A 288358-nucleotide genomic window follows, 5' to 3' on the forward strand; every position below is an offset into this window, starting at 1 on the left:
ATAGGGGTGTTTATTGATGCAGGAGCCACCAGGCACTGAGTGCTGGAATTCTACTCAAAGGAAGCAAGCTGTGTGGGAAGAGAAGAGAAACTCTTCCTGTCAGGTATCACATCATTATAGGTGAGTCCAAAGAATAAGAAGTAGCATCTTCTTCCAGTCCATTAGTACCTCTGCACAAGGAATTCTTTGACAGCATGTGTCTGTGGTTCATTTGATAGAATTCTAGATGAAAATTAGGAAAATGTTGCATACATTGTGCCTCACTGCATTGAGTTCATGTCATTTTTTATGAGGAAAGGAGTACAGGGCCCCACTGCACAGGTCTCCCTTCTGTACTCACAATCATGGGAGATTTAAAGAGATTATCATAGAATCACCTGGTTGGAAAAGACCTTAAGCTCATCAAGTCCAACCATCGTTTAACATCTCCCTGTACACAACTGTTAGACCAAGGTTGAACGGGTCCAGAGGAGGGCCCCCAAAGTGATCAGGGGTTTGGAACACCTCTGCTACAAAGACAGGCTGAGAGAGCTGGGGTTGTTCAGCCTGGAGAAGAGAAGGCTCCAGGGAGACCTAACAACAACCTTTTAGTACCTGAAGGAAGCCTACAAGACAGATGGAGAGAGACTATTTACAAAGGCATGTAGTGATGGGATGAGAGGCAATGGCTTCAAATAGAGAAGAGTAGGTTTAGACTGGATGTTAGGAACAGGTTCTTTACCATGAAGGTAGTGGAACACTGCAACAGGCTGCCCACTGCAGCAGGTTGCCCAGGCACCATCCCTAGAGATACTCAAGGTGAGGCTCAACAGGGCTGTAAGCAACCTGATCTGGTTGAGGATGCTCCTGCTTACTGTGAAGGAGGTTGGCCTGGATGACTTTTGGAGGTCCTTTCCAACCCAGACCATTCTATAATTTGATGATTCTAAGGCTAACAAGAAGAGTTAGGTATGGAAGTAGCACTAACATCATACTAATTTTGCATTGCAGATGGCAAGTCCATGAATACTGTGGGTGACTGGAGCAGTCATCTGCATGGATGTCTCCTAAGGAGAACTCATGAGTCCACTTTGTCTTTCAACAGAATACAACTGATTCGTGGTTGCATGCAAAGACTTAATTTAGATGTTTCCAGAGTCTGTTCTATACCTTATAAACCTTAATATACTAGGAATGATTGATAAATGCTGCATTTGGATTTGAGTTAAAGATTTGTTTCCCAATTTGTCTGAAAGGTAAAGAAAATCTCTGCCCTCTTGACCACGTATCAGGTCTTACAATTTTCTGTGATGGGTTTGTAGTGTGTGTTGAGCAAAATGTGGCTTTTAAGATGAAAGTATGGTTTGATTTTTATACAGGAGGAACAATGACAGGAAATGTCAGTCTTTAGAATATAATGAGCTCAGGCTACATTTGTATTATTTCCTGCGCTTAAGTTTCATTACAGTAATTTTCCCAATGAATACATTGCATAGTATGCTATTTCCTCTTCTCATTACCATCTTTGTCATGGAGAGGAGGTTATAGAATCTCAATGATTCAGTTATTTAAACCTTTTTGATAGTCTCTCTTTTGAATGACCTCTCTGTTTCACCTTTTCCCTAAGGTTGCTGTACTGGAGAATAGGAGTTGCTTTCAAATAAAATTACTAAAGAAGGAAAAGGGCAAGGCAGTTCAGATTGCTCTTATCACAATTACAGAGGTTATAACAAGGATGAGGAAAAAAAAACCACACACACAAAAAAAGCACAGTCTGAATCTTCACTATCTTTCCACTGAAAAGCAGAGCAAACAATAGTAATTATTGTACATGAATCTGATGCAAAGCTCACTGGAAATCACAGATTCCCCACATACCAGAGTTAAAAGATTGTTCAGGCTTCAGACACTATCAAATCAGGGGTAATTCTGTGTTTGGGGTTAAAAAACCCACAGTCCAAACCACTGTTAACCACTGATTGCCCTGGTGAGACCACAGCCAGAATATTGTATCTAGTTCTGGGCTCCCCAGTTCGAGAGGGACAAGGGTATACTAGAGAGTGTTGAATGGAGGGAATGGAATATCTGTCTGATGAGGAAAGGCAGAGAGACCTGGGGCTGTTTAGTCCAGAAAAGAGAAGGCTGAGAGATCTTATTAATGTTTGTAAATATCTGAAGGGTGACTGTCAAGAAGAAGAGGCCAGGCTCTTTTCAGTGGTGTCCTGAAACAGGACAAAGGACAATGGTTACAAACCAGAACCAAGGAAATTCCACCTCAACATGAAGAAAAACTTCTTTACTGTTAGGGTGACAGAGCCCTGGAACTGGCTGCCCAAAGGGGTTGTGGAGTCTTCCTTCTCTAGAGACTTTCAAGACTGAGTGTGTTCCTGTGTGGCCTGCCCTAGGTGATCATGCTTTGGCAGGGACGTTGAAGTCGATGATCTCTAGAGGTCCCTTCCAATCCCTACCATTCTATGATTATTTGTTTCTCTGGTAATCACTGAGGCTGTGACTTTTAAAGGCTTTGTCACCTTGCAAAATGTACAAGTGTGATTGGTTTATCTGCATTTGAAATGTTTCAGGAATGATAATTTATGAGACTTTTTTGTATTCAAGTAAGGAGAGAAGATTTTAAAGGCTTGGTCGTTAGCTCAGTAATCCTTTTGGTTTCACTGCAGAAAAATGTGTTAACACGTTGTCAGAATTGCTCTGTCATGCCTCATGCTCTTTCAGGTTGTGCACTTTAGTAACACTTTGATCTCTGAAAGACAGAGTGAGGCAGCAAGGGTCATGCTAATGCAACCTTAGCTCTTCCTCCTGGAATGGGCTGTAATCCTTTGGAGTTATCTGCTGGTATCCAGGGAGAAAATTCATTCTTGGAGAACTTTTTTAGTTTGTTAAAACTTGTTATTTTGATCTGAAAAGCACAGATTTTCCCACCAAACAAAATGATAATGTTGGAAGGATTTCATTGTAATAGCCACCATGGTGCTTTATTTTAGGAAGTATTGCTGGGGTTGCTCTTTTTGCATGGAGGCAAAGCAAACCATGAACTGCACTTGTGCATTATGAAAGATTTATGGAAAATAAAGCTATTTTAGAATCCCCTTCTTTCACCTTCACCTCCCCTTTTCCACCCCACCCCTATCTCATTTTCCCCTTTTTCCCCTCAAACCCAGAGCACCTGGGCTCTGTTGAAGTCTCCTCCCACTCCAGGTGTGGCCACTTTGCCCTCCCCGCCCACTCCCCTTTTTAATTCCCCCCAGGAAGGGCAGCAGCCTTAAGCTGAGCCCTTCTGGGCGAGGGATCCTTCTCTCATCACTGGTGAGTGCCCATGGTGCACACTGGGTGATGGTGGTGGTGACAACAAAGGCCGGGGGGCCTGGTGGCCCCCCGGTTGTTAGGGCAATGATTGATGATCATTCCACTATCCCCCACGGGTGCTGGCTGGGGTTCCTCAAAGGGGCTGAGCTCCTCTGTGTGGTATCTTGGCTGGTTGAGGGTCTTGCTCCTGGCTCTGGTATGGGTGCAAAAAGGGTGGTGGTGGAGTAGGAGCTGCTTGGGCTGTGATGGTGTAGAGGGAGCAGGGGCTGTTTTGGGAAGATGAAGATGGAGGGGTGGTGATGGTGGTGGAGGCAGAGGGGTTAAACTAGATGACCTTTAGAGGCTGCTTCCAACTCTGGTGATTCTATGATCTAGTTCCAACCCCCTTGCTGTGGGCAGGGGCACCTTCCCCAGCATCTTGAAGGGCATATATTTCATTTTTTACTGTACATAGAAATAAAAATGTAATATGGTAACTATGATGGACTGATGGATTTTGGATCTGAAACTACCTTATTTTGAAAATAAGGTCTTCTGTGTGTTGACGTAAGAAATTAAATGACTACAGGAAGTTCAAGGGTGAATAAAAATTCTTGGCATTAAGAACCACTTAAAATCCTGAATTTGTGGAAAGGGTTTGGCTATTTCAATACTATTCCTCAGCAAAAGTTAGTCATTGTCTGAAGTGTAGGTAGTGGAAACAGTGAAGTCAATTCATAACTCAAAGACAAGTTGTCTTACTAATATATTAAATTATGTCATTCTAGAAAGAAAATTCCATAATCCATGCTTAATTTTGCAGCCTGACTCAAATTTTGATTCAGAAAAAGGGTAGGAAGGTTACTCTAGGAGAGTTGGGCTAGATGGTCTTCAGAGGTCCTTTCCCACCCCTCCCACCCCTCCCACCCCCTGTTTCTGTGACAGGCATTTGTTAATAGCTAGCTTTGCTTCCAAACACACTGAAATGTATGGAAACAAATACTCTTATGTCTACTGATGTAACTTTCCCCTGAGAAATATGTTAGTCTAAGGGTGATTACTTCAGCAACTAACCTCAATTTTGAGTCTTCTATTTAAACAGATTTCCTTTACAAGCCTTCATAGTACCTCTAAAATCGAGTTTGGCTTCTGAGTTAGAAAAATGGTAACTGCCTTAGTAATTGAATAACTTGTTGGTATTCTTCTGTGCTTCTGTAAGAAATAAAGGTAAACATGTAAAAAAGGACAATAACTTAATTTACTTCATTTTTAGCAGCTCTTCTCAGTGAGGTCAAAATGAAACATGCATTGTGATATAGTAAGTATTTTATCACTCTACATTTGTTCCAAGCCTTTCTGCAGCTGCAGTTGAGTTTGTACACATGTGGAAGGCTTGGGGTTTGTATTCTAGTATCTCTTTAAAGTGACAGCTGAGGTTTTCAGTCACAAGTCTCCTTGTAGAGCCCAAGCTGCTCTCTTTTAATTTCAAATGTTTGGTTCACACTTCCTGCACGCTTGGAGATTAATAATTTGGGACACAATAGTTTGAGTTATGGATATGAATTACAGCCCAGAAAGTTCCATCTCTCCATGAGGAGGAACTTCTTTACTGTAAGGATCACAGAGCACTGAAACAGGCTCCCCAGATAGGTTGTGGAGTCTCATTCTCTGGACTAGATTCTTTGGTCCTGCTCTGACAGGGGGGTTGGACTAGATGATCTCCAGAGGTCCCTTCCAACCCCTAACATCCTGTGATCAGATCCCTCAGCATTTAGATTCAAAGCACTGGCCAATGATGTGGATTGAAATGGATTACAGACTGCTTGGGATCCATAGACCCTGGAGGACAATCACTGTGTGAGAAGTACTTAGAGAAAACCAAACACTTGTGTCAAGTTGCAAAGTGTGTTGCCACGCATTAGGACTGAATGGATTCTGCCAGCCAAGTGAGTCTCACCATTTAAAGGCACGACTGAGAAGCCTGTGGTGCTTCACAGGCATCTGAGATACTCAACCAAGAACATTAAATACTAAAAGTTGAGATGAAGGATTCGGTCCTTTCCAGTGTCATTAAGACCCTGGATGTGTTCACTGAGCATTCTAAATGCTGAATAAACTTCACTGGCACAAAGCTTGTTTTCCTACAGTGGGCAGGGAATTTGGGTGAGATACTCATGGAAGGTGCACAAAGGAAAATATAAGCAAAGGATTTACCTGCAAAGCCTTTTTTGAGTGTGGGGATGCTGTTCTCCAGTCTTCATCTGAATAAAGTGGTGTCATGGGACATGCTGCAGTGTTGGTAATGAGTTTTATACCTATTCAGCCTGAGAAGTTTAAACAGATATAGGTTGTGTATCAAGTGGATTTAAAATTGTATTGTCACTGCCTTGCTTTCTGTGCTGATTGCTTTTGTATTGCAGCTCCATGCCTCAATAAACACTTTGATTGTCTATATCTGCCACTTTGTTCATGAGTGTCTCTGTAATCTGTGATACGAAACTCTTTGTTTTAACACTAAAACTCAATGTGTGCTCCTACAATGATTATTAACTTAGGGATATAGCATCCAAAATGACATTTTGCTTTCTAGTCCCCTTCCCCCTGCTCCCCCGTGTACATTGCATGGTAGGCAACAATCCACTTAGGTCAAGGGCTCAGCTTAGTGAAGGAAGCATCTCAGAAGGGGTGTTGTGAGTACAGCTGCAGGCATTTCCACAGGTTTGATTACCATGCTGCACACAGCTATAATAATAAACCTTGGCCTAGCTGTTGTTTTAAACTCATAAGATCTGAAGTCAAACTTTCAGCACAAAGCATGACTGCAGTTTAACAAATCTCTTAATCATGTAGTCCATCTTAATCACATTACCTCAAGAACTGAGTGTTCAGTGTTCACTGAGGACTGTAGTTTTTAGACTGTTTGCAGGACTGTAGTTTTAAAGCTTTGTCTAATCACTATGGTCTGATTTTGTCAGAAGTGAACAAACCTGCCTGCAACTTAGTGTTTATTCTTTTCCTTGTACTATTTGAAGTTATTTCCAGCAGGTTTCACTCCTTTTCTGAAAGAAAGGAGGTGAATGAAATCATGGCTAGATTGATACACATACCTTTTATTGTTACCTTTTCTCATCTCCTTCTAACCACTGAATTTCTTGGCCTGTCACAACCAGTCTGAGACAAAAACAGTAACCTCGCAGCTAAATTTCCAGATGCCTTATGAGATAAATAGCTGGGTGGAGAGACAGAAATTTCTTCCTCTTGGTCCATGGAAGTGTGAGCATAGTCCTGAGACCCAAAAAGATACCAGGTAGCCATAGGAAATAGTCTATACTGCTGCTTTTTTCTGTTGTGTAATTGGGTTCCAGACATGACTATAGTTTCCTTTGGAAGGTGTCAGAGGGCTGATGGCAAGTGTTTTCCACCTAGAAAGTCCTAATGTAAACAAGACTCTTTGAAGTGATTTCAGTTCAGTGGGAAGAAATAAATCAGCAGACTGCCTAGAATTTTCAAATTTCTGGAGATAAATATTTTGCTAGGAATAACAAGTGAAAGGGACAAGGAATAAGAAGAGGCAAAGGTAAAATTTGTCTAGGTGATTTAATTCACAGAATGAAGTTAGTGTTTTGTTTGTTGCTCTGTGTGTTTGCTGCTACATTCTTCACATTTAAGAGTTTCATAATAAGGTTAGTTATAACCTGTGACCCAATTCCAACTTCCAATCTGTCATCTTTGTCAACCAGAAAACTAAAATACAGGGAGATTTAAATTGATGACTGAAGGTTCTGCTGCAGGTCGCTGGTTATACCTCCAGAGCACAGTGCTCTGAACAAGCCTGCTTGGGTCCCGGAAGCACTGAAGTCATCCTAATGAAATGGTCTTTCTAAGATTAAGTTACCCTCAGCAAGTGACTTGAAACTGTAATGTATATTACAGCTATATCCTCCATCAGGATGAGGATAATAATCTCTGACTCCAGCATTTATACCTTAGGTGACACCCTGGAGTTTTGCCATTTCTTTAAAAGAAGATCACAGTTTGCCTTTAATCTATTAGAAGACAGTGGTTCATTGTGCTAACCTCCTGGCTATAGGCTTTTAAATATCTACAGTATAAGAAATCTAACTCAACTTTAACCCTTTCTTTCAAGAAAGGTGATATGTAAAGAGAGAGTCCCGTTCACTGAAATGGAAGCATAAACCAGACATCATAAAGTTTGTATTTTAATTTGTATTGGGGTGTGCTAGTGCTACAATAACCTAAGACATACTTTCAAACTAATTAGAGAATATTATTTGTTTGTAGGCAGAAGAAGGACCATTCTCATTTCTATATGAAGTCACTAGGTTTTTCTGATTTCCACATGCTTCTGAGCATCTACTGAAACACCAAAGAATTAAGTTTTAATACTAGGCAAACATATTGACGTCTAGGAAAGTAAAGTTGTACGCACTAGTCCTCTTTATGGGTTTCTTTAAAGTGGGAGCCTTAAAAATTCCTTACAAGTCTGGAAAACAAGAAGGATATCACAGGCTCACTTAGAAGAAAGATTTCCTTTTCCAAATTAGTGTAAAGAAGTGGCATTCATATTGTTAATTCTTTATTTCCCCTCCACCTAACCAGATTCAGTCATCTATTTAACTCGCACTTCAGGATTTGCATTTGAGCTCAATGGAAAATAATCAAGTGAGATAAATTAAATTAATATCCTTGAAGATACAATTAGTTTAATAACTTTCCCATTTCCATTCCCTTCTTATCTGCATTATCACAATTCAATAACATCCTACAGTAAACCAGCGCCTCTGTGAACTTCTCTCCCTGCCTAGCATGGAGAGATTAGGATTTCTAATTCTAATGCTCAGATTCTCATATCTTGCCTTATATAGCACCTTTTATTGCAAAAGGAAGCTAGATGCTCTGATATAAAGGGGGATGACATTTCTCAGAATTGATGTATATGTGCTTCTGGAGTGCCCAGAGAAACTGGATATGGATGTAGTGGTTTTGCTTGGAGCACACAGGACATCTACCCAGATGCAGACACATGAGTACTCCTGAGTACTCTCACTGAGAGCTGCTCTGCTTTTAACCTCTGAATGTTTGGGCTTTAGGTGGATGGAATATGGATGCCCTGCAGAAAGCAAATCTGCTCTTTAGCTTAAGGGCACTTAGAAGGACCATGGAGCTCCTGTTCCAACCATTGCCAATGAACTGCAATCTCCATGCATTCTTCTCTGTGCTGGATTTGCTTGGCTCAAGAGAGAACAGTTCCCATACTCTTCAAGGTGGTCTTCTATATTGAGTGTCATGAAGAACTTTTTGGGGATAGTTTTTATACTTCTCAGAGCAAACCAAACACCAGTTATATATGCATGAATACACAGAAACACTCCCTGATTTTGTATTTCTTTGTGTTGGCTTTTCCCCCTGCCTTTCTATCTTTCCTATCATAGAATGGCTTGAGTTGGAAGGGACCTTAAGGGTCATCTAGTTCCTGTCCCTGGGCAGGGACACCTTTGTTATTACAAGCTCAGCAAAACCATTGGAAATTTCCTCCGTAGCAGCATCTGTTAGCATAATGATACACCAGGTTCATAGAATCACAGATTCATAGAATGGTTTGGGTTGAAAGGGACCTTAAAGATCATCTTGTTCCAACCCACCCAACCATGGGCAGAGACACCTTCCACTAGACCAGGTTGCTCAAGGCCCTGTCCAACCTTGCTTTGAACACTTCCAGGGAGGGGGCATCCACAATTTCCTTGGGAAACTTGTCCCACTGTCTCACTACCCTCATGTCAAGAATTTCCTCCTAATATCCAGTCTAAATCTCTCCTCTTCCAGCTGAAAGCCATTATTCCTCATCCTATTACTACAAGTCCTGGTCAAAAGTCCCTCCTCAGCTTTCTTGTAAGCCCTCTTCATCCAGTTTTTGCAGTATATGAGAACCCAACCAAGATGTCCTTCTCAGCAGAAAGGACAGATCTCTGTGGGAGTTGTGCAGTAGTAGTTGTTTTGGGTCAGCAATCTATTAACACTGGCAGTTTAAGCCACCGTGTTTCATAATTGCCCTCTGTATGTTTACAGAAAAGATTAATGTGTACACATAGAAACCTTTCAAGCTCATGTGTGGGCTGGTTAATAGTTTACCAAGTGCTATCAAGCTATCTCAGTCCTCCCACTTATCCTTGCCCACGCTACCAAGTGTGCCTGGAGCGGTTTTTAGTGGAAGGGTTGTTCATTATATGAATAGCTCATGCTTTGGTCCTCAGGCCCATTCCAGGTGCACTAGGAGAGAACAAGCCATTTGAAGGAAAGAATTTCAATCCCTCACTCTATCCCAGACTTCTACATGACCTTGGTCAAATCTTTTATATTTAGCTTTCCAAGTATGGTCAGACTCAGATCTGAAACTGTGATGGATCTGGGCGCTGAATGTATGGGGAAATTTTAACCTCTCAGTCATTTTGCTCGTGCCTCTGTATCAACTCACTAGAACAGGTAATTAAATCCTTTTCTTCTTTGAAGATATAGAGAAAGGCTAGGGATAACAATAGTGCCCACATTTTATATAGTGCTGAGAAATAAAAGCCTTCCAGCAGGGTGTTAGAAGACCTGACTAAATGGATTTTGTACATGTTCATAACTTTTTGTCTTGACAAAGCATAAGAAAGACCCAAAATAAGTGGGAGATAAAACTCATCTGGAAGGCTGAACCCACCTTGGTTTTCTTGACATTAATTTGAATTGTTTTTCCTAAGAGGACATTGTCACAATTTATTACTTTTGATGTAAATTAGGCCTTTTTTATTCAGCGGTATGAGGAAGGGAGCATACAAACCTTGCATACAAAAGCTTTACTTTTTATACTACTATGATTCCAGAAGCATTTGAATATTGCTGTGCTAAGGTACACTCTTCTGAAATAGTTTTGGTTTCATCAAGGCCCAGAAGAAGAGTTCTCCCGCGGTAGCTCTGACAGGCTATTTGGCTTTGCAGAGCTCTGTGACAGCTGAAGCTAAACACATTCAGCCTTTGCAGAAGGACTTAAGCATATCAATAAAGAAAGAAATGGAAAACAAGAAGGTTTGTAGATCTAAAAAGAAAAGATTTCTACCCTTTAGGATTGGGTTTTTTTTTAAAAGATGATTAAAATCATGGCTAAGGTTTCACAGGACTTCTCAGTCTTTCTCTGATAAATCCTCTTTCCTCTTTTAGGGGTCTGGTTTTGCTACTTTAATAAAATTGTTGCTTGTAAAATCCAGTTTTAAATGGATAAAATCCATAGAATCATAGAATTGTCTTGGTTGGAAAAGGCCTCTAAGGTTCACAGATTGCATTGGGTTGGAAGGGACCATCAAAGGTTATCTTGTCCAATCATCTGGCAGTGAGGAGGGACACATCCAACTAGATCAGGCTGCCTAGTGATCATCAAGTCCAACTGTGAACCTGACACCACCGTGGACATTAAACCACATCTCTCCCTCCTCTCCTCCTGTGTTGTTTCAATTCTCTGTCTCTTCTTTAATTTGATGCTAGAAATTAAGAGTTAATGGTTCAGGCAGTGACTTCCATTGCTTTGCTTGGGAGAAGTTGTACAAATCCCAAGGACTCATTTCTGTCTCTCAGGCAGGGTCTCTGCATACATTTATTCCATGTTGAAGATAATGGTCTTAAATAGTGTTCTGAAATTAATGAGTATTCATAAATCTGCTGAAAAATATCCTCCAGGCCACTACAAAAGACCAAAAATTAGAATATGAAAAGTTTGTAAAACTCTCTGTAAAGTGGTGATGGACTCTAGAATAAACCCCAGGAATTTCTATTGCTGGCTCCCTTCAAGATCAGAGGTTAATTTCTATGAATACACCTTGACTTTGCATGTGTTTAACAACTTTAAGAAATGAAAATAATTGAGCTTGAGTGAAAAAAGTATATAACATTTTTGCTTTGGATGCTGAATTTCTCTTGTCCTCACAGTGTGTGGCTTTAGCCAAGTTACACTGTCCCCAAAAGCTAGTAATTTAATACATATCAATTACTTCACCATCTGTGATCCAGTTCACAAAATGAGGAATGGCTTAATTGGTAGCTCAATTTCTTTCTTGAAGAGTTTTAAACTCATATGCTCCTCACACTTGACCTCACACGAACCTTTTGATCTCTATATAGATTCATAGATTGGTTTAGGTTAGAAGGGACCTTAAAGATCATATAGTTCCAACCCCCCTGCCATGGGCAGGGACATCTTCCACTAAACCAAGTTGCTCAAGGCCTCATCCAGCCTGGCACAGAACAAGAGGACACAGTCTCAGGCTGCGCCAGGGGAGGTTCAGGCTGGATGTTAGAAAAAAGTTCTATGCAGAAAGAGTGATTGCACATTGGAATGGGCTGCCTGGGGAGGTGGTGGAGTCGCCATCACTGGAGGTTTTCAGGAGAAGACTTGATGGGGTGCTTGGTGCCGTGGGTTAGTTGTTTGGGCGGTGTTGGATTGGTTGATGGGTTGGACGTGATGATCTTGAAGGTCTCTTCCAACCTGGTTTATTCTATGTATTCTATGTATTTTATGTATGTATCTCCAGGGAGGGGACATAGCCTTCTTTGAGCAACAATGGCCTGAGAACATGAGTCTAGCCTGGTCTAGTCTATTCTATGATTCTAACATAAGGTGAGGCTATATGAAATTTGATTTGGTTGACACTCTTTGGGGATTTAGCTAAAGGAATTTCCTATGTATTTGACATAGCCTAAGGGGAAGGAAATTTGGACACTTGTTTTGGATCATCTAGTGCAAGGTAACGACTTACATGTTGTAACCTGATCATAGATCTGAGTATTTGGTTTGGAAACAATCACAGACCTCACTGAAATTACTGGGCATGACAATCACTGTCTCTTAAGATAAATGAGAGCAGTTAAGTGATAGTATGTATTAAGCAGCAACTGATTCAATGAGATTGCTACTATGAACACTGAGAGCAGATCCCAGCAGTCCTAAATTTCTGGAAAGCTGTCTCAGAGCCTGAGGATCTAATGAATAGAGCAGAGAATCAGCAGTCATGGGGAAAACAAGCAGGAAGGACCAGAAAAACAGGAGACAGAGAAATATGTGTTATGACTGAAGGAAAGCCAAAGGGGGAGGGGGAAGCAGCTTTTGGGGCAGAATGATTATTAAAAAGATAGATTTAGAATGATGAAAGAAAAAACAAATATTCTATTGCTTGTTCCTGCTGTATCAGGGATTTATGCCTGTTCCTGGTGAAGGAAATGGGTTGTGCCAGAGCAATCGCAGACTCTCTCATCAATTTATCCCCCTAACAAAACAATTGAGAAAACCCCAAATATCTGGTTAACTACATGGATAAGAAGAATAAGGATATAAAAGAGAGAACAGTATTTCCAGCTGTGGAATTTGCTAGATAGGCAGTGAAGTGTGTTTTTCAGCTGAGTTTTGCATAAGAAACACATTTATGCTGCATTTCTAATGCAAATTGTCTGTATTTCACATGGCCAGAATGAATCCTTGCTGGCTTGATCTCCAGCTTTTCAAATCAATAGAAAGACTCTAATGTATTTTCAATAGACTTTGGAGCAGGCTCTTCCTCCATGCACTCAAAATTACTTACAATCAATTTATGGCAAGAATCTACTTCGGAAAGCCTGAAAACTAGGAATATGCAGTTTCATAGGGAAGGTAGCATCAGTGGCCTAAAAATAGACTCAATTTCAATATACTGATCCAGATGCCCGCCTGCGAAGAATTTAGTCCCTGTGCATATGCCATCTAGCTTTTAGTGGCTTGAACAAAAGAGACAGAAGACTATGTTTAAGGAAGAGATGACAAGTGCCTCTTTTTATCAAACGTTCCCTGCATCAAAATGGAAATACCCAAGGAGTTCATTTTGATGGCATGTTATTTCTTCCCCCCCAGTAACTTGTTGAGTGACTGATACCAAAATTGTTATAGAGAAATGGATCAGCCACTTGGATTCATACAAATGGGTCTGTAAAGAACCTTTTTGTATGGTCTATTTTAATGCAGTGGCCTTTTTTTCCTGTCTGGTTATGTCTGTACCTTATGATTTGAGAATGTTTTGCAGCTTATGGCTGTGGAGGCACCCACCAGCAGTGTCCCAGCTCCTTGTTGAGTTAAAACCTAGGAGAAATACCTTCCTCCCCTTGGGACTTGGTGTCCATGCAAAAAAAAAAAGTCATGTGCACTGGCTAGAAGTTTACACCAAGAGATCTGACATTCTGAACAGTCAGGGGATGAGGAGAGAATGTTTTGCAGAGTTAATATCCCTGCTAATACAGGTATGGACTTGAAGCACTAAATTAGGGAATAGAGTATATATGCTAAGGCCACCAGCCTTCCTGGGATTTAAAAAGAGGGGAGGACCTGAAAGAGTCAGTGAGCAGGGTGGGCTAGTGGAAAAAGATGGGCCAACAAATCCAAAAAGGCATAGAATATTTTGGAGTTGAAAAGTAGGAGAAGAAAATATGATCAAGAAAAGAGATGATGTATTGCTCTGAGGAGGCACATGAGGGAGTAGAGAAAAAGCAACGGGAGGTTGAGTGTAGAAATCTACCTGGATCAGCATGTGAGAAAAGGAGAAAATGGGTGAGGATTAGGGATTAGCATTCTCTTCTAGGAGGTGATAATTTACTGTTGTGCATCTGGCTCCTTGAAATGTGAAATAAGGGATTTTGGGGAGTCCTGATTGGGGTTGAGAGCAGTCACAGGAGTCTTATGTTCCAACAGTACTTTTCCTTGCTGTACCAGTTACAGCACACTGTATCAAATCCATACTATGAACAGCCTGATGGGGCAGCAGAAAAATTGGTAGAGATACTGATTAAAATGTTGCTAGCAGAGTAAACTATTCCATATCTAGAATTGTAAGAAGATTGCAATCAACATCTTAGTATTTTGCAAAGATCCAAGCTATGGGAGGAACCGGCAAAAGTACAAATTCTTGGTGCACAACTAACAAGCTGTGTTAGTTAATTCTAAAGTAGTCATGAGACAAAGCAATCCTGGGAATCCTAGCACTGCCAAAGCAAACAGCAAAACTCTGGACAGGGACCTACCCCCACTATGACTTTAAGAGGGAATGATGAATTTTGTCATTAAATGCTTGCCACGAGGACTGCACCATGAGTGCATGACCAGATTCCTCAGTATCAGTCCTCTAGGAGGCAAGGAGGATGTCCAGAATGACAATGAGAGAGCCACAGACTGACTTGGCTACCTGACAGAGCAGCCAGCAAGAAAACTTTACTCTGGAAGCTGATACAGAGACTGCATTATTCCTTGCAAATCTCAGGAAGACACTTCTCCCCTCCTTTTGTTTTGTTGATATAAACCCAATATTTCTTAAAAGCATCAACCCAAGAAAAATAAAGGTGAAATATATCCAAGAATTTGTATACCACTGCAAAACTGCCAGCATCCTGCTGCTACAGACAGGGATTTCATTGAGTCAGCGGAGAACAGAGCCAGCACCTGGTGTGAATGCACCTGGCAGCAAGGGCTACCTAGGATGAATTCCTTCCTTTCCTCTCCTTGTGTCTTGGTTTTCAAATCACTCTCCACCATCTCCAACAACTGTTGATGAAAGAGTTCCACTGCTGACATCCTCATCCCTACAGATTTTGGGAGAGCTGTATGATGAGGTTGCTCCCAGCCCACAGACTGGGTGCTCCCTGACATTCAAGGTCAAATCTCATGGGGTCCCTGAGAAACCTGACCTAGTTAAAGATGTCCCTGCTCACTGCAGGGGCGGTGGACAAGATGACCTTCTAGGGTCCCTTCCAACTCAGTGCATTCTATGATTCTGTGATTTTTCAAACTCCTCCTGTGGAACTGCAACCTGCAAGAGACAGAAAATGTTGCACTGTGCTGGGGTCTTAGGGAGACTGCATCAAAGTGCCAGCTTGATTTGTGAAAGGAATAGAAACAGATAAAAAATAAGATGCTAAGGAAATAGCTGCATTTATTCAAAGTGAGGTTTACTCTGAGCATCCTTTCTGCCATCAGAGTAGCAGAATTTTAACAGTCCTGGTTTTAAGTCAGCAAGAACAGAACTCCTGGAAAAAAACAACATTTGAAAAGGAGCTTTCTGCCTATTATTTTTACCCTTTACATCTCATTTCACCATTAAATCTGTTGCATCTAAGGATTGAATTCTGGCACACACTGCCCTACAAGTACATGCTTTCATGCTGATAGTTCAGCTCTGGAGTCCTCTTCCAAACCAGATGTTCTGCTTCTCCCTGGTAATGGTTAACATGATGCTACCTCATCATACACCTCTCCCTGGAAATGATGCCAGTGCTACTTCAACATCAGCCAAGAGCAATGGGGAATCAATGAGACAGCTGGTACCCTCCCTGGGGATGGAGTGCTTTACCTTTTGGATTCAAGCAGTCACTGTGAGCTGAGATCTAGGATGCTCTGAATGATTTTTCATAGACAGGTGAGAACAAAAGAGCTTTGAAAACCCACTTCAATAGAATCTGGAGACATAGGGCTCTATTGATTAAAAAAAGAAAAAAAGCCCAACACATACACAGTCCAGCTGCATTTTCATCTTAATTGATTTTTGTATGAGATGGAGAAGTGAATTCTGTTGAACAAAAGAGTTTTTAGAAATCTTTTCTTTACATACCATTAAGTGAGTAGATTTTTGCATGCACAACAGCTGTGTTGTGTTTGCAGAAATCAAATAATTCCCTTATAAAGCTCACAAACTGTAAATTGATCTCTTTGATCTTGTACACAACATATGCTAATCCTCAAATATCCAGGGAAGTAGGGGATGAGATAATGCAAACAAAATAAACACCTGGTTAATATAAAACACTTGTAAAGTAGGGTTTAATGCCAGTCCATAGTTAGTATATTTACTTTTGGAAAATAAAAGAAGAGAAAGCTAAGACTTTAAAAGGAGAGTTTAAACAGGAGGAATTTGGGTTTGTTCTGTGAAGTCTTATTAAGCTGCAAGCTGGAAAGTTCTCCTGAAAATAAATGAGAATAGGCTGCACTTCATTTTCTTCCTACAGTGTGTATGGCTGCTTTCACAGGAGGCACTTGACAAAGCCCGTCAAGAATACAGCAGTCAGTTTCTACAAACATTGTATGACTCGAATAGACTGGATGATTCTCAAGGTAATCCCAAATTTATAAGACTGCCTGGCTGATTTACAGCATCTAGTTCAGAGCAGCCTAAGGAGCACTCTGAACATTGTACTACTTTCCCTTACCTCTGACACTGTACTTAATTTAGGGCTATAAGGTTTGGGACTGATCTTTTTATGCTACTTGAAAGTCTCTCAGTCATGTTGGATGCTGCCAGAAACAACGATTAATAATAGCCATTTTCCTTCTAAGGCAGATGATCCTCCAGAGATGTTTCTGATGTCTCCCTCTGCCAGGATTGCATGGAACAACATCTAACCATGCCCTGTCTCTGCTAAGCTTGTTGAGATCAATTTTAGCATCCAGTCTTAAGCACATTCCTTTGTTTCACCTCAAGGGGTAAATTTTTCTCCAAGTCTCCAGATCTGCAAAACTCAATGGAATAGGAATGCAAGTGCAAGGCACCAATGGAAACTAGACATCTGCCATCGTTTCCATCAGGAATTGCACTGACTGTGGCTGATGACAGACCTCTCTCTGTGATTCTTCTTTTTTTACTTCCCTTTGGTATACAAAGCAAGCACGAGTTTTGCTGAATAGAAAGAAATACAGCTGAGTCACTTGTCTTCAAAGGAGCTGCAGGGGAAGACCTGAAAATGCATTAGTATGACAACCATCCTTCACAATAGCTTCCATGCATCCCGTAGAGATCATGCCTGGCAGGAAGAGCGATTTCCTTTGAAGAAAAGCACCACGGTTAGTTTTTTTTCCTCTCCTGTCTGGATTATATTTCAACTGCTTTTATTTTGCTTAATCAAAACCAATTTCCTTCTCTCTCTCTTTCAAAAAAGAAGGGGGAAAAAAAAAAAGAAGGAAACAAATCACAACCCCCTGATGATCTTCATTAATTGCATTCAAAATTGGACAGTTCCTTGTAAATACATAGGTCATCTGAATACTCACTGTGCTTCTTATCTCAGTCCTCCTCAAAAAAAACCCAAACCCAAAATGCTTAAACTTCACAACATTCCTGTAAGGCAGGTAAGTCTTTTCATAAAAGGATTATTTCACCCTTTACTGAGATACAGGCGCCTCCAGGGTGAATTGCTGTGGCTGTTTAACTGCCTGTAGCCGCATAACACAAGAAGCAAGGGGACAGGAAATGAAAGCCATTGTATCCAATTTAATTTTAAGGAGAAAGCAGACAGAATGTAAGGCTCACCACTGGGATTTCATCAGGGTAGAGAAAATAATACACCTTAGAGTAACATGGCACAGTCTCTTTAGTGGATATGTATATGTCTATAAATAACTGAGGGCTGAGTGTAAGGAAGGACAGGACAGCCTCTTCTCCCTGTGACAGAACAAGGGGCAATGAATGTTAACTACAGCCCAGGAAGTTCCACCTCAAGATGAGGAAGAACTTCTTTACTCTAAGGGTCACAGAGCACTGGATCAGGCTCCCCAGAGAGATTGTGGAGTCTCCTTCTCTGGAGAGTTCCTGTGTGACCTGCACTGGATTCCACAGTCCTGCTCTGGCAGGAGGGGTGGGCTCAAAGATCTCCAGAGGTCCCTTCCAACCCTGAACATCCTGTGGTCCTTTGGGTGCAAGTAGCAGACATTTACACCTTGTCTGGGAGATAGAGCCTTTTGCAAGTTGTTGCTTCTCACATTGTCACAGAGTCATAGAGTCTTAGAATCATAGACACATAGAATGATTGAATCAAAGAATCATAGAATCATTCAATGATAGAATCATTCAATGGTAGAATCACCGAATCACTGAATCATAAAATAGTTTGTGTTGGAAAGGACCTTAAAAGTCATCCAATTCCAACTCCCCTGGCATGAGCATAGACACCTCCTACTAGACCAGCTTGCTCAAGGCACCATCCTGCCTGGCTTCCAATACATTCAGGGTTGGAGCCTCCATGGTATCAACTTGAGATTTAGTGTTAAAAGAGAAAATGCAAGCTACTGAATGACTGTTTTCCTTCCTGAGGAATCTAGGTATCCCTTAGAAGTTTGCTGTGCAAATACCACCTGGGCATCACTGATGAGTTATGATGGTATCACTGTGAAAGGTGGAAGGATGCAGCAGATGTTTGAAAGTGACATAGTAGAAAAATACCAGAGGAAACATCATCTACAAAAATGTTTGTTCCCTTCCACACTCCACCCCCCCACACCCAGAGTCTCACAACCCATATATGGCTGTTTATCCCTCATTCTGTAGTGACTGGAAATGTTTAGATGTCTTGGAACAGTTTGAATAGTTCTCACCATCTGGGAAGGGGCTTCTGCACTTAAGGTACCAGCTGAGCATGGAGAAAGAAGAAATGACACTTTACAGCCTCAAAGAGGCCCAGAGGTGTAAGTAAAGTAGCAACAATGGTAACAAAAGTATAGAATTTTAATGGTCATATCTGATTGAAATGGAAGAAACTGAAAGGAAGTCAATGAGGACAGACTAAGCACTTGCTGCATTTGGGCTGCACTTGTCTTTTTAGAGAGTCACCATGAAGGTGTGGCCACAGAGCAATTACTTGCTGCGGCTAAAGCGAGAAATAGCTATGGCTATGAGCAGAGCCTTCCTGATAAGGGCCCAACTAGTGGCAATGGGGTGGGGTAGGAGATCAGAAACAACCAAAAAAACCCTACTCCTGTTACAGCCAGAGGTGTTTGATGTAAAGAAACTCACGATTTTATGAAGGAGAAATCACAGAATCACCTAGATTGGAAAAGACCTTTAAAATCATTGAGTCCAATCACTAGCCTAACACTGACCAGCCCCTGATAACCCTACTACATTACACAACTCTTAAACACATCCAGGGATGTGGACTTCACCCTGGGAAAGCCATGCAATGCCTGAGAACTCTCTCAGTGAAGAATTCATGTTAATATCGAACCTAAACTTCCCTTGGTGCAACTTGAGACCATTTGCTCTTGTTCTATCACTTGTTATTTTGTTGAACTTTCAAAGGGGACAAATAATGAGGCAGGATCTTTTATTATTTGTGTACTTGCCTCCTTTTCTTCCACTGGATGTGGTGTGGCTTCCCTAGCTCTGAATGGTGTAGTCCTTCAGTAAGTGCTTAAGGCAGCGTTTGGACACATAAAAAGAAGGTTGAAACTCATTTACTGAAACTATGCTCTGTACCTTTACTTTACAAATAAGTTTGAAAGGAAAACAAGTATGGTTTTTGCCTGTGAACAATCCATAAGCATCCACAACAGCTATGTTCAGAGCTGGAGTGACCTCTTTCTCTACACACCTCTTCCATAAATCATGCATTTATTTCTGACTTCTCTGGGCAAACCCAAGCAGTCTGTTGCACTGTTTATGGGTGGCCTTCATGCCATAGCTACATTGATTTCCAAGCCTCTCATGGATGTTCTTCTTAGGATAGGAAGTCTGCAGGGCTGCAGAGGACTGTGGCAAGAAGATGTGTGTTGTCTCACACATGAGATTTCTGCATGTTGCCAGTGAGAGATTATTTTAAACAGCAGAGTCTGCCTTGATTTGTGTTACTAAGGCATAAAGCTGTCAAATGCTCTGCAGTTTAAAGAGGACAACAGCACTGATGACTGTGGAGATTTCAAATAGATATTGATTCCTGAATTATACAGAGAGGACCTGGGGTTATTTATTTCCTGGTCAAAAGAAATGGCAACTGAAATACCCATTGGGTGAGGAAAATAAAGATCCCTGAGAATCCAGGCACAAAGACGTTGACCAACTTAGTCTCTGTGTTGTGGAGGAACAATCAGATGGAAGCCATGGCAGCTGCACCCACTGAGGAGCTGGTAGATGCCAGGACCCAGGGTCAGTCCTGGAGAGCCAGAATCAAGCAGAGCTGGGAGAAGGAATGGCCCACTTGCCTTCCAGTGGTCACCAGTGAAGGCCTTCACTTCACTTATGAAGTGAGGAGGAGGTGGAGATGTGCTGGTAGAAGGGGAAGAAAGGTAATGGTTCTGATAATCTCTGCACAGGAAGGACCAGAACTGTGTCCTTGAAGCAGAGCTGATACCATGTGGAAAATGGTGGAGAGCCCAAGATGCAGTTTTCACAGGACTGCCAGGAGATGAGAGCCAGGAGATGCAGACAATGATGTGTGTTCCCTGTAATTCAATTTCAGCAGTATAAACCAGAAATCAGTGATGATACAAGAGCCATTGAAAGGTCTCCATCAAGTGTCAGTGTAAAAAAAAAATAGAATTGCTTGAATTTAGCTGTCTTTCCTGTTATTTCATACATGCCAAGGTCTTTCATACCATTCTCCAACAGACAGAATACTGGTTTTGAGTCAGTGATCTAATATTTGGGGTGGTTACTCAAAATCCAGCAGCTGAGAAGTGAGAAAGGAGTCATTTTGCACGAGAAACCTGACATTATTTCGATGGGGTTTTGCAGAATAAACCAACCTGGTGTCTCTTACAGATTAGTCAAGCGATGCCTGGACCCAGCCTGAATCAAATCTTCTCACAATTTCTCTTTGATGTATAGTGCCATCTCCTTCTCTGCTTTTCTACTATGTGAGCTTCTTTATCTTCTGCTCTCTCTGGTACTTTGTTTGCTTTCTCTTTAGAGAGAGAGAGAGAGAGGAAAATGGTCTGAGGACTCATTACTTTATCCCCAAGGCAACACTGGAATGGAGACAAGGGACATCATTGTTGAAAGACGGTAAAATGATGGGATGTAATGAGAAATACACTCAGGGAATGCCAGCTAATGCTCACAGCTCTCTCAAGACAGTTGTAGCACTGAGCATCTTGCGTTTGTCACAACCAATCATCCTGAAATCATTATGGTACTTAACAAACAAAGAGCTTATAGCCATGCATATTTTATTATATGCTCCATGAAGAATGCAGAAAGAAATATTGCAAAGACAAAATAAACTTCTGGTTGTGATCAATACTACTACTAAAGAATAATAAGAAGAAAGAATAAGAATAAATTAAAATAGGACTATGTGTAACTCGAGATGTTATTTCATGTGTCATTTGTGGTAACTAGGACTCCTTTCCACAATAGGTCTTTTGAAGCATAGTGGCCAAATATTACTGTATTTATGAGCTTTATAGGTCACTTGTTGCTACTTATTTGTTCCATGTAACCACATATATACCCAGGGAAGCCAAAATAGTGCCAGCATCAGAAGGTGTAAAATGGAAAGATGCTGTGATGTGGACCCAAAGGGAAAAGATCAAACAGGGGCACACACAGTGTGTTCAGGACAGAACATCTTGCATTTATAGATAACCAAAGGGTATTTCAGATAGTATTGGAAGTGCCATGGGAAGCTAAGGGATGAAACAAAGGGCTCAGAGGTTTCAGTTCTGTGAAGGACAGAGAGGGTCTCACCACCCATTCAGTACAGCACAGAAGTAGGTAGCTGCCACAACTGATACATTTTCTATAAGGTGCAAATACTAGTGACATTTCTGTGTTTTCTTCCCATTATTATTCAGAGCCACACTACCCAGCAGCTGCAGCTTCCAGAGAGTCCAGCTGAGGCTCAGCACTATGAACTAATCTCACTGCACCTTCAGGCATCATTTTAGCTAGCATCTCTCATTCTTTTAGCTTAGCTAAAACAAAAGACTGTCTTTGGAGTCTGTCTGCCCTGTTCTATGTGGGCAGGAATATGCAGGCAAACTTAGGACTCACAAAGAGCTACATGACTAAGAGACAAGATCTGCACACACTGAAGCACCTGCTGTTCTGACAGCCCCTCCTGCAGGATAAAAAGGGAGAGGGGCTTATTTTGGTCAGATTTTGCAGCCCTGTGGTATGAGCAGAAGGAGGAAAGAGAAGAGAGTTATCTACAGCTTCCCCAGATGATCTGTATATCCTCTCTCCCAGTCAGTATTTCACTTATTGGCATTTTCTCTCCACTGTCCCTTCACCACTCCTCTCCTCACTCAGGGGCTTGACTGAGTTTACCTATCAGTGCCTCCCATTTTTACCACTGAACTATGTAGGAGGCAGTGCTGCCATTTGCACAGTTCTGCATATTCCAGAGACATTTACATTGTTTTTCTTGTTTCCCTGTTTCTCTGTTTTTCTTGTTTCTTGTTACTCTTTTTTACTCTTTTACTCTCTTACTTTCTTACTGCTTACTATTCTTGTTCTTCTCTCTGATTAGAATTGAAGTGAAATTCAGACAGACACATCAGTAACAGCCCCTGTAACAAGATTTTGGACTACATCTCAACCCACACAGTCACCTGTCAGCTCCCTGAAGCTTTCTTCAGTAACCTAGCATACCTTCTTTCCAAGGTTTTACAGAATGACCAACTGCAAGCCAACATCTCACTACCAGCATCATTGGAGACACACTACACACTCAGCCACATTTTTTGCTAAGCCACAAACACTGGCCTGCCACTAGTGGTGGGGTGAATAACTTTCTTTCTTGGGGACACTGAACAAGCTCTTGCCCCTTGCTTCCTTGCACCTCTTTCTTGATGGCTGCTTTTGCAGTGTGCTCTGATGAACAGGTAACATTTTTACAAGGGCATACAGTGGCAGACTTCCTACCACTCACTAGTGCTTTAAGCAGTTTGGTGGCGATCTCATACATGCTCCGGTCTTTTCATTCACTATTTCTTTCTCTCCTTGAGTAATGTCAGTTTCATGCAGTCTTTCATTAGCAGCTCATCTAGCATCAGCTGATACACAGTAGTACAGTATTTCCATTTTCAAGAACCTGTTGCTGTACATAATAGGAATCCTTTCATCACACAGCATTTTCTTTCATCTTTGTCCGTCACTGATTCCAGTCCAGTGACCTTTTCACTTCCTTTTACAATGAGCCTGTTTACAATTGTAAACCATTACTTGCTTTCATCTCACTTGCCTCGTCCATTTCCAATCTCTTCTCTCTCAAGGACAGTGTAACATCACATCTCATCCCTGTGTTGTTACCTCTTTATTTGGAACTGGTCTTGCAGCTTTTATTTTCTTTTTTTTCCCCCCTTTTTTTCTTCTTTTTTTTCTTTTTTCTTTTTCTTTTCCTTTCACCTCTACATAATCTTAGCTCCAGTAGGATCACTGGGAAATTCAGAGTTTTGGCAGTTCTCTCCAAGTGGGAGAAAGGACAAAGTTAGGACAAGTGAAGCTCAGCAAACATCACACTGCTGGAGGTTTTGGTGGATTATTGTCTCGGTGTTTGATCCGGTGGGATTCTTTCAAATTCTATTGCAATGGTCTCTCAAACATGCAAGCTCAATTTTATGTAAGTGCTAAATACAGCTGTGAATTCTCACTTTCCCTGTCAGTTATAAGCTGTATGTCATACATTCTTGTGTGACAAAAAGGAGGTTTCTGCTTGAAGAGCAGCTCAGCTCAGCGTGTTGTTCCTGTAATTAACACAGGAGAAAACTCAAATCTTGGTTCTGAAATGCTTCGATGCCTTCAAACACAGGAATGTTCTGACAGCTGGATATCCAGTGGGAGTTTTGGATGAGGAATAGATACAAATGGAGTAATTTTTCTTCAGGCCTTTGCTAATGAGGACAATGGATAAGTGAAGCGGGCAGCATCTAACTCAGCCAAATGGCACACAGGTCTTTTATTTATAAGTTTGGTTATTGGCAGCAGTAAAACTTGGAGGGAACATTGCCAGCAGAGCTACACAGTGAATATTTATCTATTGATCTATTCTTCCTCTTCTAGAAGTGGTCAAATGCTACATAAATTTAAGTTGCTGCTCTACCACTCTGAGTTTTGCCCTATTCAAGCTTATTTGTCATGGCATCCATTTATTTGGATGCCTGACAGGGTATCTCAGTCTAAAAGAGCCATGAAGGACCCAAGACAGAAATCCAGAAGTTGGAGACCTCCAGATAGTGATTTTCTGCACAAAGGTGGCATCTAGAGTAGGTGTATGATTACAGTAATCCTCCACTTAAATCTTTGTGTTAAACCCTGAATAGGAAATTGGTTTGCCTGGAATTAGAATGACATTAGAATGATGTGGCACTCGGTGCCATGGTCTAGTCATGAGGTCTGTGGTGACAGGTTGGACTCGATGGTCTTTGAGGTCTCTTCCAACCTTGGTGATACTGTGATACTGTGAATTACCCCTTAGCTGGTGACTGCTTAGCATTCATACTGGAGAGAAAAAAAACCAAATTTGACCTTCAAAGTGATTTCAATTGTTATCTTAGGCCATTTTAATTTTATTTGTTTTTACAAAACAGCTTCTGATTTTGACCATCAAGTAATTTGCACTTTAAGGTTAGGATGTTTTTCACTGTGAGGGTGACAGAGCACTGGAACAGGCTACCCAGAGAGGTTGTGGAGTCTCCTTCTCTGGAGACTTTCCAACCCTCCTGGATGCATTCCTGTGTGACTGCTCTGGCAGAGGGGTTGGACTAGAAGATCTTTTGAGGTCTCTTCTAACCACTACAGTTCTGTGGTTCTGTGACTGTGATTTTAGTGTCTGGATGACGGAAGCAAAGACAGGCAAGGGGTTGCCTAGATATCATCATTTAAAATCTAGTTAATGGTTCCAGCAAGTTTGAGGATGAGGAAAATGGGTTTCATTGTCTCTAACTTTAGTTGTCTGATAGGATCTAATCTATGCTGGCCCCACTTCTACAGCCAGCGGAGGAAGATGGCATTTTCAAAACAATATGCTCTGACTAAAGTAGGTGCCCAATTGGTGCCAAGAAGCCACATCAAATGTCTAACTGCTCTAAAGCTTCATGTTTGAGACAAATTGTGGTCTGGAATTTCCTGCCCTGGTCCTTTGACTTTGAAGCCTAAACAGCTAGCTAAGTCTACAAGCCAAATTTTTGATCATTACACTTCAGTGTGGTGAATCTCTATCAGAAATGATGGCTACAAAAATACTGTTTGACTCCCTGTACTGATAACACTGTTTAAGAGTGAGGGATCTGCTGAACAGCCCCTCTGAGATGAAATACTCCTGGTTCATATCCAAAGTGCACAGAGGGGTTGAAGAACATGAAATGTTCTGCTTTATATCACAAGCTCGACAAAACCTTTGGAAATTTCCTCCATAGAAGCATCTGTTGGCATAATGATGCACCAGGTCATAGAATCATGGAATCATAGAATGGGTTGGGTTGGAAGGGACCTTAAGGATCATCTAGTTTCAGCCCCCCCTCACCATGGGCAGGGACACCTTCCACTAGACCAGGTTGTTCAAGGCACTGTCCAAACTGGCCTTGAACACTTTGAGATAAGGGTCATCCACAACCTCCCTGGTTAACCTGTTCCAGTGCCTCACCACCCTCACTGTAAAGAAATTTTTCCTCATATCCAATCTAAATCTCCACCTTTCCAGCTCAAAGCCATTGACCTTTGTCCTATTCACTACAAGCCTTTTTACAAAGTCTCTCCTCAGTTTTCTTGTAGAGACCCTTCAGGTACTGAAAGGTTAGCTGCTTTCAACAAGTACAAACCACAATTTACCCTGAAGGCAGGAGCTAGATGCAGCTGTATGTTGAACAAACTAGTTTGGTTTTCTATTGAGGTTAGAGTATATTCAAGCTCTTACTTTTTTCAGCTTGCAATTCCCTTGTGTAATCAAACTTCTCTGGTTCAGTTATTGTGGTGAGAATGAGTTATTTAATATTTGTGAGTTGCTGTATGTGCTGAATATTAAAACATATGAACACCTCACACAGTTGGGAGTGAAGCTCTGTGCATCATATAATTCTGCATTTAAGATCTGTTAAAGGACCATCACACCACAGACAGAAATATGCTGAAACCTCTGTCTGTTGCAGCTGCAGCTCCACTCTGAAGGCTTTATTTTCCAGCAAATTACTTCTGCAGAGTATTCCATGTTTTCCATAAATAGATAAATACATAAACAAACCCCAGATGATACAAAAGTGAATCCAAGTGTAGATACTATTTTCTTCACAGCTCAGTCAGCAGGACTCTAGAAGGATGCACAGAATCACAAAATCACAGAATTGTCAGGGTTGGAAGGGACCTCAAGGATCATCTCATTCCAAGCCTCCTACCATGAGCATGGACACCTTCCACTAGATCAGGCTGTCCAGAGCCACATCCAGCCTGGCCTTAAACACATCCAGGGATGGGGCTTCCAACATGCAATCCTTCTTTGGTGATATGGCACCAAAGACAATCTGAGATGTGAAAGATCCCTTTTCAGGCTTAGAGTGGTCTGGAAAGTGTTGTGAAGAGACACAAATATTCATGACAGAAACTACAGCGGCTGGATTGAGAAAATAGTGTGAAATCAATTTTGTTTGGGAATGTTATGTTTTGCAGCACCTCAGGAAAAGATGATGCATGGACTGGTTTGTTGTGAAGACTTCTGCAGGAGCATGATTTCAGTTATCAGTCATCCCATATAGCTGGACATACCTATACCTGCCAGGCACAGCTGGTCAAGTGGCACAGTTAAAAATGTGCCTAATTTAAAGAGTGCTAGTAGTTCCATTGGTGCATGGCTTAAGTGAGCAGAATTAAGATGCTTAAAGGCCCTAGATTAAGCAGCCACCTAAAACCTTACCTCTCCACACACAGTTGTACTAAATAACTACATGTCCTGAGTGAGTCTACAGAGACATCTCAGAACTGCCTACCAGCAGGGTCACAACAGACCCAATAGGGACAGTGAGCAGCTTTTAAATAGCTATCTTCAAAGTGCTACGAGCAGCCTGTGTCCTCAGACAGATTATCAGTAATTTAAAAATAAATTATATTACTTTTCCAGCTGTCTATAAATGGACTGATATGGTTTTGGTTTTGGAGAGCTGAGCTGTGTGAAGACTAATGATTGCACACCGAATTATAACACACAATTAAATTTGGAATGCAGTAGTAAAATGATTAGTTTGCTGGGTGTGGGGTTTGGGCTTTGGTTTTTTTTGGTTGTTGTTTTGTTGTTGTTTAATTGTTTTTTCCTTTTTCCTGTTTTGGAAGGCTGTTTCATTTTCATCCTGTTTCTATTTTAATCATATTTTCCTATGCCGTCTTCCGCTCACGTATTTCTTCTTTGCAACAGTGGCTTTTTGGGCTGAGGCCTGAATCCTGCTGTAGTGGATCTTCTCTTACACACTTTGCATTAGCAATTTCCTGCTTCACTGCTCCTCCACTATGAGACAAGCCTCACGATTTAGTGATCGGATAGCAGAGCTGAATAACAGCACTTCCATTTCCTTTTACAAAAATCGGCATCTCTCTTGCCTTTGGAGAGCCTCAGTCACCCAGATGCAGCTAAACAAAAATTGCAGCCGAGAGGGGGAAAAAAGTAGCATCAGACTTTTTAACAGTGGCTTTTAGGCATCTGTATTTTTAGGAATATAAGCACAAACAAGCTGATTTGCGTTCAAAGGGGATTTTTTTCAGCCATGGTAGTGCAGCAAGAAACACTGTTTGGTGTTTTGGTTTTTTTGGTTCTGCTGGGTAGCTCTCATCTGCTCTCTGCAGTTCTGCTTTACTAGGGGAGGAATGTAGGAGAGTGATTGTGCCCTTCATCTCTCCTATTATCTCCTGCTAATCCACTGCATTATTGTCTTTTCCCCCTTTTGATTAGGTTTCAGGCATGGAGAAGCTTTATACAGCTCCTGAAGACTGCTGGTTCAACAGATGCTTTCTGAGCCAGGCAGCTGCTGTTGGAGGTCTGTCCATCTGAGGACTGGACTCTGATTCAAATGGTTTCTTCTGGTCATGATTTGTGCACCTGTGCTACTGTAAGACAGGGGTGACTGGACAGCTAAAAGATCTGATTAGCCTGAAAGTTTCTCTCTGACAGTAAATACTGTTTTAAGTCTGCAACAACAAAGTTTCCCAGGTTCACATAATCAGCAATTTAAACACTGACTGGCCCAGAAGGCTGCAGCTGGGCTGTTGTCACTATTTAATAACACCTGACGGCTCTGCTGTCTCTTTTTAAGTTCTTTCAGATGTGCAATCTGCACATCCTTTGCCAGAGCTCCAAATTTCACATACATCTTGACCTTAACTTGCCTTTAAAAGTACTTTCTTCTCATTTCACTGGCGAGCATTTCTTCTTGTATTGAGAGCAGTGCAAAATCTCCACAGCATTTTGTTTCTTTGCCATTGGTTTGACTGGCAGAGGAGGTGGGTTTTAGACCTTTTCCTTATGTGGAAGCTCTAACACAGTGGTGATCTTACCTTTCTCTGCTGCTGTCCTACTTCTGTTAAAGCCATTTGAAGACTGAGTCGGCAGACCATAGTCAATGATGGGAACATGGTAACCATTTGTGAGTGATGTACTCATGTTGTCTGACTTTGCTCTTTATTTCTAAAGACATGATTAATACCTATTTGTCTCCATGATTCCACTGACTGTTCAGCTGAACTTTTCACACATCTCTTTCCTGAGTAGAAATTTCTAGTTTAGAGCACACTGAACTTCACTTGACATTTTATTACCACTTTAAATTCAAGCCATTTTGTACATGACACCTCTCCACTGCCATCTTTTTCTCCTGTCCCAAATAATTCTGTGTCATCATGGTGTGCAAATCATGGCACATCACAAGGATTATGCTCTTGTGAGATCCCACCTGGAGTACTGTGTCCAGCTCTGGAGCCCCCAACACAAGAAGGGCATGGATCTGTTAGGGAGGCTCCAGAGGAGGGCCACAGAGATGGTCAGAGGACTGGAGCACCTCTCCTGTGAGGACAGACTGAGCAAGTTGGGTCTGTTCATCCTGGAGAAGAGAAGGCTCTGGGTAAACCTTATAGTGACTTTCCAGTACCTGAAGGGGGCCTACAAGAAAGCTGGAGAGAGACTACAGACAGAACAAGGGACAAAGATTTTAAACTAGAGAAGGGAGGAAGATGTTCTTTACTATGAGGGTGGTGAGTCACTGGAACAGGTTGCCCAGAGAAGCTGTGAACACCTCATTCCTGAAAACGCTGGAGGCCAGGCTGGATGAGGCTTTGAGCAACCTGGTCTTGTGGAAGATGTCCCTGCAGGTTGGAACTACCTGATCTTGAAGGTCCCTTCCAACACCAGCCATTCTATGATTCTAAAATTCTATGATGCTTCCAGACCATTTGCAAATCTGTTGAGCCCTGAAAATGCCTGCACAGATCCCTGTGAGCCCCGTGGCTAAATCCCTCCAGTGTGAGTATTTTGAATTCCTAGCAGGATCTCCAGCTTCCCCTAGGCAAGCTTAGTGTTTTTAAAGCCCTCACAGAGAGAGTTTGACAAAACCTTTTAAGAAGTCCACACCCTCCTACTGCTCTCCAGTGTCCTTGTTTACATATTACTTGACTCTTCAAAGAAATGTAACAGATTTGTGAAGCATGACTTCCCACCACAGCTGGCTCTTCTCCAATATATTGTGTTTATTTCTAAGCCTATGGGTTTGGTTCTTTAATATAGTTTCTACCAACTTGCCCCTGATGGAAAACAGATTTCCTAGTTTCGTTTCAGCAACTACTTAAAAAAATTGGCATCACACTTAACATCTCTGGCACTGAGACCAGGGTATGTTTTAAGTTATGAAATGGAGTTGGCTCTCCAACAGCTTCCTACATGAATTCCTTCAAGTGAATGTTATTTAGTCCTGAAATCTGATTTGTTGCAACTTAGTTTTATGGTTTGTTCTGAAAGCTTCTCTTCTGACATTTCAGTTTGAGACAGATCATCATACTCTTCCTCCGTATAAAGCACTATGGTGCCTGAGCCTCCCTCAGATCCTCCACCATGAACAGGAGTGGAAAAATTCATTAAACATTTTCAGTCTTATCTTCCATGAGCACTCCTTTTACATCTTGATCATATATCTGCTTGACTAACTAGCTGGCAGGCTTCCTTCTTCTGAGCTGTTTAAAAGGAGCTTTTTAAAAGAGCTTCTTTTTTATGAAACATTTTTTTATGCCTTCAGCAAATTGCTCCTGAAAATATTTTGGGCTTCCTTGTGGTTTTCTTTAAACTTGCAGCTTTTATGATCTTCTCTTCTCCTCACTTGGATGAATATTTTTTGGTTTGTTTTCTGCTTTTTACTTTAAAAATCTTTCTTCACCCTCTTGTTTACCGATTTTATTCTTTGATAGTTGTTAACAGCTTATTATGAGCCTCTAACATAACAAACCCACAAGTCCCACACAAGACACAATTTTTTGCCCCCTTGCTTATTATATTTACATTCCTCTTGCCTAGCTCTCTCTTTTTAAGGTAGTTTCCTTTTTGAAGTCAAATACCATTCATGTTAATTCTTTCAACTCTTTTGACCCTATGGGCATGTAATATAAGGATGTATTCCATCCCTTTTGCAAGCCACTTTGAAGCTGGCCACTGCTTGGAGCTGTTTTAAAAATGGCTTTTTGTAATGTGGGCTCTTCAAGCTGTTATGCTGCAAAATCATAAGTGGGCAATGTCTATGCTATTTTCCAGGACTGGGACACAGTAGCTACTTCTAATGCTCTTCTGCACAATAGCAATCTCCCATGACCTTTGAAGACCTCTGGAAGATTCTCCAAACTCTTAACAGCTCACTGACCTGGCTTTATCACACACATGATATGATCCCACCCTGCCACTCTACTGACAGGGTCCTGCTTCATTTATTCAGCAGTATCCTGCAGCACAGAATCACAGGATGATGGGGCTTGGAAGGAATCTCTGAAGATGATCTAATCCAACCCCCCACCAGATTAGGTTCACCTAGAACACGTTGCACAGGACAGTGTCCAGGTGGGTTTTGAATGATTCTAGAGATGGAGACTCCACCACCTCTCTGGGCAGCCTGTTCCAGTGCTCTGCCACCCTCAACATAAAGAAGTTCCTCCTCACTTTTAGATGTAACTTCCTGCCTTCAAGTTTATGCCCATTACTTTTTGTCCTGTCACTGGACACCACTGAACATAGGCTGATACCATCCTCCTGACATCCACCCTTAAAGGACTGACAAGCATTGATAAGATCCCACCTTAGTCTTCTCTTCTCCAGGCTAAAAAGCCCAAATTGCCTCAGCCTTTCTTCATAAGAGAGATGTTCCAGTCCCCTAATTATCTTTGTAGCCCTTTGCTGTACCCTCTCAAGCAGTTCCCTGTCCTTCTTGAACTGGGGAGCCCAGAACTGGACACAGTACTCCAGGTGAGGCCTCACCAGTGCAGAGAGGAGGAGAAGGAGGAGAACCTCTCTTGATCTGCTGGCCACACTCTTGATGCACCACAGGATGCCATTGGCCTTCTTGGCCACGCAGGCCAAGGAAAAGGAGAGAATAAGAGCTAGCAGAAGGATGGAATGTCTCAAGTGCAATTAAATTTAGGAACAGAAGTCTTTGCCCAGGGTATTTAGTTCAGTGAAGAGAGACTTCTCATCAAATGCTACACACTTATTCTTTACAACTATTTCCTGGGAAGGTATATTTGGTTTTTGTTTCCCTGGCCATGAGCAAAAAATAGACCTTCTGAGTTAGTCCTCAAGAGCACTGTGCTTTCAAGCCTTGTATTTATCAAGAATGTCCCAAAGTTTTGGATGGACCAGCTCAGTCCCTCTCAGGATACTTTAAAACCAAGCACTCAGTAGTTTGCTCTCAGCTGTCAGTTCTGGAGCTGGACCTCATGTCATGGACAGGGGCATCTGCTGCCTGTGAAATTACAGTTACTCTGGATGTCACAATCACCTTGGCCTGTCATCATGGAGGTAAGGAGCTCTGCCTCCAGGAGTTGCCATATGTATAATGCTCTCTAACTGAGAATTTATGAATCTTCTGAGGGACAGAGGGGAGAACATCCCTTCAAATAGCAAGGTGGTCAGATACCCCATGCAGGGTACCATTTGGTCAGATAGAAAGAGGGGAGAGGTCCAACTTCACAGAAGGTTTTCACAAGTGTTGGCTCTCCACTTATATTTTTAAAATTCAGTTGAATTAATGACTTGGTTCTGGTTTGGTTTTGCTTTCCTTCTTACACAGATTTCAGCTATTCCACTGAGTTCCAAAACGGAACCTTTCTGCCTTTGCTGTTTTCTCAGCCATGATTTAAGTGTGTCTTTTCTCTGGCTCTGAGCATGGTACTGGGGGTATTTCAGAGTACACTTTAGTCTGCAGCCTGGAAGATTACGTTTTCTCCCTTTGACATTGAAACTGTCATCGTCTACAGCTACCATATGCTATTTGATGTTTTGTAAGAGAAGCCTTCAAACGTTCATCACTGTTACATGTGGCATACAAACCACTGGCCAGTTTTCCATGGTATCTGAAACTATGTGCCTGAGAGATGAATCTTTCTTTAGTTCATCTACTTCTCAATGTAAGCTAGATTCCTCATCCTCTAACTGATGTCTTTGATACAGGAGAATACGTGGCCATTCTACAGCTCAGGGAACCCATTTCCTGCAGATGTTCACTCCTCTTCAGATGGATACTATCCTGCCATAAGACTGTTTAGTAGCAGAGGTGTTGCCAGCCTGCAGCTGAGACTGGGCTGTGAGGCCTCCATGAGTATTGGCAGCGCTCTTCTGCCTCCTCAAGTTCCTTCAATTTGTCACATTTACCAGGGCCAGGATCTCAGTTTCTGTGAGTACACCCCATCTTCTCAGAGTGCAGATAATTGTACAGATGATACCTCTGCATTAAGTGAATCAAGTAGCTTCCACTCTACTTCTGGTCTCATTAGATAGCTTGCTCCAAGCTTCTGCAAAGGACATAGTTAAATAAGGGTAATTAATCTACTTTTGCAGCACCCAGCACTCAGACAGAAAACAAACAACCACCGATTTATCATTCCCTCAGACCAGCTTTATACTGGATTCAGTTAAATATTGTTAAATCTGTGGATTTAATTCAGACTAGGAGTTTAAACTACCCTGCTTAAGGATTTACTAAATTTTAGTCAGTAAGGGCTTAAACTGAACAAGTTCTAAACCTGTAAGTCTGTTTTATCTAAGTACACTCTGCCATGCTGGCAATATTTTAAATTTAGCTGAACATAAACCCTAATTGAACTATGCAATCCCTGCCTCAGGGGATTAAATGTATTCATCTTAAATTTAGGAGTTTTAATTTTAAATGTAATGCCCCCTTAAGAGTAGCTGATCTCTAGAATCCAAATCTACTCAACGTGTTTTTACTGCAGTGTTTGAAACTAGTCAGCTCAGAAAAGCAGATTTTATCCTAAAGAGTCTATTGTTATTGCAGAATATATGGAACATATTATCTATCTGAACCTGTAAATATCCAAACTTTTTAAAAGTACTGCATCCAAGTTTTGATTTGCACATAGATGCCTGTTTAGTTAGCATGTGCTTCGCTAAGAAGAGCACCAACATTCATCTTGAGAGTGTTTTCCACACCTGTAAAGACAAAATGAGATCTGCAAGCCCCAGTTTACCTGAGAAGCTGGAGTGATCATGGCCACCTTGCTAGATTTAAACACCAGGGCAGTTTAAATCAGGCCTCTGATAGCATCTGATAGTCTCGTTAAATCTATGGGTGGATATAAAACCATGGACACGTCTTATGTCCTCAAGAGGAAGATGAATCTTCTAAAAATGTGCTTCTAACAATTATGTTTTATGATCCTATTACCTTATGAGTGGTACACTCCATAAGCTTAGCACCTTTGCAAATGCCATAATATATACTATCGACAGATGACACGAAACAACAGATTTGTCAGCACAGAGGTGGAAGGAGTATAGGCTGGGAAGTAAAAGATGGATCTGTCAGTACAGTAAATGCTTGATTCTCCAAAACAGGAGTCCCAGTTAAGGAGCCTGCAGTATAATGTTTGGCTGGCTCTGCCTGATCGTCTGAGACATAATTAACCAGGATTGATTTTGATCTGTTTTGCAAATTCTGCCTTAGTAACTTGGATATTACAGATTCACAGATTGCATGGGGTTGGAAGGGACCCTCAAAGGTCATCTTGTCCAAGCCCCCCTGCAGTCAGCAGGGACACCTCCAACTAGCTCAGGCTGGCCAGGGTCACATCAAGTCTGATCTTGAACATGTCCAGAGACAGGGCCTCAGCCACAACCTTGGGCAGCCTGCTCCAGTATTTCACCACTCTCATAATAAAGAACAGCATTCCAGATGAGGTCTTTGTGGGTCTCATGGATTTTCATGTCCCAAAGTGTCATGTCCAACTATTTCTTGGATACCTCCAGGTATAGTGACTCCACCACCTCCCTGGCCAGCCTGTTACAATGCCTGAGCACTCTTTCCATAAAGGTTTTTTTTCCTAATATCCAAACTACCCTGGTGCAATTTCATGACTATATGTGCAAGGTGTTGTTCTTGTAGCAACATGGAAGGGCTGCTCAGGAGCCATAATTGTGTTACTGTGAGTGTGATGTGATGACAGTCTCGGGCTGCAGCAAGAGCATCTTGGTAGGCTAAGGAGCACAATCTTCATGGTGAGAGCAGTCAAGCACTAGAATTGGTGTCCACATGTGGTGATGCCTGCATATGGTGATGCAGTCAGTTACATTGTGACTTTTGGATGAGGAGCTTAGGGACATGGTCTACGAGTTTGTGTACAAGGAGATGCTAGGTTATGGTTAGACTCAGTGATCTTAAGGTCTTTTTCAGCCAGGTGATTCTATGATTGTGAAATAAGAGCAGTGGTTTATACCATAAAGTACTGAGTTATATGGTGTAGCACTGCTGGAGTACTTTGACACAGCCTGTTGCAAAACCTCCCTGGGAGTCTTTCTGCATACTGCTTTGGGGAACATCCTTTGAATAACACCCAAATATTAACATCAAGTGCAACAGTTGCAACTCAGCGCCAGCAGAAGCTGGCATTTTATTGTGGCAAGGGCAGAAGGTTGTTCAATGCCTAAGATGAAAAAACTCTCTTCTTGCTCTCAGTTTGTTATCTGAACTTTATGGACTGCTGCATGGATAATTGGCCCAGTATGTCTGGTGAATGTGAAGTCTGATGTCAGATGTGTTTTGCAGTATGATGCTAAGCCACATGGTGGCACTGAAAGATTGTAATAACCTAGTGTAATTAAACATCCCCCCCTCCCCAGCCTTTGACAGAGAAAGCATGAATTTTTGCATTAAATGGTGTAAACCACAGGAACTGGTTGTTTCTCTTTCTTCTGATTATTATTTCGTTTCCATTTTGGCTTCACTTTTCAGCATTTTTTAGTGATGTTTTCTCAAGAGTAAGATGGGAATGCATCTGCATACAGTGCAGCTATTGCAACTGCACACCGAAGTAACTTGAGGAATTCACATCCCTTTGTTTTCAAACATGGATACTGGAGATCCTGACAGCTGTCTCTCTGTTGGGTTTTTTCGTTTGTTTATATGGGGTGGGTTTTTTTGTAGTCAGGTATTCATACCTCAGCAGCAACTGCATGCAAAAGCAGGAATTTCATTACCTCTGTAATTTCTTTGATATGTTGCTTGAAGCATTCTCTTCCTTTGTAAAGTAAAGATGAAAAACCTATTTCAGATTTTCATCAAAGCTGAAAGTTCTTCCAAACTTTGTCCACTTCTAAAAAAGATTTACAATAGTCTGGTCTGAAACTTCTCACTTTGTTTTAATACCAAATGTAGGCTTGGGTGAGCAAAAGCAGTTAATTAGTGTGTTGTTGTTACAGGTGAAATGTGGCACATTTTGACATGATTTTACAAAGTATATAGCTCCTCCATATATATACATATAATCCTCTAAATACTGAAAATCTTGAATCTGGTTCATAGCTAAGTAACAGTAATGGGCTGATCCGTGAGCGAAGATTGTCCTTTACACCTGTGACTAAAAGATTCCCCTCTAGATAATAAAACCCCAAACTCTTCTGAGACGTTTTTAGCCCTGATTACTATAGTTGCCACATGAAATCCTCATCCTGAACTACAGCCTTGAATGGTTTTAAGGATATTCCTTGTTGGCCAGATGAAATAATTTATTATATAAAGGACTTAGACTAAACCTATCTTTAAAAATTCTTGTTGCTGCAAGAGGTATCCAAATGACACTTCTCACAAAGGCTCAGGTCTACCTCATTTGAAGGTAGTCTGAAAACTTCCTTTGATCTGAAGAGGCACAGACTGGCTGCCCAAATTTACAGGTCTAAACCAGAAAAGACAGAGTTGGTTTAGGTGGTTTTTTTTCCTAACAGGAAAAAACAGTGCTAATTTATGTCATGGAAGGTAAAAGAACCCCCTTCACTCAGGTTCTGCATACCAAGCTCCTAGCAAAATCAGTGTGCTAGGTAACTTACAAACCCACTACGGAGTAAAAGCTATTTGAAAGAGTGCAGAGCTCCACATACCACACTCAAGACTTGTCCAGGAGCGCATTTCTTCCTAGCTAGAGCCGGTGGCCACAATATTTGACATGAAGAGTCCTGTGTCTGAGCTCAGCTCTCAGGCTGTTCTAACCTGGATTGTTTATCCCTTTATCAGCTACTTTCTTAGAAGAGAATAAGCTTCTTTTTGAACACCAGCAATTCCAGTGATTCACCTTCCTAATGTCACCAGAGCTCTGAGGTTCTTTATTGCAGTGTACAAAAGCTATAGCCCCAGCCTGGCTCCCTGTTGAACGGGCAAGTGTGTAGCAGAAGACACAGCACCGCTGCATGTTGGCCTTGCTCTAACTTGTTTGGCACACTACCAAGGGATGGGGAGGAATGGAGAAGGAGCTGCCCTTAGAGCCTTGAGTGTGACCACTCCAGCAGCAAGGAGAGGCTGGCCTGGTGCCTTGCCTGGCTTTGGCTTCTGTCTTTAGACCATCAGCCAACACATTTTGGTGTTTGTTTTGTTTTGTTTTCTACCAATACAGAAAAAAATGGCAGAAGGAAAGACACCAAGAGATCTATCTCCTTCCAGTGACTGTAACTGTGCCAGAGGGGTTTATTCCTGCTTACAGCACTGAACATTTTACTACGCTGCTTAGGAAGGAGGGGCTGTATGGTGTCATTGTGGCACATGTGATAGAGAGCCAGGGTATCCTGATCTGCCAGGCTTCTGGGGAGAAGTTTTCCTGTTCTTCCTCATTCTTAATAAGATGGTCTTCTGTCCTGAATGATCAGGGTTTATGCAGCTTTCTAGTCCAAGCCATGAAAAGCAATGTGTTCCGAGGAGTCTTAGAGCAGCTGCTTCAATAGTTCCCTGGGCTGCAAGCATCCTTCCTTCCTCCAACCCTGCAGGCACTCCAAGAAGTCTTCAGGGACTTCCCTGCTTTCTTCCTTGCCATCACACAGAAGGTAAAGACAATTTTCATAGAATCATAGAATCATTTCAGTTTGAAAATACCTTAAAGATCATTGAATCCAACCATCCCCTAACTCTACCAAGTCTGGGGCTACACCATGCCCCTCAGCACCACATTTCTGCCTCTTTGAAACACCACCAGGGATGGGAATTCAACTACTTCCCTGGGGAGCCTGTTCCAATGCTTGAAAGTTTCTTCTCATATCAAATCTAAACCTCCCTTGGTGCAACTTGAGGCCATTTCCTCTCATCCTGTCACTTATTACTGCAGAGAAAAGACAGACTCCCACCTTTCTCCAAGCTCTTTTCAGGACTTGCAGACTCTCTCCCACATTAATCCCTACTTCAAAGCAATTTAACTCTTATATTTAGCTCTCTTGTACAAAGCCTTCCCAGCTGACATTATAGACTTTGTGTTATTTTGCAATTAAAAAGCATAGCCACACATGCACAGATATTAATAAAACTTTTGTTATCAAGTTTTATTATTTCAACAAGTGTTGCTGTCAGCTAATAATCCCTAGAGTGGCCATCATGAAGTATTCCAATAATTGGATTTTAATTAAGAAATTCACTTAGTCCTGCACTATTTTTGAAATCTAATTATGTCTTCAGGAAACTCACCCAAGTTGTGGTATTTTCTGGACAATGTGCAAACTCTTTCCATTGCTTAAAGTTTGTTTTGTTTTGTTGTGTTTTTTTTCCTTCTTTATTTCCTTTATTTTCTGATGGGCATTATTAAAACACTTCTGGCTCCTGTATTGCCCCTGTAGAACATCGTCAAGATCTAATGGATGAAATAAATGTGTGTTGTGGGTTAATGCCCATTCTGAAAACAAAGGGGGGGAGGGCTTGCAGGTGCTTTGCCCTCCCTGCAGGGCATTTTCCCCCTGGGAAGCTGAGTCTGTTCCACTCCCCACTCCCTGCCCAGCTAGGGTATAAAAAGCAGGGCACTGCAGCTATTAGCTCTCCTTTTGGCTCCTGCCTCTCTTGAATGAGAGCTACTGCAGCTGCCTTCCTGCTCCTCTGCCACGTGGTTGGGCCTGATCCTTCTCCCTGCTGCCTCCATGCCTCTTCAGAGAGAGACTGGTTTTGTATTATTCTTCTTTGTCCTCCTCCCATCCATCCTTGTTCCTTGCCCTGGTGAACCTTACCTGTTATTGTTATATATATATATATTGTTTAAAGAAAACTCTTTACTGCTCTACTTCCAAGCTGACTCCAAATTATTGTTTGGTGGATTTGCTCCTTCTTTTTTTTGCCCCTCTCTGTTGGGAGGGAGGAGGGGGGAGCGGGGGAGAGATGCTCAGCCTTGACCCCATCTGAGCTCTTAACTCCCAGCTAAGGCTCAAACCACCACGATGTGGAATGCAAATTCAAATCTCTATTATGCACGTTATGTTAGAAAAGCAGCTCCCTATGCAAAGAAGGTTAGAAAGCCTTTTTACTTCCTATATTCATGATCCTGAGATTGTTTTTTTCTCACCCTCCTTGGATTTAAAGGCATTATTAATGAGAAAATCCTGTAGCTAAACTTGGCAGTAAATTTTGTATAGACAGTAAGTTGTCTTCTCACTTCATCTAGAGTATTTTGGGAAAAATCCCGAGTTTATATGTGCATGCTGAGTGTCACCTGGAATAAGTCTAGTGAAGCCTGTAGGCTTGCTCATATTTATATCACAGAGGCACTGAGTGATCCAGACACTGCTGTTTGTACATTACCTTTCAGTCTTTTTCTTTTTTTTTTTTTTGATGCTGAACGTCACATCTCACTCCAGCATTGTGTGAGTCCTCATGACATAGCAACAGGAGAAATAATTAAGAACACCATGAATTCAAGGCATTTCTTCTGAATTAGTTTCAGTATTCCTGTATTTTTCCATATGGAATACAGAATAATGCCACTTCACAGTATGTCTGTGACTGTAAGGAGGCAGGATCAATGTAATAAAAAATAAGTCTTGTGGAGATATTTTTATATTTAGAAATATTAATGGTACACAGAGTCATATTCTGACCTTGAAAGAATGGAAATGATATGTGACAAGGGACTCTGTTTGTAGTATTTATACGAACCATAAAAAGACTCTGTTCCAACATGAAGATTTCCTTGAAACAAAAGAGATCTATTTAAAATGTGAAGAGGGGAAGGGAGAAGAAGAGAAGGTCTGATGAATTAATGGTTGGCAATATGAAGAACGTTTCAGTAAGATTATTTACATGAGTGATATGAGGCATCTGGCCTGTACACTGTACAGTACAAATATAGAAAAGCTGTGGAGGCCATAATCTGTCACTGTAGTGCATATGCAACTCCAGTTGAATTCAATAGTACTTCAACATGCATATAGATGAGCTGGTATTTGCTTATAGCACAGGCTGATTTTTTATTTCAAGACAGCCATTGTTAATATTTTTATGCTTCCTTTACAGAGATGGGGCAAAACTTCCAGTGACTTCAAGAGACAAAATTCCTAACTGAGGCACTGGCTGTAATCCTGAGACACAGAGGAAAAAAAATATAGTTAACAGCAAACTGAAAAAAATTATTGGTAGTCTGCATCAATTTTTCATCTTCTTTGATTTGCTTCAGCCCTTATTATTCTGGCCCTCCTTTGCCTTTATTACATTACTTTTAAATTATTTATTTCCAAGCAGTACTTCCAAGATAAGATACATGGCCTATATGAAGAACTTTCCATGGAATTCAGTTCCAGGTATTTTTATTTCATACATGACTGTCCATGTTTAGGCAGATTACCTGCAGCATGCAATAAGTTGAGCACAGTAACTTGATATTTGTCATTGCAGCATTGTGTTTTCTTCTAGTGCCTCATATGATTAAACCATGTGCCCATCTTCCCTTGGAACCTATAGCAACTATTAATCACTTGCCATCATCTTTGGATTTTCTGCTTGAAACCCTTTCAGTTCTACAAGCCAGGAAGCTATCTTTGCAGCAACAGGGGCAATGCCTAAAGATTAGAGTGTATTTTAAAGCTTTAAAAATAGTCCAATTGCATTTTAAAGCCCAATTGTGTTTTGTTTTGTTTTTTTTTAAAGTCCATTAGTAAACCCACAATTTTTGATTCTTTAAAACCTCACTGGCTGACACTACCGTACTGGGGACCTTATTGCTAAGATTACAAACAGCATTCAAATGGTTGAAATTCAAATTTGCTTAAAAAAATTTTCTACTATTCCACTTAAGCTGCTGTACTAATATTACAGAATCAGATAAAAGTCAAAAGACTGAAAAATCCTAAATGTCAGATTTTCATAAGCATTGCATTCCCTTCAAAAAAGTATCATGTATTCCCAGCTGGAATACTTTGGAGCTTGCCTTTCTTTCTTTTCTTTCTTTCTTTCTTTTTCTTTCTTTCTTCTTTCTTTCTTTTCTTTCTTTCTTTCTTTCTTTCTTTCTTTCTTTCTTTCTTTCTTTCTTTCTTTCTTTCTTTCTTTCTTTCTTTCTTTCTTTCTTTCTTTCTTTCTTTCTTTCTTTCTTTCTTTCTTTCTTTCTTTCTTTCTTTCTTTCTTTTCTTTCTTTCTTTTTCTTTCTTTTTTTCTTCCTTTCTTTCTTTCTCTTTCTTTCTTTCTTTTCTTTCTTTCTTTCTTTCTTTCTTTCTTTCTTTCTTTCTTTCTTTTCTTTCTTTCCTCTTTTTATTTCTTTTCTCTTTTTATTTCTTTTCTCTTTTTCTTTTCTCTTTTTCTTTATTTCTTTCTTTCTTTCTTTCTTTCTTTCTTTCTTTCTTTCTTTCTCTTTCTCTCTCTCTTACCTTTTTCTTTCTTTCTCTCCTTCTCTCTTTCTTGGTTTTTTTTTTAAGTGAAAAAAAAAAACCAACCAACAAGCAAACAACACAAAAAACAATCAGTCCAGGCTCCCATATGCTCCTTGCTTCTTCTGGAGTGAAAATTGAGGAAAGGTGCAGTCCAAACAGCATTTCTGAGGGGTGGCTCAGTTCCACTGTAGTTGAAAAGTTTGTCCCAGTGGTCTTTGGCTAAGGAAGCCAGCTGAAGAGCAAAGAAGCCCTCAGTGAAACCAATGAGACCTTCTGTCTCAACAGAAAATGTGTTCATCTATCCTTAAGAACTTAATCACAAGAGTCTGCTGACAACTCAAGTAGATTCTACACAGACCAGGCTATTCATGGGAGACCTTGCTGAGGTGAAGAGGAGCCATGCTTGTGATTCCAATAGAGGCAGGAGTTCCTCCCCAGTGCTTTCCTACATGAGATATAAGGATCTGGATGAGAAAGAATGGGAGGACCTTCTTCCTTCTGACCAGGTGAAAGAATAGTTCTTTCCCAAGGACTAAGTCCTTGTCATTTCCGATATGAAGACATTAATGATCAAACCTTAGAGAAGCCAAAGCAAGTTACCAAGACAGTAGAGGTGAACAGTTCCTTCTTGAAGAAATGATGTCTTCCTCAGGAACATGACCCATGGAAATCTTGCAGACATTGCACTTGCTTTTCTTGCTCCATGTTAACTCTTATTTAACGTAAGAGTAACCATGCTGGATCTAAGTAAGTACTGCCACCAAAGATCAGCAGTATGTTCCTCACAGCTTATGGCAAGTTTGTTCTATGCAAGGAGAGTAACATCTGTATCTCTCTCTAATTCTAGACTGATTACTAAGTGTGGACAAAGCCCCTCACTTCTGAGGAAGTAAGTGTGTAATAGATAGGAAGGAGGAAGTTGAAAGGCAAAAGGCATATGTAGTTTGCTATTTGTTACCCATTTGAAAGCAGCAGTCCCTAGGTAGCTTCAACCTGCTCTGTAGTGCAGAGGCTGTCTGGAGGTGCAGGATGGCAGTGTGATTCCTTGCAGGCTGCACAGTGCTGTTCAAAGCTGTGACGTGGGCATTCCACATGTCTAGCAGGGTGATGGTGCTGGAGACTTATGGAGGTGTCCATCTTCCAGGTGTCTGGAGCAGAAATGGCCATGGGGGTGGCTCTGGTGTGGCTCTTTGAAGGAGTACTCATTACCTTCCTCCTCCTTTCTCTGCTCCCCTTTTATTACAAGTGTTCCAAACTCAGACCCCCAAAATTAAAATGGTATTTTATAGCTTGGTACTGAAGCCTCAGATTGCAGATATTAATTGCCAGGATGTGCTCTGAGGGAAGCAAGGATTTGGCAGGACAACTGAAGTCCTCTTTTTCTCTCTCATTTCCCTCTGTACAGCATCCTGGCTTGCTTCATGGTTCTCCTTTGGGAGGTGATAAATCTGAGTTTTGCTATTGAGGCTAGGCATCTGGTAAGGCTACCCTGTGCTGTTGGTATCCTCCTCTTCACCCTGTCCCAATGTCACCCTGGTAACGATACAGTTTGGGGGATGGAAGAGGGATAGAAAACCCCCATAGGACTCCTTGTAGAGAAGAAAGAAAACAAGGTCGATGAGACCTTTTCCTTCGCATGACAGCTGGCGGGATTAGCCGCAGCACAGGGCAGGGATGAGCTTTCCAGCTTCACTCCGAGGGGCTGTCCAGCTACAGGTTCCTGCTTGCCCGGGAGAAGCAACCCTTCCATCCCAGAGCTTGGCTCCGGCAGCGGTCGCTCAGCTCTGCTCCACTATCCCGACACTTTGGTGCCTGGCTGGCGGGCACCCGCTGCCTCTACAGGCTAAGCAGCACTGCCGCTGGACGGGACATCGTTGAGGGAGGTGGGAAAGCTAAAATGAAAGGAAAGAAAGACGAAGGAGGTGTTCTCCCGGGCTCATTCCAGGCGCTGGGCAGACAGCTGGCACCCTCGGGCTGGCGGAGAGGGAAAGGGCAGAGCGGGCATCAGGGCTGGCAGCGCAGGCAGCGCAGGCATCCCAGGTGGGGAAGGCAGCACTGACAGACAGCATAAGCAGTGCAAGCAGCACAGTCAGCCCGGGTAGGGAAGGCAGGAGTGATAGACAGTGCAGGGAGCTCGGGCAGGGCAGACAGCGCAGGCAGTCCGGGAAGGGAAGGCAGCACTGACAGTGCAGCCCGCGCAGGCAGCCCGCGCAGGGAAGGCAGCAGTGACAGGGCAGGCAGCGCAGGGAGCCCGCGCAGGGAAGGCAGCAGTGACAGACAGGGCAGGCAGCGCAGGCAGCCCGCGCAGGGAAGGCAGCAGTGACAGACAGGGCAGGCAGCGCAGGCAGCCCGCGCAGGGAAGGCAGCAGTGACAGACAGGGCAGGCAGCAGCGGGCAGCTCAAGGCAGCTCGCAGCGCCCGGGGAGGGCTCTGATTCATCACCCCGTTCAGAGGAGAGGATGGGACGCCGCTGAACTCCCCTTTCTCTCTCTCCTCCCTTCCCCCCCTTCGCCAAGCAAGCCCCCCCCTCTCCTCCCCCCTCCGCTGCTCTTTCTCTCTCCCTAAGCAGTGAGGCTCGGACAGTGCTCGGCTCCAGAGCTTTATTTTAAGATGATCAGCCAAGGTCTTTGCAGAAGTTAAATAGCAGGCGCTGGTCGCTCCCTCGCCAATAAGTCATTTTTAATAGAGACAAATCGCCCTGGACGCCCCGGAGCGCCGGTGCCGCCGCTCCTTGCCCGCTCCCCCCGCCGAATGCGAGCGGGCAGCCCAGGCAGCTCCCTCCTCCCGTAAGTGTCCTGCTCAGCGGAGCCGAAGCGCGGCCGTGTGCGGAGAAGGGGAGGCGAGAGTGGGGGGGAAGAGCCAGCCATCCGCCCCGCCGCCCTGACAGTGCCTGCGCCGGATGCGGAGCGGCCGCGGGACGCCTCGGTGCGGAGCGCGGCGAGGAGATGCGCAGGGGCGGCGGGCTGCGCCGCGGCGCTCGACCCCTCTAGTCTCGCCCATGGAGCGCCCCGCGGAGCCCCGGCCGCCGTCGGACACCCCACGCCGTACGTATCCCCGCCGCGGCCCCCCCGCGGTGGCGGGGCTGTCCGCGGGGCGCGGGGGCGGAGGAGGGCTGGGGCCGGGGATGGGGGTCCGCGCCCGTCGGAGCTCCCCGGGGCGCCGGTCCGGGGCCGGCGCAAGGCGCGGTGAGCCCTAGGAGCGGCGTAGGGAGGTGGGCACTTGTGGGTGTAGGCAGAGTCCGCGCGGGGGTCCCGAAGGCGAAGCTTTTCGCCTCAGCTTTAAGAATCCGTGAGCAGCCGGAGCCCCGATCCAGTGTCTCCTGCCCCTTCTTCCAGCTCCTGCGCCTCTCCGTACTCCAGCGCCCTGCCGGGCAGCTGCCGCCCGGTCCCCGCCAAGGATGCGCAGGCAGGGCAGGGCAGGGCAGGAGCGGCGGTGGCACCCCCGGGGCGTCCCAGCCAGGGCAGGGCAGGGCACAACACGGCTGGCGGTGGCACCCCCGGGCTGTCCCAGTCAGGGCGGGGCAGTGCTGGCGCTGGCACCCCTGGGCCGTCCCAGGCAGGGCTGGGCAGGGCTGGCGGTGGCATCCCCGGGCCGTCCCAATCCACACCACGGGGCTCTCCCGCCCAGTTAAACGACTGAGCGCCGGGGAGCGCTGCCTACTGACGCTCTGCAGCCAACCCGGACAGTGCGATCACTTTGCTCTGACGCTGGATTAACTCGATTTTAATTTTTTGTTTGTTTGTTTGTTTCCCCCCACCCCCAGCCAAACACTCCATCTCCTCCTTCTCTCCCGCCCCCCTTTCCCTACACACCTCACTTCCCCCCTTGTCTCAAAGCCTAACCTTGTCTTGTGGTCATGGGGTCTATAATTTCATTTTTGTCTAGGCTGGTGAGAGCTCTGCTTGTTCTGTAAAGTGGATGTCAGGTGGATCTATGTTCTGGAAGGAACAAAGAGGCAGCGAAGGCAGCGCGGGGGAAGTTTGAGCGGCAAGGATGCAGGCTGTGTACTGGTACGCGGTCCTTCTGCTGCAACCCACCCTCTACCTGGTGAGTGCACCCGGCCCCCTCACACGGGCCAGGGATTCGGGGCAGGTCGGCGGGAACGAGGGCACCATCCCGGCGGAGAACGGACAAACTCACTGTCCGTTCTTCCGGGGTCGTGCCAGGGCTCAGGTGTGATCGCTCGTCGGGGCGTGCAGGGGGCCAAGTCCGTAACTTCTCCGTGGGGAAGGGGCGCGCCGCCGGAAGAGAGCGAGGTCGGGGATCTCAGGACGAGTGAACCGGTGCCATCTCACGGCCGGGTGCCTACAGTGCCTGAGGGGGCAGCGGAGCACCGCTGGAAGGGTGCGCGCCTAGGCTGTGGGCTGGAGGCAACTTCTTGCCCTCGGTTCCCTGCTGAGGATGGGAGCTCTGTGGCCCTACGTGCCACTACGGGCGACGCGGCACCGGCGTGAGGGCACTCAGTGACGAGCACAAGGCGGTATTTTCCACCTGAAGTGTCATTGACTTTGGTAGCAAATCTCCTCTCAGATTATCGAGGAAGCACGAGTAAACAGCAGCGTTATCTCCTATCGCACTTTATTCCCTCCACAATCGCTGCGAACACAAACAACGCACAGCTGCTCCTTCGCAGCCCGTATACTCATCTCGTCGGCCGTGCGTTCAGCAGGCAAACGTTCGGCGGGGTACTATGCCTTTCTCCAGCAGGATGGCCTGGAGAAGCACGCCGGCGCCCGGTGCCGAAGGTGGCAACGGCTTGGCTTCAGCTCCTGTTCCCGTTCCCGGGTCGCCGGGCGCTCTAGGAGCCGCCGCTCCCTGAGCTGTCGCGGAGGAGCCGCCTGGGGGCGCTACAGTGCAGCGCGGCGAAGGGCGGCGCAGCCAATCCTGAGCGGTCCCGGGGCGGGGCGGGGCGGGGCAGGCGGCGCGCTCCTACCGCGGACGCGCAGGGGCGGGGGCGCGCCTGGCCCGGCCCGGTCCGGCCCGTGGTGGGTCCCTTAGTGGGCCCTGCGGTGGGTCCAGCACCTCGGAGCTGCCCGAGGTGGGTCCCGCCTGATGGCCCCTAGCCGTACCGTGTGCCGCGGGTTTCTCTCCTCCCCGTGAATTTTATAACCGGGAGTAGGACGGGGAAGGGGGGAGCAGGAAGAAAAGTGCGTGGCAAATAATCTGTCAAAAAGCCGAAGCGAGATCGATACGTCGTGTTAAATTTTAAATGTGTTTGCTGGCAGTTAAACTGCTCTCGACTCATTACAACAACAGTGCTGGATTTATTCTAATGCGCTGCAGTCTGAACAACAAGCGCATTAATTCTCCTTTAATTGTAAACTGGGAGCATTTGAAAACCATTCAGTGTGGAAATTATGCTGATTCAATTACCGTTTAGTTACAGACTTCATTACCTGAATGCTTTTCTCTTTTTTTTTTTTTTCCCTTTATTTTTTTTCCTTCGTCTTTTTTTTTCCCTTTTTCTTTTTTTTCCTCCCTTTTCTATGTTTTGGCTTTGCGGAATAAAAGAGACGATTTTCCAGTTTCTCTCGAAACAATGCGAAATATGAGACAAAAAAAAAAAAAAAGAGGAATAAAAGACAAGGTAGGGGGAGGGGATGCGCTAGTCGGCAGGGCTGTGTCTTCTGCCAAAACACTCGGGGGGTGGGGAGGAGAGCTTGTGGAGGGAGCCAAAGGATTTCCCTGTCTAACCCGATTGTTCTGAGTCGATATTTCCATGGTTTTTGCCAATCTTTTCCTGTTCTTTGTGTTTAGGGAGTGACTCTGAGGGTTTCCATTAGGCCACTGCGTGATAATAACCTGTTTATTAGCGTCGAAGCTCGAGTTCTGATTAAAAGCTTCAGTGTGGTGCCACAACCCAGCAAGGTGCAGCACTTTGTCTGTCTGTGCCCATCGCTCTGTGTGGACCAGAGGCAGTTCCAATTAGGAATGAAATTTCCAGATCCAAACCTGTTAGGAAGGGTAAATGAAATGGTAGCACAACCAGCTTCCTATTGAGTTTGTTTTAAAAAATTCAGTTTTAGAGGGGTCAATATTATCTGAGAGAGGGAAAACAGCAGTCCCCCTCCTTCCCCCCTCCCCCCCGCATGAACTAGGCTGTGTTCAATAATAGTGAATGGCCCCAGCTAGACTGGACTGCCTCCAAGTTACCCATCTACAGACACTCACTGGTTTGTGATTTCACCCAGCCAACCGCTGTTCTTTTTTCTTTTTCTTTCTTTCTTTCTTTCATTCCCCCCTCCCCCCCCCCCCCCCCCCCCCCCTTTCTTTTCCCCACCGTTAAACCTCTTCCTAATGAAATCTTGTGGCGGGAGGGGGAAGTACTGCTGCTCTTCCCTACGTTTTAAATTGAGCTATATGCCATCCAGCCTTATTGCCTGAAATTTATAGAGGTCACGGCCGACCAGAACGAGTAGGAATGTTGCTGGGTTAGGGATGGTTCACCCTATTATGTTTATTGATAAGAACATTAGTTAGCCTCTTCGAGACATGCTTTTTTCCCCCCCTTTTTTTCCTTCTTTCGAGTTGTGCAGTGTATCGAAAATGTTTTATTTGATTTGCAGTGGAAGTGCATTTCCTTTGGCCTAAACGGATAACTCGGGACTTACTTGGTAGAATTAGGAGTTAACCTTTAAAGACTTGCAGTTATTTTCTTTCTTCACGTTAAAAAAGCTGCAGAAAGTGTTTGAGCAGCTACACACAGTCTTATTTACCAGGAGACTCCACCGCTGTTCTTTCGAAACCATCTTAGTCTTATTCTAATGCATAATGTTTTTTTACCAGTGCTGTGCCGAGCTCCAAATCGTCATTAAAGAATCACGTAAATATTAAGAGAAAAAAAATTCCTAACCCAATCAACTACCCGAAGATCGCAAACTCTTTTAGGTTTGAACTCTTTGTTTATAAGGATACCAGGGTTTTACACCATTCCCTTAATGGGAACCTTCTCGTTTAATTCCTGCCAGGTTGCCGGTGAATTTCCAGTCTGATAGCACAGGACAGTAAAACCTCAGCCTGTTTCTCTCTCTCTTTTTTTTTTTCCCCCTCCTGAGTGGAAGCAAGATGCTGTAGAAGCAACTACAAAAGGCGCGGACTGCTATAAGGACGGCAAAGATCCTAAATTAGTTATTTCTCGCTGGGACAGGTCAAACATGGCCCCAAAGGAGGAGGCAGATCCTTTCCGTACCGGCTGCAGAGGTACGGCGTGGACACGGTCCCAGGCTCTGGACTGGCGGCGGTGGGCGCCCGCCCCGTCCTAACACTCCCGGCCGCCGAACAGACCCCACAAAGCCCGGGCGCTGGGTGTAAAAATCACTTCTAGACTGCAGGGGTTTTAGTCCCCCAGCATGTTCACAGGCTCTGCCTTCGCATGCTCCAGGCTGGAACTTTCCGCAGGGAACAAGCAAGGAATGATCCATGCACCTATCATTCCGGACTGAGGAGACTTCGGCTCACTAGTTGGTTACTCCTCACTCGGTTTAGCGTGTGTGGAACTGAAACCAGTCGGAATTTTGCGTTGCATGCTGCTAGGGCAAGGATCTCTTTCCCCCCGCCTCAGCCTCTCCAGCTTGTCATCCTTCCCCAGCAAAATGTTTCTTTCTCCGGTGCCTTTGTAAAGCAGGACCTACAGCGGGGCTGAGTGGCTTTTCACTCCGTGCAGAATTTAAGCAGCGCCAGAGCAAATGGACGGGTGTTTTTTTCCACACACACCCCCGCCCCGCCTAGGGCTGCGAGCAGGTTGTTTCTCAGCGGGGAGCTTCTCTCCGCGGCGCTTTGCCAGAGAAGTACAAGCGAGGGGCTCCTGGGGCACCTTGTTTTACAGGCAGTGGCTTTGGCAGAGGGTTTTGGAAGCATCCTGCTGACCCCCTCCCCGTGCCGGGCTGGGATTTTAAAGGTTTGTTCCACGCCTTCACCGTAGTTTGGAAGCCGCCTGACAAGCTTTCCTCCAAAAAATGTTGTCAGTAATAGAGGTTTAAAATCGTCCCCAGCGGTGACGCACTTGGTACGGTGTTTGCTGAGGGGGTAAAGAAGGCGTTGGTTAGCTCCAGAGTTTGTGTACATTTAATTTCGCTCAGTGTGGCACTGTTTGCGGTCATTTCACCCCGGTTAATGAAAGCTATGGAGAACGTCAAGAGATATCACGTGCCGGAGGAGAGAAGTTGGTTTTTTTTTTTTCCTTTTTCTCTTCCCCCCCCCCTTTTTTTTTTTCTTTCTCCTTTTCTTCTTTTTAAGATAGTTGCTGATTGTGTCTTTCTTTGTCGTGGGAAGAAAGAAAAAACACAACCTTCTATAGGCAGAGGAGATAAAACAGAAAACAAAAGAAGGCATTGTCCTATCGTAATCACCACCCCCAGGATTTTCACAGAGGCATTTAGTGCTGAAAGCATTCGTGTGTTTCTTTTTTCTCCCCCAAATAAGCAATTTCTTGCAATTTTTAATTTGACGTCGAAGGCGTGGAGGAGGAGTGTAGGGGTGGGGGGGCAGAACGCTTGGCGTGGAGGGAAAGAAGTGGCTTTTGGTGCCAGAGTTTATGTAGCCTAGAGATGATCCTCTTTCCTCTTTCTGGAGTTTGAGGGACGCTTTGGCCGTAGTCTAGGGGGAGTAATTATCCTTTTGGAAGGTAAGGCTCTGGATTACCAACCGAGCTCGGACCTCTTGTAGGAGAAACAGATGTATCTGTGCTCCAGGTATATTTATTTTTAAGAGGAGGGTGGTGCATTCTTTCCCAGGCTTCCTTATTTCCTAACCACCTGTGCTAAGAGTTTAAGTAGAGTGTTCCTCGCACTGAAATGCCCTTTCCCAGGTGTTTAGTACACGCGGTTTTAGTTTCTGAACTCTCTGGAGAAAGCAGTCTGGAGAGGATTTCACCTTTTACGGAGAGAGGCACCCAAATATAATCTAATATCCCTGCCTCTCTGTGACAGCCCAAATCTTCCAAGTCGGTACCTAGAGGTATCCATTTTAAGCTCTTCAATATTTTCCTGCATCTCTAACCCGCCATTTTAATTAACAAAAAAGCCAGTTTCTCAGTCGTCTTGGAAAGTGCGGTGAAGCAGCTTAAGAAACCAATTGCTCGGAATGGCCAGCATTGGGAGACAATGAATGTGTGAGCCTTCCTTCCCTCCCTAGGACTGGTTTCTATTCTCCCGATTTGGTCTGGGTGAAGTTAAGCTCTGATTTATCAGATAGTTAGACACCCAGCTCTCTCTCTTGTAAGCGTTAAACCACCTCCTGGGTGCTTTCTAAATACAGCTTTAGCTCCCTCCCTCCCCCCCCCCCCCCGCTGTAGATTGACATGTTGACGATTCTGCTTTAAGGAATGTGACAATAAAGTGGAAAACCAAAGGCTGGCAAGCACTTCATCAAGGATAAAAAGGTTCTGCTGTAAGGATGTCACTCAATTTATTGTGAAAGTCGAATGAATTACGTTTAATGAAAGTGCTCCCCAGATGAATATTACCAGCAATTTCCCGAGTTGGCTCTGTCAGATTGATATGAGGAAATGCCAACCCATATCAAAAAAGATCTCCAATCTCAATTACTATGCAAGCTTTCGAAGAGCTCCTTTTTATTGATATGATATATATTGGCAGGTTCTCAATGCTGTGTGAAGAGCTCTCTGTTCAACAGGACAGCATATTCCCTAGCTTATTGTTTAACCCTTTAATTATTTTAATTTTTTTTTTTCTGGCTGTTGTTTAAACTCCTGCGAGTGCCCTTCTTTTGAAGGGGAAACCGCCTCTTTTCCCTTCCATGACCTAGAGAGACCAAAGTTTTGTGTCTGGCAGAGACCAGGGGCGATGCTCACTGCAGGAAGTTTGTTCAGCCTGGATGGACAAAGCCGAAGGTCAAGAGAAATAACTCGGCTGAGACAATGGCGTTGGATGCCTTCATTCTCAGTGTATTTCTAGGTGACCGTCCAGAGCACGGTAATATTTGTTACGACTAGCAATCCCAATATTCCCGCCCTTTTTTCCTCATTCCTCTAGGGTTTCTTTGGGCAAATTAGAAATTCACTAAGCCCGCGAGGAGAGAGGAAAGCTCTTATGTCGCCTCATCTACATAAGAATTGACTTTGTGAGAGGCTTTTCTGTTCTATTTTAACTACTATGACACCGGTCGCTGCTTAGGAATACAGCTTCTGTTCCCAGAATCCATCTTGCTGAGCTTGCTTGTGATTAAAAGAGGGATTCAGTCAGCTTTCTTCTACCACTTCCTCGTTCTCTTTCATTGTTTTAAACCGAAGAGGAGAGAGAAAGAGACTGTACTGCAGGACAACCAGGAAGTACTCGACACCCTGCAGCAAGACGGGATCGTGGGCATCTTCACACGTGCGTGCAGCACTAGAGAGGAAGCAGAAGGAGCTTGTCCTTATCCCACGTCGGGTTAGTTTGGGTTCCCATTTTCCTCATCATTACTGGATCTGCATCGAAAACTTTTATCAGTGCAGGATTAGTCCACGGTTGTTTCTCTCTCTCTCAGATTTTTTTTTTCCTTTTTTTTTTTTCTTCTTTTCTTTTCTTTTTTTTCCTTTTAAAGTGAGCTTTTCCCCTCTCGGTAGGAGGTGTTGAGTGCTTCGGGCCGCGGAAGGCTGGTGCAGGGAGTGCGGAACAGGGCTTGCAGGCCGACTGGGACAGGGCGGTCTGTGGGGCGTCCAGCTCCTCAGCTGCGCTGCCGCACGCAGCCGCCGTGCAGCACCGTGGAGAGATCCCGGGACGGGCGGGCTGTAGCCCCAGCCCGCGAACGCCGCCCGGCTCAGTAACACCTTCTGGCCCACGGACAAGGCCCGGCCCCGCGTCCCCCCGTCGGTGCCGTTCTCAGTGCACTGCCGGGGACTTCTCCTGCACTCGGAAACTCCCTGCCCCGGGCTAATCAATGCTTCTGGCCCTTACTGCTCAGAGCTTACCCGCGGCCCGCTAGGGACTGGGGATTTGGCCTTAGCTTTCCTGAAGGATGAAGCAGACAGGCGGACCAACAGATCGACGTGTTTGCTGTTGCTGCTGACTGGCTTTCTCTTAATGGCGAAGCAGCTGCTGTGTTTTCTGGGGAAAGTCTGACCTGAGGGGCAATATATGAGTGTGGAGTGGAACAGGGATGGCATCTTGGATCTAAGGGCCCCTGGCAGGATGTGTCTGGGGATCAGGAAGGCTGTTCTGGCACGCATGGGTTAGTCTCATTCTATGCCAGCACCATAGCATCCTCTTCTTTTGGGGAGAGACAAGGGGCACCCGAGAGCATTGAAATCAGATTCGGCTGTGGGACTCAGCTGATGCGGAGACATGAGAGCGGGGAATGATTAATTAATAATGACAGTTTCTATCCTGTAGGTCAGGGCAGAGGTGGCTCTCTGACATGGTTGATGTAATTTTTGGGGTAGTGGCACTCTGGGGCACCTGTAAGGGGCGGTCAGATCTTGCTCTCTCCCCTTGCTTGTGTCCTGGCAGCCAGTGCTTGGAGTATGTCCCCACTCCCTCCTTGCTTTCAAGAGGAGATAATCGCAGGCAAGTGCTTCCATCCCTGTAAATCCCCCCTCACTATCGACAGAATTGTCTTCTAGAAGTCTGCTGCCTGAAAAGCACTTGTCAATGAAACACTGACTTTTGACAAGGCAGGTGTAAGTGGATGACTGATGGAGAGTCCTTCAATAAAGGAATGTGATGGGAATTGACTGGGCTGAGTTGAAAAACAACCCACAATCCCCACCAACCCTCCAGATAAAACCATAAACCATTTATTCCCAATCCATATTCTCCCATGAATATCAGTAGCAATTGTGATGCTTTTGCTAGACGTAAACATTTTACAGTCCCTTTTGATTACACCATGTCCCTGTGTGTGGTGCCTGGGAACTATATTGTCTGCTTCAGAGATATTGCTTTTATCTTCCAAATGCCACCCTCATTAATGTCAGTGTCTTGCAGTCCAACTAGTGACAAATGTCTCAGGGACGTTCATCTGCCTTGCACACTGCATCCATCTCTCCAGGTGCCCTGTCTTTTCCTCTCCAAGGAATGGTTTAGCATTATTTTCTTCCTTGCCCCCCTGTGTGTGCCATAAAATGATTTGCCCACTAGTTGGTTACTGTCCTGCTAGGTTTGCCAGTGCTCTCCGGGGTATCACCTCTCCTGTTAATCTGTGCCATCATTTTAGTGACAGATTGACCTGTGCATGGAAAGATAATCTGCTCTTTCCACACCTGCAGATTGATGAAGATGGATAAATTAGGCTTTCTTTTTTTTTCTTTTTCTCCTCCCCCTTTTTTTCAGGGAGCCTACAAAATTATATGGATACTAGTGTCCTGTTTTCCTCATATTTCATTTTCTAGCCCAAATGATGCAAAAAAAAAAAAAAAAGATGAGCAAAATGTAGCTGTGTTATTTCTTTATATATTTCTTTATGCATTTCCTTAAACTTTGGTGATAGCTGTACAGGATCCCTAGGCTCAGCAGACTGCTTTTAGCAGCAGAGCTGAGAGATGAGGTAATACCAGGGAAGATCCAGTAGATCTGGTGAATTCAGCTCTTGGAACTGTAATATGTATATAACTGTAATATATATATAAAATATTGATTAAAATATATATAATATTGATTAAAATTATTTATTTAGACATAAAAGCAGAGAGTCATTAAAAAGTTAACTGATACAGAATCCTCTGTTGAAACCCAGAAGATGCCACTTACCTTCACAGGTAGATGGATAGACAGAATCATCTAGGTTGGAAGGGAGCTGTTAATGTCATGTAGTCCAAGCCCCTTGCAGTGAGCAGGGACATCCTCAGCTAGATCAGATTATCAGTAGTATTTTTCTTTTATTCATAGCAAGAACATGCCTAGCAAGAACATTTGATGCTTTAATTGATAAATCTCTGAACTCTGTGGTGCTTCTGCCTGATATTGCATACCTGTGTCAGAACAGCGTAAGTAACATTACAAATGATTAGTGACTGGCATTTCTCTGCCCCCACCCCCTGCCCCCAGTGTCAGTAAAGGGAAAAAGAAAAACAGACAATACATTCTAGCTATATATTGAGAGCACTATTGAAAAACATCCTATAGATCAGATCCTATGGCCTGATCCTGCATTGTTATACAAGACAGGGTTCTTGTGTAAATCAATGGTTTACTTGTGCGAGGAGGACAGATTCTGTCTCCGGTTGAAGATTAAGTAGGCCATTTCTATCACTGGGAATTGCTTGTCATTATTCAGATGCTACTTCAAAATGAAAGCGTAATTGGCAGCTCTTAAAAAAGTTTAACTAATGGAGTTTATGTTATGCATAGTTCAGACCACCTGTACCATAATATTTATCTGCACAGTCACTTTTATAAGCCATTCTTGATTGAACTTTAGAAAAACAGTTTTTCTGCTAGGCTATTTTGTCAAGAAATGTTGTCGTAGGCCTTCAGGTACATAAAACTGCTTATATAAAATTAATGGACTGCTTTTTATATTTACAATCTCATCTGTAGCATTTGAGATCTTGCAAAAGAAAGTCTGAACTTAAAGCAGGACTAGTGTTAAAGCTGTGTTCTCATGGTTGTTGCACTGTCAATAGCTATATTGTGAAATACTGGTCTGTTTAAAGCCAGAATGTTAGTCCATAATTTGGCTCTAATTTAGAGTAATTTCTCTTGTCACTTTCTGCAGCTACTCTGAATTGCATACTGAGGATTTTCTTAATGTTTATGTGGGGAATGCTTTGCACCTTGAGAAGATTTGGTAAGCAATATTGCTAGGTAAAGCATAGCAATAACACTGCAGCTTTATGGAGGATGATTGCTGAGTGAACAGATCTTTAAAGAGCAGGGAAACAGAAAGAAGCACAAATACAGAGATGTGACATAAAAGATGGTACAACAAATAGCACATCAAAACCTTCACCATTTAAAAAGATGGGCTACATCCTGCTGTCTTCACCTCTAATGGGTATTACCTTAACAAGGCCCACAGTTTTACATGCCTTTCTTCCACAAGAAATCGTATTTGCTTAATTGGCTTGCTTGGAGTAGATGGTAGTGCAGTACAGGGGAGGGCAAAGAAGCTAGTGTGGATCCTGGAGAAAATTCTTACGAGGAACGACTGAGGGAGTTAGGGCTGTTTAGTTCAAAGAATAGGAGGCTGAGGAGACCTCATCACTCTCTACAACTACCTGAAAGGACGCTGTAGTGAGGTTGGTGCTGGTATCTTCTCACAGGTAGTTAGCAAAAGAACAAGACAGAATGGCCTCAAGCTGCAATAGGGTAGGTTTAAGCACACAGAGAAAGAGCAGTCAGACATTGGAACAGGCTGCCTAGGGAGATAGTTGAGTCACCAACCCTGGAAGTGTTTAAAGGTCATTTAGATGTGGTGCTTAGGGCTATGGTTTGGGGGAGACCTTTGTAGAGTAGGCTTAACGGTTGGATTTGGTGATCCCAAGGGTGTTTGCCAAGCTGAGTGATTTTGTGATGCTGCAAACAGAGGTGCAAGAGACCCTTCAGTAACCCTGCTTTTGAATATCTGAATTGTAGAATTTTGGGATTTAGAGTAGTTTCTTGCACAAAGGATATCTTCAGCTTCAGTGGAGCCACCTCTGTGAGTGGTCACTTGGAGTGAGTATAGAATGACATTATCTAGTCCTTGATAAGATGGTGCTCTGTGTGAACCATCTCCTGTAGTTTTAGTATCATTTTACTGAATCAAATGTTGGTACCTCTTGCTGGGTACCTCCTTCCTCTGTGAGCAGCTCTTCTGGCTCTATTAGGACTAGTCAGTGCAGTAGCACACTATCCCACAGAATTATGAATCTACCAGAGTATAGTTTGTGTTTGGATCTTAAATGCAGAGAATATTTGTTATCTGGAGCAGAGTGTGAATCTCGGTGAATTAGCAGATTGTAATGTTATGGTTCAGTCTTTTAGTGTAATGAAATCCAAATGAATATGGAAATGTGTGACTAAGCACATGAGAGGAGGTGTGAGTGCTGCTTTTATTCCTCACAATTTGTAAATATTCTGAAACATATTCAGACACTTCAGAGTAGACAACAGACACTTCAGAGTAGACCACAAAAGTCTGTAAATACTTAAGGGCAAAGCACAGGTTTAACTGAAGGTAAGAGACTTGCTCCTGTGTGCTTCAGTGCTTTCCTGAATCAGGACCATAAGGGAGTGAGTGAATGCAGTGTGGTTTTTGCAGTTCTGTTTTTAGGATGTAAAATTTTCTTACTCCAGCCAGAAAAGACCACACATCTCTATAAATGCTGCAAAGGGTTATTTTTGCCAAGAGCCTACCTCTGGGTTGGTTAGACTCTGTTAGAGTATTATGCTTATAGCCAAGTCTTACACGACCTTCCATCCCTTACCCTAGCAATATTTTATTTATTATTATTGGATAATAATTAAGTTGGTAATAAAAATCTGTTGATCACTGGTTAATAATTAAATTTTTTTGCTTGCTTTTTAATCTTTGGAATCATGATATGGGACTTATTCTCACTAATGACTCAGCTTCTGAAGAAATAACTTTGCAAAATATTTGTATCTTTGAATGCAAACCAAAGTTAGATTTTTTTTTCAACTAGATTTTTTTTAGTGGCTTTGTTTTTAAAGGGTGTTTTTGAAATTTTCAGGCACCACCACTTACTGTTTTCTAGAATTCAAAAAAGATGCAAATGGTGACATATCTGAGAAAGCTATGTGTGGCTTGTACACAGTGTTGTACCTGTGCTTTAGATCTGAAGTCTGTTACTGATGTACATTTTTTTGCAGACCTCTGGAGATTTTTTTTTCCTTTCAGAAGAAAACTATACTTGAATGATAACTATATAAAGCAAAAAATACACCTTAATTTGTTCTTCCCCAAGAAACTTGCATATTGGATCAAGACCATTCAGACTCCTGAGAACTTTGTCATTGATTTCTCTGGTTGTAAAATGACTGAGCTTGATAAGTATTTCCATTTTTATAAGGTGGTTGGAATTGATATGTCATTACATTTTAGCTTGAGTTGCTTTGTGTGAGTGGACTATTCTTAGCTGGCATAGCAAGGAAGAAGGAAGCATTTCTAGTAAATGTGGAAGAATATGTGTGTATGGCTATGTGGTATTCACAGAATCACAGAATGCCAGGTTGGAAGGGAACCCAAGGATCATCTGGTCCAACCTTTTTAGGTAATAGTAAAGTTTAAATGAGGTGGCCCAGCACCTTGCCAAGCTGAGTCTTAAAATGTCCAGTGTAGGGGAACCCACTGGTTCCCTTGGGAGATGATTCCAATGTCTAACTGTTCTCATGGTGAAAAATTTACTTCTGGACTCCAGTTGGAATCTTCCCAGGAGTATGAGTGAACACACTATTCACTCGTGCTGAGCTTATTGTCCACCAAGACCCCCATGTCCCTTTCCACAGCGCTTCTCTCCAGCCAGGTGGATCCCAGTCTGAGCTGCACTCCTGAGTTATATATTGCCAGGTGCAAGACCATATTTGCAGCCTTCGGTCCAAGCAACTTAGTCTCCTGTGAGGGTAAAAAAGACTGAGTGGGCTCTGTACACTTTTATTTCTAGCATTGTTTCTGATACTGAGGTATGCTTTAGTGAACGCACCCAGAAGAATGTCATCCTGTCTTTGCTCTGCCGTGAAACCCTTCCTTTAGATCCAAGACCTTTTGCTGTCTGGCAGAATGGCTCAATGGCTACAGTACTCCTTCACCTAGGCTAATGACTGCCTGATGCGTCCCTAAACTTCTATGTTTTGTTTTATCCAAGTGGCACAGTGTTAGTCATCTCTGTCTGGCACAAAAATGAATCTGTGCTGCCAGCTGTTATAGGTGGATGGTTTGCTGTAGCTCAACAGGTGGAGCTGTGACTTCGCCAGCCTGTTGATCCAGCCTAAAATTCAGCTAGTTGGACAGGTCCCAGACTCAGTTTTACATTCCCTAAATTTGAACCTACATTTCCATTGCTTATGGAAAGTTTTTAACCTCCTGTCTGTAAAAAAATCAGATAAAGAGAAGCCTGCATGCTCATGTATTCATCAGGAAAAGCTGTTCATTGCTGGGAGTGTGATGGTTCTGGGGGGGCTGCTATGCGAGTTTTTTCTGTCTCAGCTTTGCATGTTAATGGAGGAATGAGATAGAATCTAAGGCAGTGTTTCCAGTTATCTCTGAGTATGATCCGCATTGCATAATCGATTGAAGATTCTAAGGCATTTTCTGTCCCTGTGTTTTTGTTAGGACCTCAAAGATTACAGAAATGTTTGGAGTGTGTTTAGAAACATACTAAACTAAACTCATGAACTAAACTAAACATGCTAAACTAAACTCATTGCCCTGTACATCCTGTAATTCTTATTTTTTGTAACTCCCATGGGCCGTGGGCCATGTTCCATGTCACTCTTTTCTCCTTGATTAAGCTGATCATGTGGGGGTTAGAGTAATGGATGAAGGATCTTTTTGGGTTGGAAAAGCATACCACAGAAAAACAGGAGTGGCTTGGGATGAGTTGAGATAATAGCGCAGAAGCTTTCAATTCTCCTGTGATCTCATCCTTTCATATTAGTTTCTTTTCAACATACACCTGTGCAAACTTGTTTTGTCTGCTGAACGTTTAGGGAAGGGTTGTTTCCATATGGATTTGTGCATCCCTTGGTAAGTCAATGCTTCAAACATAACACTGGCTGTTCACTAATCACATCAGAAGTGTTCCTGTTGCTACAGTTACAACAGTAAAGTCAATTAATGTAACAAAGACAATAGTAACTGAAGATTTCAAGTCACACCATCTTTAGTAAAGAAATAATCACTGTGAATGGATGAAGAAAAGGGCTCCCAAGCAAAGTCCAGACTAAAATATGCTGAGAACATTCACCAAATGCTTATGAATAATTAAAAAATAAAAGCTGAAATCGAAGTGGAAGAGGGTATTTCATCACAGAAATGTAGGGTAAATTAATCAAATCAATTGTTTGCTATTAATAATGTGACCAGCTACAGTCAGATTCCAATAAATATGCCCAGTGGGGATGGAAAATCTACCCAACTGAAATTACATTGATAAATTTATCCTAGTTTCCAACGCCTTCTGAGTATCTATTTAGGACACAAAGGCTGTCATAAAGACAGCTTGACAGAAAATGGACTCAACTGTTCTTTTTAATTGAGATAGCTCTTTCTGACAATGGAAGTAATTTTCAGGATACTTCAGGATGTTAAACGCATCACTGCTTAGGCAGGGAATTCATAGCACAAATGCCAGTATAAAAGTGACCTTCAGTGGCTATAAAAATCAACTTGAGGTTATGATCTTTTGTTTGTTTTCATGCTAAGTAAACATGATATGGGAGCTACCTTGCTGAAAAATCACATGGTTTCACCTAAGGAATGTTTGCTATGGTCATCACTATTAGAGGGCTCATTGGGAGTGATACAGACTGCATGGTATTAGCTCTCATGCCTGAAGAAACAGGAGCTTTGTCTGTAATGAAATCCTGTTGGTTCTAAAATATGAACGAGTCACTGAAGTTGCACAGAAATAAGTACAGTAATCTAAAGGCAATCCTAGAGAAAATTCTTTCTTAGAAGTCAAAACAAAATATCAAAGAAAGCAGAATCTGAATAAAGATGCATCCTGTCCCAGTTGCTTAGCTCTCTCAGTTTCTTCGATATCTGTTCCTACAAGAGTCTGACTTCTCTAAGCCTGGACCTCTGTTTCATTTTTGTCTACTTAACCATTTATACAGCATCTGGCATTATTAGTGACTGAGTTGGTATTGCCACAGACCTAAAAGTCTGACTTGTGTTACGGGCTTGGTTCAAGCTTGAGCTCTTCTTTTTTTTCCCCTTTTTTTGTCTCACAAAGTGTTACTGCCATTGAGCACAATAAAGAAGCACTGCAAGTGCCCAGTGAAATGACTCTGCAGAAAATTTCTCTTACATGCACTATTCTTTATCCCTCATCTTTGTTGTCCTGTTTCACAGCTTCTAGTTTTAACTGGTTAGCTACTTCACATTCAGTTACTTAATAATTACTTCATCCACACCAGCAAGCTCTGGCTTTCTTTAGTGTGGTGATTTCAGTTCATGACATCAACTGAACATCAACATTGCACATTTTCCAGCGTGCATCTCCTCACTGTACAGTGCCTTTTCCATGGCTGATGTAACTCAGACCATAGAAATCTTGTTTTGATCATCCTGGGCTCAGCTGTCAGCTTCAGTCACACATTCAAGCATCCTATTAATCAGTTTTAAGAAGCTAACAACACATAGCTAAGCTCTTCTCCTGGGTAAATGGCTGTACCTCGCATTCAGCCATCACTTACACCAGAATTATTATCAGCTGTGATAGTGACACTTCTGGATTACTTTTGAGCTTAAATGCCACCACTGCAGACTAAAATCCCATAACTTCTCTAGTAGGCATGCTCTTGACTTACGGAGGCACATGAAAGTAAAAAACAGGGCAGTGCTGGCCACTGGGAAGTAGTTCCATCTAGGCCTGTAACACCCTAGATTCACAAGAGCTGTGACAGGGTCACCGGACTTCACTTTCCATCCACATTTGTCTCATCAGCCTAATAGCTAAAGTCCTTGCTATGAATTTAAGAGACTCAGTTTCTTCCTCTGCTCCGGGAAATGTGAATCCAAAGCTCACAATTCCAAGGCTTTAACCATTGAGAGGTGGAAGAATTTGGGGAATTTTCTTGATTTTCCTTGTTGATTTTATTCTGCTTGGTTTAATACACTCAGCTACTCCTCCCGTCTAGAAATAGGATCTTCTTGTAGGCATATTCTGAGACATTTGTGGAATTAAGTCTCTCTTGCTCTTTGGCCCTATGTGTTTGAGTTCATCCATAGTGGAAGTGCTTCAGGTTTGGAGAGCCTTATATCACAAAAAAACCCACCGTTATTCTGATGTGTAAGAAATTCTTGAACCAGAAAGCTGAAATTATGTTACCTTGCCAACTCTTATCCATTGGGCATGGATAAGATAAAATAAGGTACCTAGTTCCAGGAGCAGTTTATGTCACAGAAATGTCAGAAAGTATTTAAGTTAATTCCTTGTCTTCCTTTGGCTGCTCAGTTTGGACAGTTTGGTAGCTCCTGTGAACTGTACTTGCAGAAAGATCCTCTCAGCAGGCTATGTGGGTATCTATTTCCAGGTTATGAACTCTAACAGGTCCTTGGGACTTGCAGGGTGAGCACCTCGTTGCAGTAATTATACCACCTTCTGGATCTAGCCTGGAGGGTTTTCCAAAATTGCTAATACTAATCATAAGCAGTCTCATGGTTTCCTGTTAATCTTCTTGCTGGACGTCCTTTATCTTCACAGCTACATTCAAATCCAATTTTTGCCCTTAAGTTTTAAACCCTTCTGTCAGTCTGTTGTAACACAATTAATTAATTACTTCTAGAAAGCTGTTTATGTGCTTAAGATCTTAAAAGCTTTTACTTTTCCTTAAGAGCAATACTCATGGTCAGCTGGGGGTGTATGCTGTTTTGAAACAAGCTATTAATTTGCAGGCCACTACCCTCACTCCTCATCCATAATTTTTAAGCTTCTAATTGGCTTTATTTAATGATTTGTATATATAACTCCCCATAAAATCTATCAACAAACTACTGCATGCTCTCTTTATGTCTATCTGCCTCTTCACCCTCAGTGCACTAGCAGGAGCTGTCAGTAAAATGAAAGGAGAATTTGGCTCCAGCATCTTATCTTATTGATCTAGGACAAGGATTGGTGCAGCCAGCTTTGTGGGCTGAAGAAAGCAAACTGTTTTGCAGAGCTGAAACACACAGAGGTTATTCCATGCAAACAGCTCTGAGCACTGAAGCATGTAAAGAATATTAGTGGTTTTGAACTGCAAGAGCTGAGGTGCCTCTGGGAAGAGGTAGTTAAGACTTGAGATTAAAAGCACCCACCAAACTAGGCTGGCTTTGAATGGGCATTTCAGGAATTGTAAAAATTATATGCCTGACTAAAAGGCTGTGCCCTGCCACATTTCAAAGGTTTTTCTTTCTCCAAAAGGGCAACATTAGAATTTTTCAAATAACTGGGTTTTTTGTTGTTGTTGTTGTTGTTTTGTTTTGTTTGTGTTTTTGTTTGGATTTTTTTCCTTTTCCAAAAGCAAGGTATATTTTCCTGTAATGTCCTCTAAGCCATTTTGTGTTAAACTTTCCACAAAGACTAAATATTGAGGCAGGTACCTTGCACGGAAAATTTTATTCCAAGTAATCAAGAGTTCAGCAAACTTATAAGCAACTGAGAAAAGGTCTTATTATGGGAAGTTTCAGGCAACCTTAATCATAGCCATTGCTATCAGGGCCACCTATAATTTAGAGCCACATGTGTCTTCCCAGTTGCTCTATGTGACAGTACTCTCCAAAATGGAGTTACCCTATAAATACATCTGTTGCTTTTTTGACACTGTACTTTGGAGAAGTTCAAATCATTAAATAGAATGGTCAGAAGAATGCAGTCATTGCTGTTATTTATAATTTCTTTATAACATTGCCTGCTCTATAGTGGTTACAGACGAGACTTTTAGTAATAACTTGGTTTATTGTGAGGTACTTAGAAAGGACAGAGGAAATGCTGGGATGGGATGGATAGATTAAAAGAAATAATATTTATTTTTAAACTAAAAGTGACAGACAGTTGCATTTGGTGTGCATGGAATGAAAAATGCTGTTCATTAAATACTTAGACCTGCAGATTGTATCAAATTTTACATAGCTTTAATTATTTTCTAAGTATATCTAGAAGTGTAGACATTAGGGTGCTGTTGATCCAGAGGAGTGCAATATGCTTCTTGATGAAGAAAGCTTTTTCACCCTGTCATCTCTTTATGAGTAGACCTTTTTAATCTCTACAGCTGAAACATGTAGCTTGTTATAGCAGCTCAAACGTAATTAGTGAATGATCAGTTTGTGCAGAAACAACTAAGGGACAGAAGAAGCAACCTCTCATTATTACTTATTTGTCCATCTTCAAATAAGTAGATTTTTCAAGAGGCAAATGAAAACAGATCACCAGTGCAACCAGATGTGGGTCAAATGTACTAGTAGCATGAATAAGAAAGTCTTCTTCAGGTTACAGGTGACCTTGGGAGAGTTTGGTTATGCCTTGGGACAGGAAAAAAAACCAACTGAAAAAATAATGTTTCATTTTGTAGTGGTCTCATCTTTCACCTTTATGTGGATTTAAAAAGGTAAATAAAATTGCTTTTTGTCAGTGCTCTATGTGAAGGTCACAGGAGAATTCAAACTGCCATTTGACCCATTATTGGTTCAGTAGATAACAATGCATTCTATTCCCTTCCAGTAATCTAATTTATAAACATTTTACAGCCCAATATTTTATGCCTAGTTGCTAAAAAGTAAGAAATAAACCTTTCAGCACTTCATCACAGATTTATTTACAGAATAACCGTGTATCAAATAGAGATGTTTTTTAGCGTGCCAGGACATCTTGTATTACAGCCTTGCAAAAATGGCAAGGCAGAGTGCTGTGAAGGATAGGAGGAATGACTAGCAAAAGCGTTCGAGGGCTCTCTGATAGTTGTACTTTTAGCTTCTATGTGCTTATCTCTCACAATTCTCTCAGATGATCTTTGTGGCGGCTTTGGCATAAATTCTCTTCTTCTAAAATTGAAAACAAACAAAAGCCTCTGTGCCTGCTGTTAGGAGGTGGGGATGGAGAAAACCAGTTTAAATTTAGATGCATGATATAAATGAGATTTTTCTGGGTTTTGGCAAATGCGCTACCTGGGAACAAGTGAGATGTTTGTTTTCCACAATGCAGACTACCCCAGTGCCCGCAGATTTCTCTCTGGATATCTGGAACATTTGTTGGCCAGCACTTCAGCTGGTATTAAGTCTGGATGGTTCCCTTGATCTGGCCATATGTGACTACACATACCTTCTGCTGTTGCTTTCTCTCTTGGCTAGCAGAGTCATTGTTCTGAAAGTATGTAAGCTCTCATGCTTGGAGAGAGAAAACAAACCCTCAAATGTGAAATGCTAGCATGAGACTTCCCTACACACAAATAATTCTGCATTTAGTCTGTACAAAGAGAAGATATTTCTGTCACTGGATGTGAACAGTTCTTGTTCTTAACTGTTTCTGTACTTCCTTAGAAACACCTGATATTTGCCATAGGTAGAATCAGGAGGCTAGATTAGGTGATTTGGTTATTACTTTGTTTCTCTATCAAGTTGAATACCCTGAACGCACTTTATCATGAGATCATCTCTTCTTTCACACTGTTGGAAGGTAACTGGTGATAGTAACCACTGTTGGACTCTACAAATGGTTTATGGCAACAGAACTGTGAGAGAAACCACTTCTTAAACTATCTGTGGGTCTTTAACAAGATCTGACTTGTGGCATCCCTTGACTTGCAGGATCTCTTCCAACTCCTACCATTCTGTGTTTCTGTGAAGATCTGACTTGTTATATCAAGTGGAGATGCTGTGAACTATTTCTTTATTAAAAAAACAGAAAGTTTTCTGTGGTGGGATTTCATATAGCTTCTTCAGTGAGGAAAAGTAGGTATCACTGAGGCTGTCAGTGAGAAGCTCAACACCTCTCATAAAGCAGAAGAGATTTCTGTGAAGAGTTACTGTAGAGAACATTATTGTGGCTCTTCCTTAAAAACACAGCTGTGTGATTGGATGCAGAAAACTGTGCTTAAGAGAATAGGAAACATCCTTAAGCCTCCACATATATTAGTTCAGGTAGAAATGACAATATTTGAGCAAAGAAGCCCTGGCTCTTAGATTTGACTGTTGATATGGGTGTAGCCTGGAAATTGCTCACATACAGGCAAAGAAATGCACTGCAATGGACCACACAAATACATTCTTGGTGAGTTCTGTCTTGAACCTCAGCATAAATGAACAAGATTAATATTGTATCTGAGACACAGGAGTAGATCAATCTTCCTGCAATTCTCTCATCCTTCCTCTTGTCAAGTACTTTTCCTGATCTTTGCTTACAAAGGTATTTCTAGGCTCAATAAGGGATATGAGGGCAGTGTTTATTTGTAGTGTTCACAGTAAATCTCAGCTTGAAGGAAGATATGTGAAAGCAAGTCCATGAGTCTAAAGGAAATGATTCTTGTGTTTATTAACCAAGAGGGAATGTTTTTCAGAATGTGTGTGTTTAAAAGGAGTTTTCTGTTAGGCTCAGTAAGATCTATGAATATGTGTTGACTATAACCAAGATTACTACATGGTTTGGAGAAATAAAGCTTGTTTTGATTTTTTTTCTTTTGCTTTTTTATATTAGCCCTTTGAGGAAAAGTACAAGCATAAGAGAGCCCTAAGGGGTTATAAACTGTATTCTCAACATATTATCAAGAGCAGTAAATGTGGGAAGAAAAGCATAGTAGTTGCCCATTCTAGACACAGTCCGATCTAAAGCCCATTGGTGAAATAATTTGGTGGTTTTTCCGACTGCCTCCAGACAAGTTTAAGAAAAGCTTCCACCCAAATATTTTGGAACTTTGTAAAAAGTTAAAAAACCCCCCTTACTCCCCTCTTTCCCCACCCCTTCCCCAACAAAAACATCACAACAAGCAAACTAATCAGAAGTGCAGGGGAGGAAAGAACATGCTACCCATTTTGCTCACATCTAATCTCATCTGTTCCACTTCAAACAACTACAGTACTTGTCAGACTAACTAACCACAATGGTGCTGGTGGTGAAGTTGGAGGTGGAAAGCAGTTCTCTGCAAGTCATACTCTAACCACAGACACTTATCATGAACAGAAATGCTGGATACAAAGTGGGACATTGTACTACAGCTACATCTCTGTGTGAGGCAATTATCCTATCTACCATGAACAAGGATGTTTGTATAGGACTAGCAGCACTTCATAAGTTCTGAACAATTGAAAGTGTGGTAGATCAACACATTTAATCTTTAATTGAAGCTGCAGACCCTAAGAAAAGATAAAGCAGTGAGGCAGAAATAGTGGAAAAATATATTGATTTGCCAGTAATTGATTTTAAAAAAATATTAAACCCCCCCCCAAACCTAACAACAACAAAAAAACCACCAGCCCCATGAATCCTGATCTGGTTATGCTATCTCAGATTGATATTTTGGGATATTGTGTGTTGCAACTAACTCATCTGTAATAAAAGCTCTAGATCAGAGAAATATGCCTCAGAAAAGGATTTAAAAGCACCAAATAAAACTCAGCTTCTCATGATGCCTTAGAAAGCTCTTCATAGCTCATTGCCATAGAGAAAGATCTAGCAGAGGAATGGTGAACAATCTCCCTTTTTGGTGTTAAGACCTGTGCCATAATTTTTAGATGCCAAAAGATTTTGTGGTGTCTGATCTGTCTTGAATAGCTGGGCTGAGCTCTCTACAAGTCTTTACACATTATTTATGTGCTTCATTTTGAAGATAACAGATGTAAACCAAACTTCATTTACAACGTGTCCCTTGTATTGTTGTAAATAAATTCAAGCTGAGTTTTAGTGTTAATTTTTAAAGCATTCACTGCTATGATGAAGAGAAATTGTTTGGTGTCACTTCCTTCTGATATGGGAACCCTGTCAGTGCCAGTCAAGGAAAACACCAAAACATATGCTGAACTCTGAGTGTGCCACACAGGTTGCAGTGAGATGTGTTTAAACATTTGCTTCCGTCTTCTGCTGGACTGAGAAATGCATCCTGCAAGAACATCTCTGAGTACTGTAAAAATTGACTTAAGGCTAAATTCTTGTATTACCAGTGAATTAATATTAAAACTAATTAAAATTTTCTATCTGAAAGATTACATTGTAATACATTTCTTAATATAATGCTGCCTCATTTTTCTCTGCTGTGAATTGAAAGCTAAACACCTGAGTAGTGCCAAAGTTCACCTGACAAACCACTGCCCAAGTTGTGTGCAACTCTGGAGGCAATAGCCTGAGGATTTAAACTAGAAAGCAGAGCTAACAAAGATAACTGCTTATTATTTTATACTGAGTGTTACATCTTTGTTACCTAGCTTAGTGGTATGTATCTGATGATTGGTACAGAAGCTGAGGGTCTTTCTCCTTTAGTGAGGCCCACAGAAGATCTAGGTACTATCCAAAGCAAGGTTTAAGTAGGATAAACAAATGGGAAGGGGTTGGCTTTCTAGCTAGTCTTCAGTTATAGTGAGAAATACTCCAGTGTTGGAAGTATCAGTAAAATCGGTTGTAATACTGTTTTAATGATAAGCCTGTTGTAAATTTTAAGCTATTGAAATAGCAGAGAAAATGATGGAATGCCCTTCTGTTACCATTGTTGAGAGTAAGTGATCTATTTCACTTACTGTTTGGATCAGTCATGTTTGGCTAATGGTTTTCTTATGTAAACTCTGGTGCATTTTACAAAAGAACCCTGCTCAGTGCTGGAGAGAGATGATTGTCCACTGCTTGGTAGGAGATTATGGGGAGAATCCCAGAATCTCATCTGAGATTGTTACCTGCTGCAGTTAGCACCTGTCTCATTCACACAGCTGAACAAGATGTGTCTGGAGTTCTTGGTTTGGACAGAAAACAAGTCTGTCAGCCTTTTGCTGATGATGCTGACCAAGTGTTGAGAAAATTGTAGTTCAGATTTGCCTGTCAGATCTGTTGCAAACCTTTTACATTGGACAGTTACTGCTGCTTTTGATAGTCAGCACAACATGCATACGTTTGCAGGGCCTTTGCTTTGCCTTCCCACAGTTACCACCCAGGTTTGTGGCTGCTTCTTCTTGGTCCTGCCTCTGCTTGCTTCATGTGTCAACCAGTGGAACCAGTACTAGCTTTATGTACATGTGGAGTGCTGGAAGGATGTGATGAGTGATTGCAAAGGCTGGTAAGAAAGGCTGGATAGCTTGAGGAATATGCTTTCATGTGCTGGATTTTGTTAGGGAATTGACTATTAGAAAGTGGTCTGCCTTCTTTTTTTTTCTTTTTTTTTTTTTCCATATAGATTACTGTTCAGGATTGCTTGATCATGTGGTAAGCAGTTTGGATTCAGAGGACTGTCAGTGAGGCCAGAGTGTAGCCTCCTGTGAGTAGAGATCGGTATTTGCATCAAAATTAAGCATAAAGGGCAGATACATGTATTTATCTGTTCATATGTGTGCATAAATGTGTTCATATGCATATAAATGACCATTAACTTGGTCTGCTTTTGTGAAAGTCCATACCAGGAAAGGATTCTTGGCATTGCCTGTCTTTGACAGAGCCTTCAGGTTAGGGCTCAGACAGCTGAGGTGAGGCTCCCCATGAAACTCTTATGTTTCAGAATACTAAAGGGTGTGCTAAGGACAGGGTCCTTTGTGACGATTGTCATACTTGCCTTCCAGATGAACCCAAAACACAGAAAAGCACTCAGGGTGCTGCTCTTTGAAGCAGGGTTGTCAGAATTCATTCTTTGTGAAGAGACTGAAGTGAATAAAGGTCTTTTGTTCTGAACAACAATAAAGGTTTTTTGGAAAAGGAAAAAAAGAAAAAACAAGTGTGACTTGTTATGTAGCTCACCTTCTGCCTGTGTGACTTGGGAAAAGAACTTTGGCCTTGGTGATATCTTTTCTCCCAATGTCTCTGCACCTTTTCATGTGGACCCAAGAGAACTGTAGTCAATGTTGTGTGAGCTGTCCTGTATGTTGTGTTTTCAAGTCTTGGTGACCTCTGATGACTTAGCATCTTCTCAGTGGGGAAACACTGCTCCAGGATATTGTGGCATGAGTCATACTCAGAAAAACTGTGTAAGCAGGTCATAGTGCCTGCTGGAGAGCTCTGGCCTGGATCTTTGGGAAGACAACACTTGTTTTCTACCCATCCCTCTTGGGTTTCCAGCTGCATTATGCACATACACTTGATGAAAGGCTGATATCCAAGTCCAGTTGCTGGTCTCCTTTTGCTTTGGCTGTCTCTATGAACTGATACTGAAGCAGAACCAGTTAAGTTGTGTGATTTGTCCTATGATACAGTGGTCAAAGGTATGAAACTTTAGGCAGGGACTTGTGGGAGGGCATGTCAAGACATGTAGCATGAGGCCCTTCAGAGGGGACAGGAATATGTGTAGCTGCCTGCAGTGCTGTTGCATGGGTTGCACTTGGTGGGAGAAATGTAAGCATGTGATATAAATGGCATCACCATGTTCAATTCCAAGGTTGTGGGCTACTGATTGTAGTGGATTTTGTACTGTACAACAGTCAGGGTGTCACTGTGGTGCACAGGGGTAATCACACAAAGGTACTTCACTTGCCTGTGGTCCTGTTGGCTGGAGGAGCTTAATGCCCATTGAAAAGCAGATCTCATTATACTCCTCTTAACAGGAACCTTATTCCTTATCTGTGAATGGTTTCTGTGTTTTGTTTTTGCTCAGGGTTTGGCATTTGTTTTCTAGAGGTCCAATTAATTAGGTGAACAACAATGACAAAATGTCTATTTTTAAAGCCATTTCACGATACCCACACTTGAAGCAAAACTTGTACTTTACATTTCTATATTTTGAAAGGCTGAAAGACTCCACTATCACTCTTTTGAAAGTCAAAGGGAGATTGCCACTAGGCAATAAGCATGATAGATGCATTTGCAGTTACATCATTTTTTTTTATCTGATTAATTTCTTTTTTTACTCTCTGCTATTTATAAAGTAAATGAATGGGGAGATCAGAACTACAAAGGAGTTAACACACCAGTCTAGGGTAAAGCTTTATCTACTTACCAGGCTGCCATGGCTGACAAAAAAGTGAAGTTTCTCTTCTTATGCAAACATTTTAAAAAATTTGGAAGCCTTTGCAGGCCAAGCTGTAGAGGGATGCAAGTATTGCCAGGCAGAAATCTTAATTTCAATCGCATGCAAGGCTGACAGTGTTAACATTCATATGGAGTTTATGAATAGGAATCAAGAGGAAATTACCTACTTCTTATCAATAGTCACTATTTCCTCTGTCTGCTGAGAGGGCCGAGGGAGAATGTTTGGTATCTTTATGATTAAAATGTCAAGTTATTCCTTTTGTAGGCTTTTGGAGTGCACGTGTTGTGTTACAGCACAAAGAGCGCACGTCCTCTGTGCAGAGGGAACACAAAGTCTATTGTACTTTATAATGCTACCATTAAGTGATGCATGGAACAGAAATAACCTGATTTTTTTTTTTTTGGATTTCTGCATATAGAAGGATTACTCAGTTGTCCTAGCCCTGAGGAGGAGGAGGATCAGGGAGCAAAATACAAGGTCTGCAAAAGAAAGTTTTCTAGGAACCTCGTGACTGCCTACCCATAAACGCTGACTACTCCATAATCGAAACAAGGAGAGGATAGGCCATGGATTCTTTCTGTCCTTTGCAGTGATCACTGAGACATTTGGTAGCTAGGCATGATTTGCTTCTGATATTCATTATAGAGGGGTGCAATGTGTGGAGCAGCTCATGAATTACGCTAGGGGAAAGCAGAGGAGGTTTAGGCCCTTTGCAGCTTCTTTAGATCACAAGTGTTCAGGATTTTCACACCTTTTCTTGCCAGGGCTCGGAAATTTTAGGACCCCAGTGAGCCAGTTCACAGTTTTTATGAAACAGATGTAGCTGCTGATTTTCTGTACTTGCAGTTGCCGAAGGTGAGGCAATGGGTGATGTTTTCCAAGAAGTGTATGGCTCAAGGAGATCTCTGAGCCACAGATGGTTAGATGCTGGAAAGATATTCTGTGGAAATGTCACTACAGACTGACTTATGCTTATGCTCTTCCCTAAGCACTTTTTGTTTGTTAGTGCTCAAAGAAGACCTTTGGTCACACCTCTCTGCCTGTTCTTAGAATCATAGAGTCATTCAGATTGGAAAAGACCTTTAAGATCATCAAGTCCAACCATTAACCTAGCATTGCCAAGTTCACCACTAAACCATGTTTCTAAGCACCACATGCACTCTTTTCATGCACTCCAGCACCTCAATATCCTTCTTGTAGTGAGAGGTCCAAAATGCAACATAGTATTTGACGTGTTTCCCCACATGTGATGGGTAGAGAGGAACAATCCGTTGTCTAGTGCTGCTGCCCATGTTATTCCTGGTACAGTCCAGGATGCTGTTGACCTTCTTGGCCACCTGGACATAAGCTAGCTCATGTTCAGTCATCTATTGACCAATACCACAGTATCACAGTATCACCAAGGTTGGAAGAGACCTCAAAGATCATTGAGTCCAACCCGTCACCACCGATCTCATGACTAGACCAAGTGCCACGTCCAATCCCCTCTTGAACACCTCCAGGGACGGTGACTCCACCACCTCCCTGGGCAGCCCATTCCAATGACAATGACTCTCTCAGTGAAGAACTTTCTTCTCACCTTGAGCCTAAACTTCCCCTGGTGCAGCTTGAGACTGTGTCCTCTTGTTCTGGTGCTGGTTGCTTGAGAGAAGAGACTGACCCCTTCCTGGCTACAACTACCTTTCAGGCAGGTCCTTTTCTGTCAGGCAGCTTTCCAGCCACTCTGCCCCAAGCCAGTAGCATTGCATGAGGTTGTTGTGATCCAAGTGCAGGAACTGGCATTTGGCCTTGTTGAACTTTGTACCATTGGCCTCAGCCCATTGATCCAGCCTGTCTATATCCCTCTGTAGAGCTGCCTTATCCTACAGAAGAAGCTTGTGTCATCTGCAAACTTACTGAAGGTGTGCTCCACACCCTTGTCTGGGTCATTGATAAAGATACTAAAGAGAACAGGCACCAGTACATAGCCATGGGCAACACCACTTGTGACCAGACACCAGCTGGATGGAGTTAACTTCATCTGCTGCAATTCTTTGGGCCCAGCTGTCCAGCCAGTTTGTGCCTTTCCAAGCCATGAGAAGCCAGTTTCCCCAGAAGGATGATGTGGGAAATGGTGTTAAAGGCTTTACTGAAGTCTGGGTAGACAACATCCATGGGCTTTCTCTCATCCACTAAGCAGGTCACCTTGTCATAGGAGATTAGGTTTGTCAAGCAGGACCTGCCTTTCACAAACTCATGCTGCCTGGGCTTGATCATCTGCTTGTCCTGTATGTGCTGTTCTTGTGTGACTGGTGATGAATTTGTATAACATTAATCTCCTTTGACTGATGGAGGAAGGAAAATAGTTTTCTGTGCCACATCCCAAGACAGACTACAGCTACTGAGTCTGAGTCTTCCGATGCCTGCATCCATCCCTTGAAGCAGTAACAAGCATGTGAGTAGCTGAAAGCTAAATGTAATCAACTCTTTGCAGACAATTCTCTTTTCTGCAGCTAAAATGTGCTCATGCAGGTGGATAATCTAGTGTAATTTGACTATATTTTCCAACTTAAATGGAGCAGGTGTCTTATCTAAGAGACATCTGCCTCTACTGAGATTAAATATTCTGGTTCAGCTGATAGAAAACAAAATTGGCAAGCTTTAAAAAAATTAACATTTTTCTATGGCAGACTTGAGCTTGGGATTGGCCACCTGAAAAATGAGAAGCTCATTGGAACCCAATTTTCATTTACCTTGTTCTCCTGCTGTTCAGTCAGCTTCCTTTCCTTAAAAAATATTTTGAAAATGTGATTTGCTGAATATTCACTGACACACAAATTAAAATTATGGACTCTGTTTTCGTGCTGCTTCTAGTTCTGATACAGTACGTTGCTCCTCTAGCAGATCTGCATGGAAATTGCAACCTCTGTTGGTCTCTGAAATGATTGTGAGTGTTCTGAAAAAAAACCCCACCCAAAAGTTCCATTAAAAAACTTCCATAGGATACTGTCTTTCAAATTAAATGAGAGGATACTATTTGTATTTCAAAGCCTGAAGTGAAGCTTTAGATGACTTTATAAAGGAGTTCCTGTGTGTTTTCATGTTCAGAGGATGACATGCATGGTGGAAATTCACAAAATAGACAATATACCCATCTGAAAAAAAAAATCCAATATTTTTCCATACAGTATATTACAGGTTCATTTTACACACGTTTTTAATTGCATTAAAATAGGTGGATACGGTTTTCTACTGTTTAAAACTGATGCTGACTTATACCTTTGATCAGAACAATGATTAGAAAAACACCAGTGCCTTACACTTGCTTTGTTTCAGCACAGATGACTCTCTGAAGCCCAGAATGATAAATCACAATCGGTCCTTATCTTGCAAATGGAAAACCAAGGCTCAACTGATCACCATGACTGAGCCTAAAATCAGATTACTCAGTTGGTGTTTAAACAGTTCAAGGTAGAGGTAGTGAGAATCCAATATTTGCCTTTTTTCTACAATAGATACTTGTTGGTGGTTAGTGCTTTTGAAATGGAAATTGTTTCTCTAAGCACCTTTTAAAATCTAGGGCTCTCTAGGGATGTCTGACTTTATGCTCTGGTTTGGTATTTTAGTACTGCTTGCAAATAAAAGATAGCCCTAGAGTCTATATTTGATTAAAAAAAAAAAAGAAAGGAAAAAGCTTACTTTTCATAGAGCAGAATTCAAGTTGTTTCTGTGTTCTGTCATTTCTGAAAGACATCAAGAACAGAGGAATGAAAACTTGAGGTTTTGGGAATGATCTTGTGGGTATGGCACTTCTACATGCAGCATATATTTGCATTTCTGTGCCTTTGAAGATCTATATTAGAAATGACTTTGAAAATAAGATCGATAAGAATCACCACCACTGTGAAAGTGAACAGAATAAAATCTTTGGGCAGTTATATTTGCAGTTATAGTCACAATTTATGAATGGAACTATCAGTTGCATCTACTTGATCCACTTTTACTTCCTTCATTTCTGTATATCAAAGGGAACTTTAAAAACATGAACAGTGCCTCTATAAATTGCTTAAGACTTGATATCAGGACATGTTGTATTGATGTGCACAAGAGTATAGAGGTGAAAACAGAACTATACTAATGTGTGTGGGAAACTGGTGTAAGAAATTCACTTCAGGTTGAAGAATTTCTGCATTTTCAGGATTGGATCCTTCAATTAAAGTTGTTCCCCTTTCATTGTCCCAGGTAAAGAAAGTGAAAGACCTCTCCTTTCTCTCTCTCTTTCTGTATGTAAATGAAACAGTATGAAAAGTGAAATACTGATTTTTATCATGTGTACAAATTATATTTTCACAAATTGAAGTAAAAACACTTCATGAAAATTATTAAAGGTGCATCAAACCTGTTAATACTACGTTAATCTAACTCTATTGAGGTGAATAGCAGACCTTGCTTAATAAAACACAGAATTAACTAGATTGTTTGGTAGTGTAACTATGGCTTTATCACTAGTGACAACTATTTGTGGTTCTATGAGGTACTGGAAGCACAGCTGTGAATTTTGGGGCCAAATGTAGCCATTTCTTGTTCATGATGAGGAGACCAGTTCTCATTGCAGCAGTAGGAAAGGACAGGGAGAGGAAGATGTGGTTTAGGGTAACAGAATCACAGTATTGTGAGGGTTGGAAGGGACCACAGGATCATCTACTTCCAACCCCCCTGCCATGGGCAGGGACCCTTTCCTCTAGATCAGGTTGCCCAGAGCTGCATCCAGCCTGGCCTTAAAAAAATCCAGGGATGGGGCTTCCACTACCTCCCTGGGCAACCTGGTCCAGTGTCTTACCACACTTACAGTGAAGAACTTCTTCCTGATCTCTAATCAAAATCTACCCTCCTCTTGCTTGGATCCATTACTACTGAGTTTATGAATGGAATTGTTTATAGTGAGTAAGATCTCTGACAGGGAAGAGCAATGATTTTTACTTGAATCTGTGGCATCCAGCTGTATATTTTAAACACCAGCAGTGAATGGGAGTGTTTTGAAGAGTACATTACGGTGGGCATCGCATCAGGGACCTTCCTTTGACATCTCTCTGTGCTGACCTGATTGCTGAGTGAATTGATATAAGAATATGTCAAGGAGCAGCAGAAAATATATGCAGCAAAGGACAAACTTGTCGCTGAACACAGGCAAATGATCTGAAGTGTTCATGGAGATGTTATGTCATGATTTCCTGCTTCTACTGTCTGTATCTAAACTGTGGAATTTAAGAATTACTCCCCAGCTCCTGGACTCGTGTTCATGAGCTAGCCATTTCCTCAGCTGTATTGCATTGTTTTTATTCTTTCTCTACCTCTTCATTCCTGTGTTTTCACTTTATCAGGAGAAAAAGGCACATGAGCTTTGAATGAACTTTAATAAGTTCTGGGTAGCTCCCCAAATGACCAATTGTGAGCAGAATCTATAAGCTACATTCATTGAAGTCTGTGTTTAGTCTCTGGGTGGAAACTCTTTTCAGCTGTGTCACTGGGATGAACGACACAACTCAAGAGAGAGTTTGTTTTAAAGCACTTCTAGTCTCCTGTAGTTTTGGAGGATGCATGTTCCCTTGTACACGAGGTCCCCAAAAGCCATTGTTTAGTTCAGGGATGACCTTTTATCCTGCTTTTTATCCTATTAGTGTCCCTTACTCAGGATATGAGGATAGGCTAGATGCTTTCCTTTATGTCTCTGGAAATTTCCCATTTTGAGTAGTTGCTGCAGGAGAAGACTGTGTCGTCTTTAGGCATGTTTTACACTGGTGGTGTGGCAAATACTGTTCAAGTACAACTAAGGACTGGGGCCATATGCTAACTGTCAGACAGGATTGTTTTTCAGAACTATACTCACAGAAGTGAGTCCTTTGATCATATCCCAAAGGCAAGAGCAAGAGGTTCTCTCTGGTCATATTAATGTCATGCTGGTTTTCATTTATTTTTTTCAACCAAGTGTGGTGTTGTGGGATTTTTTTTCCTTACTATGGTGAAAATCCTCATAAATAAATCATGGAGCATTAAGTGACTCAGTATGCACTTGCTACTGAAAGTATTTGCCTTTTAATTTTAGAATGCTTTAAGACTTTTTTTAGATGGCTCTGTGCTGGTATTATATCAAGTATTCAGTGCTAACAGCTGTGGCATTTCTGCTTATTGCAGAAACTGGAACAACTCTTTCCTGGAGAATTAATTTCCATAAGAAGTTTGCTTACTCATGAATACTTTCTTCTAGGTCGTGATGTAACTCTTCAGTAGATCAGAGGGGGAGAACTTGTCCTTTAGTTACCTGAAGTGATGTTGACACGATGATAGATGGTGTTTAATTTTGGGTATTATACTGTAAGCTCCCCATGACTGAGCAGTTTCCACTTCAGAAGTTTATCTTGTGACAGAGAAAGAAAACATGGCATTCTATTTAATATTAACACATCTTGTGATTGCCCCAAAGTCAATGTCACTAGGAATTTTGGATTAAAATTATGAAGTCATGAATTACAGGTACCCAGTTAGTGTGCTTTATTGTGCCAAATCTGGAAAAGAGGGGAGACCTCTCCACCTAACAATGTCTTTTCTCCCCTTGGAAGAAGAAAGCAAAATACATAGTGTGAAGGCAGTAATGAGAAAATAATATACTTATATAGCTGCTGAGCAAAATGAGCTCTTGGTGTCTGTATTTTGAAGTGGCTGCCAGCAATTCAGTTGGAGCAAATTCAAAATCTATATGCATATGAAGTAGTGTGTTGTGTCTGTCTACCTAGCTTTATTGGATAAATACAGCTGGATGAAATGTTTTCCATGCAATTCAGATGAGTGTGTCACCAAGAAAGCTTCCAGAAGATGATGAGACTCAGGGCTGGGGTGATGAGAGTCACAGCAATGTAGACTGGATCACAGGTGTCAGTTGTTCTTTTTTTTTCTCTTTTTCATTTCTGTTTTGTGTCCTGAGTAAGAAAGGATTAGAACAATGCCATCAGCAGACATGGTGCTTCCACCTGAGCAAAGATCATGAAATGAGAGAGATTGAAACTTCAGTTTTGCAAATCTCTCTGTGTAGCTGCACATTCAGGAGTGTTACCAAAATCAATAGTATAGCACGTAGAAGATGTATGCTTATGAATTTCTGTGAAATAAGCCAACTGTGGTGGGGAGTGTGAGGCTCTTGCAGATTAGAAATCAGTAACATCTGTGTGTTATGACTGTCTCTTTCTTTCCCTTTCCTTTCATACATTTTCATTTGGAATTTAACTGTTTGTTTTTTTTTCCCAAGGACTTTCACCATTGTTTTATATTGTTAGGCTACTTTGTCTTATTTCTTTCTTCTCCAATCTCATTTTCTTTCTCTCTGACTCTTTCTCAATACATTTTCTCCTCATTTTAGTTATATATTTATTTATCCTGCCATTTCACGCTTCAAGGTTTATTTTTGCTCTCTTTTCCTCGCTGTTCCTGTTTCACATATTTGTCTTGATTTTCTGCTACTGTTTAACCCTTTCCAGTCTATTTATTTTAATCCTCTCTATTGTCTATGGCTTTTGTACTAGGTTTTATTATACATGTATGGGAAATTGCAGAAAAGTAACATATAGCAATAACTGAATGCAAACACATTTTGTATGATAGTCCTTATATGCCAAGAGTACAAATAATAGTTTTCTTACATTGCAGTGATGAGAAAAGGAATGCAGACAGAGTAGGGAAGTGATTGTCCCTCTGTACTTGGCATTGGTGAGGCTACACCTTGAGTATTGCATTCAGTTTTGGGCACCTCAATACAAGAGAGATGTGGAGGTGCTGAAACCAGTGTAGAGAAGGGCAAGGAAGGTGGTGAAGGGCATGGAGAATAAATCTTATGAAGAGTGACTGAAGGAGCTGGGGCTGTTTAGTTTGAAAAAGAGAAGGCTTTCTACAGCTACCTGCTCTCTACAGCTACCTGAAAGGATGCTGGGGAGAGTCTGGGGAGAGGCTGGTGCTGCTCTCCTCACAGGTAATAAGTGATAGAACAAGAGGGAATGGCCTCAAGCTGCAACTGGGTAGGTATAAACTGGACATGAGGAAAATTTTTTTCATGGAAAGAGTGGTCAGGCATTGGAATGTGCTGCCCGGGGAAGTGGTTGAGACACCAACCTTGTATGTGTTAAAAGGTCATTTGGATGTGGTGCTTGGGGATATGGTTTAGGGGTGAACCTTTTAGAGTAGAGTTATCAGTTGGACTTGGTGATCCCAAGGGTCTTTTCCAACCTGAACTTGTTTGTGATTCTGCAATGTTTTGGAAATTTGATTCTGTTGAACAAAATAAGTTTTCCATAATTTATAACTGTTGATCCATCGAAAGTACAGTAATTGTGTGCTAAAGGATCTAATAAATAGGATTAGCTTGAGCCAAGTGTTTAGGTTTGCATAAAGGAGAGTGAGACATTTTTCAAGCTTAAGGAAGAATTGCTGATGAAAACCCTTTAATGAGGTTTGAAATATACGTTCTTCTGATTTGCTTTACTCTTGTGCATTTTTTTGCAAGGCTGGTTAGGTGTGAACTACATCATTAGTCTTTAAGAAATGGTCAATTACTGGGAGCTGCAAATTATCTCTACCTGTCAGTGTCTCCAAAGGGAAAGCTTTGCTCATCTGCAATACAGGAAACAGGAGGGGAGCCAAATGTCATGGGAATCTCTAAATCAGCTGTGACAACGAGCAAATCTGTCTTCAAAGAAGATCAAGCCAATAACCCTTCCTGCCAGAGTGAGGAATTTAAAAGGAAAAATGGGCAAGTTCGGAAGCGGCACTGCAGGACAAAACTTTAATATTATTAACAGGTCTAAGGCAGCCAACTGATAAGAAATAGATGAACAAAGTAGAAGAAGAGCCTATCTTATAAACTGAAGCTGAGCCACAGCCTGTATTCCTAAACTTTATGTTGTCTGCCCTTTCACTGTTCACTCTCGCAGACATCCTTCAGGGGACCATTGCCCTTGTTTTCCTTACACATTGCAAGGTGGCCCATGCAGTACAGTGAGTCTACCTCATGTTTAGTGTCATCCCAAAGAAAAGACAGGAGGCACTAGGAAAATTCTAGAGTCTTCTCTCATTTTGGCAACCTGAAATATTCTCGCAACAGAAGCATATCTGTATGGGGTAGGAAGTATCAGGAGTTTGTCTTCTGGAGTTTTGGGTAAAGCAACTAGACTAACTCTAATAATTGCAGATGCTATTTCTGTTTGGGAAGAATTTCTTGAGGCTCCACTCTCCATATAGGCTGAATCTCTCAGCCGCAGTGAAATCGTAGGCACTTGGCTCACACGCACAGACCTACATGTAGCCACCTAAATTTAATTCAATATCACCCTTATTCTGAAAAATTCTTGTGATCACTTCATAGGTCACTTATCTGGCCATTGCTAGTACAGGAGGAATGTTTTTCTTACATGTTGATGATTTCCTCTAGGCTTTAAGGCAAGGTGAATGACTTGGGTGTGTATGTGTGTGTGTGTTTTGAGTTTGACCTCACATCTGAAGAGCAAGTGATGCAGTATTTCATGTCCACCCTGCTAGTGCGTCAGGCAAAGTAAAACAAAGCCAGTTTTCCAACTGAAAGGGCTGCTTCTTAGCTTGGTTGTGCTGCAGTAGATCTTCCTCAGCCGCAAGTGATGCTGAAGAGGGGTCCTAGGAGCCTCATTAGCTATAAGATTTTCATTTGCCTAATAAAGGTGTCCAGCAGAGCCCTATTATAGAATGGTGCAGACACTGATCCTCAGCATAAGCCTAGCAAGCATGCTGGAGAAACACTGCAGTTGTGTGCAGCAAATATGTGAATATAAAGTCTGGCTAATATTATCTTTTATGAAAATACATGTCTCTCTCTTTTCCTCTACTATTTTGATCCCTAGAATTTGCAGAAATCACTGCTGTTATGACTAATGGTAGTAGCCACCAATTTGCATCTGGTTTGGCACCTCAGTAGTTTTGAAGAGAGATGTGTGAAAAGATCAGAGAATCACAGAGTGATTTGTGTTGGAAGGGACCCTCAAAGGTCATCTTGTCCAGTCCCCCTGCAGTTAGCAGGGAAATCTCTAACTAGATCATCTTGCTAGAGCCTCATCAAGTTTGACTGTGTCTCCAGGGATGGGACCTCAACCACATCTCTGAGCAACCTGTTTGAGTATTTCAACACTCTCATTGTAAAGAATTTCTGCCTTATGCATACCTAAATCTACCCTGCTCCAGTTTAGAATAGAATAGAATAGAATAGAATAGAATAGAATAGAATAGAATAGAATAGAATAGAATAGAATAAACCAGGTTGGAAGAGACCTTCAAGATCATCGTGTCCAACCTATCATCCAACACCACCTAATCAACTAAACCATGGAACCAAGCATCCTGTCAAGCCTTGCCCTGAACACCCCCAGCGATGGCGACCCCACCACCTCCTCGGGCAGCCCATTCCAATGGGCAATCACTCTCTCTGTGTAAAATTTCCTCCTAACCTCCAGCCTAAACCTCCCCTGGTGCAGCCTGAGACTGTGGCGCAGCCTGAGACTGCCCTTTGTCACGGAGTGCTAGGGCTTGGAAGGGACCTCTGAAGATCATCTAGTCCAAAACCCCTCTCCTAGCATAGGATCATCCTGTAAATCACACAGGAACACGTCCATGGGGGTTTGGACTATTTCCAGATGTGGAGACTCCACAACCTCTCTGGGAAGCCTGGTGCAGTGCTGTGCCACCTCACAGTGAAGAATCTTTTCCTTGCGGTGTTTCCTGTGTTCCAGTTTGTGTTCTTTGTTTGCTGACATCTTGCAGAGTGAGGCTAGTCTTTAATTCAACAGCCAAACAGAAGTATCTGAAAAAAACTCCAAAAGATATGACAAGGAGATTAATGTGCTCAATAGCAGCCCTTTTCCTTAGGACAAAGAGGCTGGGAAGTTTCCTGAACTCCACATGTGAAGGAATGGTTTGATATGGAAATGTTGGGAGGCCGTTTCTGTATTCTAGCTTGTCATCCTGGATTTCTCAAGTGCCTTTTAGCTCACCATTTTATAGCACTATGCTTACAGGGATCCCGTGGCTGCTAACTTGTGGTAGGAATGGAAGAGCTATGTATCGTGGACACCTTATATTTCCTAACAGGGGAATATGCACTTTGTTTGTTCTGTGCCACCAATAATTTCTGTTGAATAGATATGGAAAATAAGGCTAGAAAGCTAAATGTCATGGCCAAGGTCAAACAGAAAAGAATAGCAGAGCTGGGATTTAAACCCAGTTCTCTCCTAGGTGCCTTAACCACAGATCTAATCTGCCATTCTTTGTCTTAAAGTTAATTTATTTTGTAAGTCAGATTCTGGGAATATTACTCCTAAGATGTAACAGGGTAATAAAAATAATTAAGCAGATGTTGGAATCTCTAAATGAGTGTCATTTTTCGTTTGAAGGCTATCCCAACGTGAACTCAGATTTCAGTCTCTAGTGGAAATGCCTGTTATAATGTGGAGTTTTAACACATTACCAGAGAGAAGACTATTTAACTGCTTGCAATGTATTCAGCTCTTTGATTAATTGAAGGGCTCAGCAGTCAGCGGACATCTCATTAGCCAATTCACGTAGGCATGCTGTGACTATTTTGGATCACATATCCACAATTCAAATTGATGGTTAAAGTCCAATTAAAAAGTAAATGTACATTGTAGCGGTGGTGTTGTCATGTGGCTTGGGTTTTTCCTTTTATTTCATTCCCAATTACTCATTTTAATGATGTGCTCCTGAATGCGAGGAACTAATGTTCTTATTTTGAGCTCTGCTCAGAGAAGTTGTCAGGCAACCTTGGGCATACTGTTCTGCTCAGCTGCTGCAAAGTTGTGTACTTGGACTGTATGTGCAGAGGTTATTGTGCCAGATGGTGTGGTTGTTGCTGGGATCTGAAGAATCACAGAGAGAACCCTGTAATATATCCCTTATGTCATAAACCACCACTTCAACTGGCTTTTCAGAGGCAGGACTTATAGGTAAATTAAGGTGCAGAGAGCCAAATTATATCTAATGCTGAATATCAAAAAGGTCAGCTGATCCATTTCCAAAGGCATTCATTTTATGTCCAGTGTTAGGCTACGTTTTTAGCAAAGTGTTCTTCACTGACATCAGTTTCTTGCTTTAGTCTGTTGTTTAAAAGACAAAATGTTGATTTATCCATCAAAATAATAGTTTAAGTCTCTAGATGACGTGTTTTCTTATTCATCATACATGAAATAGAGCTTATGAAATGTATTTGCTAGTACTTCAAGCTAGATAGAATTGTGCAGTTCTACCGAAGCAGTGCAAAGGGACCACAAATACAGATTTAGTCTGAATTACACCAGGGCCAAAGCAAAGAATCCTATCTGCACCTCCCTGCCACCAAGAAAACAAATGAAAAAGAAAGTTTTCTAATGGTTTAGCTCTGTGGATCAGTCCTTGACTTATATGAAGCAAATATCAGTTCTGGGACAAAGGAGTGGGTGGTAGAGGGAACTCTCTAATGTAATCATCAGTTCTGTTAACTGAAATTCATTATGAATCTGACCCTCCCTCACCCTCCAAGTTAGAAGGGCAGAGGAGAGTACAACATGATTTGACACAGAGATGTGGAGCTGAGAAACATAGTTTAGCACCAGATTTAGTGGTTAGATAATGTGTGGACTTGATGATCTTGAAGGTGTTTTCCAATCAAAACAATTCTCTGACTCTATGGGTAGTGAACTCTGGTGTAGGTTGGGGAAATCTGGGATTCTACACAACCCATTCTGTTTAATCCTAGCTGGCCTTTGGGCTTACTTGCCTGAAGGTGGGTTCTTGGCCATCCTAAAAGGGCTTTCTGAGCCACACGCAAGATCCCATTTCTCCATGGGTGCTTGTGTTCCATTAGGTAGCTTTTGAGTTCAGCTGAGTGCAGGAGCCCTTCTTGCTCCAACTAAGGATGAACAGTGCCTATGAATGTGCACATTCTATTCCCCCCCCCCCCCCCCCCCCCCCCCCCCCATATATATAACTCCATTTTCCCAAAGGCTCTTGAAACAGCAGTTACCCATGTTTGCTTATTGGTCCCTTAGAATATCCACAGCAGTTGAATGAGGGAGGTGGGCAATGAGTCTAAATGGGCTAAATCACAGCCCTGTGTGGCATATATCTTCCTTAGCTTTCAGTAAACTACAGCTAACAGCTCATGGAAGGTGCAGTTCCCAGGAAATATTGCAGGTCTTTATTTAATCCACCTGCTCAGTGTATGAACTTGAGCCTTTACTTCAGCCTGTCTGTTATAGGCAAAAAACAAGAACAAGGAACAGAGAAGATTTCCAGTGACTGTCGATTTAAGAGTGCAAGCTTTTCCCAATCTCTTCTGGAAATTTAAGCCCTTTTTCCTGTGGCAGTTAGGCCATGTGTATAATTCAAGATCTTCATATTTATATGTTGGCAACTTGGTTGCTGCTTCAATGTTTTTGGTGTTTCATGGTCAGCTGCTTTCATCTTCAGCACACTTCAATTACTGACAAAACCGGTAAATAAGTGCTTTGAGGAGTAAAGTTCCATTTGTAAATCCTCACATGATGAGGAGTTAATCACAGGTAGTATGACCAGAGTGTAATGGAAGCAGGAGGCTGATCCATTCACATTGATGCAGACTTTTGAAATTCATCATTCAGTGTCTAAACCAAGCATTTTACTAACTTGCTGTATAGATTAAAATAAAAGGTTATTTTGATTAACTTTTTGTCATTTGTCATTTTGTCAGGTGAACTAAGAAAATTTCATTTAAATTCTACAGATGTTTATCTTTATTAACATCTCAAAACTTGTCCAAAGAGCTGCTTTATTTTTCTGTGTCACTGAGTATTACCTTGCTCCTTTGAGGTGCACTGACTCGTCAGTCTTTTGTGTCTATACAGTATTCATTTAAGTATCATTTATTCCTTGTGATTAGTAATCAGATCTGGGTAAGAGAGATAAAACAAATGTAAAAATATCCCTCTGTCTCTGAATTATTTCTTGCTTTTGAGGCAGAAGGAAAGTAAAACAGGTCATCAAGAAATTAAATACATAAAGATCAGAGGTGAGATAATGAGCTTATTTGCATTGCATTGGGATTTGTTTTGAACTTCGAAACATGAGATCATACACTAGACAACATTTAACTGCCAGCTATATGAAAGACTACATCAAAATAGGCTTTTCTTGTGTATATTTATATTTGTATATAGATATATCCTCTAACAATTATTCTCATACTGATTGGTTTCAGTCTTCCATTCAGTGGTCTCTGACTATGAAGTTCTGTCACCTATTAACTATTTCTTTGTTTTAAAAAGAAACAAAACCAAACCCCAAGTAAACAGAAATAATCCCCCCCCCCAATCTGGAGCACAGATTTGCTCCAATAAATGGAATCAAGAAGGGGCACTATATTCTTCCTTGGTTTTTTTGGCAATGTCTGAAACTAACCCATGCTCTAGCTACCACATTTCTGTAAAGTCATTTGGTTTTCCATTTGGTTTTCATCAGTTCAAATTTGGTCCAAGATGTCACTTGGCCCAATCTTCTGTAAATTAGTCATGCTTGACTAGGGGTGCTCTCAGACACTCAGTGGCCATAAGTGGACAGATCATATTATATCTGTGCTTTGCCGGTATAAAATGGAAGCAGAGACAGAAAACAGAGTAAAAGGAGTAAAAAGCAGCTCAGGTGACTTTTTGCAGCAAACCTAATGGGGTCTCCAGTCAGTTCCACTGATAAAGCTGCTATTCTTGCTTACATCCTATTTTCAACTGCATATAATCAGCCAAACAAACACAAAATAATCTTGTGTGATGCAGACTGCTTTGCTGGCACCTGAACAGCACCTAATATGCCAGCTGCTGTTTTGTTTTGCTTTGTTTGTTTGTTGCTATATTAATGGATTTCACATCACTTTTATTATCCAGTGAAAATATAATAGAGGCCATTTAAGATATGTGGATGCCAGGCTGGTTTTGTGGAGAAATTTGGATGCATACCATCTATTTTTGGAAGTGGTGATCTTTGTAGGTTTTTACTTGATGATTACATCTGCACAAAATATGTGGCCTGTTTACTGATTTGAGTGGACACTAGGGATCCACTAGGGATTCTGTAAGGGTGCCACCTCAGTTTTCAGCAGGCACTCTGCTGAACTATTACCGTCACCCCAAAGAATCATTCTATGCCTCTCTTTATCCTCTGTTCCTTTGCCAAAGAAAGCTGGATTTTGAACACGCTGTAATTTTTAGTAATGAGGTGAAAGGAGGAGGGATGTTTAAGCTTCTAATTGCATCAGCATTTCAGATCATTTCTTTTAATTTGTTTTCGCCTTCTCAGTAGGCTGTCATGGGTATATTAGAACCTTCCATTCCTGCACAGTGAAGACAGTGTGAGAAAAATTTAATGTAATTTTGACCCATAAGAGACTAATCAGCAAAAATGTGAAAGCCAAAATATTTAAGGGTTCTGTTAAACTTGCTCGGACAGGCTTGGTTAACAGATCATTTACTTTCCCGGGTGAAATTAGTGCTGATTTCTGAAGCAAGTAAAGGATGAACTGTAGCACTTGCAAGAATTTGTGAGTAGTTGTGGAGGGAGATATCAGCGGAAATCTTGGCTAGCTTATCACTATGGCTTTTTGTGTACAAGATCACTATTACTCTGGTGAGACCCCACCTGGAGCGCTGCATCCAATTCTGGAGCCCCTATTACAAGAGGGATATGGACGTGCTGGAACGTGTCCAGAGAAGGGCCATGAGGATGATCAGAGGCCTGGAGCACCTCTCCTATGAGGACAGACTGAAGGAGTTGGGGCTGTTCAGTCTGGAGAAGAGAAGGCTGCGAGGTGACCTAATTCTGGCCTTCCAATATCTGAAGGGGGTCTACAAGAAGGCTAGGGAGGGACTTCTCAGGATCTCAGGTAGTGATAGGACTAGGGGGAATGGAATGAAGCTGGAGGTGGGGAGATTCAGGCTGGATGTGAGGAGGAAGTTCTTCACCACAAGAGTGCTGAAGCCCTGGAATAGGCTGTCTAGGGAGGTGGTTGGGGTGCCATCCCTGGAGGTGTTTAAGACCAGGCTGGACGAGGCTCTGTCCAGCCCATGGCAGGGGGTTTGGAGCTAGATGATCCTTGTGGTCCCTTCCAACCCTGACTGATACTATGATACTTATCAAATAATTCTCATGACTTTCACATATATAGTAAGCATGGATCTTCACATGCCTTTTAGCATTTACAGTGTCCCTGGGGGGTTTAAAAATCACAGCACAGTAATTTAGGTGTGAAAATTTGATTGATTTTGATTTTCTGTGTTGCCCAGAGAGCTTCCCTCCACTAATAATCAATTCCATATTTCTGATAAAACCTTCATGCAATATTTATCAGCTTTAAAGTGCTCTAGATTGGAAGCGTTTATGAAATACTTTGGAAGAATCCTTGTTTAAAAACATTGAAAACAGCTGTCCATAAAAACAATGGCAGTATTAAAACAACAACATAACATTCAGACTTATTTTATGTCTGCTAGCATAAGCCATAAAACTTAACCACAGCTAACCCAGCTTCTTGATCTTTAATTATTATTATTTAAAAAACCATATTTCAGGAATAAAAGTGAGAAGTGGTTTATGGCATGTGATTAAACATGAGCAGTAGTATAAATAAATATGTATAGAGTGCAAAAATATGGACAATGGTGTATCAACAGAGGCAAACAAATAAGCATGTGAGTGGCTATGCATATGCTGGGTTTTTTGGTGTATCAAGATGTGGAGCTTTCAAAACCATTATTACCAATATTTACCACTTGTTTCCTTCCAAGTCTGCATGGCTAATTGAATATTATTACAATTTGAAAAGATTATCTTACTAGGGTAATGAACAATAAAAAATTTGTAATTCATCCTAATAAGCTTGAATGGTAACCCACATGCCTTGGACATTTCTAGCTGGGCATAATTTATCCACATCTTTGGCTGTGAAACAGTGTGGATCTTCTTAACTGAGTCCCTGACAGATGGTTTAAGCTTTTTCAGGGCTACATTTCCAATCATTTTGCCCATATTGCAAAATTGGCCTTGAAAAAGGGTAAAGAGTTGTTATGCTGCATTAACATTTCTGAATTGCTTGCTGTGAAGGACATGGGGGAAAAAAAAAAGAAAAAAAGAAAATCAGAAGAGGAATGTTTTAAAAATCACACTTTTCAAAGTTACAAATGTTACAGTCTGATGGTAATCTTCAATTAGATTGCTCACCTCGATTTCAGTGTGAATGTGGTCCCATTATGTGTGGCCATGAAAACACGACGCCTTACCTTGTTTCATAAATGATTCAGATGGCATTTGTGGTGTAAGAAGTGCTTGAAGTGTGGTAATTAGAAAGACTTCCTATAGTCTTAAACCCGGCTGATGGATAGCACAATTGGCTGCTATTAAATGAACAGGGATTTCTGGGGCACTTTTCAAGACTTTTTACTGCTCCAAATGGAAAGTCTCAAATGTCTGCATTCACTTCTGCATGAAACATGGATTGATCACTAGTACTATGCTAAATTCTCATTTTCTTTTTGCAGCTTCAGCTGACTGGCTGCTTCACATAAAGTGCTGTTCTTTTCTTCCTGCCACCTTTTAGTTTATGATAAAAATCAATGAAAGCTGAAGCCTTCCACAGTCATCTATAAATTCAATTACGGTATACAACACACAGTAAAACTCCCGTGGTGTATATGTTGAGACATAATTTATGCCACTTACCTCCAGAGAGGTATTGATCCTGCTCTGTGAATATCTCACAAAAGCCTTGTTGAAGGCAAGCTCAAGGAAATATATGGTTATTGGGTCTGATCTATAATTTGATTAATAATGACCTATTTCTTGAACTGTGCTCCTTACTGCACTGTTTTCTGTGACTGAACCTTTTAGCTTTGACTCTTACCCTGCTGACCTCCTTCAGAGGTCCAGTCCATCTTGCTGTCCCTCAGACTCACGATGGTCTCTTGATCCACACCAAAGGAGCCATAGGAGAAGGCTGGAATGACATGGAAGATATGGTTAGCATTTTTTAAATGACTGGAAGTCTTTTCTAATCCTGGAAGAAGTGGTTGCCCAGCACAGTCTGCACCCATTCTGTGATGGGATCCAGTCCCATTTCCTGCTGTGTGTAGGAAGGCAAAGCAATTCTGAACAAATAGTCCAGCAAGGATTCTCTGAGATACAGAGTAAAACCCCTATCTCTACATCTCATGGTTTTGAAAGCTACAATCTGGCATATAAAATGCCAGGAAAACCCCTCTAGAATGATACAAACCAGAAAGTGGATGGATTTTATGGGAAGCCTTTCACCATTCTGGAGTTGGCAAAATCATGAGAATAAACCCTTTCTGCAAGAATATACACCTGTTATTTAGTGTCTCAGCACCTTGTCTCAGGTAAATTCCTCAAATAAAGAACTATTGAGTGGTGTCTGTGACCTAACAGTTTCAATTTCAAAGTTCATGTTCCTTGAGATGCTGCAAGAACGCTAGCAATTTGCTTTGCCACATGAAAAATAACCATTGTGTATTCACGGAATGAGAGTTCAGGAGAATTTAATTCACTTTGGGTAGAGACCTGGGTAGCAGGGTAAACTTCTCTATTATATGATTACTGTAAATAGTTCAACCTTGTTCTGACACAGATCCCCTGTTTTGGGATTTGACAGCAGTTAATTGCCTATTGTGATTGCACTGTAGTTGATGAATGTCATAGCGGGGCATGACAAAATAATATTTATTGGAAATGAGAAAAATAGCCTGTTAAAGGAATAGCAGCAAGGTAATTTAGACCCAAATTGACCCAAACAGATGTAAAGTAGAAATATGCATAATAAGGGACACTTTCCATCTCTTGATTAGTTGGGTTTTCAACAAAACATAAAGTTATTTCATCAGTTCTGGAAATCTAGAAGTGATGCTTGAGTAGTAACCGAGTAAAAAGCAAACGAAACAACAGTAGCCTCATTGCACATGCAGGAAAAAACCCAAACCAACCAAACACAAACCCAACCAAAAGAAACAAACAAGCAAACAGCTAAATCCCCAAACCAAATCAAACAAAAAACCCCAAGCCAAAATAACCCCCAAGCCCCAAACAGGTTAAGGAAACAAACCCAGAAACTGAATTTGATTTTAAAATACTTTTTGTCTTATGAATTTTAATATGAATACCTACTCTTAGTGATAGCCAGTTAAAGCATTCCTCAGAGTGAGGATTACAGCTCTGATATCTGCAGCCAGCACTGTTATCAGCTCAGACAAAGTCTCACCATGGCTTCCTGTCTCAGTTTCCCCGTCTGTGTGGTGCTTTACGTCTTTGCTTGAAGATAAAAATTAAATTACTTGAAAAAACAAATCAAACTGGTGTGACTGTGAATCTTGACTGCGTTTAATAAGAGATCAAAGAGTTACTACACTTGGAAGCAAATCAACTCGTCTTTATTTCTTTGCTGATTAGAATATTTATTTCTTGAAGTGTATTTTGTAAAGTTTTGCCCACTCCAAGAACAAAAATGGCTTTTCAGTATTGAGATGATGAGAATAAAATGACTGAGGAAAGTTTCTGGTGTAGAGTGGTAGTTCTACCCAAGTGTGGAGTGGGCAATCCATGAAGGGCTTTCTGGATGGCTCTTACACCATCAGTGAGCTTGACTTTTCATGTGAAAAGCAGAGAGGATGAGTTGTGATGCAAACTCAACCACTGCATTTAGGAACTATCAATTTATTTCACAAGCTGGAGAATAAGCTGGAAATTGTTGAGAGAAAGGAAGCTTGGTTGAATGAATTGATCACAGGCTGACCAACATCTGCCAACATGACTTAGCCATGAAGAAGGTCAAATGTTCCTGAAGCAAGTCAAATGAGGTGCTTCTAGTGAGATGGGAAATAAGATTACTGGTACTTCACCTTTAGAATTATGTGCATTTCTAGTCATTCTTGACCCAGGAAGATATAAGTGACTGGGAAATGCCAGACATTTATTTTCTTCTTTTATTTCTCTCTCCCCACCCCCCCCTTTTTTTTTTCTTTCTTTTCCTTTTTTTTGGGGGGGGAAAGGAGGCTACAAATGTCTTGTTAAACCTATCAGGAAGGGGTTACATCTGCTCTGTATTTACTCCATGTATTTATTTACACATGGAGTAAATGCAAAGGAGCATCTGGTCAGTGGGAAGAGCTGAACGAAGACCACAGTATTGAGGTAGATTTTTACCAGTTTCTGTGAAATCTGGATTTAGAGAGTTTTGTAGTGGTTTATAACAAAGGGATGTTGTGATTTTGATCTGCTTTGATGTCTGCCTAGTGAGTTTTATTCATCCAGGCTTGGGGTACTGACTTAGTCTTTTGGTTGCTGTGCATCTGCTGATGAGTGATAACTTGCCAGAATCTTAACTTTATTACTTTCAATTGTGTGACTGCATAGCATTAATCTGTGGCAACTGGACCAGAAAGCAAGGCAGGTATGAAAATTCTGCCTTGCTTCTGAAGGAAAGGCTCAGCAGCACAAGCACAAATGACTTGTACATCTTCCAGCCACATTGTGGCAGACAACAGTTTCCAGGTGTGTTTAGAGGAGCATTAGACCAGTGCTTTCCTTGAGTACAAGATGCCTCCCATTGAATTTGTTTGGTAGTGTAGCAGCTACTATGAAGCATATTTTCTCTTATCAAGGTTGACTCAAAGCAAAGCAGCCACCAGGATGTGAAGGGAGTCCAGCAGCAGACTGGCTCTGAACCAGCTCGAGGGCTGTTGTGATGCTGGGAATGAAGCCAGGGCAGAGGCTAGAGAAAGGGGCGGTCACAAATGCAAATGCCAGTGCTCAAGAAGTATAATCTGGAACTCAACAGCTGCCAAAATAGCCCTCTGAGTGGCCAAGCTAGTCGGCTTTTTTGAAGGAGATGACAAAAAGTGGCCAAAGGGACTGGTAATGGCGATTCTCCAACTACATGATAAAACCATGCCAAGTGAGTATTGTGCTTGTGCTGGTGTTTTTGGGAGAAGAGGCACTGTCAGCAGAATCCTAATTCAGGCAATCCCTGTTCTTGCATCTCTACATCCTGGATGTGCTTCTCCTCAGTCTTCCTAGCTCCATCCTATTCTGGGACGATAACAAAAAAAATGGACACCACCACACCCCACATCCCCCACCCCCCTTCCCCAGATCTCGTAATCTGTGAAGCAAAATGGTCTTTAAATTAGCAGCTGAGGCTTGACTGTTGGGCAGCTGGACACTGGCCAGGTGGGTCACTCCCTTCAACAGAGTCCACTTGCTATTGCAGGGCATAGCTAGGAGGTATTTAGAAGCAAACTGCAAGAGCTTGGCTCCTCCCTGAAGGTCATATTAAACACTTTCAATTCTCACTGACCTCCCTTTGGTCTGTGCCTGGTGCCCACAGCTGACCTGCCAGCCTTCCACCCTACTGCTGCAGCATGACCTCTGTGACCTGCAGCATGGGAGGTTGTGGGCAGGGGTCTCTGTCCTCAGCCTGAACACCTCCTGGTAGCATGCTCAGCTAATAAAGCTCCTGAATTGTGTTGCTGTCCCAAGGGGAACACTGCCACCAAAACAAGCCAACCTTTCTCAGGTATAGTCAGGACTCTCTAAAACCCTTTGACACAATTAGGGGTAAGGCTTCATGCTAGGAATGAGGGCAAAAGGAGACAGAGGGAGAGACAGTGCAAAGTGGTGTTTTTGAAGTAAGAGAGAGAGAAAGAAAGGGGGGGAAAAAGTCTGGGGAGCAGACTAGGAGAAAGATTTCATATTTGAGAAGCAAATCTAGTGTGAAGGGAGATTGATTTCTGGGGGAAAGGCAATATGAAAGCTGTTACTAGAATTGACTTTTATTTCAGTACATGTGAAGAGACCCTTTCCATTTTCTACACACAGGATGGACTGTGTGGCCAATTGCAGAATCACATGAGAGCTGAACAGATCATATTCCTGTGACCATCTTTATCTGTCATATGCCTTCTGTCAGGCAATTCATCTTCTTACAACTGAGCCATCACCTTAACATGTTAAAATTGGTGTTGAAGGGAAATGTTTCCTTCTTCTGCTCCTAAACACAGCATTTATTTTGCACTAACCTCAACCAAGGACCAAGGATGGACAAGTTACAACCATACTTTTCTATATACAAAAAAATGTCACTCCACAGTACTTTACTCCAGATCTTGGGTTACAAAGTGAGCAGTCAGAAAGCTGTGATTCCTAATTGGTGGATCATCTACTTCCAGCCCAGGAGACAATGAACTGCAGCTTATACTTTTATACCTTAGCAAACCAGGAGACTCACTGCCTAAACATCTGCCTCTCTCCATTGACTGCAAAGTGAGCCCACTATGACAAGTTCAGTTATAATGTTTAATTTGTAGACATCTGTAGGTAGATGAGGTGAGTCATACTCAATGGGATCCTGGACTTAAGACCTCAAATTACTAGCACAATCCTTTTCTTAGGGCTTGCCTACAGCTCAGTAAGTGGGAGGCTCAACTACTTTGAGACATTGTTCTGGTTGCTTGAAACCGTGGAGTGCAAATTTCTCCTGTTCTCATGTTTTCCTTAGAGGGGAGCTGCACCCTGGGGTTCTTTGTTATAAAACACACAAGAGAATCGCAAGGTGTTATTATTACAACTGTTATCACAGAATCTGATAAAGCATGTCTGGAACCTATTCTTAGAAATCCGATGATATGGATTTTACAGTTTTCCCAGGCAATCTATCCTGATGCTTTGCTCGCTTCACGTTAGAAAGTTTTTCTAATGCCTAATCTAAAGTTTCCACATTCCATTATTTCTTGTTCTAATCTCTGTGGACATGGAGAGCAATTGATTCCAATTCCTCAGCAGGATACTCTTGAAGTCTATTATGACATTTCCTCTGAAATCTTTTCAATCTCCAGACTTGAACAACTCTGATTTTGTTCAGTCTTTACTTGCAGATCACTTTTTATATCATTGTGTTGCACCTTGCTGCACTCCCTGGACTGCTGCAAGAAGCTCATGCCTCTTTCAAAGCACAGCGCGTACAGGATGTTAGCTGATTGCTAATTCTGGAGTATCTACAGACAGGTCTTACACATGGTGCTGCCTATATAACCTGTGCAATAGTGTTTGCAGGGAGATGAGGTTGTTTATTTCTGTTCAGCTTGTGATCCCCAACGGACCACAAACTCTTTCCTACAGACTCATTTTCCACCTTCTGTTTGTACAGTTGATTACTTCTACATAAACGTAGCACTTTCACTTGTCCTTACTGAATTGCATCCTATTGATTTCAGACCACTTCTCTGACTTGTCAGGTTCATTTTTAATAGTGAAAAATGAGTTCTCCTACCTCAGAGCCTGTCTATGCATAGTTCAGTACAGTAACATGGGAGACAGAAAAGAATCACAGACTTTCCTCCCCTTGAATTCCTAAGGGGTGGCAAGGCACAGTGGTGGTATCTCTGCTGGCATGAGCCCGTGCTTTGAGAAAGGTCTGGAGAAGAGGTCTTGTGAGGAGCAGCAGAGGGAACTGGGGTTATTTAGTGTGGAGAGAAGGAAGCTGAGGTGAGACCTTTTTGCTCTCTACAACTCCCTGAAAGGAGGTTGGAGTGAGGTGGGTGCTGGTCTCTTCTCCCTAGAAATAAGTGATAGGACAAGAGGAAGTGGCCTCAGGTTGCACAAAGGGAGGTTTAGGTTGGACATTGGAAGAAACTTCTTCACTGGACTAGGCTCCCCAGGGAGGTAGCTGAGTCCCCATCCCTTAAGGTGTTTTAAATACACATAGATATGGTGAGGGCTGTGGTTTAGCACCAGAGTTGGTAGAGCTAGAAAATGGTAGGACTCGATGATCTTGAAGGTCTTTTCCAAGAAAAATGATTCTGTCATTCTGTGATCTTTTGTTACAGTAGAGCCTGAAGGCAAGATAAGTTTATCTTATTGTTAGACTGTGTTTTAAAGTGCTTCCCATAAAATTTCTCCTTCCATTACTTCTTGTTTTGGAAAAGGAGAGGGAGGAAAACTTGCTCCCATTCCTTAGAAGGAGGACCCTGATTTTAGGTACTGCATTCACAGGATTGAGTAGATTCCTGCCCTGTGAAGTTTGTAAATCAAACAAGAAACCAGGAACAGAGGCAAGTGCCTGAGGAGGTAATGGGAAAGTGGCAAATGATGTGTTCTTTTGCTGGGACTTTATAGGGAGGTCGATGAGAGCAATGGGATGCAAAAATGTAGGGAAAGAGTACACTACAGTGAGGTCAAGTGAAGGATACTGAGCATGCTAAAGGCACCAGCAAGGGAATGAAGATGAAGGAAGGAAGCTTTGGGAGGAAACTAGAAAAGAATTGAAGAAAGACTAGCCAAGAAAGTCCAACCTAATGTGCACAATGTTGTCTGCCAAGAGGTCCACGTTTTGCCTCTGTCAAGCAACACATCTCTGGCTGTACTTGATCTAGAACTAATCTTCAAGGTTATAAAGCAGGAGAGGAGCATGCAGAAGAATGGAAAGGAGGAATGCTAGTTAGATGCATTGTGTCAAGACTCTCTGTGTGGAGATGAGGATGTCTCTCATCAGCATGGTTCAGGAAAGTGCTTACAGAAGAGGTGACACCTTTGAAGCTAGGTTCTACCCTGAGTGACATGTCTGGCATTGTACAGCAGTCTGCAGAACAAATGCCTCCTGTAGGTTGCAAGAGGATGATGACACAACTGTATATTTTATTTCTTTTTTTCTGCTGCTCCAGTGATGCTGCTTTCAGGAAGAGCAGCAATGGTCTTCTTCTGTGATGCACTCAAATCATGGTCCTTCCATGCACCTTCAGAACTCTTTAGCTCTGTGGCTAAAAAATGGGACTCTGTTTGCAGCTGCTGAGTAGTTCAGTATGAATTAAAATGAGTTGTTCAGAAGGGGGAAATCAGAAACATTTATAGTCCAAGTTGGGTTGGTTGGCTTTTTTTTGTTACTACTTCCTCCCCCCTCTGCTCCCCAGCATAATTGGGGCACATTAGCTTCACTGTCTCCGTTCATTAGGTCATTTCTGAAAATTGAAAATCACAGTTTTGTATTTATTAGTGTCTTTTAACTTGTAGGAAATAATTTGCAATGAAACTACTTATAAATTTCCCACTGTGTAAAAGACTCCAGAGCTGCTTGCTTATACTTCATCAGAAGAGCTGCTGGAAATAATAGCTCTTAGTTAGGCGATGATGTTGCCCAAGGATTGTAGCTTTGATAATTAAAAATGGCAGTCTCTCATGGTGTGGAAAACCCTCAGTTTTTATGGACTGCAGAAGGTCCTCAGATCTTTGCAGTCTCAGGACCTAATTGTGAGGTGATGGGGTGAGCTTTTCAGAGCATGCCACAAAGGTGAGTTTATTTCTGCTGCAGTATCAAAACTTGGTGCAGGAATGGCTGAACAGCATCGATGCCATATCCAAAGGTAGTTTCTATTAACAAGGTTGCACTGATAATATTCTCTGCAGCCGTCTGATGCTTGCATCAGTTAAAATTTGATCTGTTTCTATTTACAAAATAAAAATAAACAGAAACTGAAAATTTAAAAAGGTGACCTGCAAAGAAAAGAATTTAATAGTTGCCTGGGAGATGCTTTTATTGAATCTGTATATGGCCTTTAGAGAGAAAGGGAAAAAAAAATCAGGATTATCTCTACAGGAGAAACAGTCCAGTGATTTATATGTTAGAAGATTACTGGTAAAAGGGGATATCTGTTCGTTTTCCTTTTCACTGCATTTTTATCCTACCTTTGCTGTTTTCTTTCCTCTTCTGTCCCCCTCATCCCTTTTCTTGTCAATAGTATCTCTTCCCTCATTTTTCCAAATTACAATTTAAAATGTCAGCCTAACCTGTGGGAATAGTAAGCCAATTTAGTCTATTTTTAATGGTGTGTTTGAGTCCAGAAGAACTTTTCTTGTCCATTTTAGTGCTTGTTTAGAGATATTCCCAAACAGTCACCGTGAATGGACGTGGCAGGCTGAGAAATGCAATCTTGAGTAGCAAACCTTTAGCTGGGGGTTTTAACTGGAGAAACCAAAGACCACTCTGAACTTCCAAGGTGCAAAACACTTTTGAAGAATATTTGCTTTATATTCTAAAGTGTAAGCCTTTGGCTTGCTTCTAAGATTGACTACAGCTTGAGTAGGAACTGTGTTTGATTGCTAGATACGACTTTGAGAGTAAATGCTTTTATTAGGACTTCTGTAATGGACTTAGAAATCTTTTAATCCAAAATTTTGTGCCTGGAATGATTAGTTGCCTGTGCTCTAGCCTGAGGGGAAATTGCCACAAAGGAAAATTATATTAAAAATGGATGGAAATGGAGAAATGGGCTACTACCACTTAAAATTCAGTTCCTTGTCTGTGGGGTTTTCAAAGAACATTTAAATATGAAAAAAATGTAAGATGTGCAATCTGTATCAGTCATAATAAATTGAGACTTTCCCCCAAAAGAAGGAATTTGGAAAGATAATTTGCACATTTTGTTTTGCTCATTCATTGTAATTTGTTTTCTGAGGAAAATTTTCAGTGGTCTCAGCAGTTCAGTCTAGACCCTCTTTAAGTGATGAAATTGTTTCTGCTGTAACATCAGGAGATAGAATTGTTAGTGGGCAAATCAGTTTTTAGCCTAAATAAGTCACTTACTGGGTAGGTGGTGGTAAGGAAGATATGTGTGACAGGTATCAAGATGAATTATTTCCTGAGATGTCAATAAAATTATGTCAAGGGTTGAGAAACTCTTTTGGCCAGAATCTGAACTTTTACTCATGGAAAGCTGCCCAGCAGAAAAGGACCTGGGGCTGCTGGTTGACAGCTAGATGAACATAAGCCAATGTGTGCCCAGGTGGTTGAGAAGGCTATCAGCATCTTGGCTTCGATCAGCAGTAGTGTGGTTAGCAGGGCCTGGGAAGAGATTGTTCCCCTGTACTCAGCACTGGTGAAGCCACACCTTGAGTACTGAGATCAATTTTGGGCTTCTCACTATGAGAAGGATGTTTAGGTGCTGGAGTGTGTTCAAAGGAGGGCAGTGAAGGTGGTAAAGTGTCTAGGGAATAAGTTTTATGAGGAATAGCTGAGGGAACTGGGGTTGTTTAGTCTGAAAAAGAGGAAGCTGAGGGAAGACCTCAATGCTGTCTACAAATCCCTGAAAGGAGGTTGGAGTGAGGTGAGTATTGGTTTCTTCTCCCAAGTAACTAGTGATGGCATGAGAGGAAATGGCTTCAAGTCATGCTAGGGGAAGTTAAGATTGGACATTAGGAAGAATTTCTTTACTGCCCAGGGATGTGGTGGAATCACTGTCCCTGAAGGTGTTAAAAACCCGTGTAATCACAGCACTTCAGGATGTGGTTTAATGGTCATGATAGTTTGGGATTGATGGTTGAACTTGATGATCTTAGTGGACTTTTCCAATTTTAATAATTCTATGATTTGGAAGGATAATGAGTCTTTTAGAAATGAAAATTAATTTATGAGGACAAAGATGAACCTTTTAAACACCAGTGTCATAGAACGTATCCCAGTTTACCCACACGTACAACACAGGATGTATTCAAACTCTCAGAACTGTGGTGGGAGAACTGATGTCAAGACCAAGGATTTAAATCTACAAAATTTTGAAGAACAAAAAGCCTTTACAGAAAGTGATGCTTTCTCTGTGTGTGACAGGGCTAAAGTGCTACCACAGAGAACTGACAATGTTTAGGGAGATTATATAAAGCAGAAGCAGGAGAAGGCTGACAGGTGCTAAAGAGTATTCAGGTCAGACAAAGACATCTGCCAAAGACATCAGTCATACCAGATAAGGAAAATTACAATTGAACCACTGGAAGAACAGGTGCTGCTCACAAAGGACTATTCTGGAAAGTTAATGGTATGTCAGAACACAAAGTTAAATAAAAAGAAAAACACCCAGATTTAAAACCTATTAAAAAGATGATGTAGTGAGGTGGCTGTTGGTCTCTTCTCCCTATTATTGAGTGATAGGACAAGAGGAAATGGCCTGAGGTTGCACCAGGGGAGGTTTAGATTGGATATTAGGAAAAATATCCTTACTGAAAGAGCAGTGAGGCATTGGGACAGGCTGCCCAGGGAGGTGGTGGAGTCACCATCCCTGGAGGTTTTAGAAAAACAGTTAGACATGACACTTTGGGACATGGTTTAATGGCCATGGTGGTGGGTTGATGGTTGCACTTGATGATCTTAGTGGTCTTTTCCAAATGAAACAATGCTATGATTTTGTTACCTTTGTGCACAGGTGAGGAAGCTTAGTAGGTGAACTTGGCTGTCTGGTAAGGAGTCTCATTGAAACATGAAAGGTAAAATAAAACATTTACACATCCAACTTTCATTATGAATAGTTAATAGATTAAGTCATCAAATGGCTGAGTACTGCTACACCTGAATCACTATACATTCTCCAGGGAGGTATACTTCCTTAATACATAGGGACACCTACTGAATGATTGTCTTTATCTCACAGATTATTGTATTTATTACATTACCAGCATCTTGACAGAGTTATTTTGTATAAAGAAAACAAACACAAAGGAGATCAATAAGATATCAACTGGTTAAAGACCACAAAAAGGGTGACTTCGGATATCTGGCTCTAAACTCCAATGAATAAAACACTCCTTTTGTAAAGTGTGAGACTTACTCCAACTGGAAATGGGTGAGATGCCAGATGTGACATTGATATAATTAAGCCTGATTTATTAAGTGACCATGGAGTTGGAAGCACAGTTTTTGAGGCTACTTTGGACAGCCTGCTATAAATCTCCACAGTAATCAGTGAAGATGAATAATATAAGATGGAAGAAATAGGAAGATCTAATGCCATCACTTTATTAACTCTATAGCTGAAGCTGTGTATGTATACGTAGAAATGAGAAGAGGCCAATAAGTGCAGTGCAAAAATGGATAGAAGCATGAAGTAATTTTAATCTGAGGAAGCAGAAATAGCAGTGAATTGTGGAAAAAGAAAAAAGATACACTGCAGGTATACAAAAGGGTGAATATTAATAGAAGCTTCAGGTTTAGCCTCCTACTTATTTTCAGGTTTAGCTTTCTATAGATGTCATCAAAAAGACTTTGGCTTGAAATGGAAAACCTCTGCAATTAAAACTGATAAAAGGAAATACCTGTAAAGATAATACTTAATTAACCTGTGGTATTTATATAACAATGCACACATCCACAGTACTTTAAGCAGGAAACAAGAAACAAAAAGCAATCAGAGACTTAAACCCTCAGATGCCAACCTGGAAGGGTAGGTTGTTTTAAAAAAATTAGCAGTTATGAATTTTGTTTTTTGCTTTCTCTCATGCAGTGGGTGCTGTCTAGGTTACTGGAACATCTGTGGGTCATGGATTTTAGAAAAGAGGTGAATAGTTAGATAGTTAGTTAGACAAAAAAGTATATATAGTGGGAGTAAGTACTTTAGCCTGCCAAGTGTTCTCTGCAGTCTCCCAAATCTTACAGTAAGAATATTTTAATGTCCTTCTAAACGCATGTGGAAGAGACAGCACATACTTGTGGAGCATTGTGTTTGCTTAAAAATAGAAAATAATTTGCTGACCAAAGTAAGGGACAGTATCAATAGAATAAGATAGAATAGAATAGAATAGAATAGAGTAGAATAGACTAGACTAGACTAGACTAGAATAGAATAGAATAGAATAGAATAGAATAGATCAGGTTGGAAGAGACCTTCAAGATCATCGTGTCCAACCTATCATCCAACACTACCTAATCAACTAAACCGTGCAACCAAGCACCCTATCAACTCTCCTCCTGAACACCTCCAGTGATGGTGACTCTACCACCTCCTCAGGCAGCCCATTCCAATGGGCAATCACTCTCTCTGTGTAAAACTTCCTCCTAACCTCCAGCCCAAACCTCCCCTGGTGCAGCCTGAGACTGTGTCCTCTTGTTCTGGTGCTGGTTGCCTGGGAGAAGAGACCAACCTCTGCCTGTCTACAACCTCCCTTCAGGTAGTTGTAGAGAGCAATAAGGTCACCCCTGAGTCTTCTCTTCTCCAGGCTAAGCAACCCCAGCTCCCTCAGTCTCCCCTCACAGGGCTTGTGTTCCAAGCCCCTCACCAACTTTGTTGCCCTTCTCTGGACACGCTCCAGCAAGTCAACATCCTTCCTAAACTGGGGGGCCCAGAACTGGACACAGTACGACTTGGTTAGTACCTGTTTTCATCTGTGGGTGAGGGGTGGAATAAAGAGAGAAAATCCCATATGTATTTTGTGATTTCCTTGGGAAATGTACTAGCATGAAAAAGTAAAAAAACTGGTGGCCCTGAAGTGTCTTCCCTGAATCTGAAATTTGTTTCAGGTTTTGAGGTTGTGGCTCCTGTTAAGGATAACCTGTTTGGCTGGTGTGGTTAAAGCATACCAATAAGAGTCAGGAAGGTGATGAGATTTGTATCTTATCTGCCTGTCCTTGAGTTCCTCACTCCTGTGACCTCATCTGCATTCTCATAGACTGGCTGGGGAAGTGTGCATTGAGATAAAGGCTGGGGAGATTATAGCAGAAGTCCACATGGAAGTTGACTCATTTCAAGCACTACACCGGGGTACTCTAACTACTTTCCTTTTGTGCTCCATGATGAATTCCCTGGAAATGGCTTTTTGGATCACCTGCTGGCTATGGCTTATTTGTATATCTCTTAATGATGTTTATAGTTAAGAATGCATTTTTAATGAGGTGGGGTTTTTTTAGATCATTTTAACTATTCACATCCAACACCAAAGTCCCATTTTTATATATAAAAAAGTAAACATTTTAACAACTGTTCTTTCAGATTTGGCACCAGAGATTGCACATAATGCACTTTGAAATCACATCTGTAGGTCATCATTTAGCTCTGTGAGGAAACTCAGAGGGCCAGGGAAGTACAAAAGCCCATGTCCACCTTGGGTTGAGTGAAGTGGCAAGCATTGGAGGTTGCTACCCGGATGTGAACAATCTTGATATGGGGAAGGCTTAGTCCTTCCTTGGAAAGAATCAGTTTACAAAATATAACTGACAGGAGAGATGTGCAGGGATGGAGGAGAGGGGAGGCAGTAATCTGCATCCTCTGAGACCTGTCATTCCTGAGATGGAGGAGGGATTAGAAAGGGAGGTGTGACTCTTAAGCAACACTACAGTGGAGTTATAGCAGCTAAGATTTTTTCCCATCCACTGGGAATGAGAAGAAATTCTCAGTTAGTCCTTTCAGAGTATTTTTGTTATTGAATGCATTTTTTCAGTGTGTTCTCTGGATGCTTTCAATACCAATAATTACATGTCCCTGCTCTAAGAGGCTAATAATTTACTTTCACACAGGGTATTCTAATAGGGACAACAAAACAGTGGGATAAGGAAGATCAGAGCAATCAGGCTAGGGATATTATTCAGAGTTGGCATGGGCACAGCATGGAGGAAGACTTCTTTTGCTTTTACATCCATTATGACTGCTCTACACTGGTAGGGTAGCATAGAGACCTCATGTGAGTCAAAGCTACATGGGTAAGTGATTAAATAGCAGACATGTTCTTGCAGCAATCACAACAGGGTAGTTTTAGAGAATGATTGATACTTGTCATGATATTGGCATTGACAGCCTGGTTTGGTATTGGCACGGACAGCCTGGTTGTCAAAGGGGTTTCTTCTGAACACGTGTGAGAATACCAAAGCAATTCACAAACATGCACCCTCCAAGACGGTTGATGGCTGCTCCAAAACCAATAGCCTCACAAGGCTTCTGCTAGCATGGACATTTCGTGGGAGAGAGTAGCAGAAGCCTGCTGAGTGTGGAAATGGGACCTGTTTCCAAAACATCTGTTGACATTATATATGCCGAGTAATTTCATCTCAAAATTGTCATGTTTTTCAACATAGGACATCTGTGCTGGTAAGCAGTATCTGTGAATTGCAAACAAAAATGGAAGAAAATGTACCATAAATATGCTCAGACAAATAATACTCTTCAGCAGAGAAGCCAACACACAGAGTAACTCCTTCATCAGCTATTCCCTTTTCTCAGGGAATGTGCTTTCTCTCTTCCACAGTCTAGCAACTGACAAATATGTAGGTTACATTCATCAAATGACTCTGGACTATAAAAGCTTTCAAGCCATGTAAAACAAGGTTGTTCTCCAAGCCCTAGCTTCTATACTCCTTAGTAGTTGATCTTTTCTGAGCAAGTTGAAATCACAATGCCAAAGTTCCCCACACACTGAGTGAGGCTGGTTTGGTACTTAGTCTGGGAGTCACAAAAGCTCATGTGCTAATCACTGGGGTGGGTAGGTTCCTCAGTAGGTCATGCCCAAAAAAAGGAGTGTCACAAGTTAGATTCCTTTGCCAAGCCAGGAATCAAAGCCTGGAATTGCTGTGTGCACTTAGGTATCTCTGTGATTTATGATGTTAACCTCTTGTTGCAGGATGATACCTGATAAATAGTATAGTATTCCTATGCAGTTAGGGAGTTATGAGAACTCTCACCTGCACTATCTACAGACTTTTCATACTAGAAATTGCCTTCATCTTTTTAAAATGAAAGTACTGTGTGCCTTTTCTGTGGAAGCTGAGCTCCTGCTTTTCACAGAATCACAGAATGGTGGGGGTTGGAAGTGGTCTCTGGAGATGTAGCCCAACCCATCTACTCAAGCAGGTTCACCTAAATGAGCTTGTGCAGGACCACATCCAAGTAGGTCCAGAAAAGGAGACCCCACAATCTCTCTGGGCAGCCTGGTCCAGTGCTTTGCCACCCTCAAAGTAACTAAGTTTTTGGAGTCAATTGTTTCAAACACTCAGCTATAGTGAGGGAATATCATCTACTGTCATGGTTTTCATAAAACTCAAAGCAATTTGAATGAGTTAAGTTTGGTCAGAGTATGGCTAGAAATCCAGGCTCCTCTGAGGTCTCAGACATTAGTGTGTCTTTCTAAATTGTTAATGAGAGGTGATTTATCGAGGCAGCCAGCTCAATAAAGAGAAAGATGCCTCTGAGTTTCCTCAGTAATACATCTATAATTACCAGAGAGGCTTTTCCCTGAAACCTAAGTGGGTTAGATAGGGTTTTCCTCAATTGCTTTCCTGATTTCAGTAACTTGGATTTTATCTATGCTGTATTTTGGCTTCGAAGGAATTCTGCCCATGTTCCATCAAAAGCCTGTGTTCCAACTATCACATATTGCCTCAGGGAAGAGACATGATGAGTGAGTGTGAATAGAGAGTTCTCAAAGGCATAGGCAAAGCATTTTCTGGGATTTTTTTTTTTTCTCCCTATTTTTTGCATCAGTACAGGAGCTCTGGCTCTGGCCTGCCATTCTGCAGGAAGGAGAACAGTGAGTGGGGAAGAAGGGCCATAGCATGACAGAGACTGAACTCCAGAGAACTAGCAATTGTTGAGGTGATGGAGCCTTTTCCACCAAGGAGACTCAATGTATTCCCACTTGTCCTCCAGCAGCAGCATGGAGCTTGGTTTTCCAGGGCTCTGCTATCACCAAAGTAGATAGAAAAGGTTTGTTATGCCTGACAGTCTCTTGACTTAAATGGCTACTTGGCTTTACCTCAAACAAGCCTGCCTTTGATGTAGTAAGACATTTACTGAAATCAGTCCAAATTTTGATTGTTTTGGAGATGAATGCTCACTCTTTTCAAGTATGGCTTGGAATTAGGATCAGTTTGGAAAAAAAATGCTGATTTTTTTTTTTTGTGACCAAAATAATTAATTTTTGGCCTGGTAATTTAAATATTTAAAACACTTGAAATGAAACAACAATTTAGTTAAGTGTACAAGCTACTGTGCTGGAGGAAATTGAAAACTCTAAATCAAAGATTTTTTTTTTTCTCAGTCACTATTGGAGGTATAAACACGATCAAAGAATGAACCAAGGAAAAAGAGGCAGAAATCAGCCTTCAGGCCTGATCTTAACAACTTGATTGATGCCTCATAGAGAATAAATCACATTAAGTACTGAAAGTGAAGTTGATATTTGGAACTGATTCCATCCTCTGGCATTAGTAGAGCAGGGAACATCTTTTACATTGCTTGAGCTTCAGCAGTGATTTTTATTTTTTAGTAATTGCTTTTCTGTCCTTTAAAGCTATTGTATTTGAGTGGAAGTGGGTTTTTTCCAGGAAGGATAGGTTTTGTACCCTCTTTATTGTTGGATTTCTCTGGTTTTCAGCTGCAGGTGAGGATCAAGTGATTTGGGACCATCCCTTTTCTGTTATATTATAATCTGAGTTTTGGATGTCATTTGTCCATGTTTGGTTCAGGTCAGCAAAATTTAGCAGCAAAAGGGATAGCCAGGCTAGTAACCTTTTTCCTACTTCGGTGCACATGTTGGTTTTTTGTTTCTCCTGCTTTACTTTAGTAACTAGCAGGTACTGTTTAGATGTGTTTGGTTTTGGTTTTATGTTTGCTCTTGTATTTTTTGATTTTCCTCTTCAGTTGTTTACAATACCACTATAATATTGAGAACAATTAGTGAGAACTTCTTGGTAGTTGAACAAGACAGATGCTTGAAGTTCGTTATATTTGTAATCTTCTGCATTTAAAACTCAATTTTACATCATAGAGATTTTCCATTTCTAATGGAAATTCCAGCAATTCTCAGCACAAACTTTATTTGTTTTTCTACAGTAATTTGGAAAATTACTTGTGTATGGAGAAATAGGGTTCACAAGGTCACTTTTCTTGCTAATCCTTTGAAATCCTTTCTTCTCCTCCTTTTCTCTTGCCTCAGCTTTTCACTTACTATGAGAGATGATACCTCAGCCTCTAAGGCAATTAAAGCTGCTTTTGGACCTGCATGTTTGAGCCCTGATCCAAATGAACTCTAAATACAAAGCTCATACCTACAGCTGAGGCCAACCGAAAAGACAGTAATTTGCCTGTCTTACCTGAAAAATTCTGTTAGATAAGATGGGAAGACTGAAAACCACAGATATATTGTCTTTCCTTCAAAACAAAGCCTTATGGATTTATCTGTCATCTGCAGAACTTAGCCAGACTATGGGGTTCTAGGGTTCAGACCTTTGCTTACTGTTCTTCCTCAAACATGCATCCTTCAACTCTTCATAAAGGGTCGTTGCTGAAGTGTCTCCTCTGTGGTAAATTGGAATACTGGTTTTATATGCTGTATTCTGAGGTGCTCAATTTGCCTTTGCATTGTGTGGGCAGTCTGTGTTCCTTTGGACTATGGTAGGACAACCAAAGAGTAGGCAGGTGCATAAACTCATGGGGTCTATTGCTTTTGTAGGCCTGAAATATTAGCAGAATATTGCCAGAAGTATATGAAACAAAATTTTTCAGCTTGTGGCTTGATCTACAATCCCTAGTCATGGAAGCTTCTTTTCCTCCATGAAACAGTTTTGTTTGCTTTCGGGTTTATTCTTGGAGTGTGGTGGGGTTTTGTTGTTGTTTTGGTTTTGTTGTGTTTTTGTTTATTTGTCTTTGTTGTGGTGTTTTTTTGTTTGTTTTTTTTGTTGGTTTGTTTGCTTGTTTTAAACTGCCTGCACTACCTTATTGCTCTCTTGTAAATAGAATTGCTCTCTGGAATCAATGAGAAACAGCTGAAAAAAAGTGTAACAGGAACTTATAAAAGAGTGTTTTACTACTTCTTAAGAAAGGATGACATGGTGATTTAGATACAGTAAGAAGAGCTGAGGTAAGTGATGTTTCTCATCTGAAGTACCTGCATAGCTACAAGCATTCTGTTAACTGGTGCTATAAAGAAACTGTGCCACTAGTAGTCAGGGAAAGTTTGACAAAAGTTATAGTTACCTTCAACAGAGAGTATAAATGTCATAGAGTATGCTTTAAGCTTGCTGTTGCCACTGCATAAAAACATTTACATTCAAGATCTGTTCCATTACCTGCAGTTAGGTTCATCCTTGAAAATATAGTTGTTAGCATAACTCTGTGGTGTACTGTATTTCAGGTTTATTGATGATGAGGAAAAAGCCCTTGATAGAACATTTGTTCCAATTTGTTTAGGTATCAAATCAGTTTGGAACCTTATGTTCCAGATTTGACATAAATATGTCTGCAGATACTGTAGAAATGATGCTGAACTTACAGTTCCCAGGAGCTGTTTGTGATGCAGCCTGTTCTGCAAACAATATTTGCCTATGAAGCATAATTTATGGGGTATAGGAAAGACTTCCATGCATCTTTCTCTGTGTTATGCTCTTCATTGATAGTGCGAAATGTATTATTGATTGCTATGAGGTATTCTGGTAGAGTGCTGTGAGAGGATTGAAGTTTGCAGATTTATTATAGCATCATGGAGTACATTTATTCTTGGCATAATATGTGCTAATCGTATATTATTTAGAAGACAAACATCAGTTTATGAGTGTGAAACAAGATATTGCTTTAGAAGAATGCATGTAAATCTCCCTGTGGAAGATACTAGCTGTCGGTATAAAAGGGATTTCTTCTCATGCATCCTGGAGAAATGATGTTTGTCAAGGATTATTAAAGTTGAAAACCCAACCTGCCAGACTGGTAGGAAACATCAGATTGCATATAGACTCCCAAAGAGCTTTAATCTTTGCAATATGTTTCAATAGACTGTAGTGGAATATACTGATGCACCGGGCTGCAGTTTGGAATTCCTTTATTGAGATGGCAAAATAAGGTGAATTGGCTCATTGGGTGTCTTTACGTCTTTGGTTTCTTAGCACAGTGTAGCACCACACTGAGACTAGCTAATTTCATTTCCAGTAATGGATGAATCAAATCTGGTCAGAGCAAAGGAAAAGAGTTTTGAAACATAAAGAAAATTTAAACAAGAAAGAATTTTCAGGCATAGAAGTAAATGAAACAAGAACGGAGATCAGAACACCTTCTGTGCATGAGAATTTGTGTATCTACCTATCTTGATTGCCCACTCCAATAACAGAGTAAACTAACATCAAGCCCTGAATAACTTACAGTGAACTCTTTAGAAACAGGAATTTATGGATAAAGTAGTAAAAAAAATTAAATTTATACAAAAATGAGGCACTTTCCTGCTGTGCCATTTCATGGTGAGTTTGAAACTCACAGCACACTGATGTGCTGGTGAAGGCCACAGCACTCTCATGCAAATGTATACCCTTATGTAACTAAAGCAGCAAAACTTGCCATCTAATATTGTAAGGATTTAGCATAAAGTGTTTTGAAGTTTCAGCATATTATTACTGGAAACTATTTTCAGCTTCTCAAGTGTTTCCCCCCCCTTCTTTAAAGCTTGTTAAAATGAAATCCTCTTTTCCTTCATGTCTAAAAATAATCTAGGTAAACTCTGATTTTCTGTAGGTTGTGATGGATGACTGAAATCCTCATAAAACCAGGGTTAGTAATAGGAAATTTCAGACTTGATGCAATTTTTGGGTACAAGGATTGCTACAAAATTTGAATAACGAAGACATCCAGGCTTTAGCTGCATTTCCTTTTCCTACATGAAGAGTAGTCTTTATTCTTTATAAGTGAAATTATTGTGCTTTGTCCAACGGACTTTGCTCTGACAATAACTATTATAAAGAAGACCTAGGCCCTTCCATCCCCTCAGCAGGCACACAGTGCCTGAATAGTAGCAAAATGTTTTGCTTTGCTGCATGTAGTGGTTAGGGAATAGCCAACAGAAAGCTCATGCAGAGCTGGAAGTGAAGGTTGTGTTTACTTAGAGGGGTGTTCTTAAGGTCTCTGTTTATCATTGCAGAGGGAATGAGGGCTTTAGGGACTAGGGGAAAATGTGGTGAATGCAGATCTACCAGTTAACCTTCTGACAGTGAGTGAGTATATAAGGAGCAGTTGCTATTAAGGGTTTAATCATAAGCCTCCAAAAGATTGTAGCAGGCATGTTGAAAGCAGGCTGAAATTTTTGGGAGCGTTCAAACTCTAACAGAGGTGGTTAGACACGATTGTAGAAAGAACAACATCTGCCATGTTTGCCTGGCTTCTTCAGTGAATTCCTGAATCAATAGATAAAGCTGTGGCCGTACATGCTGTTGAACTGCATTTTTGATAAGCATTTGGTGGCGTATCAGAAATGGGCTCATCTGTAATATCACAACATGTACGCTTGAGACAAAATGAAACAGCTTGCATTGGAGAAGTCAGGATGAAAAAGTGTATTTTGGGAAATTGATTCAGTTGCCAGTATTGAAAGGTCATAAAGTGTGTATGTATATATAAACACTTTGAGAAAATAATAAAAATACATCCCTTAAATATCTAGCTAATAAATTTGAGTATGTGCAGGGTGCTTGTTATTAATGGGGTGCTACTTGTTAGTAGGGCATATATGTAATGCTGATCAGAAAAAATCTGAACTGATCTAGTTGAGGATGCCCCTATCTTGGACTAGATGACCTTTAGAGGTCCCTTCCAAGCTGGGTGATTCCATGATTTTCACTCTGTAATGTTATAGCTGCCTTCCAATAACAGAAGGAAACCTACAGGAAGGCTGCAGAGGGACTTCTTATAAGGGTGTCTAGCAATAGGACAAGGGAGGATGGTTTGAAGCTGAGGGAGAGTAGGGTTAGACTGGATCTTGGAAGATGTAACTCAGTATGAGGATGGTGATACTCTGCAATAGGTTTCCCAGGGAGGTTGCAGATGCGTCCTCCCTGGGGGTGTTCAGGACCAGGTTGGATGAGGCCTTGAACAGCTGAGTCTAGTTGAGAGGTATCTCTGCTTACAGCAGCAAGGTTGGAGTAGATGATCTCTAAGGTTCCCTTCAACCTAAGACATTCTCTGATTCTATGGTTTTGGCACATACATCCATGTTTAATCTTTTGATTAAGCATCCAATACTGAGGTGTGGAAAAAACTGTCTTCTTAATGAAACCAATGGCTCCGAGACTGAGCCTCAAACACAAAACTACCTGCCTGTACTGGCGAACTGTGACTGGGAAAGAATGTTTATAGAACTTCAGTTTTCTAGACAAATACTACATAGGCAAACCCTCCCCTTGACCACTTAGGAGCAAGGCTAACTGATGCCCAGAGTGCAGGTGAGCTTTCTTGAAAGGGAAATTTTGGTTGTAGGTGTCTCTGTGTTTGAACAGAAGTAGCAGAAATTAAAGATAACTGGAAGGAAGCAAAATGCAGATCCAAAAGAATTAGGACACAAAATGTAAGCTTTGTAAAAAGGAGATGCAAGAAGTTTAAGCAGTGGTAAAGAGGAAGGAATCAGTAATAGATGAAGGAAGTTTTGAAGACAGATACGAAAGTCATTTGGTAGGGAATAAAAACTAGTCTGCAATACCAGAATGATGTATTGGAATGTGATACCCAATGTTGATTAACTGTTTGTCGGTGCAGCTTAAAAAGATATGTTAAAATGGGAGAGGATATGTTAAAATGAGGAGACTTAGAGGTTTGTTAGGCATTCAGCATCTTTGGGTTAAGCAAAATGATTGGAGAAAAAATGAGGATTGGGTAAGACACCATTTGGAATTTTCTCACGTTATTACATTTCAAGGGATTCACCTATTGTTGCTTGAGAGATTCTGAAAGTTCTAGGAATCTCATTAAGCACCTTTTGATATCACATCTCAAATGACTTTTTGGGGAGTTGATTAAACAGGAGGAATTATAAGATTCTGTTCAGGAGTGGCACCTTTTATACTGCTGCAGAATATAGTGCTAGAAAAAGAAAAAGAAAAAAAGAGTGGATTGCCAGGCCTTGTTTTTGACACTGGTGCCTGTGGTTTGGTGCCAGCTGTTTATGTTATCTAGGGTGTCTTGAAGTCTAGGGGAATAGAATAGAATAGAATAGAATAGAATAGAATAGAATAGAATAGAATAGAATAGAATGGACCAGGTTGGAAGAGACCTTCAAGATCATCGCATCCAACCCATCATTCAACACCACCTAATCAACTAAGCCATGCAACCAAGCACCCTAGGAAGACTGAGGGATTGCATACTTGTCCCATCAGAAGATGTTAAGCTGTTGGTATATTAAGCATAACCAGAAACAAATACAAATTCCCAGAGAAAAACCAACAATTAATATTAATGACAATTAATAACTGACAAGTGATTAAATACCTACATGTGTCTTTAAAATTAGCATCCATGCATAGAATGTGAAGACATGTTTTCTCAGCTGAGTTTTTTTCAGCACTAGATTCAATCTGTGCAGCAGAAAGAATACCTGTTCTTTATGTCCAAGATGCATCACAAGCCCTGTAGGTATAAATATGTCTACTGTTCATGATGAGAGAAAGGGATACTAAAGTGGTGCACGAAATGGCTGAGATACTTGGAAATAAATTAAATTTAGTTCCCAGAACCAATAACCTGTGCAGTAATGCAAAAAGGAAAAGAAATCCATTTCACTAAATATTGGTACTGCAAAGATTGCTTGTGAAGTGCTTTTTATAAATGTAATGCAAAATAGGAAGGCACATCAACAGCTCCTTTTGAAAGGTTCATTCCTGCTAAGGAATAAGCAGAAGCAGAATAAGTGGAAGAAGCAGAACAGAAACATTTCATTGCAGATACTTGGTTCAGTGTACGTGGACTGTGCAGATAATGCCCTGAATGGCGGAGCAAGGTACTGTGGGGGAAGGAGGAGTACTGGAGGTACCTCTTTGATGTTCAAGTCATAGTCTGGAATTGGATTTGATTTGATGCTTGGAGTGGCAGGACTAAGCCTATGATTTGTGGAATTGTAAAATCTATACTATTACTGGACTGTAATAGAAAAAGAAGCCAAACAGGTAGTTGTCCTCTCAGCTGTACATCAAAACAGTTTAATTTCCATTTTGTGCTCCTTCTCCTTTAAACTAGTGAGAATTACAGGAAAATTGTGCCCTGCAAAAAGCATTTGCCATTGGACTTTTTTTAAACTTTAGTTCCAGATCAGATACCTAAAAGTAAGTGTCTGCATTTAGCTGGGAGTCTTAAGTTCCCAGCATGATCAGTTGCTTAAACATATTTATCTAGTGCCAGTTGAAACTCAGACTTCCCTGCTACAAGCTGTTGGTCAAGAAGGGCTTGGATTTCCCTCATGGCTTATGTCACATTTACCACATTTGTGGATCTGGACAGCCAAAACCAGCAGTGTTAGGAAACTCAATTGAGACTTCAGTGTGGTTACTGGACCCTGAAGATGTATTGAGTATATTGGCTAGAAGACACCTGGTCTCAACTGCCCATTTTCACTAGCTCTCTCTTCATTGACTACAATAGCAGCCTGGACACCTAGTTGGCATGTAGATGCTAAAATCCATGAGTTAATAATCTTATGCTGAACCCTACCCTCTGTGACCGAAACAGCACTTAGGGGCTCAATGCAGTTGTCCACACCAAGATGCTACTGGAGACATCTGTTGATCTGGCAGAGATGGCACAGGACCTACAGTATATCCATGCCCTTCAGGATGCAAGGCAAGCAACCCTAGGTTGTTCCAATGGCAGGAAATACCAGATTCAGGAAAATTAATGTCATGTTATGTGTGGAGATCAGAACAAGAGGTTAGCAAGTACTTTATGAATGTTCTGTATTAGGGAGCTATAAAATTCTTCTGTTTTTCATCTGTTTCAGAACACAGCCAGGTTATTTGGATGCTCCAATTCTATCTTTTAAAAGGATCAGTTTTGTTGAGAGATTTAACTGACTTTCACGTATATTTTTAATGGAAGAAAATTAATGTAATAAGGAGGATACTTTCTAAAGACATAGTGTTTAAAATACAAACCCCATGCTTTTGTTTCAAATATAGAATTCCATATAAAAAAAGGAACTCTGAAGACAATCACTGTAACAGGACTGAGCTCAAGATAAGGTCTGTAACCAGAGCAGGGCAAGTTCAGTCAGTATCAGGGTTAGAGCTGGGTTTGTATCATCAGTACCCACCCACTCCAGGGGCTTCAGAACCAGAGTATTTTAAATAGTGGAAGCACTGAGAGACCATATGCTCTCATGGGATTTTCTAGTCTCCTTTGTTTGCATTTTGACAAAACCATGGTTTTACTTTAATGAGATCCTAAACAGAGGGAAAACTAATTCACCTTCAAGTTGATGCTTGGACCTTAGAATGGGCTTAGTTCTAGCCATTCAGAGCTAGTCACCCTCCAATGCACTGATATGTGCACACAGTTAACATTCTGGAGATGGCCAGTTCCTAACTCTACATCATTTTATAATTGATTATTCATTTATAAGTGTATTTTATAACAATAAAGGCTAATGTTGAATTTTTAAAATTGATATTGCTGATGCTGAGGTTGTAGCTTGTGATTAGGCCATCATTATATTCAGCAATCAAACTTTGTGTGTGATGTAAATAGAGGAGAAGTTTAAAGCAGTGTCTTGGTGCCTAAAATTGTGCTCTCATGATTGTTATGTGTGGTAATATTTGCTGCCCTGCTCCAGCTCCAGATCATCAAAGCCCCAAGATGTAGCTGAAATAAGCATTAAATACTCTGTTATCTAGAATAATAAAAAAAAAGGCCTAAATTGGGCAGTTATAACCTTGCATGTATTAAACCCCACAGTATTACAGTGCAATGAAGTTTTTAGTGATGCCAAGATACAGTATTTTAATGCTATCAAGCTTAAGGAATGTGCAAAGTACATCCTCTTATCTCTCACTGCTAGGAGAAATGGCTGTGCTCTAAGATCTCAGAAGGTGATTGCAGGATATCAAGTATGTAAATTAAAAGGTGGGAGAGAGGCCAAGTTGAAAAGTCTTCAGAGATCCCCACTGTCGGTATGCAACTTCCAGATAAAGTTGAGAGAAATGAAATCCAGTGTTTTCTGTGGATAGAAATCCAAAAATTTCATCTGATGGCAAATTTCTTGTATCAGGTGACCTTAGCAGCTTTTAGACCTTGGTTCAAGGAGAACTGAAATAATCTGTAAATTATGCAGTGGCTATTTGTTCATATGGTAAAAAAAAAGGGCAACATTATTCTGTCAGTAGCTCACAGCATTCTAGAAAGGATAGAGAAGACCTTGAAAAAGCAAATGCATTTTCAGGAGGAATATTTCTCTCACCACAATAATCAATAGGTTAATTAATAGCCTATTAAAAAAAAAAAGGAGCAGAAAGATTCTATACTATTGATTGTTTTCATAATTAAAACAAAGCATATCTCAAATATCAACACTTTTAGTGCAAATAACTTCATTACCATGAGGCAGAGAACAAACGCCTACGTTGTTGATACCATTTTTCTTCTTTAATCCATGGCAGCAACGCAAACTGGCAGCACTTAACATGATTATGTCAAGATCTCACACAAGTTAGCTCACAGCCAAGGGCTGACATGTAGAGTCGATACGCCAGGGCTAATTATGCTGATGTCAAAAAAGTTACCTTTCTGTGCGCGGGAGAAACGCTTTGCACAGATGAAAGCATGCTTGTGTGCTGTGGCTCTTACCTGAAAGATTGCACCAAAAGGTCAGCAATCTCTGATGCAATTTAATTGCAGCCTTGTTGACTATGCATGCCTTGTAATGTGATGCTCTGATCAAAGTCCACTATCAGATTTGAGCTAAAAACATGTATTATGACTTTTAATCACTGTTTCTGCTGAATGATTATGCCTGGGAGGACCTAGTGCAGTCTGCATCTTAACCTTTCAAATGAATGCTTTGACTACATCCCTTGTGCTTTGTTTTCAGTAGTTCACAAATTGAAGGCATTATTTTTACTTTCTTTTTTTCTTATTTTTTTTCCCCCCATGAGATTTTGTTCAGTCTGTGGCATGCACATACAAGGAGAAGCAGAGCTCCTGCAGATCCTATTCCGCATTCCAGGTTCAAACCTTTAACATTTTATTGGGGTATTAAAATGTTCAGGGCTTCCATATCTCTGTTCTGATTTTAAAATGTTCACTTATGGCTAATGGAAAACATATTGCTTATTTTACAGTACTTAAATGTCTCTTTCTTCCTCTCCTGTGCTGCTTAATAATATTTGAGTAGCACAGTAACTTGGTATTGCAAATGTATAGCTTAGCTCTGGGGAAAATCATGGATACAAGTGCACCAGAGGATAAACTCCTGACTTTTTTGGTCTGGTTTTCTTCAAACTTCTTCAAAACTGTAGAGCTTTTTGAATTACTTTCCCAGAGGGACCATCTCTGGGCAAGATAATCCATAACCTTTCCCTCCTCCTCTATTATCAGGATGTTTATGAAAATTACAATCATAAGGAGAACTGATATAAAAATACACTGATTGTCCCACAAGCACCCTTCAACTTTGTGTCTGTCCTGTTTTCATTTTGATGTGGAAATGCACTTTCTGTAGGTTCTCATAGTGCAAAGTTGCTGATTTATCCCTTTTTTGCTTGCTGGCTGTTCCTGGTGCAGCCACGGTACTGATTCCTTCTAGGAAAACACCTGTTTGGCTGTGTGAATGCTGCCCATATCCTGTGCTTGAATTTTGGTATAGGTAGTGGAAGTGATGCACATAACTGTCAGTTGGCATGGGAACATCTTGAATGTTTTCAAGGTAACTGGAAATAGAAATGCCTCTTTCTTTTTTTCTTCCCATGACTTAGAAACCAACTTTTTATCCTGTTTTGATGGATAAATGTGTTGTGACACAGCTGAATTCTTTAATCTCCTTTTCCTTTCCTCTCCCTCCACGTGCGTTTCTTCAGTAATGACAGTTCACAGAAAAACTCTCCAGAGGGATGTAAAATCTTGGCATCTGTATTTCTTTTTGGAAGCAAGTATTCTGAAGGGCTGTCCTTATTGCCTAATGAACCAAAACCCCAAACCTTGGATTTCATTATGGTTATGATTCCTTAACCCACTGGAGTCTCTCATCAAAATGTGGTCTCATTAATCGAAAGAGCCACTGTGCACCACTCCATTAAAATGTGCTAAGCTAACTTGTTGTCTGACATGCAATGAAATGAAGTATAATTATTGCAGATCTGTTCCTCATGGACTGCAGCATACATCATAAGCTGGAAAAATATATCAGTCAGTTTGGTCTTGTTAGTTCTGGAGATCCAAATCTGAATGTAAAGTAATGAGTTCAGAGAGGGTTGGTAGTCTTTTGGGTGAGCAAACTGGCAAGTCTGTGCCATGGCCCCCATTCAGTTGCTGACTTCTCCTCCTGCTTTGAAAAAGCAACAACTTGTATTGTGCTTGGTGTTTGCATGTGTATCTAAGAGCTGAGGGAGCAAGGCACTTTCTTCACATACATGCCCTACTTTACAGATCCTGGACTGTAAAGTGCAGTCACCAATTTCTTCCTTGCTAGTGACAGTCATGGAATTGTTCAGGTTGGAAAAGGCCTTTGAGATCATCAGGTCCGACCATTAACCATGCTCTACCAAGTTCACCACTAAACCATGTACCACATCTGAATGAACTTTAAACACATCCAGGGATGGTGACTCATCCACCTCCCTGGCCAGCATGTTCCAATGCTTGACCACTCAATCAGTAAAGAAACCTTTTCCTAATGTCTAGCCTAGATCTACCCTGGTGCAGCTTGGGGCTGTTCCTCATATTGTGCCACTAATTACCTGTGAGAAGAGACCAGCATCTCTCTATATTGTTCTTTCAGGTTGTTGCAGAGGGTGATATCAATTCAGATATCTACAGAATGACTCTTGTACTTTTGCAAATAGAAAGATCAGGTGAGCTGCAATGTATTTTGTGATATTAAACAAGGTATTTGCCCCAAGGAAGCTGTGAGAAAAGTTAAAGATCGAGAAGGGGAACAAAACACTTGCAATAGACTGAGGTCCTCTGGGAGTCTGTTATTGTAGGAAAATCCAATAAAGATCAGATTTACAAACAAAGGCAAGGCTCTGAGTATGCAATTAAACACAGATTTTCAGTGCAGAATTTCTGTAACTGCAGCATGTAAACTTGTCTCACAGCTGGGTGTTCAGCTAGCTGGCTACATATAAGATGTATGAACCTGTATTTATGGTACCTGCCTATGCAAATAAAACTTGTTGTTCTAGACCCCCATTTTATGTATTGCAAATACGGCTTTGGATTTCTGTAATGTGCTAAAATATTCCTCTGATTTATTTGAATAGTTCTCTGAAATCTTGCAAATTACTTTGTGGATTTCAAGATGCGTAATAATCAATATGATTGAAAAGGACATAATAGGATGAGATTTTAGACTCAACTGCTTTCCTAGCTCATCTGGGAAGGTGTTATCTGAGCATCAGGCACCATTATGAACATTTTCAGTGGATGGAATCGGTATTTGTGAGTAAGTAAGCTGGTTCCATTGTTCTGTGTTCTGTTGTGCATGATATCAGCATGGTAAGAAAGATCACCAGATGCTGCAAGAGCTAAATGAGAAAGAGAACTAGTGTGGTCTATGGTATTAAACAATCTCCTTTGGACTGCTACTTGTCAAAAGTCAGGAAAAACACATTGGACCTCTCTGTCAGAGTGTTCAGGTTGACCCAGGCATCATATCTGAGGAAACTGGGGTTGTTCAACCTGGAGAAGAGAAGGCTCTGGGGACTGCTAATAGCAGCCTTCCAGTACCTGAAGGGAGCTACAAGAAGAATGGAGAGAGACTGTTTCCAAAGGCTTGCAGTGATAGGACAAGGGGCAATGGCTTCAAACTTAAAAGAGCAGATTTAAATTGGATTTTAGGAGCAGGTTCTTTACTGTGAGGATGGTGGAACACTTGCCCAGGGAGGTGGTTGGGGCCCCATCCCTGGAGATATTCAAAGTGAGGCTCAAGAGGGCTCTGGGCAACCTGATCAAGTTGAGGATGTCCCTGCTGACTGCAGAGAGGTTGGACTAGATGACCTTCAGAGGTCCCTTCCAACCCAGACCATTCTGTGATTCTATACAGGTCACTGAATACTTGAATAGTTCTTGAATATTTCAACCTATTTAATTCCTCAAATGCCACTTTAAGCATTGTATACAATGCTGATACAGCTGCATTGTGAGCTCTCTTTTTTTGCTCACTCCAAGAATTAATTTGACTCTTCCTGTGACTGAGAACAGTACTCCTGTTTGGCTTAAGCTCAAAGACTTGTAGGAAAAAGAGCAAACTGGAGAAAGAGCAATGATTTGTTGAAAGCTACAGGAGGTCCGAGTCCCAAATCCAAATGTGACGTTGCTTACAATTACATAAATGGTGTTCCCATGCATTTATCTCAGCTATAACCAATAGCTAATAACAAATTATAGAGGGCCAATGCGATTTGCACACAGAGGTTTCTATACAGTGCTTTGTGTGAATAAAAATCACTGTTATTTCTTTTTCTAGCCAAAGAAAGGAATCAATCAAATTCTGGTGGAGAATATAATTTTCTTCCATTTAGTTTTAAATAGCATTAGAACAGCAGTCAGATTTTGAGGTGAAAGAGAAATACTTCTGGACCTGGGTCTGAAAATGTACAAAACATTAGGCAATAAAGAGAACAACTGCCTTGCCTTTGTATTTCAAAGGGCATTAGCATTTTGCTGTACTGGCGGATAGCTTCTCAAACTGTTTTGCCTCTAAGTGACCTATTCTGTTATTTTTAAACTGTGTTAAATGACCTCTGAATGTAAAAAAAAAAAAAAGCCACTATTTTAAAGAGATTCTGATATCAAAATGTAGTAACAGTACTAACTGATGATTGCTTTGCATGGTGTTGCACCTTCCCTAGCTGAAAATGTGGACATTATTGTAAATGTGTAATAGTATGGAGAAAACAGCCTAGCTCTGTCAGAAAAGAAGGATATTTGGTAGCATTGATCCTTAAATTACATTTGAAAACATGCAGGGATGCCAGTGTCCTGTAATTAGAAAAGGCAGTGGTAATGATGTGACAAGGACAACCCCATGTGCTCATCTCCAGTGCCTAGAAAAAAGGGAAGAAATAAGTAAGGGCAATAATCCAGTTCTCAGCAGTGGGGAAAACATCTGCCTGTGTGTAGGTAGGCAGGGGAGGAGGGGGTGGTAGCAGGTGGGGATAGCCCCAAGGAACCTGCAGGCGCATGGGTGGGAAGGTCTGGGCATGAGGACTGGCTGCAGTGGTCTCAGATGCTGTGCTGCTGTAAGTTTCAGGCCCTGAATTTTGCTTTGTAGACTTAATTTGTCTGGTTTTGTAGACAGAAGAAAAAAAAACTCCTTTTCAATCAGGGCATGCTGCTGAAGTCAAGATGAGAGCGTGGCTTCTGGTTCATTGTTGGTATTTCCTAACATAGGAAGTTGTGTTGTTTCTTTCTCGTATTAGATCAGAGGACATATACAGCACCTCACATGTCAAGTGGCTTTAATTATCCTTCTAAAAGAGAGTGGTGAGAAATGAAGCAAGCAGGGTTAAATCTTTGGGCTGCTACTCAGATTTCCTCAGTCGTTTTGGCTGGATTTCTCTGCCTGCAGTGAGAATTTGCTTGAATAAAAAGCAAAAAAAAGAATAAGGGCCTTTGGTTACAGCTTTAATTACAGAACAGAGCTGCAGGAGAAATCAATGTCACATTTGCTTAAATTTGCCATATTGGATCATGCCATTGCCCTTGCTGAACCTGTGCCCTGCATTTGTTAGCTGTGCAGATCTGAGAGTCTTGTCGAATTTATTTTTTCCCCCTTTCCCCACTGTTTCCTTACACGTGGATTGTTACAGTTTCAAGTAACTGCAAGATGTGGCAGCAGCTGCTGCTGTTATTGATAAATGGTGCAACCAGTTCGACTAGGACACACTGAGGTGCCTTTGAGGGAGTGAAATAAGAGGATTTAAAGGCAAAGCTCTGTATAGAGTGATGTATGAAGTACTATGAATGGTTGTGTTAGGTTGATAGCTGTGCCATAATACTTTCATAGTGAGGCATTACTGAAGGCAACACTACATGCTTTGAAATGTCTGAGTAAACACTGTATAGCTGCACCCCTCCTCAGGCAGACCTTAGGGCATTATCTCACCTGTTTCCCTCCCATTCTGGGAGTTTTTATCTGATTTTCAGAGGGCAGCTTGATATCAGTGCCTGCTTTGGTCTGTCCTGCTCTCCTTCCCTTTGACTCTGCTTACTGGGGACACCTGGGTTTACTGTCATTGCAGCAACACATGGGGTCAGATATGAGGAAGGGCTCGCTCTCCTCTGCATTGCCTCACATATATAGAGCTGTATCATATTGTATTACTGAGATCTTTCCTCCAACTTTCAGACTTTGTTATCTGCTTCTCCTGGCCTTTTCCTTTCTTTCTCTGTCACTTGCAAGTAGATGTTTTTTCACTCTGTATTTCTGGGTTTGGATCTGAGGGGGGGTGGAAATCAATAAAACATTCAAATGAAAATATAGTGAAAAGGGAAAAAAGAAACCACACACAGAGCCCAAGGATGTGTGCTTGTTTGGTTGTAATATACTTGAAAGGCCTTTGTATTTCTGTGCGAGAGGGAATGATTGCTTTTGAAGGTATATTCAAGGATATTCACAAAAAATGCTTTGTGAACATCAGTGGATGAAAACATAACATTTATAGCAGTCGATGACAGAATGAGACTTGACACAGAAACAGCTTTTCAGCTTACAGGAGTTCCGAAAATGCAGTGCGGTATGAAAACATACTGTCACTATCTGATTCAGAAGATAAGCAGGGAGGAAGCAACTAGCTACAGTGAAAAGGCAAACATTAGGATTAATGATTAACAAAGAAGACTGTGCCATTTTGCTGGAATACCCAACAGGCTAGTTTGTTTGCACTTGGAAAGGCAAAGCCTTTTGCTGATGTTGTCACATTGTTTTTAGCTGACATTTTGAAGTATGCATCTGTGATAAGCACGTTGGGGAAATAACCTGTATTGAGATGACAGGAAATATGATTAGATCATGAGAAATCCAGATCCCTCAGCAGAGAGACAATATTCAGAGCAGGCTAAGATGCCACTAGACAGGTTGTGAAGAGATTAAGGTTTGCATGACATAAAGCTGCGTGCTGGTCACACGGCGTGATAAAGGCTTATAAAGCAGTCTTTTCTCCCTCCTTCCAGGAACCTTCAAATCATCCACCCTGAAAGGAGATGATTGCTGAGAATTTAGGCAGGGTGTCTCGCATGCCTACAAGGTCATGGCTGGCAAGTGGCAGAGCAGAGCACTGATGTTACAGCATAAGGTGGTAGAGTGAGACCTAGCGGGCTGGCAAAAAGGAAGTTACAGTGGGCTACCCAAAACTCATAAATACTCAGGATATTCTGTTCTGATAATTTGGTCTGACTCATACACTGATTTGCAGAGCTTGCCCTGGAGGCATGGCAAAACATGCTTCATTCTCCCCTTTGGCACACAGAGCCTCCATGTTCTACTGAGTTGCCTGGGCTGTAGTCTTTACCATGGCCTGTGACACAAGGTACCAAGATGCTTGTTGTTGGTATTTGATCATTATCCTGAATTTAAATGCTACCTAATAGTTCCCTTAATTTCTTTCAATTACTCTGCATGTTTATATAAGACAGAAAAAAAAAACCCACACTGTAGGAAAAAAAAAAAAAAGAGGAGAGCCCTACAGCCTGTACATCTATGTTTTGTACCCCATCTTTACTTTACTGAAGTTTGAAACTGATGTAAAATTTGTGCATTAGCAGCTTTATAGAGACTGAGATTTTTATCTACCTCTCTTTTAAGTACCAAAGGTGATTTCACAAAACAAAAGTCCCGAGTTTCCAAGTATTTAGCTCTCATTACTCAAACCCAAGTATCTGCAAGAGAATTGCTGCACTCTGTTGAACTAAACACACTCCAGATAGTGAGAACCAGCAGATTACCAGGTGATATATTTATACTCATATCAATCTCTTCTCTCTGAAATCATTAGGTCAAATTGTAATTTAAATTAAGGTCCTTTGTTGTATTTTGGTTGTCATGACTCTTCATTTCCATCTCCAGATGTCTCAATAATTGGAAGTGGAGTAGAGATTTTACATCATTCCTGCAGGGGACACAGATGAAAGGATAAAGGCTGAAGGGTTAACACATGAAAAGAAGCAGAAGGAATTATTATTGCCAAGTCCAACAAGGGTTCAGAGCAGGGTGTCAGAATGCATTGATTTCAAAAAAACCCCTGCTCTAGCAACAACTGAGTTAAATGTATGAATAAGGACCTCAGGAATTGGGCTATTGTTTGATATTTCCACAACCACTTTGCCCATCAGTCAGCATTAGTGACTGTCTGGGAAGCTGACGCTGTCTGAAATAATTTGGTTGTAAGCATTGGCAATGGTCTGGGTATCCTTGTTTTGAAGGAGCATTTAAGGTGTAGATTACTGTCTTTATCCTTAGCTTTTTGACTGCTGTGTTCTATTATTTCTCACACTTGTGGCAATCCATTTTGAAGCCTGCTTTGAATATGAATAGTTTGCAGTGTTGCCTGCCTTAACTGCTCCGTCCTCATTCATAACTTCTTTAATGATGAATGGAAAGCATCAGTAGTATTGGATGGAGACTGTGAATATAGAGTCTGAAATTACTGAAAACTCGAATATTATGAGTTTCTTAACCCAAGTTAATTCCTTATGAGCTGCACACACAGAAGAGGCAATTCAGTAGGTGGCATGGACAAAATGTTGCTTTTTATTAGTATGAATATGTAACAAAAAGGTCTCTTTTCTAGAACAGTTGTGTTTTGATGTGACAATGCAAAAATGCTACTTTCTTAAACATGCTCCCACTCTGAATGAGCTATAGATTTATTTACCAGCCTTTGCAGCAGCATTTGTTGACCTCTTCTGCCTTAGCCTGTTCTGTGAAGACAGCACCCACTCTTGCCTTTATCATTAGCTGTAAAGCATTGAATCTTTTCTCTGGTTTGTAGGTGCTTTTGTGCTGTCCCTTTGGCACAGTCATGCCTGGAAAGAAGGGATGTAACCAAAGCCCAGCTAATGGCTGCATGTTTACAACTGGCACTTTGGTCTGGGATCAGTGAGGAGTGCTATAGCAAGACCAGACCTTTCAGTTTCCCTGATCAAATAACTGCAAAGAGAATTTAGCTGCACTTCTGGTGTCATATCACAGTTTTTAATGGAGCTCATTATGAAGGAGCATTTTAGATGCTGTCAAGAAACAGAGCAGTGTGAGTAAACCTCAAATCAGTGCATTAGCTGTAGAAACAAGAGGTGTTTTCTGCCAAAGATCAACTGTTGTTGAACTTTGGAGGAGCAACAGGCAATATAGTACCCAGACATCTAGCAAAGTAACTTTGAATCATAGTACATCTGTCAGCAGTTGATTCCTATTACTGACAGGAATCAAGAAAACATAAAAAGCATCATCAAAACACACTATTCAGTAGACCTTCTTCTGAATCTAGCCATAAGCACCATTCTCATCCTTGTAGCAGGCTGACTTGCATGTCACTAAAGGTACATCTGGATAACTGGGCATACCATAAAATAAAATGTTCTCTGTGCCTTCCTGTCCTTGTTTCCACAGCAGGTGGGTCAGCACACAGATGTGAAAAAGTCTTTTCAGAAATCAGTAGTAATCTATTTCCTTTTCTGGACATTAGCATATTATTGTTTTAATTGATACTATTTGTTGACATATTAATTTAAGAAGGACATTGAGATACTTGAACGTGTCCAGAGAAGGGCAACAAGGCTGGTGAGAGGTCTCAAGCACAAGCCCTACGAGGAGAGGCTGAAGGAGCTGGGATTGTTTAGCCTGGAGAAGAGGAGGATCAGGGCAGACCTTATTGCTGTATACAAGTACCTGAAGGGAGGTGTAGACAGGTGTGAGTCGGTCTCTTCTCCCAGGCAACCAGCACCAGAACAAGAGGACACAGTCTCAAGCTGTGCCAGAGGAAGTTTAGGCTGGAGGTGAGGAGAAAGTTCTTCACTGAGAGAGTTGTTAGCCATTGGAATGGGCTGCCCAGGGAGGTGGTGGAGGCACCATCCCTGGAGGTGTTCAGGAGAGGATTGGATGTGGCACTTGAAGCCATAGTTTAGTCATGAGGTGTTGGATGATAGGTTAGTCTTGATGATCTCTGAGATCTTTTCCAACCTGAATGATTCTATGATTCTATGATTCTAATTAGGCAATGATACAAACCCTAAAGGAACCAAGTGTCCATATACAAACCTGTGCCATAGAGAACATCTATGTGGTAGGTGGGCTTAATATATCACACCTCGTGTTTCACCACTTCATTGAAGAATATTTTCTGGGTAATTGATATATAGGGAAAGAGGAGAAGGACACCTGGAGTATTGAACAATATGTCCAAGGAGAAGTTTTTATGGGCAAAGGTTTAGGGAAAGAAGCACAAATTATACCTGCCATGGTTCGATTGTGCAGGCACTCAGTCATACAAGTGGCCAGCTTTGGCACACAGCAGTGAGCCACACGTGCATAAAGTGTACTGTATTTTATATAGGAGCTTTATTTAAAAATAACTCTGATCTGGTTTTTAAGAATCAAGCACTTTGGCAGACTCCCTCACACCTTTTCTTTTATAACTGTGCTGTATTTTTCTGCTGCTATTTCAACACTCACACTGAATCTCTCAGCTGTTCAACACAGTTTGAAAAAGAGCATGCAAGAAATACCTGAAAAATACCTCTATTTTTTTTTTCCCTTTTTCTTTTTTTCTGGAAGAGATGATGGGACTTAAATGTTCTATAATACCCCTGCCTCAACTAAAAGAGTATAGTGAAATAGGGACACCTATTGGGAGCCTCATTTCCTAATCATGTTTTATATGTTGCATCCATACAGAAAAGCTGTTACTTTTTCAAACTGGGCTTTGAAGGTTCCCATACTATTTCAGATATTGTCAGACACCACTTTGGTTCAGCTCACATAGAAGGTAGACTCTCACTAAGGCTGCAACTTTGCATGTAATTGGTGGAGACAAAAATCTCAACAGATTTCAATAAGTTCTTTGCAGCTTGTGTCTTCTGCATTTTTCCCTGCTTGTCTAGCATGCTGACCAAAGCAGTCTGGATTTTGAAACGTGAAAAAGACCTTTGCTTTGTCTTTGAAAGCTCAGACAAAATTTGAGGTGTTTGTCCTTGTCAGAACTTGAGCATCAGAACTAAGAAACAACTTAGTGAGCAAATGTATTGGAATAGACTTTTCTCATTTTCTTGGCATTTCATGATGCCCAGAATAAGTGGGGAGGTACCAAGGTTTTTTAGGGTCACTTTATGGAGGTACTTCAGCAGAGGACACTAAAGCACCTACCTTTCATTATACCACCTCCCTTCTTTCCCTGATAGATTTTCCACTGTTATGAAAGTCATACAGCTGCATTTGAGATGTTATTCTGCTGTTACCTGTTTTCTGGTAGCAGGTGAACACATAGTTCATGTTTGCAACCTGCCAAATATAGCTTAGAGGTCTTAAAATGGAATCCAAAGTGACTGTGTTTTCATTGATTTGTATTTATTTCATAACTATAGAGTTCAGGTCAGAGGGGCAGCAGAGGTGGTAGATGAAAAAATACTGAAAAGAACTATGCCTCTAACAGCATTTTTTGTAGTCAAGGGTGTGTTTAGCAAACATCATATGTGAACATGGCTTTCATTTGTTAAAATCTAAAACTTGGGTAATTTGTTACAGCTGTAGGTAGTGACAGACAAATGCTGTCTAGAGCAGCACCTGTATATCATAGGATTGGTTTGGTTGCTAAAGACCTTTAGGATCATGGAGTCCAACCATTATCTAATTCTACCAAGTCTGGTGCTAAACCATGTACCTCAGCACTGTGTCTCTGCCATCTTCTAAACACCTCCAGGGATGGGGATTATGGAGAATGCACTTGTTCTGAGGACACTACTGCAAGGCTAGCTTTATGTGTATACATATCACTGAAAATCCCAAGCCACAACCTGTGATTTCTGGTTAAATATCATGGGATAGTAAAACAGACACAAAAGGGAAAAAAAAGAAAGCGAATGTAATTGTCTGAAAGCACTGCTCCTGGCTAATGGCTTGCAGTTGCTGAGGAAAGGGAAACATAAAAGCTTCCTGACCCAAGGGTCTTGCAAGCAGGAGCTGGAAGGAAAGGTAAGGCAAAGCCCAGGTATCATGTGAGTCTACCTAAGCAAGCAGCCCAGGGTAAGTGTGATGAGGCATCGCTTGGTGAGCCTCACTGGATGCTGGGTAGCTGGCCTTGGCACTGCATCCTCCTTACTGGAGAGACTGAGGGTGGTGGGTCTCTTTAGCTTGGAGAAGAGGAGCCTAAGGGGTGACCTCATTAATGTCTATAAATATGTAAAGCATGAGTGTCAAGAGGATGGAGTCAGGCTCTTCTTAGTGATGCCCAGTGACAGGACAAGGAACAAAGGGTGGTAGTTGAGACATGGGAAGTTCCATGTAAACATGAGGAAAAAATTTTTCACTGTGAGGGTGACAGAATACCAGAACAGGCTGCCCAGGTGGGTTGTGGAGTCTCCTCTGAACATATTCAGACCTGGATGCACTCCTAGGTGATCTACTCTAGGTGATTTTCCTTTGTCAGAGGGATTGGACTGGGTGATCTTCCAGCCCCTGACATTCTGTGATTCTGTGGTCCCCTGGGTGAGCCACTCTTGGTGAGAAACAATTGAAATTTAGGTCAGACTCATTTCCCACATGCTTTGCTTTTTACCTGGGAGTTTATCTGCAGATTTTAGCTGCATCTGTAACAAAGGAGGAGGGCACACTGCTTGAGCACAGGAGGTAAGAAACGGGCCGAACACTTCTCCCTTCCATAGCTCCCTGGGCACTTTTCTTGACCCCCTCAACACCTGCTTTATTTCACCCCCTCGTTTGCCACATACCTATTTGTTAGTGGGAAGAGATAGCTCTCTCTTGATCTGCAAAGGCATTCACTGCTGATCTGATAAGCAGATTGCATTTCAAATGAACTTGAAAGATGAGAAGATGACAGTTTGGGAAATGTAAAATTGAAATATGAATGGGTGATGTGCTACTGTGTGTGTGTGGGGTGGGAGGGAAACGTGGTAACTGAGCAGTTTAAATAGCAGGGTTCCCCTCCGTTTCTTTTCTTCCTAGTGCTTGTGGTAAATTACGGGCTCAGTACTCAGACTCCAGTGCATATTTTACCACCTTGTTTCCTAAGTCTGAATACAGCATTTAGTGGGAGGACAGCCTGTAATTATGTTGTAAGTTATCAAACAAACTGCAGATGTATAAATGTGAGGGTAGGCTTGACTACTTTGTTTTGAAAGGGAACTTTAATATTAAACAAATGTGTACTTATTGGAAATGGCAGTGTTGAAAGCCTGCATTGTGAGGCTGACTTAATAAACCTAATGTTTCCCTAAAGCTCTGTTATATTATGGAGAAGTAATAAGATATCTAGACTAACTTAAATCTTATAAAAAGGACCCCCACTCCTAAAAGCAATTAATTGTCAGATTTACAGCATCCTACATACCTGACCAGATTTTTAATATTACCTGGGCAGACGTGGTTGATTGCCATAATGAGGTATGTGCATGCACAGGAGCTAGGTAGAACAAGTAAATGAAATGTTTGTGTGCATTTAGAGAAAGAAGAAGTAACATTTGCTTCCATCTATTTTTAGAAATCCTCCCTGTACAAATCAAGCTTTGACAAATAGCTAGATATGAACCCACCTCCAGCAAGAACTGCAACTGAATCCAGGGCAAATATTTAATATTTCTCATAATCTGTGCTTTGTATTTCTTCACTTTTTACTGCATTCTCTTTGCCTTTCTTTTTATTTCCACTCAAGATGGAGCAGAAATGGGGACGTACCAGATGACATGCACGATTTTGAAAATCATTCTAACCCATTTTAAAGGATGATGTGACCTTACCCTCATTTTTCAGTCTGCTTTTGTAGACACAGTAGGTTTGGATCACTCACGCACCAGTTGGACACTTCTGCGAGGCAGTGTGAACTACTTTCAAATATTTTCAAAGTTCCCCTGCTTTTTGCTGCCAAATATGAATGTGATGCTTGGCATGGGCACTGCGCAGGAAATGTTCTAGGAGGATAAAGGTTGTGCCAGTTGTCTCACAAAGCAGTCTGAGTGGAAGAGAATCAACAATTAGACAAAGCTGATCTCTTCTTATTACACAAATAATGATAACAAGTCCAGACACTTAAAGCATATTAGGTGTAGAGAAATACACAGTTCTTGTCAACAGGGACAAACAGGAATCATAATGAGTGATCCTGAGCTGCTGATTTAGTTTTGAAACCCAGCAGATTATTTATTGTTGGTTAAGCATATTTAAGGAACGTGGAAGCAGAAGATATGTGGTGAAGAAGCTGCATCTTGTTCACAGTCCTGAGGAGCAGAAGAAAAGAATGAGAGGGGAGAGGAGAGGAGGGGAGCAGGGAAATAGGAGTCTTGTAATTCGCATGGTTCTCAGTGGCGAGAGTGTCAAGAGACCAGAGGTGGTGGCAGATGGACACAGAGAGTCCATTCACAACATGTACTTGAGATATTTGCTTTCTGCTCCAGTTTGACCTTTTATTGAATATGTCAACTCACCTGCTGTGAAACCAGCATCCAGACCTTTCATGGTCCAGAGGACTGTGGTTTTTTTTTGCTGGAGCAGGCACTTTACACATTGTCCATTTTCAAGCAAATTGTCATTTCAACCATCTGCAATATTTTGCAAGGATTTTGCAAAAAATTTATTATTTTTTTATTAATCCATCATACAGCAGACAAAATACAATTTCTTGCTGGAAAATTCCCAATGCTGTTTAAGGGCTGTGATAAACCAGGATAAATTGCTGCCATTTTTTATTTTTTTTTTTTCCTTTCTATTAGATGATAGAGATTTACAAAGAACACAGTTGGGAAAAACACTAGTATATGACTACATTCATTGTTTACTAAAGTAGAAGGTTAACTACTTGCCACAATAGCAAAAAGTTGGAGGAACCATTGGATTGCTGAGCACTTTGGCTGAAAAGTAGTTCCATACCTGGCCCTTTCTCAGGAGACCAAAGAAATGCTCTCACTTCAGATGACTACTTCATTCACGCTGAATTCAGCAGAAATGTACTTTAATAGACATACCTGGTTGCTTTACTGATTAGATGCAGTTTTACCTTCAGTGCCTGCAGCTATGGGAGAGCATGTTAGATTTACCAACAACACGACAATGTTTCCATGTAGGTCTCAATCCCTCTCAAAAACCTTTGAAAATTCACTTTCCTAGTATGTGAGAGTGATTATCTCAGAGAACATACTTAAAGGCTTAGTATAATAGAAAGGAAAGAGCACCTGTCCCTGTGCTGTGTGAGTGTTAGAGCATGCAGCAAAGCAAGAAGTAGCAGGAATCTCTGCATGCGAGATCTGATTCTGGTGTCATTTGTGAGTCAGTCTTTTAGGTCTCAGACCTATTGGGGGGGGCTTGAAAGATTGGGAGACAATAGCCATTACATTTGTGTTGCCTAACCCAGCTGGTGAGCTTTTGATGTAGCAAAAGAACAAGACAGCAGAAATATTTTAATCTGAAAAACTGTCATGTTAATTTTATGCTTTATCAGTTAGGTCATATGTAAGCTAATAGCAAAGCTCCCACAGTTACCTACAGTATTGTATTGAGACCTAGGGACCTGGTCCTGATCCTGTGTGCTTTAGCAATCTAAAGTCATAAAAATCATGGGATCAACGGGCACAGCTGAAGTGCCTGCAAGATAATGGGGTTTACATTAAAACTCAAAGGAAAGTCCAAGCTAAGTATCATTATGTTGGATTTAAGGTAGATTATGAGTTTGCACATCGAGTGTTTCGATGATTCAGGTGATAATTGTTAACTTTATAAAGCTTTTAGGTCTTAGGTCTGAGCTCCCCACTTCAGTAAGCTTTTGTAGTTGTCAAAGGCAGACATCAGTCCTGTGTAAGAGTAGGTGCTTAAAGTCTGCTGCTTGAGAAAATGTCAACGGTTGGACTCGATTTTAGAGGTCTTTTCCAATCAAAACAATTCCGTGATTCTATGTGCTTGAAAAATGGAACATAGGTCTCAAAGTGTCACTGCTAAAAAGATTTGGTGTGCATAAATATTTGTGTTTTGACAGAAAGCAGAGACCTCAGCCCTGGAACCCTTTGTGTTGAGTGCTCTTCATGAATATGGCGTGAGACTGATTCCGTTTTGGTTTAGTTTGTGCTCAAAACACCTGATGTAAAACTCTTCATTACTTGTAAAGAGAGGCCATAAAATCAGATATACTGCAAATTTCCATGATGGAGCACATTTTAATAACTTCCCTCCTTAGCATATGGAAAGTGAAAATGTCCCTTGAAAGAGCTTTGCTCTTATTTTAGTGGTGACTGTGCGATAACTTGGAAGAAGTTAGAAGTGCTACTGTATCCTCTGTTTCACTAATAACATGAATTTATTGTGCTGTTTTGTTTTTATTTATGATGATTGGGTGAAACGAGAAGCAGGACTAGAAAAAATAGGATTTTTTTTTTTGGCAGACAAATACAAAATTGGGACCAAAATGTATTGCAAACATGAATCCATCAGAGACAATCTAATTGGATCCGGATATCTCTGCATGAGACTGGCAACAGCTGCCCCATTTACATATTTCTAGCTATGTAGATAAGTGAGACACAAAAAAGGTCATTTACAATCCATGAATCCCTCGATGGAGACAATGAAATTACACCGATATCTTTAACCTCTTTCCCAGTACTCACAGAGATATTTCCCATATGGCTTTTGGTATGAAACTTCTGGTAGCAAAAGTCATCCACATATGCCAGCAATCTCTATAAGTAATAGGTCAATAACATGCAGATGCAATCACAGCCACCAACAGAGACATGCTCCACCACTGTGAGTGTAATGAAGAAGAAAACTTGATGGACATATCAAATGTGTTCCTCAGAAGAGCACATATTCCCTCCTGAAAGGAAAGGAAAAAGAGAGAAGGCTAACTGCATGGAGATCTTTGGAGAGCAATTCATACTACAGCATTAAGAGGCATTATTTATTATAACTCTGTGCCATGTTTGCAAGTAACAGGGAAAAGAACTGTCAGCATGAAAGTTCAGTGGGGTCTGTCCTTTGCAGCATCCACCTCACTACTGTTCTGAAAGGGATGGGGGGAACCAATATTGCACAAGTAATACTTAGTGAATCTGCCTCCGTGGGCCAGGAGAGTGTAATTCCACTCAGAGGTCTGCAGGGCACAGTAGCTAGTGTATTGAAAACTGCTAGTGATGCACCAAATAAGCATTTTTTAAAGTCAGAAGTATATGGGGAAAGGAGAAAGATGTCAGTCACTGTGATGACTCGGCAGCTGCCCAACAGCCAGAAACTGGAAATGTGTGGCTCAGCATTTAAGAGGAGTTTCTGAAATGAAGTTTTATTGGCTCTTCAGAAAAATTCATCTTGTTAAAATGGTTCTCTTGTTTACTTCTCTTGAGAAACTTGGTACTTCTTCTGTATCAGGTCCCCAAAAATTGAAATCACAATCTTCCACAGTTGAATAGCAGTGGCTTTGAAAACCTCGATGTCCCTCATATACAGTCCTGCTCCTGTTCTAACTGCTTACTAGAAATAGCTTTCTGGTAAGAATCATTTCTTTGCTTCTCAAAGACACCAAATCGTTCAGCAGAGACAGGTCTACAGACCTCACTTTGTATTAATTCCATGTAAAACTTAATTGGAAATGATAAGATATTTGGTTTTGTTTCTACCTCTCTGAAGTCAGCTATCCTTTTAATTCCTTCAGCAGTGAGAGATTTGCAGACTTTAGTTTGAAGCGCTTACACCATCTTTATGTACAAAATCTGAAAGGAGCTTCTAGCAGCTTTATGAAAATCCACTAGAAGGAACCTAAAATTCCCTCAAGTTTTTGCAGTTATGCAGTATGAATTTGTAAATACTGAGTTCCAGTTCAAAAGAATTTAGGTAAAGAACTGTGCAAGGAATTGGCAGAGGTGGTAAATGCTGGAAGGCTGCCCAGTATACTGCTTTCTGTGTAGTTTACGTCCTTCTCCAAGTTGGAAGAGGGTAGATTTAGACTGGACCTTAGGAAGAAATTCTTTATAGTGTGGGTGGTGAGACACTGGGACAGGTTGCCCAGGGAAGCTGTGGATGCCCCCTTCCTGGAGGTGTTCAAGGCCAGGCTGGATGAAGCCTTGAGCAAGCTGGGCTAGTGGAAGGTATCCCTGCCCATGGCATGGGGGTTGGAACCTGATGATCTTTAAGGTCCCTTCCAACTCATTCTATGATTTTTTTTGTTCTAAAGTATGTAAACAATTAGTAATAATTTGAACTCAGATGAACATCTTTTTCTGTTTATGAAATATTCAACAGAATGCTGTCTGTCATTATTTTTCCTTCATATCCTAGAATAATCAATTAAAAATGCAATCTTTGCATTCTGAAAAACTCCTCTGTAGGAGTTTGATTTCAGTTGTGAGCCTGTTGCCTCTGACCAGTTAGGCAGTTGGGAACTGATTTAAAAGCTGGCATTCTGCACACATTTTTGCCTGTACAACTTCCATTTGTGATGACTTACAGAAGGAAACCACAAAAAAAAAACCAAACCAAACAAACAAACAGAAGAAAAATGTGAAAAATCAAAAAGAAATGAAGATTTTGGTGTCTGTCTTTCTGTGTCTGTCCAAGTGGTTCTGTGAGATGTGGGGAAAACTCAGTTACAACTTTCCAAAAATCTGGAGGCTTTTGCAAAACCAGGGACAGTTGTGCACCCTGCACTGCTGCTCATGTGTGTCTCTTGGGTTTGGAGTTTTCTCTCAGTATAGGAAGGCTAATACCTGATGAAAATCTCAATTGAGTATTACCCCTTCCCCCCTCTAGTTTTAGTTTTCTCTATCTCCTAGATGTTTCGTATAATTTTCACTGAAATTTACTTTTCTGATTTCTTTGCTTCTTTCTAAATGTCCACCTTGTACATAACATTTTATGTATCAACATGTGCTACAGGTCCAGGTCTGCAGAGTGGTTTGAAACCACCAAAACCCTATATGATCTCCAGCACCATTCCTGAAGTCATCAGCACCTTGTCACTTTAGGTGCTTGTGCTTGGACAGGGAAGTTGTTCTTTAAAGGAAGAGAAAAGTGCCTCATAAAACCAAACACATTTGATCTTTTCAACTATTTTTAGTTTTTGTCAGTCTTCTGTAGCCCTGGGCAAGATATAGGCAAAATGCCAACCTTGGCAATCTTTTCAGACACTCTAATATGCCAAGTTCTGGCAGCAGCACATTTTTATCAGAATTGTTTCCCAGCCTCAGTAAACTGCTTCAAATACTGGTGTGCCTGTTATGGGTGTGGTGAAGAGGGAGGTTATTGCTTTATTACTTATGACTTATGATTTATGAAAATTAATTTTTTATTATAACTATAAAATTGTCAATAACCGATGAATCACCAACTTATATACATGTTCTAGTGCACGTTCGTGAAATATATCCCATAACTGGCTTAGTATTATGATTAGAACTTATTTGAGCTAATTACAAGCTATTTCTATATTTATATGCAAGAAGGGTGCAGTTCCGCCGCTTGGCCACTAGATGGCGACTCGACGGGACGTGCGCAACTTCTGGTCGCGCTCAGACGGAGCTTTGTCCTGTGTGCCGCCGGTTCGAGACTGGGGTCTCGCAGAGCTGGCGTGCACGAGAGGACGGGCTGGTAGGGCTGGTCCGGAGACGAGCTGGTCCTCAGAGTTGATCCGCACCACACGGCGGGACGGCGATCGCCGGCAGACTTGCCTGGGGGACGCGGCGGTACGCGGATCCGCAGGGGCGGCCCCGGGAACGAGGAATATCGGCGGGGCGGACCCGGATCGGCAAGTTCTCTCAGGCAGCAGCTTCTCGTTTGCTGGGCTCAAAGCAACAGCAGGATACCCGGAGCGGTCCGGGGGGAGTTCAGTGCAGTGTAAGCACGAATGCTGCTGAGTAATCCCTGGAGTTAACAGGGCTCGGAGCGGCACGTGGCGCTCTTCTCTCCACTATAGTGGGGTTAAGCAATTGCGCGGGGACTTGGCACGGTCAAGTCCCTTCTCCCCGATAATTAGGCAGATCTTACCCTCGGGGGTTGATCCAGTCCACGCAGTAGCGACGGGGGGGTTCCTCTCCCGGTCGTGTGACTGGCTGTGACGCTAGCTTCTCAGCTTAGCGTGGTATCCTTCCTCTATGGAAATAATTTCTCCAGTCGCTTCTCACATGCAGATGCCTTGATATGCGTGCATGTATGTAACAGAAGCTAAACAATAAACTCAGTTGCAGAGGCAGTGGCTCGGACTTAACTCTCGAGCTAGCACAGAGACAGAAATGGAGGAGGAAGGCAGGAAGGCAGGAAAAGCACTTGTTTACTCACTGGGGTAATACTTATAGAATACCTCGAGGCTGGGTTTGACCAATGGGCATTCTCATAAACAACTGGCTTCAGCCTATGGGAAAGCATGAAGCTAGAATTCTTCCATATTTGGAGAATGCACGAGCACAGCATGCACCAGCAGCGTGCTAGCCTGGCTTTTGTCTTCCTCCTGAGGGAGGGGGAGCTTGCCCACATGCTGGGGCAAGATTCAATGTCTCGGCACAATGTGCCTTCACCACATTACCACCCCCTTGCCCATGGGCATATAATAAGCCTCGAGCATACATTACCCTTAACAAGGTTTATCCCATACAGGTTAAGTCATCTCACACCTGCTAGGTAGGTTACACATTCAAACATAGTGACTTACAATACTTTAGCACTATATGAACAGTATACAAACTTTGAACTGTACTCTTAACAGAGCATGCTGCCTTAGCAGAATGGAACAAATGTGTGTTCCCCAAAACAGTATTAGTACTCTCGACTATCTTCCACCACCCCCTTGACTGAGTGATGGGGTTTGACTCCCATGTGACACTGAAACAATCAAAGTGTCTGCGGAGTTTGTCAATCTCCCACCCCCTTGATAGGATGGGCTCTGTCACTATGACAGGAATTTCTCAGTGTTGGGACAAGAAAGAATCCCTTTCCTTTGATGCTTTTATCAGGCTAGCAACCACAGTCTTCACCATTTTCTTTCTGAACTTCGGCTTCAAGGACAATACAGAGTCCTTGGGCATTTCCATATCGATGAGTAGCTCACACCATGGATCTAGTGAATCAGGTGAATCTTGCGAATTAAAGCGCTTCCTGTCACTGTCCATCTTTTCTTTCCCTCTACTGGGGTTACAGGGATCTCGTGAGCGTTGTCTTCCAGTGCAGTGTTTGTATCTGCGCGGGTTGGCAGAAGAAGATGCTTGGAAGAATTGCTCTTCCCTTCTGTGGGGATGTGGTGTAGCTTTATGGTTAGCAGTATACGCCTTTTGCTGATGTCTCTCCTCGCTGGGTTTGTGGTCCCTTCTGGAACTATCCCTTTCGGAGATCTTTTCCTGCAGCTTTACTTTCAGGATGCTGCGGGGTTTAGCTTCATTGGCTTCTGTGGCAGCTTGGCTTTTCCGCCGTTTGCGGTGATGCCGTGGGCTAGACTCACATCCAGAATCTGCGTCTGATGTGGTACTCTGTGTGCCTCTGGAATCATAGTAACCTCTCTTATTGGGATGCTCTGCAAGCTGTTGTCGAGTTGACTTGGCAGCTTTATTGCAGGAGCGTCTATTCCCCTGGTTACCTCTCGGTCTGGTATGCTGTGGGAAACCTGGTCCTCTGACAGCTTGAGAGTCATTCAACGATGCTGTGCTGAATCTCACCCGCTTCTTGGGGATTCGTTGCTGGTTGAAGCTGGTGGCTTCATTGTTATCATCCAGTGATGTGGAGCCTGACTGGGCTTGCTGCACCGGGGCAATAACTGCTGATCTGTCTGGAGTGGGTGAGCTAACATCGCTCACATGCTGATGCTGAGCAGCTGCTGAATCGAAGTCAGCTGGTTTCTGCTTGTCAGCCGGAACAGACAGTATAGGAGAGCCTGGCTCTCGTGGGTCATATGCCCTGGCTACTTCATAGGTAGCACGTGATTGCCATTGAGACTTAAAGACAGACATGGTCTCTTTTATGTGCAGCTCAAATAAATCATGCAGTCTCTGGCTTTGTGCCTCTGACTTTGCCAATTCCCTTTCCAATTGGGAAACTTTTTGGTCAAAGAATTTTATTTCCTCCTGCATCTGTACAATACAAGATGCCATCAGGACAGCGTGTTCGCTGCTGGGTTCGCTTAGCTTTGCGAAAATGCCATCTATATTTTTGCAATTTAATTTCGCCCATTCCAAATCTGGGGCTGTAATTTTGTATCCCAAGTTATGGAAATATTTCACAGCTGTACACCCTGCTCGCTGCGCCATTATTGTGGTGAAGAGGGAGGTTATTGCTTTATTACTTATGACTTATGATTTATGAAAATTAATTTTTTATTATAACTATAAAATTGTCAATAACCGATGAATCACCAACTTATATACATGTTCTAGTGCACGTTCGTGAAATATATCCCATAACTGGCTTAGTATTATGATTAGAACTTATTTGAGCTAATTACAAGCTATTTCTATATTTATATGCAAGAAGGGTGCAGTTCCGCCGCTTGGCCACTAGATGGCGACTCGACGGGACGTGCGCAACTTCTGGTCGCGCTCAGACGGAGCTTTGTCCTGTGTGCCGCCGGTTCGAGACTGGGGTCTCGCAGAGCTGGCGTGCACGAGAGGACGGGCTGGTAGGGCTGGTCCGGAGACGAGCTGGTCCTCAGAGTTGATCCGCACCACACGGCGGGACGGCGATCGCCGGCAGACTTGCCTGGGGGACGCGGCGGTACGCGGATCCGCAGGGGCGGCCCCGGGAACGAGGAATATCGGCGGGGCGGACCCGGATCGGCAAGTTCTCTCAGGCAGCAGCTTCTCGTTTGCTGGGCTCAAAGCAACAGCAGGATACCCGGAGCGGTCCGGGGGGAGTTCAGTGCAGTGTAAGCACGAATGCTGCTGAGTAATCCCTGGAGTTAACAGGGCTCGGAGCGGCACGTGGCGCTCTTCTCTCCACTATAGTGGGGTTAAGCAATTGCGCGGGGACTTGGCACGGTCAAGTCCCTTCTCCCCGATAATTAGGCAGATCTTACCCTCGGGGGTTGATCCAGTCCACGCAGTAGCGACGGGGGGGTTCCTCTCCCGGTCGTGTGACTGGCTGTGACGCTAGCTTCTCAGCTTAGCGTGGTATCCTTCCTCTATGGAAATAATTTCTCCAGTCGCTTCTCACATGCAGATGCCTTGATATGCGTGCATGTATGTAACAGAAGCTAAACAATAAACTCAGTTGCAGAGGCAGTGGCTCGGACTTAACTCTCGAGCTAGCACAGAGACAGAAATGGAGGAGGAAGGCAGGAAGGCAGGAAAAGCACTTGTTTACTCACTGGGGTAATACTTATAGAATACCTCGAGGCTGGGTTTGACCAATGGGCATTCTCATAAACAACTGGCTTCAGCCTATGGGAAAGCATGAAGCTAGAATTCTTCCATATTTGGAGAATGCACGAGCACAGCATGCACCAGCAGCGTGCTAGCCTGGCTTTTGTCTTCCTCCTGAGGGAGGGGGAGCTTGCCCACATGCTGGGGCAAGATTCAATGTCTCGGCACAATGTGCCTTCACCACAATGGGTATGACATCCACGGAGACCACAGTGATTGCAATCAAAAAGTAGCATAGGAAATGGAAAGAGCTAGTGTCAGATTTAGTGTCAGTTTTGATTCTCACTATCCCCTTCATCATGACAATAAATGAACACAGTTCAGCTTCTGCTCTAGTAAGCCTTTTCCATAAGAACAAGGTATTAGAATCCTAGTGCTTAACATTCACAGTGAAATATTCTGGTGTTAGAAATGTAGTGGAAGTGTAGTAGGAAATCCAAAAACCTGCGTCTGTGCAGTGTCATGATAAGAGTGTACATGCACAGAGGAGTCAAGGAATTCAAAGTGGTGATTCTCACAGGAATTTTAAATTAGTCTCTTTTTACCTTGCAGAGAGTTTTCTAACATTTCCTTTGGCAGCTATTTTCAGGCCTGTGTGCAGTGTGGATGTCGCATTTGCCATGGGAATCATAGCTTTGAATTGCTTGACATTTTGGTGAGTGTGAATTTCTTAACCTAATATCACAAAAATACTATTTTCAAGGGTGCTGCCTTCCCCCCTGGCCCCTCCCCACAATTTTAGAAACTGCTTTTTTTTTTTTGTTTTAATAATGTAAATATGTAAAAAGCAAAACCAGGAAGTTGTGATCAGTAATATGATATTTTAAAGAGAATAGCATGATGCTGAAGCCTTTTTAATGACTAGTTGGCTGTGTAGTAACCTAACTACATCCCTGTTTGCATAACAGTGAGGGTTGATCAGAAGTGCTGAAAAGACAAGGAAATTGTTTTGATTATGTGCACACATTTCAGCACTTTGCAGGATGCCAGCATGCATTTTCTGTGTGTTTATCACCTAATGCAGTACCCAGAGACTTCATGTTTACTACACAACAGGATCAGCACCCAAAGCCTTGACTTTCTAGTACCTTAAGCATAGCAGTCTTCCTTTTGCCTTCAAGCATTAAATTAGAACTGTTGTAAATATCATGTTCCATATCAGCTCCTAGATGTGGCTATGACATGTTCTAGAATATATTGTTTTCATATGTTAATGCATTTGTTTCTTATCTGCTGCTTTCAAACTCTGTCAAATATAAAAGCTTTCCTTTTGACTGTATGCACACATCATTTGAAGCTTGCCAAAGAACACTTCTTGGACTAAGCAGTATGCAAAAAAAAAATTCCAAGGACATTTTCTTTAAAGTACAAAAGGCATTTTTTCCATGAAAAATAGCCACATTTTACTTTGATCATCATTAAAGGTGCTAAACTGTGGACTGTGTAAGAAAATGAAAAAAAAAAATCAACTCAGACAATATTTTTGCTTCAGAAAATCAAAAAGAAGCACTCAAAATAGGATTTGGCACAAAATTGCCTCTATGCTTATATTTGCTCTTCAGTTGCTATAAAAATATGACCTTTTCAGTGTTTTCTCCTTGGGAGGAGGCTCTTATCTCCCGTTTCCTTTCCAAGGGAGATTAGCATATTAGTACTAATGCATCCTTCCACTAAAAGAATCCAGCAGCAGGACCAAATACCATTTCTTCCTTCATTGATCAATATGGTGGTACCATTCTATCAGCTGAACTGAGAGAGAGACTGTTCTTTACTCCACAGGACAGTAGTCTCAATGAGGAAACTGGGACATAAGTGTACTGCAGAGCCTACACTAACATGATGAAAGATGCCAATGTTATATCATTTCTCAAGTCAGGTTTGGCTACCAAAGTTTTTGTGAACTCTTCTTTTAGGGCTCAGTAGACAAGAAATGCTGGTTTTTACTCTTGGTTCCAAATATCAGTTGTTATTGGACACTCTTGTTCAACAATGCAAGATAAATCCAGTGACTTGCTGCTTTGATGAACTGGCATCTCCTTCCTTTGAGGAGGACTTCTTGGTCCTACACAGTCATGAAATGTGAAGGAAGAGTACATTCGGATCAATAGAATACAGGGAAGAACAATGCAGATTTCTAGTCCACTTAACTTGCCCTCCCCAGATGAAGCCAGTGATTGTGAAACCAACATGATTCAACATGAGCTGACAATGCTGTTTTGCACCCCAGAAGGAGCCCCTGTGTCCAGGGATGCATCCAATGTAGTGTGACCAGGAGAACAAATGAGGTGATTCTACTCCTGTACCTCTTGTGAGACCCCACCTGGAGTACTGCATCTAGTTCTGGGGCCTCCAACATAAGAGACATAAAGCTGCTGGAGTGGGTCCAGAGGAGGGCCACAAAGATGATCAGAGGGAAGGAGAACATCTCCTGTGGGGACAGGATGCAAGATTTGGACTGTTCACCCTGGAGAAGACCTTAGAGATGCCGTTCAGTACCTGAAGGGGATCTACAAGAAAGCTGGGAAAGGCTTTTTGACAAGGGCTTGTAGTGATAGGATGAGAGGGAATGGATTGAAGTTTGAGGAGGGTAGATTTAGACTGGTGATTGGGAAGAAATTCTTTACAATCAAGGTGATGAGACACAGAAATAAGTTGTCCAAGGAGGTCATGCCTGTATATAGTGGAAGCTGTCCCTGCCCATGGCAGAGGGGTTGGATATAAATGATCTTCAAAGTCCTTTCCAACCTAAACCGTTCTATGAAATATTACTGCACCATGATACACCACTAGTAAAGCTGTTGAATGTCAGAATTTGGCAAGGCAGGTTGTTGTTCTGATATGCTGTGCTGCAGGAGAGACAGAAAACTGTCTTTGTTATTCTTTGCTGGTAATCTTTTGTATGTTTTCAGATGCTGCTAACTGGTAGGTGACCAAATTTATGGTAGCATGGCACTTAATGCAATGTAGTTGATAGTATTACACTTGCCATACACTCCCTATTTACCCTGGAAAATTAATACTTCACATACTTCCAATAATTTACTCAAGTCTTGTGTGCAATGATGCTTTGTCTTGGCTTTGTGGTCAGTACTGAAATTGTTTGGCATTTCTCAAATCTGCTCTTAAGATGCAGATATGACTCTTCTAGTCATGATCCTTTGTCAGATACACCAACTTCAAAAATTCTATTTGACCTTAAAGATGGAATTAGGGCTTGATTAATACCTTGTGTAGGCTTCTCATTCTACATTTGCAAATTTAGGGATGAAGGAAAATCCTGAAATAGAGTCTTCATGAGAAATTCTTGCAGCAAAGAAAAACAAACCATGAAGGAAATAGATGCTTTGACTGTGAGAAACTTCTCATTTATAAAATATATTTGAATTCAACTGATGATGAACAGAAGTGAAAAAAAACAACCAGCCTTCAGTTATCCCAGTGTAAAGCATAAGAAAACAGGCTTTATAAACATACTCTCCAGAGTGCTTCAGAGTATGGTCATAGGAGAGTCCTGCCCTTTCTGACCAGTACATTTTAACAGGCCTTCTGCATATGTACTTGTAACAGTGATGAGACAAAAGTAGTGTAAACAGTAACAACTTTGCCTAGAAATTCCTCAGGTATTTGTAGAGAGCAATGAGGTCTCCCTTCAGCCTCTTCGCCAGACTAAACAATCCCAGTTCCCTCAGCTGCTCCTCACCGGCCCTGTTCTCCAGACCCTTCACCAGCTTTATTGCCCTTCTCTGGACCTGCTCCATCACCTCAATGGTTCTTCTAGTGAGAGTCCCACAACTGAACACAGTATTCAATGTGCAGCCTCACCAGTGCCCACTACAGGGGCATGATCCCTTCCCTGCTGCTTCTGGCTACGCTATCCCTGAAACACGCCAGGATGCTGGTGACCTTCTTGGCCACCTGAGCACATTGTAGGCTTATATTCATCTGGCTGTCAACCAGCATCCTCAGGTCCTTTTCTACCAGGCAACTTTCCAACTCTGCTTTCTGCCCCAAGCAGAGTTGTATGATAGAGGGCCGAGTTAGGAGAGGTGGGGTGACAGTCTTCCTGATGGATGATGAAGATGATGACCAGTTGTCCAAAAGCCCCGACTCCAAATCAAATACTTTCTTCTGCAATGAAATTTCATAGAATGAAAGTCCTGCATTCCACGTTGTTGTTACGTACGACAAACAGGCTCACACCAGAGTCTGCACAGACTTTCCTTAAGCTTATTTAAAAAAAAAAAAAAAAGCAATCAATTCAGGGAAAGAAAAATGCACAAATTCAGTCAATGCAACACTCCAAAATTAATTGCCTGTGTTTCTCCCCAGTAGTTGTCTCTTTAGCATATCAAGCTGACTTCCCTTTTGCGTTCCATGTTGACAACAGTACTACAGTTAGGCTGTCATTCTGCCAACACAACACACAGTCAGGAGAAATTTGGAATATGGAAATAGCTGCTGGCTTGGCTAGAAATAAAACCTCCTTTCTGGCAAGTCCCAACTGTTGCAGCCTGCTTTGTAGACCAAAATCAACACCTTCATGGTGTAATAATACTTTTAAATATTAATTAAGGGCAATCTTTACCAAAATTCTTATTTGAGGTGATACTGGCTAGTGTCATAATGCATGCCCATAAAGTTTCTGGAAAATGAGATTTAGAAAACCTTGGCGCTGAGAAGGTCCTTTGCTGATGAGTACCTTTGAAGGATTAGCTTACACAGTCATGAAAAAGTGAGAAGAAAAGAAACATTTGGGAATAGAGAAATAACAAAATGTTCTCTAGTTAATTTAATTATTCTAACTTTTAAATGCTATGGTAATTAAAGAGAAACATGTTCATGTTCTTTTGCAAGGAGAAGTAGAGTTTGTTTTGGAAGATGCTGGCATTATACATAAATGAGAAAATCCCAATACTGAGGCACTGAAAGCTTTCTTGACACTGGCTTGGTGGTCTTCAAATGGGAGTGGACAGCATTCACTGGGTTTGGATATTTTGTTTGACTTCCACCTTGACTGAGTTCCAGCAATCTTTTCCATAGTCAAGACTTGGGATTTTACCATCTTAAGCGAAATGTTTAAAGAGCTTACTACTTGCTGCACGTGTGATGCTCATTTTCCTTCAAGTGCCTCAACGTTCTCTGGAAAACGTGAGTCTGTTTTTAAGCAAAGAGGCTGAATAGCTTACTGTGAGCCAAGCTGCTTGTCCTCCCATTGCAGAGGTGAGGTATGGCCTGAGAGGACCTAAGCATTTCCCCTGCCAGAAAGAGCGGTAGTTACTAGCTGACAGAATACTCTTGATTGCTCTGACTTTTGTTACTGCAGCCCATGTAAGTTTTTCCATGAGGTGGCACTGACTGCTGAAACATCAACAAACCTTTACATGCAAACTCTTGGATCTGTTGCTGGAACTGTTCAGAGGTGGAAAATCACTGATATTACACAGCCTGCAGGAGCACTCAGCTGCCTCATTCTGGGTCTGATCCCTGGAAAGAAGAGCTGTTCTTTTCTGATGACAGAACCCATATTTGAAGCTTTCTGGTGCTGAGACCCTTTTGGGCTCCTCTACGCCTATTTGCTCTGGGTGTTTGCCAGCAATTTGGTTCCTCAGGATTGAGGAATATCAATCAATTCTAATAATTGGTTGATGTTTTAAATATGTACTTGGTCCTGGAGGATCATAGCTTCTGCCAGAAATTCCAAGCAGTTAGTAGTCCCTTGGCTAGTATAAACACTTGCAGCTACTAATTAACAGTAGCTTTTCACTTCTCTGCTCTAGGGAGAATTGAACTGCTGCTAAATAACAGAGCTTCTAAGGCAGTAGAGCAATATTCAGCTTATGCTTGTCTATGACCAGCATGGAAAAAAGGTGGTCCTGCCGTTCCCTCCAGCCTTGCCTGCTTGTTGTGCTGGTGCTAGTGAGCATGTAGTGGTGTGATGGCTTACACTGAAAACTAACCTTCCAAAATTTAGAATTTTTCCTTTGGATCAGCAAACTGATGTGACTCTGCCTGTCTCCATCTAGCCTTAGAGCTGAGGAAAAGGAGGAAATTGCAATCTGAGACCATGGAAAGGGCATCACTCTTTTTGACAGCAGGGCACTCTTGGACTGGCTTAAAACATCATGAAACAACACCTTCAGACCTTGAGATCCCCTCTGAATCATTTCTTGGCTCTCAAGGGACGCACAATTCAGATTTAGAGCTCAGCTGAGGAAGAGAAGCAGATGTGACAAGATGAAAAGGAATAATACAGGAGTGGTTCAGCAGGCATGGATGGTTCAACATCTCTCTGAGAATCACTTGTAGGGTTAGTGTGAACCTGAGACTACTTTAACTTCTGCAAACTGACTTCCAGAAACCTTTTAAATAAAATTGATGGATAAGTGATGTATGTTTCTCTCAGTTCTCAGCCACTACCAGTGGTGCCATGGCTCCTGTGCTTGAATACAAAAAGTCCTTCAAATAAAAAGTCACTTGTAGTAAGTAATTACTACTAATTTGTTGCTGGTAAGAGACAACTTCATTTATAGTCTATTTATGGCAAGGCTGTGTGCTCAGAGCAGTTTGGCAGAGCAGACTGGTCCATGTTAACACCAGGAGATTTTTTTTTTCCTAGAGGAATAATTTTTCTATAGTAAGGGAATTTTTGGCTTGGTATATTTCCAGTCGTTACTGAAAAGAGTTGAATCATCTTCTCTCTTGCATTCCTCTGCAACGGCTGACTTTACATAGAACATCTGTCATTTGCTCAGCTTTTATTGCCATTCATATTGAAGGCTATGATGAATAGCTGTTTCAATGTCTTCATCAGATTGTGCAGACATTTTCTTTGAGCATCTCCCCACTTATCCTCAAAGGACTATGTGGACAGCTTAATTGATCTACTATGACAGAGTGGCATGTGTCAATCCGCCAGCCAGCCCTTTCTCAATATCTCACTCCTGTTCTCTTAATTTGGCTTTAGAGAATGCTATGTTAGTATGAATGAGTAATAACTACCAGATCTCCTGATTGTATAGATTGCTGATTGATCCACTGTGTATAGGAGGCCCTCAAGCTACTTCACTGTTAGGAGAGCAGCATACTTCTCTATTTATTTATTTATTCATTAAATAACTCTGTACTTAATTCAGGATAATTTTTGTGACTTGCTGCAGGCATGTCTGGTTTCATGTCACCTCTCATGGCCGCTGAATTTGTGCTAATATGGTTACAAGACTTTTCCCTGCCACGTTAGCCCTACTATATGGCAAATTTGTTGGATGCAGATGATTTTATGGGCTTTTGCCTAACTTTCATTTTTTTAAACAGATGAGTATCACAGTAACCCTTTTGACAGAAGCTTTGATTCTGTTTCAAGAAGTAACTGAAGTCAATATTTTTTTTTTTTTTAATGTTTGCAAAACTGATTTTGGTGTGAAATGGAGAAAAGTATATTTCAATATCAGATCAGAGTGAGGGTCTGGATGTCAGTCAGGCTCAGTGTGGCCGTTTGACGCTGTGCCTTTAAGGAAGGGGCACACTGGCTAAATGTTTGTAAAATATTTTGGTTTTCTAAACGAATTTCATTGGTAGGATTGTGGGAGGAGAGATTGGACCCAGGGGAGTTGGGAACTTTCTCTCAGTCTTCCTTCCTTCGCTGTCCCTCTCGGCTGGATCTGCTTCTGGGATTCTGGCCAACTAAGATAAGATACTAACTCCTGTGCAAGGCCTTTCTTCCTTTCCTGCCCTGTTAACCGTCCTCGTCTCTTCTTCTACCTCTTTGGGGGAGAAGGGAGGTACAGGGGGAAGCCCCTCTGTGGGGGGGGGTCTGGTTTCTGGTTGAGTTCATTAGCTGTATATTCCTGTATATACTGTAAAATACCTGTATTTGTTGTGTTACATATAATCTGTTTCCTTGTAAAATATAATCTCATTTCTCCGACTGGGTTTAGCCGTGGTCTCTTTCTCAGTGGGGGAGGGAAAGCAGAGCCTTTCCTTTCAAACCACCACACTTTTTTTTTATTGGCGCCCAACGTGGGGCGCCAAAAAAAATGTAATGGGTTGGGGCAGATCCCCTCCCCACCACAGGCAGAAATAACGACTCAGGCAAACGGATTGCAAAAAGTGATGAAAGTTTAAATAGAAAGCAGTGAATGTTACAGAAAACCCAAAGTGCAGTGACAAAGAAAGATCCCATCCCCACCTGAGGGTGCATCCAAAACCCCCAGGGCTCTTTCCTTCCCTCTCCGAGACTTGGTAACTGGGGGAGAGATCTCCCGGCCATGGGCCTGATTGGGCCCAAGGCCACAGGGGGATGGGCAGTCTCAGGCCTGGCCAGCTGAGACTAGCCCAGCAGAGGGAGGGGGAAGAAGGAGCCCTGGGGGTTTTGGATGCACCCTCAGGTGGGGATGGGATCTTTCTTTGTCACTGCGCTTTGGGTTTTCTGTAACATTCACTGCTTTCTATTTAAACTTTCATCACTTTTTGCAATCCGTTTGCCTGAGTCGTTATTTCTGCCTGTGGTGGGGAGGGGATCTGCCCCAACCCATTACACTCAGTTAATAACAGCTATTTTGTGGTCTTCAGAAAGCCTCTATCCGTTATAGGGGTTTAATTTTGTGGGTAGTAGCCAGGTGAGAGAATTGAAGGACACACTAAGCTGAATTTTGCATATATGTTTAGACAGTACTCCTGAAAACTGAGTGTGAGCCTCTTCTGAGTAGCAATATAGGTGTGTTGGTGTTTTATTTATTTATTTTATTTTATTTGTTCTTGTTTGTGTGGGTGGGGTTTTGTTTGTTTTGTTGTTGTGGTGGTCTTGTTTGTTTTTGTTTTGGTTTGGTCACAGAATCACTGAATCACCAAGGTTGGAACAGACCTCAAAGATCATCAAGTCCAACCTGTCACCGCAGACCTCATGACTAAACCATGGCACCAAGTGCCACATCCAATCCCCTCTTGAACACCTCAAGGGACGGTGACTCCACCACCTCCCTGGGCAGCACATTCCAATGGCTAATGACTCTCTCAGTGAAGAACTTTCTCCTCACCTCCAGCCTAAACTTCCCCTGGCACATCTTGAGACTGTGTCCTCTTGTTCTGGTGCTGGCTGCCTGGCAGAAGAGACCAGCCCCCACCTGGCTACAACCACCCTTCAGGTAGTTGTAGACAGCAATAAGGTCTGCCCTGAGCCTCCTCTTCTCCAGGCTAAACAATCCCAGCTCCTTCAGCCTCTCCTCGTAGGGCTTGTGCTTGAGACCTCTCCCCAGCCTTGTTGCCCTTCTCTGGACACGTTCAAGTGTCTCAATGTCCTCATGTATTCCCTAGACATACTTCCCTCTAGATAACTTCTGTTATCTTCTTCATAGATTCTGTCACATTTGCCCTTCACCTTACATACTCTCTGTACTTAGAGCTGTGGAAGGTATGGACAAGTGTCCTTCCACATGAGGCAATAGCTTTTGTCTCCAGGTTATTCCCAGATGGATGGGGGAATAGTGAACTGTAAATCAGCTTCAAAGTCTAATGAAACTATTAGACTTTTTGTCTGATCCAGTACTTTTCATTTTGACTCCACAGATGGCTGAATAGTCTGGATTTTATAATTTTCTCTAGTTTTGTATCCTTAGAAATCACAGATTGCCCATTACACGTTTATGTGGCCATTTCTCCAATCTTTGTACTCCCATGCTCCAGTGGAGATCTCAGTGAAGATTCTCAATCCAGCTGTGCTTCTATCAGTGAAGATGGCCTGTAGCATTATATTGCTTGGCAGCATTCTGAATTGTCCATGGCTTTGCATTTGAATATGAAGAACTTGTGTGCAGAATGTTCGAATTTATTTCTTACCCTATTCTATAAAAGCAACCACACAAAAGCCTGAGTGAGAAAACCTTGACAAATACTACACTAAAATGCTCCCAGTTTGACAGACTGACCTCTAATACTTCATCCTTGATTTGAGAAATAACTGTAGCTGGAATTTTTCATCTGCAAATAATTGCAGCTACATTTTACAGCACTTAGCCTGATTACAGTTCCCACAGAGCTATGGTGAAGTGTGAGTTACATGTAGCTCTTCTTCCATTATGGGGTCTGAGTTTATCCTCCATGTTTTCTGATCCAGCTGATTGTGAAGAATGACCCTGTTCAGGCATATTGTGGTGAAATGGGGTATCTAAAAAACCTTACCAATTTACTGAAGCCATTTTTTTTCAGAGTACGGTAAACATTTCAGTAAGATTAACCAAGAAGACTTCTCTAGGGTTGAACTTCTGATTAAAAACAGTGAGGCAGAGAAAGCTGAAACTTCAGACAGCTACCATCCCATAGTGCATTACTGTGAGGGGAGTAGGAACTGTGAGGGAGAAGGAACTCATAATAAGTCTTCACCACATTGGTGGGTGATCATTTTGCTCCTCAAGATGCCAGCTCCTCTGGTTGCCTGTGATCACTTGTTTTCTCTTATAACCTCCTGTCCTGGTTTGAGTTAGAGCAGAGCTAATTCTGTTCAGTGATTTCACTTTTCATCTCAGTCTTTTCTCAGTAACTGCACTTTCTGAAGCTAATGGCATGTTTTTGCAGACAGTGTCTGCTTCCAGAAGTGATAGATCTTGATGTTTACAGCTAGTACCAAGGATCACTTTGCAGAAAGGCTCTTGCTTGTACTCTTTCCTGTGCAGACCAAGGTCACTGTTAAATCTTCTGTACCACTTTAAGGTGCTGTAAAGTAAGAAATTGCACCTGCAGAGAGGATTGGACAGCTCAGGTGACCCTAAACTCACCAACAAGGGATTCAGAATAGAACAGAATAGAATAAACCAGGGTGGAAGAGACCTTTGAGATCATCATGTCCAACCTATCATTCCATACATTATCCATCAGTATAAAGTTGAATGTTAAGTTATTCCCCAGTGGCTATCATTTCAGGATGCTGTTCTGCCTTTGATCCCAGTCTATGTGATCTTAAATCAAGTTTGAGTCCAGCTCCTGAATCTGGTTCCTGTCTGCCATTAAGTCCATTCTGGGATTCCCCTAGTACTTGCCCATAGCATCATTGGTAACGGTGAAGCAGCTGCCATCAGGGTGGTTGGGTTCAATATTGGTTTTGTACATATCTGTGTATATTTAACTGTATTGTCATTATTTCCATTGGAGTAGTGTTAGTTTTCTTTTCAATCCATAAATATCTCTTGTTTATTTCCTTTCTTTTTCCCTTTGGGAAGGGAGAGGGATTAACAGAGAGTGTCTGTCATTCACCTAGAGGTCAACCCAGCCCTAATTTTTGACATCTCCCCAAAAGAGGAATCACCTCCCATATTCAGGAAAAAAATTCTCTACTGAAGAGTGGTGAGGTGTTGGAACAGGCTGCCCAGGAAGGTGGTGGAGTCACCATTCCTGGAAGTGTTCAAAAAACATGTAGATGTGGAGTGTCAGGATATAGCTTAGTGCTCATGGTAGTTGTGTTGTGATTGGACTTGATGATCTTAAAGGTGTTTTCCAACTTCAATGATTCTGTGGTGGAACTGAAGGAAGCTAACACTTTCTGCCACCGTCTACGCTATTCGTCTCTTTTGAAAATGCCAAACCTGGATAGAAAGGAAAATACCACTGAGATGTGCACCAGGGAGCTGGGTGGAAAATCAAGAGAAAAACCTGGCCATGGCTGCACCTGTGTTTTTAATTCATCTTTCTTCTGCCACTCAGTTTATGTTATTTAAGAACTCAGGGTTATAAAGATGACATGAAAGTCATCTAAAGTCTTGAATTAAGAAAACTGAATTAGATTTACAGAAGCTGGTGTCTGTTGCTCTAAACCTTATTTCTCTATGAGCAGTCAATGTGCTGCTAGATCAGCAGTCTCCAAAACAGTGACTGCAGTTACAGCACACAGATCTTCCAATCTACAGATGAAAACTGTAGCACTAATAATAGTAAGCTTGTGGTTAATGGTTAGAGTGTTTTCTGGAGTACCATATTCTTTTGCCTTTTTTTGAAACTCAAGTAATAGTAGCTTTATTTAGTTATTTTTAATAAGATCATGCATTTTAGCTACTGCAGTTTTATTTAAATACAAAACTAGCAACTCTGGATAGTTGATTATAGAACTGGAGGTAATTTGTCAGGAAACATTAGGTTAAATTTTGTTTCCTGTGGTCTGCCTGGAGGTTATGGAATTGTGTTTTTTCTTCTTAGTACCTTTTGTGGTTGTGTGGGGTACTTATTTCTGTATATATTGTCAAGGGTTAGGGCTGGCCCAGACACTAATCAAGTGACAGATGTTTTGTTTTAACCCCTGTCCCTTCCCAAAGGAAAGAGAAAGAGAATATGGGAGACAGACTGATGGGCTGAGAAATCTAAAACTACTTTAACAAAAATAATAAGAATGAAATATATGCAAATGGATACAAACCCAGTGTTAAACCCACCCTCCCTAATAGCAATTTTGTGACCATAGAATCATAGAATGGTCTGGGTTGGAAGGGACCTCTAAAGGTCCAACCCCCTCTGCAGTAAACAGGGGCATCCTCAACTAGGTCAGGTTGCCCAGAGCAACCATCATCACTGAGGAAATCCTAGACTGGACTCAGTGGCAGGTGGGAACAGGATTCAGGAACTTGTGGATCGGGAATGAAGACAGAATGTACAGAATCCTCCTCAGATGGTGGCCACTGAAGAACAGAAAGAGCTTGACTTTCATGATCCTCAGTTTTACCTGGAATGGAATGGAATCCCCTGTTGGTCAGTTTAGTCACTTGAACTGTTTGCTTTCTCCCAGCAGCCTTTTACTTTCTGCACCTCCAAGGTAGTAGGCAAGATGTAGCAGTGATCTTGATGTGAACAGCAATCTTTGGTAAGGGCTGTCACTTCTAGAAGCTGTTCAAAAACATGCTGTTAACTTCAGAAAGTGCAGCTGCTTAGAAGAGACTGAACTGAAAAGTGAAATCACTAAACAAAATTAGCTCTGTTCTGGCTCAAACCAGGACACAAGTTCATGGCTCACATGACATTTCAAAAGTGAGCAGAGCTTTTGCTTTTTGTAAGAACCTCCTTCACACTTGGCTGTGTTTGCTCTTCAGGCAAATTCACTACCATGACACTCTTACTTAAGATGGTTTCCTTGGTTAAAGACCATAGATTGAGGCATTATCTTCACTTCAGCTTATCTTTATGGATTGAAGAATGAAACTAGAGTGGCACAAGTTTTCCAAAAGAATAACCTGTGAAAATAAATGTAATGCAGATGATACATTCCAGGCATATAAATGTGCAGGAAATGTTTAGTGTCAATGTTCCCAAAGATCTTTTCATCCTCCTATAACAATCTATCTTTTCATTTCCCTTCCTAGTCAGTCCAAACCCAGCAATAAATACTCACAAAGTCTTTGGCAGCTGGTTTGTTATATAGAATCATAAAATGGTCTGGGTTGGAAGGGACTTCTGAAGGTCATCTAGTCCAGCCCTCTCTGCAGTACACAGGGACATCCCCAACTAGATCAGGTTGTCCAGAGCCCTATGGAGCCTCACTTTTAATATCTCCAGGGATGGGGCAACAACCACCTCCCTGGGTATAACTGACAGAGATGCCTTCCAGTGACTGCATTTCCTGCTGAAATTATTCATTGCAGTGGCTTTCCTGCAGACACCCCCTCCCCCTGTTGATGTCACCAATAAAAGGGCATTTGCATGCAAGTACCATGTGAATTTCACAAAATCATCTTAATACTCTGTGCTGCAGCACAAGTGAAGAACGTATGTACAGCTGCGGATTATACAACCTGCTCCATCACTTTTGTGTCTGATGAGCTCTCTAAGCTCAGGGCATTTCTGAAATCAGAATATTTTTATCCCTTTTTATCTTGAAAGGGGCTTGAGTCTTCACAAAATGAGTGATTTTTATGATCTGAGATCTGGGCAGTCATTTCTGGCATTCAGTTGCTAGAATAGTTCTGATTCTCTGTTGTATTTGAGGGCAGATATTGATACTTTTAAGGACATCTCTATGAATTCACTATTCAGTTATCCTACAGGATATTGTGCTGATACCTTACATTACCTTGTACCCAAAATTCTTTACAGATATTGACTGCAAAGAAAAAAGGAAATCTGTTAGGACCTACATTTGAGACTTCCATCTCTTAACATCTGTTTAACACAGCTGCATTCGCTTTTCTTGCAATGGTGAATATTGACTGTGGTTCTATGCTCTGGTGTCTGGGTGTCAGTGCTTGAACTACATTTATTCTGTCTGACCTGTTTGCTTAGTGATTATTTGCTCTGTTTTCTGGAATTCCTGGGGATACGTGGAAACAGAAGAGCTGTATCCATGCACACAAGTGTAGCATGGTGACATTGCTTATGTGTTGACTTTGGCACAACAACCTGCCAATTGGGGGAAGGCAAAGCCTAATATTCAACAGATGGCATAGTTCTAAGCTCTATAATAATGACTGCAGTTATCATTACTGTCATTTGATGACACATACAATAGTTGGAAAAAACCTGAACTGGGTAATCTCAGCAAATATATTCCAAAGGACCAGATGCACTTCACACTATCAAAATGGGCTGACTGCCACTTCTCCCCATATTTCAGGTGTATTTACTGCTGAGGACCAGAAGCCAAAGCCACATTGTTTGACATCACACACAGGGCTGGCATTGTCCCTTCTGTAGTAACAAGAAACAAAACATAAAAATTGGCACCTCGTGTGCAGAGGCAAAGTGTTTTCTGTTGCTGATATGTCTGTGTACTGTTATCACATATGTAGTGGCATATATTAGTTTGTAAGGTTTTTCAATTTTTCATAAAAATGAGAATATTAAAAACCAGAAAAGGTTTGTTGTGGAAGCCTGAAGAGTTTTAGAAGAATACAGAATACAGTTCAGTCTACTATCAACCAACAGGATGGCATTCAACAAGTCCAAGTGCCGGGTGATGCACTTTAGCCACAACCCCATGCAGCGCTACAGGCTGGGGTCAGAGTGGCTGGAGAGCAGCCAGGCAGAAAGGGACCTGGGGGTACTGGTTGATAGTAGACTGAACAGTGTGCCCAGGTGGCCAAGAAGGCCAGTGTCATCCTGGCCTGCATCAGAAATAGTGTGGCCAGCAGGAGCAGGGAAGTCATTCTGTCCCTGTACTCAGCACACCTTGAGTCCTGTGTCCAGTTCTGGGCCCCTCACTTAAGAAGGACATTGAGACTCTTGAATGTGTCCAGAGAAGGGCAATGAGGCTGGGGAGAGATCTGGAGCACACACCCTATGAGGAGAGGCTGAGGGAGCTGGGATTGTTTAGCCTGGAGAAGAGGAGGCTCAGGGTATACCTTATTGCTGTCTGCAACTACCTGAAAGGAGGTTGTAGCCAGATGGGGGCTGGTCTCTTGTCCCAGGTAACCAGCACCAGAACAAGAGGGTACAGTCTCAAGCTGCACCAGGGGAAGCTTGGGCTCGAGGTGAGGAGAAAGTTCTTCACAGAAAGAGCGATTTGTCATTGGAATGTGCTGCCCAGGGAGGTGGTGAAGTCACCATCCCTGGAGGTGTTCAAAAAAGGATTGGAAGTGGCACTTGAAGCTATGATTTAGTCATGAAGTGTTGGTGATAGGTTGGACTTGATGATCTTTGAGATCTTTTCCAACCTTATTGATTCTATGATTCTATGACTAAGTGCCTCATCCAGTCTCTTTTTAAACACTCCACCACCTCCCTGAACAGCTCATTCCAGTGGCTAATCACTCTTTCTGTGAAGAATTTCTTCCTAACATCCAGCCTAATGATCATAAGCTTCTCCTAGAGGTCCTGATAATCTTCCCATAGACTCATAGAATGGTCTGGGTTGGAAGGGACCTCTGAAGGTCATCTAGTCCAGCCCCGTCCACAGTAAGCAGGGACATCCTCAACTAGATCAGGTTGCCCAGAGCTCTCTGGAACCTCACATTGAATATCTCCAGGGATGCTCAACTACCTCCCTGGGCAACTTGTTCCAGTGTTGCACCACCCTCCTAGTAAAGTGTCTGTTCCTAACATCCAATCTAAATCTGCTCTTTTCTAGCTTGAAGCCATTGCCTCTTGTTCTATCACTGCAGGCCTTTGGAAACAGTCTCTCTATTCTTGTAAGCCCCCTTCAGGTACTGGAAGGCTGCTATTAGGTCTCCCCGTACCTTTCCCTTCTCCAGGCTGAACAACCCTAGCTCCTTCAGCCTGTCCTCACAGCAGAGGTGCTCCAACCCCCTGATCATTTGTGTGGCCCTCCTCTGGACCTGCTCCATCTGGTCCAGTTTATTGGAAAAAAAAATAATAATCAGGCAAATTATACCTCAAATTTTTACAAGGTTAAAGGCATTTTTGTCCCTCCAGCTTAAGATGACTGTGAACTGTTTGTTATCATCCTGACAGGGGACTTCCAATTCATAATTTGAAGATGGTGTGTTGTGTTGATTTTTGTTTTGTTTTGTTTTCATTTTGGTTTGGTTTGAGTTTTTTTTTTGGTTGGTTGGTTGGGGTTTTTTGTGTTTTGGTTTTTTCTTTTCTTTCCCCCCCAACAGTTCAGATTTTTATGATTGTTCTTCCTCAGATTTGAAGGATATTATGCTAATTTGGGCTCTGGCAATAAAAAGGCATTGGATTTTAGAAAATTAATTAGATCATATTTGAATGCTCATATTACTCCTTTACATCTGTGTAAAAATAGTTCTTGTTGATTGCCTGGAGATTTAGGAGTGACCTACTATCACCCAATTAGGAAAAAAAAAAAAAATCCCCCAAAAGCAGACTTTTTTCTGAGCTGTTCATTACAGCATCTCCCATCGTGGCTTTGAGTCAGTTTGTGTTAAGGGCCACACAGCCATCCCTTCATGTTTATTTCATTTCTCTGAAGAAAGAAATAGAAAGTAAACCCACGTTGCTTTATTTAACAGTTCTCTACAAGCCTTCAAACACTACAACAAAGCTGGGATATTTCACATCTGCCATCAGTGGTCTAACACTTAATATTAAGACAGCTCCTACTGTGACATGTTTTAAACTGTTTCTTCCCTCTGCTGGGCTAACAACATAATAGTGATCAGGAAAACAGTTCTGAACGCGGCATTGTTAAAATGTCTGCAAAAAATTCTAGGTTAAGCCTTCTGTCTGACCCTACCTTCTGTAATTGGTGCAAAGCAGATTGAGAGAACCTGCAGAAAAAGAATCTTTTTAAATGGAGACTGCTGTTTTGTCAGCTGATGTTGAGCTACTTTCATCAGGTCCTGGGTTCAAATCCTGATGTATTCATGGCTTCTATAAAGTGGAGTGTTAAAAAGAGTCACAAACAAGGGGGAAATCCATAAATCAACCTGAATGGGAAATTGAAATTATAATGAGACTCTTACAAATCTCCTAATAAAATGAGAGAAGTTGGTTTCTTTCAGGTTTTTTTGGTTGCATTATTGTTTTGTGGTGGAGTTTTTGTATATGTGTTTGGGGGTTGGGGGGGAGGGTTGGGGGGTTTTTTGTTTGTTTGTTTTTTGGTGTTTGTGTGGTTTTGGCTTTGTATACAGAGCACATGCATCTGGAAAAGATGTTCTTATTTTTGCAAGCAGGCCGCATGTGTATACTTGCTCTGTAACATCAAGGCCATTGCTATCCACAGGAAATCATTCCCCAGTGTTTCAGTGCATCTTGGATCATGCTCCTATAATTTAGTCTTTCTGCAGAATTAAGCTGAACCTAAGTTGAGAGCAGCCCTCCAAACTGATACGGAGCAGTCAGGAGAGATGGTATCACACTCAAAGGTTGTTGAAGGAGAACCCAGGAATTTAGGATTTGTTTCAGTGGTGTTGCATGTACACTGTACAAAGAAATTTTGCTCTACATTATCATTTTAAGTACCTGAGTCAATTCAGGAGTATCTCTGAGATGCTGTGAACTGAAGGGAGAGAGGAACTTCTGGCAGTCATTGTCCAACTTCCTGTCTATCCTAGGGGTGGAGGGGAAAATTGCTAACAGGAAAATTAAAATACCTCTTTCAGAACAGATGTACAGAGAACTAACTAAACCAGGTCTGAAAGGGTTTTAGTGGGTGGGCTTTACTTGCTTATTTGAAGTAGTTTATTTGAGGTCATGAGCACTGGAATAGACCGTCCAGGGAGGAGGTGGAATCACTGTCCCTGGAGGTGTTAAAAATTGTGTAGACATGGTACTTTGGGCCATGGTGGTGTTGGGTTGATGGTTGGACTTGATGATCTTAGAGCTTTTTTCCAGCCTCAATGATTCTATGACTCCTGTAAAACACTCTGGAACTCTACATTCTGAGTTTCAGTCTTAATAAATCTGGGACCAGTTCTGCTACCTTTACTAAGTTGAGGTGGTCCCAGTGATGATGCTCCATGACTCTGCATTCAGTGAAAGAAACTAAATGCTGTCTGTACTGAGCACAAGCCAGAAATGAGTTGTGTATGTCTCCATCCTCCAGTTTTTAATAAGATAAATGGTGCTCCCTTAATTTTACAATATTTTCTAGACAAACACATGATTGCCAACTGCTTGACAACAAAGGCAGTGTGGAACATGTTAAATAAACATCCATCCAGCGAATCTGACGTGGAGTAGCACAATCACAACGCCACCAGCCAAACATTCTAAAAAGTCCTCCTCCCAACCAACTGAAGAGACCTGAACCTCAGTATTGTGGGCAAAGGTTATGTACAGATTTCACATGAACTCTGTTGTCTGGTTTCTGTTTTGTTTTAATCCTCGACTGGAGTACCTTTGAGCATTGGAATCAAGAAAACATTCTACCTGATGAGAACATTTGTACAAATGAGGGGAAAAGGATATTTTAAGCAAAATTCTTGCTCAGTGGTAAAGTTTTTGTCTTTTTTTTTTTTTTTTTTTTCCTTTCTTTGTTTCATACTCTTCTAGTCCTGCATTAGACTGGAAGCACATTTATATGTTGTACAGGTAGAATACAAATTTCAAGTGGTCATTAGACTATAAAGAATGTGCCTACCTCTATTTGTTATTGTCTCTCTTAAACTGCATGTTTTTGTACTACTTTGAAAGATCCATGTTCTGAATCTCTGCAATTTTTAGAAAGCTATTGTGATGGAAAACCTGCTTACTTTTGGTCCTAGTTTTTAACAGATTGACATAATTGCAGCTTCACTTGTTGTAATTGCAGGCACAAAATTAAAAGCACAATTGTCATACTGATACTGGAAACCAATGACTGAAAGTGCAAATCTATCTCTACCCTGTTAATCTGTGTTGTTGAATAGGATAAAAATCAGATTTATGAGCAGGAGGAGTGTGTGGGAATTGTGTTAAACTGATCCAGAGGAATCAGCTTAGATTCTCAAAGGTAATTGAGGCTCCAAGTCCTGTTTTGATGCTTACAGACTCAACTGAAATCAACTGGAGTTCAGATGATTGAAGCACTGTTGTGAAACTCCTTAATTTGATGCAATTTGATTCTGAGCTTACTTCAAAAACTGATCAGCTGAAAACAAACTAATGCTGAGGTTGTACATAAGAATATCATCTCCCCAAGGCAAGATTAAAGTGCAGAGGTTTAGGCTGTCAGACACCTTATGAAGCCAAAGAAAGTGTTGCATGAGCAGTATATGCCTTGATGGAGCTACCGAGGCCACATTGTACTAACAGCTGTGCACATAAAGAGTAAGAGACTGTACCTGCCACACAGAGCTTGAAGTCTAGATAGTGGAAGGGCAAATAGGAAAAGCCAGCAGTACAAAGAAATGACAAAGGTTACTCACCTCAGAGTAGCCAAGTTGGAATTAGTTTCCTAATTCATGAAACTCAGTCCACTGCAGCACACTGTCTTGCACACTGAGAATACTCTTATATGGGATGAATGGATGTAGCTTTAGGGACCATCAGTTACTTGATAGTCCAGGAAAGGGAACAATCAATGAAATCACACATCTTATCACTTGACCTGCGGTTGTTGCCCAGGTGCTCACACTCAGTGCAATGTATGCCAAGTAATGTGTTTTTTAAGTCTTCGTTCTTAGATTAGTACCCAGTTACGGTCCCTGAGATTAATGATAACTGTGGAACAGGGTAAATGAAGAACAATTTCAATTATCTTATCAATACCTTTCTCTTTTTAGCATCTTCCATAGGTTGATCTGGTTTACCATCTAGGGCTAGAATAGAGCTGTCTACAACAGATAGATAACATTCTAAAAGTCCACCAACAACTGCCATCATCATTTGTTATGCTAAGGCTTTTTTCCTTAAATCCTTACCCTAAATGAGCTTTTAATTATGAAAATCAGCCAAAATTTTCAGCAGCTTAATATCAGGATAATGCCTATTTCAAGTTCTTTCAAGTAGATAGAATGGAATTGCAAACCTCCCCACAATAAATCAATAATGAAATAATTTATTGATAGCATTTCCATCTCAGGCTGTAGAGCTGAGAGTCAGGATTGGTTTCTGTGGTTTTCTGCTGATACATCATATTTGACATATGTAGACAACAGACAAGCATATTCTCCTTGTTCACTTAGTCTGTTAGTTCTACTAATCAACTAGAAGGTAGAATTTGTCCTTTGTAGCCATGTGTGATGGGTACTGCTGAAATTCATGGGAATCACAGTATCACAGCATCACAGTATCACCAAGGTTGGAAGAGACCGCAAGCCTTTCCTAAGTAGCTGGAGTAAACAGCCCCTAGGTAAAGCGAACCTCTCATGCAGAGTGCCAAACTTTCTTGAGAGTGGACTGTGAGGGCTCATTTAAATCTGAAGAATAACTCCTTGTGTATCTGAATTTGGGCTTCCAAATGGATCCATTTGAAATAAGTGATGACTCCTGAAATATGTGCATTTGCCTACCAAAAGTGTAGCTAAGCTATGTGGTACTCTACTAAAAGACAGAAATGGATTACAAAGAATTGCTGGAGTGTAGTCACAAGGTTAAGAAATAGGAAAAAAGTTATTGTTAATATGTCAAATTTTAAAATTAGGTGGTTATATAGTCATATCCTGCTTAGCTCATTTGTTAATGACTTTTGAGGGAAATGTTGGCTTTGTGTACACACAATTTTCTCTTTAGAAACAGAAAACATCTCTCTGCATTTTTATATTGTACAGAATCTGAACTTGCTCAATACTTTGCTAGTTCACACTATTTAGAGGGTTCAGAGTTGTCCCACAAGGAAGAAAACAATTTGCATAAAGTGATAGGATAGAAATAAGAACAAATTATTTATCTGGATAGATAGATTTTTAAATCCATTGTTTGAAAAGCTCTTTTATCATCAGCAGAGTGATGGATCATTTCTTTAAGGGAAAATGGCAGTAATTAGTTATAATAGCTAGGAGAAATAAAAAAAATAATTGCTAAATTAAGATTATTTGTTATTTGTATTCTAGGAGTGTCTAGAAGACTCCTGTGAGATCAGAGCTCCACTGTTCTAAGAACTGTATAAGGACAGATGCTATCCCAAACAGTACACAGGCCAAAATAGATGGCAGGGAAACAGAAAGGGAAAAAGAATCACAAAGAATCAAAATTAATTGCCTGAGGGCACAAACCTAGCAGCAGAGCTAAGGCTGTGATCAGGTAGGTCTCTTCAAAGCCACCCTGGAGCCTTATATATTGAAGCAGGTACTTCCTCTTCTTATTCTATTCCTTTTTACTTCCAACCCAATCCTCAATGAAACAACCAACCTCTGATAGTCACCACCAAGGCCTTACTCATCTCCCCATCTTGAGGATACCTCTAGCCAAGTCTTTTATAGAGTATTTCTGTTTTCTGAGCATGATGTGAGGGTAGTCTTCATTTCCTTTGAGAGGATTCCTCTACCCATGCTCACAGCTCAACCATGATACTTGGCCAGGACAGTGTTTATTTTAGATTTTTTGATCTTTCTCACTCCTTTTGATCACTAATTGTAACTTTCCTCTTCTGCCAAGTTTACCACTATATATTGCTGGCATCTTATTCTGCAGACTGTTACCATTACCCATCTGCCCTGCTGTTCCTGATCCTATATAAATACATGGTGAATTGTGAGTCAGGTGAATTTGTTCTCTGGTGATGTTCTCCAGATACTACAGTGCAGATCTTCTATTAGAAGGGTGAACTATATTGTGAGCTCCTGATACAGATGCACTGGCAGATGTTAAGTTCAGACTTTTGTTAACAGGTCAGCCTACTTCTGTTTTTTGGCCTTAAGTGTGTGAGTCTGCTTCTACCAGGCACACTGTGTAGTTGTGAGTTGAACTGCACACTGCTGCCCAGTGCCACAAACCGATAGGAATCTGTTTATAATTGATTCACAATTGAGGCAGCGTCCGGGAAATGATAAAACTAATTTCTCCAGTTAAAATGATTACATCAGCTGGCACTGAATAGATTGACAAGATAAATTTCTCCTTTCCAGAGATCAAATTATCAAGAAGAATCATAGTTTCTGTGGGGTTTTGGTTTATTTATTTATTATTAAAAAAAAAAAAGAAAATCAAACCAACACAGCAAAGCACAGCATCTTTAGAACTGTTGATTTGTTACATATTAAATTTGGAGACCCAGGAAGTGTCATGTATTCCTAACCCAAAATAACTTGTAACTGGTAAAAAATAAATACCTTCTAACTTGGTGATAGGATGAAAGAGATGGTCTGAAGCTTGAGGACAGTATACTTAGACTTGATATTAGAAAGAAATTCATTGCAGTAAAGGTGGTGAGACACTGGAACAAGTTTCCCAGGGGACATTGTGGATGACCTCTGCCTGCATGTTTTCAAGGCTAGGTTGGACAGGGCCTTGAGCAAGCTGGTCTAGTGGAAGGTGTCCCTGCCCATGACATGACAGATGGAACCAGGTGATCTCCAAGGGCCCTTCCAACCCAAACCATGCTATGATTCCTGAGTGTTTCTTTTTGAGTGGGCAAAGTGCATTTCCAGGCTCTGTGAGAGAAAGCTATGTCTGGAAAAGGACTACAACCAGACATACAAGGCGGAGGTTGGTCTCCTCTCCCACGCAACCAGCATCAGAGCAAGAGGACACAGTCTCAAGCTGCGCCAGGGGAGGTTTAGGCTGGAGGTTAGGAAGACATTCTACACAGAGGGAGTGATTGCCCATTGGAATGTGCTGCCTGGGGAGGTGGTAAAGGCATCATCATTGGAGGTGTTTAGGAGGAGACTTGATAGGGTGCTTGATTGCATGGTTTAGTTGATTAGGTGGGTTGGATAATAGGTTGGATGCAATGATCTTGAAGGTCTCTTCCAACCTGGTCTATTCTATTCTATTCTATTCTATTCTATTCTATTCTATTCTATTCTATTCTATTCTATTCTATTCTATTCTCTCTGCTCCCTCTTGTCCTATCACTAGAAGCCCTTGTAAAAAGTCTCTTCCTGACTTTCTTGTAGGTCCCTTTTAGGTACTGGAAGGACCAGATTGTGAATGGTGCTTACCAGAGAATATGGACATGGTCTGGCCTTTTGTTTTCTTACTCCAATGCCCTGTATGGCAACTGTAGCCCTAGATTAAACGTTATGCTTAGGCTTGTACAGGCACTGCTTCTTTGACATGCTAAACCAGTCTAGGATCTCCTGAACATCCAGATGTGGTAATGGTCTGCAAAGCTGGCCAGGCTCATAGAGGACAGTGTGCTGTGTCATCCTGTCTGTCAGAGAAGTCTTGAAAAAAATTTGAACTTGGAAAAAAGTTCCATTTTGAAGTTTATCTGACACTGGTGACAAGATAAATCAAAGTTTGGAGCCATTTCTTAGTCTCCCTAAATGCAGAGCCTGTTATGCATGGTTACCAAGCCACTGATGATTCCTTTTGCATGTATCTGTTTGACATCAGGTACATCTGTGCTGCAGAAACAACACTGTTTGTGCACTATGCTTATTTCATCTGGTTTGCATATGGGTAGGTGTGTGTACACTGTTATAAGATATCTTCTGTTTCTGTCTCTCTGGGGATTTCATAGTTCCAGGTGATCTGATCTTGTGATGTGGACATCTGAGTGAAAACCAGATATAAAAAAGACAACTGAAAGGCAGTCAGAATTTAAATACTGAAGTATATGGGAGAACCTTAAAAATCAAACTCTGACAAACAAGAGGTTACTCATCATAATTCAACTACAGCTGTCCTTAGGGATAACTAGAGTTACTCCACATGAACAAATATTTGACAATATAGTGAAATTACATAGATCACAGAAACAACACAAAGTGGTATCAGAAAGGTACATGTAAGAGTAGAGCATCAGTGTGTTTGTTTAAATTCAAGTGGTCAGTATTGACAGCTGCTGTGGAAACTAGGTAAAACAATTTAGATTAGACTAGTAGCGTGGTGTTATTTCTTTAGGTGATCCAGCAATATACCTGCATAGTTTTTGTTGTTTATTGTAGGTTTGGATTACATCTTTGAATTTCTAGGCTTTGGATAGAGAGAAACTTCTGCTTTTTAAGTCAAAACAAAAGAAATCTGTGGAAGGATTTTGTTTAAAGCACTGGACTTTTTCTGTGTTGGCATCCTCACTGTACTCTGTTATCCTCTTAATCACACTCCTCTTTTTTGGCTTACTTAGGAATAACTCATTTAAACAGAGTTTCCTATTTTCCATGAAGAAATATGTTTAATTCTTGCTTGTAAATGGCACCATTCATTTGGGAGTACAGTTGATTTTTGTCTGTATAATGCAGTTTATGTTTTTCGACGTACATTTGAAACAATATTTCTGAAAGTGTATAATTTTTAAGGAAGAGATTTAATGGAACAAATTCCAACACGAATGCTGAAGGATTAGAAAAATCTTCCTGGTACAAAATTGGGTTCTGGTTTATTTATTTTCTTTCCTCTTGGCCCAAGAAATCTGGATTTGTTGAACTTTATAGTATTCTACAATCTGATCTATACATTCAAAGTTTGTTTTAAGAAAGGACTAGAAAAAGCTGAGTTATATTTCATTATTTCAAAAGACATCTTGATTCCTTCCTTAGCTGCAATCTTCAGTGATGATTTTCATAACACTGTAGCCAGGCATTGAGGTAGGCAGAAGTAGCAAATAAACAAAAGAACTAGCACAGAGAACTTAGGAACCTTTATTCAGGAAACATTTGTGAAGATCATTGGATAGCCCCAGATAAATGACACTAACTTCAGCTAATTTTTCTTGATTAAAATGCTATTGATGATCTGTGGGAGGAGAGCAGGGGCAAACTTTTGCTTCTTGAAGAAAATCTCATAATAATGACATGATAGGCATGATAGGCCTGATTTTTACATGTAATTCTTTTCCAAGGTCAGTGACCTATTTGTCCTGTTTTTTTTTGCTCAGAGATGCCAATTTGCAGCTTTCCTCCTATTAGAAATTGTTTATTACAAAGTAATGAGAATAAGAAATTGTATTATGATATGCTGATCTCCAATGAGGGTATCACATGCCTCTTCTGCTGATTTTGATACAGCAATATGACTTGTCAAATCAAAACTCATAAGGAACTCAATCTAACTGGATCTAACAACTGCCTAGAGCGATAATTACTCGATAAAGAAGAGGGGCAAGAAATGGTCATTGAAAACAAAAGGGAAGGCAAAAATGATTCAGATAGGTAACTTTAATTAAATCAAAACAGAATAAAGACAAAACACAGCTGCATCATGCATATGAATATTAAATCAGCCATCAGCAAAATTTTAATGTAATGAAGTACAACAGCAAGTCAAGTCTGACAATAATTCAGAAACATATCTCAAACAAGGTATGACTCCAAGGGTAAGCCATAAATAACAACCATAACAAAGGTAGCTCTAGCTCCATGAATAAACACAACTCACTACTGAGTTTATACCCAGCCTGACTCACTATGGAAATTATACTCATGAAACTATCAATTTCACTGAAGGCCAGCTGTTAGAAAACTGGAATATCACTGTGATGAATATAGCTTAGATTCTTATATCTTCTCTTTCATCACCTTGACATTAAAGATTCATAGTAGCACTTGCCATATTTTTCTGCCTCCTCCTTGGTCAGCATTTTAAAGTGGTTATGCAATAGCAGTATGAGAATGGTTTTCACAGACTGTTAGGAGCTGGAAGGGACCTTGGAAGTTCATCCAGTCCAACATCTATGCCAGAGCAGGATCACCTGGAGTAGGTCACACAGGAATGCATCCAGGTGGGCTTTGAATGTCTCCAGAGAAGGAGACTCTACAACCTCTCTGGGCAGTCTGTTCCAGGGCTCTGTCACCCTCACAGTGAAAAAGTTTTTTCTTATGCTCACATGGAATGTTCTGTGCTTCAGCTTCCACTCATTTCCCCTTGTTCTGTCATTGGACATCACTGAGCAGAGACTGGCTTCATCCTTCTGACACTATCCTTCAAATCTTTGTAAACAGGAATGAGGTCACCCCTCAGTTTCCTCTTCTCCAACCAAAGAGCCTCAGCTCCCTCAGCCTTTCCTCAGCAAGGTGATGTTCCACTCCCTTCAGCATATTTGTGGCTCTTTGCTGGACTCTTTCAAACAGCTCCCTGAGGCCTTTCTGGAACTGAGGAGCCCAGAACTGGAATATCTTCCCAGCATTCCAGCTATATCCTTTGCTATTGAATTTGCTTAATACCAGTGGTTTTTTTTATTTTCTTTTTTTAATGCCCTTCATTCTTCATAGACTTCCCACAGATTCCTACCAGAACTTTTCCACACAGCTTTGCCTTTCATAATCCCTTATCATTGGCAAATTTCATAGGAATTTCCCATGCCATAGTCTACCTTTCAATCACCTACATACAATTGTACCTCCCTAATAATCTTATTAGGCAGCTCTTTCACTGCAGTACAAAGACCATGTTGGGAAATGCTATCACGCAGTTCTTAAAATCTATTTACAATATGTATACTGATCATACTACATGGGGTTTTTTGTTTGTTTGTGGTTTGTTGGTGGGGTTTTTTGTTTGTTTTTGTTTTTTGTCCCTGAAGCACTGAAAATGTCTGATACACAGAGATGAGATTTATCAAAGGCTATATATGCCTGGAAACACTTATCATATTGTTTGTTGCCTGTAAGGGCAAAATCTATATCAGAATCTTAAACCTAGGATCTGTGAATCATAATAAGTGGAAAAAGCAGACTGTCTCTTTATATTTTGTCTTCCTTTTTGAAATTAGAAATGTGTCTGCTTTCTTCAGATCCTTTAGCATTTTCACAGACCTCCCCATCAAACTAATTACTGGATGAGGTCTCTAAGATTACAGCTTCTTGTTTCTAACATTTCAGCATCAACACTGTCGACACCTGGTGCTTGTTATTCCTTAGAGTTCTGATTGTCTCTTGAATCTCTTCAAAATTTGGCTCAGCTGTCTGGAAAGTGGCCATTTGTTGTTAGCCTTTTCATTCTCTTTATGGAGCTTGTCTAAGTACTCCTACCATATTTCTATAATAAAATGATTTCTACTCCTATCAGACTTTCTTGTTATTGATATTCATTCCTTCATGCATTGATACCCTTGCAAAATCCTTGCACAGCCTCAGCCTCCATAAACTCTATCATCAGAAGCAAACTCTCTGCAATCTCTAATCCTCTGAATAGTCCCACTCTTGCCTGAGGAACAAATGTGCAATTTGTCAGTGCTCACCATCACACCATAAAAAGCGGCTTCTCTAAAGGAACCACTGAAATCCTTGAATCTAGTATTTGAATGTCCTAGATTATAATATATTTTACCTAGTATACCAAATGTCCTTATGGAAACTGGGGAGAGAAGATGGTAAAATTGAACAACAGACCTATACTTGAACAAACTCCAAAAGAAAATCGATAAGTATCCACATTCCAGTAGAGGAATTCTTCTACTAATCATTCCCTCTCTGACCTTTTAGGCCTGATGCTCAAAGGAAAGTTAAAGGATAGCTCCCAAAGAAAATTTTGGGAAGCAAACTTACCAGTTTTACTGGGTACTAAAAAGCTAGCTCTTATAGCTACAAAATGAATAATGATTTTTTTTTTACACCAACTTCCTCATATTACTAGCTAGTAATCAGATAATAATTATTTCTACCTCCTAGCTTGTCATCAAAAGTCTTACTAAAATTGTCCTGTTTTCAGTACCAATTTTTCTTTCTCAGATATTGTAACTGGTTTTGATTGTGTGTAATGACTTTCAACCCATATTTAACTTTGCAGTTTGTTATTCCTACTTCTGATCTGAAGGAGCCTCTGCATAACCACAGATAGTCTTTTTGTTTTGACTTCTGGAGGTCATTTACCCTAACTTCTTGCTCATAGCAGAGCTAACTGAAGATAATCAGGTTGATCAGACATTGTTTTTAATCAATGATCTGGGTGAAGATCTCTAGTGCACCCTCAGTAAATATAAAGATGACATTAAGCTCCATGGGAATGCTGATCTGCTTGAGGGTAGGGAGGATACACAGGAATCTGGACAGGCTGGGTCAGTGGGCTGGAGTCAGTGGTATGAGATTCAACAGGGCAAAGTGCCACGTGATGCACTTGGGTCACAACAACCCAGTGCAACACTGCAGGCTTGGAGAAGTGTGGATGGAAAGCTGCCTGGTGGAAAAGGACCTGAGTGTGTTGGTCAGCATATGATGGAATATCAGCCAGAATTGTGCCCAAGGAGGTCAAGAGCATCCTGGCCTGTATCAGAAATAGTGTGACCAGCAGGACCAGGGAAAAGATCGTACCTCTGTACTCAGCACTGGTGAGGCTGTACCACAAATACTGGATGGTATTTTGGGCCCCTCACTACAAGAAAGACATTGAAGTGCTGGAATGTGTCCAGAGAAGGGCAATTAAGATGGTGAAGGGTTTAGAGTGCAAGTCTTATGAGGAATGCTTCAGGGAACTACAGTTGTTTAGCCTGGAGAAAAGAAGGCTCAGAAGATACCTTCTCACTGTCCACGTCTTCCTGAGAGGAGGTTGTAGCAAGGTGGATGTTGCTTTCTTCTCCCAAGTGACAAGAAATAGGACAAGAGGAAATAGCCTGAAGTTGTTACTGGTTCCTTCAAAGTCCGAGTGATCAAAAGCCAGCACTGACAATGATTAATGTTGCCTTGCAGGCCAGTGACAGATCATGGAATCGCAGAACTGTTTTGTTAGGAAAAGACCTCTAAGATCATCAAGCCCAACTGTCAGCCTGAGACTGCCATGGCCATTAAACCATATCCCAGGTTGCCATGGCCACACATTTCTTGAACACCTCCAGGGATGGCAACTCCTCCACTTCCCTGGGCAGCCTGTTCCAATGTCTGACCACTCTTTCAGTAAAGAAATTTCCCCCAATATCCAATTTAAATCTTCACTAGCACAATTTCAGGCCATTTCCTCCCATTCTTTCACTTGTAATCCATGCGGAGATACGAAACCTGCGAATTACACGTCTTGGGTTTAGCATAAATATATTGTAGTGGGCAGTTTCTCTTAAGTGGATGCATTTCTCCTCCTCTTCATCCTTTATTTCTATCACAGCAGAGCTCAGAATAAAACCCTCAAGGTAATGAACATTCAGTTTAAGTTAAGGCTTCCTCAGGCAGTTTGACATTTCATACCTATTTTACCTTTTTTCAACTAAATGAGCACTGGTAATGCATATATTTTGTGTACTGGAACAGGTCATGTCCCTTTCTGTCACAGTCCACCTTGTTTTGTGATTGTGCACCCTTGGATGCATAATGGAGATATGGCCACTTGTGCATAAAGAAACATAGCTCAAATGAACTGTAAATCTTTGTGCTTTATTAGACACCACTTTTTTTTTTTTCCTTCTGAGTGATTTATTCAAAAGATCTTTGCCAATGGTGCATAACTTTAAATTGGGTCCATAGACTGTAGACCAGGTAATGGATTCTTCTCCTTACCTTCCTTTGTTACATGATAACATTATTGCTTTTCCTTTTTTTTTTTTTTTTAGATAAAGTTGGGGTTTGTTTTTCTCTTCTGTATTCATATTAGGATGAAAATAATCTAAACCAACTTTTAATATCTTACTTTGTTGTTACTTTACATTTGTTCAGCTCACTTCTTTTACCCTTTATGATATCTTGCAAGGTCATTTCTTGCTAAATCAGAACACAGTTTCAGGTGAAGATGTCTGCTTGAATTTGGAGAGAGTGACATTGATATTGATATGAGACACATTGAAAGTGATATTAGGGAAGAGATCAAAACCCACTGAAGAAAATCAGATAAAGTTAAATTCTGGAAGATTATGATTTGTTGTTGGCTTCTCTCTCTCTTTTTCTTTCTCCTTTTTTATTTTAATTTTTTTTCTTTTTCTTTTTTTTTTTTTTAACTTTCCTTTATTTCTTATTTTCCCTTTTTCCTTTTTTTTTTTTCTCTTTTCTTTTTTTGATTCCTCTTTTCCCTTTTTTTCTGCAAGATCATTAAAGTTTCTTCTTAAGGTGGCTCAACATTATGAATTGCAACTGTTCACTATGGGTAGCTTTCTGAAACCACATGGACCAAGTAAATTTGCTAACAATATTTGTGTGAAGATAAAGTCCTTGTGCTTTGAATTGTCAAAGCTGAGCTTCTGTTGTGTTTCTAATGCGCAAACATTTGTTATTTTCTTTTTATACATTACATGGAATGAACATCCACTCTTTCATAACATGGATTCATCAGTGTTGTAGAGTTCCTAGTAAAGCACTAGCAGGTACTGTCTATAGGAAACAAAACTTTCTGCTAGGCTGCATTATTCATTATTATTTTTCCAATAGGTTTCTGATGTGAAAGTTGTAGAGTTGAATTTCTCTTGAGATAACAATTTACAATTAAATGGAGACTGGTTGATCAGGGTTGACACAATGTTGTCAACACGAAATCAAAGTGGGGATGGTACATTTGCATTTGCTGGCTTTGTGAGATTATACTAACAGTGTGGGGCTGCCTCACTCCCCTAGGAGCACAAAGAATTTCAATTCTAAAATGCTTCTTAAAGAGGTGAAAATTACACCTCCTCCATGTTGTCTCCAAACAGCTTCTGTGCTAGAATAACCTCTAGCTCTTCCCACTGCTTGAGCTGCAGTTCCAGGCTTATATCCCATGGATGCTCTATGGGATTAACGAACTACTAAATCTTTATGACTGCTTAAATTCTCATAATTAAACCATTTTCTCATAACTCAGATTGATTAAAAGGATAAGAGGCAGAGTTTAGTCTTTCCTGAATGTAACTGATATAATTTGTCAGCTTGCATTATTAGTGTTCTTTGTTTACAAAATGGAAACACAGAGCATAAATTCAGTATCCAAGTCCTATCTCACTTGAGCAGCACAGAGTCTACCACTTTTTGTGGCATTGTCTGTGTAGAAAATACAGATGCCAAAACCGACTGCTTGCTGCTTGTCTGTGGATAATCTGCTGGATATATAAATGTAAACTTTCTTTTCCTCACAGATGTATATCTCTTGTTAGAAAGGTGTTAAAGTTCTTCTCCATATGATAGACAATTATCAGCTGAACATATTAATGAATTGCACTTCTGTCTAAAGTACTTTCTACATCTCCTTGTAGTGTCTTCAGTGATAATGTGTCAGCAATAATTGTACCTACCTTCGTTGTGAACAGGGCTGTTCCTTCAGCAATGCATGAATGTTAGATTCATCCAGTAAAAAGGAGAGAAAGAGGCAAAGCTGAGAGGCTGTGAAATATGGGATGAGAAAAACATTAGCTTTTCATTCTGTCCTCCACCACCAGATGAAAAAACGTTCTTTCCTATCCTGGAGGAAAACACTTTCCTTTCCATAGGGAATGTGAGAACAGGAGTGTAGGGCTTCAAGAGTAGAAGGACTTGGACTGTGGCATTCAGGGAAGGAAGAAAGGAATTATCTAATTCACAGGAAAGACCTCATCCTCTCCTTGAGGAGAATTCTAGGTGTTCTAAGAAGCAAGAGCAAGAGGGAGAGAAAATGGGATTGAACTTCAGTCCTCTATGGAACAAGAAAGTGCTGAAACTTGAGCTTTTCCCTCTTACCCATAGTCCTCCTTTTCAAATATTATTTTCTGAATAGAGGATGAATTAGTCCTTCACTTGTATGTTCCCTTCTGAAAAGGGAGAGGACTTAAGATTATTTTATAGAGCTTTCTATAATTACTTACTAGAAACTAACACAAAAGAGAACTGTGAATATGTTTTCAGGAACTAGCGAAGTATAATGAGGAGGAAAAGCCTTTTCTTCTGATTATTATTTATATTATCAACACCAAAGAGCTCTAAGTCATAAATCAGGACCGCATGGGGAGGCTATGATTCAAATGTAAGATAAGGGACAACACATGGATGCAGACAGCTAAAGGAGCAGAAGGAAACAATGAAGCAGTGCTGGTCACTATATAAGAAAATGTCTCTGTGTATTATTAGCTTATATTTATATATTTTTTTTTAGGCATCACAGCAAGAGAGTTTTAATGAGGGATGTGAAGGAACATAATGAGGTTGTGTGGCAGATGCCTGGGAAAAAGTCACAGAGGAGCTTGTTTTAAAATATCTGACAAGTAGGTAATGGAAGCCAACAGTATGGTCTAACTGGAGACAGCTCAGTGGAGATGGTAGGACAAAAATGAGAAAGGATTTAAAGGTGAAGCCAAATAGATTATATCTGATTGTTTCAAAAGTCATAAACAGGCAGTGGTCAAAGAGACTGACACTTTTGTTCCATCAGATTCAGTTTCATGGGATCAGAGTTCACCAGAGGAACAGATGTTATGATAGTGGAGATTTGAGGTGGATCATGACAGATTGGACAAGACCTTTGGCATTGTGGGTGAATATGAATGGGCAGTCATTAAAGCTGCTATGCAGAAACATCTGCAAAATTTAGACTGAAGTTTATCCACATAGGACAGCGACTTGTTTATGAAGGAGACTGTGATCTACTTTCTAGAAGCATTTGAGGCAGGATTTATAGTGAAAAGGGAAGTGCTGGCTGGTGTTGAGAGGAAGTTGTGTTAGTGGTACAGTTTGCCCCTCTCCTCTAATGTTGATAACTAAGAGGTTTTTGTCTGAGTGAGGGTAATAAAAATTTTAAAAATTAATACACATGCATACAAAAATACAAGTGGAGTAGTTACAGTGACAGAAACTTACTTCTGTCTGTGTTTGTGGAACAGATCTATGCATTTCATCCCATTATTTTTTTTCAAAAGCTTTAGCTGGCTACTTGAATTTTAAATAATCCTCAGTATTTAAAGTTCTGTTGCAAGGCTGGCTATATCAAAAAGCTTGCAGAAAGAGGTTAGGTTACCTGAAAATCACCAGATTAATACAGATGATCAAAGCAATTACTACATGCCACAGTTGAGACTAAGTAGTTAATGGGAGATATGGAAAAAAATAGTGCACATAATAGATTTCTTCTTTAGCCTTTATGGAAGAAGGCAGCAAATATGTCTTCTTTGTGGGAAGCTTAAGCCTGTAGAAAGCTCAACTACCATGTTACATAGAGAGTATCCATAGAAAAATATCTGAGCTCGTAATTTTGCAAAGGAGAACATCAATCTGTGCTTATTGAAGGCACAGAATTTGTTTCTAAAATGAGAAAAAAATATTGTGAGTGAAGATAATTCCATTAGTTCCATGCTTAATTTGTCATCAGTCTGGTCTATTAAACATAAACCTGGTTATTATATCCTAGTACCTGTGGTATGTCTATGGATACAACATCCCATTTTAATATTCTAGTTAGGGGAAATGTTAAGATTGTATTTTTCTCTTTGTTTTTCTTGTAAAAACACCTCTCCACGATACCCACTGTCCTAAATGGTGCTGATTAATGGCTTAAGACCAAAGTCTATCAAAGTCAAAGGAAAGATTTCATTGCCTTTTTGATGAATCCTGTCTGTCTTCTGGCATTCTGGATTGTGGCTTTTGCATTCAGTCAGAAATTATTTCAATTTCTTCCTCTTTACAGAAAAAGGGAGATTTACTTTTAATCAGACTTCACCTGTGAAGAATTTGTTTCTCAGAAAGCACAGTTTTCAGAGCCTGGGAAGATTTTGAGGAGTCTAGAGGAGGAGGAATGACCTTGCTGGATGTCTCAGAGAATTTGTGATAGAGCAAAGCGAAAGGTCTTGTTTCATTGTGCCAGGGGAGGTTTAGATTGGATATTAGGAAAATTTCTTTACTGAAGGAGTGGTCAGGCATTGGAACAGGCTGCCCAGGGAGGTGGTGGAGTCACCTTCCCTGGGGATGTTAAAAATATGGGTAGACATGGCACTCTGGGATATGGTTTAGAGGCCATAGTGGTGTTAGGTTGATGGCTGGGCCCAATCTTAGAGGCCTTTTCCAACCAAAACAATTCCATGATTATATGAATTTCTGAGTCACTGTTCTGGAATCTGAGGGACTAAACTGGGAGGATATAGACTTTCCCAGGGAGGACTAGTCATTTATCACAAAATCCAAAATCTATCATCGGTGGGAACCACTGAGGAAATTACTTTGTATTGTTTCTTTTTGGTGAATAACAGGCTGGGAATTCTGTGGTGGGTTGGTGGTGAGAGTGCAGAAAGTCTCCCCATCAATGAAGCAAAATTTTCCCAGAAAAAAAGTTGGTAAAATTCTGTTGTCTTGCCATCCCTTAATGTTTCTGGTGTAAACATTTCTGCTTCTGCTGCTAAATAATAGTAGCTTCCTAGACTGCAGAGATAGTTTTTGCCATCTCATTGTCATTGCAAACATCAACTGATCGCTGATGCCAGATCTGCACCCTTTAAATCTCCCAAGTCAGACCTGCTTAGTTTGCTAAGAAATGTACCCATTCAGTACTGCAGAGTCAATAAAAATGTAGCTGTGGCAGAACAAGGTGTATTCTCTTCTCCCTGATGTGCCATAATCATCAAATTGTAAGCTAAGATACAATTCCAGAAATAATATTGCACATAACACTTGATGTATGAAGCAGAAAGAACAGAGTTAATTTGCAGATGTGAATTTGAGCTTTCATGTCCATCAGACAGGAAAATCTGGTTTTGACTGAAAACTGAGAATATTTTAAATGGAAGCCACTGGTGGAAATGTACATGGAATGCCAAAAAGGGTTTGGATGATCAATCTTCTTAGCTCTTCCTGTCAGCTTTACTGAGACTTTGTATTAATTTCCTTGCTGTTCTTCCTTGTACATTCCTCTGACTGTAAATTTTCTGATGGTTTCTTGTTCTTACACACATATTGTATTTTGTGCTGTACAAGAAATGGCACCTTTTTAACAATCTAATATAGGGATTACCATCCAAAAGACAACAGTGTGCAACACTTTCATTGTGATCTTACATTTGTGATTCTTTCTCTATGGGTCTTTCCTCATAACAACAGCCGCCCAGGACAACATTTAAACACTAAATTTAGCCTTTGATTTTTAAGGTATCTTCAGAAACTACCTTAAGCTGCATCCCTGCTGTCCAGCTAGTGCTATTTTGGTATGGAAGAAGCTTTTGCAGTGGGAATTAAGGTGTGATCTTGAGTATTCTTAAGTATTCTGTGTCTATGCTCTTGTTTTTTTCTCTGTGATTACTGTCTGTTTGCTGTTTATGCACAGGTGGTCTTATGATAGAATCATAGAATCATCCAGGTTGGAAGGGACCTCTATAGGTCATCTAGTCCAACCCCCCTGCAGTGAGCAGGGGCATCCTCAACTAGATCAGGTCACCCAGAGGCCCGTTGAGCCTCACCTTGAATATCTCCAGGGATGGGACCTCAACCACCTCTCAGGGTAACCTGTTCCAGTGCTCAACCACCCTCATTGTAAAGAACTTTTTCCTATCATCCAATCTAAATCTACTCTTCTCTAATCTCAAACCATTGCCCCTCATCCTGTTACTTCAGGCCTCAGTAAATACTCCCTCTTCAGCCTTCTTGTAGGCCCCTTCAGATAGTGGAAAGTGGTGATTAAGACTCCCTGGAGCCTTCTCTCTGCAGGCTGAACAACCCCAGCTTTCTCAACTTGTCCTCGTAGCATAGGTGTTCCGGCCCCCTGATCATTCTTGTGGCCCTCCTCTGGATGCTCTCCATCAAGACCATGTCTTTCCTGTATTGAGGGCTTTTTGCTACATTCTAGGACTACTTATGTATCAGTGACATCACAGTAGCAGCTACATTTCCCTGCAACTAAGATATTTGTACCGAGATAAGTATCTCAGCTGGTACCTCACTATTAGCAGATGGCCGGACTGAGACCTGGCTAAGTGGCTTTGCTACCTTAATGCAGCTTTCTTCACATTTTTCAGAAAAGGCTATTCTTGGAGGTTAAAGAGGGTATTTTAAAAATGTTGTTATCCAGCAGCAGATCTCAGAATGGAGAAAATTGAGAATTTCTTGACAAAGCTCTTCTGTGTCATGACTGGGGGTATTCACAGGAATTGGCTCGGCGAGTTTGAGTTTCAAATCTTAAACACATTTGTTTCATCCAGAAGGAGCTTATTTATCACAAATGAATAAATGAGGAAAGCTTTTAGGTGCAGGCTGCCCATCTCTTTTTACACAGTTGGCTATTTTTTTGTTCTTCCAGTACAAATCTACTTAAATGTTGGCCATAAACCTTGGCTGCATTTTAATATTGGCTGTGTACTTGTGATCTTTCTCTGCTGATGCTTAAAAAGGGCACTGACTCTTCCTTTTATTTGATTTCTGTCTGCAGTTATAAAATTAATCTCCCAGCCTCATGCTGCAATGAGCTGTGTCAGTGGAAGAGAGATAAGTTTCTTTTTTTTTTTTGCCTTAAAACTTCTTCCAAAGTTACAAGGAGTTTAACACATTTACTTTCTCTTTTCAAGTTTAACAAAGCCCTCGTCTTTTTCTGCATTTCTATTTTATCCATGTCATTTTGATTCTTTTGTTTTATACTTCACATTTTTTTCCACACTCTCTTTCCCCTCCTCCCCCCCTTCAAGCCTAGTTTATAGTCTCTGACAGGATTCTTTCTATGCTATCTGCCAAAACATCTGTTCCTTTTCTGAATAAAAAGCTTGCTTCTCCAGAAAGTGTCACACGGGTCCATACCAACTATAAACCTTCATTTCTCTCTTCTGCTTTTCCAATGATGGACCAGCCCTGGGAAGCTTTGTATTCTTGTCTGTCTTGTCTCATTTTTCATTATGTCCAATTCAGGTAGTTTACTGGGGGGGTGTGGGGGTGTGTGTGGGAAATGGCACCATTTGGATTCCAGTGTACACACTTCCTTTCCAAATATGCTATCTGTTATTTGTACTTCCTGGTTTTAATCTTGCAATTATTTCCTGAATTTATGATCCAAGCAGATATAAATATTGGTTTAACATTTATACCACTTAAACAGATTCTATTGCCTGCTCTTTTTTTACTAGGATCTTATTTGTGTTGATACCAAAAATGCAACCTAACTGTCCTTAATTCTTCTTGGATTGATTTTTGGTGATGCTTGGATTTGATTTTTGCAGTCAAAGTGGCATTCAGAGCAATTCTTGAGGAAGTTGTGTGACTTTGTGTGTAGTTTGATTTTGCCCTTTATAATTTTTAATAAGGATGAGTATGGAGTAGACAGACTTGGCTCTATTGTAAAGTTCTTTAAGACAAAGTGCTGTGTTTGAATAGGATATTATTTTTGTGGTTTGCTCCCACTATATAATAAAATTAATGTAAATAAATATTTTTCATGCTTCATTTTATGAATAGTCAATACTAGCAATGCATCATTTAAACATTTTCCACAAATACAGAAATACATATTTATTGGGGTTTTTTTATGTTTCAAAGTAAAGGAAAAAATGTTTTCATGTGCAGTTGTCTGTGGCATAGTTTGCTGTTGATATGTTGCTGAGATAATTTTCTTTTGACTATATTAATAATTAAGAGGCTTTGCTGGTGAATAGTATTAAGTTCCTGCAAACATCTGAGCCTTAGTGTGGTGGTGAAAAATGAAACAACAATGGATAGAAAAATCCCCCTGGAGTAACTGTAGTTATTTCCCTATTTCAGTCCCCTGAAGTTTCAATTAATTTTCACAAAAATGAATGAGATTTTATTATTGTTATTATTAACAACAACAACAACAATATATATCTGCCAGAAGTTTCTTCTTCCATGTCTCAGCAAAACTCTGCATTTACATTGGAAGGTTTGCAGCATTTACTGAGAGTTTTCAGTGTCAGTCTGGTATGGGGATGGGGAAACGCATCCTGCTCCATTGTTCCCTTTCTCTGCTAGATACAAAGAGAGTTTCTCCAGGTGGCTGAGATTTGATAAATGCTGGAAAGCTGTGTAAAGAGAATGGCTAAGGAAATTGAATTCAACTCCTCGCCATGGCTCAATTCCCCCCCTGGAACAGGTGGCCTGGCATGCTGGCCACGAGTTCCTGTTGACTGAGTCCATCCAATACCTCAGTCCCCTTGTGCAGGGGATTTGTCTGTGCAAACTGGCAAGCTGCCTTTCCTGGAGGAGCTGCATCAACAGAAAGAGGGCTGGGAATGGCTCAAAAGTCCTGAGTCTTTTCATGGCTCTTGCTGCTTTTTTCCTAGTTCTTTGAAGTGCTTAAGGGGGATGAGTGCATGATCGCTTATGTGAAAATTTTAAAATTCCTAGTCAAAGAAATATTTCCAACATGCTTTCTCAGGCAGCTTTCTGTGGGGACTATTACTGAGATCTTAGAGCAAGGCTTGTAAGAGTGTTTTTTCCTTTCTTGGTTTAAATTGGGCAAAATATAAGTGTAATGATTTTTATTTATCTGTTCATTTTTAACCTATTTTACTATGTTGATACTGACATGTGGAACAGATTAGGACTTCTGCCATGCCAGGGTAGCTGTGAAGCAGCGCCATTAAAGTGCAGTTATGACATCCTGTAACTTTTGTTTATTCTATACTAAAAAACTAGTGGTCAATCAGAGAGGTTGTGGAGGCTTGATCTCTGGAGTCATTCAAACCCACGTTCTGGTGTGACTTACTCTAGGTGATCCTACTCTAGCAGGGGGCGGGGGTTGACTAGATGATCTTCAGAGGTCCCTTCCAACCCTTACCAGTTTGTGATTCCATATGATTCTGCAAGATACAACCTGAATGGCAGGTAGCTCACCAAAGTGGGAAATAACATTCATGTATCCCTCTGTCTGAACTACTTACTCCCCTCCAAAGACATTGTACAACTCGGTTCATGAAGCCTGAATTCAGTTAATACAGGAAATTACTCACTCAAGTGAGCACACAAAACTACTGTGATTTGTGTTTACTTTGGAAGATGTAAATTTTTTCAGTGGATAAAAATGAAGAAAATTAGGGCTCTGCCAATACATTGCAACAAATACAGTTCAGACCTCAGAGCTAGAGAGGTGCAGGCTCCTGAACCAGAAAGCACAGGGCTGCATCAGCTCAACATAATGCCCAAATTAATAAGCTTTGATAATAGGTGGATCTAATTAGCTTCTGTGAAAGTACCATGTCATAGAATCATAGAATCAGTATGGTTGGAAAACACCTCCGAGATCATCAAGCCCACACAGTTTATCTGCTTTGAGGAATCTGCTAGTATTTCTGTCTTAGATATGAATCAAGAGTCTCAGGGCCGTAGGCTCTTCATTCCAGTTTACAATGGCGATGTGTTCTAAGCTGTGCAGTAAAGTAAATGTAACCTGTGTAGGGAAGTCTTCAGGAGGCAGGTTTAAAGCAGAAATGTGGTTCTGAGCTTAGGTACAAATATGATCTTCAATCTTGTCAAAACCCAATACATTTTGACATACACCTGTAAGAAGCAGGAAAACTAATATAATTTTAATGCCATTTTAATCTGGCAGCCCCTGTGCAAGTAGAACTCCATGTTCTTCTAGCTTTATGTTTTGCAGTAAAACTTGAGTGCATAGTAGACCATGTTGCCTCTGTGTTTCTTCTCTCTCCATTATTAAGTGTTAGTCTGAAATATAATTGAATGCAAATTTTAAAAATAACCAAGGAAAAAGATTAGATCTGGAGATAAGGAATTTAGAGTAAACAAAGCTTCCTGAGAAGCAAGATTTTTATTCAGAATGAAAAAAAAGAAACAACAAAGAAAATGCTCTTCATGCTGTGGCTTGAAACTTGGGGAGGGGAAAACCTTTTGTTCATCTCTTTGCTGCGTGATCCTTTTTTACAGTGAAATTCAACACAGGGTGAATCTCAGCTGGTTTGGAATTATATTACCATCTAGGGCAAGATTTTTGGAACAGGCCAAAACTAGCAGATTTTTTACACAGTCCCTTAGGAATTCTAATTGTCAGGATTTGGGCATTATTTAGGCGCAAACGGACAGTGCTGTAGTGTGAGTCTGCAAGATCTTCTTGGCTGCAGGATCTTTTTGGCTGGGGATACTTTTTGATTCATGTAGAATCACCTAGAGCTTGGCAGAGATTTAATGTTTCTAGTTAGACAGTTTCATCTATACCTCATTTGGAAAAGATGGCCCAAACTGTAATTAACATTGTCAATTCTAGGCATGTTCTTGATGACAGTGGTGGTTAAAACTAGTGTTGATCCGAGTGGGTCAAGCTGCATGCCTCAGGAGCTCTACAGTGTACTTCAGAGCCCCTCAATAGGGATTAGCAATTAAGTTACTAGTTCAAATCTAGGAAAGGTCAAGAGTTAATAACACTCTTCTGTTCCATTGGTTAGTGGGAGACAGATGCAAAATGTAGTCATCAAAATCCAATTCCTAGTATATATTTTACATCACAAGCACCAAACTCCTAATGATCCCTTGCTGGCAATATGAGGAGAATTGGCAGTAACTGAAAGGGCACAGACAGTGCAATGCAGCCCTTACTGCCATTACCCAAAACAAAAAGTACTGCCATTTTCAGACTGAAGGACAAGCTGGGCTATTGCAGTCTCTCTGTCTGAGCGTTTTGTGCTCATGGGATGTATTTGAAAATCTTTTATTCTGAGTGATAGCAAACCATATTTTGGACTGCAAATATCAGAAGATTATTAAATGCTCTGAATGCAGAAGAACTTGTAATTTAAAACTGAGAGATAATTTTGAATATGTGTGGTCAATACTCAGCTGGGCTAATCTGACAGGGATCTGCTGAAAAATTAGTTAAGTGGAGCTGTCAAAGGATCTGATTCTGCATTATTCAAAATATGTCATTATACTGGAAAATGCACTAGCAGGTTTAGAGAAAGTACATCATAGATAAATTGTGTTAATTATACAGGATCACAGGATGTTAGGGGTGGAAGGGACCTCTGGAGATCATTGAGTCCAACCCTGCTGCCAGAGCAGGACCACAGAATTTAGTGCAGGTTGCACAGGAATGCATCCAGATAGGTCTTGAAAACCTCCAGAGAAGGAGACTTCATAACCTCCCTGGGCAGCCTGTTCCAATGCTACGTGACTCTTACAGTATTGAAGTTCCTACTCATGTTGAGGTGCAACTTCCTGTGCTGCAGTTTATATCCACTGTTCCTTATCCTGTCACTGGGCACAAGTGAGCAGAGGCTGTCCCTTCCTTCCTGACACCCAGCCCTCAGATATTTATATACATTTATTAGATCCCCTCTCAGTTTCTCCTGTCCAGACTAGAAAGCCCCAGGTCTTTCAGCCTTTCCTCATAAGGCACATGCTCCAAGCCCTGTCTTTCTTCTCCTTCTTGGGCGTTAAACAGGTTAGAATTAGGATTAGGTGAAAGGATGAATGTTAGGGGCTTGGAATGAAGAGTTAAGGTTTTGGGTTGCAGTTTAGGCTTCAGGCATTTGGATAGGGTTGCTACAATGATGCAGCAAAACTGTGAATTCCAAATCTTGATGTTCTCATGCCATCCTGCAACTGCTGAGTAATAGAATGTCTTTCCTGTAAGCATGATGTATTTAGACCAAATCTGTGCATATGCTGGTCTCCGTGGAAAAATTGCTCTGAAATGACCAGAAAATCTATTCTATTAATTCATCCAGGATATTCCTGGATTCCACTAGATGAAAATATTTCCATATTCTAGTAATAAAGTCTGCAAGATGAATGCACAAGATAAGAGTCAGTGGGCAGATAAAATGCTAAAAGGATCTTGTAATGAGTACTGACTGGACTTTTCTTGCAGCCCTACAGTCTTAGTTATCTATACTGCAATCTAAGAAAGATAATACTCTAAAAAGCTAATAGCTTGAATAAAGTGAGTGGTTTCTAGTTTCCAGTGAGTTTTATTAAAATTATATAACTTGAAAGTTTTTAAGTTGCAGCATTGAAATATATACTCATATTCACTAGGTTTGGTGAACAAGCTCGTGGACTACTCAGAGCAGCTGTTGACTGACAGCTGATGGAAAAAAAAGGGGAACTGAGAGACTCGTATTTTGGAAAGACGATTAAATTAATATATGCTTTTTATATGTTTGCTTTCACTATGATATTTTGTCAGAGGAACAAGTCAAATATTTCTCACTGCTGAGGAATGGTGTCCCTGCTCCTGCAGGAAACTGGGATCTCTTAATGCTCTACAAGTGGCTTTCAGACTTCTTCATGACATGGATTCAGTGAGTTCAGCCACAGAACTCACTTCTGAGCTGACTTATTTCCTCTTCAAAGAGCTAGTGGCATTTTCTATCTCAACCTGTTATTGGAGTTAAACTTTTGTGGACATCTTGGATATAGCATTGGGAAGAAAAGTCTAGAGATTTGTACTAACCCATAGTTGTGCAGTTGAATTAGGACATGAGCATTATTTCTTTTTTAGCTTTGCCTTTGCCAAATCTGTTTCAGGGAGAAAGCTCTCTTAGGTCAGTAGCTAGAGATGTTTAGTTTCTAGCACAACCTGACCTGTGGACATTGCAATGATAGTAATAATATATAACACTAACTGTGGGCTTTGAAAGGATGTCTATTCTGCAAATGCATTTAAAAGAAATGCAAGTAAAAATGTCATTCACTCCTTGAAAAATGGAACTGCTAAGCATTTCTATTTAAATTAAATGCTTTTATGAGTTCATTGACTGTTATTTAGCAAGTGTATTATAGTGAAAACATGTTACCTATTGCCTGAGAATGAGGGTTTTATTGCTTTTTCATAGTTATCTTTTGAATCAGTGTTTGGCAGGTAACAAATGAAATTTGCTTGCTAAGGTTAAATTGTTTTGTGCTGCTGCTGCTCAGCCACACAGATATAGAGGATGAGACAATGGAAGAAAGTTATTTGCTTTTTTGGCCAGATGTAGGAATATAATAATATACAGTCATCTTGACCTGTCTTTGAAGAAATGTTTATTCTCTGAAAGGCAAGGAACTTAATTTCTGTCTGAATCACCCCACTGTTCTTGCAGGAGGCTGTGCAGAATTGCAGATAGAATTGGCCCAAGTAATTCAGTGTGGTTAAGGTGGTGATGATCGGAACAGTCTGAGGTCAAAGCAGAATGGACTCCAAGTATCAGTCAGGAAAAAGAAAGGCTTTCTGGAACCTGGTATGAAAAGTTCCTCTTTCTTTATTGATTTTCAACACCACTGGGTTTCCTAACTCATGCAGATTTAAGACCACTAATACCTGATTTGCCCAGAATCCTGAATTTGTTATTCTTTACGTAAACATGCCATTAAATAAATGCTAAAGCCCATACCTATGAGCATTCCAGCCTTTTTTTGTTTTACTATGGTGTCTTTCTTTACATTGCAAAAAACTTCTGGAAACCAGGCTTTGCAGGCTTCCCTTTAAGTCTAAGTCCAGTTTGACAGCCCAGTGTAGTTTTTTATTTTTTTTTTACCTACCTGAGAAGTCCTTGTGGTACAAGGTCAGAATAATAAATTTTATGTTTTTATTCTTTATGTTGGAAAAGTAATATAATGCCATCACTACTTTATTACTCTGCAGTCAGTCTGTTACTATGCAACTTAAAATATTTCAGCCATCAGCACTCCATTATAATTTGCCTTTAAAGACTACATTTCTTCTAGTCACCCTGCCTAGAAGTGCAGTTATGGATCAAGACACTGGAGCTAGTTCTTACGTGAGCTGAAGAGATGGTAAACTGAGAATACACTGTATTTACGCTAGCATAACCAGTGCTTAAGGACTCCAGTATTTCTGTTTATAAGTTGAGTTAATATTTCTTGCTAGTTGGAAATGTTTGGACTTTTTCTGATGACTGTGAAAGTCTCTGAAGGGTTTAAGAAAGTGGTACTCAAGTTCTGGTCAGAAAAAAACCCCAATAAATCTTTCTGTAATTTGAAGGTGCTCAGCAGAAGTCAGCAAGCATAAAAGAATCCCAAATATGTCATCTTACTAGATCCTGAACTATCTTGATTCAACTTGCTTCAGTACATGTGAGTTTAAAGCAGTGTATCAGAACTACTCTGTGTTACAGGCTAGGACTCATGGTTGTCCACAGAAATGCTCACAGCACTGCTCATTATCTTAGAAATCAGTGTGCTGAAGAAATGTTCACATATTTTCTTCCTAAGTTTTTCCTTTCAGTGGGAAAAACTTAGCAACGAATAACCTCCTTCAACTTATGTGTCAATGCCCAAGGGACTCTTAACTCATCTCAATTTAAATTAATGACTTTAATGATAGTACTAGCAATTGGACCATGGCTCTCATGAGCCAGATATTTGCATATGGAATTTGATTAATCCTGCTGGCTATTAATTTTCACTTTTAATTAGGTGTGATACAATTGTAGAAGGAAAATACAAGACTGCTATCAGGAACAGGCAATGTTGATTTTCCATTAAGTAGTCTATTCGGGTTTGTTTGGCTGTGCTATGTTCCCTTGTAACATCTCTTTGGTTCAACTCAGAAATGTACCCTAGATGTACAAACTGGTCTGTTGAGAATCTTAGAATGATAGAATGGATTAGATTGGAAGGGACCTTATAGATCATCTAATCCAACCTTCCTGTCATGGGCAGGAATGTTTCTCAACTACACTTGGCTGCTCAAGGCCTCATCCAACCTGGCCTTGAACATCCCCAGGGAGGAGACATCCACAACCTCCCTGGGCAGCCTATTCAAGAGTCCCTCCACCCTCATACTGAAGAATTTCTTCCTAAGATACAGTTTAAACCTACTCTCTGTCAGCTAAAAACTATTCCCTCTTGTCCTGTCGCTATACACCCTTATGAAAAGTCTCTCTCCAGCCTTCTTGTAGGATACTTTCAGGTACTGGGGGGGAACTCTGAACCCCCCCTGGATTATTCTTGTCTCCAGGCTGAACAACCTCAACTCACTCAGCCTATCCTCGAAGCAAAGAAGTACCATGCTAAATTAATAATACTAGTTTACAAGAGGTAGAAGAAATGGTATACGGTATCCTCTTCCAGTACTCCAACCATTCCTTTTCATTGCATAATAGGACTGTTGTCATCAAGAAGGATTTTTTTGCTGGGTCTTGTAACTATGTAAGATGTGATATCTCCTGCTTTCCAATAGGACAATCTGCATTATTTTGACATCTCTGCACTTTGAGACTATTGCAACATATTTGTGTATGTCATAACCAAGAAAACAACATGCAGCATTTGGCTAGCCCAGCAGAGCTGGTGCCCATGTGCTGCTCACTGCTGAGCAGACCCCTTGTAAGAATTAGTAGACCTCAACAAAACATCAAGAAAATGTCAATAAAAAGTAATTGAGTGTCCTTGCAGTAGCACAGCTGATTAATCTCCCTCTTCCTTACCAGAACAACATTAAAGAAATACACATCTTTCCTCAGAGATGGATTTTAATAGATTTTGATATCCATTGACTGACTGAATGAATGATCAATGCATATGGAACAGACACTGTTAGAAAGCGAATATATTGCTGCTTCTGGCTGAAATGCAAAGAGCAGCAAACCTCCTTTGTGATCACAAGACTTCTGAGAAGTCAGTAGGCATGTCTAGCAAGGGTATAAAGTGAGGGGGGGAGGCATAAAAGTTACCAAGGATATACCAAACTCCAAATGAACCATCTTCCGCTGTGCTTTTAGAGTGCCTTTCCTCCAGCGGTCAGCTGTTTGTAGTAAACGAATAACTCATAATAAACAACAGGCAGTTTTAATGAGAGGAATCTATACATTTGCCATAGAATTTCTTATACTTGTGCAAACATTTTTTTTGACCTCATGAGGATCTTGTGCAGGATCTTCTTTGTGTGGAAATGTACACTCTGCCAACATCAGAGTGAGTTTAACTTTTGCCTTAACAGTGGATGATTGGAAACTCTATATAGAAAGTAAGTAATACTAGCAGGGGGTGTTAACAGCACACAGTAGCTCTGCCCATGATATAGTGCCAGGACATCACACATTTTACTAATTTTTCACCTTCTTCCAAAGGTATGTCTACCTGTATGAAAATGGACCTTTTCTTCACTGCATTATACATAAAGCAAACCAGTCCAAAATTTGATCAAAATGTTGCTCTGTGGCCTTTCGTATAAAATCTAATTTCATGTAATATTGCTTTCTGCATGTATGCAGAAAATGGCAAACCAATATTAATAAAAGAAGGCTCACAGGAATGTGGAATGAGAACAATAGATCCTTGACAAATTTTATTTACCTAGCTAGGCTTTCATTTCAAAGTTAGCAGCATTCCATGATACTGGTATAATACAGGGGTCTTAAAACTCTGTTAGACATTTTTAACCCACTTTAATTTATTCCATTGAAGTTTAATCCCCTGCTGAAGAGAGATGGAGTGAATTTTCCAAAGTCATAATCCACTGAAGTAAAAAATCTTTAATGACAACATAGGCAGCAGGCTTCAAGAGTTTAGTTTAAATTCTTTCTAAAAATGTAAAACGTAGGGCAAGAGTTAATAGGATATTTCATACAGTTATATTTCAAACCCTTTCCAAATCTTTTTAAATTCACTTGCATTGCCACCATTAGAAGTGTTTGGGCTGAATTCCTGCACTTCTAAGGCAAAAAGCAGAAGGCTGTAAAATAGTAATGTGAAGATTTACACAGCATATTGTAACTCGTTTGGTCCTTCAGTTCACAGCCTATTATGCAGGATAGTTTAATGTTTTCTAAATTGAAAGAGAAGTGATATTTTACAAACCAAACACCATCCATTCTGCCTTAACAAGGGAAGAAAATGAAATCAAACTACATAATGCTACACTATGTTCATCCTTCTGCTCCTCCAGAATTTTTACCATTGACTGTAGTAGTGGGTCAGTATTTCACCTGTAAGTTGACTCCAGAAAGTCCATTCATTTCCTGTGTATTCCAAACCCATCATTTTATGCTTGCCCTTGATTACTACCTCTAGAGCTTTCTAGTTCTGGGATTATCTGTAACGCAGACGATACCTCCTTTTTTTTTTATTTATTTTTTTTATCTGAAAGTTTGTCTAGTGACAACCATAAAGTTTTCTAACTTTGCCTGGCCTTCTGAATCCCACAGGAAAAATGTTGTTGCCTTGCTAGGTTTTGGTGAGGCTGATGGGCAAGAAGTTAGGTGACACAAAATGAAGCTGGGAGGTGACTGGTTGAAAGCAAACAGAAGAAGCAGGTTCCTCAGAGAGTCTGAAGCTGTGGTGTGATTACTGGTCACAGGGTGTTTCAGATGCTAGAAGTTTCAGAGAGAAACAAGCAAGTTCTACTAAATGATACTTGTTTAAAGTTCTTAAATTCATAACCATAAATCTAACTGAAGAAGTCCTTGATTTGCAAAGCCTTGAAGATGGGAAAGATTTTCTGGTAGAAGTTGTATATTTCCCTGGTTTTGGATGCCTTGACAAAAAAAAAAATTAAGCTTCAGTCATTGTTGGATATATGGTGCAGGACTAGATAGACTTTTGGTTTGACTTGCTAATGTTCTCAAGTTCTAAATTAAATAGACAAGGACAATCATGCCTTTTTCTCTAGGAGCTACATCTTTGAAGGAAAAAAATGTGATTCCTTCTTTGAAAGTTGAGAGTGACAGCAGTGTCTGTCTTCACCCCTGCTTTCCAGAAAAAGAGTGGAACGTTTCTTAGGGCTGGATTTTCCTCACTCTCTGCCATGGATTTATGGTTTTCATTCTTGATTCAAAGTTCTTGGTTTTCTCCAGCATTTAGAGGAGCCTGGATGTTTAGCTCTGAATCTGTTTTCAACTCTGGAAGTATGTGAAAGGACAGAGGAAGTAATGGGTTCTTACAAAGAGCTGCTGCAGCTGAAAGGGCAGCACTGGCAGAGTGAAGCAGAGAAAAAAGAAGCAAGAAGCAGTTAGGACACTGCTACCAGAAGAATGGTCTCCATAACTACAATCTAAGTCTGCCTCATTTCAAGTGCCTATCTTTAGAAACCTAAATGCTTTTAAAAAGCCTGCTTACTAAACAATTTTTTTTGCAGTCACTAGTGAACAAAGCAGGCTCAAGAAGACTAGTTCTTCAGATCCTAAATACCTGTGAAAATCATTTGTATGATTAAAACCCAAGAGATAACAGCTACATTGTACAAAGCTACACTGTTTGTGAAAGGAAACCTTTGGATGGGAAATTTCCTGAATACAAAAGGAGGAGCAATGCTAGCAAATCTACACACCTTGACGGAGGATTACCACAGCAGTAGCTTGAGTGTGCTTACAGATGTATAGGGAGCAGTAGACCTGAGCGTGACTAAGGCACTTCAGCATGTGCTTAGATAGAGCAATCATTGTCCTACTTCCAGCCTGCTGCCTTTGTGTTCTTTCTGTGGTGTTCTCTCCAGGGGAAACTATGCACCATAGGTCAGATTTTTCTTGTTTATTCTTAGACATCCACAGGAAGAGCATTTACTCAGTCCTTGAAGGTTCATCGACAGCTCATGGAGACAGAAGAGGTACTTCATTCAATCTCTCTGGATTATGATATAAGCTTAGATGAATAGTTTAGACCTAATATCTGCATTCCAGGAGAATGAAGTGATCATTCCCACCCTAGATCTGGGCTGGTACAGAACATGTCATGACTCTTTCCTATAGTGAGGTGTCAGGCTGCCACTTTCTTTCCTCAGTCTTACCATTCACAGGACTTCTGGCAACATCACAACCTAGCCCACAGTCAATATGAATGCAAGGAAGAGCAAGCGAGACTCTAAAGCAAAATTTGATGAGGGAATTCTTAAATATTCTCATTGGAGCACAACGATTGAAGGTGCTTCATCACCTTTGCATTTCCTGAAAACTGAGAGTTGCTGTTTTTCAGACTTATATGTAACAAGTGTCTTACGTTGTGTACAACAACACTGTGCAACTGTAACTTTTGCTAATTAATTTTTCTTTTGCAGAAGAGCACACTGCAATATCGTAATATTTTATGATCAACAACTGTTAGGAGTTATAATGTCTCTAAACAAAGCAGTGTCTCTACTGTTTTATTCAAGCCCTCCCATTTCTGTGGGTACAACTTTTCTGATTAGGCTTTGATTCTTAGATTTTAAATGGAGATCAACTGATGTAGACCCTCTAATTTTAATGATGTTAAATTTCACTGAATTTACATCATCTGACTTGAGCTGAATTTATATGAGCTTCACACCTTGCATAATCTCTGTTGTGAGAAAAAACTCAGGTAGCCACAGTTTCTTTTCAGCAAGGGCCATTCAGAACAAGCACAATAGATTGTAGATTAAACCAGGAAAATTACAGAATTTGAAGCTGATCTGAGCACAGTTGAGAGTATTAAGCTGATTCTTATGAATCCTAAGTTAGGTCTACACAAAAATTGCAGTGACAGTGTATATTAAGTTACATTTCCTAACTTAAATATAGTAAAAGAAAAAATTACCTTCCCTGTGGTGTCTTTTTTTTTCTCTCTGTGTCAAAACCTTGTATATTTTTTTCTAATGCTTAATGAATGACCCCAGTGGTTTTATTTTACAAAATAACATTGAACATTTCTTTTTCTATAGTCAGTAATGAAATTCCATATGAATTCTTCAGGGCTCTGTGGAAGGAGCTGTTCAATATATTTGTAAATGACTTGGGAAAGGTGAGTGATAAAGTTTGCTGGTGTCAAAATATTTTTGGAGGGGAAAAGATAAGAACCAACAATAAGGAATGGCAGAAAGATTTTATCAGAAATAAAGAGGTTGTAAATTAAGGAATTAAAATCTGTGGTGGTAAATATAATGTGAAACACACAGGGAATAAAAAGTATAACCCATCTTCACATATAAATAGGATTAAGACTTTAGGATTATGACAGTTCCATACAATCATCACTTCAGTGCTCACTAGTGATGAAAAGCAAGTAAAATATTATATATTAGTAGAGAAAAAAAAAGTGAACAAGTAATAAAAGCCTGTTTGCCACCATTCAAGACCATGGCTCTACCACATCTTGAATACTGTGTACCATTCAGATCTCCTCATCTTGAAGACTGAACTGGGAGCAGAACTGAGCAGGCTGCAGAGAAGGAGAAAATGGAAATTCAAATTGTACAGAATTGTTTCTATACAAGGAATTGTTTTTTAACCACGCAGCTGGTACTCAAGGCTATAAAATTGATCAGTGTTTATTTGCTGCTATGAATAGCTGAAGTATGTACTGGTGGGCTAGATGTAAGCTTTTTATGTAGCTAGAAATAATTTTTTCCACACATTGTAAGAAAAAAATAATAAAAAAGTAAAGTGTAGCAGCAAAGAAATGTAAAAAGGAAGATGGGAAAATTGGCTAGAGACTGAATTTTCCATTTGAAGAACAAAGGGTTCTCCAAAGAAGGCAGCAGGAGCCAGGTTCAAAACCAACTCTAAGTGGGAATAGGGCTGTGGGGCGCACTGCTGAAGGATATTGTGCAGGTTAAAAGTTTACAAAGGGTCAGAGTGGACAAATGCACAGAAGAGCAGTTTACTGAGAGTTACTGAAGTGGAAAATACAGAAACAATAACTACCAGAGGAAACTAAAAGTATTTGACAACTGGGAAGAAATTGAGAGACTATCATATACTTACCATGTTCTTGTTCTTCTCCAGGCATCTCCTCTAGCTGTTATTTGAGACAGGATGTGTTTCTAAATGAGTCTTTGGGTTGATTCTGCTTAGCTGCTTTTGTGTTCTCGTTTGACACAGCAGATCAGGATTTATTGTTCCATTTGTCAGGTTCATCTGAGTCTGCATTTATTGTTTTTTTTGGATTGGCCAATCCACATCCTTATTCTTTTCATGTCATGTAGCAAAAAAACTTGTAAGTTAAAAGCAGAGAGGTCTGCTTCTATGAAATATTAATGTGTGGTTTTCCACGTTTGTCCTCCCTTTCTGAATTGTCAGTCTGTAACAAGTACAAGTCTTTCATCCTGGTTTACTACCCCCACTCTGTTAGAATCATATCTCCATTAACTTTCATTCTCAGTTTCTTTGTTTATGGTCACATTCATGTAGAGTACCGGCTTCGATTAATCTGGATGTTATTCACTGAATAAAACATTTCCATGCCGCTAGTAACTTCCTACAGACAGGCATGGGAAGAAAAAATGATCAAAGTAGAACGATTAGGTACATCCAGATTTTCCTCCACCCATTGAATTAATAGATTAATACGAGGAAACTGGATGCAGCTAAAAGACTGCAAGTGCTGTCCTGCCTCGATAATTGCCCATCTTACAGTTATGTCCATCAGTACATTCTTACCCATGCTGTTTCTGCGAGATCTGATTGAGGAAAGAAAATTCTGAGTTCTTTCATAGTGAGCTTATGCAAGCACAGTGCTGTCAAATTCTTGCAGGGCTATGCCAGCAAGAAGGATCTTGGGTTTGATTAGTTATTTACCTGAAGAGAGAAATTTTCTACCTTGAGTATTAGATTGTTTGTTTACATTTTCATTTGCCCTCAAGTAGTCACACATTCAGTGGAATAAATACATAATTTCTAAATCAATGCTATAATTACAGGTAATGAACTCTAATAGGGCTGGAATAAAAGGAAAAGTGTGAGAAATCAAGAGGCATTATGTACCTCTTTGAATTTATCAGTCTTAAATTAACATTAATATACCTATGGCTGATTTTACACTGAAAAGAAGCTTTCATGACATCCTGAGATCCCTTTCCATCTTTGTTTTTTTCTGCTTCCAATGTTCAGGTTTGACCTGACAAAGCATTGAGGGCTCAGCGTCTTGAAAGAAAGCTCCAAATTTTTTGAGACAAATAAACTGCCTGTTCTGTAGGGAGTTCTAAATGAACTGCAAATAGTCATTAAAACACATTTAATGATGTTAAATGCTGTATTTAAAAAACGCTCACCCTCAAAATGGAGGGTATAGAATAACTGGTATATTCTGTGTTAATGGAGCAAAAATAATGAATTGCAGATAAGTTCCTTTGTCTTTTTTAATGACACTTTAGGCTATTGTGCTCAGTGGAACCACTGTCTTTACTCCTTCCCAGAAGCAGAAGAAATGGAATAGCATTTCATCATTCATTGGAAAAGAATTATCAGGCAGTCAGCTCCTTGTATCCTTTTTTATCAGAAACTTTACTAGGTAGTGGAAATTTGTACTTTCCATTAAGAGTACAAGACCAGAACCAAAGGTCAGTCTGCCATGTGTACTGAGTGCTTTCCCACTGACATTTCTAGCATTGGATAAGCATTTCTAAATCTTTTTGTTCCTTGCTATTGTTCTATATGAACACTTCTAACATCATAATCCCTCCTAGCTATACAGTCATGGAGGCCCTGTCCCTGGAGATATTCAAAGTGGGGCTCAATGGGCTCCAAGAGGCTTGCTCTAGTTGAGAATGCCCCTGCTTACTGCAGGCGGGGTTGGACTGGATGACTTTTAGGGGTCCCTTCTGGCTCAGCCCATACTATGATGCTACTCAACCCTTTTGCAGCTGTAATGGTGCTGTGCATTATTGCTGGTGGATAGTTAAGCACCACAAAGCTGCCCATCACTTCTCTCCCTTCCCCAGTGGGACGGGAAGAGCAAGGAAGAATAAGAGCAAGAAAAGTTGGAGGTCAAGGTAAAAAACCAAAGTTTAATAAATGAAGGATAAGTGGAAGAAGAGAGAAGAAAAAACAACTGATGCAAAGGTAACACCACTTCCCTTGAGTAGCCTGGCACCCAGACAGTTCCTGAGCAGAAGATGCCCCCTCCCTCAAGCCCCTCTTCTTCCTTTTCTAAGAATGATGGAATATCTTAGGTTAGTTCAGGTCACCTGCTCTGCAGTGTCTCCTCCCAGCTTAGTGCAAATCTCTTTATCTTTTCACTTCAAGGGCTGAGAGAGAGGTCTTGATACCATGTAAACACTTCTCAGCAAGAGACAAGATCTTGATTCTCTGCTAATACTGCTCAGCAAGATCTAGAACATGAGTGTGTTACTAGCGTTTGGGTTAAAAATCTAAACCACAGCACCATATGAGCTGCTATGAAGAAAAGGAACTCTGTCCTGGCCAGGTCCACTCCAATGGGCCAAACTTTTCAGTGTTTTGTCTAGGAATGGCACTTGGGTTTGGGAAAGAAGACAACTCTGGTTGTAGTGAACAAATTGATAAAGTAGAGCATGCAAGTTTCTTAATTGTGTGTGAATGTACTCAAGGAGGAGGACAACAAAGCCACCATAGAATTTGGGCTGCTTGGTATTTTGGCTCTCCATTAGCTTCTGTTCTAAAAATGTTTAAACATAGCACTTTGTGACATAGTTTAGTGATAATGGTAGTGTTGAGTTGACAGTTTGACTTGGTGATCTTGAAGGTCTTAATGATTCTATGATTTCAAACTAGTTTTTTTTCCCCTTTCTTTCATTTTTTCTTCCATGCAATAGTATGCCTCAGTTTTCACACTAAGTGCAAAATCTCATGGATTTGCATTGAGTTTTCCTGCATTTTATTGCAGCCTTGTGATGGAAAGAAGAGAGGTGGATGAAAATAGTGGATTATTTCATGTGAAAATAGCTGCTGCAGTTGCACAAATTGCCTTACACAGCAATGCTCTGTGTTATTAGGTGTGTGTCTGAGGAGATGCTGCTTTCTATAGTATGGAGTATTCTAACAGTATATTTAAAAACCATTTAGCTGATTTCACATTGGTGAAGATCAATGAATTCTAGACCTTTTAAAATTAACCCTTGTGGGCTCTTGTTTCTATTTATTTGTTTGTTTATTGTATTGATTAAACCTTGTAGAGGTAGCTATTACAGTGGGCCTCACTGGGAGACTCTTGGGAGGCTTCTGGGTGCACTGGCAGGTTTATTTGAGTGCTGAGAGGAGGTTACCGGGAACACTGGGAACCACTGGTGCTTACACAGACACTTGACTAGGTGAGGGTAGGCTCAGACCTTTAATTACTGTTACAGCCAGTAACCCACACTGAAAATCACAAGCAGAGGTCTAGGGGCTAATGGCATGACTACAAGTCTTTCAGGTATTACAGAAGTGATGACAGTAGTAGTCAATTTATTGGTTAGATCAGGTGTGAAGCAGTGTGGTATGCACAGAATCCTGAATGACCCATTTCCATGAAATATACTGGCTTTCAGAAAACCACATGTATTGAATCTGTCAGCAACCATTAAAAAAAAAATACCTCCTTCCTTTTCTGGGTGTTCGGTTTTGTACATCTGCAAAAACCAGACACCTTCTCTTTAAAAGGTTTTTATACTGCTACATCTTGTTACACAGAACTTGTAGTGTAATCCTGTGAAATGTAAATCACTGGGTTCAGGAAGGAAAACAAAGGAAAAACAAGCTGTGAGCAAAGAAAATACAGTGGTAAGCAATCTGTATCCTACCTACAGATTGCAGGTATAGTAACTCTGCTATCTAACTGCTTAGATTCATAGCAGGTTGACAGATTCATGCTAGACAGGCACATTTTTCCTTTTAACCACATTTCTTCTCTTATTTTGCACTCCTTCCCCATATGCCACAGCAAAATTATATTCTGAGTCTCTTCCTCTCTCCCTGTGACATCTTCATTGCTGCTTCATTAACCAGTGCACCATCAGTGCATTTCATTACAGCTTCTCTCCTGGCTCACTGTGTTGATGCTAAGATGCAGCTACAAATTGGCTCTCAAACTGCTAGTCTGTGTTTTAATCCTTCTTTCTAGTGAAAAGAAGTGGAAGTAATCTCCTTGGCAAAATCCTAAATAAACCCCATATTTTATCTATTACCCTAAGTGGCCCACCAGCCTGGAATGCACTGGGGAATTATAGTGTGGGATGTGACAGATTTATTTACCTATTTGTTTATTGTAAAAGGCTGGGGGCATACCTCCTACCTGATCAGTGTATTAAGACAATTTAGACTGATTTTATGTCTGAGGTTTCAACTGACCTTGAAAAAGTACTGGAGTTAATGAAAGCATGCTTCAATTCCATGATTGTTAGGAAATGAAAAGGCCATGCTGTGATAGATATCCTCCGTGACATATTCCTCCAGTTGTACCAGTAGGGAGGAGACATGATTTAAATACTAGCTGGTTTCCAATGGATTTCCTGGGTTGAGAATACACTCAGTTCATTTTTAAGTGAGGAGAAAGATATAACTGCAAGTACGATAGAAGCGCATAAATCATGATAGAAGCCAGAACACAGAGGAATAAAATGGGCATATTCAGAATCTCCTGTCTAGCCATGAAAAGGGAAATAAGAAATTGATGACCTCTTCAGAGCAGTTAAAATGTTAAAAAATGTGGCAGTGTGCCTGCTGTGAATTTTTAGGGGGAATGGGACTAAGGGTGGTGTTGCTCCCTTTCCACCCAGCCGCTGCCCCCTGCCAGTTGCAGCCCTCCCTGCTATGCTGTCAGAGCTCTCCACCAGTGCTGCATGTTAGACAGCTGTGAGGCTGCATCTGTTCCCTGTTTTCCACATAATTAAAGCAAAGAGAAAAAAAATTATATAAACAAGACAAATTGCTCTGACATTAAATTATGTGAAGAACTATGTCTGAAGTTTTATGATTTTGTAGGACCTTGGTGCACAATTTGTGTCTTTTCTAAAGATGAGATTTTGCAGGGGGTTTGTTATTACTACCTTTAAATTGGTGGCCCTATTTTGCATGTAAACAGTTAAGTGTCTTTCTGTCTTGCACAGATCACATTGTGCCCTGGGAAAGAAGATGTGAATAAAGAAGGGAAGTGGGAAAGGAGAAATGTGTGTCATACTAGATACAGACATGGCAAATCAGTAGCTAATCTGTAAGGGACTACATGAAAAGATTGTGACTGACTCCCTTGCATTAATTGAGGTACAGCAAACAGTATGTACAGCTGTCGACACAAAACTCATTAAAAATTGTCATTATTCTATTAGCCATAGTTGTGACTGAAGGGCCCAGTCAAGAATACAGACCAATGTGTACTCATAAAAGGAGTAGGGAAATGTTATTATTACTATTAGATTTAAAATGACAGGGACTTTGAGTATGGTCAGGCTGGCACCACTAAGACAGCACCCTGAGAGCAGCCTCCAGGGAAGGCAAAAATAAATGAATGTAACTGATGGTGGAAGACTGTTACTTCAGAGAGAACATTCAAGCCAGAGTACTTCACTCTCAGGTGAGAAATGGCCAGTGAAAACCTTACATACAGACTGAAGGATGACATGGTTGTATACTTCAGTCTTTGCAGTACTTCGTTACATACTCATCACTTGCAGGCATCACAACAGAAGTAGATTTCAGGGTGAAGAATAATGTGATTGGCTGGGATTAAATCTGAAGGCTGGTGTAAAAGACTGGAAAAGGAGAATTAAGTAAGAATTACTTGGAAAGAAGAGGAAAGTAGATGTTTCTGGTTTGTATTACTGCATAAGAGAGAGGTAATTTGATTTTCTCCAAGAGACAAAAAAGAAATCCAATCCCTATGATTTTGAAATGTGATCATTTTGTTCTCAGGTGGGAATGATGGGTTTTGTATGATATATCTCAATATATCCTTTCTTTCTTCTTCCTTTTCTCCCCTCCCCCTGCCCCCCCCACCCAGGTTACCTGTGCAAATTTAACAAATGGAGGAAAAACAGAACTCCTAAAATCAGGGAGCTCCAAATCCACACTAAAGCATATATGGACAGAAAGTAGCAAGGACTTGTCCATCAGCCGACTGCTGTCACAGACTTTTCGCGGAAAGGAAAACGATACAGATTTGGACCTGCGATACGATGCCCCAGAAACTTATTCTGAGCAAGATCTCTGGGACTGGCTGAGGAACTCCACAGACCTGCAAGAGCCTCGGCCCAGAGCAAAGAGACGGCCCATCGTCAAGACTGGGAAATTTAAGAAAATGTTTGGCTGGGGCGATTTTCATTCCAACATCAAGACTGTGAAGCTCAATCTGCTAATAACGGGGAAAATCGTTGACCACGGCAATGGGACGTTTAGCGTTTACTTCAGGCATAACTCCACTGGTCAAGGGAATGTATCTGTGAGCCTAGTGCCCCCTACAAAAATAGTGGAATTTGACTTGGCACAACAGACGGTGATTGATGCCAAAGATTCCAAGTCCTTTAACTGTCGAATCGAGTATGAAAAGGTTGACAAGGCTACCAAGAACACACTCTGCAACTATGACCCTTCAAAAACCTGTTATCAGGAGCAGACCCAGAGCCACGTGTCATGGCTCTGCTCCAAGCCCTTTAAAGTAATCTGTATTTACATTTCATTTTATAGTACAGATTATAAACTAGTACAGAAGGTGTGTCCTGATTACAACTACCACAGTGACACGCCCTACTTCCCGTCAGGGTGAGGACCAACATGTGTCTGAGACTGAAGCCTGGGGAATAAAAGAGGTGTATGACAGGGCTGTAACCTCAAGGAGGAAGGCCACATCTATTGCCTGGAATGTGTCTACCTGCTGCTGCTGCTGCTGATGTCAAATGGCTGCAAATATGTTAGCGGAAAACTAATGTAATTTTGGGTTGGGTTTTTTTTGTTTGTTGGTTTGGTTTGGGTTTTTTCCTTCCCAGTCAGCTCCATGTATCAATCTAGTTGTAAACCACTATGGATTTGAAATAAAACCATACACATACACAGAGACACACACTCTTTTCAGCTCACATCTATTGAGATTCCTGTTAAGAGAGCTTTCGTTGTCTGGTATCTAAGGGTTAAGGATAACCTATCATCAAACAAAAAGGATTAACTAGACAGAGAATGGTTTCTAACGCAGACTGTTATGGAAATCTCTTTGAAAGTCCTTTGAGTACATGCCAATCAATAATCCCCACTCATGCATTATACTGCTTGGAGTAGCTGTACTGGTAAATAATACTGTAGGAGTAAGTACTTGTTAAAATGGGAAAAATGTGTGTCTAGAGTTCAGTATTCCTTATTATATGAACACAGCAAAGCATTGTGACTTTTATCCAGCATACAGTAGGCACATTCGAGGTGGTGTTAGGTGGCTCTTTTTCCATGGAGCAATCCTGTTACTAGTAAAGATGGGCAAACATTTGGAATTTACATGTGGGCAGACATTCTGGTTTCATGTTTCTCTGACTCTTTAAGCTCTGATTCTTTAAACCTGGGTGAATTTAGGCCACCTAAGCTACTTAAAACCTCCCCAACTGATCTCTAACAAGGAAAATGCCTGGTGGAGAACATGTAAGTTATAAGTGGCTGTCTTATCTTTATTACAGAATATTGTAACAAATTCAATATCCTAGTCTTCATTTGTATGAATGGTTTGTATTGTACATAATTTAACCAGTGTTATTTGAGCTGCTTATTAATATTAACTTGTAATTGTCTCTCTGCTTGTTATTGGTTAAAAGCAATCAAGGAAATGAGGAATCCATTTATCAATGTAGCTGTAAACTCCATGAAAAGACAGAACTATGTACAAAGCATTTATTCAGCTAAAGTATTGTTGAAAGCTATACATATACAACATTACAGTCTGTCTGTATTTAGCTATTTTATTTCCAGAGGAGAAAAAAAAAAGAAAGAAAAAAAAAAAAAGAGCTGTACATAAAAATAAAAAATCTTAAAGTTGAGTTTCAATATGTACTGTGTAGATAGTGGTTTAAATGGTCCTGACCAGCGGATACCCTCCCAAGTTTGACATGGTTTTCAATCCTGTCTCTTTGTAGATGAACATCTAGATGCATCTATCTATAAGTCTGGGTGTGTGCATGTTTGTGTGTGCATAGGTACATGTGTGTGTGTCTGCAAATCCATGTAGGCATATATGTAGAATACAGAAAAATTACTCAAGCCCTGTTCTTAGCCAGCAGAAATTATTACTGAAGGGTCTTGCTAAGCTGAGTGGAAGGTCCAACTCAGATAAGAAATTAGAGGAGCAGGGCTTTGTTTAAAATGTTATTTAGAAGTGGGGAAACATGGAGCCACTCTGTATACACAGGCCTGTCTTTGCCTTAATCCTAGCCTCCTCTGAGGTAGTGATCTCTCTTTATGGAACGAAGAGATCCCTTTTTGTGTGCAAGGGAATTTTCTTCCTAGAAACAAAAAGCTCATAGCTTTTATATACTTTCTTTTTTTTCTTTTTCCCCCTGCCCTGTGTGTGTATGTGTGTGTACAGTGCCATACCTTACTCTTAATATCCATATCACCAGTAGCTATAACAAGTCAATGCCTAAGAGAAGGCTGCCCAAAGAAGAACTCAGTATTTAATGTCATGTCTTTCAGAATTATCATTCCTGGCAATGCTTTCTTTCCAGTTGCATCCTCACTGCCAGGTTCTGTGCTCTTGTGTCCAAGCTGTGAATGAAGATATGGGTCAGCTTCCAACTATGGACAGCGTCATGAACAGCTTCTCCAAATCCCAATAAACACTCCACTGATGTTTCAACAAGGGAGAAGTTTGAAACAACTTCTAGTTGTGGACCTTTGTTGCTGAAATGTGCAGAACCTAAATGAGAACAAAACAAAGCAAATGGATAACATTATTGAGAAGTAAATGTTTTCCCATTGATGTTTGCATAGGAGAGGAGACTTCCATGTTATTATTGCTTTGGCTTCTTCAAACAGATATCCTTGTGGGAATTTCTTCATTATATGTGACATTTCCCAGGACAAATAGACTCTGGCCCCTGTGTAGATTTGGAGAAATAAATTGTCCAAGCCATACAGTCCAGATTCTGATCTCATTCAGAAACATGCTGAGATGGTTTTTATTAATGTTATATTTCTTTGACAGGAATCGTGATTATACTGCTAATGTTTCCTCATTGATGCTCTATGGAAAGTAACTGCTCTGAATATAAAACAAAATTTGTGCAATGACCAAAAGTGAAATCTTTGGCTCTGTTAAAGTCAGTGGGAATTTCGCTATTGGGTTCCATACAAATTCCATTTAATAGTGTGTAGGATTCCAGTGTTAAATATGATCAGCAACCTTAGCAATCTGTACTATGACTGAGCATTACATGCTTCGTGTTGCCACTTATATTTCTGAAAAAATGGATGTGAAATGCTATTACTGGCACAGTTTCATTATTTTCTTTATTTTTATAAACTTCCCATAAATATAAGAAGCTTATGCATTCTGTTTGTGTATATATTTATCCACTTCTCAAGTTACACCAAGACAAAAAGGAATTATTCATCATGCAACGTTTCTGATCCTTTTAATTTTGATAGTGGGTACTTTCTCTGCCTCTATCACTATCAGTCACATTATTTTTCAGTTTTAAGCCTCTGAAGAACTTTCTCTTCTTCATAAGTGTTCTCGAGTTTGAACTTGGAAGAGCTCCTTTTGGTGACCTGGTTGTAAAACTACAATCTAATAGCAAAATATATAACGTTTTACTTAGGTGCTAGTTCATTGCATTTAATTTCCTCCAATCTCTTTGGGAAATATTTTGTGTTTGCTAACTTGGTTAAAGACTGCTTTTGGTTTGACCATTTGGGAAAGGAATTTAGTGAACATGAATGTGTTAATTCAGTTAAGCAATGTATGTATGGTTATGTGGGTCTTGGACATGAACAATGCCTTAATGGAGTGCTAGGCCAGGCAAATATTGCCTCACTACAGCTCACTACTTCTAGACATAATAAAGATATATATCTCTAAAGGTATATTTTTTAGGGTTAAAGAGGGTTGAGTTATTTATTTTAAAGAAGTGAAGAGACTGATTTTGTTCACTTAAAAAAACAACAAACATTTAAAGCATACCTTGTGTCTTATTTTCACTACACAGAGAAATCACAGAGAGGATTTTAATAAAACAAATTATTCTTGTAACAATAGTACATGGATCATGTGCTTGAGCAAAGATTGATGTATTAAACTGGCTTTGGATGGGTCAGTGATAGAATTTCTGTGCCATTTTCTGTCCTTTTGAGAAAGGGAGTCCAGAATATAGAAAACATATGTAGACTATAAAAAAAACTATTACTGATCAAAGTTCCAAAGAGTGATGGAAAAATGAAAGACTTGCAATTGTTAGTTTTATCAAAATACTTCAGCATGGGATAGAAAATATGCTTTCTTCCCTCTTTGTGAAGTCACTCATAAAGTTTTATCCCTTTCTCTTCTTTTCCCAAGATTGCATGGATAACAAAGAACCAATAAATTCATCTTTACAAAGATCTTGTCTTTCAAAGTATCCCTTACTTAAAAAGTATGATGTCAGAAACTGTTCAAAAGTACTAATCTATAATGAAGTAAGAGAAAGTCAAACTCAGTAGAATGGAATGGATGTCTTGTAGTGCTCTGTTGCATGTTAACCTAGAGATTTAGGTAATACTACTCAAGGGGTTTAGTCAGAGGGCACTGTAACTGTGATTATATCATTGCATCCTCAAGCATTCTGAATCCTATGATGTAACTTGGAATCCTGTAGGAATATCAGAAACTGCTCTGAAAATTATGTTTTATAGAATTGTGGAGGAAAACAGATTACAAAATATCTGCTACTTTTACAGCAACACCAACCTAAAGCTGAGGCATCTGAGCTGAAGATTTATTCTTCAACAGAAGACACTGAACTGTAGTCTCAGTGCTGTGTGGGTCCTCTATGTCCTTCTTTGACAGAGGTGGTCAAATCATATCCGACTGCAGCTAGAAATGGAAGAGAATCTTGTCACTAGTGATCTGTGCTTAATTGTGTGTCTGACATTGCCAGAGACCTCAAGTGGCTGCATCAAAGACCTGTTGTGGTAGGAGCTGTATGATGCAGAAATGTATACAATAACTAAACAGAAATAGATTTGATGTCAAGAACCACCTGTTTTCAAAGCAGGTTACTGCAGAATCCTTGTAAACCATGTATTTATGAACTTGAGGCATATTGTTTATGAAATTAGGGTTTTTTTAAAAATATAAGGACAGTTGGAGAGCAGTGAAGGGGAAAAGGACCTGGGGGTCCTAGTGGATGGAAGGTTGATCATGAGCCAGCAATGTCCTCTTGTGGTCAAGAAGGCCAATGCTGTTCTGGGGTGTATTGGAAGGGTTGTGGTTAGTAGGCCAAGAAAGGTTCTCCTCTCCCTCTACTCTTCCCTGGTGAGGCCATATCTGGAATATTGTTTCCAGTTCCATGCCACTCCATTCAAGAAGGGCTTCAGGGAACTGCTTGAAAGTGGCCAGTGCAGAGCCACAAAAATTAAGGGAGTGGAACATCTTGTGAGGAGAGACTGAGTGAGCTGGGGCTCTCTAGCTTGGAGAAGAGGAGACTAAGGGGTGACCTCATTAATAATTATAAGTATGTAAAGGGTGAGTGCCAAGAGGATGGAGCCAGGCTCTTCTTGGTGATGCCTAATGAGAAGACAAGGGGCAATGGTGGAAGATGAGGCATAGGAAGTTCCATGGAAAAATGAGGAAACATTTTTCCCACTGTGAGAGTGATGGAACACAGGAACATGCTGCCCATGGGGGTTGTGCAGTTTCCCTCTCCGGAGGTATTCAAAACCCATGTGGATGCATTCCTGTGTGACCTGGTATAGGCAATCCTGCTCTGTCAGGGGGATTGGACTGGATAATATTTCAAGATCCTTCCAGTCCCTGATATTCTGTGATTCTCAAAAAGTAGCATTTTTAAGTACTCATACATCAATGAAATACAAGCATTCCTGAGCCTTTAAAAAAAATCTCTGGCTCTATTGTGTCAGTCTGGAGTTCATAAAAAGGCAATTAGTTTTACATGTGTATTAAAAAATGGAAACTTTGCTTATAATTTATACTACAGTCCTTTGATGAGTTGCCCTGTTGTCACTGCCATGTGGGAGTATGAAAATTGTTTTCAAAAATATTTTGACAGTGGAAGCCAGACTAAACACTTGTTATTTTGTCCTTCTCTCTCTGTTTTTTGATCTTGTTTGTTTTTAAGAACAAGCAAAAATCCACTGATTGATTAATTATCTAGATAAAATTTGAGAAAGTCAGTATCTATTGAAAGGGTTAACCTTTTTTGCTGCTTGTGTAAAGTTAAACTGCTGTTTGTAAAGATAAAATTACAGGGCTGTGGGAATGTTGTGTTTCTTTGGTTAATAGACACCTTATAATATGATCTAAGACATGTAACATGAGCTGTCCAAAAAGGTTGATGCATCCAATGGTTAAAATTAAAACATTTTCATTGTTTTCTGTATTCCATGCTAATTAGTTAGGCTATAATCATTACCCAAACTAAAAAGGAGATCACATTGTTTTCCACAAGTGTTTATTTTTCTGTTGGAAAATGTCTATCTAATCATTTTAATTTGTTTTGAAGGGTCGTGGATCACTGCCTCAGCTTCAACTGATGTCCTGTGCATGGTATCCATAATTTTAAATCCTTTATCTTAGTTTGCATCTGGGATATAGAAACAAATATAATTTTTTGTAGGTGCTTTAAAGCAGAAGCAGTGAGTCATCTGAACTTTAATTCTAACAGAGTTATTGTCCTGTTGTTGAAGACAGCATTTGAGACAATGGAGCATGTGTGAGATTGATTCCTAGTTCGACGTACCTCAACCATAAAGCACATAGAGATATTGCCATGAGGGATGGCTTTAATGAACTGTTGCTAACAGGAAATTAGAGGAAACAAATTTTTTTTCTGGAGTTGAAACAGTTTATACACGCCAGTGATGATGTGGAAATCAGTGATTTCTAAACATAAGTCTGATACTTTGTCCAATATTCTATGGAAGGGCCACTGAGCTCCTGGGAAAAGCCCAGTGCACATATAGATCTGATAATCATAGGAAATAAAACCAGAGTTAGCAGGAGCATAAATAATATGAGATCTTCAGTTCATTGTTTAGGTCACAGCAAATCTAAAATAAGATCAAAATCCTAGTCAGAAACAGGCAGCTCAAGGAAAAATGTTACTCATGGAACATGAATGAAAACTTGTATTAATTAGTAAAGTATGCAGTAGCTATAGTTGTGGTGACAATTATTATGCCATATTTATGAAGCTTCTTTTAATTTCTTGGGTGGAAGTAGAGTATTTTGAGTAATCATAGAATGGGGATGTCTTGGAGACAAAAGCTGGAATTTTTTTGCATGGAATTTTCAACAATTGCAACATACTCCCTCCAGTGGTAAATACTCTGGTCTCTGTTCTACTGACTGCTATCAGAATCCAGAATGTTATTGCTGATGGTTAACAAAAGAGAAATAACAGAGCCTGGCTGGCAGGGACCTTGTGTTCATGACAGTTTTATTTGGTTGAGGTTTTTTGGGTTTGTTTCTGTTTCCTTTCTTTGTTTAAATTTTTGTTTAATTGTTGTTGTTTAAATCTAGAGGTATAGGAAAGGCATTTACCTAGCAATCATTCATTTCAGCTCTTCATGTGTGTTGTTCCTTCATAAAGTGTTGGAAATGAGCAGATACAGGGATGTGCAACATTAAGTGGACGAGTCTTTATTTTGCTAATGACCTGTAGGTTGTGTCCAGTTAATGATGTGGGCAGACACCGGCAACACATCTTGTGTGTCAATAAGCCTTTAACAAGGAGATTCCAAAATGAATCTTCCATGATATAAGAATAGTTAATTAAACTTTTAGTTGATAAGCTTCAGTAAGTTGGCTGTAGTCCTTCAGAAAACAGAAGTAATAATCTCTGCTGGATATTTGACTCAGACTTTGGAATGTGTTTTTCTCAAGGGCTCACAGTATCTTTCAGTACAGTCTCCTCTGTGCATCCAAGATTTATTCATTGGCCACCATTCTTTTAATCAAAACTATTAAAAAGAGAAACATTTTATTAAGCAATTTTTCATTTTCTACCTTTGTTTCTACTTCCCCCTCCCACACTGTTGCTGAATTTAGACCCTGTAAGTTTTTCCTCCTTTTTGAGATAAAAGTATCCTTTTCATTTATTCATGAGAATCTTACAGTTATTGTTTTCCCATTTAGATCATTTTGGTAATTGCATGATGTTACCTGTAAAGTTGCTTTTCATTAACTGTTCCAGAGGAACTCTCATGGTCTTTTCAGAAAACTCTCTTTTCCTCAAACACTTAGAGTCAAACACTATAAATGGATGGAATATTTTAGATGGAATCCCAGTGATAAGGGTCTCATCACCTTTCTCTAACAATACTGCTCCATGTTCATCGTTACAGAGATCTCCTGCAGATCTCAAGCTTCAAAAAATTTACTTCTAATGAGCTCTCCACTACTACTTCTAATAGAAATGGCAAACTTTAATTATACTGCGTTCCAGAATTTTTTTCTCATTTACCATTTGAGTTTTGAAGTAGCAGTCTTCAAATATCGTAATAGCTGCTTTCCTACACCATGCTTTCTGCATCTCTACCTTTTTTAGGTCCATGTTTGGAGAAGAGGAGACTGAGAGGAGACCCTATTGCTCTTTACAACTACCTGAAAGGCTGTAGGGAGGAATCAAGTGATAGGAAGAAAAGAAACAGCCTCAAGTTGCACCAGGGGATGTTTAGAATGGATATTAGGAAAAAAGTCTTTATTGAAAGAGTGGTCAGGCATTGGAACAGGCTGCCAGTGAGGTGGTGGAGTCACCATCCCTGGGGGTGTTCAAAATTGTGTAGATATGGCACTTTGGGAACTTAATGGCCATGGTGGTGTTTGGTTGATATCTTAGAGATGTTTTCCATCTGAAACAATTCTATGATTCTATGTTTAATACATTTCTAATTTCACAGATGTAAGAATCACCTGTGAACTTCATTAGCAAATTACTTAGACCTAATTCTAGATCACTGCTGTCATGTCCTATACAAGAAATATTTTATCATTCTTTTTGACTGAGTTCTGATGTGCCTTAATAGAATAGAATAGAATAGAATAGAATAGAATAGAATAGAATAGAATAGAATAGAATAGAATAGAATAGAATAAACCAGGTTGGAAGGGACCTTCAAGATCATTGCATCCAACCCATTAACCAATCCAACCCACCTAATTTTGCCTATTTCAGTTCATATTCAAGTAATGTTCCACACTAATGTGTGTTACACATAGGAGCAGGTGAGATGTATATTTATGTATTTTACTACAATTGAGCTAATGAGATGACTGCATTAACTCCATTAAAAACTAAGTATCAAGTGGTAGTGCTACTTATAATTAATCCTCAGGTAAAGATTTCATGCCACAAATAAAACCAACCCACCAAACAAATACTTTATTCATAGGGCTGGGAACTAATGTAAACAATGTTGTTGTCTATAAATGTCTAAATATAAGTAAAAGGTAAAGTGATTTGCTTGGAGGTACAACAAATCAATAAAATAATTTCCCATCATTGCCAGTAAATGCACACTACTTTCAATCTGTTTCCTGCTATTTCTGGTATGTTTCTAGGTGGCAGGCTAATATAAAGTAGCAATTGCTAGCCTTTAGACTTACTCTATTCCTTCTATTCCTCCTCCAAATGTTATTAGCAAGTTTTTAAGTAAAGGCTTTGCATTGTATTCCCTTTGCTGCTCTTATATGAGTAGTTCCCAAGAGAAGGGAATTAACTTTCTGTTATCATGATTATCCCTTTCATGTTTTGAATTTCAAAATTCCTGGGACTTTCAGTTTATCTACTTGGCATACTTTAAATTTACATTCCACCCTTTCCCTAGCAGGTACTGATTTTTCATCTCCCAGGTTTACATCTTTTCCATCTGCTGTCTTTGAGGAAGCAATATGTAGTCAACTCAAAGACTTATTTTGTGTTTTTTTAGGATAGTTGGGTTGTAATATAAGATGCATTGAACTCATCATAACATGAAAGCTGTAAATTCACTATAGAACCTGTTCAATGATGCAAATTATATATGGATAACCAGGAGGCACATAGAACATCAATTAAGTAATGAAATGCAAATGAATCATGATAGAGTGGTAGAGGTTGGAAGGGACCATTGAGTCCAACCCAAACCAACACATGTAAATAGTGGCATAATTTTATGTATAAATGTAAATATTTTGCTTCTTTATTTTTTATTATAGTTGTGATATTATAATAGCTTTTCACATATTAATAAGATGAGGAAGATACGTTAGATGACACACAGAAATTGGGTGGTAAATGATGAGACCTAAAATTAGAGTCCCGCTAACTTCCTCTCAGGTTTCAATCAATAGATGTTGCTGCTCTGCAGTTAATTGTAAAGTGTATATTTGAACCAAGTAAAGACACTAGATCTATGTTTTAGAGTGATATAGATGTAAAGAAATAAAGCTGTTTAATTCTGAGCTCCTGCCCAGAAGAAGGGTTGAAAATACTCAGACCATACTTAAAGATGCTTGTCTACACTGTAAATTGTTTTTAGGACTCTCCAGTGTGCTTAATTGATCATTTTCATAAGCTAATCTGATGCCAGATTTGGCCAGTGTTTCTCAAGCCATTTATTTTTGTGACTTTTCTTCAAGGAAAGATATTCTTGTAGTCTCCTTCTCCTTCTCCTTCTCCTTCTCCTTCTCCTTCTCCTTCTCCTTCTCCTTCTCCTTCTCCTTCTCCTTCTCCTTCTCCTTCTCCTTCTCCTTCTCCTTCTCCTTCTCCTTCTCCTTCTTCTCCTTCTCCTTCTCCTTCTCCTTCTCCTTCTCCTTCTCCTTCTCCTTCTCCTTCTCCTTCTCCTTCTCCTTCTCCTTCTCCTTCTCCTCCTCCTCCTCCTCCTCCTCCTACCCCTCCTCCTTCTCCTTCCCCTCCTCCTTCTCCTACACCTCCTCCTTCTCCTCCTCCTTCTCCTTCTCCTTCTCCATCTCCTTATCCTTATCCTTCTCCTTCTCCTTCTCCTTCTCCTTCTCCTTCTCCTTCTCCTTCTCCTTCTCCTTCTCCTTCTCCTTCTCCTTCTCCTTCTCCTTCTCCTTCTCCTTCTCCTTCTCCTTCTCCTTCTCCTTCCCCTTCCCCTTCCCCTTCCCCTTCCCCTTCCCCTTCCCCTTCCCCTTCCCCTTCCCCCGTCCCCCTCTTCCTTCTCCTCCAATTATTTAATTCCAAATACTTTTGGATTGAAAAACCAAACTTTTCTTGTGTATGTGTTTGTTTGTTTGTTTTTCATTACATTCTTTTGCATACTTGAAAGCTGTTACCAGATTCATCCCTCTGTCACAGTTTTCCTAGGCTAAGCAGTTTCAGTTCTGCATTTCTATGAGTAACACTTGTCTATGCTTTCAAGTATGGAACTCCAAAGACCGTTCTGGCTGGTGTCTTACCAACACTGAGTAAAGCAGAATATAAACAATAATTTTCTGTTTTGTTCTATATAGTGGTAACATTGTTGTATGCAATACTAATGTAATTGTTATTTCTCATCATTTATCACTAGCTATGCTGGATATGCTGCCTACAACTTGCGTATGCAGCAATGCTGTCTGACCTGTAATTCTACATTTTTAAGGGTTTTTTTCTGCATTTGATTTTTTTTTCTGCCTAAGGGAATATTTAAACTAGCAAATTCCAGTAAGCTAGGGTATAAATTTACAGCACACTAGCTTCTCTCTGCCACCATCCTCTGTCGATGCTGGTAGTCGGCATTACTGCTGGCTCTATGCAATGTGTGGAGTAGACAACTTCACACAGAGCTATACTTACTGCGTAGCAGAAGTATCAGCAGGAAAAGTTAGTACATAGCAGCAAGTGTACTCTAAATTCATGTTTTAGTTTGCTGTGCTAACTTGCTTGTGCAGACAAACTCCAAGTGTAATACTGTAATACTGGCTCTATTGAATTTGCTGTTATGGATTTCAGACCACCCCCCTACATATCAAGATGACTTTGGTAATCAGCAATGTATCTCTCCCCTCCCCTTTTCACTTTCAGAGTTACAACATCAGCTCTTCATAGTATTTAATGATACTGTAAATCAATATTGATATTGTAAATCAATTTCTATTGGCTTCAAGTTGTGCCAAGGTAGGATTAGATTGGATATTAAGAAAAAATGTCTTTACTGAAAGAGTGGTCAGACACTGGAACAGGGTGCCTAGGAAGGTGGTGGAGTCACCATCCCTGCAGATGTTAAAAAAAAGTGTAGACATGGCACATCACAGAATCACAGAAGGGCAGAGGTTGGAAAGGAACTCTGGAGATCATTGGAGATCAACCCTCTTGCCAAGGGCAGTTCATCTGAAGAATGCCACACAGGAATGCATCCAGGAGGGTTTTGAGTGTCCCCAGAGATGGAAATTCCACTTCAGGATGTGGTGATGTGGGCATGCATGGTGATTTTGGGTAGGCAGTTGGACTCAACAGTCTTACAGATCTTATGATTCTATGACTGCAAGATGGCACAGGTGAGGCCTTAACATTGCCAGAATAAACAAAATAGCATTTTTACAGTTACAGTTTTTAGACTAAAATAACAGAAATTTAAACAGATAATTAACTGGGGACTTAACAGAAGACTCATGAGATTATTCATCAGAAGAGATAACATTCATGGGTTCAGAGAATGATACATTTATCTGCATTTGAAAGGAAGTAAGGTCATAAACTTTAAAATTTAAGTAAGGGGTTTTTTTTCTGTGTGTGTGTTTGTGTTAAGGCAGGAGAAAGTTTCTCTTGGAACTAGAAACAGCTAATAAATTCCTAATTCCTTCTCACATTAATGAGTGAAATAACTCTCCAGAGGAGAGCATTTGAATTTTCTTTGGGATTTATGCTTACAGATCCTAATGGATTAGAAGTAGCTGTTACCTCTGTCCCATTAGTATGTATGTGCGATGATCTTTTCTTGGATCAGAGGCAGTGTTGTCCCAGTCTGGAGAAAGGGCTATTGTATAACACTAAGACAAGCTCCTACATTTTAATGGGTACCATGTGCCTAGGAGAAGCTATGCAAGGTTACCTTATATGTTAATATTTCCTTATCAAAACAAGGATTTTAACCCTTATGAATATTATTCCATTCTGATCCTCACTAAATTTTGGCCCTTTAGTTTTAAAGAGAATTTGATTCCTCTTTATAAAATTTTAACTATAAATGTTTGGAAGACAAAATTCACCCACAGCTACTCACTCTTTTATTATTACCTGTCAGCTCTCCAACTCTGATTTGGCCACTGTAGCACGTGGAGTACCTTCATGTGAAAACAAAGCTGCAGGGCATTTTGGTTACCTTCAGGCGGAGGTAGGCTTTGCGAGCCCTGCAACAACACACCTTCCTGCGCTGAAACCCTGCTGTGATGGGTCTAAATGTGAGAAGGTCACTGAGGCGATAAGGTTGCACAGCTCATGGGCTGAAGGAGGTAAGATCACAGGATAAGTGAATTCGGTTTCAAAAAACCCCAAAAGGCAACTGAAAAGCATGAACAAATTTATGGAGCCTGGACTGGAACCAAGGAATGATTTCATTTAACACCAGTCTTTTCTGAAGATTGCTGGTAAAAGAAGTTTTGTGTTTCTTCTTCTCCTGGCCTGTTGTCTCTAAATACTCAGTTTTATCCTTTCTTTTTTTTTTTCCTTTTCTTTTTTTTTCCCCCTGAATCGGATCTTGTGACACCTGCAGTACAAGTTGAATCAGCCCTCAGACCTTTCTTTCCTAAGAAGAACTGAACAAAGATTTCTCTTTTAAAATATGCAGGGTTCATCCTTACCAGTCCCATGAGAATCATCTGGTGACAACACTTCTCTAGAAAGTGGAAGACATGAATTCAGTTCTTCACTCTGTCAACTTCTCCACTGTGGCTGCATTTTCTAAGGCTACAATTCCTCTTCTTTTCTGTTTTATGTTCTCTCAGGAAGCCTAGTAGATTGAATGACTCCAAGGATTCAAGAAGAGAAATGTCTCAGGCTTAGGTGTTAGGTTAATTGTTCAAATGTTCACTTAAGCAGAGTGGTCATAAGAGATTTATCTGCAAGCTCTTTCTGCCAGTCATTTGAGGTAGCCTAACCAGGCTTCATCTGCAAATGTGTATAGTGTGTTTGATTCAAGTACTAGTAATTCCTTTTGTGGATATTTTCAACTCTAGAATGAGATATCATGCTCTAGAAGTCTGGGCAGGTCACACTGCATCATTTCGACAGAGGTCATAGATACAAGGTCAAATTTACACCTTGAGGGATTCAAGTGTCCTAAGTATTCACAATTAGGTGAGTTTTGGGGCTTCATTTCCTACAATTCCTTGCTAAAACAAAGACATTGTAGCAATTAGAAGTACTCTGTTCTGGAGCAGACTCAAATACATACATGACCATTCATAAGATACTTAACTTCAAGCCCACTGAAATGTATGATAACTCACAGTGGAGTCACTGGAGATTTTGCCAGGAGTTTAAGTGCATATTATCACAACCCAAAGACATCACAGGCTGCATAAATGTTTATTTGTCTCACAGACTAACATTGCTGAATCTTCTCAATGAGAGGGATGGGATAGCCAAACCAGTTTTTACTTTCTCTGGTTTTGAGAGGCAAGATCTACTCAGTGGATGTATTGCTTTGTGGTTGTCTTCCTCATCTGCAAAACTAAACACCTCTTCCCAGGGAACACAGAGACAGTGGTCTTGATACTGCAACAGGAACAGTCCTATAAAAGGTTCTGTCTTCCTTCAGACCACCACAATAAGAGGAATGAAACTATTATTCTTTTTTTTTGGACATTTGTTACAGTTATTTATTTATTACTTACTATTTATTGCTTATTGTTTTCATAGTGGGATTTCTAATCTCAGCCATTATGTATTCACAAACACAGCCAGTCCCTGTCTCAAAAACTAGCTAAACTGCAATGGGAGCTTGAAGATGTGTATTATGGATGCTAAAAAGTAAGATTAAATGGGAAGAGGAGGGAAAGGAGGTCTGGAGATACTGACTGATTCCTCAAAACTAAGTGCTGCTGTACCTTATTGCTAGGACAAAACATGTATCTCAAGTATCCTCTGAACTGCTGTCATTTAACACCTGATACCTTGTAGGTGTGTAAAATGTAAATCTTAGGGACAAGCATAGGGGGTACACAGTAAAGTAACATTCAAGAGAAGAGTAATAGAATAACTGAGAGAAAAAAATTCCTGCATGACAGCAACATCGAAAATTAGATCATAAAACCTGCTACCTGTAGCTATAGGGCTGTGGGGGGATTTCTGTACTGTGTTCCGTTATATAGTGGAGATAGGTCCTTGGTTTGGAGCTTCATTTGGTTTCCACATCTATTTTCTGTACTCCTTCACTTGAAAGATCTTCATGTCCTAAAAGGAAGAAACATCTGAGGATGTTACTTTGTTTTGTTTTGGTTTGGTTTTTTGTTCTTTTTTTCCCCTGTGTAACTTAATTACTGGATAGCCTAATCTCATCCTAATTGGAAGCTGAACTTATTTTTGTTGCAGTAAGGAATACTGTAGAACACTGCTGCCCGTATTCCAGATTCACCCTGACTCACTCTACCTGAGTATATTGTAGTCTTCTGAAATCTTTTCCTGAGCTGTTTTGCACCTGACTCACATGGGTCTTTTTGCTACCAGAGACTCCTGAAGGCTTTACCAAGGTTATCTATCTTGAGCACAACAGTACCTCAGGAATTGTTTAAGTGGTCAAAGGCTGCCACTTGTATAAAACCCTTCCTAGTGCTCTGAGCTGGTCAGACTGGCTCATACCAATAAATCCATTTTAGGATTTATTGGAACACAGTCACAGGGACACAGCCACATACAGGTTTGTCTAAATGCCTCTAGAGACTCGCCTAGTTTTCATGTCTCTGGCTTGGAGCTGGTGTCTAAGAGTCACAGCCTGCCCATGGAGGCTGGCCATAAATCTTAAACAGTTTGCCCTAAGGATTTCTGCACTTGAAGAGCAAAAGTTGCTTCACTATTTTTTGGAGCACCTTCTATCAACTTACAACTATGTGTCATCACCCAGGTGAGGTGTTTCATGATCTCATTGCCTTAAAATCTTTGCAAATGCATTTAGCCTATAGGTAGGGAAAAAAAAATGCTCTACTACATGAAAAGACTTATGGAATTATTATTTTCTTTTTCCAGATCAGATATCTGCTAAGAGACCTGCTCTCTTTATTGACAATCAGAAGCTGCATGAATTGATAAGCAACTTCTGTATCTATGAACTGCTGGGTATTGCAGTTCACAGTCTATTTGAGTTATACTGGGGTAATTTGGCACATATCATGTAGAAAACACAGTAAACTGCTTGCTTGTGGTTTTGCTAGGTGGGCTCTTTCTTTTTTTCCCCCTTTTTTCTTTTTTTGAGCAATGCAATTTTCTTTTCTGAATTCATTCTATTTACACTAAACTTGCTGTCTATTATCCATTGCAGTCCTTGTGATTATCTGAATTTTTAGTACCTTTCGTGGCAGAAACCATTACAAAGGCTGAAAACATTTCCATCGTTTCTGTATATCCAGACAACTTAAAGTGATTTTCTTCTAATGCAAGTTTTCTTTTTCACAGCCTTAAAGAGTGGTTGATAGGCTTTTGACAACACACTGGTTTTAATGTGTAGTAGAAGAGCTGCTGTGAGTGAGCACACTGTCAATTTTGTAAAAACAATTCAGCACAGCCCACATTTGGATCAGTATTTTTGACCCAAAGAGTCTAAATACTCCATTTCCATTGAAAATCGTCTTTAGAAAACATATTTCAGTTCATTTCACACTGTGTTAATTGTGTAACACACTGTAACCATTACCTTTTACCAGCCACAGTTGCTCATTTAATGGGAAATGATGACTTTAACAAGGAATTATTAGATCTGTTTGATCTGACAATGCACATGTGGACAATGGGGGCTGCTGGCTGGAACACGTACCGTTTTCTCCCCCTATGAGTACATAATTGAATTACAAGTCTCATTTTAGGAACGAAAAAAGTGTCAGTAAGCCTTATGTTTTGTAGCCAGTCCTGCTGAGTGGCAAATTTTATTTAACATTACTAAATAAATATGAGGCATTTATAGTTACTTTGAGGCTAGTTTAAAACATGCCAGATTCTCTAAATGGAAAGCAGGTAAATAAAATTTGTTTTATTGTAGATTAGAAAAATTTTGGACTACTTTTTCCATTAAATACTGCTCCAACTTGAAAAGTTGATATTGGGGGTCATCATCTCAGAGTTTTACTGACAGGAAGAACACACACAAGTATCAGAAGGTCAAATTTGACACTAAAAAGAAAACAGGTTTTTTCAACAGTGATAGACTAGAATAGAATAGAATAGAATAGAAGAGAATAGAATAGAATAGAATAGAATAGAATAGACCAGGTTGGAAGAGACCTTCAAGATCATAGCATCCAACCCATCATCCAACACCATCTAATCAACTAAACCATGGCACCAAGCACCCCATCAAGTCTCCTCCTAAACACCCCCAATGATGGCGACTCCACCACCTCCCTGGGCAGCCCATTCCAATGGCCAATCAGTCTCTCTATGTTGCTTTACATCAGGTTTTTCTGATTTTCTTGGGAAAGAAAGAAACAGTCTAGCTGTGTCACAGATGTCTTATGGGAATATAAGTCCTAGGTGTACCATATTTTATTCTGCCATTGCTATCTACTCTTTTTTGTTCTAGGTATTTAGAAAGGTAAGTGAACAGCCACTCTGAAATGACTGGCGAACCTGAAGTCCAGTTTTCATAAGTCACTGAGAGACAGGAGTTAGGGATATCTACCTTGCAGTGCTGTGAGCAGCAAAGATAGCTTTCTTAATTAAAGTGCCTCCCATTCAGCAGCTATACAGTCTCAGCAGGATTCTTAGTCCAACTAATCATCCAATTCTGAGAGGGTAAATGCACTTATGGGAGTGTACCTGAACTGATTTGACTGCTCCACCTCAGGACCCTGAGATAGTACCTCTGTGAAACAGCCCATCACAAGCAATAGCTGTAGCCTTAAGTCTCCTTGACAGTCATTTACTAGGGCTTTCAAAAATAATTCAGGTTCCCCAAACAACAGATTGGTGCTTAGAGTCATCGTGCTGGCACTGCTGCTGTTTTCACAGTTATAACTACAGCCTAACGTCCCAGGTGTCCAATTCAGTTCTGTGCATAGTCTCTTGCAACTGGCAGTTTCAAAGCAACCAAAGCACTGCTGCAACTTTCCCTACTGATTAGCTGCAGAGCACTAGCTCCAGCCTTGAAGATGGACTGTTACAGAAGCTAGGAACATCTAGTTTATGAATGATATACAATTCACATAAAGTGCCTAATGCTTTCTATCCTGTAAGATCTGTAGCAGAAGGGACAGATTAAAGTCCCTAACAGCTGGAACATCTGCATAAACAACAGCCAAGTGGCACCAGCTGTGTCTGAAAGAGGTACTGTAAATGGAAAGAGAGATTGAGTAACCTAATTTCATGTGAGATCCACAGTGGAAAAAGTTAACTGGTTTGGTGTTATCAAATTGAACTCAGTCCTTCCACTCCCTGCTCCCACTCTTCCCACAACCTCTATGTGATAGATCCTGGATACCTACAGAACTGCTTAGTCAAATCTGTCTAGAACCACTTGGTGCAAATGATGGCTAGCAATGAACTTTGAAAGTTTCTAAATTATTACCTTAATCCTATTTAACCCCAGGTATGTTGGTGTTTAGCAGGATTTGAGTCATTTCAGCAGTCCTAAAATCCCTATGCCTGTTCAATACCAAACACTTTGGATTTTCAGTGCCCCAAGACATGTATGCAAATGAAAGCTTGGTAGAAATGTTAAAAAAAACATGTATTAGATTTGTGTATCTATGATATAAAATCTCAGCAGCTGAGTTGCAAAAGTCTTAAGTAATGTATTTTAAATTGTACATTCTGATATCAGATCTAAATGTCAGTAAAGCAAGGATCTCACACTCGCCCTGTAACCAGTGTTGGAGGTTACTGATATTAACCATTCATGAAATGTTGTATAAAAAGAAGGTACCTAACATTTCCATATTGACTGAAGGTAGCAATTAATGGAGTCAAGTTACCTCATTGTTCTCTTACAAGCCTACTATGTTATCTTTTGAATATAAAGAAAATATAAAGCCATTCGGAATCCAGTCAGATATTGGTTGTTTTCCTCTGAAATTAGTATTATTTTAGTTCCTTTCTCACTCTCTGCATTGGCTCTGAGATTCACTGCCTCTTAGAATATGCTGTCAGAAATATCACTGCATTTCTGGGAGGCTTAATGGAAATAATTTTTTGTAGCTTTGGTTCTTCTTCATTAGGCTGTTATTTGTTTGGCTTGTATGATGGATCACTGATAAATTGGACTTTTCTCATATTCCATACCACATTGGTTTGAATTACCATGCTCAAACCTCCCAGTAAGCAAAAGCAAAACTGGAGAGATTACATCTTTGATAAAATTACAACCCCCAGCTTGTAAGTGATATTAAAATTGACTCTGAATATAATCAAGAATTTGTCCAGTTATCTTTAATTGATCTCCCTAGAAAGATAGCACAGACTGCAAATGAAATTGCAGTACATTACAAATCAAAGCAGTAACATAAAATCACTGAGTAAAACAAAATTGCTGTTTGTGCCTATCTTGGACCTTAAAAGTTGTAACTTCTCTCTAAATGACAGGAGAGTTCATCTGTTTATGGAAATAGTAAGTAAAGAGAGACATCTAGGACAAGACAACATGACATATTCAATGTTAAGATGCTGAAAAATGGTTTTCTTCTTTATTGGTGTGGTTAGGTTTAACAAACCTATGAGGAAAATCCAGATCAAACATAAGAGTTCCATAAATGTTGTCTTAGACATTACCAATCACAGTGGATTCAAGATCTTTAAGTTTCATTCTTGCTTTTATATAAGAACATGCCAGTACTCTGATTTTAGCCTCCTGCTGTAGTAGGCTGAAGCCCTAGGCTCCATCTCTTTAAAAAAGCTTAAAATTTGTTAGACCAGTGGCTTATAAGTAGGTAGGTGTTTAGAAAGTCCCTCAAGGTCCCTTCCTTCCTGAGGTATATGCACAATCCTGTAGTCCTTGCAGTCATCTCCTGTCTGTTGTTGATCCTAGCAAGTGCTGATCTTGTACAGATTTGACCAACTCTTGGTGGTTTTGGTTCAAAATTTCTTTTAGATGGAACAGGACTTCTGAGCACACCAGGTCTTGGGAGACTGTCATGTGTGAAGTGTCAGCATGTCTTTTAGTATCTTCAGCCTATTGTTTCCAGCTATTATTTCTTAAAAATACCTCTGGGAGAAGACTGAATTTGGACCTGTCTGACTGAATATGATTTCCAAAATGGAATAAATGCCTGTTGTACAAGAGAAAAATTTCAGCTGCAGCCATAGATTGATCCCTAGATATCAGTTGGAGAATTACAAATGTTTTGCCTTAAGTCCCTATTGACTTGGGGGTATGATCTTTGCAGTATTTTGTATACAAGATTTTTGGGCATATTTTAAAGAAACCTATAAAAATGAGCTTTGAAGATGTCTGTGTTTCTGAATACAGACAAAGAATGGATAGACTAGAGATGTCTTCTACAGGTTGAACTTTGGGACATTCAGAATACTAATTCATAACCTCACTAAAGACAGAAAAACCTTGCTGAAGAATAAGAATCTCTAAATCAAACACTACCAGTTAATTGTGTCCATGAAAGGTAAAATTACACTGGAAAAAGTTCAGAGAAGGCTATTAGGATGAGCAAAAGAATCAGAAGTCTGCCTTTACTTCAGGCATGAAAGAAGGCTGTAGTGAGGTGAGTGTCAGTCTCTTCTACCTAAAACAAATGAAAAGATAAGAGGAAATGACCTCAAGTTGCATCAGGGGAGGTTTTGGTTGGATATTAGAAGAAACTCCACTTCTCAAACACTGGAACTGGCTGCCCAGAGAGGTGGTTGAATCCTCATCCCTGGAAGTATCTAAAAAATGCAGAGATATGGTGCTGAGGGACATGGTTTAGTACCAGAGTTGGCAGAGATAGATAATAGTTGGGCTTGATGATCTTAAAGGTCTTTTCCAATCAAAGTGATTCTATGATTCTGTGTTCCTGTGATTTTTAGGGGCTGACCTGTTTGATATAGAACAGAAAACTTGGTAAGCAGCTATGCAAGAGAAAACAGAGACACAAAGGATTAGAGCAACATTCAGGACTCATTTCAAGCTTGACTTGAACACATGACTGTACCTAAGGATGCAATGGTATTTCAGAGGGAGCTTTTACTGTGTCTTCCCTGAAAGGATCTGCCAGGCATTGGGTCATCCTTCCTAGTCTTTGGGGTATGTTTTGGATGGATAAAGAGACTCTTCTGTTTAATTGTATTAGTTCATTTGACTTTAGTTAATGTCGTGGCAGAGCTTGGCTAACATATCTGAAATCATGTTAATTGACCATGTTGTCATGTCTCTACCCCTGATGTTTTCTCCTGAGGCTAACTGAGCTTGAAATGCAGTAACCTATTTTGTCAAGGGCTTTTAATTGGGTTAAAGTCTCCTGAGCAGGCAGCACTGAGAGTTTCACTTAGAGCCTGAGCAGAGGGCATAAATAACAAGCATGGAATATTTGCAACCTTTTTGGTACTGGATGAATTTCCCCTTGCAAAATCCCTTTCTCAGCTGAAAACCCTAAACATTAAAATGGGTCTTCTGATGATTAATTGTATTTTAGAATAGCTAGTAAGTTGTAATTTGGTTTCAAAAATTAGGCTTCTGAGGGAAAACTTTGATTAAATCCTTAGGAACAATAAATCAGATATAAAAATAAGTAAAGTAAGACAGGTGGCTTGTTTTTTTCTTTTCCTTATGGATGCCCTCTTGGGTGGGAAGCAACACAGACAGAATATTGGTGTATGATAGAGAAATAGCATTTACAAAATTACAGCAGTGCTTTATGGATGCATATTAAAATAAATCAGTTGTCTGTTGCACCCTGAAGATGACAGCATAGAGAAAAACTATTCCTTTAAATCCAAGTAGCATTATCTTTAGCAACAGTAATTCAATGATTTTGTTTTTACTCTTAAACAGCTAAAGCACATGGCAAATGATTGATAATGCAGATAATGAAAAGATATTGTAAAGTGATCTCTATTTTCTGTGATAGGACAGCTTAGAAGAAATGCACTTTTGGAAAGTGCCTAATAGTTAGCAGGCATTTCTGGTTATATATATAATGAATCATGTGTCTTCATTAATTTCCTTGATAACTGTTCAGAATTAAACCTGCATTTTCTGCGAGAACACCAAAATCTGAACTCACCTGTGAATTATTCTAATGCTATGCACAGAAATTCTATTCAAATCAGAATAGCCTTCTGCTCTGATAACAAAGACAACAACTATGGATGAGGTAAACTTTAAAAGGTGCAAGAAATGTATACACCATTTTTGATTCCTTAAAATTAATTTTGATTCTCAGTGTTAGGATGTTGAATGTGTTTTTTTACCTTCATTAGAAATAGACAGGATGTTGGATGAAATGAAGAAAATCATTAGCTTCAGGTGTCAGGCTCAGGTATTTTTTTTTATTTCCTGTGCTGGAACAAGATGAGTAAAACATGGTCTAGGTCATGGACAGAAGTCTCAGGTATTTCTTTAGCACAGGTTTTAGATAATAACAATGATGTTTTGAAAAATATTGAATAAGGTATAGTCCTGGTAAGCCCACAACAACCATTTCTTCTTGGAGAATGATTTAAGATGTATAAAGAACACTAAACTTTCTATCACCTGATGCAATGGAGATAAACCTAAAGAGTCATATTGTTTAGACTGGAGGAGACTCATGGGAGACCTCATTGCTCTCTACAACTCTCTGAAAGGAGGTTTTTGAATAGAATAGAATAGAATAGAATAGAATAGAATAGAATAGAATAGAATAGAATAGAATAGAATAGAATAGAATTAACCAGGTTGGAAGAGACCTTTGAGATCATCAAGTCTGACCTATCATCCAACACTAACTAATCAACTAAACCAACTAAACCATGGCACCAAGTACCCCATCAAGTCTCTTGCTAAACACCTTCAGTGATGGTGACTCCACCACCTCTGTGGGCAGGCCATTCCAATGGCCAATAACTCTTTCTATGAAGAACTTCTTCCTAACATCCAGCCTAAACCTCCCCTGGCACAGCTTGAGACTGTGTCCTCTTGTTCTGGTGCTGGTTGCCTGGGAGAAGAGACCAACCCCCAAGAAGGGGCTTCTTCTACCAATTAAGTAGTGACAGAACAAGAGGAAATGGCTTCAACTTGCACCAGGGACAGTTTAGACTAGATATTAGGAAAAATCTCTTTACTGAAATGGTGGTCAAGCATTGGAACAGGCTGCTCAGGGAGGTGGTACAGTCACCATCACTGGAGATGCTGAAAAACATGTAGCACTTATGGGAGTGGTGGTAGGGGGTTGATGGTTAACTTGATGATCTTAGAGGTCTTCAACCTTAATCATTCTATCATTCTACATTCAAGTAGAGACATTTTTTTCGTGCTTCTTGGTCTTTGAATCTAGGTGAGGTGTTCATTGATTGGGGGGGAAGCTGTTTGTTTTGGGTTTTCTGTACAAAAATTTTTTGTGGGGTACTTTTTTTATTTGGCTGTTTGTTGTTTTGGTTTTGTTGTTTGTTTGTTTTCCCTGGAGTCTTGCCTATTTGTATTACCTATAGCTAGAATAGAATAGAATAAACCAGGTTGGAAGAGACCCTCAAGATCATCACGTCCAACCTGTTATGCAACCCACCTAATCAACTAAACCATGCAACCAAGCACCCTATCAAATCTCCTCTTGAACACCTCCAATGATAGTGTCTGTCATGGCTGAAAATGGGGTTGCATAAAAAGTGATCTCCCCAAAGCTGACAGGCTTGGTGAAATTCATTTACATAAGTGTAATTGAGGGAAAATTTTTGTCTACTAAGAAACGGAGAACAAAGATCTAGAGTGGACTGGAAACAAGGACAGGGTAGAGATAAAAGAATGAGATCATTAGGTCAAGTCCTTCAATCAGCTAGTCTATTTTTCAGACCTAGGCTAACTCACTGACAAAAGTATATTATTATTCTTCAATCACACCTCAAGCCTGCAATCCTCTTGATGTCTAGAAACTTTGAATTGTTTTGCATGATTTATGCAGTCACATTTCAACTTAAGAACTTTAGTCTGCTCAGCAGCTATTAGCTTACAGGAGAAGTAGATGCCAGACCGACGTCATCCTATTTTTCACATAGATTTTTATTTTAAGTTCTGAAGTTTAATCTCTTTGTACAAGACATAATATAAAAAATGCTATGTGAAAAAAAAAAGAATTGTGTAGACAGAACCAAATCTGCATAACCAAATTGAATTAATTAGAAAAAGCCTTTATATCCTACCCTAGGATTTAATATAACTTTGAGGATGTGTAATCTCTGAGAGATAACAGTTTTGAAAATAGGAGGATTATTTTCTTGTTTGAATGTGTAAAAATGTTATAAATAACTCCTGCTACCCCCACAAAATGCCAGTCAGCTAAATGGTAATGTATCTGCCCATGCATGGGGTAGAATGAAACAAAAAAGGCCCATCTGCAGGTTCATTGTCCACTCCCATTAGTCATCTCATTTGGCAAACTGAAAGTGAATCGCTTGTGTCTGGCAGCTCTTATGCAGAAAAGATCACAGCAATAATAGGAGATGTTGAAATGCTAAAAAGTCATCCTCCCAGGAGGGTTTTGCCAATTAGGAGAGGACTGAGAAGCTTGTGCTACAAGTGGTAACTCAGTATGATTCAGGATCAGAAACGGGAAAGAAAGGTGGGAGGAGGAATAAGAAAGAAAAGCAGCAAAAATCTGTAAGACAAATTGGAGACTAAAATCTTCTAAAAAGCTTCCAGCACTGGTCTAGTTGGTTGTATGAACTGAAGTGTGCAGATATTTCTGTCACAAAAAATTCTCACGGGTGAAATTGAATAAGGATTCAGATTAAATGTATGCAATTAGACCTCTGAGTGTGCAGTCAACATGCTCCAAGATTTAACCACTCACCAAAAGTGTAGCAATTTGGAATTCCTTTCTGCATTTATATGTAGTTAGAAGAATTTATCTGAATTGTATCCTGCTACATATCAGAATAAGGGCAAGAACAGGGTAAAAAACAGGGCTCCCTGAAGACCCTAAGCAAATAGATCATGATGGTTGCATATTCAGTCTTAACAGTAAACCACACTGCTGGTTGTGGAAAACAATAACTGCCCAAAACTTTACTGTCTTCCAAATATGGTAAAAATCAATGCCAGAAGAGTGGATCAGTCCTCAGCCTAGAACATACCAGCTCCTGGCAGCTCTAGTCACCCAGTATGAGTTTGTCATAGCACTGACATGTATGTGGGTACAGACATAAAATTTATTTAACTACTGAATTTTTAACTAGATGCAAATTTGATTAACCTCTTAAATGCTTGCTCTCAGAAACCATAGCATTAAGGCCATGCCTCCTTCTAACACCTGCTGCTTCAAAAAGAGAAAATTATTTCTCCAAGGACTCGGTTGTCCTTAAGTCCAGACTATACAGGTTGCTTACACTTGCTGAAAATGCCCTGGGTTTTCCCTTTTGTAATATGAGATACAAGAAGGCTGTGAAATAGAGCACTCCTTGGTATAAAAAATGGTTTGGAATATTTTTGTGAATGATTGCATTAAGCCTCTTTTCCCTTATTGTTGTTTGTTACATATTAGTATTAAAAGAGTCATTGTTTTCCTCATGAAAACATTGATAAATCTAAAAGCTGTGGATTAATTTTGACAGGAATATTCCCTTTTATTTCTGAGAAACATTAGTCTTTGCTCTTTTTCTCTGGTAAGTCCTCTGCTGAAACTCCTCTGTTGTCCATTCAAGGAGGAGGAACTATGCCAGGAATCCTGGATGAATAATAATAATGTAGCAGAAAAGATGATAAAGTTCAGACATTACAAAGGGTGACAGTGCTACATGTAAAAGCAATTTTTGAAATGGTTCTGAATAGCAAGAACCCTCTGTGAGGCCAGGATAGGTTTATATGTAATGCACAAAACTCTGTCCAGGCTGCAGCCATGGCTGTGGATTACGTTACCTAAGCCTATTGCTATTCTTGCTGTAAGCTGCTCTTCTTATCTAGTAGTAAAAGCTGCAGTCCTTCTGTGGTGCTTAGACAGTCTATTAAGCAGGCAGGGAATTATTTGGGACAGTCAGATGCCAGTATTTGCTTCAGTGCTGTAATGCTGGGAGCTTACATGTGGCCAATAAGCAAATACAGCGTTCTTTCTGTACACACAAGCACAGCCTGCACTGCTGCTTGTGTGATAGAAGCTCCCCTGTTGTGTGATCTGACACTAAGTTGTATGTCTCTCAAGGGATGTAACAAAATGCTTTCCCATTGTATGACCAAAGTGGGAATATATTTACACCCACTGGATGTGGAAAGGTTTTAGCCCTTACATTGACTCTGTCTCTGTGCTTCTGCTGGACATCGACATTTGAACCCTATGATTCAGCACCACCTTCCTTAAGGAAACCTGGAATAGCTTTGTCCATTACCCATGTAGTCCAGAAGCTATTCTACAGACAGGAATCCTGATGAAGACAGAGCTGATTGGGGCCACATGATCTGGTTGAGGATGCCCCTGCTTACTGCAGAGGGGGGTTGGACTAGATGACCTTTGGAGGTCCCTTCCAACATGGACCATTCTGTGATTTTTTTGACAAATCTCTGTGCTCAGCACACCCAATTCTTACTTAGTTTGAAATAAATCTGCCCCATTATTTTTTAGTATTTTAAAATAAAAAGAAAGTAGGCATTTGAGGTAGACATTCACTCAAGCTCGTGATCTGTGAACTAAAATCTCTCCTAGCAGAGCTGTTCTGATGAATTCCAGTAGCTCCCTGGAGGCTCCCAGAGGATCAGCTCATAATACTGTGGACTTCCAGTTCTCCAAATATGCCTTGCAATAACTCACTGCTGTAGTCTCTAGAGAAACTGGGAAGTTGTTCTTTCTCATATCACAGATAAACAGAGGTGCAATGTCGAGCATGATCAATATTACATTTATTTGTATTGCATGACTTACCTGATACAACATGATACAAATTGTTGATATTTAGCCCTGCTTCTGCTGTCTGGAAATGGGGGACTGAAATGGATTTTAGGGAAAAATGCTTTGCCTTTTTATCTCAAAGGAAACCTTATAGAAAAATACTCAAATGAGCTAGAACAATGGCCAAAAAAGGAAAAAATAAAGTTTAGATGAATAAACCCTGAATGCTTAAGCCAGAATTAAATACCTGAGACTCCTTTATAGAATATATAAACAAATCCATGTATTTCCAATTAATCTGATCCATCTATGCCCATTTTAGAGAGACCACTATCTAGAGGTGTCTTTTTTATATCCTATGGCAGGATCTTGGGGTGATTAGCTCAGCCTCAGAAACTAAGGTCAGGGTTTCCGAGTAGAGGGAGAGAAATCCTCCCCAGTGATGAGTCCTCTAGCTGGTACCCTGAACAAGGAACAGCTTTATAGTCCTCTCAAGGCTCACTTATTCCTGCTAAATATTAAAACTGAACTCAAGTGAAGTTGATTTGGCTCAATCCCATAATGCTGAAGCATTATATTTAATTTTATCCACTGGAAAGGAAGAAAGAAAATAATCCCACTGGTTGTGGTTTTGTGTTTGTTGTTGTTTTGATTTGGTTGAGTTTGTTTGTTTTTCGTTGCTTGCTTGCTTGGTTGGTTTTGTTTGTTGTTGGTTTTTTTGGCTGTTGGTTTTTTTGTTCCCCTACTCTAAAATATTTCTTTGGCAATAGAGTTGCAGTAGGATAATTTTTTTTTTTTCCACATAGAACAGATTGATTAAATTCAAATGGAGCTTATTCATATAGAATGGAAAATCTGATATTCAATCCCTCTTTTACTAGAAAATAATGAATATCCTAACTATGAAGCATGCTGGCACATAGGAAGATCTATTTGTCTTTTAAAAATCCAGATTTTAATCTTTTTGAAGGAAAATGCAGAAGGGGAGCAATCTCTCCTCTTTCACAGGAGCATCACTAAAACTGGAGAAATATATTTGGAGTATGTCTTTTTCCTGTGTGCTAATGCTACTCAAAATTATCAAGAAATACCTCCCTGGTTTCAATCAACAGCAACAACAGCAACAAAAGAATGAAAAAAATGTGCAACCATCTTTAATATTTGATATTCTGGCCTAAATTATCTTGCTTTTCCAATAGAACATGGTGATTTATGTTTAAATGGTAACTGGCTACTGAATCTATAGCTACCCTTAGCTTTTCAAGCAAAATTTAAAACGCAACAATCCTGGTCATATTCAAGGAGCTTACAAGCTAGTTGGCCAGATCTTGCCATTTGGTCTTTACTTTATTGTTCTTTAGGTGCCAGTTATGGTCAATCCACTGTGTTTACATTGGTGGCCATCACTGTCTCCCTCTTTTTTTTTAACTGACAGCACACAGCAGGAGAGAATTGCAAAATGTCTGGCAAACTCATTAGTCCTCATAACTACTGCTGTGCTCAGCTAAGGAGTTGTGGCAGCAGAAGCCTTAAATGGATGACTGCATACTAAACATCACATTCATTAGCTTTCTTTTTCTTCTTTTTATTTTTCATGCTGGTCTCCCCCCTTCTTTTTCTATTAAAAACTGCTCTCAGAAGAAACTTTCAGTCACTTGAAGGAACAGCAAATCAAAAGGTAAGGTGTTCTGAAATGAAAATTAAGGTCATAGAATTTTCTTACCTAAAAATTTCTTTACATCACATGGTACATACTGTAGAAATATGGGCTTATGGAATCATAGAATCAGAATTGTTTCAGCTGGAAAAGACCTGTGAGATCTAACTGTTGACCTAACACCATCACATCTCTGAAACCATGTCACAAAGTGTCATGTCTACATGTTTTTTGAACACCTTCAGGGACTCAACCACCTGCACCACCAATTTATTTCTTCCCAAATGCTTCCCAACAGATAAAATTAATGAAATCACTTATGCATTAGATTTAGGGATAAAAGGAAAGAGGAGATGATATGCCTCCTGCAGATAAATCCCAAGATCCACGAGGGGTATTGCCAGTCTTTGACTGCCAGGTTAATGAGATCTGCAGCCTAAATAAGGGAATGCTAAACTACTCATGTTTCCTGCCATGCATGAAAAAAAGAAAATATTATGGAAGATGGTATTTTGCTACTCAAGAGAATTTTTACTACAGATTTTAAACATGTTAGAAGTTCTTTCCTGATGTACTTTTCAAATTAATTTTGCTCCATTTCAGGAATATGTATATGAACTTTGATTATTATGATTTTACCTTGCTTAAAATACTTATGAGAAGTATATGGTAGTGGGTGGTGTGGTTGCAGGAGCGGTCTCTATGGGAGGAAGGCAGGGATTACCTTGTGCTGAATACAGTTGCTTCCAGCCAGTTGCTCCATGGATCTATCACAGGATACAGCTGTACCCATCAGCAAAGCTGGTGGAGCCTTTGTGAAAACATTTTAAAGGAAGGACATAAGTGCCTGCAAATAGGAGTTAGGAAAACCAGTGAGAAGCAGCATTATTAACCCAGGGTTCAGAGAAGGAGAGGGACGAGATGATCCAGCACTGCAGCAGAGATTCCCTTGCAGTCTGTGGAGAAACCATGGTGGAGCAGGTGTTTTCCTGCAGCCCTTGGGAGTACCATGCTGAAGTAGAATGGAGGACTTCACACTGGAGCATGTGAATATTTCCTGAAGGGTTTGTGACCTGTGGAGACTCCATGCTGAAGCCAGATTACACCAAAGGACTGTAGGCCATGGAGAGGCCCCACATTTGAACAGAGGAGAAGGAAGGAGCAGAATAGAGGAAGTGTCTCATCCCTCTAAGCTGCTTGGGCCAAAGAAGTAGTAGTGAAGTCAGGAATGAAGGAGTGAAGTTGTACCTGGGAAAAAGGAGGAGTAGAAGGAAGGTGTTGTTTTAATTTTGTCTTTATTTCTCCCCATCCAAATCTATTTCAATTTTCTATAAATAAATTTCCTCAAAGTGAAGTCTGTTTTTCCTATGATGGTAATTCATAAATTATGTCACCATCTTCATCTCAACCTGCAAACCTGCAAGCTTTTTTCTTTTTTTTTCTGCTTTAGCAGAAGGCATCTTAGAGGAGGAGCATTGAGAGAGTGGCCTCTGGCCAAGGGCAACATACTGTAGCTGGAAATGACAGGTTATAAATCCATTTACCACTTTGGACCAAAGAAAAGCAGATCATAAGGTCATACCAAAGAAAATAATTAATCTTTTAAGACACTATTTGATCTCACAGATAAGTAAAGTCTTAGACACAACAAAATAAAAGTGACTCAACAGATCAAACAAGAAAAATTCTCTCTTGCAGTAATTCAAGGGGGCCATTCAGAGTATTACTACTGAGTGCTAAATCCAAGTCAGTTGCCATTTTTTTTCTGCCTTACTTTTGCCTATCTTTGATGATAAAACCTCATTTTACAACATAATAGAATTCTTAGTTTAAACAATTTTTATAAGAATGCTAAAGGATTTACATTCAAGTAAACACTGATTAGTGGGATATGTTTTGCAGAAACTCATTATTTTTAACTTATTCATGTTCTTTCTTTGATGGAAACTTTAATTGTTTCTTAACTATTTAAGATAAGGCACTTTTGAAATGTGTAGTTGAAAATACCATGTCTAAATGCACAACACTGTAGAATAGGTTCCTTAGTCCATTGCTGCATGAATACACACACATACAAAATCAAAACCCTACAATATAACAAGGCCTCTGGTGCTATAACTGAATAACAAAGTAAAAAACCATTTAAATGTAGAAAAAAAAACAAATCCAGTCCCAAAAACCTGAACCCCAAACAACCCTTTCATTTGGGGAATTAATTAAGAATCTTGAATTAGAATTAGAATTAGAATTAGAATTAACCAGGTTGGAAAAGACCTTCGAGATCATCGAGTCCAACCAATCATCCAACACCATCTAATCAACTAAACCATGGCACCAAATACCCCATCACTTCTTAAACACCTCCAGTGATGGTGACTCCACCACCTCCCTGGGCAGCCCATTCCAATGGCCAATCACTCTTTCTATGAAGAATTTCTTCCTAACATCCAGCCTACACCTCCCCTGGTGCAGCTTAAGACTGTGTCCTCTTGTTCTGGTTGCCTGGGAGAAGAGACCAACCCCCACCTGGCTACAACCTCCCTTAGGGTAGTTGCAGATGGTAATAAGGTCTCCCCTGAGCCTCCTCTTCTCCAGGCTAAGCAACCCCAGCTCCCTCAGCCTCTCCTCATAGGGCTTGTGCTCCAAACCCCTCACCAGCTTTGTTGCTCAAGCAACTTCCTTATCAAACTAACAGAAACAACCCCAGACAAACAAAAAGAAAGAAAACCAAAACCAAACCAACCAAACAAAAAGAACAAAATGCATCTTTCAAAAGTAAAAGGTAAAGAAGACAAATAAATGCTTTCTCAGTTGTCCATTTGAAAGCAAAAAAGCCCCTTTGGAATCATTAAATTGGAAAACCCCAAACCACTCTTTGGAGAACAGAGATATAGGAGTGCTTAGAATTATTTGAAAGAGAATTTTGATTCCTAACAGGCACTGGAGAAAATATAGGGATTTCCCTTTATTGTCTGAAAGTAAACCAAATTAAAGGGCAGAACCTGTAACTTTAAAAAGATTGTCAGAACTTCCTGCCAGATAATGCAAGGTAGGATGGTGACAGGGAAACAAAACTAAGATCTTACTACATAGATCAGTTGTTCATGAGCTTAAATTGCTATTTAAGTAACCTAAAAAAGTGCTAGATGAATGTAAATATGTAATTCTGAACCTGGGGAAAGCTTGAAAGATGCTTTCTTTCCTTCTTCCTTGAAATTGTGGAGGGAAAATATAAACCTCTCTGAATAGAATACAAAACACAGTCTGGATCCATCTTTAGCTTCAGAATGCTCACTTCTTATCATAGTTGTCTGTTTGAAATTTTTCTCTTTTTATACAAACTACTGATTTTACCACTTCTATTTAAAAACAGGGGCCTGATATTGCTCCTGCCTCATACGTTTTTATCCCCCAGGGTAATTTCTTTGCTGCTAGAATGTTCACACTCACTAGAGTAATGTGTCTGTGACTGAAGCCTCAAAAGTTAAACTGAAGCTATAGAGTTTATTGTATTCTGAAGGGCTGTAAGATAGCTTTTGTACTGAAAATATGTTCTTTGGAATTATACCACCGATTAAAAAACCCATACCATATCTTCTGAAGATCAAATACAATGTCGTGTCCTTACCCAACATAGATCTTTGTATCTTCAAGGTCTATCAGGAGTACTGTTCTGCTTCACACCTGCTGAGAATCCAGCTGCTGTTTCCTCATGATCACATGAGATTTCCTTATCTGACCAAAACACTTGTCTAATTCCTATTAAAACCCAAATTTGCAGCACATTAGAGATGAACTGAGACTGAATTATAGTTCAGACACCTGGAGCTGCTTTTTTGTGCAACTGAAAATTGTCTTTACACATTGACACTACAGTGTGGGTCTATCACACTTTTTTTACTGTGTTGCCACAAAGATTTTATGATAAAAAGTGAGGTTTAGGCTGGATATTAGGAAAAAAATTTTTACAGAAACAGTGGTCAGGCATTGGAACAGGCTCCCCAGGGAGGTGGTGGAGTCACTATCCCTGGAAGTGTTCAAGAAACTTGTGGACATGGCAATTTGGAGCATGGTTTAGTGGGCACAATGTTGGGTTGATGGTTGGACTGGATGATCTTAAGAGTTCTTTTCCAATCTTAATGATTCTATGATTATATGATTTTAAGCTTCTAGCAGCTATTGGTTCTGCAATTGATTTGATATTTAAATTACAATTTATTTTCCTCAAAATTTTGATGTACTCAGTCACAGTGTACCACAACTTACTGAGATCTCAGTCCTCCTTACATGAATATTTTGTCACTGCTTTCCATGGGAAAAACGTTAGACTTTTGATTCAGTAATTATCTTTGAAAGAAAATCTGACTTCCATGTTTGACAGAGACACACAGAGTCCTGGAATTCAGTAGCCAGATCTGTCTTATTCTCAACTGGTAATGTTGAGCCTCGAGTTTCAGATTTACTACAGCAGAATAGAAGCAGAAGTGTTTGGCAGTGGAGGCTTTGACTTCTGTGCTGTGTATGCCAACTACATCCCAACTTTGTGCTTGCATCTCTGTCATTTTGTATTGCTTTGAATAAAGTATTAATTTCTGTTTCTCTAAGGCCCATTTGTAGGTGTGCGTTATAGGGTATACTATATATTAGCAATTATTTCCTTGGCTAATCCTTAAAAAGGGTAGAAAATTACTTAAAAATTAGTGACCTTAAGTTTGCCCCTGCAATTGCATTCTTGATGACATTTTAGTCTGGTATGATATTTATATCCTCTTTTTGATTTTAAGTTTTTTTGCTACATAGTATTTTAAGTTTAATCAAAAGTCAACTTAGAAAGGCCATTCTGCCTAAGGGATATTTTTCCATTAAGTATTTGACATATTGGTGGCCTTGAGGGATTATTGGTTTTTGAAGAAATATTAACAGCTGGAAATTTGCATTTTAATACAGTTCTCCTCAACTACTCAAGCAATTTTATTTTTAAGACCTGTGACAGGCTTCAAAGCTTTAGTTCTAAAGCAATCTTGCCAAGTAGTAGCTAACATAATTTTACTACAAATGATTAAGTTTCCTAATAGGTTTTCCTTTTCAAAATCTTGTTTAAGGTGTCTGTGAAATCAATACCAAAACTTCATGACTTCTACTAGAACTAGCATTGCTAATTTGGCTGAACTAGAGGGAACTGGGAAAAAGAGCTCTCTTCAAAATTCTTAAACTCAAAGAAAAAGCAAAGTGAAAACTAACCCCAAACAACAGTCATACCATAACTATGTTCTGTAAATCTAAGGTGGGTGAGAACATCTGCAAATTGCTCTCTTTGATCGGTTTGTTTAAATTATGGCTATACAAATAGGTTATCATAAACATTTGTGTTGTTTACTGCTATCTGAGGCTTTCAGGTGATTCACAGGCAGGAAGAGGCATTACAGTGAAATTGGAACAGACCTGCACACTATAGAACTGCTGAAACCATCACTATGCAGGTGTTGTCTGCCACGGATGCCCTTCAAGTGAAAATATTAATTGACTTCTTGCAGTTGTGTCAACAAAATGAAGAACTTTATGACTCAATGGTCTTAGAGCTCTTGGGTCGATGGTTGTATGTGATGGTCTCCGAGATCTTTTGCAACTGAAACAATTCTATGATTCTGTGATTCAAGGACAGATTTGAAAATGGGCTGAACTGAGTTAGTCTATCCTGAAATTAATTTGGAACTGTTAAAATGCAGGAATTGTAAGAAATGTTTCTTTGCCTCACTTTTAAGTGATTTTTTTCCTCTGGCTTGCGTCTTAATTTCAAATCCAGTTGCGCCGTCATTAGTCAGAGCAACGACCCTCCCCCCCAATTATACTGTTGAAAATTGTTCTGAAAACTGTGGAGATGAGAAATTTTAGGATATCTGGCAAACACTCACCAATATAGAGAAAAAGGAAAATGAATTTAAATAGATAGAGTTGAATCCATCTGATATAATGACCTATAAAATGCTGTTTAAACAGAAAAATGGTTGTCTATACTGCCCTGGGCTCAGTAACTTGTCCTCATTGATGTCAGATGAATTTGTATGTGGGGACTGCAGTTGTCCTTTGAAAGCAATGTACACACCCCTTCTCCATATTTCCTAGAAATGAATAAGTTTCAATGCAGCAGTAAATGAATATATCCCAACCCCCCAAAAAAACTTTCTTTTAAACTGGTAACAAAATATGTATTTTGTCAGACTTGATAAGACCAATGTGTTGAGTTGAACACCTCAAGCAAGTAAGATACATAAGGAGTACAGCTAGAGGCTGTAACTTTATTAACTTAATTAACATAATGATAACTGGGGAGATGCAAAACAGCTATTTCACCCAATATCACTACCTACCAGAAGTGCTCCAGAGTGCTTTTAACTAGGATATATCAATCAAATTAATAATAAAATAAAAGTTTCATTTACATTCCTCTGCAGCTGACAGTCAAATCTTTTCCTGTTTTCTTCTTTAGTCAAAAAAGAAGGTGTAAGGTGTTTTGGCCTATATTTAAAACTTTCCCATATACTGAGGCAGATCAGCCACCAATTTGGAAACCACTTGAGACTGACTTTCCCCGCCACCCCAACTTTGAGTCACCATGGACCTTGTACCAAAATTTTTGCCTTTCAAAATGGCAAAAACTGCAAGAAAAATTAGTCCTGACACAGTTGCCTCTATAAGATCCTCTGAGCTTTCTAAGTGTCTTGGGTGTGTGAAATGTGAGAAAATATATGTTGCAGAAATTAATTTGGAAACAAGGACTTGAACTTGCAACTCATCTCAGGGGAGCGCACTAAGCTACTGCCTCTTTTGAGGAGTGGCTCTCTATTTCTTCCATAAAAACCCTTCAGAAATCTCAGTTCTGGCTTAATGTGAAGTCACCACAGGCTAAGATAATAATTTCCTTCCCAGCTCTTCAGTGCTCATGCCTTTGAATGCTTTTACCAGCGCTTTTCCTTGAAAAGTAGCTAATATTGACAAGGTTTCATAGTGAGTCTAAATTTCCAAAGGGTTTAAGACAAATACCACAGTCCTAAGAGGATAAGTCAGTCCTGAAAATGTGGATAAGGACTTATTTTTCCATATACAGGCAGGTCAAGTGGTTTTCTCTAGGAGAGTTTAAATCATTTAGTTGTAGTTCTCCATATTTCTACCCTTTTTGTCCAGCTTGAGTATTCTTAACTGCTGGGCACTGCAGAAATTACAGCCAAGAGATGTCAAACTTTTGTTTCTTTATTTGTGAACTTGGTTTCCCAGTGTTTTCTTAGTTTAAGTACATCAGGTTTACTAGAAGTTATATCTGTAATTGATGTATGATTTTAATTTTAAATTCTGATCTTTTATAGTTTCCTTAGAACCTGCTTAAATTGATTCCATGTGTCCGTGATAACACAATTCTGTAAATAATTGTACATTTGTTAAACTGAAGGACGTGAAATTTCCCAGAAATTTTAGTAGAAGTCAGTAAATCAGTTCTGACAATCATGAGAGTGGTTGAGATAGTGACAGGCTCTATTGCTCCCTTCTTTGACCAAAGTGAACAACATAAAATTAGCTATTCTCTGTGAATGGGATCCAATTCAAATAGTGAAAATTACTCAAGGTAGTGAGTAAAAATTCTGAGAACTTAGTACTCAGTCTTGTAAACAATTGCTTACAGAATGTCCTAATGCCCTTGTTGAGAAAGGAGGAGTGGACATTCTACCACTTTTACCTTGTCCATAAGCAGTGATTAGATATTAACAATTGTATGTGGTTAGAAGCTGGTGAAGTGTGCTTATAAGGCAACCATACATATGCTGAATGTTTGCTTAGAGAGAAAAAAAAGTGAAGTATGTTATTTTTCCTTCTGAACATATTACTACTCTCCATTAAGAGTATGAAACATTACAGGAGAAAACACAGAGGGAAAAAAGAGGTATCTTCAGTAGATATTTGTAAGACATGCTGTGAATAAAAGAAGCTGCATAATTTACTGCAGCCTCAAGGGTAGCTATAAATTATATTCAGATAAATCACTATTTGCTCTGTTGTTGTAGTGAAAAATTCTCCTAGCAACTACTGTGCTGTACTGCATCTGCTAGTTAATACACAGAACATGCTTCCATAAAGGAATGTATATAGATGGATGAGAAAGATCTTGATCTTCTCTGGCAAGCCCACAAGGTAAAGTGGTTAATTTTCAGTTGAAAGAAAAAGGAAATCTTTGAGTTGTTCTAGATTATTTGGGTGCAACAGTAGAAAGGTAAGATGTAATGTATGTCCAGACAAGAAAAGAAAGGACAAGAAAAGTTCTAAAATAGCAATAGAGGAGAAAAGATATAGATGAAAATTAAAATACCAAAAAAGAAAAAAAAATAGAGGGAAAAAAATTATAATAAAGCCTTAAATAAACTATTTGAAATGTTATATAGAAAAATAGGAAAATAAAATAGTACCAGCTAGTGCCAATGCACTTGAAAAAATAAACTGATATGATGAAGAAATGAGAGCATTTGTTATAGGTCATCTGACTTGGAATGGAAAATTCCTTCATCAGCTCTTGAAGTGTTAAAAACCAGAAGCAACTATATTCATGAGGGACTTAACAATAACCATTTTGAAACCCATTAGGTAATGAAGACAGTAAAACATGAAAGTAGTTCCTAGAATACAGACAAGACAGCTTTATGATCCAGAAAGTAGAAAACCCATCCAGAGGAGAAACTGTCCTGGATCTACTTCTTCAGTAGGGAGGAACTAATTGGGAACGTGAGTGTAATACAGAGCTGCTTTCACTACTCACCATTTGTATTTGATTGTAAGAAAGTAAATCCTGTTGTACAAAGAAACTGAAGAAATATGGCACCCACAAAAGGAATGCCTATGCCAAACTGTTGACTGCCTTGCAGTTCTCAGGGAAACAAAGGGTACAAGTTCTAGGAACATGCAGAAAGTTGTGCTGCACACAGTGATGCTTGACACATCACTGATGAGCTGATGGTCACCAATTATCTTCTGACTTGTTTCTCTCCTGCAGTTTGCACCACTGTGTTCCTGCGTAGAGGGGAATAACCATTCCCTTTGAGCTACCAGCTGTGGTCTGCTTTGCTGCAGGGGCTTACTTGTGGCCTCACACTCACTTTGTCAATCCCTACAAGTCCTCCAGTCGAGCTGCTCCTCAGCTGAGTGTGACTCAGCATTTGTCCTTGCTGAATGTCCTCAGACCCTCTTGGCCCATTACTCTTGCCTGCAGAGTTTTCTTTGGGAGGCAGCCCTGCCCTCCAGGCTGCTGACTGTCTCCTCTATTTTGGTGCCATCTGTAAACCTGAGGTAATTTTTTTCTTTTCCTCCAACCTTCTTTCTTTTGAGTAAAATCACTGGGAAAGGATGTCTGCTGCATGGCATTGCATGAGGTGCCTGGCTGAGAGATCTTAGAGGACCATCTTCTCAGAAACCTCAGGGCTTTCCTGTTGTACCAAGAATGACTGTATTTATTGGAGCACCTACCACCCACTTGTATGACTGAAAACTGCATGGATGGCATGGAAGACTTGTCCCATGTTTTAATTCTCAGCCCAGGGACCCTGGATATTGCAAGAGTGGACTGAGGAAGGAATGTATATTCTGAGGAGCTAGGTATAGAAAGGTATTATTTACTCCAAATTCTGTAGGCTTTAGCATGGTTCCTTGTTTTAAAAAATCTTGAAGAATTTAGTCAGCATTAAGGTCGTTGTGCCTCCTTATTTCAACAATTTATTTTTTTACTATCCCTTATCCATGATGTTTTAACCCTGGTCAAAAATTTGACCTCATTATTCTGCTGGTTTGACTAGCTAGTTTGGAAGAGCAAATCTGGCAGAGAAAAAAGGGGGTGGGGTGGGGGTTGGGGGGAAATCAGCCATTTTTCACTTTTTGCCTTAAGCATGTAACTATGAATGATTCATGGCAGTTCTTGCTCTGTGACAGATTCATTATTAAAAGTTTATTTAATTATCAATACTGTGCTCTAGTCTATTAAGAGAATCATATTTTATATTGACTATTACTTGTGAATGAAGTTATCAGTGTCATTCAATCCACTTGGAATCCTGAACATCTGTTTCATTAAGCTGATAGCATTTGTTATCGACATGTTTAATGCAATGTATTTTCCAAGGGCATATTGGCAGCTTGTCCATGTGTTAAGAGAACTCTCTAGTTAAAGCTAGGATATGTGAGGCTGTGTGTCCTGTTTGTTGTTGTCTGGATATTTAGGGTATATTTTTAGGCTCAAACTCATTTTACTGCAGTGCCCACTCCAGTAGTGCCAGATTAATTTATTTCATTGCTATTTTCACTGCAAGCCTGTGACAAGGAACACAATGATCTCAGCATGCAAATTATATCTGGACGTACAAATAAAGGGATTTATTATCTGCTGTTAATGTCACTTGCTTCCAGTTTGCCTAAATGCATTAAAAACATATTAGGATATTATGGATATTATGCAAGCACAAACATATTTTAATGTATTCTTTTTTTCCTTCATTCCATTTCAGATTACTATCCATTAGCATTATCAGTATTTTATCTCTTTTGTACTAGAAATTGAATTCTGCATTAGAGAAGGTGGATAATGTTTAATAGGAAAATTAAAAGTATGAAAAAATAGAAAAGGTTTATCTATTTTATTTTCTATTTAAGATTTTTTTTTTAATGCTCAAATGATATTTTCTGCTTGTTTTCATTATTCTCTGTTGTTTAAATATTGGAAAATATTGGGTGAATAACTGGCTTTTTCTACCCAGAGTTTCCAAATTTAATCCAGAAGCTTTCTTTAAAAGCACATGGTACAACTACATAAGGATGTGTTTCTTTATTTGTTTGGAAAATACAAAGCAGAGGGAAATCAATGACCTTTTTTGCTCATTTTGGTAGACTAAGTCTTACACTGATTTCAGCTGCCAAAATGTCTTACTTTATGAGGAATCAATGCTCTATCTATATTTAATGTTTCTTTCCAAGCCAAATTTTGTATCTTGCTGTTAAGCATTTTTCTCCCTGAAGTTTACCCCTATACCTGTGGCTTAGCGAGTGCTTTCATAAAATTGATACTATGCTGGAGACAGGAAAATGCAAAAGAGAAAGAATTGATGGTATTTTGAAATATTGACATTTCAAGTATTCTGAAGGTTCTGTGTCTGTGGTTTTGTTTTTATTTATTTTTATTGCATTAGTTTGGAGGGAAAAAAAAACACTTATTGTAATACAGATCAAATTAAAGATAGAAAAATACAAACCTGGAATTATTTAATATATTTTTTTTTGAGTAGTCTGCAAAGGATTAGTCTAGCAACTGGCAGAAACAGAAAGCCTGATTCTCCATGCATGTGCCAGTTTTATGATCAATCAAGTGACTGTGTTTAAGGCATAAAGCAGTGTTTACATATAGTGATAAATCAATATGAAGTAGGAAACATGCAACTTTCTGCCTTGTGCAGTACAACCTTGATTAGTAAAAAAACAATCAAAAGCTCTTGTGAGAACTCTTTATATTATTGACTGCTCCATGAACTTTCATCTAATCCTTTGTCTGTGGTCTCCCAGATATTTTCATAAACTTAATCCTTCTATTTATTCAACCACAGGCTTTTAAAGGAAACCTTCATAGATTTTAGGAGCTGGATTTGCTGCATGCAAATACAGGGGCAGCCTGTGGATGTAGTCTACCTGGACTTCAGCAAGGCCTTTGACACTGTCCCCCACAGCAAACTCCTGGTCAAGCTGTCAGCCCATGGCTTGGACAGCAGCACTCTGTGCTGGGTTAGGAACTGGCTGGAGGGCTGAGCCCAGAGTGTGGTGGTGAATGGTGCCACATCCAGCTGGCTGCCAGTCACTAGTTCTGTGCCCCAGGGATCAGTGCTGGGCCCCATGCTCTTTAACATCTTTATTGATGATCTGGAAGAGGGCATCGAGTCGATCATCAGTAAATTTGCTGACGACACCAAGCTGGGGGCAGGAGTTGATCTTCTGGAGAGTAGAGAGGCTTTGCAGAGGGACCTCGACAGGCTGGGCAGATGGGCAGAGTCCAACGGCATGAGATTTAACACATCCAAGTGCCGGGTTCTGCACATCGGCCACAACAACCCCATGCAGAGCTACAGGCTGGGGTCTGAGTGGCTGGAGAGCAGCTAGGCAGAGAGGGACCTGAGGGGTACTGGTCGATGGTAGGCTGAACATGAGCCTGCAAGTGTACACAGGCGGCCAAGAGGGCCAATGGCATCCTGGCCTGCATCAGGAACAGTGTGGCCAGCAGGAGCAGGGAGGTCATTCTCCCCCTGTACGCTGCTCTGGTTAGGCTGCACCTCGAGTCCTGTGTCCAGTTCTGGGCCCCTCAGCTTAGGAAAGATGTTGACTTGCTGGAGCGTACCCAGAGAAAGGCAACAAGGTTGGTGAGGGGCTTGGAACACAAGCCCTATGAGGAGAGGCTGAGGGAGCTGGGGTTGCTTAGCCTGGAGAAGAGGAGACTCGGGGGTGACCTTATTGCTCTCTACAACTACCTTAAGGGAGGTTGTAGACAGGCAGAGGTTGGTCTCTTCTCCCAGGCAACCAGCACCAGAACAAGAGGACAGTCTCAAGCTCTGCCAGGGGAGGTTTAAGCTGGATGTTAGGAAGAAGTTCTACATGGAGAGAGTGATTGCCCATTGGAATGGGTTGGCCAGGGAGGTGGTGGAGTCACCATCATTGGAGGTGTTCAGGAGGAGACTTGATAGGGTGCTTGGTTGCATGGTTTTGTTGATTAGGTGATGTTGGATGATATGTTGGACACGATGACCTTGAAGGTCTCTTCCAACCTGGTCTATTCTATTCTATTCTATTCTATTCTATTCTATTCTATTCTATTCTATTGTATAGCTCCTGACTAGTTCATAGTGCATACAGGCTCAACTGCATGCAGGTTTAATCAAGTGTATTTAAATGTATTGAAGTTATTCTGAAGGTCCAATTTACATTATCCATTTTTTTCTTGTCACAAGGGGGGAAAATGTTAACATTTTTTTTCCTGTCATACCATAGGATTTCTTTATGATTTATATCTAAATCAAGTTGAAATATAACCAAAAGGGTGCAGAATAAAAAACCTATACAATGAATGATGTCTCCATGTAAAATGCATTCTAAACTGACTTATTCTGTTCATATTTTTTTTCTTCCCTGTGTGGACTTTTTGACCTCCTGATTTGGTTTTACTCAGTGGACTTCAGACACAGCTAAGTGACAGCATTAACTGTGTTTCAGAATAACAAGGCTGTTTAAAAATCTTCTCTAGAATTCTCCTGGGAGGAGAAAAAACCCAAAGCAAACAAACAAAGAAAAGAAAATGTTGATGTCTGTACCAGGAAAAATGAAACACATGAAATTATGTCCAAAAAAGAGCGGTTTTCACCCATTTTGGCAATTTTTATCTAGAACATGCTTTTTACTCAGATTTGAAGAAAAAAAATTACAAAATTTTTCTGAAACAACTTGAATCTATTCCTCAGGTAAAGCTATTTTCTATGTGACCTAGCACTGATAAAACATTTTTTTTATCTTCTGTAAATGAACTATAAATCTCCTCCTTTCCCTCTCTCTTCTTCTGTACTAGAATTTTCTTTACAATGGAAATAAACAAACTGTTGACACCACAGGAGCTGATTTCTTCAATTAGGTTATGGTATAGACATACTTTACTAGAACAACGTGTGGTATATTCTGCTGATCCAGCAGAGCATGTAGAGTTAACAAAATGTTTTTCTTCAGTACATATTTATACTTATTAAATCTTCACTTATTGCAGTGAGCCATTTTTGATTAATGTTGCTGTTTCTGTTTGATAGCTTTGCTGCAAGCTTCTTCCTTTTTTTATGAAGTACCTTGCTGCATAAATTTATTTTTCATCAATCAGGTCCCAAATTGCATAGTTATGACCAGTTAGGAATAACTTTTATTTTGGACTTATAAATATGGTTGATGTGCCCTTTACAATGGAGAGCCATGAGGATGATTAGGGGATTTGAGCATCTCCCCTATGAAGAGAGACTGAGAGATTGAGAGCCCTGGGGCTGTTTGGTCTTGAGAAGACTGAGAGGGGATCTGATCAATGTCTATAGATATCTGAGGAGTAGGTATCAAATGGAGGGGGGCAACCTCTTTTTTGGTGATGCACAGTAATCAGGCAAGGAACAATGGATACAAACTTGAACATAAAAGGTTTCACCTCAACATTAGGAGAAACTTCCTTACAGAGAGGGTGACAGAGCACTGGCACAGGTTGCCTAGAGTGGTTGTGGAACCTCCTTCTCTGGAGACTTTCAAAATCCACCTGGATGCATTCCTGTGGGATCTACCCTAGGTGATCCTGCTTTTGGCAGGGGAGCTAGACTTGATGATCTTTGGAGGTGTCTTCTAACCTCTAACATTCTGTAATTCTGTAATCTGTCACTTACTTTCCAAATATTGACTTACTCATTTTGGTAGAACTTAGGAATATGGTTTGTTACCAAAACCATGATGCAGCAGCTGATCAGCTTAATTAAAGCTTGTTCTATACTTTGTGCAGAGAAGTACTTGCAAATTATGATGATGAATTAATAATTAATCTTTGTGAGGAACTGGTGATACGTGAATTCTCATACATATTTCCTGGGAAAGTAAATAACAGATGTAACCCAGCAAACAGCAGAGAACTGATTTACTAATCATATATAATAGAAACTTTGTTCAAAATTTCACAGTGACTGCAAGGCAGGGGATCAGAAGCTCATGGTTACAGGAAGCTCTACTAGCCAACTCCCAGAGTAAGGCTAATAACACAGTGTGCATCACATGCAAATCTGATAATCCTAAGAGAGCTCATCAATATCCTATCAGAAGTAACTGAATTGCTTTCACTCTTTTCACATTCTCCAACTATATCATAAACAGCAGAAACATTATAAAGCCTTCTTGCTGAGATCCTCAAATCTTAGTTCAGCAGCATCCAAACTACAAACTGATCACCTGCAGAGTTAAAAATTCATTAACTCCCAGAAAGAAATTATCATCTTGTTTTTAACTTTAAGAAATGGGGGAACTGCTCTTTATTTAAGGAAACAGTGATTTCTTGAGACCAATTAAAAATATTTCAAAAGTGTTTGGGGGAAAAAAAAAAGGCATTTAAATGCAAATAAATCTGTGCCAATTTACTTCAGCAAGACTCAGAGAAAATAGCTTAGTACAAATACAGCTGCTAACTCTAAACTATCACAAATATCTTGGAAATAATGTGGAAATAGACCAGCAGTGATAATTGGTATCATTAAGTAAAAATCTGAGATGACATGAAAAATTTCTTCACTTTTCTCCTCATTCCCTCCAAAACTAAAATCTTAGCCACCCTTTTTTTGTTTGTTTGTTTGTTTGTTTGTTTCTCTCTTTCAAAGATAAAACATTAAGCAAATGAGCTGATATGAAATTGAAACATTAATAATGGAGAATATAAAGGACGGCTGGACCTACTTCAAAGAGGGGCTCTTGAAGGCACAGGAGCAGGCTGTGCCCATGTGCTGAAAGATGAGCCGGCGGGGAGGGTGACCAGCCTGGATGGGCAAGCAGCTCTTGAAGGAATTAAGAGAAAAAAAGAGGGTGTATCACCTTTGGAAAGGGGGGAAGGCAACTCGTGATACGTTTAAGGATGTTGTTAGATCATGTAGGAGAAAAATTAAAGAGGCAAAAGCCCAGTTAGAACTCAAGCTGGCCACTTTTGTGAAAGACAATAAAAATCATTTTTATAAATATATTAATGGTAAAAAGAGGGGCAAGAAAAGCCTCCACTCTTTATTGGACCCAGAGGGGAACACTGTAACTAAAGATGAGGAAAAGGCTGAGGTGCTAAATACCTTCTTCGCCTCCATTTTCAACAGTAAGGCAGGAGGACTTCAGGACAACTGGCCTCCTGAACTGGTAGATGGGGTCAGGGAGCAGTGTAGTACCCCTGAAAACCATGAGGAAGTCCTTAGGGACTTGCTGAGCCACTTGGATACTCACATGTCCATGGGACCAGATGGGATCCATCCTAGGCTGCTGAGAGAGCTGGCAGATGAGCTGGCCAAGCTGCTCTCCATCATTTACCACCAGAGAGGTTCCCGATGACTGGAAGCTGGCCAACGTGATGTCCATCCACAAGAAGAGTTGGATGGAGGAACCTGCAAACTCCAGGCCTGTCAGCCTGACCTCAGTGCCAGGCAAGATTATGGAGCAGATCATCTTGGGGGCAATCACAGTGCACCTGCAGGATGGCCAAGGGATCAGGTCCAGCCGGCATGGATTTAGGAAGCGCAGGTCCTGCCTCACCAACCTGATCTCCTTCTATGATCAGGTGACTGCCTGGTGGATGTGGGGCAGGCTGTGGATGTAGTCTGCCTGGACTTCAGCAAGGCCTTTGACACTGTCCCCCACAGCAAACTCCTGGCCAAGCTGTCAGCCCATGGTTTGGACAGCAGCACTCTGTGCTGGGTTAGGAACTGGCTGGAGGGCTGAGCCCAGAGAGTGGTGGTTAATGGTGTCACATCCATCTGGCAGCCAGTCACTAGTGGTGTCCCCCAAGGATCAGTGCTGGGCCCCATCCTGTTTAATATCTTTATTGATGATCTGGATGAGGGGATTGAGTCCACCATTAGTAAGTCTGCAGATGACACCAAGCTGGTGGCAGATGTTGATCTGTTAGAGGGCAGAAGGGCTCTCCAGAGGGACCTTGACAGGCTGGACAGATGGGCAGAGTCCAACACACTGGCATTTAACAAGTCCAAGTGCTGGGTGCTGCACTTTGGACACAACAACCCCATGCAGTGCTACAGGCTGGGGTCTGAGTGGCTGGAGAGCGGCCAGACAGAAAGAGACCTTGGGGTACTAGATGATAGTAGGCTGAACATGAGCCAGCAGTGTGCCCAGGTGGCCAAGAAGGCCAATGGCATCCTGGCCTGCACTAGGAATAGTGTGGCCAGCAGGAGCAGGGAGGTCATTGTGCCCTTGTACTCAGCACTGGTCAGGCCACACCTTGAGTCCTGTGTCCAGTTCTGGGCCCCTCCCTTTAGGAAAGGTGTTAACTTGCTGGAATGTGTCCAGAAGAAGGACAACAAAGCTGGGGAGGGGTTTGGAGCACAAGCCCTGTGAGGAGATGCTGAGGGAGCTGGGGTTGTTTAGCCTGGAGAAGAGGAGGCTCAGGGGAGACCTTATTACCATCTGCAACTACCTGAAAGGAGGTTACAGCCAGGTGGGGGTTGGTCTCTTCTCCCAGGCAACCAGCAGCAGAACAAGAGGACACAGTCTCAAGCTGTGCCAGGGGAAGTTTAGGCTCAAGAAGAGGAGAAAGTTCTTCACAGAAAGAGTAATTGGCCATTGGAATGTGCTGTTCAGGGAGGAGGTGGAGTCACTGTTCCTGGAGGTGTTCAAAAAAGGATTGGATGTCGCACTTAAAGCCTCAGTTTAGTTAGTCATGAGGTGTTGGGTGATAGGTTGGACTTGATGATCTCTGAGGTCTTTTCCAACCTTATTGATCCTATGATTCTATGGTATCAGGAATATGAAATAGTAAGAAATAAACCAACTTCTACACATTTCCCCAGGTCATTCTCATTTTTGCATTGAACTCTCAAATCTTATGGGCTTTTCATACTCTGCCCCTAAACCTGTGTGATTTAAAACATTTTTCTAACTTGGTTCTTAGTCCTTGTAATGTCTGCTTCAATAGTTTCCTGTTTGCAGTTCAGTCAAGCAAATTTCAATTAAGGTAGCAACCGAGCAATGCTGATGTCCTGTATAGACTGTTTGTTTATTTTAGGAGGGGAGGTTCAATTTGGTGAGTATTTGCTCATCTTAGTCAAAGGAAATATATCCAATATTGACAAAGCTCTTTTTAAGACACATCTTTTAAGAGGACATGAGTCAGAAATTCTCTTACATTCTGTGGTCATGCTCTTAAAGGGAAAAATGCTTTTGGCTGGTAAATCTATTAGCGGACTAATGAGCACATTTATGTTAATAGTATGTATTGCCAGGGGTTGAACATTCTATTGATTTCCATTAACTGAACTACTTATTTTTCCACTTATGTCTCTTACCAACTCCATGTCCTAGTTTGTTGCTCTGTTGTCTGTGCTGAACTGAACCTAATTCAGAGGTTCTTTGGAATGGCAATGAGGCTACTGCTAAGGTGAAGGATAACTCAAGTGGACATCTGGGCTGCAATGCAACTCCAGGTGAATTTTCAGTCTTCAAGTCTGGCTTATGAAGTCTCTTTAAGCATTCTCTGTCTCATTTCTAGGTGAATCCTGTAGTGTGGGAAGTGTTTCAGGAAGGTTGCATAGTGAACTCCCTATGAAGAGGGAATGGAGGCAACATAGCATGAGAGGTTATCTGAGAGCTGCTTCTGGCTTCTCAGTGGATGGAAATGCTGCTTTGGTCTATCCTGTAGGACAACCCCCCTGATGTAGGTCGTGATTTCCTGATTCAGTGAACAGAGAGACTGAATTCTTCAGCCTCTCTAATTTGCTTTTTAAGAAATTCAGGTGCATGTACAGAGGAAAGAAGGATGATCTATGTAAAGCCTCATGAAGTGTCCAGGTAAAGCAAATGGCCTCTGAAAAAGACAAAATAAGAGTGCCACTGCTTGTCAAAGGTGCTTACTCTTTCTAGAGCATTTTGTGAGACTAGTATTTTGTCAGGTGAGCAGGTACTGTTGAGTAATGTCCAACTGCTGCTGCATTGGTTTATCTACAACTATGACCCCAAAAGCCACCAGTTTAGTAGATTTAAAACTATTTTCCTGAGCAAGACATGTGACTCTTGCTCATGAGTAGAGTACCTCTAGCTATTATATTGGATGATGAAGTAGCATTCCAATTAGATGACCTTAATGAAATATTTCAGAGACAATACAACCTCATTTTCTCTGGTGTTTAGGAAGCACAAGCAGCTAGCCAGTTGTACAGTATCGTGTAACATCAGCTGGCTCTTCTAAGTATGTGTTGTTATGAACCTGTACTTGTACATAAGTGCATAAGATTTAGCTAGGTGAAGTAATCAATACTCCATTGTCAAAATACCTGTCCAAGGTTATGCTTTATGGGACAGATTTAGTGTTTTAAAACAGAGAGAAAGCTCAGGTAGCAGAGGGTTACTATTCAGCTGAGGCTTTGATATTTATTTCTGTGCCACTCAGGAGTTTATGGATCATGCTGGTTGCTCAGCAGCTGAGACATTACAGCACGCTTAATCTTCTCTAGTTTTTAAGGGTTAACAATATAACATTTATTTTCAATGCAAAGCAAATGGAAGCCACTGCCAAGTTAGGCCAAGATGTTAACAGCACAAAGATATGCTTTACAAAAAACCAGATTCCATTCTTGATGGTCTTATTTCTTGGGATGGTTGACAGAATAACATGTGACAAGGGGTTTGAGTGATTTTTTTGAGAGGCTATTCTTTTTCTGATGGCATCATGAAGGGCAAGTGATTTCTCTTGTAACTGCAGGACAGGTTTTGTGGAGATACATGACCCAAACCATAATAAGACTCAGTGAAGGGCATCAGCATAGGGAATAGGGACCTTTATTTTCCAAGTTGCACTGGAATACAGATGGTTGGATCAGAATATTTTTTTTTCTGATGCAGTGCTTACAGATGGTGTGTTTCACTTGCTGTGCAATGCATGGAGTGAAAAGAGAGATTTGTTTTTTAGTGTGGGGCACTGGAAGTGATTGCATCAGTTTCAACTGTTGTGAATGGCTTCAAATTTCTGAAGGAAAAGTCAATGCACTGAGTCTCAGAATCATAGTATTGTCAGGGTTGGAAGGGACCTCAAGGATCATGTAGTGACAACCCTCCTGCCATGGGCAGGGACACCTTACACATTGCCCAGAGACATATTCAGCTTGACCTTAAAAACATCCAGGGATGGGGCTTCCACCACCTCCCTGGGCAATCTGTTTCAGTGACCTGTTCTACTGGCTCATCACCCTTATGGTGAAGAATTTCTTTCTAACCTGTAATCTAAATCTCCCTTCCTCTCACTTGGATCCATTCCCCCATGTCCTATCACTGCCCGACACCCTAACAAGTCCCTCCCCAGCTTTCTTGTTGGCCCCCTTCAGATACTGGAAGGCCACAATAACGTCTCCTCAGAGCCTTCTCTTCTCCAAACCGATCAACCCCAACTCATAGGAGAGGAGCTCCAGCACTCTAATCATCCTCGGCCCTTCTCTGGACACGTTCCAGCACCTCCAGATCTTTCCTTTACTAGGGGCTCCAGAACCAGATGCAGTACTCCAGGTGGGAGTCTCACCAGAATGGAGTAGAGGAGGAGAATCACCTTTCTCAACCTGCTGTCCACACTTCTCTTGATACAATCCAGGATATGATTTGCTTTCCAGGCTGTAGGAGCACACTGACAGCTCACACTGAACTCATCCACCAGCACCCCCAGGTCCTTTTCTTCAGGGCTGCTCTCAAGCCAGTCACTGCCCAGTCTATATCAGTGCCTGGGAGTGCCCTGACCCAGATGCAGGACCCTGCATTTGGTCTTGTCGAACCTCACAAGTTTGGCATGGGCCCACCTCTCCAGCCTGCCAAGGTCTTCCAGCTTGTCAGCTGCACCACACAGCTTGGTGCAAAGCTTACTGATCCTGTGTTTTCTGCAAGAAAGAATAAGAGGGAGTCAAGACTGAACAACTGTGGCAAATGATAATAAAGTATCTTTATTATTAAAATGTCTTGTTAACTTCTTTCTCAAAAAAACATTATAATATTATTAAATATGCTTTCCTGAAATAGTATTTTAAGATCTAGCAATTTGTCATTGGTTTCACAGTGGGTTTAAAATACTAGATTAAATTCTAGGTGCACAAGACACTATGAAAATGTATTACTTCTGTTTTTCAAAACATCAATTATTTACCTTAGTCTGGTCAAGTGATGAAATGTTTATTAGTATATATTAGTATATTAAAGCTGTAACACTGCAGCTGTAAGTAAGCCATCTCCCTCCGCCAAAACACTACCCCGGAACACGGATGAAAACAAAATGATAAAGGTTGTAATAAAAATAAATTATGCTTTGGGATAAAATGCAATTTGCACAATTAGGTGATACAAGGGAATGTTCTACAATTAGGTGCTATACAAGTGTAGCCATCCCTTAATATCAGTAGTATGCAAGCCTTTCAGACTTCATTAAAGAGTTCCATTGGAATATGTGAATAATGGGATTAATATAGCCATGGGCACTGCTGGGTCAGCTGGCAATAGATCAATCCAAAACGCAGAGCATATTAAAAGGATTATAGATTAGCAATTAGATGTCTTTTTCATGAGCAAGGAATAGTTCCTCAAGCTTTGCCAAAGGTTAACAGAGATAGGATGTTGATTTTTTTTGGAGTTTATAATCTAGTGAGAGCCTTAAGGTGAGGGAAGTTATGGCATTTTCAGGATGGTAAGAATTATATGAACAAAACACAACAAACCTTTCAGGATCAGTGGCTTGGCTTCAGGAGGAAACTGTTCTTACAACATAGGATACAAATATCTACTGTCAATAACTACATCTCTTAGAAAGTTCACTCGAAATGCTCTGAGATGCCAGTTTTAAAGCCTTTATCTGTAGCATTCAGTTTGAAAATATTTGTTAAAGTTCAGAGAAAACACAAACAAATTCTCTAATTAAAAGTCTACAAATCACTGCTAAGTACTATTAACACTATATACCACCAGAATTACAGTTTGACACTTTCAGTTTGCCAGTAACACAGGGATCTAAAATTTCTTTTTTATTGCTTCCTGATGAAATACTGGATGGCAATATTGGTACGTTTTCAACAGCATAAAGAGAATGTAGTATGTGGAATCAATAGATATTGATCTCACTGGGAGCTGAGTCTCAACATTTCTAAAAATCAGGTCACTTATTTGGATGCCTCAATATGCTTTCACTTCAGATATCTAGCTCTGAAAACATGATTTTGTATGAAAGGTGTGTTTAGAAAGGTGTGTGTGAAGCATGTTCAAAAAAAATACACTGAAACTTATTTTGTATGTGTGGACATCCACATGTGAAACAAACCAATGATACCTGGAAAGAAAAGAATGATTAACAGCCAGAAATTTATTCAATAAACTTCCACATTTATGTCTGCTCATCAATAAGTTTAACTCCCTCATTATTCAAATGCCCTCTTATTTTTTTCTGAAGAAATTTTGGATCAGATGTCTGACTCTTAATATTTTACAGTATCTATTTGTTGCTCTGTGTGAGAGACTAAATCTTGTCTCTCTTGATGTGACTCAACAAAGATAAAATCACCTTTGCTGCTTGCCCAGACAATAGCCGATGTGTCTTGGGCAGACGCCAATGGATAATGACTCTCTGGAAGGTGCATAGATAAAGATTGCTCACCAGACAGCAGCTGCCCTGGAAGTAATGGGCAGAGGCCACTGCTATCAATACTCTCTGGAATATGCATATTTGCCACCTGGACTCATACCTAAAAATTGTATAAAAGATCTGAGCAGCTACTGGCTCAGGGGAAGGAAAAGACCTGGACAATGCCGCCGAGAAGGAAAACACGGGAGAAGGAAAAGACTGGGTCAATGCTGCTCTGAAGAAAAACAGAGATATTACCATGTAGCCTGGAAGAAGCTGACCAAGAGGAACCCTCTCTCCGTGTCCTAAGTTCTGCCTGCTACAATTCATGGAGCTGAAGAGGCTGCTCAGAGGACAGCACAGCCAACAAGTACAACATCTCCTCCATGCCAAAGCTGCAGCAGCCTTCCTCCACAGACTCAAACTGTCTTGGGGGGTGAAGGGTGTGGTAATATAATTCCTTTCCTCTTTTTTCTCCTTCTCTCTCTCACTCTCTATTCTCTCTCTCTCCTTCTGATCCATCCACTTTATTTGTGTAATAAATAGTCTAGCTGTTGATATTTTGGCCTCATTTGTGCCCCTAATTTCATAACACGGGAATATTCAAAAGAACTGAGTCTCTTTCCGTCTCTGGTCTGAGACACTCTGTAAGAAATGTCTTAGTGGGTTTGCTGAGATCAGAGATTAACAAATTGCAGTGAACAGTTTTCTTAATAATATATCTGCCAAAGAATAAAGTCTAAGTTTGAAGAAGATTGTAGAAATATTTGCAAAGTTTGTGCAAAAAAAGGAAAAAAAAAGGGGTTAGGAATTTCTTGAACGATATTTTCTTTTGAGGGATTAAATCTTGTGGTTGTTTAGGTTGTATGACATTTAGACTGATTAAAAATAGCTCTTAATAAAGGCTGAAACTAGTTTCAGCTCCAAACCTTTTCATAAAATGTGTAAAACTTCATGTGTAACAACACAGATCTGCGGAGATCTGTGGGTTGGATAAAAGGTTTAAAACTAATTCTCCTCAAGCCAATAGTTTTGTAGGGACTGTAGCTGTATCAGGTAGTTTCTTGAATCATTCACTGTTTTTTTAATAACAAGAACCTTCTGGTGGAATCTGTGTCTCTGAGGGCTTGAGAAACTATGGTGCAAATGCAGTTTGATTCTGAATGCCTCCTGAATGTGCCCAGTACCACCACTTATTGGTTTTATATTAAATGCTTCAACTTTCTACGTAGGAAAGATTTAAGGGATTATATGTAATAAACACACGATTTAAAAACCCTGAAGTATTACTTTCTAATACTGGGGATATACAGTAATATTTTAATCTCAGCAAACCTCCATTTTTCCTAATCACCCTTGGCATTCAGAAAAGTGGGAAAAGGACAGAGAAAATAAAAGCTATCTTTCCTATTTAAAAAGTTTGAAGATTGCAATTCTGACGGAAATCTCTATAATTACTACATTGACTTTAGCTAAAGCATACTGGATTTTTTTTTAAAGTAGAGATTTCTAATTACAATTCTTTTCAATTTGGTTGAATTGTGACAGCTGCTCTGATTTTGACAGACAAGAAACAAAGTGTTTGCCATGCGATGACAGCAACGTCCACGACGCTAATTGCAACTTTTGTTGGAAAATGTCATGAAATACATTTCAAATAGGATCCAAACATAAGGGTGTCTCTTCACTCATTTTACTTTGCAATAGAACTCTGGGACATTGACATTATTTTTGTCTCAGTTAGACTAATAACTCATTGCAGCAGCTATAGACACTGGTATGGGTAGCAGCCATCAATGAACACTGAATCAGTCCAGTCAGCTCACTGCCTTCATCAAATGTTGTTTGGCAGACAGTGTTCCTGGGTGACCATAACAATAGTGTTACATTTCTGATTATTTTTTTTTTTTAATGCATCAAAATAAGTAGAAGCAAGGGAAAAAAGTGTCTGTGTGCTCTTTTCCTCTTCACACTGTTAAAAACCTGAGATGAAGTCTAGTTCTAGAACTAGAACTGAGGCATTATGTATTTTCTGGCACAATCAAAAAGTGAGAGTTGCTAAAGGTGGAATTTTCTTAAGATCACAAACAATATAGGGACAGAAAGCCCAATGATATTTTTTTCCCCCCGTGGTATTTGCTTCTAAAGTCACTTTAGCACAGATTTTTTTAGTGTGTTTAAATACCTCGAGAGTTTGATTTCCACACTTTATACTTTTCAACTTAGGTTTTATTATTTTAATACACCATTAAATTGGATCCTTTTGTAAACCTCACTATGAATATTACTCATCCTTAGGTGTCTACACACCCAATAAAAATGTGGCCTTCATAGAAAATCATACTGGAAGATGCTAAGGTCCTGCCCAGTATTACTTGGGGATAATTGATAGTTCCCTTTAGAGTCTGAGGCAATTATATTGTCCAATCTTTATAGTATTTGTTGAGATGTATATACTGTAAGAGAACAAGATTGCAAAAATATTCAGGAAATGGAAAAGAATGGGATTTTATCTGTTCAAAAGCTTGTTTTGAATAGGAATTGAATATACAGAACATTTTCTTCTTGGAGAAAAGGTTAACTTTCTGAAACTGAAAGATGCAGTGGTACATTTCCTTGAGGCTCAATAACCACTGCCTTCTCCCCAGGAGTGCTTTGGCAGGACTTCTGCACATCCCAGTACTTGAGAGAATTTGCAAAACCTGCTACCCATGTACTCTTCATGGTCTGCCCCCTGTTTTCTACCTTACAAAAATTCTGACACCATGACAGGTCACAGTATAAGCATTTTTTCTAGTCCTACAATCAAGTCTTTCTCATTTATGTCTTCTGTAAGGAACTGGCATTGCCATAGTTGTTTATTGTCAATGCATTATGCCTCAAAACCTCTGTCTTCAGCAGTTTCACAATTTCCTTCCTTGCCATCTCCCACAAATGTCTTCTTGAAGTCACCCTCTCACATTGTTCAGACCCATGTAGGTGAGCATGGGAAACTCCCTCTCATCCCTTTCTGCATCCTATCAACTGACATGAAACCACCTTTTTCCTCTGTCTTGTTGAAACACAATGGACTAACACTGAATGAAGGCTAGATCTTTATATTCCAGTATCTTAATCCCTGCCACAGCAGCTGGATAATATAACTGTAAGTTCAAGTTTTGAATTACTAATTTGTTTGGATGTGGAAGCAGGATTAAATGGTCCCCCAGCAATCAAAAAATAAAATTGTTTTGTAATCAAAAAACCCAACAACTTGTGAAGTAGATTTCTGGTATTATTCCTACCTAAAGCATCTTCACAAGGACAACACACCTATGAAAAATCTGTGTTTCTGTATTGTGTGCTATTGCAGGAGTGTTAACAGGATTGATACTTAATCTAGAATATGCAGCTGTATAATATTGTGGTACAAAAATTAATCATGTCAGACACAGCAAGATTTATGTGATTCCTTCTTAGCCATATATAGAGTGGTTTTCCTATGCTTAATGCCTTACACTTAAAATTACTGTGGACAAACTAAGTCCAGCTTGCTGAGAAGCTCAGGGTCTCATTTTGGTTTTGACTACATCATACCTATCTTTAAGATATTGTAGAATTTTTCAGCATTCAGGCAGGAATTGGTGCTGTAATTTCATAAGTTCTAGGTCCAGTGCAGACTAAATGTAGCTATCCTTCCCCCCCCCCCAGTGTATTGTTTCATGGCCTGCTCAGCTACACAAAGGGTAATATTCAGAGTCCAGATGATTCTGGGAAACTGCCACTGATCATCCATCCTGTCCAGTCTTGTTACACAAACAAGGTATGTGACTTAAGGGTCACAAACCTCTCCGTAGATCCTGTTGTAGAATACTGATATAATTGATTGTACCTGCTCACCATCCTTTCATAATATATATTTCTAGTGCAGTGTGCTCTCTGTACAATGCCCTTCTCTGTTTCATTGGCAAGCTGCAATTATTTGTTTGTGTGTTACAATGAAAATAAACTCCATGAATGGAAGTAACACAGGAAAGATCTCAATAGAGTACAGGCCAGAAAAAAGCACTGTATGTGAAGTATCTGAAGAAGCAGAGTGGGAATCATTGCTAGCAATACAGAATGTAGGTGGTGGTGGCAGATAATTATAGTTCCTGCTTACTACTCTAATATATGAATAAAAAGTAGAGGACTGTATGAGTGCTGAGGAGAAATCAGAAGTTGCATGAGGAAATTCTCCTTAGCAGTTAGAGAGACATGGACAGAAGGATGGAGCATTGCTTTGGGAGATTCACAGTCTGCCTGAGCAGCTCTGCAGCTTCTCTGGTGCATACGAGACTGGAAGTGCTCTGAGCAGAGCAGGGCTGCAGGTGTGTGTTTGGAGTTTTCTGCTGTCATTACAGAGAGCTGTGTTTTTCATCCTTCAGTTGTAACTGCCTTTGCTTTTCACCTGCTTGCTGGCCTTGTTAATAATCAATCACATTTTATTCACTTAACCTTTGTTTGCCTACCCCCTGCCTCGTGCTGCTTCGTGTCACAGCGGATGGCACAACTTCAACTCTCTGTTGATTAACAAATGCACACTGTATGTGCTGCAGCCATTTTAATGTCTTCTCTGAGTGTTGTGCTGTAGCCACTTTAGCTGCTTCTTTGCATATTGATTGAATGCTGCTCGCATTGAGTATTGACTGCCACAGACAATGTTCTTCACTTACCATTATCGCCCTTGTTTCTTTCTTCCTCATCACCATTCCTGTAAACATTGATGTTCATCTGGTTTCTCCTGCCCTTATATTTCTTCACCATCTGCATCTTTGTTTCATTCTCATACTTGTAAATTAACTACTTAGAACCTTGGGGGGTGTATGTGCTTTTTTGTTGTCGTTGTTTTGTTTTGTTTTATTTTTTTTTGTTGTAGCCTCTGAGGACCATTTCTCCTAATCATCAGTACAGCCAATTTCAGGAGTTCAGTGCTCAGAAATTATCAGCCAGCCTCCCTTTTTCTCTCAAATCAGGATACTGATCTAATAGTTAACCTCCCCCCCCCTCTCTCCCCTTTGTTTCCTAGGAATATCAATACAGGCATCTAACATTTTAAGTTGTGGAAGAAACCTAGGTGGTAACATGAGGTTATTATTCACAGCTGTCAGGAAAATAAATTTTTCTTAATAATAATAAAAATAAAAGCAGTAGTCAGCTCTAAATTACAAGAGTCTAGGACCTGAAGATAATCATCAGGCAAGATAAACACAGGATGCAGCAGAGAGGAGCACAGACGCTGCCTGATGTGGTAGATGACACTGAAGATGCCGATTCTATAAACTAATGGAATATAACCTGGGAAGCAGGAAAAAAAATATAAAACAAAACCATTAAAAAAATCAAAACAAAACCAAAACAAAGCCAACCAAACACACACCCCCAAACAAAACAATTTTAGGGATGAAAAAAAAAACCAAAGCCAGATGTCCATATATCAGAAGTTTGCATAAAATATATGGATCAAAAGCACGAGATACGAGTGTTGGAAAATGTTGAGAGGGTCTCAAGTAGAGAAGGAATAAAGCTTCTGAGAAAGAGTTGGAAACTCTCTGATCAACATAATTTGCTTTGCTTTGAGTGAGAGGATGGACTGAATGACCAATGACCTTGTGTCTTTGACTCAAATCTTCATAAAATTATGAAAGCAGACATTTAAATGTGTTTTCTATCCACATTATTCTTCGGGTTTATTGTTTGATTGGGGTTTTTTTGTTTGTTTTGGTTTGTTTGTCCCCACAGACTTTTTTGTTTCTCTCTTCATTGAAAGGTCTTATTGGCAATTTATTCCAAAATACTTTCTAACATGTGGTTACTACAGGGAAAAATATTGTGTGTGTGAGGATAGGGGACTGATTGAGCATTTTTTCCAGTTTAGGAACACCAGAAGAAAAGTTGTCCTTAATTAAAATATCTTTTCTTTTAAAAGCAAGGAAGAAATTTTATTTGGGGCCAACAATCACTACACTACTACATTTGGAGTGTGGGAGGTTCTTATTTTTAGTCTTCCTGGTGGCTCAAGTTCTTTGTATGTGCTGAATTTCTTTTCTTGTACCCCAGTCTCATCCTTGCCTCATTTACTGGAAATATTATAATCTTGGTCTGTTGTGAGAAATGTTGTTCAGCAAAAGAGCCAAGCTCATATAAGGAAACATAGTTGGACACCCAAATGAAAATGCCTGATACAGTTTTGTCAAGCAGGTCTCAGGATGTAACACAGAAAAGGTGGGGGAATTGCTAAGGATAGGGCAGGGACGAAGAGATCCAGCAGGTGTTCCCCACTCATATATGTCAAAGCCAGAGGACAGATGTTGAATCAAGCACAGGCAGTCAGGTGATGGGGAAGGAGGAACTGAAAGCAGATTTTACTGAGGGCAAGTGAAGTGCTAGGCAAATGTCCCCAATTAAACCCTGTGCTGCAGTCCACCTAGGACAATGCCAATACCAAGTGCCAAACAGGTACAGCCCAGTGCCATACTTAGCAAACCTTCCCCACTCAACAGAAACTTCCTTTTTGTTGCATGGAAATTTCGCCTCGTTTCCACCTGCATTTCTTCACCAGATTTTTTTAGGTCATTACAGAGCCCACAGACAATTTTTAAAAAGCAGTTCTGCTCAGAGTTGAAGAAACTGACACATTCCTTTGAATTCCTGTGAAAACACAGGCATTTCAACTTTCATTTCTGGAAAGCCTGTCCTGTACATCAGGGTTGTGAAAAAAACAAAACCAAAAAATCACACAGAAAAAATACCCCCAAACCCCCAACTGTATAGTTGACTCACATATCCTATGTATAATAAATTAAGCAGAGAAGAAAAAATATAATTATTTATTTAAATCAATAGCCTGAGCTTTTAAACTCTGTTTTGATAATTTTTGAACACCACAAATGTATTTTTATATTAATTGTTACATTTTCTATTTCTCTCACAGATTCTTTACTTAATCTCACCTTGAGCTCTGATATTCCAGAGACTTCCTGCACTGAGTTACTTGAAGTCATTTCCCATTTCAGGCACCTTCTTGACTCAGTGTTTTTGACCTCACTTTGCTGATTCTTTGCTGATTTTTTGTTCAGCTAATGTTATAAATTACCCTTTTCTTTCCTATTTGTCCAGTATCCTCTGCTGTTACGCTCTCTGTGGTAACTCTGTATTCTGTCTTCCCTGACTCCTTTGGGATACTATTATTTTGCTAATTATTCTGTAGGTTCTACTTGGGAATAGCATTCTACTTGGGTATAGCACCCTACTCTTAAGCATCTTACCTTCTTATTTGCTCTCAAACTCTTAGGCAACTGGAGTTCTTGACAATGAATTTCAGCTGCCTGAAAAATTAGGCTCATGCATGAAGAGTTAATGCCAGCCAACTCATTCTTTACACAATCATACCATCAAAGAAGGGTTGTAAAGGAGACACAGCAACAAACCAGCAGAGTACCTGATGTTTCAATTCAATCTGTAGTGGATATCTGTAAACCTGAAGGTGATGATATTTCAGTTTTATGAGTTTTTTTGGTTCCTGGCCTTTGGCAATAATGCTGTAGGAATACGCTTAAGCAACTTTAATTGTAAGTATGTACTGACTTGCCCTGTGTGGTATGTGCTAAACTGCTTAATGTATGGTGGCACTTTTATATTCTCTTTCCCATGCACTGCTTTTCACTATGTTCCACAGTGGCACTGAATCATCGTATTTAATTTCATTTTGCTCAAACCTAACTGCTTTTCAGAGACTAACTGCAGTTTTGATAAATGTTCTTTCTAGACTAGTTAATTTCTTAGGCTGATAAGAGTTATTTTAATAAAAAAATGTAGCCTCCAGCTAGAGCCCAGATTTCAAAAGATAAGAGCATCTCGTTTTCTTTTTTTTTCCCCCCACCCTGAATCAGTTACTTCAGTTTAAAGACATTTTTTTCCTAGGCTGATTAAGAAGAAAGACTGACAAATTGAACTTCAGATTTACTCTTTCACCAGACTGATACAAGAAGCAGGTAATGAGATCAACTCATTGTTAGTCACAAAGAGGTTTCTTTGAAATGAAACTTGTCAGACATGCTTTATCTCTTTAACAGTCACAGAGATTGATACCAACAGAAGGACGACACTTAGGCCTGTTAAAGCAACTAATGTGTATCCTCACAGCTTCTCAGAGCTGCCACTAATTTGATATCAATTTGGATTCATAAAACTGCATTTCTTAATAGCCCTTTGCCAAGACCATACCGTATATTTTTTTGGTGGTGTGGAACTTTCATCTGTCTCCTCCCAGATAAGTTAAACCTCAGCTCCCATTTTTCCAGGAGACATTGTTTTTCATGTGTTAAATTCAAGAACAGCAAAGAAACAAGATAACAGTGTTTAGTTCTCCCCAGTACTCAAACTGATGAGACTATAACTTTTCCTTTGCCAGTGTGGAGTGAAAATCTACCAGCATCTCCTGTGTAGGTAGGCAGCCTGAGTATTTCCAGCCCTTCCCTGCAATTTTTTTGTTCTAGATTTGCTGGCAGTTGGCTCAGTGTGCTATCCCTCCAGGAAAGTAGACTTAAAATTATGCAACACCCAAAATGCTTCTGTGATGGGTAGAATCGCTATGAGCAGCATACTCTGATAGTGCTATTTAATCACTAGTATTAGAGTAAAGTTTGCCTTTTTGCCTTTTCCTTTTTGCTCCCTACCCCCCACTTCTTTTCCTTTCCTTCTGAGCTGACTGTAGACACAGGCCAGGGAAGCAGTTGCTGAGAGCAGCTAAGATCTGGAAACAACAAATTTCTGTGTGCTTTTGCTATTTCCTTTATCAGTGTTACGGCCCTGGAAAGATCTGCTTTCTGCAGCATTACCAGTAAAGGTATGTGGGGAAAGGTAGGACCTTCCTCTTATACATGTCTGCTCTCAGTTCTCACCTTACCTGTTCCTTACCACTAAAGCAATGCCAAACGGGCTCTTCAGGTATTTTTCCTCCAGTGCACACAGTTTTGTATCTTCTATGCCCCCTCAGGTGTCTGCTATGGTCTGAGGTGCTAGAACAAAGAGCAATCTGATTCTAGTAGGACCTTACAGGAGCAAAACGGAGTTTGTCTGCACTGTTGACAAGACTTCAGAGGACCTGCCCTGATGTACTGTAATTCTTTACTGACTGAAAGCATTTTACTACTCTCTCAAAAATAGAAACAAACTTTCAGTGAATTGGAACAATTTTTAACAATTATTTAGGAATATTTCCAACGACTTTTTAAATTAAAACAAATACAACCCAAAATAAGCACTGTCAGATAAAAGCACACACACACAAAAACAGAACAGAAAGGTAGTTGAAGTGGAAGCTTTCTAAATTTATTTTCTGATGAGTCAGTATTTTCACACAAGATAACGTTTCACAGACAATTTCCTAAGGGACTGTATAGTCTTGGCCAGACTATGGATACAATGGAATAAATACATACCTGTTCCTCAGCCTTTTAGTTTCCACCCACACATTAGTCCTCAATGTTATTGAGGTTTAGCTGCAGAATTAGTAACTGAGAAGATATTTTATTGGGAGTTTCTTGGTGGGAAGTGAATCTATCCCATTTTCAGCCCTCTGATTATGGGACCTTGTTTCCCTCGAAGTAAAACTGTCACTGCTCTTGTCTACACAGGAGCAAGTCAATCAGGGGTCTTGGTAGGGTTAGATAATGGTTGGACTGGAAGATCTTAAAGGTTTCTTTCCTACCAAAACAATTCTATGATTCTGAGTCAGTCAGGGGAGTTCAGAGTGACAGTGGGATGATGCAGATTGTTGTGGCAGATAGTGATCTCCACACTGCAGCAATCTAGTGGTAGTCAAGCTGTTCTAGTCATTTCAGTAAAGGAGATGTTTGCGAGGGGGCAGTGCCTTAAAAGGCAGACATAGATTGCCCAGGGGGGCTGTGGGGCCTCCATCCTTGGAGACATTCAAAGCTTGACTTCAGGTGACCCTGCTTGAACACGGAGGTTGGATATGATGACCTCCAGAGGTCCCTTCTAACTTCAGCCACTCTGTGATTCTGTGCTACTGGGAAGAAAATGAAGGATGAGCTTATCAGGAGGCAGGGATTGACACAAAGGAAATAATTAAAATAGAATGGAGAGGGAGGCATCAATTATGGGATTAAAAAGGAAAGGTGATACAGAGAAAGCAATGACTTGAGGAAACCATCTTAATGTAGCAAAGTGGATAGGGAACAGTTTGCAGGGGAGAGCTGCATTGCCATAATCACAGAAATAACTTTCACTCTACTTCAGGACATTCACAGAGGAAATATCTAAGGTTCAAGGGAACAGAGGAGTATTCTGTAGAAACATTACAAAGACCTTTATAACCAAAGTTGATTTATTAATTAGTTACAGCCTCATCACCTGTTTTTAATATGTCTGTATAGTTGAAGTTTGCCTTTGATTTATATGTAGAGCACTGGTCTTGTAAACCATCACGAGTTTTAATCTTTCTGGGGCCTTGAGTTTCACTTTTATAGGCTGGAGGAGCTGGGGTTTTTCAGCCTGGAGAAGAGAAGAATCCAGGGGAACCTTAGAGTTCTCTTCCAGTACTTGAAGGGATCCTACAGGAAGGATGCAGAGGGACTTTTCATAAGGGTGTCTAGCAATACGACACAGGGCAATGGTTTGAAGCTGAGGGAGAGTAGGAAGAAGTTGTTCAGTATGAGGGTGGTGAAAATCTGGAATAGGTTATCCAGGGAGGCTGTGGATGCTTCCTCCCTGTGGGTGTTCAAAGCCAGGCTGGATGAGGCCTTGAGCAGCCGAGTGTAGCTGAGAGACATCCCTGCCCATGGTAGGAAGACTGGAGCAGATGATCTCTAAGGTCCCTTCCAACCTAAGACATTCTCTGATTCTATGATATATACCGTATTTGAACCTTTCCTCTTTCTAACACGAATAGTTTCATGCTGCATGGTAATTATGTCTACAGATATTAATCTGTGACAGTGCTACACCTTTTCATTCAACTCAGCAGCCATAACTCTGAGTGTATATTTAAAAACAATGAGAGAAGAATTTAAGGAATAATAATAATAATAAAAAAAAAATAAATTGACTTGTTCATTTTTAACACTGGACTGTTAGTAATGACACAAAACTGACTTGCTGTGTCACCCCTTTGTGCTGCGGGCCTCCTGAGAGGATGCCATGATGAACTTGCTCTTTTAAGCCCAAGGGCTTAACATTAGCAGCATATGACAATTTTCTTATCCGAGTCTGCTTTGCAAAGCGCACAGGGAGGAGGAAAGTGAGCTGGATGCTGTCATGTATGGGTTGGTGTGGTAATTAAGCAACACTGTTCAAGCGTGGAGAGAGGAAAATGCGAGTGTTTCACTGTTAGGCTTCTTACACAACCACAAAATGCAGCTTTTTGCCTTGCAATAAGGGACTTTTTATTAAAAAAAAAAAAAAAAAAAGAGAGAGAGAAAGTGCAGTTATTAAACTCAGCATGGAGACAATCTGAAACAGGATCTTCATCAATCAGATTAACTACTTTCCAAGATGAAAGTAGACGAGGCACAGTGTGAGCCTGAGAAGATATTTATCAAAACCCATATTAATAACCACTTTCAGCCTTCTCCTGACAGTTTCATCTTAGCTTCCATGTTTAACATTTGAGTATCATATGTTTTTGTCAGGATGAGGCTGCTAAGAGCATCAATTAATTAATTCCTCTGAAGTATGGTTTGGAAAGGTAATAAAGTAACATTCCCTAAGGCCAGGACCAGTAATGGTAAGCAGCATTCTGGTACTGTGCAATTTGTTACTTCAGAAAGAAATTAAAAGCACAGAATCATTTCCACTTTTAAAAGCAGAATATATTCAACTTTATTTTAATAAAATTGCTGAGAGGGATCCATATTTTTTTTTTTAAATAATATTTTCAAAGCAGATAAAGAATGCTGCTGCTTTTTATTTGTTTTATTTTAATAGGAAAAAAAGTAGAATGCCTCTGGCAAAGATCAAAGGCAAAAAAGATGACTGGAATATGTCTCAACATTGTTATTTATTTGTTATCATATTATGATTTGCCTTGTTATTTGGGTCTCAGTGTTCTGTTCTGGAATTTTCACTGTGGGGTGAAGGCAGCCTGCTGACAACACAGAGAAATTAACCCTTTCTGTTTCCATGCCTGCCATCTTTACATAGGGAATCTTTAATGCACCATGGTTTCCTCATCCTTCCCCCTCTTTAAAGAAAATATGATCCTTGTTTCTTTCACTCTGTAAAAGGAGATTTTATGTATTTTTCCATGTGAATAGTGGAAGAAAAGCAAGGATAAAAAGCTGTTTAGTGACATAAGAAAATATCAAGATAGTCTTTTTTGATATTCTTAAAGTCGTAAGCAGATAGTGGTTGAATTTGGATACCTTGCTTTAATCTTGCAAAATAAATGCACCTTTTTTTCTTCCATATCCTTTTAGTCTCACCACAAAGAAAGTGATAGTGCTACAGAAAATGACATCTTATATGTATGTAAACTGTTGACAGTGGTAGCTCTTTTCTCATTGCCTGAGGGGAATGTCAGCCTATCTCATTAGTGTGCCTTAATGACTGCATGAGCCAGATCAAAATACTCTGTTCACCAGTCACTAAATAAGTGTCTCCAAACATTTTCTACGTATACATTTCAGTCTAGTCTGTCCAGAAAATGAGATCCAGTTGGTCATACTCTACCTCTGTATGTAATGTGTGTAAGTGTGTCTGTGATACCTTTGTCTACCTTTTTTCTTACATACTTTAGATTTCTTAGACCCCTTTCAGCTGGTTAGAAGTAGTTTTGAAGATATTTAGGTTCATGGGAACTAACTACTCTGACCCTTCAGAGGACTAGAGACACGACAATGGTTTATAGAATCATAGAATCATTTTAGTTAGAAAAGACCTTTAAGATCAGTGAGTTCAAATGTCAACCTAACACCACCATGGCCACTAAACCACATCCCAAAGTGCCATGTCTACAGGTTTTTTTGAACACCACCAGGGATGGAGATTCCACTGCTCCCCTGGGCAGCCTGATCCAATGCCTGACCACTCTTTCAGTCAAGAAATTTTCCCTCATATCCAATATAAACTTCCCCTGGTGCAATTTGAGGCCATTTCTTCTTCTTGTATCACTAGTTACTAAGGAGAAGAGACCAATGCCCACCTCACTATGCCATTCATTCAGATAGTTGTAAAGAGCAATAAGATCTCCCCTTAGACTCCATTAACTCTCTCGATTTATATTACTTTTTTACATGTTGAGGCTTCACCTGAACACCATCACTCTAGCACAAGAGATAAAGGGAAACCCATGTAACATCATTTCCTTTCCTTAAGAGTGGAAGCCAGAAGCCTGCAAGCCAGGCTTTGCAACAGCCTGTCATCATTTCCAGAATCAACCTGTTTTGAAAGAATATGGATTTTTTGATAAAAATGTATTAGGCAGTCAAATATCCACTCAAAAAGTTGTGCTTTACAGGGTGAAGTTATCATTTTTACCTCCTTCAACTTCCAAGAAAGTGACCTTTTTCCCTTCTTCCAAGGCGGAACTTCTCTCTGCTTCATTTTTCTCCCTGGGAGTAAAAAGGACTCAGTCATGCCCTTCCCCAAGGAGAAACCCAAATTCTCAGCATTTGATACTATCTGGAAGAAAAACCCCATGATATCTGTATTTGGTTATAGGTGTGTTTTTTTTTCATTTATATTGTTAGACTCATACACAATTTCTGGAGATCTGATCTGTGGAGATCTGATCTGTAGAGATCTTATAGTGCCATCCAGATAAACTCAAAATATATTCCAGGGTCTGCAAAGAACTTGCTAAATCCTGACTTTAATAAACACTTGAGCAAAGCATGAAACATAAGAAGGAGCAAACTTGGACTAGAACAGATCACCTATGAAGAAGGGCTCCGTGTCAGCTTCCCATGGTCAGTTTTATGATGTGGTGTAGATGCTACTTGTTCCTAGTCTTCTGAGAGGTGTTTCTGTGGGTTCTCAGATTGATGGTGTTCATCACCTTTGGGGTTTTTTGTTTGTTTTGGTTTGGTTTGTTGTGGGGGGTTTTTGATTGTTTTGATTTTGTTTTTTGTTAACTGAATGGAGAATTGTAGGAGAAGTGCCACACACCTATGATTTAAACAAATTCCATTAACTGTTTTCTGATCTGTGGTTTCTACTTGGGTAACCAATATTGCTGAATATTTATGCTGTTTTGGTGAATAGGAAACAAATCTAAACTTTTCTTCAGGTAATATAAGGAAATAGCTTCCAAATTTACAGCTAGACTATGCCTGTGTTTACAGGCAGGAGTGATGAACAGACATGAAGATATTCCTGGGCCCATTAGATGAACTGGTCTAAATCAGACTCAAGGCCCAGTGGGATTCCTCTTGGCTTGGAACCAGGCTCTTTTCCACATATTAAATTGATATAGCTGTATTCAAATCTAAACATCTTCACAGAAGGTCTGAAAGAGTTTGGTTCAAATGCTTTGCACCGTGCTATTTACTAAAGTTTAGGGTAGCTACAAGTGAAGTAAGGAACATTTTCTGTGTGATGCAAGGGGACATTAAAAGGAGTGTGAGAAGACTGTTTAGCAGCCAGCCAGAATCATTATCTGAGGTCCCTTGATTTGCATTCAGAGGTTACAGAGAATACAGCAAGAGGGAGGATTATGGAATTGAAAGGTCTTAGGCTCAGGCTGACTGAGTTTGTAAGTGCTTGTAAAGTAAACCGAAAAAAAACTTAGGAAGCTGGGAGTTGGAACAAAACTAGTTTGTCTTATGTTCTAATTTGGCTTCAGAGAATTAAAGGTTGATCTTTTTGCTAAAACTCAGAGACTGTGGCTGAACTCTGTGAGAATCAGATCTATTGTTAGTGTCTTCCTTACTAGGGGGACTGTTATTGCTGGATAAAGAAAGTGTGCATAAAAGCAGAAGGATTACTGTGATTTAATATCACCATTCCAATCTGCAGCTCTGCAAATGGAATTGATTCTTTTTTTGGTGTTTACAAGGATGGAAAGTTACCATTTTGAAACGCACAGTACTTCTTGCCAAGGCAGTTAGTGTAAAAGAAGCATTATCAAACTAAGAGTAAAGCCACACACTGAGCTGACACAAAGCTCTGTGACAGTGCTGAAAACATTTTGCTGCCTAGGATCTGTGAGGCAGTAAAATGAGTATACTGCTTAAGATCAGTACAAAACATTGGTGCAGACCAAGCACCCTTCATGTGATTAACAACCTGAAGAGGCTTGTTGTGAAAAAAACCTAAACCACAGCCTACAATTTCTGCTACAGCATCCTGGGAATCAGAGACCTTTTTAAACAAATATTTCCTTTCATGAAGTTTTGTTCTGTGCTCCACAGGGTCACTGGCACAGGTCAAAAACATTAAAAAAGAAAAAAATATCTCTGTTCCTCCTGCTTTGAAAACATTTCCCTGCTGTTTGCTGATTATCAGTTATGGTTACTTTGTGTTACTCCTAAGGCCTGAGGAATGAAGCTGAAGATCAGCACAGAGCTGTAAAACACACAAAGACAGACAACTAAAATGAAAGAAGAAAATGAAGCATTTCTGCTAAATCTCTTTTATTATTACTGAGATGTTGAGGTTGTGTGTATATTGCATGAATATGTATGGGGGGAGCAGGACAATATTAGCTAGGGGAGCTGCAATGCTTAAGACACTGATGTGCCTTTCAGAGTAAATGATTATGGTCAGATAGGTCATACTTCCTGAACATAATAATGTAGGAAATAATTCCTTAGAAGATCTGAATGGAATTTTTGTGTTGTTTCATCCTGTGGAGGTCCACCAATACTCCCGATCACACTTTCTGAGCTGTTAGATTTAATTTGTGGTGTTATAGAGGACACAGTCTCCAGCTGCACCAGAGGAAGTTTAGGCTCGAGGTGAGGAGAAAGTTCTTCGCTGAGAGAGTCATTTGCCATTGGAATGGGCTGCCCAGGGAGGTGGTGGGGTCACCATCCCTGGAGGTGTTCAAGAGGGGATTGGACATGGCACTTGGTGCCATGGTTTAGTCATGAGGTCTGTGGTGACAGGTTGGACTTGATGATCTTTGAGGTCTCTTCCAACCTTGGTGATTCTGTGATTCTGTTTTTTCAGTCTAAGTCAAATTGCAGGGTCTCCCTGTTTAGGATTAAAGGATGGGAATCTGTGAAGCTCCTCTCTGAGCTTTATCATTCTGTTTGAGAATGTGATATGATCCCCCTCCACCCCCCTATGTACATTTTAAAAGCTCAAATCTTAAGTAAGACATTTAGGATAGTCACGTTTTCAATAAATATTCTGCTGCCCTATTGTCATACTGAATTGCATATGTTGTACAAGGATTTGGTAGCTTTAGGTTATAGACTAGAATACTTGGCCCATTAGCCTGGCTCACAGATGACATCTAGAAAGAGAGATTCAGTCTCCTTGCAGTTTAGTAGATTTAGGATGGACATTAGGAAGAAGTTCTTTCCCATTAGGGTGGTGGAGCGCTGCAACAGGTTGCCCAAGGAGCTAGTTGAAGTCCCATTCTTGGAGATATTCAAGGTCAGGCTTGACAGGGCTCTGGATAACCTGATTTAATGAAGGGTGTCCCTGCTCACTGCAGGGGGCTTGGACTAGATGACCTTTGGAGATCCCTTCCAACCCAAACCATTCTATGATCCTACAGTTTTCATGGAGCTGTTTTCAGTATTCATGTCCCTTGGCAGACTCTTAGGTGTAGAAGAGTACATCTGGGGCAATAGGACTGCAATTGTGGATCATATGGAGGGTTTTTTTGGCAGCTTTCCTTTCCTCCCTGACTGTCAAACTTCCATTTCTGCCATTTATTTTTTCCCCCCATTTTTTATTTATTTCATCCTATAATTTCACTGCTCAGGATAGTCTATGTAGATAAATCACTTGGCCCCACTGTGTTTTCATGACTCTAAGGAGAAACAGCTGATGAGGTCTGTATTTATGTATTTATGTATCATGCTTATTTTGAATAGCTTGATATACCTCTTTTTCTCCCTATGGTTTTGAAAGCTCAAAGGGAGTTTCTGTATCCTTTCGCTTCCCATTTGCATATTGACCAAAGGCAGTTGTGCTTGTTGATAACTACATGCTTGGAGTGACATGAATTCCTATTTAAAATGACATAGCTGATGGTCTGCATGTGCTAGTTTCATATATTCAGCTATAAAACTACAACGAATCCCCCTTACTGCCATCCCACAGGTGAACTGGAGGTTGTTTTATGCATTTGGAGAAACAGTGTCCTGCTGCTTATTTCCAGCAGTAAATAATGTATGCCCAGAGTGGAACAGAATTTTCTTAAGCTTTATTTATTTATTTTTTTAAATCAGCAACTTCAAGAAATACTGTCAGCAATGAAACCAAAGTCATTTAATTGCAATACCTGGCCTGAAACGTCTGTGAAAGCTACAATTCTCTGGAAAGCAATTATTCTGTATTACTGAACTTTTGAGAAAAACTTACTGATTATTCCTCGTAATTTACTCTGATGGGAAACATAAAGTGGAATGTCCCAGCTGGTCATTAGAAATTGTATTCCTATCAGTGAAAATATTGGAATTAGACTGAACTGTAGAACTGTATTTTTAGAAAAAAAAACACTAATGGTCTTTAAAAGTAACAGAAGACTACTACTGGTATGTCCTGGCACAAAACATTTCACCTGAAGGACTTAGTCCGTGCTCCTTGGACCCAGAATTATAATGCCATCTGGCAGATGTGATTTAAGCACCAAGTTCTTAATGAGATAAGGTCGAGCGAAATATGGATTCAGGGTACAAGAGTTTAATAATGTTTTATTCATCATAGTGAACATTTGCATATACTTTATGAGAACAGTTCTTACAAGAAACTTTTCACCTCCTAGCATTCTTTATACTATGGTGGCATATAGCTTCTTCTGAAACATCCAGACTATTTTTATTTCTGTATTTTTCTGTATTGAGATATTTATGCTTAGCTCTGGTGAGGCCACACCTTGAGTATTCTGTCCAGTTTTGGGCCCCAACACAAGAGAGATGTGGAGGTGCTGGAGCCAGTGCAGAGGAGGGCAATGAAGCTGGGGAAGGGCCTGGAGAAAAAAAATCTTATGAAGAGTGACTGAAGGAGCTGGGGCTGTTTAGTTTGAAAAACAGGTTGAGGGAAGACATCATTGATGCCTGCAACTACCTGAAAGAACATTGTGGAGAGATTGGTGCTAGTCTCTGCACACAAGTAATTAGTGATAGAACAGGAGGGAATGGCCTCAAGCTTGGACTGGGTAGGTTTAGACTGGACATTAGAATAAAGAGTGGTCAGGCACTGGAATGTGCTGCCCAGGGAAGTGGTTGAGTCACCAATCCTGGATGTGTTTAAAGGTCATTTGGATATGGTGCTTGGGGATATGGTTTTGGGGGTGAACCTTGTAGAGTAGTGTTATCAGTTGGACTTGGTCACCCTCAGGGCCTTTTCCAACCTGAACATTTCTGTGATTCTGTAGTCATCGAAGATTAAAATTATGCTGAAATAATTACATTTTTAAGTCACACCTTTTAGGATCTGAGGCAAGTAATAGTGGAATAGTGAAGATTCACACATTCATAGAATACCAGATTGGAAGGGACCTCAAGGACCATCTAGTCCAACCTTCCAGGGTAAGAAAATAGTTTAAATGAGATGGCCCAGCACCCTGTAAAACTGGACCTTGAAATTGCTAATGTAGGGGAATCCACAACCTCCCTTGGGAGCTAATTCCAATGTCTAATAGTTTAAATGGTGAAAAAAATTGTTTTCTGGCATCCAGTCTGATCTAAAAGCCTCCTTTCCAACTGATTTAAGGTAGGATAGTCAAGTTTCGAAATGTTGAACTTTGAAGCCCAGATATGCCTTGTATTACTGAACTGGATAAATTTTTATAAGCAGACAAGGGCACAATGATTTCCAGGAATGCATATATATATGTATTCATGCACACATCAAAGTCAGCAATCTGCTCAAACTTAAATGACTTGCCAGTATAACTCTGCTAAGACACAGCAGTTCCTTTATACAAGGAACAGGAGTATTAGCAACATGTCTGATTGCTCTCAACTTCTTCGACATGATGAAGGCTGAATGCATTCTTCAGTTCAGTTTTGGGTAAAACAAAGAGGTTTAAACAAAAAGATCTTGTGCAGGCATATCATGTACACTGTCTAATATAGTTGTGGGTGTTCTCATTACCCACGTAATGGAAAGGCTCTGGTTAAGATTCGTCTTGCCTTGGTTATATGTAATGCATCTGTCCATATTTGAATTAATTGTGTGAGTCCCATTACAGTCAATGGAGATATAGCCAATACAGTCAATGGCATCTAGAGAGCAGTTCATCTTGTCCTAAATTTGGTCAGATGAATTGTTCTTTAAACTCCATTAACTGTATTGATTAGCTCTCCAAGACTATAATGGAATCCAGACAGTAAGTCTGCTGTAGACAGGCTAGACGGTAGACATCTGGAGTAAGAATTTCATGCCCTCTGCTCTTCTTCACTACTATGAAAGCTGGTTGAAATACTAGTGACCCTGGTGACTCAAAGACAACACAACACAAGAAAAATACTCTGGTACAAAAAGCTTCATAAAGGAGCAGTACTTTATTATCACAGCTCTGGGTGCCTAAGTAGCAAAAGGCATTGGAAGAACTGATTTCTGTTTGCTCATTTGGGATTGTCTGGAGAGGCTCTCAAGATCCTTTTCCAACCATAATCTCATATGGTTGCTCAGGCTAGCATATTTGTCCTCAAACATGAAGGGGCTTTATCCACTATCTGAATGTTTTCAACATGTCTTGTTCAGACCAAACAGTATAAGGATGCAATGAGCTCAGTAAGTTGCTCACACAATGCAAAACACACCAAAAAAAACCCCAAAACTTCATTGTCCTTTGCTGCTGACTTGCCCTTTTGTATTCTGTTGTCTTCATAAATTCTGTGCTTACAGAGCCTAGAGGAATTTTTGTAATCATCTAATCAGCCCTCCTGACAGTCTTGACCATGAGATTTCCCTGAACAATAACTGCTTGGACCTGGACTGCATCTTGATTTGAAAAACAAGCCTTGGTGAAAGATCCATCACTGCCATCAATAAATAGTTCTAGCTAAAACTTTTCCCCTTTATTTCCCATATGAACTTTTCTAGTGATTGAAGCAGTGTGCTAGAATGGAAAGCTCCCTTTTACCATATTTTAGCTCCTTTGGCATATAGTTACAGATGGAGCAAGATAAACAAGGGCTTTCCTGATGAGTAGGTATGTGTAGTAGCTGCCAGAGTGTGGTGTCTATTTCCAAGCTATTTTATTGGAGCTGTTTCACATCAGATAAGTGGTTAAATATTTATCACAGGGTGGGGCTTGGGTCTCTCTTTCTTCTCAAGAGAGTACAATGAATATTGGGTCAGTCTTTACATAGCTGGCCAAATGGGTTATTTATACAGAATATCACAGAGCTAAAGAAAGGGTGTCATAGATCCTTTTTCCATAGTCAGGATATTCAGTTGGGATGTAAAAAATGCCCTTGTCTGAGTTGGGCAAAGGAGAATCCTAAACTAAGGATCCCTGTGTGAGTGCAACTTCACAACTACTGAGCTGGCTACTCTGGGTGAGCTCTTCTTCCATGAATATTCTTTCCAATCCAAATTTAATTCCTGCTGTGTCCATTTAAAAAGTTTTGACTTCGGAGAAATATCATTTTCCCCCAGTTGAATCCCTGTTGAAAAATATTCAACATGTTGCTTTTAAGTTATGGCTGTTTATAACAATCCTCTCTTTTAACAGAAAAATTGTCAGCTGTTTTCTTTTTGGTCTTGTTTCTCCTCGGTCTTGTTTCTCCTCAGACAGGGGAGGTGCAAGGAGTTTCAGGTCAGGGCAGAATATTTTGTTAATATCTTGTGTTATTTCTCACAGGAATGTAACATCATCCCTCTGAATTCATAACTCCCTGTCTCTGAACATTTTCTCTTTCCAAAAGCAAAGCAATTCTACCCTTCCTTTAAACTGATTTCAAGAGAACTACTTCTCAGCAGAATATAAGATCAGAAGTTTGTGAGTGAAAGCATAGTGCCAGTTAACATGATTTTCAGAGAGCGATTCCCTGTCCCAAGTTTTTCAATGCTTTTGGGGAAAAGCTTAATATTCAAAACTTCTATTATTTTTCCTTGGAAATATTTGTACTGCTAAATGCTGATGATAGTACAGGCACAGCATAAATACATGGAACCATCCTTTGCCTCAAATCGCTTCCAATTTGAGGAAACAAGGGAAACACAAACCTATGGGGACAGCAGTATGCTAAAGTGTCTGTAATTATCTGCAAATATATGTCATATTTCTATGCCATATTTTATTTCATATAAATACACATAACTGCTTCAACACCCAGGCATCACTTTGTGCTGCCTTCAAAAAAACCCCAAAACCAAAAAAACATTAATACTCCCAGTGTCACAGAATTAGATAACATATTGGGATTTAAGGGAATAAATAGTAGTAGCTTTTCAGATTTGTTTTATGGGGGACGTCTTGGAAGAGCCTAGCAAGAATTTATTTGCCAGCTCTTGTTTCATGCTGCCTGGCTAAAGCCTGCCTGCCAGTGGGGCACCCAGGAGAGAAGGTACACTGCAGCCTGTCGCACAGTGTCACACACCTGCCTGCCTTTGTGACTGGCTGTGGGGAGATGGAGCAAAGGGAGGTGCAGTGCCAGCAAGTCAGCTTCAGCCTCCTGTGAACAGGGCTTGGACCTTTCATGGTCATGGTGCTCAGGAAAATGCTGCTGAGTAGATTAGGCCAAATACAGAGTAGCGCTGCTGCACTGAAGCCTGGAAAGTTTGTCTTTCTGTCATTCTCTCTCAGTTTTACTATTCCCTGGATATCTGCTTGCCCTTAGCACATGCTTGCTCTATCTGTATCAGATATTTGACTATATTAGGTCAGTGGGACTTGATAAAAACTTCTTTGACCATTTTAATACCTTACCTCATGAAGTGCTGTGATCTCAGACTTTCTCCTTTCCACAGAAATGAGTCCTTCCTTACTTTGTTGATCATATTAATCTGGAAAGGACAGCATTTAACATCTTATTTTCAGGCTGGGGGTGTTTTTAATGAGACTTTCAATAAGAATATCTAGAACGCTGTTGCTGCTGCTGAGCTACATGTTACATCATTGCATCTTTGCATTGCCATTATTCTCTTTGCTTTCCATCCCTCCAAGGTATGTCTAGCCCTTAGGTTCGCTGTTGTAACATGGTCCCAGGTAGAGATTTCTATAATGCCAAAGGTTTGGTTTTGTAAGAAACACTTAAGAGGGGATTCTTAATGTGTATGTAAAAAAGGGTAGACTGCACCTTTCAGCATCACTGCTGGAGAAATGAATCACAAAATGAAGTTTCTAGACAAACTTCACATAAATTTGGATTGTTATTGAATTCCATTTTTGCCATGTTTATAGTTAAAGATAGCCTTTGTGTTTTTCAAGTTATTCTTTGCTGGTTTACAGTGTTAAAAAAGCAGTATTTTCATGGTTTGTTTTATTCTCAAATTTGTCTTTCTCTTTACTCCCAGTCTCCCCTGCTCTGTTTTCATCCTATATGAGCAGTTCTGGGCAAGGTGACAGACCCCTTAAGAGAGGATGAAAGACATAGCTGAATAGCTAAGTTTTGCTGGTTTCTGCTTGTAATGAGGTGATGGTTAGGGCAGCCTGGAGAAGCTGGGCCAGGTATCTTTGTTCAGTTATCTACCTATGATGAGAAGCTGTGAGAATGGTAAGGACACATAAAGGGCTCAGCTTTCAGTGGTGATGGTGAGTTCTGGGACAGAATGGGTGCTGAGATGGAGCTTAATAGCAGAAAGAACAACAAAGAATGAAAAATGTCTAGACCTCTGCAACCCATATTGCTCACAAGAAGAGCTTTTTTGCAGTGTGACTTTCCAATATTTTATCTGAATTAATAAATTGTGGAGGAAGAATATGAAAAGATGCTTCAATGTTGTTCCCTATTTCTGTGCTAAGAGACAAAACGGGGGCTGTATAACTCTGCTTAAGACTGGGGAAGAGTTTCAGGGTAAATCAGAAGGATACAGGAACAACAAAGAAACAGGAGAAGCTTTTGGGAATTAAAATGAAAATACTTGGTAAAAGAGACAGCAAACAGTGAGAGATCATTAATATGTGGTGAAATATCCTGTCACAGTCTACTGTACAGATAACCTTTCTGATCCTCCAGAGTTATTTCTAGTTGGTTAAATTTGAGCAATTTAGCAAAACATAGAACTCAAGTAAGTAATGTTACCATTGAATAGCATTTATAAACATCAAACTGGATAAGAATTTAGCATCTTTTCCTACTTCACAGAATCACAGAATCACCAAGGTTGGAAGAGACCTCAAAGATCATCAAGTCCAGCCTGTCACCACAAACCTCATGACTAAACCATGGTACCAAGTGCCCTGTTGTCACTCCTTGTAAAATGTGTGAGCATACCAATCTGGATCAGCTGAATCTTATCTAGTTGGTATTTCTGTTCTGGGTATGCTTTACAAATTCTACTTCTACTGATTTTACCTTCATTAGTATTTTTATGGTCTCTGGTGTTGCAGCCTGAGCATGTTTTGGGCACTCTCTGTGTAGTCATTTAAATGCCTCAAACTTGAACAGCAGAGTTTCACATTAGAATATTTCAGCAGTAAATAAGTAGCTATTTTGTGATATTAAAAAGTTAAGTACTAGGTTTGACATATGTGCAAATTGAACATTTATTTAAACCTTTATTTAACATTTTGGTAGAAGAAGAATCTTCAAATCTGCATCTCTGCAGATTCTGACATCATGTTACTGTGGCCATCCAGAGCAGCAGTAGAAGAATGTCAGAACTATCCAGTATGGTCATGGGCAGTTTTAGAATAGAATAGAATAGAATAGAATAGAATAGAATAGAATAGAATAGAATAGAATTAACTAAGTTGGAAAAGACCTTCGAGGTCATCAAGTCCACCCTATTACCCAACACCATCTAATCAAGTAAACCATGGCACTAAATGCCCCATCCAACCTCGTCTTAAACACCTCCAGTGATGGTGACTCCACCACTTCCCTGGGCAGCACATTCCAATGGCCAATTACTCTTTCTGTGACGAATTTCTTCCTAACATCCAGCCTAAATATCCCCTGGTGCAACTTGAGACTGTGTCCTCTTGTTCTGCTGCTGGTTGCCTGGGAGAAGAGACCAACCCCCACCTGGCTACAACCTCCCTTAGGGTAGTTGTAGTTGGTAATAAGGTCTCCCCTGAGCCTCCTCTTCTCCAGACTAAGCAACCCCAGCTCCCTCAGCCTCTTCTCATAGGACTTGTGCTCCATACCCCTCACCAGCTTTGTTGCCTTTCTCTGGACATGTTCAAACAACTCAACATCTTTCCTAAACTGAGGGGCCCAGAACTGGACACAGGACTCAAGGTGTGACCTAACCAGTGCTGAGTACAGGGGCAGAATGACTTCACTGCTCCTGCTGGACACACTATTCCTGATACAGGCCAGGATGCCATTGACCTTCTTGGCCACCTGGGAACATTGATGGCTCATGTTCAGCCTACTATCAACCAGTCCCCCCAGGTCCCTTTCTGCCTGGCCGCTCTCCAGCCACAGTGTTATATAAAGATATCTTCACAGGGCTAACTGGCTTTCAGTTCTCCAGCCAATGAAGTAGACATTACACATTCAAGCAGGATTACACATCTGAAGGTCTAGGTAATATTTACAATGGATCAGACTTATTTTCTTACAACAACTGTAACTGAGAGGATTACTAAAGCACTGAGTTAGTGTCAGAAGACTAGGATTTATTCCTTACTAGCTCTAACACTTTGAGCAATTCACTTAATCTTTCAGTACTTTGATTCCTGGTTCATAAATGGGGACAATAATGCTTCTTACCTTACACATATTTCAAGAGAATACATCAATTGGGCTGCAATCCCCCAGACACCACAAATGTGTACAATAAAGAGTTCACCTGTGTTTAGACATTCACCTCCTTCTAGCTCTTATCTTGTTCACATAACACTTTCAGAATTACTGCTAAAAGATCTCTGTCATTTCCAGTCTTTTCTTCTTTGTGCACACACAGAGGCAGAATCGTTCAATAGCCCCCTGCTGCACCACAGAACAACTTTGGGTAGAATCAGAATGGCTAGAGTTGGAAGGGACAGTGAAGATCGTCAAGTTCCAACCCCCTGTCATGGGCAGGCACACCTACCACTACACCAGGTTGCTCAAAGCCTCATCCAGCCTGGTCTTATACACTTTCAGGGATGAGGTGTCTGCAACTTCTCCGGGCAACCTGTTCCAGTGTCTCACCACCCTCATAGCAAAGAACTTTTTCTTCATATCTAATCTAAATCTACTCTCAGGTGGCCCTTGTACTATCACCACATGTCTTTATCTTTCCTGTAGGCCTCCTTCAGTTACTGGAAGGCGCCAAAATGAGGTCTCCCCAGAGCCTTCTCTTCTCCAGGCTGAATAGCCCCAACTGTCTTCTAGGAGAGGTGCTCCAGCTCTCTGATCGTCTTTGTGGCCCTCCTCTGGACCTTCTCCAACAGATCCATGTCCTTCATGGCTGGGGCACAGCTGGGACACAGTACTGTGGGGGTATCTCATAAGAGTGAAGTAGAGGGGCACAGTCACCTCTCTTGACATGCTGACCACAGATCTTTTGATGCAACTGAGAATATGGAGTGCTGCTCCTAGATAACTCCAGTCATGAAGTGACTCCTGCATGAAGTGTATAGTGTTACACCCACCTCCTGAACATCATCTGTCATCACGAAGACATTCCCACAATGCCAATAGCCTTCAGTAACTTCACTGTCTTATTTGAAGTCAGATTCGGGAACAGTTTATCACTCTTGCACATTAGCAATGTGTTCTCTCTCCTGACTGCTGAATGAGGAAGCACAAAATGAAGTTCCTCTCAATGCTTTAGTTAAGTCAGCCTGAACAGGGGTTCTTTAGACAAATGAGGCTCAAACAGCACATTGCTGCCAAAACCAACCCATTCCTTTTGATTGATCTGTCATTAGAGAGAAGAGCTAAAAATCCCTCAAAGTTGACATAGCCTAGTTAACAGCAGGAAAGACTTCTACATTGATTTCTGAGAGAATTTTTGTCAGTGGTGCCCTTTGAATGGATTTCAGTATATTTTGTGTCCAAACCCTAATGAATTTCTCTCCTCTTTTGTTCACACACCCCATAATTTGGTCTTTAAGGAAGTGCAGTAGGCATACCAAAGACTTGTTTGACAGATGCCTTCAAATTACGAGATTGAAGGTTGGGGGTTTTTTTGTTATTCTTGTTTGTTATCAAAGCTAATCAAACTAGAGGGTTCAGGAACTGTAGGCACTCTGTAATTAGCTTTTGGAATTGGAAAACTAGTTTTCTCACAAGCAGCTAGTGACAGAACAAGAGGGTATAGTCTCAAGCTGCACCAGGGGAGGTTTAGGATGGATATTAGGAAAAAAAAATTCCCTGAAAGGTTATCAGGCATTGGAACAGGCTGCCCAGGGAGGTGAATTGAGTCACTATGCCTGGATATGTTTAAAAGCCATGTAGATGTGGTGTTTGGAGATAGGACTTAGTGGTGGACTTGGTAGAGTAGGGTTAATGGCTGGACTCAATGATCTTTTCCAAGATGATTCTGTGTTTCTATGACACATGCACAGGAAGACAACCGCAGACTGAATATCCACTTACAATTACTGTCTATATAAGTTGTTTAGCAGTAAAATATCTTCTCAGCAGTTTTGCAGGTCATTTAAAACAAAGCAATGAAGCAGGTGTGACACAGAAATTCATAAAACCAGTTAAGCTGACATGCTGTCAACAAGAAGACTGTCATTCATTTGATGCACAACTATTGTTTTATCACTAAAGCAAGACTGAGACAGAATAATAAATATGTACATTATTGTAACAGTAGAAAAACTTTCTCACTTCTATCATCAGCCTTTTTCCTTTACTACTTTCATTTCATTCTGTTGCTAATGCACTTTATCTCTCATACCAGTTTGGCTCCAGTTCCCTGTTGTACTACGACTTGCTCCCAGACACTGTGCTGATAGGTGCCCTAGAATTTCAAGAGTAAAATAACAGATTTATCTCATTGCAGCATGCAGGGATTGTATGTGTTGCTAGGCTGGGGGCAAAGGAGAGCTTCTAGAATAAATTTCATATCAGAGTATGACATTATGAACAGATCTATGCACATTTCAGTTGCTTGCAGCTGTTTTACAGTTTTGGCTGGCAAGCAGGTTTAAACTGCAGAGGGTGATAAATGCTTTCATTTCATTGACTCTAAGTTGTCTGCCCTTTGAGGCCACCAGGATGCTAGGTCTGAAGACAGATGAACAGAACGTTACACAATCTCAGGACATGATGAAGAGCTGCATTTCTGGTCGCCATCTGGTGGTTTCCTCTACAATAACAATTTGGGAAAGAATCTTAGAGGCTGTTGTGAGGTTATGTGGAATCAAGCACCTTTCTGACTTCCTAAGATGCTGTGTGTGTCTCTAGACATGCAAGAATAACATCTACTAACAGATCCTGAAACCTGCTTTTGAAAGTATGTCTAGCTCTCACTAGTTGAAAATTTCTGTCCTTCCATTCTTAGTTTTGTAGAGGCTATGGAAAACCTGGAGGTGAGACAAAGAGCTAACCATCAAAGTTGGACATTTGGAACAGTAGTAAGACAGAGGTGATAGGTCTGTGCAGGATATCTCTTCCTAAACTGGGAGAGTTTAGTCTAGATTTAAAACAAAAGCTAAGCAGTGGGAAAATAGTTAAGATCATAATCACAGAATGCACCAGGTTGGAAGGGACCCTCAAAGATCATCTTATTCAACTCCCCTGCAGTGATCAGGAACATCTCCAACTAGATTGCATTGCTCAGGACCCCATCAAGTTTGGCCTTGAATGTCTCCAAGAATGGGGTCTCCACCACATCTCTGGTCAACATGAACAACATTTAACTAATCCCAGGTAAGATGAAATAACAACTGTACAGAAAGCAAAATCATCCAACTGCAACCTGCCAGAGAGTGTAGTTTGTTCACTCTTGCTGGTTATGGTTTGGGACTGGAAGTGGTTTTGGACATGTTGTTCTGACTCAGATTTATGTGCAAACTTTCAGGTACTGGTACTCTCATGCAGTAAGGAGGACTGAAAGAACACAGTATGAAAATATCAGAATGAGGGGAGTTCTGTGGTGTTTTGAGAGAGAATTTGATTGATTGTGAATATACAGCCCTGAGTCTGTTTAAATATGTCCAAATATTTTTGCATCTCATTACAAGACTTTATCGGCGGAAGAAGTGGAGCTAACAGGAAATAACCACATAGAACTGTGTGTATGTTTCTTGACATCCATTACCACAGATAGCAACAGAAGTAGTTATAATATAACACAGAAAACCAGCATTTTCTTAAGCAGACATTTTGTATAGTGCTGACATACATCCATTTGGGTATGGTTTCAGTATGGGGAAGGCCTATTATTCAATGCTTTTTCTGCTTGCTCCTTTTGCAGCCCAGCATAATTTCCCTTTGAAATACATTTCAGTTGTAATTTATCGAGGGTCCTAATAATCTTTTGCTCTTTCACACTGATTCTAACAAGTTCTCTTTCACACTGAGTCTAACAGGTTCTGACCTGAATCCTCATGTGTTCCACATCATTTCCCTCTGAAGATTACCAGGCCAAGCCGAAGAGTAAATGAGTTATAAGGTCAAGAGCTTCTCAGTGTGAGACAACTGCTGAATTCCTGGTAGCTATGATTGCATCTTTCTATTACACCTTAATCACTACTTGATAAATTCCAATCAGAGATACATAAATTAATGTGACTTATTTTAATTAAGGCAATATGTTGTCTCACTGTGGGAATATTAAAAATACACAGACTCTGAAAATAGTAAATAGGTCTTAAAAGGATGGCAAAATGCTGGAGTTTTAATCATGGGTGTCTTCTGCAGATACAGCCCCTGATTTAAGACTGGGTACATATCATCACCTAATAGTTTAATCTCCAAATTCTTTTAAACCTTTAAAAATATATATTGTTTTAAATCACAGTGAAGATTTTAATAACTTTACGTAATCTACTACAAAATATATTTAAAAAACAATTACTTCTGTTCTTTTTACTCATATTATTGCACTGTTAAAGGTTGAATGTATTTTATGTGTATAGCTATGTCCTCTCCAGAATACTTTGGTGCTGAAAATCTAGTAACCAAAGAATCAGATTCAGAACCCCTTACTATTAGAAGTATTTCTATATTTTCTACTGACCAGAATCAATGATGTCACCTCTTTGGAAGAAGAATCTACCCTGAAGACACTAGTACAGTGTTTGTCTCACTAAGTTTCCTTGGCTTGGCTTGAAATATTTTTTGTACAAGGAAACACCCAGACCAGTACATTTTAACCTGCAGAGTTTCAGAGAGGTTAAGACACAAGAAGTTCACAGCAATGAGAAAGAGAAGGACAAGTCTAATACTTTCAGGCCACTATAAATGGTTATGTGTTCAATTAGCATCCAGATGTGGCATTGAAAACAGAACAAGGCTCTGACACCTGCCTCTGTATTATTAGGAAGGGAATGTAACCACTCTTTCATCACACATATACGAAGTATACCTTAAAATACTTTCATTTGCTTGTCAAAGGTATGTTTTATACTAAGATCTCAGTGTTTCCTGAAGCCTGAATTAATTCAGTTTTGCAAGCCTCATGATCAGGCAGGAAAAGGTTAATCATTTCCCTCTTGTAGATACAGAAGGTAAAATACAATCTCTACCCAAATTCACATGGCAGTGGAATACAAGGAACGTGTTGTCTAGTAATACTTCATTTTCCTAGCAGGATAAACACTACATTTTCTAGATATTAATGTAAAGCAAACACCTTCATGAACACTACTTGTATTAGAAATTTACAGGTCAAGGATCCTACTCAATTTATTATTTCACTTAGACAAATGGCTATAAATACTAATTTCTAAGGTAAAATTCTGTTGAGATCAAGACAAACAAGAGATGTCTTTAATGCTGCCAGACTTTTTGAAACTCCAATGAGCTGCTGAAATAGTTCCACTGACAATATACACTATAGTATCAATTTTCATTCAAGCTTGCTGTAATCCATGTTTGCTTTAAAGATTATAGACATAGTTGATGTGGGAATCAAAGCCCAAGTACCGGTCAGATGATGATTTAAGTTACTAAACCTTTGTGTCTCTCTATCTATCAAATCCTCCAGTAATATGTGAACTCAAACATCTATAGATTCCAGTACAGCAGTTGAAAATTAATCCTTAAAGCAGGTGGGCCTGAGATTGACTTTGGTATAAATTTAGAAGTAGAGTTTGTTGTGTAGATATGAATATGATTTAAGTGATTAGAATTCACAGGACATCCTACTCAAAATTGATCTGGAAACTGAGCATGTAGGGCATAGCTGGAGGAAGATAGTTATTGAAATAAAATACATCTTGCAAAATGACTAAAATTTGCTGATGACACAAATGATAGGGGATGGAGAGATAGAACAGAGAAATATGATGCCTTAGCTACACTAAATTCAAAAGCAGATGGCTGATACAAAAGACCTCCATTCCAAAAGTAAAAATATCTGAGTCCACAAATTATTTTAGGATTTGCAAATAAGGACCAGCATATAGACATGTCTGATGATCCCCATTATCTAAAAGAAAAAGCTCTGTGCACATTCTCACCAGGATTCAAACCAAACTCAAGGTACCTTCTTCAGACTACAGGAAAGACCAGTTGAATCCATTCAATTCTGAAACCCAAAGTGTTTCTCCTAACTGTATGTTGATGGCGGATAGATTCTTTTCCCCTGCATTCTGCGTATGCTATTTCTACATTATAGAGATATTTTCTCTGTATATATTATCTCTGTAGTATAGAGATATTTCTTATAGATACATTCCATCTCTGCTGGGGAGACTGAGGTGGTTTAGTCTGGAGAAGAGGAGGGTGAGGACAGACCTTATTGCTCTCTACAGCTACCTGAAACGAGGTTGTAGTAGGATGAGTCTCAGTTCCTTCTTCCAAGTAACTAGTAATAGGATGAGAGGAAATGGCCTCAAGTTGAACCAGGGCAAGTTTACATTGGATATTAAGAAGAATTTCTTTACTGGAGGAGTGGTTAGGCATTGGAACAGGCTGCCCATGGAAGTGGTGGAGTCACCATACCTGGAAGTGTTCAAAAAATGTATACATGGCACTATAGGACATGGTGGTGTTGGGTTCAAGGTTGGACTTGATGATAGAGGTCTCTGCCAGCATTTTTGATTCTATGATTCTGTCATAAAGCTCTGCCAGTCAAATTGCAGTTTTAATGTCTATTTCATAAAGGATTCCATGTCTGGCACAGTGCACAGTGAAATCTTACTGAGAAGGGCTGGGGCAGAGTGGTATCTCACTGCGATTTGGGATATGTTTAAGTTGCTCTAGGCGTTTCCTTACTGAAATGGCCTTTCATGCATGGGTCTCCTTGAAACACAGAATGCAGAGAGTAAACCAGTGTCAGGTCTTTACAGAATGATTGCAATACCTGATAAAAGGTATTAGTGTTCAGCTACAAAGTCCCTTTGTGTTTGCCATTTTTGCTGTCTGTCATGGTCCAGCTAACAAACACTGAGAGTCATCAAAAGAGGCAAAGAGATGAGAGGCTGAGAGGAGGATCTGGGGGTTGCACAGCATTACAGTGCTTTCTTAGGAAGAAGTAATGGTTCTGTGTTTGACTCTGTCAGCTCTTTTTAGTAATTGGTAAGGTGTTAAACCTCACTGCCTTGTGCATACCAAGAAGACTACCTTTCTGCTATGTGATAATAAAGTCTTTAACACTCTACAGAATCTGTGCTCACTTTTTAAAACTTGATCAAAGTGGCAACTTGTGATGAGGAGGCTCTATTCTATTCTATTCTATTCTATTCTATTCTATTCTATTCTATTCTATTCTATTCTATTCTATATCTTTGAAAAATGGTAAATTCAGTTATGCTTAAGTATAAGCATTTGATTTAATGCCCAAAAGTAATCATTGAAATGGAGATAAGGAGATGTGTGGAGTTCATTGCATGGGATCAAAAATCTGGCTAAGAGAGAGATGAGAATTCATTGATACTGGAAAGAAAGAGGATTGATCACTTTTCCTTTCTTTTATTTTTTTAAGAGTGCTTTTTAATTTTTTATTTTTTTTTTTTTACAAATATACATACATATGTACAGTCTCTATTTAATATTTTCATGAATGAGTTTGGTGATGTAGGAAAGTGGAGATAATAGCAATTCAAGCCTTACTACCAGTTTGCGGAAAGATAAGACCATCATATGGTGTAGCTTCAAGGGATGGAGTGATAACAATGAGGTAGGTGAGACTAAATACAAGATCATGTATGTTTGAATAGATAACATGGCATTTATTATAAGCAAAAGTTCATGAATTAATGTGATGGAAGAAGAAACCTGAATGAGTAAGATAATGGCTTTCCATCCACAGAAAAAGGGGACAGCTTTGCAGTATATAATGTGAGATATTTTCAGGAGAAATGTTACTCCAGGCACTGTGTGGCTGTTACAAGGCTATTAGTAAGGGCACAGTTAGAATACAATGATACTCTGTTAAGCAATTTGTGTTTAAAATAATAAAGCCCTCAGAGACTGGAACAGGACCAAAGGACCACTTGTATAACTGGAGGAAATGGAGGCCTTACTGTACCTAAAGAGATTAAAGAGAATTTGTTTATTCAGCCCAGCAGAATAAAAGAAGCGGAGGTTATGATTGTTTTTCATAAATACGTTCAGGAAGCAATTGCAAAGGCATAAATACTGAATAGTAGTGCTTACAGAAAATTAAATGGATAGAAATGTATAAATTTAAACCTGAAATTAGAAAGACTTTCCTAATAAAAAAATAAAAAAAAAAAAGAAGATTTGGGAAGGCTATCAGCAATGGAAGAAGCTAAATTGCCTCCAAACTTGATGAATCTGTTGAGTTGATAGAAGGTATTTGTAGTATTAGTGGAATGATTTTGATGTAAAAAGCAAAGATTTTTTAAGCCTTTTTTTTTTTTTATTAGTCTTGCTTCACAAAATGCTTTTTCCCACCTAATACACTAGCTGTTTTAACAAAAAAAGGCCCTCAAAAACCCCAGATAAAATAATGTGGAGCCATTTTTGGTTTTGCTTTCTCCAAGCTGTCCTAAAATGTCATTCCATCATGTCATCTCTGAAAAGCAGATATAAGAAAAAATTACAATTCTAATTAACAATTCCATTAAGATATGGATGTGTCTGAACACTGGTGGTGTTTGTTTGTTTTTCCTAAATGCCTTTATTGTTTTTTCACCCTTCTGTGTTGCTCCCTGCCCTCAGTCCTCATCTGTTATAGTCATAATATTCTTCACAGAGAATCACATACACAGCTTAATAAAACTTCAAAGTTGGGGGTATTTGCTATAGTTACCAAAAAAAAGTGGTGTTTTTTTGTTTGTTTGCTTGTTTTTTTAAGAGTAGCATTTGGTTTGGTACTTGCCTGGCAGAAGAAACTGAAGGATTTGAGGAACTGTTTCTGTCATGCCAGATCATCCTTTCTCATGACCCCTTTTTGGCAAGGGAAGACAAAGAAAGTCAAACAACTCAAATGAACAACATGAGAGGCACCTATGAAAAAAGTACCAATATCCATTCCAGTCCTGAACTACAGTTTTAATTCCCAGACTACTGCCAATTTACAAATGCCAGAGATCCAAAGGAGTATTTTAAGAACCACAAACTGAAAAGAGATTAAAAAGGTAACATAGTTAGTAAGCTACATAGGACAAAGCTGAGATGATCATGCAATGAACAAGATACTAATGTATACATATACATTAGAGGAGATAGGTCAAGAATGCCAAGATTATGGCTACCATTGAGGAGTCCTGTACATTGGCAGTTCCAAAGCATTTTGACATATAACCATCATGAGAAACAAATTTCTCAATACTTGAAGGGATCCTACAGGAAGCCTGAAGAGGGACTTTTCATAAGGGTGTCCAGCAATAGGACAAGAGGGAACGGTTTTAAGCTGAGGAAGAGTAGGACTAGGTGGTGGGACTCTGGAATAAGTTGCCCAGGACAACTGTGGATGCCTCCTCCCTGGGGGTGATCAAGGCCAGGTTGGATGAGGCCTTGAGTAGCCAAGTCTAGTAGAGAAGGCTCTCTGCCCATGGCAGGGAGGTTGAAGTAGATGATATCTGAGTTTGTTTCCAACCTAAGTTATTCCATGATTCCAGTATGGAAGTAACATTCCGAGGTTAACTAAAGGTTTTGTATGTCTGAACTTAGAATATTAGCTAAAACCATTTAAGTCCCACTGCTGCAAATCAGGTGATTTGTATCTCATTTATTTGAGATACAAACAGGGTAGAGATTCAAACAGGGTAGATGGAGTTTAACAATATACAAATAAAAGACTGTGGAAATACCAGCCCAATATTTTAGGATATTTAGATATGATGAATATTTTCTGGAGGAAAAGAAAAGGAGGAAGGAGGCAAATACAAGGCTTTACCTAAGAATAAAATTATCCCATCCAAAAAAAAGACAACCAAACCCAAAAAAAAAAACAAACAAAGAGGAAGAAACAATATTGGTTTGTTAAACTACTCACGGAGCAATGCATTCTGATCAGGGGATTCATGAGGACATAATTGAAATTAGAGAGGTTCACCTTTCCTGAACTCATTCCAGGTCTGGGACCTGAATTTGTCTTGCTGTGTGTGTACTTGGAATGTGAAAACAATGCAAGCTTAATATTTCTGTTTAAACATACAAGTTTGACTACACTTGCATAATCATGATGAGTCCTTATTTGCAATTCTGTGCATAAGAGAGAAGGTTGTCACAGTTTTGAACCTGACACTTTGGTACAATGCAATTTTGAAGAGGAGACTCCTGTCAGATGTGCTGATTAGTCATTTCACCTATTAGTGCTGACAGTCCTAACTAAAAAGGTTTTACACAAATGTTATTTGTGACAAAAAGCCCTTGCAATAATACACAAGATTGTATCCTGTCAATGCAGAAAACAGCCTCTGAGTGGAAAGTGGCAGAGTAGACAGCCACAATATTGCCTGTCATGAGAATCAGTACAGTATTGGCTAACAGAAGGAGCCTTGTCTTGCTTTTTCTGGTGCCAATGGGAGTTTTGCTAGAGGTGCCACAGTTACACTGAGATATTCTGTATTGATGAAAAATATATGGAAGCATAACAACTTCATGAATCCTTCTTTGCTGGGCCTCGGTGTCATCTTCTTCTGCCTCTCAGATTGCCACATTTCCTTTCATCTGATAGAAACAGTATAATTTTGCCATTACTTAGCAGAAAATACGCTTCCATGTCCTTTGAAAGTGTAACAAGCTGTTTGGAGAGAATGAATATACCTTTGAACATATGGTAATATAGGTTCTGGAAATCTGAGAGTACTAACTGTAGTTGTCTTTACAGCAAACTCTATTGCCTTGAAGTAATGTGAAGCTCAGCAGTTTTGCTTTGCAGGGGTCCATGCAAACATTTTATTTGGCTTTGATACACTTAGAATAACATCTGCTGATTTAAATTTGAGTCTTTTGTTGTCATGGTAAAATTCTGTCAGAACTTCTGTATTTCTCTCACTTTTACATGCCAGCCACAAAAAACTACAAATTTGCTATGTTACAAATACATCACATCTTTTTGCAGGCTCAGAGATTCATGAGCTGCAAGGAATGTTTTTGTTTAAAAAGAGGAGTTTTACATTTCACAGACTGACTTCAAGTTGAAAGACATTTTAGCTTAACTTGCAAATGGTATGCAGATTTTTGTTGTGAGAAGGAAAGTCCAAGGTGGTAGAAAACATGGACATGAAATGAGGTAAGATTAGAGGCAATGTGGATTTTTGAGAGTCTACATAAGTTTAAGGTCCAAACATGTTAGAAGGATAAAGTAAATATCCACATATGAACTATCAGAAAGTAAATTAGATGAGACGAGTTAGTGATATGCTCTGGACATTTCTATTGAAGGAATTTTAGGTAACTTACCTGGCCTACAGCATCATTGTCCTCATTAGTGTACTGTCACCATCATCATCATCATCTCCATCCTACATAACATCAGAGCCTGGGGGATTTGCCATCACACCTCTGGGCATCCCATTTCCTTGATTCTTAGATCACTTTGAGACACTGTGAATCTCAGCTGCTATTCCCTAAGGAGCCTATTTAAAAAGCAGAGCACAGGAGGGGTGCTCTGTTGTTGGCAGCTCTTGTGGCTTACACAGATGGTGTACTGCGTTCAGAGCCTACTGTGTCTTTTAAAAGTTGGTTTCATTCCTACATGTAAAAGATTAAAGTAAGAAAGTGTCAATCACAGATGTGCTGATTGCCAAGTCTGACTGTCTTTTGAATTCCTCAGCAGCAACCACTCAGGTATCCAAAAATCAAAGGGAAACTAATTGGCAGAGAATGTATCTACATCATGACCATACAGACCTCAGAAAAAGAATTCTGATGACTGAAGAGCAGAGATATCCTTGCTTTGGAAATGACATATAGCCAGCCTGAGCCTACAACCAGCAAACCTGTGCTCAATTAATCATTTTGATTTATTTTTATTATTCTTTTTTTCACTTGAGATGTGACAGTGTGGAAACACATCTTGGTAGTGTAAACACCTTGGTTGTTCTGGATAGTGCCTTGGGAGTGTGTGCAACACCTTGCGCACTGTGCTGCACGTGCCTCTTGCAGAGCTCTTTTATGACCTTCAGCCAATTATTGGTCCTAGTGTTCAGACTTCATAGGATCAGTCAGGGTTGGAAGGGACCACAAGGATCATCTAGTTCCAACCCCCCTGCCATAGGCAGGGACACCCCACACTAGATCAGGCTGGCCAGAGCCTCATCCAGCCTGGGCTTAAACACCTCCAGGGACAGGGCCCCAACGACCTCCCTGGACAACCCATTCCAGTGCTTCACCACTCTCACGGTGAAGAACTTCCTCCTCACATCCAGCCTGAATCTCCTCACCTCCAGCTTCATTCCATTTGCCCTAGTCCTATCACTACCTGATATCCTGAGAAGTCCAACAAGAATGTTGGAGCCTTACTGAAGCAGCATTTGATTGAGGCAAAGATATTGTGGAGTATTTACAGGGGGAAGATTTTGCCATTTTTATTTATTTTATCCCAGTTTGGGAAGACAGCTAAATTGTTTATGAGAAATTCTATTTGACTTGCTCTGCTACTGAAGGAGTAAATGAGTGCTCTAAGGGAACAGTGACTGTGAAGCCAGTTCTTTCCCTCCTGTCTTTGTAATTTGTACTTAGCCATGTGTAACCCTGAATATTATGGGCAACATGTGATGTCAGCAAAAGCAGGTGCCTGATTAAGTGCTACCCACTGCAGAACCTGGGCCCTGGGCTATGATTTGTGGGACAATAATCATCACAAGTTAGATAACTACAGTGTTAACTGTAATTTGGAGGGCATACATAACATTTTTAAAGGCAAGCAGAGGAGGAATACATGCCTCATTAATATCTGCTTGGTATATTCTCAGAATATATATCCATATACATATTTGATATGTATCCTGCTATCTTCAGAATGTTCCTAGTTTGGATATATCTCAAACTTCACTCCAGCTTAATAGGGTAAGGCTGTATTTCAAACATATGGTGTCATCAGAGAGTTATTTGTTTCACTTGAACTGGTATAAAACCTCTCCAGTGTCATCTGAGACATAAAAAAATGGCTGGGCTGACACATTCGAAACAAAAGAGAACACAGAAACCTCTTTTAACTTAAAAACTGGTGTTTTGGACACTGCCACTTTAAATATGTGATGAGTTTCTGGTTTTGCTCAGTAGCAATGGCAGTTTTCTGAGATTTAAGGCATAAGAGGATGATACTTAAAGTCTGTGCGTGGAAATTGAATAATTTCCATCAGACATTTACTGTTTCAGCCTTACTCCCTGGAGCAGGCAATTAGACCCACTTAGCCAAGCAGAGTTGTTGCTTCTCTGCCTCCCCAGATGTGCTTCACTGAACCTCCTGGGACAGGAAACAGGGAGATAACAGGCTCTGATGATTCTTTGCCTTCCTTCAAATTTCTGGATTGTGAAAGGCCAGTGAGGAATCAGTGTAAGAAAGCAAGTAGAGCCTTCTGATAGTATGTCGCTTTATGGAATACTCAGGGAGACTGCAGTTATCTGGAGGTGATTTCTAGCTACCAAGTAGTACTTCCAGGGAATGTGGTTCTACTTCAGGTGTAAAATTCCATCTCCTTGGAAGTGTGCATCTTCACACTAGTGAAACATGGGAAATTGAAAAATTCTTTATTTCTTAGCAACAACTAAAACCATCACTTTGTTATCAGCACTCTCATCATACCATATTCCCTTAATCCAAAACACAGCACGGTTCTAGCTATCAAGAAGAAAAAATAGCTCTGTCCCATCTGAAACCAGGACAGAATCACTGTTGCTGTAATACTGGAGGACAAGCACCTAGGTCCTATGGTTCTGCTTATGTCTTTGCTGAGTGTGGCTTTTGCCAGCCCAAATCTATCATAGGGACCACAGAGGCAAAGGAGTTATAGCCTGCCTGAAAATTGTATATACTAGGGGACTTTTACCAGTAATATTTGCTTATATACAAAGTGGAAGACTAAAATGAGCACTTCAAATTTTGAAGAAAATATGAGAGAAACTTCTCAGCTTCTTATTATTTTCATGAGGTCTGCAACAAAACTCTCATCGATTTCTGCTGGGACTGTTTGCATATGACTTGCTCCAACCATCAAAGAAATTATGAAGCCAAAGGCACTTGTCTCAGGCAGTTTGAGTATTGTTCATAATGTAAACACCAGCCTTCAGCCTCACAATATTGTCCACTTAATCCTGGAGGTTTTCCTTTTACCCTTTATAGAAACATACCTTTTAAAAGAACCCGAAGAATTTGTGTGCTGTTTGTGTATTCATTCAGTCTTCTCTGTGAAAGTCTACTTGCCCTGAGAAAAGATGTGTAATGGCTTTATATGGGATATGAAATTTCTCTCATAAATGTGATATGATCTAATAATTAATGAATGCCAGAAGACAAGCTAGAATGCTTAAAATCTAACAACTTTTGTCTAAGTTATCCTATCTTCTCACTTCCCATCATCTCAGACTTTCAAATAGATCTAGGGTTTATAGCTAAGTAGATATTAAAAGTCCAAATCTCTTTATAATGAAGCCCTATTTCTCCTCCTCTGTGTCTCTGCTCATATAAGGTAGGATCAAAATGAGGTGAATGTAATGTAATTTATTTCCACTTAAATATTCCTTAACAGTGCAAGAATGGCATTCAGTAGTATGGGTGTTACTCCAGAATCTTAATATATAGAAATTAAAGTTAGGTTAATAATAATAGTAGTGATAATATTCATATATTCATTTATGTATGTAAATGAGTGTTTTCTTTTTCTATTATTTTTTTTTTCTGGCATAATTTTACAATTTTTGCCTTTTTTTCAGAAGTATATCAAGATATTAAGCAGGATTTTCAGTGTTTAAATTCATAGAATCATAGAATGGTCTGGGTTGGAAAGGATCTCCAAATGTCATCTAGTCCAACCCCCTCTGCAGCTGGCAGGGACAGCCTCAACTAGATCAGGTTGCCCATAGCCCTCTAGAGCCTCAACTTGAACTTCTTCAGAGATTCCGGAGCCTCAACCATCTCCCTGGGCAACCTGTTCCAGTGTTCCACTACCTGTATGATAAAGAACTTGTTCCTAACACCCAGTTTATATCTCCTCTTCGCTAGTTTGAAGCCATTGCTCCTCATCCCATCACCGCAGGCCTTTGTAAACAGTGTCTCTCTCAATCCTTCTTGTAGGGCCCCTTCAGGTACTGGAGAGTTGTTATTAGGTCCCCCTGGATCCTTATCTTCTCCAGGCTCCATTCTTAAAAGGGAGATAGGATGCCTGACAAGATTTTAAAGTGCATAATGGGGTTACCACACCTACCAGCAACTGTGTAGAAGGTTGTGAATACTGGCACAGCAAGGTATCTTCTGTGCTTATACTTAGCAGATAGATATCCTTTTGCATTTCACTAGAATTCTGCCTCCAATGTATCAGCTTCTCTGCTCCTATATATTTTTATCTCTGTTCTCTTTCTTGGAACATTTATGTATTTTGTTCATTTTCCCTTTTCCTTTCCAACCTTTTTCTTTCCTATGTGGAAAGAAAACATCATATTACATCACCTAAGGAGACAATACTCAATAAAATGATTTGCTTAAGTAAAGGTTAGGAAAATTTCACTAATAATGTCAAAGGCTAAAAAACCACAACCACTGACCAACAATATTCAGGCAGATTTGCAACTGGGCACATATCTTTGCCTTTTCAAGATGTTATGTAATGTAGTAGTGAATTGCTTACTCATTTCTTGCATAAGAATAGGACAAAGGAAGACACAAAATTGTTGAAAGTACACTTGAAAAGGTTGAAGAAATAACTACTGAATCTGGTAAACAAAAGCAAGTAATTACCAATAAATTAAAAATATAGATGTGAAAATTATATTGCAGCCTGATTTCAGTATCTTAAGTATAATTTTAAAACAGAATAGTCAGTGCTGCTTTTAAATGAGGATAACTAAATGCATGGCCGGTGTACCTTTAGTAACAGTAGATTATGAACTAGATGGACACACTCAGCAAATAATTGGTTTGACATGCAAATTTCATTCTTAGTGCTGCTCTTCAGGATTCAGTGAGAAACATTCAGGATCCATTTGTTTGTCTGCCTTTTGAATTATACATATCGGTCCTGGAAGCAGAAAGTGTGCTGCAGTTTTTGCAATGAAGGCCACTCTTCAGATAAACCAAGAATCATCTGCTTTATTTTTAAAAACACTGTCTAAAGTTTGGCTTGGAAATGTTTCTACCAGATAACGTGAATATAAATTCAAGATCAAAAAAAGGTAAAACGATGCATACAAACTATATTTGGAATAATCCTAATGTAATTTGCAGTTGTTGAATTGATTTGATCTCCTTATCATGGGGAGAAATTGGACTCTGAGATATTATCAACAGCTTCAAACTCCAATCTGATTATTGCTATAATCCTGACAGTGATTGATTCTGAGTAATTATCTCAGAAGCAGAATTAGATTAAAAAACAATATTCCAGATTACAGAAGGCTCCGGTCCGTTCTTGTAATTAGTTCCGTCTTAGAATGTATGATGCTATCACATTTGAATAATTTAGAGTGAATTATTCACAAGCCGCCAGTTTGACTAAACTTTAATAGGGAAACAGATAAACAAGAAGCCCTAATATTTCAAGAAACATCACACTGTAAATTAGCAACCTCCTTGCAGTAAAGTTTACTTTGCCAAGGTTTTCAGTTTGCCATGGAGCTCCTAAAATATTGCTGGGTACTAAGCAAAAGCCCAGTGCTACAATAATTAGTGATCATATATTCATAATGATGATTTATGATTACTGCATGGTGTCATTATCATCATGATTATAGATGATGAATTAATTTTTCACAATTGGCATCTGAATAATTTTCAACCACAGGCTTTTCCTTTGTGAGAATTACTTACAGATAATGGCCATAAGGAATGGACTTGTGAGAATGAACCCAAGCAAAAATAAATGTATTTGAGTAGGGAGGTGATTGTCCCCCCTGTACTCAGCACTGGTGAGGCCACACCTTGAGTATTGTGTCCAGTTTTGGGCACCTCAATACAAGAGAGATGTGGAGGTGCTGCAGCCACTGCAGAGGAGGGCAACGGAACAGGGGAAGGGCCTGGGGGATAAATCTTATGAAAAGTGACTGAAGGAACTGAGGCTGTTTAGTTTCAAAAAGAGAAGGCTCAGGGGAGACCTCATTGCTCTCTACAACCACCTGAGAGGGCATTGTGAAGAGGTTGGTGCTGGTCCCTACTTACAGGTAATTAATGATAGAACAAGAGGGAATGGCCTCAAACTGCACTGGACTGGACATTAGGAAATATTTTTTCAGAGAAAGAGTATTCAGACTTTGGAACAGGCTGCTCAGGGAAGCAGTTGAGTTGCCAACCCTGGACGTGTTTAAAAGACATTTATATGTGGTGCTTTGAGATATAGTTTCAGAGTGAACTTTGTAGAGTGGGGGTAGTGTTTGAACTTGATGATCCCATGGGTCTTTTCCAACCTGAATGATTTTGTGATTCTGTGATTCTTGAACAATGTTCAGTCATTATTTCCCTTAATTCTACTTACAGCAGTGATGACCTGGACCGAAAAAGGGATGAAGCTTTGTCATGCTAAGTACTTTAAAGAATACATAGAAGGAATGGTCTCTGTATAGAAAACACAATACTAACAGGATCTTAACAGAAAACAGAGAAAGAAGTATGCATGTCTGATATACTGAAATTTATGAAAACTGATATCCCACATTTTTTACTCCCTTCCCTTGTTATTTTCTCTCATTCTGATTAACTGAAGGAGTACATTCAAAATATTCCACAGTCCAAACTAGTTTTGAAGATAATTTTGAAGTTTGGACTGGTCAGAGAGGTGATGGAGTCATCATCCCTGGAGGTGCTGATAAAAACATAAGACGTGATACTTCAGGACATGGCTTAATGGCCATAGTGGTGTTGGGTTTACAATTGGATTTGATGATCATGGAGGTCTTGTCCAATTGCAACAATTCATGATTCTAGTGGCTTCCCTAGGGCCAAATGAGATGTGTCTGTTCTGGGCCATCTCTTTTCATAAGAAACTCCTAAAAGGATATTTCTAGTTGAAAGTTTACTCCCAATTGACAGTATTGGTTATGTCAGGGTCCACTTAAACACTGCCAGTGGCTAAACAGAATTTGCTGCAGATGATATTTCCATACAAAGCTAACTTTACTATTGAAGCCTTGTCAGTGAAAATGCTCCAGAGACTTGCACAAAGTAACTGAGGACATGAGTGAGTTTTGACCCATGGATAAGAGCAGCTTCATAAGCCATTAAGTGATGGCTTGCATCAAGTGTGTCTGCCACTCTAAGGTATTTGAGTTATTCTCTGATGATTATGGACTACCAATCTAATTAAGCTGCTTATTTTATTTTAGAAAAGTACTAGATCTAAAGAATAACAGAAAGAAGGAGTTGGGGCTGTGCCCTGGAAACCATCACAATAATTGTCTAGAGTGCATTTTATTTATGATTACACCAGGCACTTTGGGACTACTAGAGCACTTTTGGACTGTAGGAGAGTTGTTTAACCTTTTTACACTGAGAAACATGTAGACAAAGGCTAGATTGGTGGCCCTGCAGTCTGATAACAGCAAGCATGAATCACAGAATCACTGAATCACTGAATGGTGGGGGTTGGAAGGGACCTCTGGAGATATTCTAGTCAAATGTTCCTGTAAATCAGGTTCATCTATAGCAGGTTGCAGGCATTTCTAGGCGTGTTTTGAAAATTTCCAGAGAAAGAGACTCCACAACCTCTCTGGGCAGCTTGTTCCAGCACTCTGGCATCCTCACAGGGAAGAAGTTTCTCCTTAAGTTCAAGTGAAACCTCCTGTGTTCTAGTT

General features: G+C 40.3%; 1 protein-coding gene across 2 annotated transcripts; it reads left to right on the top strand.

Moving 5' to 3' along the window:
* The first annotated feature begins 43729 nt into the window (after positions 1–43729).
* On the top strand, positions 43730–194171 carry NXPH1 (neurexophilin 1). 2 transcript variants are annotated; one of them, XM_054161125.1, is made up of 3 exons: positions 43730–44165; positions 45265–45426; positions 193231–194171. In XM_054161125.1, exons 2-3 carry the CDS (start codon positions 45373–45375, stop codon positions 193990–193992), a joined length of 816 nt encoding a protein of 271 aa, XP_054017100.1. In that variant the 5' UTR covers positions 43730–44165; positions 45265–45372; the 3' UTR covers positions 193993–194171. The 2 variants fall into 2 exon arrangements, with proteins under 2 accessions (XP_054017100.1, XP_054017101.1); XM_054161126.1 differs by lacking the exon at positions 43730–44165 and adding an exon at positions 44219–44423.
* The last annotated feature ends 94187 nt before the right edge of the window (positions 194172–288358 follow it).

Source organism: Dryobates pubescens, chromosome 4 (genome assembly GCF_014839835.1).
Source record: "Dryobates pubescens isolate bDryPub1 chromosome 4, bDryPub1.pri, whole genome shotgun sequence".
Classification (NCBI taxonomy): domain Eukaryota; kingdom Metazoa; phylum Chordata; class Aves; order Piciformes; family Picidae; genus Dryobates; species Dryobates pubescens.

Coding starts and splice junctions, on each gene's coding strand:
- NXPH1 (XM_054161125.1), top strand. CDS start 45,373: ATGCAGGCTGTGTACTGGTACGCGGTCCTTCTGCTGCAACCCACCCTC. Junction 45,427..193,230: donor TGCAACCCACCCTCTACCTG/GTGAGTGCACCC, acceptor CCCCCCACCCAG/GTTACCTGTGCAAATTTAAC.